Genomic DNA, 286834 nt, shown 5'->3' with positions numbered 1-286834 from the left:
TCACCTACGAGGACCCTAATGAGGCGGTGCGTGAGTTTGCCAAGGAAATCGATGTTTCCTTTGTCAAGATTGAGGAGGTTATTGGTGCTGGTAAGCTCCAGCTGTATGCTTTTCCCATTATTCGTAAATGTGTGAACTTTGCACTGCTTAACTATTCCTGCAGACTAACAGAGTGAATGTTTTCCTGTAGCCTTGCCGATTGTCCTTTTTTGAAATAACATTATTAAAAATATATCTAATTTACTAAGTTAAATGGATTCTGTGACATTTAAAACCGTTGTCCTTAAATTCGATATTGCTGCGTATATAAAGCAATTAACTGATAAATATGTTAGCAGTGTTAGTAGTCCTCATTCAAACCAAAGGGCACTACTAGCTCCAAGCAAGCTGTGGTTTGTCAGAGTGAACAGCCGCCCTCTTAATGTGGTGAAAACAGCTCTGATGTGTGTTCATGTGTCTGCGCCACAGGAGAGTTTGGGGAAGTGTGTCGAGGACGGCTGAGGATTCCTGGGAAAAAGGAAAACTACGTAGCAATAAAGACACTAAAAGGAGGCTACACCGAAAAGCAGAGACGGGACTTCCTCTCTGAGGCGTCCATCATGGGCCAGTTCCAGCACCCCAACATCATCCACCTGGAGGGGATCATCACGGCCAGTTGTCCAGTCATGATCCTCACTGAGTATATGGAGAACGGAGCTCTGGACTCATTCCTGAGGGTCAGTCTGAGATACTGTGCAAAAAACGCCCCATTATTTCATCCAAACACACCACTGTCTTTGCTCACCCACAAACTGAAGTGTTCTCTCCTTCTATAGCTGAACGACAGCCAGTTCACGCCCATCCAGCTGGTGGGTATGCTGCGTGGCATTGCCTCAGGCATGAAGTACCTGGCAGAGATGAGCTACGTCCACCGAGACCTGGCTGCCCGCAACATCCTGATCAACAGTAACCTGGTGTGCAAGGTGTCTGACTTCGGCTTGTCACGCTTCCTGCAGGAGAACTCCTCTGACCCAACCTACACCAGCTCTCTGGTGAGATGACAGTCCTCTTCATATGAAGAGACACTATTATTAAATTCATTCTCCAGCATGGTATTCATAGATCTGTGTGTGAATGAAAGTCAACCAATAATGTTTTAACACAAATTGTATGATATTCAACCATTTTTAATTATTCCAACACCATACTGTATTAGTGTAGTGAAAGTCCATGGTTTTGCTTCATTAAATTACTATCATACTTTCTTTGTCAAAGCTCTATCTGGCCATGTTTTTGTAAGGTTTTGCAGAATTGACTGTTTTCTTCTCTGTGCAGGGAGGTAAAATCCCAATCCGCTGGACAGCACCGGAGGCGATAGCCTTCAGAAAGTTTACCTCAGCCTCAGATGTGTGGAGCTATGGCATTGTTATGTGGGAGGTCATGTCTTTTGGAGAGAGGCCGTACTGGGACATGAGCAACCAGGATGTGAGTTTGAGCAAAAGGCCCCGGTGGGAAATTTTTGTGAAGGATATTTAAGTTTTTGATAAGCATAGCACAAATTCAGGCTTTTCAAAAATATTAGTGTAATAAATGTAGCATTTGTATTCTTAAAAAAAAAAAGTCCCTCAGAAAATCATTGTGTCCTTGTGGTGGTTTAGGTTCAGGATTTTCTAATATTTTTATCTTGTGGTTGGTTTACTTGCCCTTTATGTCGGAACCTCTGCTAATCTTTTAGCCCTTCAAGCATCTCGGTATTGATTCAATTACGATTCAGTTAATCCATCAGTTTGATCTTTTTTTCTTCCTATCAGGTAATCAATGCCATAGAGCAGGACTACCGGCTCCCCCCGCCACCTGACTGCCCCACCCACCTGCACCAGCTAATGTTGGACTGCTGGCAGAAGGACCGCTCGGCGCGTCCTCGCTTCGCAGACCTGGTCAGCGCTCTAGACAAGCTGATCCGCAACCCTGCGTCACTGAAAATAGTGGCTCAAGAGGGAGCAGGGTGAGAATGCATATTTGTCTAAGTGACTAACAGAAAACCCCGTTTGATAAACCACAATGGCAGCAAATGCACAGCTTGAAGGAGGAACCAGGTCTGTGCTTTCATAATGTCTCTTTCTTGGTGTCCATTTAGAGCTCCGACAGTCGGACCTCCTCCTACTGCCCCGTTTTATGTACCACCTTTGTGTCCTGCAGTGACTTGTCAACCACTTGCTGTGCCCATTTCCCTTCCTCCACATTCTGCCTGTCAGCTGGTAGCTTACAGCAGAGGACACTCCACCCTGACAAATCCCATTGTTTGTCCCTGTCAGTCACTCAGCTTAGATGATACCTCAGCTTGTCGGCAGGAATGTTGCTGCAGGACACATATAAGCTCCTCACTAATGTTCTGGTGACAGCGTGTGTAAGTCGCTTCTTTGTTTCTCTACTCTGTTCCCCCCAGGCCGTCCTACCCCCTGCTGGATCAGCGTGCACCTTCATCCCTCTCGTCGTGTGCCTCGGTGGGAGAGTGGCTGAGGGCCATTAAGATGGAGCGCTATGAAGACAGCTTCCTGCAGGCTGGCTTCAACTCTGTGGACCAGCTGGCTCAGATCACCACACAGTCAGTTTCTGTCTCCAGTTTCTGTTTAACTTAATATTTACTTTCACTTCACGCCTCTTGGCCACTGGATCAGACAGATAGCCTTGCTTTTAGTAGTGGCAGTTGCAAGTAGATGAACTTACTTTCACAGTTCACTTTGAATTTACAGTCCAGGCTGTGCTTGGACAGGTAGACCTTTTTTTTCTTTAGACCCCGTGCTTCTGAATATTGAATTGGAACAAAATAATGTGTACTATGTTAAAGTTTCAAGTCTCAGCTTTAATTTAAGGAGGTTTATGTGAATATAGAAGACTATAGAAGACGGTGTGTGTGACATGGTGGCTGAATTGAAACGGGTCAGTTGGACAGTTGCTATTAAATGTTTCTTGGGTAGCTGTGTGTTGTTTCAGTGTTAGTTTAGAGCTCACACACGGCCCAGAGACGATGGAGAGTTGCAGTGTGATTGAGGTGACGTTGTCTGTCAATATAAGTAGTAAAGATGCAACATGTGAAATTCTAAATGTTTTAATGTCAGGACTGAAAGTATGAAAGGCTATAGAGACCTTGAAAGCAAAGACTTGAGTGAATATTACTTTTATTTAATTAGTTTTTTCCCCTGTCGTTTGTGTTCAGGGACCTGCTGCACATGGGAGTTACTTTGGCTGGACATCAGAGAAAAATCCTTTCCAGCATCCAGACAATGACCTTTCGGAACAAGAGCACAGCAACCGTGACCTTCTAGGATACCTGTCTCCTAACCTGGACGTGAACAGCAGTGCACTCGTGCACCCCTGCACCGAGAGCACTCTGGATTCTCTCTGTGACCCACTTTGAAGATGGACTCAGAGAGTGGCAGAATTTATTCATGAAAAGAAGATTAAAAATCAGCAACTAAAGATGACTTTCCCATCAGGATGAGAAAGTCATCCAGACATTGGCGAGTCCCTCTCACCCACAGTGACCAGAGGATGAAGCAGATATTGTGCAGACTGTCTCATTTTTACAGTTTGTGGTCAATATTTTTATACCTACCAGCCAAGAGGAGAGACATAGCAGAGTTTACAATATTTCAGCAGTATCATGTTATTATGAAAACTGGCATTTGACAGGGTTGTTGTCCCCGTAAAATGTAACCACCAAAGGAGACTAAAAGAAATGTCATTGCCAATCCAAGGAGTCAATTTTCGTGTTATTGTGTAATTATGAACGAGATCTGCTTTCACTCTGAGTGTCTTGCCATTGAGTCCATTTGGATTTCATTACCGAACAAGACACTTTTCACTTCAAGACTGAATATTTTAAACTGTTGGATTTTGCTTCTTTTTTTTTTTTTTTATTTCATCATGACCTCCTCTTTACTCAGGTGTGATGTGAACTGCAGACTTTGGAGAGCACTGTACTTGTCCTAATCAGAGTTCTCTCATCTTCCTCAGTCTGACTCTCCCCTCACCAGCTCAGAAATGTATAAGGAGCAGAGAGATACAGAGACATATCAGCACTTTTGTCATTTCAGAGTGATTTGTAATCTTAACTAATCTTAACTTCATGTGTTTTTCTTGGAGTGTTGTTATTTGTCCTGCCTGTGTTTCTGCTGGCAGCTCAGTGTTATTCTAATCAGACTGAACAAAGGACCAAGTGGACTCAGAGACCAGATCATACTGTAGAATTGGTTTTCAATGTAGACAGTTAGGATGCAATCTGGCCTCAAATCTGTTGTAACTCATATAACCTGAAATTTCCTGATACATTTTTAATTCTCATATTCTGTATTTTCTTCCGACCTTCTGGTGCCGTTCAGTCATCGTTGTGATTTTAAATGCCAATTTTTATAAAGCAGAACTCTCTCATCGTTGATTCCGTTTTGTCTCATTTAGACAAACTTTAACTTTTTTACTTTGACTTTGAAATTAATTTTTCTTTTATATTTTTTACGTTCATAATAACCTGGTTGTGTAGTTTCTGGCCCAAAGCTACACAAAAATTAGTCTTACCAGATAGTTCACAGCTAACAGAAATAGCTTGTTGCCCGCAGTACCCATAGCTGTCTGAATAAAAAGCTAACCACACTGTGGAGATGCTTTTTGATTAGCAGCAGCACACCCTCACATTTTATTCCGAGTGTATTATTTTCCCTCATCACATGCCGGATGCGTAGCCCAAAGCTGCACAAAAAAAACCCCAAAAAAACGTTTCTTCATTTATGACGATGAGCAGAGGAGCCACACTCATAACAATAACAGACTGGAGTTCAAATATCAAAGTATTGTTCAAAGACTTTGAATCTCTTGGAGGATAATACCGGCCTTTTTGACATGTAGGTCATGTATAATTGTCCCCAGGTAGCTGCAGTGAATCAAGAAAAATGGAGCTTAAACAACTAACTTTCATACAAACAACTGGGATGAATACAAAATGCATAGTGTTCCTTTTCTAAACGGTTTTCACTTTATGCCATAGTAAAAAAATATATATATATATAGGTTTTGTATTGTTTTTTTTTTATTGATCAGCAGACGATTTTTTTTTTTCAGCAAAAAAAATATATTTTTTGCTAATAGTTCAGACATTTACATTTTAATATGTGATCATTTTCTAGAGGTTTCAAGTGCAGTTTGAAGTGATGAATAACATACATTCAAATATGGTTAATGCACACTGAAAATTATAATGTAATAGCTGCAATGTTGCAGTGGCTGTGCTATCTCCACATGGATGTTATACCATCAAATCAGCCATTCTTTTTCCTAATATAATTTTTTGTTAGACCACAGTCAGACACACCGGTGATGCCATGCAAGAGCCTGAGGGATTCCTTTTGAAGATTATGGGAAAAGTGGTCTTCATGTTGAAGATCTCAATTAAGTCGACTTTGAAATATAAAATAGATACAGTATGTTTTCAATACGCTGCTGTTTGTAGGCTGATCTGTATTTGGGATTCATAATAAATACACATAGCACAGTTTAACATCAAGGACTCATTTCTCAGATGGCCTCTAAAAGATTTTCAGTCTCATCAAAGTAATTCTTAGTTCAAGTAGTGCATGAAAACTGCCCAAATACATGTGGAAGTCATCTTGTAGCCCTCATAAGAAGTCCCTGTCTGGCCTGGAAATAAAAACCCACATACTTTACCTGTTTCCCATCTGATACCAGGGTGTTATGTCCCAGCAGCTCTAGTGGCCTCTGTCCTGAATTTGAAGGAAATTGGAGGAACACAACAAAGACGCTCCACCATGGCCAAAACACACTGATGCTTTTGGATTTACTTGATCCTTTTTCTTCTCTTGTTGGGTTTATTTCACTGCTCATAGATGCAAACAAAATGAATGATTCTTGGCCATCTCGTTTTTATCCTTGGTTAGATAATCCCCTGCCTGAGCTGTCTAAGATCATAGCAGAAATGTGCAAGTAAAGCATATAAGTGGGTATATTTTCCATCTTCTTTGTGGTTCTTTTTGAAAGCATGCCTCTCATCTATCCCATCGCCCCATTTTTAATAATGAGAAAGAAATAGGAGACCATAGGGGTGAGAATTGAGTCTCACTCCTGCTGCATTTCCCCCACATTGCCATCTCACAGTCTTTCCTCTTGCCTTCTGTTTCTCCAGAGAGCCTTTACCCTCGAGGACTTGAAGCTTGTCCTCTCCTATGTTTCCCTTCCTGGTCCTCACCCCTTTTAATCATGAAGAGATGTTCTTTTCTTCTCCTGTGCCTCGGGCTGAGAGCAGCTTATAGCACAGCATACACTCAAACTCTCTCGCTCACACACACACACACACACAATTTTCTTTTCTGTCTCCTATCTCTAGAGCTACCCATAACCAGGCTAAGCTGCAAGGGCTTTAAGAAGTGGTTAGGTTCATTGATTAATGTACTTTGATTATCTCTGTGTTACTGACTCATTCTTCTTGTTCTACTGTTCTCATGTGGCCCACAAAGTACAGACCTATGAAAGCGGAGCTTCCATGTAGTGCAGATAAATAACAATGAGTAACATTTCTTGTAAGGGTGTTTGTTTTTTAACCCAACCGAGTGTTTTAGTGTGCATGAATCTCTGTTGGTGTGATTCAGGGTTTGAAACAGAGAAATGGGCCTTTATCTGGTTTCTACCTCTGTCAGTGCTTTCAGTGACCTCTGACCCTACTGCATCGTAAAGAAAAATCTATGCTCAGCTCTGTGTATCTGAATGGCCATTCATTAAGGCTGCTGTTAAGCAGAGAATAGACCAGGCCGACCAGGTTTTAGCATTTGGTTGTATTGTGTCATTCCTCTTGCATTCCTGTGTGCATTCAAGTGTGGAGAGAGAGAGAGAGAGAGTCTGTGGGTGGATGGGGTCAACCAGTGGGACAGGTATGCTTGAAAGCAAAGGGGGGCAGGGACTGAGATGATTTGAAATGGTTTCACTCTGGAGCTGAAATGTCCTGAATTAAAGCCTCTAAACACTGCATTGTACAGTTCCCATAATGCAACTCAATTCATACACCTCTCTGCCTCCTAAATGTCCTTTTTTTTAAAAGTTTGCATCTCCCAGTTGTAATGCAGGCTTTCTGTTAAACACTGAGTCTCATGTCTAATGTTCTAGTCAAGATAACCCCAATGACATCGTTAGCGTTATCTCCTGAAACGTTGGAAACCTCCCTCTAGACCCATCTTACACACACACACACACACACACACACACATAATATCTGATGCTGGAATTTGAGGGGGCTGCATCCAACAGTTGATGTAATTTTCAGTGGTTGGCTGTGTGTGGACGTGAGAAAATGAGCAGGGTTTGAGCTTCTCTTAAACACTCTATTTTTAGTCTTTGCACAACAAAGGATAGACAGAAAGTGTGCACCATCATTCCCATATTTGAATGACTGTTGTTTCACTCTCACTCAGGTTCAACGTTTGCTTTCCGACATGGTCAGACAACACAGAAATTAGTTAATTTCTTCCTTGAATGGAAAAAGTCAACAGAACCTTGTGGGTAAACTTGGTGGAATGCCCCTTTAACATTAAAGTTTTTTCACATTTCTGACTGACTTCAGTTTTTAATCTGAAATTTTATCAACAGCTGAAGCTTGAACATGGACAGATTTAGGACTCCTGGACCCCACTCCCTGTTCTTCAGGTCCCACATTTCCTCCCAGAGATGACTCGCAGACTATTTGATCAGAATGCCCAGTTTTTATGTGCAAATCCACGGTGCTGCCAGCTAAGATTATTTTTCACCTGTGCACGCAGCGTGATTGTGGTGAAAGACGGGAGGAACGTTGCTCGACAGAGAGCTTTCACTCTGTCTCGTATTAGATCTAACACTTGGAAAGTTGTCGGTCCCCGCTGTTCTACAACATGTCTGTTGACTTTGCAGAGGCCTGTGCCAGGCCAGAACAGTAAATAAGAATTTGTTCTTAGCTGATCCACCTGGTCAAATAAAGGTTGTAAGAATTTAATTATGCTGTCATGCTGCAGTACAGTTTGACGTGGAATTAGTCTTGTATTTGTCATCATGAGCCTAATCCACTTAATCAATGTAAACATTTAATTGACAGGCCCCTGCTGTCTCCTCAGTGTTGGTATTGTTTGTTGTAGTAAAGTTTTCAAATATTATTATATTATCTACTTCCAGGATGTCAACTTCACAATTATTTTATTTTTAGGTTAATCTCAATTAATTTGACGTGTCTTAATTCCAAATGAAAAATATATCTGGCCACAGCTACACGTATGGATTCATCCTGCTCTCTCGTGCATCTGTTTGCTCATAAAAATGGATTATTCATAAAGCCAAATAGTCCGCCACTACATATTATGACTGTAAAAAGGGCCGTAAGTCACAACTATAGCTGGTATCCGCTTCTCCTTCATCGGGCTTCAAAGAGCAGATCGTGTGTTCGATGCAGGTGTTAGTAGGATGAACAGGAACATTAACACCCCCAGGATGAGTGACTGGTTCCTTCCAAGGGGTTTTCAGGTTCTTTCTGTGTCTCATCTTTCAGCACATACACGGCAACCATCCATCTCCCCCTTGGCGTCCTTTTGTTTTCTGCTCCACTAAGATGTGCTTGTTGCCCTTCTGTGACGAAATGAAAGAAGTGTGACCTTCTTGCTTCTTATGCTCTTCATGTGAATCACCTCATACTCTGAAACTCAATCCATCTGCATCTAGGACTATGCTAGAAGGGTGGAAATAAAAGCAGAGGAAAACTATCAAATTGCTGAAAAAGTCCAAGAAAAAAGAAGCAGAAAGGCTGTGTGTGACCAAATAGATTGTGTGTGTGTGTGTGTGTGTGTGTGCGTGTGTGTGTCTGTGGTGGAACTGGAAAAGACCGTGGTTAGAAATGGCAAACATCCCATGTTAAATATGTTTCTGATGCTGAAGCCTTCACACAGGTCTCACCTTCGTGTTCTAACTCAACCCAACTCCTCCTCACCTCTGAACCCTGCAAATCTTTACCATCAGCCGAAAAATGTGAAGCCTCTAAAAGCCGTCCCGTCACAAACTAAGAAACAAAGCCCTTTTGTACTGACCACCAGGCATTTTTTTAGGTTTAATTTAATCAAAGTTTGATGATCTTTGATATGGAGAGATATGGGGGAAACTTCCTAACAACGTCAGCATAAAACATCTAAGGTGGCGTCTCATGATCACAGTGGAGTCTGATCTTTGTATTTGTTTTGTGGTCATAGCTGTTGACGTTTACTGAGGTTGCTGGTTCTTTTTCTGAATATAAATTATAGTGTGGGAACCAAGAGTCTAAATGAGCTACTTTTGTAAATGTTTACAGTAAACACAGAATCTTTAAATAAACAATCAGACATGTAGGTTGTTGTACTGAGAACAGTTGGTTTGTCCTAAATGTAAAACATAAACTGTATTCAGTCACTTTTTAATGCAGCCCCTCTCACAGCAGGCTTACAGATTAACCAGGCCTTCTGTTCTGTTCACACATACACACATACACACATAAATACCTGTTTTTAATACATGGTGGGGCCCCATGACTGGGACAGTCCTCGTGGGATCGACCCGTTCTGAATGGCTTAGAAATGTGATTTTAACTGCCAAATTCTTGTTTAATTTTTTCCATACTGAAAATGACTCAAAAAATGGAAACATTCACCACAAATTTTTAACCTGACTTCTGCTGCCCCATGAGTACCATACCTGACTTTTGGCCCCTGCAGGGGACCAGACATCTTATGTATGTCTTCTGGACCACATTTCTCATGACAAGCATCTACATAACCTATGTTGGATTGAAAGGTTAATAATGCATTGTATTAGCACAGAGTCACCTGATCCAAACTTCCAGCATTAATCTTTTGTCCAAAATACAATTGGTTCTGTATAGTATTACATTAATGTTGTATATTATATATTTTAATGTTTGCCCCATATTACCTATATAATGTTTATTATATAGGTCATAAAAATAATGGTTGACTTCTCTGGCCTCTGTACCAGTTAAGATTCTTAATTGAGACATGTTTAACATTATTTCCAAAATGTAATTTGACTATGTAGTGTAAATGTAATTTTTTATTTTGCATATTTATTTGCTGTTGCTTCACTTTTATATTTGTTATTCTTAATTTGATTGATAATCTCTGAAAAATACATCTGGTCCTGAAAAATATGTCTTGTCAAGAAAACCACAACTGGCCTCTGATAAATATGTCTGATGTCAGAAAAGTACATCTGGACAAGAAAAATATAACTGGTCTCTGACAAAAATGTCTGCTGCTGAAAAATACATCTGGTCTTGAAGAATACGTCAGGTCTCTGAAAAAAGCGTCTTGTCCTGAAAATACGTCGGGTAGTGAAAAATACACTTGATCACTGAAAAATACGTCTGGTGTCTGAAAAATACATTGTCCTGAAACACACATCTAGTCCTTAAAAATATGTCTGGTGTGGGAAAAATACATTTCGTCTCTGGTACGACTGGTCTCAGAAAAATATGACTGATCTCAGAAAAATACAACTGGTCCAATAAAATATGACTGGTCGAATAAAATACAACTGGTCTCAGAAAAACACGACTGAACTCAGAAAAATACATCTGGTCAAATAAAATACAACTGGTCTCAGAAAAACATGACTGGACTCTGAAAAATACATCTCTTCCAATAAAATATGACTGGTCTCAGATAAATACTATTGGACTCTGAAAAACATGACTGAACTCTGAAAAATACATCTGGTCCAATAAAATACGACTGGTCTCAGAAAAATATGACTGGACTCTGAAAAACTCGAATGATCTCAGAAAAATACGACTGGACTGAAAAATACGACTGGTCAAATAAAATGCGACTGGTCAAATAAAAGACAATTGGTCCAATAAAATAAAACTGGTCTAATAAAATGCAACTGGTCAAAGAAAATACAACTTATGAAATAAAATACAATTGGGCCAGACTGGTCTTATCAAATTTGACTGGTCCAATAATATCAAATTTGACTGGTCCAATAGAATACCACTGGTCTAATAAAATACATCTGGTCCAATAAAATACGACATTTCTGCAGCATTATTAATTCAGACACTGGACACAGAATACTCACTAGCATTTAATAGTTAGTTGCAAGCAAAAACATGTTAGTCTTCACAGAGGTCAACAATGATCATACAATGATGCCTTTTGCAGCAATACAGTACAGTTACCAGCAGAGAAAATATACACAGAAAACACAACTTTTAATTTAATTACACTAACTTACTGTGACTTATCTGTGCCTAATATTTATCAACAAAGAAACAATAACATTAAATCCTCCCTAAACTTCTGAAAAATATATAAGGAGAAACTTTGTTTCATTCTTTAGAAATGCATAGCTGTTATGGATTCTTTCCTGAGATACAACCTAAGCTGTAATACTAACATGGAAATAAACATATATAGCAGCTCTGTGGTTTTCATGTTGGTTATATTTCTAACTATAAATGCAGTCTGCACAGGCAAAACACAAATCTGAAACTGAGCATAGACATTCAGCACTATTTACTGTTTGAATGGTCAATGACACAACAACACAGCAACACAGCACATCTGTCAGTCACATGTTCCAAGACTTTTGCTCACATGAAAAATGGGTTGGTTCAAACAAAAGGTGCAATCTTCTAAGTTGTGTATCACATCCAGATGTATGTACCTGGAAATACAAGCTGAAATGCTGATCTCTTGTCTCGTATCCATCTTTTGATATCAAATGTTTTCAGTCTACAGCAACAATAAACGAATTGGTTTCACTTTTCAATACTTTTAGAGGGGAGTCTATGTCAGCATACAAACAACATTCAGTGAGTGCATTTCTTTCCCAAGAAAGTAGTCACGAATAAGATACTGAATACTGTTTTAAATGGACAATACTAGTAAATTTAGAAGTCAAGCTAGTCACTGAAATTCACTTTCAATCAACAGATCTATCTGACATATTAATAAAACTATATACATCTACCAGATAGATGTATATACTTAGTTATAGATGTATACATATACCAGAACTTTTTACAATAAATAGCTTTCTGATGAGATGTTGCTGAACTTTAGAATGCAATCATTCAGCTGTCAGCTGTTTATATTGTGCTATATACACACTTACTTTTGGATAAGGACAGAATAAAAGGAACAGTGCTGAATGACAGAAACATAGGTGCATCAACATGACAGCAGATAAGAGGACTGCAGTATGTCTAAGACACACAGGGACAGATTGTGTCTGTTTCATCTGCAGCCCATGGATATTTTTATAGCAAAGCAACGTCAAAGTTTCTCCTCAGCATCTTTCACAAACACAAATGAATACAAGTCCCAGGATGAAGAATAATGCAATCCTTGGGCAGAACCCTGTGAATCACAGCCCTGACTGGCCGCCTGTTCTCACTGAGGTCCTCTTTGGTTTTGGGAATGCAGGTGAAGATCTCCATGAAGAGGGCTTTGTACTCAGGCTGCTGGCCATCTTCCAGAACCGCTGTCAGATTGGATAGAGCAGCTGAGCTGGAGAGACATGGCAGGTCTAGATACTTGCAAAGGGACTGTTGGATGTCTGAACAGCTTTATGGCTGAGTTCATCTGTTGCTTGGTGGCATCACAGCTCATCATATTTCACCTACACAACACACCCATAGCTTATTGAAATGCATTCATTTTCTTCTAACTGCTGTGTACTTTTTAATATTCTACACTGAATAGCAAATCATAAGATGGAAAAGGATCATTTTTTTGACAAATGTTTCTCCTGCCCAGTTGAATTTTTCATGCATAAATTGTACCGGACATGCTATGAATACACCACCTGCAGTGCACTGTACTGTGCATCCACCTCGTTGTGCCTTTCAAAGCGCTGTCACTGTTACACCTTTGCCGGCTGTATCTTCTCTGCTCCTCAGAATTTTCCACCAGCTCCTCTGTCTCACTCTGCTCCAGGCTTTGACTTTCTTCCGAGGCAAAAAATACTGTCAGGCAACAGTCTTTTGGTCTTTTGACACTGGGGGGAGTGGAGGGGACATAGGACATAAGTCTCAAGTATAATGGAAAATGATACATGATATGGGTCTGTGCTTGTGCTGTATATTAAAAGTTGTATCACAAAGTGTCAGCTATAAAAATGCCAAAATAATTCATAATTTTGAATGTAGTCTATACATAAGTCCGTCCTAACCTGTTGGCACAGCCAGCACGACACAGAAGCCGCAGCTGTTCTACTTCAGCCTCCAACCACCTCAGTCCCACAGCCCTAGGTATGGGAGTAACTTGGCTGGGTGATTGAGGATTTTTGATAAAAATATTATTTATATATAATTATATAATCATCATGTTATTTTAAATGTTAATTGCTGATTTAGGTAAATTTAACAATTACATAGATACATCCACTATATATATAATTTTTTTTTATTTGTAATTTTAAAATTTGTGGTCTTTAAAATGACATTATAGTGATTACATAGGTCCCCTTGTTGATTTTATGCAAAATCATTTCATATCATGAAAAGATTTTTCATATAAAGTGCGCAATGATCATTTTCATTAAATATAGTTTTCTCATATGCACATTTTAACACTTTGTCAGGAAAATGGGCCCCACCAGTGCAAATTCACACAATTGCAATACTGTCCACGACCACTAAGGGCACTGTGCGAAACACAAATGTCTGGAAAATCAGAAAACCAGAGACATGGTCCCCATGGGGAAAACCAGTCCCCACGATGTGAGTGATATGTCAGGTGGTGGTCCCCACCGCAATAGAAAAACAAGAGCACACACAGACGGCTCCCCTGTAGATGTGTCACAACTTGACCCTAAAAAACACAGTTTGCTCACAGTGTCAATGCTAAACGTGAGTGGTCATGTTTTTGCAGTATAATCAACGCTTCTGATGTACTCTCATTTATCCAAACAGGTTGAAACAGTTCCTGTAGATGTGTGTGTGTGTGTGTGTGTGTGTGTGGGTTTCTTCCTGGGCCCCTGCACCTTTGTTCCCCATGTGCTGAGCCCCACTTAGAAATTTGAGGAAGGAACCATATGGTTATGATTTAACAGGCATCTGGAGACAATAAAACAAGGTTTACAAAGTGTGTCTGTGCAGTATTGAATGTAATCAGATTACAGAAATAAAGTAGACTAACTGTAATCAACCCTGAGCATACTCTCCAACTGAGCACAGTTAAAATATAGCGCCCTCTCCAAATACACAATAAACCCAGAAAAGACTGGATAACAACACTGACAGTAGGTTATTGATTGTGTTGTGTGCGCCCTCTAGTGAGCAGAAAGTGTGCCCTCTGTTTATTCTAACAGAAAATAATCAGTATTCATTTATTATGACTTACAACCGGTGACACAGGCTCGTTAGGAGAAAATAAAGTTAGTGGAAGTGAAACCCAGTTTAGACAAAGGACGTGGTTGCAAACAGGGATCACATTAACTAAGCACAAGAGACATTAATACAACTTCATCATCGGAAAACCTGCTGTCTGAGTGTCAGGGGCACAGCACAACAGTTCACTCTTATTGTAATTTCGTCTGTCAGTGTGCACGCACAGTGAGCTCTCCAAACCCCACAGCACGCCTTGCAGCATGCACCATCACCCCCTCATGACACGAGAGGAGAGACAACAGCCTGGGTGAAATGTTCTGGTTCTTATTTACAAAATATGTCGAACAGGGGGCTGATCCTGTATCTGCGGTATGAAGGTGTTTCATTCTATAGTTTTAAACAACATTTAAACTATTGATGACCATGTCTGTCTCCCTGACACAGCGAGGAATTTGAGCTGGTCGTGGTTCCTGCATGGTAACTTGAAATGAGACACACAGTAAATGGCTGTTTTTTTAAAAAAGATTTTATTCACCTGTGCTGCTGTGTCGCCCCCTAGCGGTCATGGGAGGGTGTGGCAGAAAAGCAGAGTCATGTTTTGCTTGGACAGTCACAGATGAAGGCCTGAGCGGAGTCAGAGGGTGGTATTTTCAGAGCGAGCGCAAATATGAATTCACAAACACACACACACACATACATACACACACTGACTGTATTTTCCCTTATACATTTCGTTCGAACATTGAAGTTAAAATGAAACCATCTGCTTGAAAGTCACTATGAAAAAAATCAAACTTGTTTGTTTGAATGAATTCTTTGCCTTTTTATACATGCAAAACTTTTCCTCCCTGGGGAAGAGGTGAAATGGCTCATTATGTATATTTTCACCTTTCCACACCAGTTACAGAAACAGTAAACACACAACACAAAGCAATAACAACAATAAGAACTCTGCTTCCCCGCCTCAACAACATGTACATAATATTGCCAACACACCAAAGCAATGTCTCATAGCAGTAAATGTTAATCTGGGGAAATACATGAAAACATTTTAGTGCGATAGTCTCATAAAATTCAGGAAGGACTTGTGTAAAATGAAATATTTAATTACAATCTTTCTGCCAGTGAGAGGGGAAAGAAAAGTGCATTTAAGGTACCATCTGTTTTTAGGGACTGTGCAAGAATTATATGTAATGAAGGCTTCAAATTAGTTGGACAGTGTCATTAGTAATAAAATAAATGTAAAATGCCATATTATTTTATACTGGAATAATAAATTTTATAGTAAAACATTCAGGTATTTTATAAGACAGGGAGCTGCAAATTTCCTCTGCATTAAGGTACAGTCAAATAAATCTGGCTTTGGTGCAGTGGTGTGTAATTAGGCTTATGTTTGAGTAACAATGAGTCCATGAGGATCCTAAACAGTGTTGGCATGATTTTGGATTAAAAAAAGGTACGTTTTTTTTGTCTCCATCTGCAGCAGATCCACTTCTCTCACTAACAACTGATCTTGCCAACCCTCCTTTTCTCTAACTGTACATTATGTACACGATGGCAAAAATAGCTTGACTCAGTCAGGTTTTGTGCTCTATATTCCTTACTTACTATATTGTCAGTCTTTCTAAATCTATCTTTGGACGGTTACGCAACAGATTACTAAAACTAAACTCTCCTGTTGTAGCCCTGGCAGTTATACAATATGGAGACCAGGATCAGTCACACAAATGCAGACATATATTTTTTGTATACTACTTCATATCATAATAAACCCAGCACTTAGAACTGGTGGAGATATCCCTGGTCTGAAAACCCACAAGTTTGCACAATTGTAATTTACACCAAAGATCAAGACTGACCTCCACCAGCTGCCTGTGTGATTATCGTCAATAGAAAGAGCGATTACAGCAGTTTAATCCCAGATGAGCTCTGCTTCTAAAAGCCACTGCAGCAAAGACAGGAAAGGCTGTAGTTTAGGAACATTGCACCGTGACAGCTGGAAGATGATGGACCAGAAGCAGTTAAACACATGGATAAATGGAGTCAGTCAGTGTGCTTGACCTTTGTGCACTGGGGCATTTCCATTAATTCGTTCAATCACTGATATATTTTTCTTTATCCAATGTATCCAACTTTTAACCTACTATATGTAACGTGTGTGCAAACATTTGTCACTAACTAAATGAAACATAAATCTGTGTTGGAGAATCTAAATAACAATCTGTTTTTATGTGGTGGGGCAGAAGTTAATGTTTTTCAGCATTTGGTTTCCAGTACTGGTCTTAGGACTGAGTCATCATATTTCTAAACTGCAACCTCCTGTCTGTTTGTCTGTCTTCATTTGAGATGATGAAGTCCTTTCCCTTTCTAAAGCAGTAAGAGATTTTACATTCCCCTCCATGCAGCAGAAAGATGTTCATACATTCTTTGCTTTGTTATGGTTTGTGTGAGAAACGGGCACTGGGACTTTTGGCTCGTGCATTAACCCAGACCCCGACAATGGCACTCATGCACTGGCTTGAAGCTGGTGCCAGGCTTTGGGAGGCTGCTGCTCTGCCTTTGATTGAGCCAACAGGAGCTGGAAGGCATTGAGGAGGTTAGTTATGATGACATTGCCTCATGCAGATCCAACAATAAATTGTTCATGTAGGTGAAAAAAAAAATGTTATTATTGTTCAGAGGTCAAAGAGCTGGACTCTCACATCCTCCTCTGATTCAAATTATATATGGCAGTCACACAAGAACAGATACTTCATCCGGGCGCTCTCTTAATCTGAACAAATGTAAGCTGGTGGGGCTTCAACACAAATCCCTCAGAGAGATAAAGAGAGAAAGCTCCTGATTGCGTTTCCTATTCATTTTTACTCAAAGAAGCACCTCACATCAGCAGGAGTCATTGTTTGTGACTGGGTGTTGCTGCTGACATGTTAGGACTGACTTTGTTTTATTTTGGATTTAGACTCCACAAAGGAGCAATCAAGACCTTTTGATATTTTACTGATGCCTTTAAGTTCTTTTCCGCCAGTCTGCTGTCTGATCCACCAGTCTCTATCAAAATAGCACTGCCTTGTTTTGTTTCTAACTCAGGAGCTGCTTTCTCCTAAAGTAGATGTAGCAGGTAAAACAGAGCAAAAGGGAAGAACTTTTTTTTTTTTTTATCAGTTCTAGATTGTCATTCCAGATAGCAATGTTTGCCAGCCGTGGTGGTAGTGGAGGAGGTAAGGGTGGGAAATATTCAGTGGAAGACCTCTATGGCATCACTAAGAAACCCAAGGCATCGTCCTCCTCCGGGAGTATTGCGACTAAATCTGGAGCCCGGAGCAGCAAGTCCCCGGACCAGAGGACTGAGTCAGAGGCCCTGGCTTCTCAGATCCTGGAGGCGGCGCACAGGCTGGTGGAGCGACGCCGACTGGAGCTCTACCTGAGAGAATGTGGCCTCTCTCTGGCTGAGTGTGAGGCTGAACGCTCTGCAATGATATACAGGTTAGAAGGTGGGAGACAGAAAGCGGGGGAAAAGACTTTCTCCAAATGTTAAAAACCTTTCAAAAATGATGTTAAAATGAAACACTTTATTTATTAAACCTGCACATTAAAGAGATCATATGAAAAAACAGACAAATGCGTATATAAAACTGATAAACCTGCAGAATCTGTAGACTTTTCATATTCTGGCTTTTCTTAAGAAGAACAAACCACAGGACAAACTAAACATTTAGATGGTGCGGAGCGAGAACATGAGACCATCCTGAGCACTCAGCCATCCATGGATGGTTCATTTAAATAGCATGATTAATATTTTTCTAATATATTACTAATGCATGAATATAGTTGAGTGTTTGAAGAGGACTGCAAATGAAGGCAGCGAGTGGAGACATTATTTAGGGGTATAAAAAAAAAAAAAAAAGTATATTTGCATTTTTATTTCCAGCAGTGACCTAGAAAGAAATATCAGGCGTTTGATGAGATTTTAAAGCACAGTAGTGCTGAATAAATGTAGCTGGACTGCAGAAACATCTGGTTGTTCAGGATCACTAATGTTAATGTCATGGGGCTTGGGTACATCAACCATTGTCTGTTTTCAACCTCCAAAAGGCAGACCGATGGGGTCAACATCAGCGGGGCAGAAGTTTAGGGTTAATGATGCGTGATTTGACAGCAGGGGACAGGCAGTTGGTTGTTACTGTGCTTGCATCCCTCAGCTGAAAATAGCTATTTCTGGGATGAAAAGCTCATTATATGTTCATTGTCACTCAAAAATGTAAACGATACATAAGATACAAAACAGCATATTTTATTGTTGTCGATTTGTTGTGCATGTAAGAGCACCAATGACATGCCGAATGCCACTCACTGTCATGGCACCACGGGGCATTTTATTTGATATGCAGTAACAGACAGACTCACACGGTCATTAAAAGGCCAATAAAGTTGCCTGTAGGTGGCAGCGTCAGCCTGGTGTGAAGAGAAGTCGGCCCTGTGGCTCAAAACCAGAAATAAACAAAATCTGCATGCATGTAATTTGAGAACATGTACCTCATTTACTCTCCAACCTAGAATTTACTTTATTGAAGCATTTACTTGTAGCATGTATCTGATAACTGAAACAGATTAATCATTCCAGAGTATAATTCAATCAAAACAAGCTCTTGTACATTTCTCAATACATTTAATCTTTTATGTCTAATGGCAGAAGTGTCTATAGGCTTTATAGCATGTGTGTGTGATGACAGTGTTGGCAAATTTCTATTATGATGCACCAGATACAAGCTTCCTCATGACTGACAGTGAACACCTTCAACACAACAACTAACCTTGGCAGGCTCTCTAATTTGCTGGAAACAACTGTTTTCCACATGCACTGATCTCTTAAGTGCAGCCAGGGAGACAGATATTCAGATTGTGACAAACAGATGACAGAGGCTGAATGGATAATCGTGTCTTTTCATAAAATAAAGCTTAAAGGTTAGTTGCATCTAAATATATGACAGTTTGTCAGACGGACTCTAAATTCTGACGGGTTCAAAGTGAAAAGCGATTCTGCTAAAAGCCTTTAATAACTGTTCTTTGACAGCCCCGTTTTTGACAAACTTGATGTGAAGCTGGATCGTTTAAATGCGACTCGAGAAAAAACAAGATGTCTGAGGGAAAACTATAGTGTCGCAGTTTCAGGCAGGATAAACACCTTGAGCTTTTCTAACCTACAGGTACGCCACAAAAACAGCTCTCAGCATCCTTTCTTTGTGCGCTTTAGTTTAAGAAAATCCAAACGCCCTTTTAGCATCTCTGCAGAAAAATTACAATGTCCCCACTGTGTACATTCAACATTTACACACACAGCTGTTTCTAGCAGTTTTCACTACAAATTGTTTTTAATGAAAACACAGTCACATCAGTTGCAGATAGCTTCATGACAGGACACTGCAAAAAAGTCACATCTAGAATGGAGACATGGTCTTTTATAGTGCGGTGCTGGTGTTGAGTGTGAGATGTTGTAGGAAATACTTAATATTTCACGTGTTGTATAACCTAAGAGATTCATCTCTCTCCTAATTTCTTGTTTACAGACGTGTGAATATACGGACAGCGTCCAAAGACATGCTCAGTTTTGTTGTGTGTCAGTACAAAGCTTCAGAGTGGAAGCTGAAGTGAAGCCATCCTGAGCCATCACTTTCAGTGCAATATGAAGTGTTGGGTCAGATAAGTCAGTGTCACTGCTGCTTAAACTGACGCAGATGGTGGACATTATTCAGGATGAAGGTGAAGGTTAATCCTCTGTGTGGATGAAGATTTAGTCAGAGTGCAAAGGTGATTCTTGGAAAACTGGCTGTGCCTGCCACATCCAAATATCTGTGCTCACTGTGTGTTAACAGGACAGAAGATCATTAAACCTCCTTTGAAATGTCACACTGGGTGGTGCTCACATTTTCCTTCTGCCTATACAGCTGGAAACTTCCCCCTGTCCTGACTTGTATTGAATAGCTCTTCAAAAAGAGCTGATTAGCAACCCAAAGTTACATTCTGCTGCCAGCTGAACGCCACGCAATCTGCTCCGGGCTCATCCTGGGACTGCAGATTTGCTCTAAAGCAAGATTTCATTCGACGTGAGAACAAACTGACAGAAATGATGAATGTCTGTATATGTGTGTGTGGCTGCATTTTTTAGTTGCATGATGAGCTGTTTTGCAGATTATCCTGCTGTGAGAAGCTCACATTGCAGAGCAAACACTGAGCACTGGCTGAAACTTTTTGGATTGCCGGTCTTCTCTAAAGATCAGGCACCACAGTTTAGACTGTAAACACGGCCTTAAAGGGACTGTTATTATTGCCTGGCCACCAAAAGGACACATCAGTGTGATTTTAACATGACATGATGTGCTGCAGTATCATATGATATGTCATACTGTGTTTTGTTATGATGTGATGTGGCTTAGAAGCCATGAATCTGCTCTTTGAGATGCTGCTGCAATGTTTTGTATCATTTCTGGCCATATACAGACACAGCGGGACCATGTTTTGCACATGGAAACGAGGGTGGGGTAGAAAGACAGAGATCAAGGCATATGGAAAAGTAAAGCAGAGTCATGTGTGAAAATTGAGCTTTGTGTGAAAATTATAATGAGAATAATTAGTGTGAAATCAGGCGTTTAGTGTGCCAGTATATAGAAAAACTGTTGCGTTCAAAATATCCATCAAAATCCAATAATGTGGAAAGGATCCACTAATGTAATGTGACTGGTGAAATAAAAAATGCAGAGAGAGAGAGAGAGAGAGTGAGAGGGAGAGAGCATCTTGCAAACCCCCACACTGCTTGTGTGTCGTGAACATTTTTGGATCCTGTGAAAATAAGGAAGAAAAAAGAAAACAAGAAATAAAAAAATAAAAAAAAAACACCGAATGACAAACGATGCTGAGGGAGCGCCGAGAGGCGGCATCGAAATGTCTGCTGCAGCTGATTTAGGGACCAGTGTACCGGCGTTTTTTTCAAATCCACGCACCGTGAAATTCAGTCGAATAACGGGAGCCCTGCACAGCTGCTGCAGCCGCCGGTATGTGGAAGACTTTACGCGCTGAAGGTAACAGATCCCGGTCCTGTGTTTGCTCTTGAATTTATTGCTGCCTCTCTCCCCCCCCCCCCCCCCCGCCTCCTCCCTCTTTCTCTGTTGCATCAATTTGATGCTGCGTGAGGCAGCAGGGCGATGATGCATCGGTGCGCTCTGACTGTGTGAATTCGCACCCTATCAAGTCTAAACGCCCTGTTCGGAAATGTAAATTGGAGCGACCGAGCCGGTTTTCGCTGACCCAACCTTGCGTCAAAAAGATTAACAAAAATATGCCTTATTTCGACGCGAGGTGCGAGGATGTGTGTGACTGTGATTGTGTCATTGCTGCGGCACACTCCGGAGCTCCTCGGCTCAAGACCGACACAACTCACCTCAGCTGAAGAGAGGACAGCAAGCTGGAGGGTGCTTTACCAGCCAACTTAAGCCATACGCGTCTGTGCATGTATGTGGGGGAAAAGGCCGAGCGACTGACACTCTCGAGGGAGGCATCTATTGCACTGAGGTTTTTTTTTTTGGTGGGGGCTTCCCATGAATTGCCACATCCCCAAATCCGTCTGAGTGCTTACAAGCTTCCTGATGGTTTTTGGAGTGCAGCCCTGATGCATCTTGTGAGTGAGAAAACTCTAAGAGCCTTTTGCCAGGTTTTCATCAACAGACAGGAGACAGAGCAGACGGCGACTCCGTGTGTGTCATGTTAGAGGCTGGACTCTTGCCTGCTCCCTCCAACTCTCAGCCAAAATCTCTGACCTGCCCTGTCTGAGCACTTTGCATGAGCATCGCTGCTTTGCCACAGCAGCACGCCAAGGGAAACAGTGTCAAGCAGCACCAATAACAATTTGCAGACATTATTGTTTGTGTGACTTCCTAAAAAGGCCTCTCTCAACACCTTCCATTCCTCCCTTCCCCCCCTAAAATCTCAAAATAAGAGACACCGGAAACCAGGGTCAGGATGCAGGTGTCTTTTGCCTGCACTGAGCACAACCTCAAGAGTCGCAGTGAGGACCGGCTTTGTGGCCTTCGCACCGCTCCACCTCCTGGAGGAAGCAGTGGAGGAGTAGGGGGAGGTGGTGGAGGAGGAGGGGGAGGAGGAGGTGGTGGCGGAGGTACTGGTGGAGGAGGAAGTGGAGGAGGAGGAGGTGGTAGTGGACAAGGGAGTAATGGCAACTACATCTCCCAAGGCTCCGTCAAGACCAGGGAAGGGCCCGGGTCCCGTCAGACTCCACAGGGCCATGCCCACATGAAGGAGGCCATTGGGCGCCACACCAATATGAAGTACAGGTGAGTGTGGGCCCCCTGAGGAGATGAGGAGCTGGAGCTTCAAGGGTAGAGGGTTGATTCACACCACAGGGCTCAGACTCACAGATAGGTCCGATTATTATCTGATTATTACGGGCTTTTGACCTCCAGATTGCACCCGTGAGCCAAACATTATGACCGTACCCATGTTGGGCATCAGTGGTTCTCTCAGACTGGGAGCATCCTCCACCTCAAACAAGGAGGCACAAGATGTGACTGGGCCTTCTACCATAATGAAGCTCTACCAGTCAGGTTTTCTTTAGTTCTATTTCTATCTCTCTCTTTGTTGAGTTCCAAGGTGATGTGAGGTTATCTTAGACTGTCACCACCATGCATTCCATAATATAATGTGCAGACTGCCTCCATATCCATTAGCAAAGCTGAAAGCACCTCAGGGAGTGCACATACAGCAGTGATTCCACTGGCATTATGAAAAATATGACATTTACTTTTCAAACGTTGATGGATGCAGAAGTGCTTATATAATCCATACCAAACTGCCATAATGTTATCAGAGTATAACAGGCAGCACGCATATAGGAGCATTTGCTATTGCCCTGTGTGTTTTATGCAGATTTCACCCTGGCCTCTTGCTCAGTGCACAGCACAGATTAATAAAAAGCCTCCCTCCAATAACAGCTTTCCTAAATTCACCCAAGGACACCCAGCTTTTCTTGGAGCTCTTAAAAGCATTTAATTTTCATAAAATAGTGATGCAGCAGAGTATCTCGTGTGCCGAAACCCATTGTTGCGCACACCAGGTCTGAGTCATAATGTGGAAAAATAAAACAGAGCAGATAAACAGCAAGAACAGAATGTCATTTGTGTTTTGTTTTTTTTAATCGTTTAGTGTTTGGCACAGAATCAGATACAGCTCACCTTGATGGATTAGAGCTTGAGTTTGCCAAGGACAGCTGTGGCAGCCTCCACTCACAGAGGGGATGTGGAAAATAACGCATACTTTTTATAAGCAAGCATATAAAAACACACAGCATGCACTTAACATCGCACCACTCATAATCTATAAGAGCTTAACTTCGTGCCATCTGTTTTCCTCATTTTGACCGTAGGATCCTTTAACTAGGAGGAGTTTTAATGACCTGTTTTCCTGTTAATCAGGTTGATTGAATTGCTACAATTCTCCTCAGTCAATTTAGCTTTCATTTAATAGGATGTTTAAAAAAGGAATGAGGCACAGGACGAAACCGGGATATCTCAGCTACTGTTTTTTTTTTCTTCCTGGAGAATTGCATACATACTTCTGATTGGTTAGGATTGTTCTGGTTGCTGTGCTGTCTTTGGAAAAGTGTCACTAAAGGGGGATGCAGCAGCACAATAAGTCTATACAGCATATGGCCAGCTCCAGTTGCCAGTGGCAACACCCCAGGCATTGCCTTTAGTTTTTGTCTGTCTTATTCCCTAATCTGCCAGCACTGCTGTTGCTTATCGGCCCCTTCTGCAGCAAAGTCCGCTCAAAGCCACACCACCCGGCCACAGCGTCTGTCTGCGGCAGCACAGTGGTCTCACATTCTCCACGTCCTCTTTACACTCTTGTCACAATCAGACCGAGGTCAGGAAGAAACAGGAAAGTACAAGAAAAACATGTCAGCATCTGTACAAATGAGTCTGTGTGTCCTTACACAGAGTCAGTGTTGGCGATGACATGACAATGATTGAGGTCAAATGAATAACACAAAAAAGCCAAAGTGAAGAGCTGCAATTGAATTCAATCCCGCCTGTTTTCTCTTATCCAAAAGGCTCCTATCGTTACCGCTGTTTGACTTCGTGTTTTTAAACACCCACCCCCCCATTAACCTGACTATCCATCACTGTCAGTTAGCACTCCCCTGAGCCCCTGTCTGCCCCAGCTCTGTCTGTTTGACCCTCACTTTTTAGCTCCTTTCTTTGATCAGAGTCTCTCACTTTCTGACAAATCGCCTTTAAATTGCACTTTTATGTGTGTGTGTGTGTGTGTGTGTGTGTGTGTGTAATAGTCTTTTCTGGGGCCTGTGCAGGGGTGAGTACAGAAGTGACTTGGCCAAAGTTGGGTCACTCAGCAATTTGGCTATTTCTGTGGTAACCCGACCGAGTCTGTTCACCAACTGCAAACCTGGTAAGCAGGTCAGGTGCAGCTCCAGCATAGATTTATCAGCCAGTGTTGGACAGTTCTCATGGGGTTTGTGTAAGCTATTGGCCGCAGGGCACATTGTGTCAGTGACAGGCTGTTATCTCAATGCATGAGTGCAAGGAAGAGCATAGGAAAGGAAGCCAAACCCTATATAAAATATTCACACCTATGACATACAGAAAAGGAAGTCAAATATTAATGGTATCGACTTTCACGCTCACCTTGTTATAGCTTGTTTTATTTAAAGTTCAAGGTGCAGTGTGTAAAATGTGAAAGATTTATTGGTATCTAGTGGTGAGATTCCTTTTGAGCACCCCTCATACCCCACTCCCCTGGGTACAGTGGGAACGGTGTCTGGTTTGTCCATTCGGGGCTACTGTAGAAACATGGCAGCACAACATGGCTGCCTCTGTGGAAGGAGACCCGCTCCCTATGTAGATTTAAAAGGCTCATTCTAAGTTTAAGAAAATGCAACAGTCAGTATTTTCTGGTAATTACACACTAATGAAAATATATTTATGAACACTATGTTCCATCCATCCATTATCTACACCTGCTTATTCCTATTTAGGGTCACAGGGATCTGCTGGAGCCTATCCCAGCTCTCTTTGGGTGAAAGGCAAGGGAGGGACAGGTCACCAGTCCATCACAGGGCCATACTATATTCCATTTCTGCTAATAGGACCCGATATAAACTACACATTGTACCTTTAAAGAGGAATGAAGAAATACTGTAACAGACCAGTTCCAGTCCAGCCACAAGTAAAAATACGGTAATAATAATAGTAATAATAATGATGATGTTGAATATTCAGTTGCACGTTTAGCTCTAGAACAAGGTTCATGTATTTGCATTTGTATGGAGATTTGAAGTGTCCTGACATTCAGAGGTGCTGCTCTCTAACAGATTACACTTGAACAGTGAGTTCTAAAGGCCTGAACTCGCAGGAGTCATTGGTACTGATCAACAGCCCTGTCTATTTACAGATGGACTGTGGTCATTGAGTGCTATGAGATAGTGATCAAGCCCAAGTCTTATCACTCTCACAGTCTGCCCGTTGTTACAGTTACCCTTTTACACGCACTGTGGGCTCAGCAACTTCACAGTTTTAGTTGTTCTTTTAATCTGAGACTATTTACAGTAAGTAATGTGGTTTTACAATATGTGAAAATATTTTTGTAAAACTGTGTACAAAACATCCAGATGACTATTCCCTCCATAAAACCCTATGGAGAACATAGTGTATTTAACTGGAGTGGAGTCATGAATAATAATTAAGTGATTATTAGGTAATTTGGCCTCATGTTGTTATGGTGATTAATAATCTTTAGAAACTAATGCTTCGGATAGCAGGGAGGAAAACCAGACAGCATACTGCAACAACCTTGACCTTCAGCTCGTCTCTCACTGGATTTTTGTTGAGTCTCCAGTTCACTGAACAGATTAGAGACATCACTTTGCGGTTCTGCAACAAGTTTTAGACAAAGTCACACTGCAGCTTTGCTTGCTTGATTTCAGTTTAGTTCATAAACACGATCTGATTTTGGCTGCTAACCTGCAAAAATCAGGCTGCTTAGTTATTTTGACACCTATGAATATATATTAACAGGGTACTGAATGCTGAAATTATAAATAATGGAACTGAACGGTAGTTTAGACTTTTAATATATGCGCAGCTGCATGTTGGAAATCTTTAAGGGATTCTAAAACTTGTACACAGAAAAGTACATAAAGCCATTAACTTAATGTTTTCAAAATGTGAAGTGACTGTGGAGCCAGGGTTGTTTGATGAAGCTTACAGTCGTCAATATTTGCCTGGGGATGGGTGCGATGGCAGCAGCAATCAGCAGGCTCATTCTGAACTGTGAGCAGCGTAATCAGGGCCAGAAAAGCCACGTCACGTCCTCTGAATAGGCTGTCTAGTCAAAGTCAAAGTCAAAGCTTGATATTGTCTTCCAGCAGAAACAAACTCATCACTACGTGTCGTTATATAAGAGCAGAAAGAACCTGATGAAAAAGAGTCTCCACAGGGCCTGGTAGAATCTCAAAGTCTGTTGGTCTGTTGGTATTTATACCATTACATAATAAAAAAAACAATTGTGTATTAATGTGTTGTCGTATTTGAACTCCTATTTACTTGCGTTTAGAAATAATGTCACTGAGGAAAAAAATGGAGAAATGTTTATGACAACGTGGGATGTTCAACCAATTCCAGATGACCTTACAATGTCCACCAGATGTTTAAATGTGTAAACTGTAAAAGTAATTTCAGCATTTCAGCAGATGTTCACTACTTAATTTGATATAATTTCAATTAGGAGAAACAAGAGAAACCATGCAAACTGTGGCACGATGTCAGTCAGATTAACAGACTTAAAACAGGTCAGCAGGTAGCAGCGCAGTGCAATGACCTTTTCAAACAGTGAAGTTCATTAATAAACTTGTTGCAATGTGTCAAAATTCAAATTAGGTAGAGATTTTTGTATTACGTGACCTTCAAGACACATTTTCCACTCATTTCAAAACACAATCAGCAAATACTCATGTTCAGGCCCAACATAGAAAAACAGACACAGTAAAGGGTCACGGTTTTGGTGTAATCTTTGAGTTGGGCCAATTCATTACATGCAGTTTGAGCTAAAAGGACAGTCACGACCACTAATAACAGCTAATATGCAGCATCGGAAGAGGGCCGCTGAATTTGTGTGTCTGTATGTGTGAGTGGATCTGTCTTTTTTTCCATTTGCTTCGCTCACAGCATGTGTATTTTTTAATGAGGACAGACCTACTTTCCTAACTGTTTTAAAATGACTGAATTAAACAAATCACGTTACATGAAAACTCTGTTTGTTAATAATAGCCAAAGCAGGAATTAGTACACTGTCAGAATGGCACTGGGTTCTTGTCCCTCAGCGTTAAAAAACCAGACCCCACAAAAAAGGATGTTTTCACTTATGCTTTCTCATTTCGTGTAGATAGTTTCAGTTTTTACTTGTGTGTGTTTTTCTCTTTGAAAGTTTTTTCAAGGTGTGCACTGCAGTGAATAGATGTTTTGTTTTTTTTTTTAACCCAGCGGCAACAGAAACAGCATCCCTGAATACTCTGGATAATCTTGTTTTTCAGTGAAACTACTTTCAATAGAAGAAAGAACCCCTTGGAAAGGTTTATAGATTATCCAGATGAACAAGGACAATGATTATATAAAAGAGAAGTCAGTGTTGATTTTTTTTTTAAAAACTGTAATTTGTCAGTGATGTGAGCTCTGTAAATAAAAAAATCATCCACGTCCATTGTATTGAGGGGGAAGCAGGAAATGCCGTATGGGTGAGATAATATCCATCCATCCACTCTCTATACTGCTTAGTCCAATATCAGGGTCACTTGGAGGGCTGGAACCAATCCCAGGTAACAGTGGACAAGAAGATCACAGTCTCTCACGGGGTGACACATAGAGACAAACGCTCACATTCACACCTACAGGAAATTTAGAGTCACCAATCAACCCAACACCCACACTCCCATTTCTTTGGGCTGTGGGAGAAAACAGGAGTACCTGGAGTAAACCCACACCGACACAGGGAGAACATGAAAACTCCACACAGAAAGACCAGTGAGGTGACTAACCACCAGACCAGGGTACTTAAAATTTGGGTGAACAGACCCTTTGAAGCTGTTATGAAGTGGTGGTATGAAAGGTGAAGGAGAGGCGTAGGACCCAAATGCAGGACACAACAGTTCTTTATTTCACCTGGACTCACCAGGGCTCAGGTACACACACAGTTCCTCTGTCCTTAAAAAAAAAAAAAACACCTCTCGGCACGGACAGGCAAACACACAACACTCACCACTCGGCGTCAGGGCAAAAACTCGCCGCTCGGCATACTAAACAAAACTCTGTTCCAATAGACGAGCACACACTTCACGTAACGGCATTCATAAGTTAATGCTCCAACCCAAACAAATGAACAGAGGGGGTATAAATACATTCAGGACCTAATGAAACACAGGCGAAACTAATTCTCATGATGAAACATAAATCTGTCTAGAATCACGTAGGCGACACACAGGAACTTAAAGGCCAAAATAAATGTCCAAACCTGAAATCAAAAATCCATCCCATGACAGAAGACCACCACCAGACTGTACAGCATTTATAAATAAAGAACAGACAGTCCACCATCTTCCCACAGATTGTCCTCAAATGCATGTAAAAGCGTGCACACACACACACACACACACACACACACTTAGGTGAGTGTTATTAATAAACAGGTGTACTTCCCTGTGGAGAAGAGCCTGCTCAGCATGTGTGTGGCATTTTATGACAACTGCAGAAAAAAAAAAAATCCATCATTTGCACCTAACCAGCTGTAAAGAGTGTCTTCCTCTCATCTCAGGCGAAAACTAACAGTAAATGTCAGCACAGGCTAAAATGCTGACTACACCATGACAGAGCACCTGTGTGCTGCCTTCCTCCCCATTGCTATTAATGTATGAAACAGCCGAGTCCCCTTAATCACCTCGTTTGTACTTCATGATTTATGGCGTGAGAAAAAATAGACAAGCAAACACGGAGCCCTACTTATAAAGGCTACAGTGAGCCATCTGTGTTTGTGGATGCTTTGTTCACGAGTGCATTCATGCATGACCATATGTAGATGTGTGTTTGACTGAGATTCCCTTCAAGCGTGAATATTTACACGAAAGCATCAACTGGCCCTTTCGACACTCGCACAGTATAGATATAGTCAGTGTTTCCATAATGTCCTCCAAATTGAAATGAAATATAGGCAGAGTGTTTGTGTAAATGCATGTGTGTATGTGATAGTGTGTGTTTGTAAGAAAGAGTAAGGAAAGAGGGAGCATGTGTCTCTCTAGACTCACTGATAGTAATTTAGCAGACTGCAGCACTGCAGAGAGCGGTAGAGTTGAGAGCAGGGAGGGGGCAGCCAGTTGTCACACACAAAAACATCCTCCACTGCCTAGAAACAAACATATATATATATATTTATATATATATTGTATTTTATGTGCCACAATAATCCCAGAATTCACACAATAACACAGGCTGGTTTCTCATTTACTCCTGTCACGATGTGCTAGCCAAACATTATCGTCAGCCTCAAGCACTTATTTTCCACCTTTAGACAGAATCTGGAGTTTAAGTTTGCTGAAAAAGAAAAGCATGCTAATAGATGTCTAACATTCTCCTATTGCCGAGTCATGTTTTGCACGTCACACAGAATCTTGTTGTTTTAAAGAAAAGTATTGAAAGAATGTGGATTTTTGTGTAACTCAGTTGGACGTTTTTCCACATAATTAGTCCATTTAGCACAAAGTGAAATAAGAAGCTTGTCATACAAAATCTTTTTCCTAAAATGCACAAAGCGTTCGAAATATTAAACACCACAAACCTCTGAATAGGATGTTTTTGTGACATGTCTTTCAGCATGAGAGAGACAGCATGTTAGTTACCGTGCGGGTGCTGAGTGAGTTGGGTGATTTGGCTGATGTTTCTATTTTTGATTCGTTTCAAGCCTTTTTCATTTTGTTGTGAAGCTGAGTAAAGCTAGCAGGGAATATTTTTGGGATGCTATTACTTGTCCAGCCTTGTCAAATTTCCTTTTAACTACCCCTGAGTGAAGTTGAGGCAAAAAGGTACAATTCGATGCATGTCATAAAAAAAAATACCACTAAAGCAAAACAAAACAAATGAAAAAAAAAAATTAAATAACTAGAACTAGAAAAAAGCTTTAGAAGAAGTCTCTGATGTGTGTGTCTGATTATCCCATGTGCCTCATTTATATTTACTCCCAGTGTTCAAAGTGACTGTCAGTGTGTGAGACCAGGCAGAGCTGTCATTGGTTGACAAACGGTGAACTAATGCCAGATTGCCATGCAAGGACTACATCAAGCCTTTTCCCTTTGTATAGCATCCATGGCCTTCTACCTGTGTGCTATTTTGACAGACTTTAAAGTAATGACACAAGCAGTGTGCGTTTCATGTCCACAGTGACACCCCTGCATCGCACACACGAGCAGAGGGAGGTAAATGCTTACATATGCAGAAAAATAAAAATAGCTTCAGGTCAGACATTAAAATAGACCGGAGAAAATAAAAGCAGGACTCGTTCCAATGAGTCTAAATGCTCTGACAGTCTGTCTTTTTGCATTTGGCTGTTTGTGGCCGACGCAGACAGGCGGAGAGAGGAGAGGCGCTGGAGATGAAAAGACAGCGAGCATTGAGTTGCACTGCAGTTCTGTTGCCTCTCCAGCTGGCTCCCCGGCTAATTAGAATGGGGGAGAGCGAGCATGAAGCACACATCATGCTCAGCTGTATATGCTCCTGTGGTCGGAAATGCAGCTCTCTGCTTCCCTCTGCTCGCCCTTCAAAATTCAGCTGTCTGGATAATCAGACATGGCATGTTGGGTAATGGACTCCTCTTTCGCTCATGGAACATTTTGAGCCATTTACTGTACAGGCCAAAGTAGGTTCTGCCTCGACTCTATCTGAGCTGAGCTCCGTTTCCTCCAGCTGTTTCACTGACCTGGTGTAATACACTGAACTGTTAACATATGACAGATAAAAGGTCAGTTGTTCAGAAATAATTAGACACAGGCAGCGATTTAACCATAGGCGAGAAAGATTTTCACTTAGCAGATGTAGTGGAGGAAGCATTAACACCCAGGAACACAGTGGAAAGAAGTTACAATAAGCTGCAGTGTTTTTACCTTGTGTCATATTTACATCCTCTTTATTATATTTTAATTATTTTATTATTTGTGTTTTTTCTTTTAGTTTCCAGTATTTTAAGTTTTGCATGTACTGTATGTTCCTGTCTCATCAGTAATTTTGACAAATATATTCGCTACTTTATGCACAACACAAGAACTGGTTAAACTGGTCAAAAACCAGAGATTATATTTTAACTGATTGCCATCCTTCACTCCGACTTGCAGATTTTATCCCAAATGACCCTTCAAACCATTACTGTGAAATACATAAAGCACTACCTCAGTGTATATTACAGTATACAGTACATTTTTACATGTATTAAGATTAAATAAATAAGAAATAATGATGAAGTTTTATTTGCCTACAAAATGGAACTAGTATAGCATTCAATAGGTTACCCAAAGCTGCCATATAAATGTATTTTTCTGTCTTTGCCTGGAGATCTCAATCTCTGAATTTCTCCAATTTCTCTATTTCTCTATCTATCTATGTATCAGGTAACCATGTTTGCTCATCATCGAGGATTATTCTGCTCTTTGCATGTTACTCCCATACATGAGCATATAGTATGAATCTCAGCTATGATTGGATGTGCAGATGTATCTTAAATAGCCACACATTACACAGACTCTTTTTCTTTTTTCCACAGGAACCTAGGGAAGTCAGGCCTACGTGTTTCCTGCCTCGGGTTAGGTGAGTCGGTTTGAAGACAGAAAAATATTCATCTCTGTTTTAACCCCCGGACAAACCAAACGCTTCTGTCTCTCTTCCCTTTTCAGGCACCTGGGTGACATTTGGATCACAGATCTCTGATGAGGTGAGAGCTCAATTGTCTCTCTGTTTGCATGAGAGACATATTCCTTCTCATATTGCTTTTTGTGGCTAATACTCTGCAGTGTGAGGGCAAATCTCTGTGTTTTTTATTTACAATGCTTTAAAACCCCACACACTGAAACTACAGTAGCCTGTATCTCAAAGGTATTATCCTCCCTGCATAGGGCCCTTCACAGATGACTTCTCTATAATTGAAATTTATCCACTGTCTCCCTTTCTCTGTCTCGATTTTTGTGTCTGCCCAGATGGCTGAGAACCTGATGACCATAGCTTATGAGAATGGAGTGAACCTGTTTGACACAGCAGAGGTGTACGCCTCAGGAAGGTCAGACTTCACTTACTCCTTCAAGCACCAATTAAAATCTGTGCTTTCATATTTAATGTTTTTTCATTATCAGTGCTTCTAAGTGTTCTTCAAATCCACTGAGGAAAAGAACAACTCAAAATAATGCGCAGGTTTCTTTACCATATGGCATGTTCACAGATTCCCTGTATAATTTAATATTGTTGTGAAGTGATGTGACAATCAATAATGTGCTTTTTTTACAGAGCGGAAATCACTCTCGGGAACATTGTCAAGAAGAAAGGCTGGAGGTGATTTTATCTGCCAAACTGACTCAAAGGCATATGAAATGATTTCCAGTTCTATGAGATCAGAAATAAATATTTTGCTAATCCCTAATAATCCATTTCTTTCCTTTAATATACTGAATTTCCACATGGCTTTAGTATTGGTGGAACAGACACACCATTACATTGTCCCAAGGGGAGTTCATACGTTTTAGGCAAATGAGGAGCTTTAGCCTCAGAAAGACTATAAAAGGATAAAAATGTGGCTGACTTGCCCAACTGCCAACTACTCATTTCTGTAGGAAATGCTTGACATATTTTTAATCTGGAGAAAAATAAATCAATAACTAAATGTCAACTTTTAAGCTTGTGTGATTTGTCACTAACAATTATTAAGATTAGTCAGGATCAAAGGGTAAAGAAAAACAAATGCTGGTCCAAATATACAGTTATTTATATTCTAACAGGCACAGAGAAGATATGATTGTACACAATATTAGTAGTGTAAATCATATCATATATTTTCATTTCAAACTAAGACTGTTGTGTCCTTGTCAGGCGTTCAAGTTTTGTCATCACAACAAAAATCTACTGGGGAGGCCAGTAAGTAACACACAAAAGAAGTATCCACTACACCTGTCTTTGCTTTTGTCATTTCAATAGACCATCAATAATGTGTATTTTCATCTCTCCACAGAGCAGAGACAGAGAGGGGTCTCTCTAGAAAGCACATAATTGAAGGTGGTACATGATACATAATTTATAGGAAATCATAAGAAAATACAAGAAGGTTCAAGTTTAAATTTAGGCCCTGAATCTTGAGTTTATCATTCAATACACCAAATATAATGTCAGGGTTGAGTTTTTATTTCCATTCCCGCATTTCTGTTTCATCAGAATATGCAGTGTTTTTATTGCAGATAAAATGTTTTCCAGAGTGCAATAGTTCAAACATGTTCTTATACAGTAGTTAATGGTTGAGAATATGTGCTAGTTGGAAATGAGCTGCACAGAGTGGACCCTGATGGAAAATAGAAAATATAGCATAACATTTTCAAGAACAATAACCTCATCCCAAATATATAGCACACTGTACTGCATTGGTAATTAATTCTTGGAAATCTACCCCATCAAAATGTTTTATTGCCGCTCTGTTGCGTGCTAGCAGCATCTAATTATTGACCTTTATTTATGACAGGATTAAGAGGATCCTTATCAAGACTCCAGCTAGATTACGTGGACATTGTTTTTGCCAACAGAAACGATGTCAACAGTCCAATGGAAGGTCAGTGACTGATGTCTGAAAATTACTATTTCTTGCTGATACGCAGAGATCACATAGTAGATCTGTGATTATATATACTGTGGTTTGCAGAGATTGTACGAGCCATGACGTTTGTAATAAACCAGGGTATGGCCATGTACTGGGGAACATCACGCTGGAGCGCCATGGAAATCATGGTAAATGCTCATTTCCCATTCTTGATAAATGCAATGCTGGAAATTTGTGAAATAAATGCTGATTAATAACCAACTTCTGCTTCTGTTCCGCTTCTGTCTGTTTGGCACCAGGAGGCGTATTCTGTGGCGCGCCAGTTCAACCTGATACCACCTGTGTGTGAGCAGGCAGAGTATCACTATTTCCAAAGGGATAAAGTTGAGGTGCAGCTTCCTGAGCTCTACCATAAGATCGGTCAGACCATAGTCATCCATAGTCTCACAGTTCTTTTTAGAAAACCGAAGGTTAATTTTGTTTTACTTGAATGTCTCCCCTATTCCTTTCAGGTGTTGGAGCAATGACCTGGTCTCCACTTGCTTGTGGATTAATCACAGGGAAGTACAGTGATGGTGTACCAGAGTGCTCCAGAGCAGCAATGAAGGTCAGTTTGATTGAGCCGGTTCTCCTCTGGGACTAAAAATCACCCCAGTGTAATTCTCTCTCCGATCTGCGAGGTACCGTAGTGTGAAATCAGCACAGAAATACAGCATATTGCCTTATCACTGTTTTTCTGCCTTATCTGGTGAAGGGATACCAGTGGCTGAAGGAACGAGTGAACAGTGAGGAGGGCCGCAGGCAGCTCGCCAAAATCAAGGAGCTCCATCTACTGGCAGACAGACTGGGCTGCACCGCTGCACAGTTAGCCATAGGTACAGTACAGCTCAGGCAGTGTCATTTTACAGTGTACATGTACACGAACTTGATCTTCTGATTTTTTTTTTTTTATTGCTGTGTGGCAGAAGGTTAGGATGGAACTGTTTTAGAGAAGCATTTTTTCAAATCTGTGTTTACGTATTTACAGTATCACCAGAGTCACAAAACTACTGATATGGGAATTCAAGCTTTTATTTATTATCTACAAAACATTTAGTGCTTCATCGAAATGTTTATTGTGTCCATCTATCTGTGCTCAGTCACTTTACTCTTTGTCATTGGCCTCAAATTACAAGACTTTTTCCATCACATTTGTTTGCTCTTCTATAATCTGTACTGATTTGCGACAGCTGTCATAATGATATATGATAATTTCACATTTATTAGAAAAATGTTTAAGATAGTCAATAGACCTAAATTTAAAACAGTGGCATGCGATCTGCAAAAACCTCTGAATTATTTATCTCTTAGTTTTAAATGAACATAAGTTTTATGGCTGTTCTGTCTTTGTTCACAGCCTGGTGTCTGCGCAGTGAGGGAGTCAGCTCGGTACTTCTGGGAGTTTCTAACACAGACCAGCTACTTGAGAACCTGGGCGCCCTCCGGGTAGATATTTATTTTTCCTCTTTTCCTCCGTCATCAGTTATTTTGACAAATATATACGCTGCTCTATGCGCAATACAAAAACTGGTAAAACTGGTAAAAAACAAAAGATTATATTTTAACTGATTGGCATCCTTCATTCCGACTTGCAGATTTTATCCCAAATGACCCCTCAGACCATTACTGAGATAGATGCCCTGCTGGGAAATAAGCCACACTCAAAGAAAGAATCACGCGCTTGAAGATGCAAATCTGAGTGACAGATGATGTTTCAAGAAGAAGAAGACATTGACATTGGGAAACATCGCTTTTTGCTCTGCTGTATACTCAACAATTTGCATGTCCTCAGCTACATTATGCTTCCAGTATGTGCGCATATCCATTTTGCGCAGTACATTATATCATGTATGGAAAAAAGAAACTCTCTCAATAGTGGAAAAAAAAAAAAAACAAACAGGTCATATACTGCTCACTGCCGATTGTTCACAGACTAATAATTCCTACAGAGGGGGAGGCTAAAAGTTGGAGCGACAGGTCTCTGCCATCCACAGAGAGCAAGAGAGGTAGAAAGATGTCAAATCAGTTTTGACTCCCAATCAAATGTTCTATAGAGGGGAAAAAACACCCCTGAGCTAAAATGCAACTTTACTGTGAGAACGGTGCTTTCATTGGACATCTGAGTCTCCTCCCCCTGCAGCCGCCTGTTATTCTGTACGATGTTTAGTACCCAGCAGCCAGAGAGCCAAAGGTTAGTAGTCGTGTCTAACATTTCCCTTAGCGTGCATGTGACTGGTCTGCCACACTCACTGCTTTACAGGGTTGGGAACAAAGGATTACTTGTGTAGAGTCATTACAGTGAACTGACTGTTAAAAAAACTTCATTCAGTCTGGTATTTAAAAAAAGGTCAGATCTCATGCTCTAAAATATATATATATAAGAAATAAGACTGTAAGATAACAGACACAAATTACTGGTGAACAGATCACGTTGCAAGAACTGATAGATGAGTGTTTTAAATTTTACCACATTGGTTATTACAATTTAAAGTTGTCAATGATGAACTTCAATAGTGGCTATTGGAAGTAGCTTTCCCAACCCTGCTGCTTTCTCAGCAGTCTTTTTGCCTCCTCTGTTTGTAAACTGTGCGCATGTCCCTTTAAGAGAGAATAGCCCTAACAGGTTGTAAATGTGGCATGGCTTTTATGGCTTATGTAGATTTGCAGTGCCCTTGTAAGCCATTTTTTTTACTCTAAATGGTCTGGATCCAGGATCCGTGTGGTTGGGAACTTCTGCTTTAAAGACTGTCTGCAGTCTGCAGACAGACGTGTGTCCAGCCGACAAATATTTGTAATGTCTTAAACTGTATCAGAACATGTTGACATCACTTTAAACAATGCCATTCTTAAGAAGAGCATCACTGCTCCTAAATCAGAGGTTTGAGACAGGTGGACTATATGGGACGGTCACTGAGCATCTGGCGCAAAGATTTGGACACACTGTGGTGAACTAGTACTTTCAAATGATAGGACATAAAAGATAAGTCTGAGTTTATCAAATGTGATATTAGTCTTGCCACAGGTCACTTGCGGCAAGATTTAGCAAATGTAACTTTTTTTTGTGGAAGCCTAAAAAAATATAGCTTCTCTGCTCATTTCTCTGGGACTTCTCGCTTTCTGTATTATTTGTTCTCTTGAATCTTGCACACACGCACAACTCATTTTATACTGTGCAGTTCATGTCATCTCCCTTTAGTTTTGTATTGATTTCAGTATTTTGTAATGTGAGGGGGATTGTGATTTCCCATGAAAACAGCACTAATCTCCGAGGCAGTGTGTGCTTTAATACATGAAGTTGTTTTAAACGGCACAAGGTCACACTGTACTGCGAACAGGCTTACTGTTTGGCAGCAAGATCACAGATAAAGGTTAAACTTATGACTACAGGAATTCCCGAAGGAGCAGCTGAAATGTTGTTCCCCCCTGTGACTCTGTGATGATGTACAGTTTGACTGATCGTAGCTTCCACTGTACATAGATAATTCAATCAAACCTTGAAAATGTAATGTTGCCTGCATAACTTATATTTTACTGTCTTGCGACCGAGATAACCAAAAGAGAGAAGCAACAACTCATATTGAATGTATTATTTCTGTTGCTAAAACCTAGAGGGACAAAACACATGTATTAAAGCTAAGTTTCTTTTTGTGTTTGATCCTGTTACATGAAAACCCATAGAGCTACCATGCAAACATTTACAAAAGGTTGTCCAGAGAAGCTTCATGCCTGAACACCACCTTTATTCACCTGTTTATAGAATGTCAGATAAGATTTTGTATTTACTATTGATAACCTTAACATTTGGAATAGGCTAATCATTAAAATGACTCTTTTTTTTTTTTAGTATATATACAGGATATTAATTTGTGAGGTACATATAAACAATCAATGCTAAAATATAAGCTTTTACCCACAATGGCATGAAGTCTGGGGTTATATCTTTCACATACCATGCACTCCCATGATAGTGTTCAGCTTCTTTATCTACTTTAAAATTCACTGAATAACATGCTCTTAATAACTTACATGACATAATAACTTACATACGTTGTGTTTGTACAAAACTAGAATTCTTCAGTCACATCTATGATTTTACATTTAGATTTTTATGGAGAAAGAAAGTAAAACAAGCAGCAGCATCAACCTTCAGCTGCAGCTTTTTCTTATTGTGGATGAACCTTGGCAGACATGCTATTACAGCCAGTCAGGGTTCATAACTTAAGCTATCAAACCTGGACACTGATCCCACGATGCATATTTTCAAAGATTATTAAACACTGAACCCACCTTTGACCCTGTGCAGGTTTGGTTGCTCCATTTCTGCATCCACCAAGGCTCATAATATATATGTGTGTGTGTGTGTGTGTGTGTGTGTGTGTGTGTGTGTGTGTGTGCCTTTGTGCCACTGTTCCAATAGCAGAACTGCTCCCTAGTGTTTGGACAAGGTGATGAATGTTTTACAACTGTGGAGAATGGGAACAACATGTTATAAACATGGAATAACATGGAAATAGTATCATGGTTTTGTCTTTGCTTTTGTAGTATATAAAAAAAATTTGTGGAAATGTTTTTAATTCTCTAGCTAGATTTGGAAAATCAAAAGTTTAACTATTACTGTTGCATAATATCAAAATACAAAGCAAACAAAGGTGCCAAATTTGAACTCCGGCATGGTTACTTTAACAAGATTATACTAAGATATATTTCTTTACTAAATCAGAAGGTGATCATTTATATTTAATAAAAATGGCTGCTTTAGTTGGATTAAAAATACATTTCCAACTTCAGATAACTCTATGGAGTTAAAAGGGATGAGCGTTGTAGAGACTGGAAAAATGGACATTTATGATGAATTTGGAAGGCCTCAAGATCAAAGTGGTCTGAGACAAATGGGCCTGGAGAAAATCCTGTAAAGAAGAGAAGTCCACAAAAGTGAAACATCCCAGAAGAACCAGCCTAGAGGAAAAGACAGTTAAAAGCAGAGATGAATCAACACAGGCTCAGTCTACAACAGAAGAGCCAGAATTGTTCATTGATTATACCACCTGTTTGTCTCCAACACAAGGATTAACACCTAAAGGAGAGGATGCAACACCTGAGGAAGAACAGTAGGGCCACCTGCAAAACAGCAGTAAGAGAGTAAGATTGAACAGCAAATTCATTTTGAAAATTTAAAAGAGCAAGATATGAGGTAATATTTAACCAGGAAATCACAAATCATAGGGAGTTGTCGTTAGCAAGAAATGTGATTACTAATATGATTTGATGACTAAATGTGTTGTAAGTGAAGTTTCATCAGAGAAACATACATGTATATTGCAAGTGATTATGATATGTGAGACAATCATAAGTGATTGTTTTATAAAAAGAAATTAGTCTTAAAAAATGAAACTATGCATCTGTAGTCCCTTGTGGAAGATCTACATCTGCAGAGAGAACAACATGCAAAAGAGGAAATAGACGAGTTTTTCCACTGCAACATGCTGCCATCCATAAAATACTTAGTACAGCTGATAAATGTTTCTCATTACTGATTTTAAAACATCTGAGTCCTATGTATTCTTTGACCCCTTACACTTGTTTGATAGATGATTGTTTAACTTGTCTTCTTACATCTACTCCCACAGTTGGATGTTTAAAGCAATAATAGAACAAATGTGTACAAACATGAACACGAGATAAGTTGAACATGTTACTTTTATTTTCCACCAAAATACACGTTTCATACAGGTTAGGCTGTGCCCAATCCTAACTTTAAACAGCAGAGTTGAAGGCATATGTGAGTCAGATAATATTTCTGTAAATGTAAAGGAGAGACTGAACATGGAGAAAAACTCTACGCTCCACTTAGCAAGGCTTGCTATGATCTCCATATGAAAATAAAAAGAGGTAGGCAAATTCTCTCCACTGCTCAGAAAAGACTGACAGTATAATAAGATGCAGAAATGGCTATGAAGTATTTGTCAAACATGCTACACATAAAGGCTGTTTTAAGAAAAGCAGTCCAGTCCAGTGCTGCATGCTTTAAATGAAACACTCTACCTATTAAAATTGTTTCCTTCCTGTTTGCATATTAATACTATTAGGACTCAATTAGATATTTTATGTAAACAAGGAGACAACAAAACACGATTCCTGCATGCATTATCATCTCCAGAACATAGAACAAGAGCAAACACAGACAGATGGTGCACAGCATTATCTAGCGGCTTTTGCTTGTTTCCTTAGTTTGCAGAAGAATGTTAGAGTTTTGTTAATACAGAAATAAAACAACCCCCAATTCAGTGCATGTTTTTTTCCTTCTTGCAGCCTGTTTGCATGACATCATTAAGGGTAAACGACACAAACGCAATCTGCTCAAGTTCATTGTCTTTCCCGCACTCCATCAGACATGAAAACTGATCCTTGTCCTCATTGTAAGCCAGGTCTGAGTAGCCACTGGGCCCACTGTGGATGATCCTTGGCTTGTCCCATCCTGAAGAGTGTAAGGGAGATCGGTTCAAATACACGCCCATGTCCCTCCTTCTAGACTTATTGGTTGGGTGCACGAAGAGGAGCCAGGTTTGCGTGTCAGGGGACAATAGGGATGTGTCACATGCTTTGCTTTCAGCGTCATCATTAGGGTCAGATTTGGGAGCAGGAAAGCCAATGATGCTGCCCTGACAGCCTTTCTCTGTTTCAGGGAGCTGTGAGGCAATACAGGCAAAATCCACACCATCATTTTCACTGAGGGCCTCACATCTGTGGCCCCCTGTGTTACGAGCATTGCAGTAAAGATGACTCCTGCCCTCATGGTCTATGATCTCTGCCATTTCACATTCACATGACTTTTTTCGAAGCATCTTGCCAATATGCCATGTCTGTCCAAAGTCCTCACTATATACTGACAGTGCACGTGGATACACTGTGAAAGGAATGGGGAAGGAACAGCATCTGTAAGGGACATAATAAGCATATGCTGGGATGATCAGTCTGCCATTCTCCAGCTGGACACCATGGCCTGGACCCACAGCAAATGTGGCCCATTTATGGACAGTTTCGCCAATCACACTTTCAGTTAAGTCTTTTGCCTGGCTCCAAGTTTGTCCATCATCACTGCTGCTAACATAGCAAAGATGTGCCCTGTTCTTACCTCTGATGATCTGCATACGCTCTGTGGTGTTTTCCCAGATACAGATGAAAAATAAAAACAGCGTTCTGCTGTTTTTTTCATAGACAGGACAAGGATTCATGGTGCGGTGGTTTGGTAGACATGCTGTTGATAGCTCCTGACTGGACGACCACTGGAAAGGAAAAAGAAACCAAAACTGATTAAGTTAAGAAAAAGAAGTTAATAGTTATCAGTAATAAATCAAAGGTGCAAAGAATAACCTCAACTGAGCCATCTTCTTTACAGGTTCCTCTTCTCATGACAAGAATTTTGGCATCCTCGTCTTTTGGTGATGATCTTTTCTCTGCAAAGGCAAGGAAGGTGTGACTGTCTCTCAGATAAATGAGAGCAGGAATTCTGTATGTTATCCCACTTGGCTCCTTTTCAAACAAAGTTGTTTTCAGAGGTTCCTCTCCACCTCCACTCTTTGATGGTCTGTTTCCCATTGTGGATCACAGGTCCTGTGAATAGAAAAGGTCCCAAATGTCTGACCAGTCTTAGCTTGTGCTTTAGTCTTATTTATATAAGTGAAAGTGAAAGTGAAAGTGACTTAACTGACCAAGTATGGTGACCCATACTCAGAATTTGTGCTCTGCATTTTTAACCTAATCCCAAGTGCACACACACACACAGCAAGTGAACACACACACACACCGTGCACACACATCCGGGGCAGTGGGCAGCCAATGCTGCGGCGCCCGGGGAGCAGTTGGGGGTCTGGTGCCCCTATTAGGCCACGACTGCCCCTTAAAGCTTTAAGCTTTAAGGCACAGTCAGACAGAAAGAGTTCACACACCATCAGGTGATTATCCAACTGCAACAACTGCATAGCAGACAAGGTAACTACCTGCCTCTCCATTAAAGAGGTACTCCCACTGCATAGACTGACATTCACACATGCGCACTGGGATCATATCTAGCTAAACAGTTTCCACAAACAGGGCTTTATTAAATACTATGTGTTAGATAATGTACCAAAATTTTGTGTCTCAATAACGTCAAAACAGAGCTTGTCATAGTCAGCGTGCCTGATTTACATGCTGAATTTCCCAATTTTCTCTAAACTTCTGCAATTATAAAATTTTTCAGTTAAAAACATTTACCTGAAAATCAACCTGTAGTTTTTGATAATACATAATTGTCTCACATTCATTCTATGGCTAAATCTGCATTTTTTTCACCTCCGAAATATAGCCAAAATTCATTCTTTTTTTTCAGCCTTGGAGACTAAAATTAAATTTACTCTTTTATTATCTCCAGTCCAGATTATGCCAATGCCTTTTATTCTGGTTTACCCTACTTCGCCTTAAAATATCTTCAGTTAATGCAAAACAGAGAAAATCAAAATTCTCCCATATTAACATGACCCTGTTGTCTTTGTACTGGCCTTCCATTTAAAGTTCTGTTACTGACCTATAAACTCTGAATGGTTCCTTTCCTCTTACCTAGTCTCTCTGCTGAAGCTGTTTTGTTCTCCTCGACAACACTCTGCTTGCAGAATGCCCTCCTTCTTGAAACTCCACGCTTTAATAAGAAATGTGCTAGCTTTTCATTTCGTTTCACTTCCTCTTCACATGGCGCTTTCTGTCGCTTCTTTTAAAAAGAAGTTAAAAACATATTTTTACAAGCTTGACCATGGTTAACTTTATTATAAAATCTTATATTTTTATTCTTTTCTTCTGTATTTGCTAGAATGCCTAAATTTTATGTATGATCTGCTTTTCAAATCGCTTGTGTATGTGTATATATATATGTGTATATGTATGTGTATGTGTGTGTGTGTGTGTATACATACATATATGCGACTGACACACAGTTAAACTTCCAGAAGACAGCATAGCGGATGTTGAGGGAAGCTACAAGTACCTTGGAATCCCACAGGCAAATGGGAACCAAGAAGCAGCTGCAAGGAAAGCCACCACAGCCAAATACCCACAGAAAGTAAGGCAAGTCCTAAGAAGTCAGCAAAATGGGAAGAACAACGTCCAAGCCATCAATACCTACGCCCTGTCGGTCATCAGATACCCCGCTGGCATAATAAGCTGTACAAAAGATGTTGATGTCTAGACAAGGAAGCTCCTTACAATGCATGGAGGACTTCACCCCAAATCCAGCACCCTGAGACTGTACACTAAGAGTCAACCTTGTTAATCAGAGAAACATGTATATTGCAAGTGATTATGATATGTGAGACAATCATAAGTGATTGTTTTATAAAAAGTAATGATGCTGAACAGTTGGTTTAAGAAGTTTACATGGCTGTGTGAAGAAGGGGAAGTGAAAGATTGAACAGGGAGGTGGCCGGACTAATAAAAAATACAATGTAATCTAGCAATGATAAGAAAAACAGCAGGTCAGGATGGTGCCATGACCCACTGGGCAGAGAATTTACTAGAAATGATCATGAGTTTTGACACGTACACACTTGTTATGTACCATAGCAGTCTTCAACTGCCTGAGGAAACAGCAACACTCAGAAGCATGTGGTAGAAATTTCTTTAAGTTTGAGAGTTGCTAATTCTCAGAAAACAACCACAAGTGTGATGAATCATCTCAGGTTTAATCACGGGCCCCGAGAGGACGTCCTTGCAGAAGTCCTCTGCCGTCTGTGTTAAAAGACCAGTTTATATACATTTTGACAAGAAAGGGGTGGACTAATCTTGAACAGACTCCACGTTTGTTCAGGTACTATCTTCAGTCTTCTTACCATCAAAGAAACAAATTGTTGGCAGTTATTTACAAACTTCTACCTTAAAACACTAATCCAATAAAACAGACAGAACCACATACCATGAAAGGGTCAAGCAAACATTCAGCCCCCACATTGGTTTAAGTTAGTGACCATTTGTTCTGTTGTAAAATCCTCACAAGCAACAGTAGGAAGTAGTGGACTCTAAAGGAGGACTGGACACTTTCACTGTTTTAGCTGTTAGATTTTGCATCTGCTAAATAAAGTGCATTACCTGTAGTTCAAACAACAGATTCCTTGCTTATATCATACACTGAATAATATTTCTTTATAGTGTTTATAGCATCTCCTCAATGATGGGTGTGGCTAAGTCACAGTCCTTACGTGAAGGCTCTTGTCATTTGGTCTAGACTCTGAAATTAACATTTCCCAAGCAGAAGAAGTATATTTATAGCTTAAATATTTCCCAGCATCCATAACAATTAATAATTTATACCACTTTAATGTGAGGGCTGAACTGGACTCCTGTACTGGAGTATCAAGGTAACAACAGTCCTAACATGTGTTCACTGCTTAAAAACAAGACCTCAGTACCACAAACTAACTGGAGTCCTGTCACCCTCACATCCTCCCACATGTATGGCTGCCCTTCACCCGTGGGCCCTGGGTCTTTCAAATAGACACACAATCTCTGAGCTGGAGGAACAGCAAAGCCTGCTGGGAGAACACAGGTAGACTCCATAATGTCATCAGAGTGATGTGTAAATCATACGTGTGTATCACTATTAGCCTCCTGTGAAAAAGATTATCATATTTTACAGAAGAATGTTTGATGTCTCACCACCAACACAGTCAGACACAAACAGGCTTCACCACATGATTCATCCTTCCTGTGAAGAAACAATTTGGACAAGGTGATTAAACAGAAATAAACAGAGAAGCCAGTGACTTAACAAGCACATTAGAGATCTACAAGGCCCCACATCTAATAACGTCCACTTTATATCTTGTCTTGAATTGAATGTACTAACATGTCAGTGTGCTATTACATTACACTGGGTGACATGATAAAGATATCATGGACATTATTGGGCTGATCCCACAGACACAACCCCACAAATACACGCTACATCAACATACAGTGGGTACGGAAAGTATTCAGACCCGTTTAAATTTTTCACTCTTTGTGTCATTGCAGCCATTCGCCAAAATCAAAAAAGTTCATTTTATTTCTCATTAATGTACACTCAGCACCCCATCTTGACAGAAAAAAACAGAAATGTAGAAATTTTTGCAAATTCGGAACAACTCTGTGACCGTTCTTGACTGGCCCAGCCAGAGCCCTGACCTAAACCCAATTGAGCATCTCTGGAGAGACCTGAAAATGGCTGTCCACCAACGTTCACCATCCAACCTGACAGAACTGGAGAGGATCTGCAAGGAAGAATGGCAGAGGATCCCCAAATCCAGGTGTGAAAAACTTGTTGCATCATTCCCAAGAAGACTCATGGCTGTACTAGCTCAAAAGGGTGCTTCTACTCAATACTGAGCACAGGGTCTGAATACTTATGACCATGTGATATTTCAGTTTTTCTTTTTTAATAAATTTGCAAAAATTTTTCTCCATTTCTGTTTTTTTCTGTCAAGATGGGGTGCTGAGTGTACATTAATGAGAAATAAAATGAACTTTTTGGATTTTGGCAAATGGCTGCAATGATACAAAGAGTGAAAAATTTAAAGGGGTCTGAATACTTTCCGTACCCACTGTATGTGTATTCATCCAGTTGAAAATAGTGCCCAGAAAATGTAGTTTTTACTCCTGTTTGAGTAAATTTTATAAAGGCCACAAGCTGTTGTAGGAAATTAGTCTTTAAAAAATGAAACTATGCATCTGTGGCCTCTTGTGGAAGATCTATATCTGCAGAGGGAACAACATGCAAAAGAGGAAATAGACGAGTTTTTCCACTGCAACATGCTGCCATCCATAAAATACTTAGTACAGCTGATAAATGTTTCTCATTACTGATTTTAAAACATCTGTGTCCTATGTATTCTTTGACCCCTTACACTTGTTTGATAGATGATTGTTTAACTTGTCTTCTTACATCTACTCCCACAGTTGGATGTTTAAAGCAATAATAGAACAAATGTGTACAAACCCAAACACAAGATAAGTTGAACATGTTACTTTTATTTTCTACCAAAATACACATTTCATGCAGATTTTGTCATGTCAACAAACACACAATTATACTAATGTAGAACAACCTCAAGGCATTTTGCCTCACAACATTAGGCAAAGAGGGATCTTAAAGTCACAAAGTGTGTGCAAATTTATATGTAGTGAGTCATCATCTCCCGTTAAATGCTTTCATAACCACCACTCAGCTACCTGGTTCATACCTGCTCGTAATACTGCATTTAAAATAACATAAGATAAACTTTATTCATGCATGAAGGGAAATTCAGGATTTAATAATGACAGGAAAAAAGCCTGTTCAATAAATGTGCTGGGAAATGGAAAATAAACAAGTAAATAATGCACCCAAGGGAAATATTGCTTTTAAAAATGAGACAGACAGATAATTTATATAAAGGGAAATCACTGACTTGACACAAGTAGCTAGGGCTGGGCGATAAACCGATTTTATAGATTAACTTGAATGTGTAGTTTACATCGACTTGTTTGAATGAAAATCGGTTCTCTCTTTAACATCCGCCGACGTGGCCCTCTGGGCTCAGCCCCTCCCCCTGAACGTTTGCCATATTAGAAATACAAAAACACCATGTCACCAAGCAGGGAAGAACTCGTTCCCAACAAAGGCACAGTGTCATCTGTAATTTGGAATTGGTTCAGTTTTGCAACGTCAGACGCAGAACAAACAACACCAGCTGCCAAGTGTGTTTGAAGTCTGTTGCTAGCAAAGGTAGCAGTACAACCAATTTACTGCAGCACCTCAGAGGCATGCTGCTGAGTGGGAGAGATGTTGCGCCCTACGAAATGAACAAGACCGCGGGAGCACAAACCAGGAGGGGGAGTCGATTTAAATTATAAATCAGATATTTTGTGAAAAAAAAAAAAAAAAAAAAAAAAAAAAAATCAGGGATTTTTAGGAGTACGGGTGTAGGGGGGATTTTTTTTAGGCCATATCACCCAGCCCTACAAGCAGCTTGCAGAAAATATTTCTCTGTTTATCGATCCAATATTTAGATCTTGTACAGTTTGGTTGGTCTCTTCACTGATTAGCTGGATAAATATTTGTTTTACTTTTCTCTCTAGTTTTGTTTCCAAGTTTATAGCACCTACTGTGACTGACACAAAAGGTTGTGCACTGACAGGCTGTGCCCAATCCTAACTTTAAACAGCAGAGTTGAAGGCATATGTGAGTCAGATAATATTTCTGTAACTGTAAAGGAGAGACTGAACATGGAGAAAAACTCTACGCTCCACTTAGCAAGGCTTGCTATGATCTCCATATGAAAATAAAAAGAGGTAGGCAAATTCTCTCCACTGCTCAGAAAAGACTGACAGTATAATAAGATGCAGAAATGGCTATGAAGTATTTGTCAAACATGCTACACATAAAGGCTGTTTTAAGAAAAGCAGTCCAGTCCAGTGCTGCATGCTTTAAATGAAACACTCTACCTATTAAAATTGTTTCCTTCCTGTTTGCATATTAATACTATTAGGACTCAATTAGATATTTTATGTAAACAAGGAGACAACAAAACACGATTCCTGCATGCATTATCATCTCCAGAACATAGAACAAGAGCAAACACAGACAGATGGTGCACAGCATTATCTAGCGGCTTTTGCTTGTTTCCTTAGTTTGCAGAAGAATGTTAGAGTTTTGTTAATACAGAAATAAAACAACCCCCAATTCAGTGCATGTTTTTTTCCTTCTTGCAGCCTGTTTGCATGACATCATTAAGGGTAAACGACACAAACGCAATCTGCTCAAGTTCATTGTCTTTCCCGCACTCCATCAGACATGAAAACTGATCCTTGTCCTCATTGTAAGCCAGGTCTGAGTAGCCACTGGGCCCACTGTGGATGATCCTTGGCTTGTCCCATCCTGAAGAGTGTAAGGGAGATCGGTTCAAATACACGCCCATGTCCCTCCTTCTAGACTTATTGGTTGGGTGCACGAAGAGGAGCCAGGTTTGCGTGTCAGGGGACAATAGGGATGTGCCACATGCTTTGCTTTCAGCGTCATCATTCGGGATGAATTCGGGAGCGGGAAAGCCAATGATGCTGCCCTGACAGCCTGAGGGTGGTTCAACAAGCTCTGGAGCCACATGGGGCTTGTCAAAATACACACCACTGTTTTCACTGAGGGCCTCACATCTGTGGCCCCCTGTGTTACGAGCATTGCAGTAAAGATGACTCCTGCCCTCATGGTCTATGATCTCTGCCATTTCACATTCACACGACTTTTTTCGAAGCATCTTGCCAATATGCCATGTCTGTCCAAAGTCCTCACTATATACTGACAGTGCACGTGGATACACTGTGAAAGGAATGGGGAAGGAACAGCATCTGTAAGGGACATAATAAGCATATGCTGGGATGATCAGTCTGCCATTCTCCAGCTGGACACCATGGCCTGGACCCACAGCAAATGTGGCCCATTTATGGACAGTTTCGCCAATCACACTTTCAGTTAAGTCTTTTGCCTGGCTCCAAGTTTGTCCATCATCACTGCTGCTAACATAGCAAAGATGTGCCCTGTTCTTACCTCTGATGATCTGCATACGCTCTGTGGTGTTTTCCCAGATACAGATGAAAAATAAAAACAGCGTTCTGCTGTTTTTTTCATAGACAGGACAAGGATTCATGGTGCGGTGGTTTGGTAGACATGCTGTTGATAGCTCCTGACTGGATGACCACTGGAAAGGAAAAAGAAACCAAAACTGATTAAGTTAAGAAAAAGAAGTTAATAGTTATCAGTAATAAATCAAAGGTGCAAAGAATAACCTCAACTGAGCCATCTTCTTTACAGGTTCCTCTTCTCATGACAAGAATTTTGGCATCCTCGTCTTTTGGTGATGATCTTTTCTCTGCAAAGGCAAGGAAGGTGTGACTGTCTCTCAGATAAATGAGAGCAGGAATTCTGTATGTTATCCCACTTGGCTCCTTTTCAAACAAAGTTGTTTTCAGAGGTTCCTCTCCACCTCCACTCTTTGATGGTCTGTTTCCCATTGTGGATCACAGGTCCTGTGAATAGAAAAGGTCCCAAATGTCTGACCAGTCTTAGCTTGTGCTTTAGTCTTATTTATATAAGCTTTAAGCTTTAAGGCACAGTCAGAAAGAGTTCACACTCCATCAGCTTCTGATTGTCCAGCTACATTGGTACAGACAGCCTTACTGTGCGTGCATAACAAAGTACGTACCTTCACTTGTCGCTCTTCATATCTGTCACCTTTAATCTAAGCGTGAGCAGCATTATACCGTGTAATTTCACGATATAATGACGATTTCTGATGTTCACGATACTGATACTGATGTTGATTCCCTGGGCTCAGAAACGAAATAACACGACCCTGAAGCGAGATGAACCGTCACAGCCACTTCCGTCTTTGCTTAGACGCGACCTCACCAAACTCGACGACACTCTTTTACCCGTGTGTTTTCTCATTAGTGGGCTAACACCACAGCTGCATAGCAGACAAGGTAACTACCTGCTTCTCCATTAAAGAGGTACTCCCACTGCATAGACCCCGACATTCACGCATGCGCCCTAGGAACACATCTAGCTAAATAGTTTCCACGAACACGGATTCAAATTGGTTTTTAGAGTTATTAGACAATATATTACATTACGTGTAAATAGAAATTGTGCCATATAACTACTTTACACTGTATAGGAGGGGTGTTATTTCATTATTGCATTCAATCTATCACCATAATCGCTCGCCGGTCTCTTCTGCCGTCGTCTGTATTAAAAAATAGCTGTGGTTTGTCTGCGCCCCCTGCTGGACGGGAGGAGCGTCTTAGGTTTCTCCTAGCTGTTGCTAGGATACGGAGCACTACAGAGCCTCTGAAGATCAAATCCATCGTCGCAGGTGTTTGTTCCAGGTCAGTGCGTTAAAAGCCTCATTAACAGCCGCATTAAAAGTTGTTTGATGACAAATGGACCAGACAAGCAAACAAGATGACCGCTGCGTCCTATAAATTTGATGATGGACAGAGCTATCCTACCAAATGTTTCCCAGCTCGGACATTACTCCGTCGTAGGAAAGAAGGTGGGTTAAATTAGTTCAAGTTAGCGTAGCTATTTATCTAGAAGCAACAAATAACATTGTATGAACTTTTGTAGTAAGTTACTATAATGTAAAAAAATGATAAAAATAAGATGAGAGGCTGCCACTTTTATAAATCCCACAGTTTATAAAGCCCTTAATAACAATTCTTGTTGCCAGGTTGTGAGAAAACCTCCTCTAGCATAACACTTTGTAGCTGAGAGCTGAAGTTGGGCAGTCAGGTTCTGGTTGTACAATAATCCAACGAGACTCAAAGTTGACAATAATTGAAGCACCAATAATCAAGAAAAAATACTCTGTTCTATCCTGTTCTGGCTTTTTAATGTGATAATTTGTTGCTTTCCTATGTTTTACATCACTGTTAATTAATTTTCATTGGCTTTTGTGCTACTGGCCATCATAACATGAAAGCAACAGTCTCAACAATGGGAATTCATAATGTTTTTTTTAAAGGACAAAATTATTTGAATTGAGAAAATAAGAGATTACTCATAAAAGAAAATCTTTTTTAGTTGCAGCCTTAATAAACTGTTTACATATGTAAATCTGCAAGAAGTATCTGCTTTATTCAGATTTATTTTCCTTGAAGGTGCTGGTAATTGGCTTGTGGCTTACAGACAGGCAGAAGAGCAGAAATACAGAAATGTGCAAAGAAGAATAAAAGAGAAAGAATCTGAGAAGAACAGGGTGACTGATAGTCATGGTAGTACATTAGATGGATCTTTCCTGGTAAGTCACTGAAATCAGTTTTAGTGAGAATTGCTTATTTGACAAAACTTAACATGATCAGTTTCCTGTTGGCGACTCCATTCACACTTCTCAATTATCTCTTGTAGCTCCAGTTACACTGTGTTGATAAACCATCTGAGCTCTGCTCTGTTGACATCAGTGAGCAAAGTTTGAATTCTGTAAGAGTCACTGCTCATATTATAGTCAAAGTTTTTTGCTGCTCTGTATGGCTCCATAGGTCTGTGGGTTAAAATGAATAAAGATATTTTTGCCTTAATTTGCACAGGTCAAACCAGAAGACCTCAAGGTGTTTGAAAATGTGGCTTACGTCGATGCATCAATTAACTCCCTCTCTTTAGGTAATCGTTCGTATATACAGCAGCATGCAGATTTACCTTCAGTATAACAGTGTGCATTTTACAGTGAATTTCCCAAACATCCATTGTTTTTCTGCAGGGTCTTTTAGCAGTTTTGGCTCTTTAAGAGAACTTAATCTGTCTTTAAATGGCATTTGCAGCTTGATGTTCAATGCAACTGACTTCCCACATCTTGAGGTAAGATGATATATATATGTGTATATATATGTGTATATATGTTAAATGCCCATTATTCTTATTCATAAGATTTTATTTTATTATTATTTAAAAAATTTAGTTAAAAACGTCACAGTAGTAATATACAATGTGACTTGAGTTTTTAGTCCAATCATAAGAATGGAAACCTACAAGTCAACAGTGGTCTTCTATAGGCTGCTACATTTGTGGATTTTCACACAATGAACCACTTTAAGTTATGTATCTCTACTGATGCATGTATTATGCCTTTTAATAACAGTGTTTGTTGCTGTCTGCTGGAACAACATTGATGATAAAGGAGGGAGGGTAAAATGTCATGCTAAAACACGGCACAGCAGCAGCTAACAATTTTTCCTTCCCAGTGTTGTTAAATTTATCCTAACAAGTTATTTAAATCCTTACAGGTTTTGAATTTGTCCTACAACTATTTATCAAGTGATGATTTTGTTTACATCGGTCGTCTTCCACGTTTAAAAGTTCTTCATCTGACTGGAAATCAGCTTCATCATCTTCCTACTGGTTTGGACTCATCCAGCCATGACCCCACCCAGCTGTTAGTATTGTCCTTAAAGCAGTAATGTAGTTTTTGTTGTTTTCTTTAGAGCATTCTTACTACTAATAGTAAAACACTTCACCTAAAACCACTGCCCTCAGATGCATAAATCTTCTCTTCTTTGCTAATAGTGTTAGTCCTTTGTCTGTTACCTTGATGTAAATTTATTCTAAAATCAACACACATTTATTCACTTCTCTTTTAACAATATGTGCTCACAAGTAGATGATTTTTTAAATTTGATTTTTTTTTTATCTCAACTTCACACTCATGTCAGTTCTGTCAAGCACTGCTTTATGTAATGGTTGTTTAGCCAGTGGCAGTGGCAAGAAGCCTACTTTCCATATAAAAGCTAATAGACAAAAACGTTGATATGAGTCATGGCGAAGTAGAATAAAAGACAACTAATCTGTTTCAATTCATGTTTTCTACAGAAATATGCAAATCCATTGTCTAAGTACAGGCTGATGCTGTCTCCAGTCTGCTTCTTACTTTTGCTGAAAATAACTTTGATTGATGTTCTTTAGCAGACGGCCCGGCCCACAAAACACAGTATCTTTGATTTGAAATAATACCATGACTTTATGGTTACAGTGTATGAGTAAAAATGAATTGTAATTTATTCAAGGTTCTTTAACCGATGATGACCATACACGTTTTATACTGTGGTTTTGTGGTGATAAGTTATTTGGTAGGATAGCTCATCATGGAATCAGTACATTGGTGATGATTAAATAACACAACAACTTTGTCCATACAGTTAATCACAGAGAAAACTCTAAATCACAGGGTGTGTTTGAAAGTTGTTTTCAACTTGACCAAAAGGGGGTGCACAAATGTTCCAAATTTACGCTGCTGATTGAGGGGAAGTGAACGTTATGATATTCAATACACCTGCACTACAGCCAGGTCTACAAAGTTGAGAAGACAACTGTGTGCACCCATATGAACGCATAAATACGTTATACTATATATATGTTTGTATTATGTTAATTAAAATCATGTTGATTTATTGTACTTTTTTACACAGGCCAGATCCAGAAGAAGACACACAGTTTAGAGCTCTCGAGGTCCTAATGCTTGATGATAACAGACTGTCCTCTGGAGTCTTCAGCAGTCTTAAAAACCTTAAGAGGTTGTGATCTGGTTTGAAGTTTTATTTAAAAGGTCTCTGAGAACAGTTGTATGAAGTCATCTGTGGTGCTGGAGGAGCCTTTGTCAAGTCTGAGAAAATTTCTCCAGTGATGTCATCATCAGAGTAATCCCAGCTTGGACCTGGACATCACATTTTTAACAGGGCACTTTTGTAATTAACTGGGAACATCCTGAATTTCCCTTTGGGGATTAATAAAGTTGAGCTCATCTTATTGAGTTAGGAAGATGTGGGCATTTATTATGAAGAGAATTTAATATCATGCTGCTTTATGGGAACTGTAAGATCCACTTGTTTTTGGAAATTGACCTAATTTAGGGACTTAAGGATGGAATATTTTGTTCTTGACTTGACAATAGTTTTTTTTTTTATCTATTTCTAACAAACAACAGAATTAAAGAATTAAATGGAAATACAATACTAAATTGCAGGACTACTTTACAGCACACCAAAATCTGTGAAAGCATTCATTCTTTTTTGATTGTCAATCACAGGTTAAAGCACTTAAACCTACAGGGGAACTGTATTTCTGAAGTACCATATTTACAGCTGACAAACAGTTCAAAACCGGGGCATACTAATGTTGAAGAGCAAGCTAAAGAAGATGGAGCTGGTAAATGCTGAGCATTTGCTCAATGGAAATCTGTAACTAAATAAACAGTTTGCTCAGCATCCTCAGAAAAAAACTGATTAAGTCTTTTTTGTATCCCCTCATTCCAGCCCAGTCTGAGCCAAGTTTTAACACTGATGATAATCTGAAGACGATCTTAGAGGTATTTTATTCTTGGCCCACATTTTAAATCTGTACATTATACTTGTTTGTGACTTGATTCGGTCACTCTAGATTTTTCACGGGGAAAACTGGGAGGAGTACCGTAAAGGATCCGGTTTCCCACTACCAGAACTTCAGTTCCTCAATTTAGCTGACAACAAGGTTTGTTTTCAATTTTATATACAATAAAGACATAAACAGATTTTTGAAAAATTAGCTAACATGTCTCATCAGTGCTTTGTCATCAGATTGCAGAGGAAGAAGCACTCATGGCTCTCGCACTTTTCCCGATGCTTCGTGAAATTGACATTCACTCCAACCCACTGACCACACAGAGGAGTGGTAATCTTCTCCTATAAGATGCAGTTTTTTTCGAAATAGTTCTGAACATTGAATCTTGAAATCATCTATGTGTCTTTGTTTAAACACAGGAGACCCTCCTTTATTGACATACTACCTCCAAGACAGACTAGGCATAACAATAAAGCGTAAGAAGACACAAGACACTGTGAAGTTGCCACAGAAGGTGGCTAAGTGGAAGGTTTGATATGTGCTGCACTGTTGACACTGTGATCATGACCCTCCAGATCTCTTTACAAAAAAGTTCACTGACTATTGATCTTTTGACATTTTTTTTGAAGCCATTGATGATGGATACACCTTGTCCTACACAAACTCAGGCTAAAAAACGTAAGGCGGCTGTGAGGAAAACAGCAGAATCAAAAGGAAATAAAAGCAGAGATGACATCTTCCAAGAAAATACTCAGGACTTTTTTCTTACTCAGGTATTTCTCTGTTACTCCTCATCCTTGACAAATACAGTACTGTAACTTTGAAAGATAGTGGATTAGTGCCTACACAGTTTCATTGTCTTAACATGTCAAACACATTTCTCTCCTTACTGAACATTATTCATGTTCAGGCAACAGATGTTTCTGAATATGAGTCTGAGCGTCAAGCTGATGAGCTAGACCCTGCACAGAACAACGACAGAAAGGAGGACGACGGCATTCCTGAAAAATCCAACTTTTACAAAATGTTGATGGATGCAAAACTAAATCCTGATGTGGTGGAGCCGATTGGTGAGGAGAGAGGACTGTAGTTTTCACCTGCAGCTGTTTATAATTGAACATTTTCCCCAAGCCCTACAGAATCTAACTATACAATGGCCCCATAGTGAAGGGGAATATTTATACTTTTTTTTCTTTCAACAGGAATCCAAACAGCTGTTCGGATGCTGGAACACACACTGAAGAATCTTAATGTTTACAGAGACGTGAAACCAAAACTTGATAGCATCCAGACACCGTACAGAGAAAGAGAGAAAAGGGTTTGATATTCTGCTACACAAAATTTATTTGCGGTCACATTCAGTATTAAAGTCAAATTGTAATAAGTTTAGCAAGAACACCAAATATTTTACGACCTAATATGTTTGCATATATATCTCCTTTCTGGACACAGATTAAGGAACTTCCACCATTAAAACCAATAAAGCAGCGAACTGAAAGAGTTGATGAAATAGTCAAGGAAATCAAGAAGAGTACAACAATAAGAGAAGTCGCCTTAAGTATGTGCATTTCTGATGCAACTACTTTCATCTAACTTTATCTTTCACGACCTTATATTTTTTTATATAACACTTTTTCCTGTTCAGGCAGCGCCATACATGGCACAGGGGTTAACAAGCAAGAATATAAGGAAGCTTTGTTGCTGCTGAAGGACATGAAGACCAAGTACAAGATGGTCCATAAGAAAACAATGGAACAAGAAGCCTGCATTAAGTCTGACTGAAACACCAACCTAAACTGAGTTGGATGATATTGGCATAGAGACAGCGTGAGTGTAAACTATTAGACCATACTATATTTCAAAATAAAAGCAGTGCTTAATGAATCGTGCCTGATGTACATCTTACTGAACTACAGATGAAATCTTCATAGCAAACATGAAACTATGTTAAAACAAGCAGTTTAAAAGCAACAAAGGCAAAGCCCACAAGCTACAGAAAGCTAAGCCACAACAATATAAGTAAAGACTGAGGTATGATGGAGGTGGAGATGCTACTTTCTGTAGCTGCAATTGTGTGGCATTTGCTGAAATTACTCTTCCCATGAGTCTGTCTCATTAATACTGTGACAAGCATGGATTGATGGTTCTGAGCAGCTGCACCGCCGCTAAGACAAGACTCAGTCCAACATGCATGCAGAGTATGCATCGACTACTAAAGTTGACAGGGTCCTCTTCGGGGAGAGACAAAGTCTCTATATTTGTGTGTTTTGGGCCCAAAAATAAATCTGAATGTTTCCTCTGTTCCCATACCATGAACAGCACAGCATGAAATAGCTAGTAATACCCCTAATTCCAACAGTCTAGTCTGATCTATTTCAGCTTTCATAGGTTTCACACACAATGTTTTTTTTTTTTTTGTTCATTCCCTTTTTCATTTTATGGCCTTGCCCTTCAAATGATTTCAAATATTTTTCTTCAGAGCAGCTAGCCAATGTGCGGTTAGCCCAGGTGGAATAAATCAGAAGGTACTCTGCAGGTATTTCATGCAGGAATCTACATTATTAAATTTATATGTGGATATTTCCTGCCTTTTTATATATTAATTGGCATTTTAAACTCTTAACATTTGTTTACTGTATCTCTTTTATTATTATTGGTGTCATTTAAAACCAGTTAGTAAATACTTTGGAATTCTTACAACAACCAGCCAAACTTAAACAACCAGATCTGATTTTACTGACCCAAATGTTTGTTGCCCTTCGCTATGAAACACTAGACAAAGTATCTAAATGGGCAGGCTGCCATACACATGGTAGAAGCTGGTAGGAACCAAGAGGGGTCAGTGTAGCCCGTTGGGTCTCAAACATTAACAAAAACATAAAGTTACAGCAGCATGTGTTTAGCATGTATGACAGAGTGGATGCATTAAAAAGTATAAAGAGCACGTTTGGACATTGAAAACAATCAGCTGTTTCTAACAAATATGCAAACCCCTGACCTTCAGACTGTATAGTGTTAGACTTGGTAGTAATGAGGAGACTCCGAAACGGCAGAGATTTGCCGCTGTTAACAGAAACACTATTTTCCAGTCCATTTGAGCTGAGCTTCACCCAGTAAAGCTCCAGTTATAAAGATATCCCACAGTATTGAACAAAACAGCTGCTAAAAATCTCTGATGCTCAGTGTGATTGAATTATACCAAAAAAATCTGTTAAATTGTGTTACTGTTTTTTTCCACAACACTGTCACTGCTCTATCCATGCTCGAGTGTAACTGTAGCCTCCTAAAACTAAAGATGATTTTCTGTTTCTTTCCATAACATGACGCCAGTGACTGCTGGCCTGAATTTGTTTTGACTGAAGAGAAAGCTGATACAAAGTCATTTTGAAGTAACAGTGATTAGTACCTCAAGCATCCATGGCTTCGTAAGTGTAATCTTTTTGTGCTGGGATTCTTTGAAGTAAGAAAAAAAAAATGCACATAACTGTTGTGCAAGAGACTGAACTTATTATAAATGTTAGTTTTCTGCAGTTTCAGGCAATGATCAGCCACAGTAACGACTTGTTATATTCCAAGTAGACAGGAGGCATTCACTGACCTCATCAGTGACTCACAAAACTCTTGAGTAACCTATCAGAAACACTTATATTGTCCACACGCAAATGTTCACAAGATGGTGAAGAAAAAGAAGAGCATGCATTGAGAGGGTTACCTTTCAGCTTGCCACCATTTTGGTCTGGTTTGGTTTCTATCAACTACCTTTCCCTTCGGTGCTAAAAGAATAATGCATCAGGAAAAAAAAGTCAGAAGAATAAATCCGAAACAATGAACAACTCCAGATTCCCTCATGAGTCAGCGCATAATCAAGACAAGTCCAGCTTCAGTCTGTCAGCACAGTTTACACATCACACTGTGAGAACATGTTTGAAGATGCTGTATGTAAATACAAAAACCAAAAATACTTCAAACACTCCAGGGCATATTTTTTTTATGTAAGCAATGCAGCTTGATTAATTTTAAGTACACTACACTGTCAGAAAATCTTTAAATACAATAAAACGGAGCAACTGTTAAAGGGACACTCCACCAATTTTGTACTGAATTTCTTTAAAGCTGTGGGACTCACATGAGAAACAATGGTTAATAGAATCGAAAAACTACAATTATGACTTTTAGTCCTTATGGTTCAAGCTCCAGAAATGCTGGATGCTACTTCTTCCCAAAATGCAACGTCACTGTTTTGATGTTACTTGTAATTTCTAATTGTATATCATTAGCCGTTATTGAAGATAACGCCGTGACATAACATCACTACAAACACTTTTGGCCTCTGGCTCACTAATAGTGATTTGTACTTACTGACCTCATGGAGGCATGCATGCTAAAAAGTGAAAATGGTCTACTAATGCGACAAATCACTTCAAGACTGAAGATAATTACACAATCCACATATGTCTGCAATTCATTTGGTACAAATATGGTAAGTTATTCCAGAAGTTTCTTTGTAATAAGCCAAAAAAATAGTTTTACTTTATCTTGTAGAGGGAATCCAACAGAAATTCTCTTTATTTTTATTGGAGTCTTTGTCACATTACAATCAATGCAGAATAAACAGACAGGTATAAAGGCTTAGTTATGAAATCTCTTTTGCTGTTACTATAAAAAAAAAACTGATGAGGTGAGTTATTAACTGAAAACACATTTTTATCCCTGCTCTTGATGATATAACAGAGTCTGGCAGGAGTGTCAGATACTGTGTCCAAAAGCAGAAATAACAAAAGACATGGCAGAGGAACGTGTTGGTGGACTGTGTCTTAAATCCTCTGTTTATATATCTATAGGATTTTTCTCTGTGTATTTAAACGCAGGACATTTTCACATCTGGAGCAGTCATCGCTACTATCAAACCAGAGAAATGTTTAGGTAAGATTTGTTTGACTCTCAAATTGAGGGCCAACAGTTAAAGCTCTGAGAAAATAACCCCGTGGAGACTCAGATACCAGATTTGGCTCAGAAAGAACAGGCCTGAATACCTCATCAACACTCCTCATTACTCAAGTGCCAAATGAGTTCACTGCAGACTGGACCTATTCATTATTTCTTTTGATGGACAATTGAACTGTAACACACTTATCATGTAACCCTGGAAGGGCTTCGGATCGTCTGGCTGACATCGAAAAAACAGGCCATTATTAATTACAGGTTAAAACTGGTAATGTTGTCGATCTTTATAATATGAAACGAAACATTTCACTGTGGTCTGTCTTTAATAGTTTACAGTCATTACAAGCATGTGTTTAAAATTTTGACTGAGCAGGATAAGAGGATGAAGACCAAAGCGTTCATGACATGTATCCCACTATTGTCCCGGTTTTCTTGGCCAGATTCCAATCATCAGCTAAAATGATCAGGGCCAACTTAATTAATAAGATGGTAAGGGTGTAAAAAACAGAGCCCTTGATAGATTTCGGAAGTATTGCAATGAAGTATAAACTCAGGGGTTCTGCTGAGCACCTTAATCAGCTATGAAAGCAAACACATCTATCAGGCTTAATTAACTTAACACAGTTTGGCTCCCTTGGAATCAAAAGACTGCCTGATTGATTTGCAATGCTTCAGTTCCTCACAAACACTGTACTTGCTGCAGCAGATGAGGAAATAAGTTGAATTCAGCTGCTTTCTGACTGTCTCCCAGAGAAAGTGACATACAAAACAAAAGCAATCCAGATTTGTTAACATCATAATAATGGCTATGAAGAGCCTCCAATCCTGAGCCGAGTCGTGACCCCGAGTCTCACATTCTCTTCTCACTTCTTACTAAATCTGGGCTACATGGGCAGCAGGGTGGAGTACACATACACAGAGCTGACTGAGTGCATGATTTATACCTACTGACTGCCCCCAGCTGTTTCAATTGCCAGAGCCAAGATTAAGCATGCATAGCTGAATTGGTTCAGGAGACGAAATCAAACGTCCACAAAATGTGAACTGATAAGATTCTTATCAAAAAAAAAAAAAAGGTGGACATTTAAACATGAAGTGCCAGATGAACTTATTTTAAACCTGAGCATTTAGTTAATATTATTTTTAGTCAGTGTTTCAGGTTGGCAGCAATAAAGCAGAATGTCCCATTCTCAACCCGTTTAACTGAAACAGCCTATTTGAAGAAGTAAGGGAGAGAGTGCTTACACAAAAACATGTTGGCCTTTTTGGTAGAGTAACAAACACACACTAGGGATGCAAGTCTGTCTCAAAATACAGTCTTAAGCCTTTAGTGAGAGCCGGACAGAGCTGTCTGGTGCAAAGTGTGAAAGAAACACAATGAGTCATTGTGGAAGGGGAGGGGACAGAGGAAGCACGTCGGGAGTTCACAGAGAAGGGAAGCGATATTTTTCTGAAGCGCCCACTCAGTCTACCAAATCAGCAATTGCACACTGACTGAATCCTGGGAACCAGTGATAATTTGACACCTGTTGATCAAACAGGCCTGCGACCAGACTGCACACAGTGCTGCTGACCAAAAAGACTGTTGCTCTCACAGATCAAGTGCATGGGTTGTAGGAAATTCATTTCCAGAACCAGAGTTTTTATTTGTTTTGGTGGAACCTAAGTCTTATCTGCACCCTTTACTCTGTATTTTGGAAATACAGATACTCTTTAGCTTCTTGGTCTACAGATAGATGTAACAGCACAGACCTACACCACAGTATAACAACACTGGAATCCACACCACAGAAATTCTGTTCATGTTCTCCCTGTGCTTGTGTGGGTTTTCTCCAGGTACTCTGGTTTCCTCCCACAGTCCAAAAACATGTATATCAGGTTGATTGGTGACTCTAAATTGCCCATAGGAGTGAGTGTGAGTGTGTGAGGTTGTTTGTCTCTATGTGGCCCTGTGATGGACTGGTGACCTGTCCAGGGTGTACCCCTGCCTTTCACCCAAAGAGAGCTGGGATAGGTTCCAGCTGATCCCTGTGACCCTGGTTAGGAATATGCAGTTATGGATAATAGATGGATGGATCTTGTTTTTATCTGTAGGGCTTAATGGACACAGTGATGGAGGAAAAAATCTCTCTATAGAAATCTAGCAGGCCAATGTACTTCATTTGTAGCCATGCCTGTATATACTTGCACTTTTGTTTGTTATTTTATATTGACAGTTACTGCAAATTGTTAATTCATTTTATGGGAAAATTCTTTGTTTGTTTTGTGAATTTGTCAAAAAGTCATAAAAATTGAAAATGAGACTTCGTCAATGTAATTTTTTAATAACTGTTTTGGCCACTTGGGGGCAGTGTGGAAAAAGCTCTAAACACAACACAGAAAATAACCTTTTGATATAGCCAATGTGTGACCAACAGTTGTCTATCACACAACCAACACACACAGAGCAATATCATTCATTTGCTAGCATTTCTCTGACCTCTTGTGTTTGTCAGTTCAATTGTCACTTTTAGCTCTGTTTTGGTCTCCACCCACTCTTAGATAAAAAATCTGGCTTTTTAATTGGTAATTGCTTGTCTATATGCTGAGTTTTTTTCTTTCTGGTGGAGCTCCAAGAGGGAATCAAATCAGTAAAGCTGTGGATTGGAAAATGATATGAACTCTGCCGAGTGGAACTGCAGCTATGGCAAATAGCCCTCTGTGACTTCAGCACTAGAGTTCATATGTAAGTAGGCATGATATTATAAAAATATTAATGTTAGTGGGAATGTGGCAGCTGACCAGAGAGAATAGCTGATGGTATAAAGGTAAGAGATGACAATGAAACAAGTGTGTAAAGCTGGTACTGGGTCCTATCCTCCTTCCCAAATATGCTTTAACTAATCAGAGAATCAATTAATCAGAGAAAGCATAAGGACATGGTGTTCTAGTACAGGGACACTCCACATACCACCGATTAATTTAAAGGAAAAGGTAGAATGATTACGCGACTGTTAGATGAAGGCAACCAGTCAACGGGAGATCCTGGTGTTGGAAAAGTTACGTGTGAGAGCTTAGGGGGTGAAGGGATTTTCAGCTTCTGCTTTTGATTTTCATACCTCTGATAACATTTCATCTCCAGTGGGAACACAGTTTATCCAGCCTCTCTATTTAATGCAAGCCTTCAGGCAACAATGGTGTTGCTCTGCTAGGGACAGCATGCAGACCAGAGATGAATCAGCTAATCTTTTTCAAACATTGCCTTCAAAAGCTGTGACCTCTGAGCCACATCTTAAGCCTGTCTCAAGTACACAGACCCACTGTCTTGCTCTGTATGACTCCACGCATACTCTTCCACTTCACCCTGCAACATTTAAACATAAGACTTACAACTAGAAACAAAATCAGTCAAAAAATGTTTACTGGTGTAAAACACTAAGAACACTTTATGGGTTCAAAGTGAGAGCAGAGGAACAGCATGCATTCAGCTACAATAACTACAACCATTTTAAAATACTAATATTTCTGGTATGTGGAGTTGTAAAAAGTCATTAATGATAACAAACCAAATCCTGTGGCTGTGTAAAAATAACTATTAGGCCTATATTTAACATTAGAAAGAATGAAATGCAAAGGCTTTCACTAACTAATACACGGTTCTGATGCTGCTGTGTATTTACTGGTAGATTGTAATGCAATGCAATGCTTTTTGCTACTTCATGCAAAAAAAAGAACAAAAAAGAAAAGAAAAATAACATTCAAATGTCAAATGTATATATACACAAAAATTATACAAGTACCAACACACTTTAAATAAGGTGATGATTTGTATTTACAATAAATATGCTCATGATCAGTAAAAGTCCTTAAAAACACTTGTTTGTTCTGGAAATACTGATCTTAAAATGTGCTCACTCATTCTATAAGTGGACATATCAAAATCACTGTGTCAAGAAAGTCTCATTTTAAATTTAAAACTGAATACCGAGGCTGTTTCCAACTCAGAGCTGCATAATCTGCATTCACATTTACTTTTTGTTGCATTATGTTCAGAGTTTCCAACTACACTCACCAAGTGGAAAGCCAGCTGGAGGCACAACTATCTGTCAGTTTATGACCAGGACAGTTGCCAACCATACTGCCTCAAACCTTTTACAACCTGATCATCTACAAATAAAAATGTGTGATTATTAAAACATGGTGCACTTAAGGTGAATCAATAAGTGACAATATTATAAAAGAGAAATTCCATGTTTATGAAAGGAATGACGCAGAACAAGTGCAACAAATATGACTTAAGTATGTATGTCAACTATAGGGGATACCTAGTGGGTATTAGGGTGTACACAGTCCTTCAATCTGCTTGGGATTTAGGAAGGTCACCATCTCCCGAATACCATCTTCACAAATTGTGGTCTGAGGAGCTCTACTCAGATTTCCCCCGACGTCTTTAAACTTTCTCCATGTTTCTAAAAAACAAACTTGAATGAATGCAAATTGGGCATGACAATGATCATATTATAATAAACACATTCTACAGAATCAAAACATATAAATGTCGTCAAACCTTCATCAAGCGTTGTAAGCAACGTGTAATTTTCTGGATGATCCACGATATCTCTTCTCTGAACGTCACCAATTTCCATTAGCTGTAAAACATCTGTATAAATGAAGACAACTCGGATGAGAGTCACGCATTAGAACAGTAACACATCTGTCTTAAAGGAATAGTTCAACATTTTGGAAAATATGCTAGCTTGACGAAAGTTAAATAAGAAGACTGATATAAGAGCCTGGCACTGTCCTTTCTGCATCTCTAAAGCTCACTGATTAACATGCTATATATTGTTTGTTTACTCTGCTCAAAAATCAACATCCCAAAACACGCTGTGGTTTTACAGGCCAGTAATTCTTAGCAGTAGTTTCTGTACCTTCTACAGTCTTCCATACTTGCACTTCAACCTCAGCAGTACTTTGTCTTTCAACAGCAATGATCCTGACTGTGTTGGGTGGGTCAACTTTCAAAGATGAATCTACTTTATACACCAAGAGGTTATTTTTATGTCCAAGGTAACACTGGGTCTGGTTGCCTTCTGCTTTACTCTCTACAGAGGAAAAACAGACAGAGGTTGTGTGGATGATGTTTCCAGCCAACAGACATCATGTCAGAATAAATAGATCATTATGTTATGAGTCACATTTGATTACCTGGACAAGTTTTGCAGCACTTTCCCACTGATTTCATAGGATGTTGGCATGGGTACTGGGTCGGACATGTGATGCGTTTGCAGTCCTGGAGGCCATCAGTACAAGTGCATAGGATGCATTCCAGGACCTTCCCCAAAACTGGGTGCCACATGTCTCCATGAGAGTATGTTTTGCCATTGTATAAACAAGCTGAGAGAAATGGAAAACATCTGAGTGTTGTGCTACATATGGAAACCATCGTGAAGTTGTGAGGAACACGTCCATAAAATCGAATACCTATAAAGGATCTTTCTGTTTTGACAAAGTCTCACCTCTCTGGTGTTTCCTCTGCAACAAAATCTTCACAGTGGTCTCTGAAGCCCCTTTGAGGTTAAGTTTACTGAGGCTGAGGCCTTTCAGAGAAGTCCTGACCTTGGGCGGAGTGGCACGGTCGGACCGTGCCCTGCTCTGCTCTCCAGAACACTGGTCGACTGAATGCCTCTTTTGTAAACACAGAAATGATAAAATGCAACTATCTTTCATCTTGGCTGGACTTGTATCTTCCCTGAGTGATAGCTGAAGGAGCATAATATTTAATCCTAAATCAAAAAGGTTTCCAGCCTGGCTCTTGATCGCTGAATCACTGCCTGCATCTCTGATGTTTTTTTCAGGAATTCAAACAGAACAACTTTGTTATTCAGTCTGACTATCAGGCCAAACAGGCCAGTGATCTTGTGGGAAAGTCTGAAGTCTTGGTCTTTAATGATCGCAGCCAAATGGATGTTTCAGACTAATCATGAAAACAGACACTTAACTGTAAAACCTGAACCCAAGTCCTGTAATTAAAGTGCAGTTGCTCAAATTGACCAATAAAATGACTTTGCACCTTCTGCTACATTTAAACATATTCTCAAAGTTGTATGAAGTTATATGAAAGAATGTCAAAGGACATACGACGCCTCTGTTCAGTTGCTGGTTTCCATCCTCAGATGATGAAGACCCACTGGTGCTTTGATCTAAAGAGAAAAACACAGTGTGATGACATTTTAATTTACATGGAAAAAACTGCAGCATTAACATCAATGCTGGGCTGTAATTCAATATTGTCCTATATCCGATTTTAGTGGAATTTTACCATTGCACTGAAAATCATTTGTCATTTTGTCATTCATCCAATCACTATTGGAAAAATATTCAAACATATATACAGGCAGAATAAACATGGTACAAATCTTAATCTGTTAAATATGATTCCAGGGTGGAGACAGACTAAAGTCATTTCAGCTTGAGGCTTGGAGGTTGACTACCTTTACACACCAAACAGCAGGTATCTGGAACAGAGACTGGGGAGGAACAGGTGATTGGTTGGCATGTTTTCAGAGCACAGAAGATGTTTCCATTCTAAGAAAACAAAGGGAGATAAAAATTCTTATTTTTAAAGTATGTTCTCGAGAAGTAATGATTTATATATGCCCATGTTACTGCAGACTGGTTTACATGTTTATATCCACTCTGTCCACGAAACTTATGACAAGTCCAGACTTATTCTAGGTCATAGTTCTACCACTAAACAACATAATCAGTATTGCTGAAATATATAGGCAGAAACATAAAGAGTCATTACATTTCTTTGACAAAGAGATTCCTGTATGTGTTTTAGGATAACCATGATTTGTCCACATCTAACATGGCTAACAGGGTATACTAGAGATTATTTTGTTAAATTTACTGTTATGTGTCGTCTCCTTGGAGACTCAGAAACATCTTTTAACAAACACAACTCAACAACTCATGAAAACAACCTCTCGCTTAAAAGGCCACATGACCTCTCAGATGGTAAGTTTTCTGTGAAGTGGTATATAAACAAATGTCACCTGAAGTGTCTCACTAGGCTACATGTAGATGTAGTGTGAAAACTGTCATGCACACATCCATCCATCCATCCATACATGGTTCTGTTTGACAAGATCAATAAAAATCCAGGCAACTTACAGAGCATGTGCACATAACACACTGATTGCTTTGCTTGGATGGGAAGAGGTCGTGCTTCGTGAAGGTCTCCCCTGGCTGGTAAATACTTCCATTATACCTGCAGGATTTCACTGAAGCCCTCAGCCCTGCGGGGATCCTGGGCTGATCTGAGGAGGGCACATCGCACAGGACAGGAGACGCTGGAGTCACAACAGGAACGGATTCTCTGAAAAACTCTGATGTGACCAGGTTTGAGAGAAAAACTGTCTTACCTGTGCATCTTGGACAACACTGCTGAGGCTCAGCTACAGGGTTCTCACATGTCAGAGCAGGACACTTGATTGTGTTACATTTCACATGGCCTGTCTAAGAGAGAGAGAGAGAGAGAGAGAGAGCAATATAAAGTTCACCAGTGTTGGTTACCTTCAAAGCCCTACAAGCCTACAAGTAGCTCAGCAGCTTAAGAAATGAATCAGACGCTGGGACAGTTTGAGTGTAATATTCCTTTAGATGTTTGTTCAGAAGGTATGAAGTTATCTGTAAATGCTGACAGATACCTCTGTGCAGACGCAGCGCATGCAGAACATAAATCCAAAAGGCTCCAGATAGGGATGCCAGCTGTCTCCTGGGCTGTATGTCTTGTCTTTGAAAGTACATACCACCCCGGACCCTGGGTGTCAAAAAATGAGGGGGATGAGCTATTGAGAATCGCATATGGCGCAGATAAAAAACAAAACAAAAACAAAACAAAACAAAGAAAAAAAAGACATTTACATGAGTCAAGTTTTTATGGCTGCATAAAACAACTGACAAAAACATTATGCCAAAACGACAACCAGCTTCAAGTACTGCAAAGCAGAGGAAAACATGGGAAACTACAAATGCCACTTCTGCCCATAACCATTAGTAGACAAACAGAAGTCATTAGTTAACTCTTGGTGTTTCTGTGACAGAATGAAGTAAATAAAGTTTACCACAAAACACCAAAGTTATGTTAACAGCAACAAATGATGTTGGTCTTAACATATAAGATCGGATGTGCTGAATTCCCGAGCAAACTTCTCACATTCTCATGCTTTTCCTTATTTTAAGCCTCACACGTTTGATAAGGACTGTATAAGCATCAGCAGGGTCTGGTCTCTTACCTTTCCGGGGTTTTAGCTCTGCATCTGCAAACCAAATGATGAAAAGGAACACAAACATGGACTTCATTTTTTTACATGTGCGTGTCTGAGTCTGCATCGGGCAATAAATATGTTTCTGCAGGACAGAAACTCCAGGACAGCGCGAAACGAGGATTAAAAAAAAAAAAAAAAAAAAACGCAAGATTTTTGCTTGGTTGACCCACGGCGCCCCCTACAGGACAGAGACTCTATATCCTCTGTTAACCATAGTGAACCCAAGACAGAGTGACCAAATAAAAACCCACAAATACACATATCATGACATTTAGCCTCCTGTTAATCAGATATATTAATGCACAAGTATCTATAGGTGATGCATTTTCTATACTTGTAAAAGGTAGACCTAGGCAGATAACCAACTATACCAATATAGCCATTATGCCATTTTCCATACACATTTATAGTGCAATGACTGCCAGTAGACGTAATGGTTATATTTGTATGGGAATGAATTATATTGAAAGGTGTTTTTGTCTCTTTTTCCTTTGGACAGCTAAAAAGCAGACAGTAAGTTCTGCAGAAATGAAGGCAACATATAAACAAAAGTCTAATACTGTTCTCCATTTATTAACACAAATGGGATAATAAAACAGTGCAACCATGTTGAAATACACACCAAGATGGCAGGAAAGTTTTATTGGAAGAAGATAAACAAAAGACATGGAATAAAATCTAGTGACCCACATCCCAGCAAGGAGTCTGGTTTTCATACTCCCAATGATTCCTATTGCAAACTGTCATGTGGTTTAACAGTAACACATTTAGTATGGAGAAGCAGTTTAGTTTACAGTCAGTGCAGATGTATAGAAACAAAGGACACGTCAGACTTAATATACCTAAAATCCACAAACCGATCCATAAACACTAAAATGGGGTTCTTCTGATGGAGGAATTGTCATGCTTCCAACTACAAAGTTGAGACTAAGAAAAAAACAAACAAACTGACTAATCCTTTGTCAACACATGTTTCAAAGTTCCTTTAAAAAACTGCAGTGGATATTTAGAACACTGTCAGCAGGTCTCTGTAACAAATCTTTGCTTTCTCGACTTCATTCGACCTGGCTCAATATGTTTAAGAATTTTAAATATAAAAATGGGGCTGTAAATGCACATCTGCATCACAATTATCACTGCCAAACAATGTCCTTTAAAAATTATGAAGTTACTGGGTGTTTTTATTTATAAACACCCAAATATATTTTTATTATCAACACAAGCATTTACTATATAGCACCCAATGCTGGGTGAGGAACTTGTGTTTACTCATCCAGCACACCCTGAAACAGCCTGTAGCTTATTGTTACAAGTCAATTTTACTGTTTTACGTGTGTAAATATAGTTACTGTGTATTGGCCAGTGAACACCTCCAAAACATTGGATAAGCCACACTCAGTACTGTGCCTCAATGCCTCAGACACACCAGGGCATTATCATTACTTCAGCACAGACTTGATCAGAGAAACTCAACACCTGTCATATAAGTTATACTTTTAAATGTCTGAAGTACAGGATATTGCATTACTGAATGAGCTAAGATCGTGCACACAGACACACTAATGCAATCACCCACACACATACATACATACACACACACACACACACATACAAAACAGTAGACAGAAAGCAGAAACACACAGACTCAAGAACTGCTGCTGTGTGCCCCTGTGTCGTCCTCTCGCTTCTGCCGTTTCTTCGCTCTAATTTCATTCATGGCTTCCTCTATGGAACGAGTGTCCCTCTTGTTGGCCACCGGCACTGGGAGAAAAAAAAAAAAAACATTATCAATGTAATGAGTAAATAAAAAGGGATAAGTGTGGTGCGAATTGTGAGAGACAAAGCATTATCGTGTTTCTATTAGACAGATAAGTGCAGGAACAAATGTTACTCACCACAGCCATATGTCCTGTTGGCCTCCAGTATATGTGCTGCATCTTTTGCAGCTGACGTGCCAATCAGATGACTATACTTATCTTTGTAGTTTGAGTTGGGGCATGTTTTTATCTTCTTTGACTGACTGGATTCTGCTTCTTCCAATGCAGCCTGTTCCTGCAGTAAAGAGCAGGAAAAGTTAAAACCCTACTGGATCACCTTCCCACTGGGATTTGTAACAGTCAACTAGATTATGCACATATAATACACACACAGCGCAGCAACTTAATTACATCGACAGCCAAACAGGACACTTTCTCAAAGGTCAATACACAACATTCCTTATGTATGAGGTAACACTCTATTAAGAAACTGGTGCCTCTTGGTGGAGTGCTTTCACATTTAAATATATCAAAATATATGTTTAACTCTGTGACTTTTTTTTAAGATAGCTAAAATGTGTCTGCTTACAAACTCTTAAGTTAGGTTTGGCTGTAAGAACATGCATGTGTCTACTTTGAGATACTTGATTAAGACTGACAAAAATATACCCACATAAACAAACAAACAGAGGCAGAGGCTTGAGGTACCTTCTATCCAATAATATCACATAGACAAGCATAAATAAGTATAAGACTTTTGGATGTATCAGCGAAGCACAAACAGCATCCAGCCCTACTTTTAGCCTTCGCCGCTGTTCCGCGAGCTGGGGATCCCACTCCTCTCCTTTGCGATAGGCTTCCAGCTCCTCATCTGATGGAGCAAACTCCTGCCACGGTAGAAGGTGGAAAACAATCACACACCGATTTACTCATAAACCTCACAATATGGCACCTTAATGTGTCAAACAGTGGATTAAGAAGTATTCTCACCTTTTTGAAAAGCATGACATAACGACTCTCTTCGTCCTCCCCAAAAGAAAAAGAAGTCAGACCAGCCACTTCTGCAACATCGTGCCTATTAGACAGGAAAGAATCATATTTAAATGTGCCTGTGCAATTGAAGATGTTTAAAAGGGCTTATATCAATTATCTGTCAAAGTAATGACAACTTACAAAATACTCCTTTCAATCTTGCCCATAGGGTTGTATTTTCGTTTCTGTTGTGAACTGTCTTGGATGAAATCTGACACCTCTTTCTCCATCTAAACAAGTGATGGAAGATGCCACAACGTGTAATTTAACATGTTATAAACACCAACAGTAGTAACAGGAGGCTACAGCAGCTGCCTGCCAGGACTAAATTCAGTTGGCATTAAATGTTACACTTAATCTCTCACCTTTTTCCTGAACTCTGCTTTCTTTCTTTTGTCCTCTTCCTCCATCTTCTTGATTCTTGCTGCTTGCTCTTAAAAGACCAGACGATACGATAAAGTCTTCATGTGGTTTGTTTATGTCTGATCGCATTGAATAGTTTCCATTGTAAACATTGTACATACAGTCTTACATGCAATTACAATCAGTCTACTTGCGTTTGTAAAGTCTTAGGTCACAAAAAGGCCAATGAAGAGACAGACATCCCGTAATCCCAAAACCACATTTTCAGATCATTCAGAGCTGGAGTACAGAGTGACTCAAATCCTGTTATGTGTTGCATGTGTCTGCGGAGAAGCAGCCTCTGATGTTTTATTGGTAGGCATACTCATAACAGTTAATGAAATGGATGTGGCCACTTTTTTATCATGGCACTCTTGTGGCTATGCCTTCACAACAACTCAAAGTGGATAAAGCTGTTCAGCTTTACAGCTACTCAAAGACTTGCCACTGTGTTACAGATTTGTCCTTGGCTGCAAAACATTTTAGACCTGCAACTGAAGAGTAAAGTTGTCGGACAAAAAGATGTTGGGAAGTATTCCCAAATTCATGTGTTTTAGTAGTGCTTTATGGAAGTGATAGGATACTGCACTTCAATTATGTTTTACGTTTTATTTATAGTCCTAGTAGTAGGACTGGGTGATAAAACGATAAAACTAATGATTGTGATATAGTAATGTAAGACATGGTTGATACAACAGACAGATTAGAAAATGTTGACAACAACTTGAGTGTCAGCGTTAACGATGAAAACGCCCAGACAGACACATCCCAGTTTATTTATTTGGAAGTTACCAAATAATTTAGTTTCTGTTCTCCTGTAAAAATGTGAAAGAAGCTTTAATATTTTACTTGTCGATTCAAGATTTACAAATTAGGATTTTGTTTTTTTCATTTGGAGTTGACCCAACTCAGCTTTTGACTGTACAGAATAAATATTTCGGTTTATTTATTTGAAAACTTAAATACAATTGTTTAATGTTCAAAAAATGAATAATATTTACATAAATGTAAAAAATAAAACCTTGCATCTTTACAGGTCACTGTAGCGTTAAATAAGTAAGGAGTAAAAATGAACCTTTGACGGAAATAATGCTTCGGTTTACCTACTATATCTCCTGTAACACAATAATCGGTAAATGTCCATATTCAAATGACGGGTTCTGAAAAGTCTAAGCTAAAGCTGTGGTCCAGGCTCGACCGGCCCACTGCAGGCCCCGCCGGTTCCGTAGAGGAGGCGCCAGCGTCGGGCCAACGGCGCTTCACGTTACTTGAAAGCTTAACGAGCCAATGGCAGCGCCAGAAACGCTCTGTTCGCCTGTCCTTTTAATGTGGACACCCTTCTGTCCCACAGCCACCTCAACACGTTCACACTAACACAGTTACTTAGGCAGGACATTACCTACCTCGGGCCTTTCGGCGACTCTCCTGGTCGCCGACTGTCGGAGGCTTTTCCATCGAGTTTAAGATCGAGCCCAGCAGGTCCGCCATCTTGGAGTGATAGGGCAGACCTTCCAGGCTGTTTGCTGCTGCTGGACTCGGTTGCACGACCTACGCTTGCGCAGACGACGAACCATTTTCTTCTTCGTTGTCATAAAAAGCGGCGTGTACGGTGTCTTTCGCCACCCTCTGCTCCAGAAATGAATATTACTTTACTTCAATGCCCTTGGAAGGGTCTATATCATTTTAATTGTACATTTGCATTCAACTGTACAACCGTACCTAATATCGTGGTTGATGAGTGTAGTTCTGCTTTGGTTACATATAGAAAAAGGGACCTATCTACCTCAAGGCTTGTAGCTATCAGCTTTTATCACCCAAATATAACCATTGCAGTACATCACAAACAGGCAACGTTTTGGTTTTTGGTCACATAATTGAGATCTCATGTGTCAGTTATTAAAAATCTCACAGCAGAGTGACTGAATGCAGTGAAGTTTGAGCATTTTCTGTGAACATGGCAGTAGTTCTTGTGTTTCAGTTGTTTCCAGATTTTCCCAGGTTAATAGTGGCAAAAAGACCAGGTTGAAAAAACAGCCTTTAAACTGACTGATAGATTGAGAGAATAAACAAGCAACAACATTTCTCTATAAGCACTAGGGGGCATGCTGTACAAATACATGTCTATGTGCCCCATGCCTGTTGTTATTGTTGTGTTAGCAATCCTCTCCTGCGTCACTGTGTTTTGTGCAGTTTGTTTGTAGTTTCACAGCATCAGCAATAATACATGAACCACTGTCATATTCAGATGTGGACAGAGCAGTGGATAAACAGAGTGCAGCCCTGAAAACAGAGCAAAACAGACAGAACTGCACTGCTTACTGCGTTAAAAGCAAACAGATCAGTACTACACCTGTAAATATAAGTTTTGGAGAGCTTATTCTTTTGAAGGATTTCGTTGTGGTCTGTGTTTACTCCTCTGCCAGCCATAGGGGCATATGTAAGTATAATACCGAAGAACTTCTCTTTTTTATTTACATGTCTGTGTTGGTGAGCAGTTAAGAGAATTTTTAACTCTACATCACAGAGCAGGTTGAATGACGAAGTATTATTTTTGTACATCAAGCAAAAGCAAAAAAAAAAAGTTATTTCAAATTCTGAAGAAGTTCTTGCCCAAGCTGACTAAGCTGATAGCCCTGACCTTCAGGACTTCCATCATCCAGCCAATACTTTGTTATTGTGATTTGGGCAGAGCACTACAGACTCCTCCCCCGTGGCTGAAATGCTCTATAAATGCAGCATCAGCCTGTCAACAGCAGTGTCTGAAAGCTTATTGGCGCCCAAACATGAAGGGACTGAGCTTGGTTCTCCTTGTGTTTCTACTGATGCTCACGGTCGGGGAGGGTAAGCAATGGATACACACCCATCTTCTTACTGTGTGAGATCGAATTAAGCAAATCATGATACAGAAAAAATGCCCAATCTTCACTGCACTTTTACTCAATCTTAGTGGGTCTGTTTGTGTTGCTTTAAGGACAAGAAAAAAAAAACATGAAACAATTAAATCATTTAAAATCTGTTAATTTGTTTTAAAACTAAAGGAGTAGTTTATGCAGTATATGAAAAGGTTAACCAGTTGAATCAATACTTATCTCAAATATGTGATTTTTGCATAATTATATATAGGGAATGATCCAGAAATGCAGTACTGGACATGTGGGTATAGAGGACTCTGCAGACGGTTCTGCTATGCTCAGGAGTACATCATAGGTCATCATGGTTGCCCTCGAAGATACAGGTATGCAAAAAACACTATATGTACTGTCAAATGTTTTGTAATAGCTATTATAATATTTATTACAAAGGCAATGGAATATGGGTGTTAGGAGACCTAATACATGTGTTCTAAGAAAGTAAAGAGAAAATATTATATTACATATAAATATTATTTATATATAATATACTTTTTCTGTGCTCATTTTCAGGTGCTGTGCTATGCGGCCTTAGCACCTGTCATCTGATGATGTCTCCAAGATGTCACAGCATGTGGGCTGACATCTTTAGCACATGCAGCTGGGATCCTTGTATCCATCTCCAGTATCTCTTTGGCTTCTAACATGCTATGGGTTCTGACAAAAAGTACTTTTGAAATTGACTTTACAAAATTTCCTAGTTCCTTAGCAGCTATTTGGTGTGCAGCTGCAATCATCTTTTCATTTTGTTTCCTTTAACACTGTGTGACTCATCCAACTTCACATGTAATAAGGTATCATAATTAATCCTTTAGGAAGAGTCAGCTCAATTTCCGAAATGCAGTGTGGTGAATAAATGCATGAAAATGAAGGCACTGGTGTTTACTTTGTTGCTGTGTAGTTCAGACACTCATCCCCAACAGGTTCAATTCTATTGTTCCAAATATAATGGAAAAGAGTTCTTTCACTTTACATCTGTAAAACATCTAAAATATTGTGTTAACACTTCTATGTGCAGCCCTTTACCCACTTGGCTTGTCCAGCATGAAAAGCAGTCTGATTTGGGTCTGGTATGCTCTACTGACAGGAGACAATAATGGTCAAGTGACCAGCCTAAATAGCTGTGATGGAATAGCACTTTTGTGAATGAAATGTTATGTCTCTTGTCTGTGTTTATGTTATCCCGCCATTCTGTCTGTCTGGACAACATTGTCTGGAACAGACTAACAGAGTCACAATCCACCAGTCATGACTGCAAAGCAAATTCATTGTCATATTGTCTGCTTATATCCAGTCAAAAGGTTAAATGTTGCTTTGTGATTTTATTTCTTTTTTCATTTTATTTTTTTCAGGAAGTAATTTGTCACTTAAAAAAGTAGTTACTCACACCAGTATTAGGAAAACTATTATTAAACCTCAGAAAGCCTGCCATAATGAATTACAGTTAAATGAACCAGGACCTGAAGGTGCCTGATGGAGTAGTATAGCCTAGTAGGTGTTAATGGTTGGGATGCCATTTGTAAACATGAGCCACTGTATTGTGCCCTGCATTGTCATCTCGGTTCAATCTTTGTACTGTTCAGACAGCACAGTGTTAACAAACTACAAAAGGTGTAAACTCCCACAAACCTGTTTACATGAGTCTGTCTGTCTTCACATAGCTGACAACAGTTACCACAGGGTGAGTGTATTTCAGTCCTGTGACTGTTCAGAACTGTGTGAGCATATTTCATAAGCTTCATATTTATATTTCATATAAAGTCTTTACTAATGGGTATATTTGAATGTGTTTTTGGGCAAACCTAATTTAAATCTCATAATACTATAGGCCCAAAGTGATTTCAGCAACCCTGAATAAACATGGCATCACCAAGAAATGGGTAAAAGCATCAGGATGATCTCTGACTTGTCTCCATTATGTAAGTTTAAACTGATAATTTATCCATGTAAACCTAACATGTAAGAAAGTTTCCAAGTGTATCTTTGTTTTGGTGTGTTGTGAGCAGTTCTAAGTAAAGTCATTGTTATTGACGATAAACAAATAAAACAAAATGGCCTCCACTTCACTAGATGGCAGTATAAGCTGAGGAAAAGAATATTATATTCATGATAACATAGGGTTAAATGGAGGCAGATGATTCGCTGTGGTGACCCCTGAAGGGAGCAGCCGAAAGGAAAAGAAGAAGAAGATAACATGCATGATAAAGCTGGAGAGCAGCTATGTAATGTAGGCCTGAAACAACAAAATAAAAATGTCATTACAGTCCAGGAGATAATTAGCACTGTACAGTCACAGTCACCCAAGATGTTATAAATGAAAACTTTGCATTATACATCAACTACACCGGAGTCCAACACACCTTTCTTGCCTCAGGAGAACATGAAAGTTGGCATCAGCTGCTCCTGCCTGTGTCTTCTCTGCGTCATGTCCCCACCCTCTGTGTCTGTGTATTAGCAATCAAACACTGTTCAGCTCTAAGTCATGCTCTAGCGTAACTTCTCAGCTCAGTGTATTGTTTTAAGCCCTTCGCTGAGTGATGCAGCACGGCAAACAGGGCTGTTGTTCTGTCAAGTTGGTGGTTATTGTGCCACACAGCAGAAGTAATTACACCACCTACTAAATAACCCTGCAATAAACACCATCATTGCCTTCCTACTGTACTGGCTTGTATTATGACATAGAGGGTTTGGGTTTGGTGTCCATCCGGTTCCAACCAAACTTTGGATTGTAGATGTTTGTCTTTGATGCTGATGTATGCTTTTATGGGGAGACATAAACCATTAAGAAGCCACATACCTGACAGAATCTCTCCTGCAGACATCAATTAACCTTGACCTGCTTCCAGTTGTAGGTTAATGACCTCTTTACAGATGCCATGATGATCACCTTATTGAGAACAGATACGACTGGACCACAACTGTTGCTCAGTACTTGTGTTTTGCTTATCAGAGAAGCTTTTGAATACAGGACACATGAAACCTGGAATGACTAAAGACATGGCAGCATATATTAAAAAAATAGATATATTTTAAAATTACTTCTATGATGCTGTACAAGCAAATACTGAACCACCAAATCTGGAACAACTTTTAATTGAAATGTTAAACAGAGAAATACTCAGATATATATCTTGTTGTTCAGAGGCATGAAAATTAAAAGCTTCCCTGACAGAGGGGGTATTGTATTTATACAGTTTTACCTGAAAACTGATTCAAAGTTATGGTACACTGTAAATCATCGACTTTAACTGCAAACATTTACTAGTTTAATTCCCTCAAGTCATATTAGTGCAAAGTCAACATGAAGAAGTGAATTTCAGCGCCAATTAAAAAAATACATACACCCCTTGAGTTTATGCATTTGTTGTGCCACCATTTCCATATTTTATGACAATTTTACCTCTTTACAGTTTTAGAACAATTTCATTTCAGAAACCTTCTAATAAATGCAAGCTGCTTTATCAGGGCTTTATTCTGAAAAACATTTTAGTAATAATTATGAACACTGCTCAAATCCTATAATCAGGTTGTTTCTACACATATTAAACATTAGTTACCCTTGAAAACTGCACTACATCTTAGTGATTTCAGGTTAGAGCAAGAGATAAATTTCAGAAAAGCATAGTGAGCATAGCGTTGAATGTGAGTCATATTTTCCACAGATTTGTTGCATAATACATAAGGAAATTATACACTGGTATTGGTAATTAAAACCCAGATCAAAAATTTCTGTCAGCAAAAGGCCAGATAATCAATTTCTGGAATGGACCCTCAGTCCTCAATTTGCAAATATGTAAGAATAAAAAAAATACAATAGTATCACTGCAATTTCTTTTTTTTGTAAATCTGGACACTAAAACTTTTAGTTTCAAACTACACTCAGGTTAAAATGAATTCCAGTAGGTTGGCATTGATTTCTGCAGACTAAAAGAGCAGAATTATGATGATCAAATATTGCATAAAATAGTACTGTACACTGTTCTACTATGACCTGAATATGAGATCTGAGCAATGTGTGTTTTGAAACACTAATAGTAATATTACTCATTGGCATTAAACCAAATTGAAACAAGAAGATCCTATTTCTGTGTAATTGAATTTCTTAAGAATGGATGTCACACCTACTCTGCAAAACTTGTGGAAAGCCTCAAGGGGAGTACAGTTTATACAGCACTGTATATGACAACATGTAATTTCACATCTCCAGCAAAGACATGCTTTACCTTGAGTGCTTGGACTAAAAAAATCAGGACCACTGGATTTACATCTGTGCCATTAGAAGACAATAAGGTGCAATCTTAACATTGGTGGCAAAGCACAAATTCATTGTACACTAGTTATTTCTAAAATAAAATGCTTATTATGTGATGTGCATCAAGGGAAATGTTTGTTAATAATGCACAAAGTAAAACGCCCTTGAAATGACAGCAGTGCGGTGATCTAAGCCTGAGGATCCGATTGTCTTAGCTTAGGAGAAAAGTGTAATATGGCGCCCTGTAGTCTGATGGGCCAATTGAAGTTGAGGCCAATTCACTTTCACTTCACAATGTAACCTAAAGCATTTTATAGGTCAATCAGTGTTCCACAACTTATTGTAAAAACTTAGATGGAAACAGAATTTCATTTTTTTCTGTTTTGAAAAATATCAGCATGTCAAAAAAACATTTTAAATGAAGAGAAACAAGAGTGCATTAACACCAGTACTCCATTCAAACAATTTATAATTAAAAAAAAAAAAAAAAAAAAATTAAATAGCTAATCTAATAATTCATTTGTCTGACAGAACAAAGCAAACATTTTGCTTTTTGGATATATTCATTTGTTGATACAGATTTGGACTGATGATCCATTTAATGACAAAAACTCTGACCTCACTCACAAATTGGTAGCAAACATTTGGGGAAAAAAAAAAAAAAAACTAGAAAATGACAAAAGCAGTTATAAACTCAGTATTGACAACAAAAAAAGCAAAATTTGCAAACCTATTTACATTGATCATTTACCAAAACAGAAACATACACTGTATCATCTGTCATCTCCCACCCTAGTGTGCTGATTGAAACAGTCACACAAAAGATTACCGGTATCAGACACTCAGAACAAAATGTTGTAAATGAGCAGCGTGCAGGGCACACCACAAAAGATACAATCACAAGAATGACTACCTGTAATTCTAACCGTCCCTTAGGCCAAAGACTAAGACGATGATTCAAGAGCAAGAGCAAAAGACCCATAAAACATTTTGGCAGTGCTTCAATACAAACAGCATATTAATAATTAAATTTGGTAAAAAGTAATGGATATATTCCAGTCCTTTTAGTAACATTCAATTTTTTTTTTTTTACAAATCTAAGTTTTTGTTCAGCCTCACTGAAGCTGAGTAACTCAGGAGCTACAAAAGAACCTGAGTACTTTAAGTGATTCAGATGCTGTTTGCATTAATGCCTGTCCAGTAGTGATGATCAGATCACACAAAACAATGCATGTGCCAGGTTTATACAGCATAGAAGACGCTGTAGTCACTCTCCAATAATAGGCTTCTGCCTGGAATTTCACACTCAGTTATATTCTCAGTCAGCACCTCATTTAGGACTGTAAACAACTTATAAGGTTGGGCTATGGCTTAACTGTCATAAAAAAAAAAGACCACTGCGTGCTATAGCTCTACATCACAGAATATTCCTTATGGTCACTATATGAAATTATCATGAGCTGAGCCAACACCTATCGGTCCGCAGAGCTCAAACGTGCCTCCTACTATTAGAAGTGATTTATTGTTTCTTACATGGTAAAAGTTTACACTCAAAACAGCCCAAACACCTTTCAATAAAAGTATCCAGATCTGATATTTCAATTTGCACTTTCAATGTTTTAGATGCATTCAGGTTATTAAAACAGGAGGAATGCACCTAATTTAGCATTATTGAAGCAAATACTGTCCCCAAATAAAGTATTAGATCCTGTACTGTCATTCACCCTGACAGCTTTAAAGGACTGCAGCTCACTATGGCCACTCGCCAATTTTATCAATCATTACTTTTATGCAACTCCGTTAAACTTAAGCTCACTCAGCGTTTGTGATCCTGGTACATAAGAACAGCAATGATACCTGTACAACATGGACTAGGTTAACATTTACTATGTCACAGGATGTTGGTCATGCTGGCTGTTTTGAGTGCACCTTTCTCCTCACACATCATCATCTCTGTCATGTTTGCCACTTTTCACTTCATAAATATAGTAGGCTTGTGCAATTTAGGAGCTTTCCAAGTTGTCCTTTTCAAAATTTGAGTGACACGTTTCAACAGCTCTGTAACAGATTAAAGTTCATTCAACTCTTTGCAAATTTTGCAAAATAATGACAAAACAAACTACATGTTAGGATTGGGAGATAGGACAAACACTGATATTAGTGAACTCACTGATTCTGTGACAATTTTTAGAATTATCAAAATATGTGCGTTTATGTCTGCTGTAACAAGATTCAGTGCTTCAAACGTGATGCACATATTTAACCAAATAAGTAAAATTGAATGCTCCACTGTAACTATGCAATGTAACCTGCAATGTGGGGCTTCATTTACTGACATTCTGCAAAGTCTCCTTTACCTCCAATTCTGTGCATCATATCAGTATTAATCCAGTGTTTGCAGTGAACTCATTTGGTGAGTACACTGCTATTGACAGCTAAAGTGGTAATGGTGGCCAACAGGAAAAGTCCATCTTATTCCCCAACCCTACTATGTATATATGGCCATGAAACTGATCTGAGGAATACCTCTTCCACAGGCTACTGTAGCCACACTGTTTGGCTCCAGGTCATACATTGTTTAGTTCAATCTGAGTGCACTCCAAACTGTTAGAATTTGTAGTCACAGTAAATTCAGATAGGTGCTTCATCATGAGAGATCTCATCTTTACAAAATTAATTCGACTTCTGTCCCGTTCTCCTGTCTGAATATCATCTTCAGTCTCAGAAAAGCTGGAGATGCTGTTGGAGTCCGGAGCAGCTTGCTGGCTTGCATGTGCGGTGGTGGTACTCACATTCAATGAACTTCAAGGCAAGAGCGGTCATTTGTGAAATAAGAAGATTGGCCTCTGAAAACCTGTCATGAGGCAAAGAAAAGTTAAACACGGCATCAAGCTACAATGGTGAATAACAAGCACAGCAAAAAAGTGTACTGGCTTACCTCTTACTGAACACTTGGGGGCCCCGAGGTATTCAAAACTGGAGAAGCCCACCTCCGTTGTAAGGTAAGATGAAAACTGATCAGGTTTGAGGCAGATGCTGTGAAAATTCCTGCTAATATTATCCTGTCAAGAGAGAGATGAAACAAACTTTGCTTATATTTCAGCAAAACAACAAGTTTTGAAATCACCGAATGCTGCCGATATCCAGGTAAATATCGCTGTATCCCATATGTCACGGTTTGCATCACAACAGCTTTGTGATCTCAGTTTCTTACAGTCAGCTTCTTCCTCCTCACATAGGATTCCCAAGGCTGTGGCTCCAGGATGAACATGCCTCCAGGACGGAGATGCCGATAGACTCTCTTGAAAAGCCGCTTCAGGCCACTATCTCCCCAGTTCAGGTGAACCCACTTGGTTACACTCAGGCACAGGATCACGTCATACTCTGGCCGCTGAGTCAGAAGAAGATTATCATTGTCCAGAACATAATTGGCCTGAAGGAGAGAAGGAGCAGTGAACAAAAACATGATCCCAGCAGGTCAAGCATTTTTGTGCAATTTAGTGCTATGGATGCAAGCTAAAGCAAAGCCTATTTCAGAAACATAAACTAATTACCATTATAGCCACAGCTGAAAATCTGGAAACTGAAAGTAACATTTGAATGTCAGTCATGAAAATTTCTTAAATTTAGATTTAGGTCTAGCAAAGTACAGTGGCACACAGCTTGATACACTGATCTACAGTTTCACTTTAATACTGGGCAAGTTTTGGGTCTGAATGAGAAACTATATTGTTGGTAAACAGTAAACAAAAAGTAAATCCCATGACACAGAGGCTACAAGAATGATTTTCAGGTGCACCCTATAATTAGATATTTAAAAAAAAACAAACAAACAAACTGGCTGGTGGCAGAGTTATGAAACATACACAGACACAGGCGCCAGTGTGGAGCAATACCTACCATATTTTACTCTTGTTCTCTGAAACCATTTGATTTACAAACGATGAACATTAATACAAACGCTGTGTGTGAAGAAGTGCCAAAGGGCATTTGGTGATTATCAATCAAGTAATAATGCCAAACATTAGGTGGCTCACAGAGCGTCTCTCGGTTTTGTAGGTAAAATCATGGCTGTTCAGACTAAAATCAATAAACTGCATATACTATGCAGGAAACTGGGGAATGGTATTTCTTTTGTTTATAACAAATGATTATTCAATAAAAATGATTAATCAATCAATAAATAAAAATGATCCTACTGTCGAAACAATAGAGTGTAAAAGTGGAAAATAGTTTACATCTTATCATCGCCACTACTACTACATGCAAACTGAAAAGAATTTATTGTATTTTGCATGCCTACTTCAACCATAAAGATTGTAAAGGGCAAAAGGGGATTATAACTCAGATTATAACTGATATTTGATGATTGTATAAAAATGCATTTTTTATATTTATAATTTGAGAATTGAGTTTAGCACTAAGGTATTTAAAAACACCTGCTATATAAAACCAAATGTGCCTTCACCCAGCTTTTATCCCTAACTTGATACTAGGGAAGATATGCCAAGTAAAGACTAAGCAGCCTGGCATTTCTTCCCCCGATCCATCTTGTCTCATGGAGACTGAGGGAACTCAGGCGTTTGTCCTGAGACCTTTCACTGATTTACAGGATAAACTCTGTACTGCGCTGCCATTATGTCTAATGCTCATAGCAAAGGGAGAAAGCCTCTAGTCGCAAACACACACAAAAATCGAAGTGAGAAACTAGTGATTATTTACAAAAACCCCAAGACCATTTAAATTTACAAATAATTTAAAGCTGATTTTCATTTTTCTGGTAACTTTACACCATAAGTGCATTGTCCAGATAAGCTGCATTATGCAAACTGCATGATACAATGGAACTGTGCTGTGACTGAACTAACCCTCATTTAGAAGGAAGACAATTATCATTATCATTATCAAGCTCCAGGGAGAACAGTAGGCACACAAACTCTATCAAGTCCTCTGGTGAAGTCAGTCAGAACATTTAGCCTTTCTAAAAATAGCTCTTTTTAGGTGTGTATAAGTTCTTGTTTCCTCACATTGTGTTAGTCTTAATGAACACATAAGATGCAAACATTCATCCAGTCCCTAATTGTAAAATACTCAATTTAGTTTTATCCTAATCTATGCAGACAACGACATGGCAACCCCATACATGCTGGTCACCCACAAAATATTGTCTTACCTTGATGAAGGACACATTTGAGGGGAACTCTCCAGGCTGAGTGGTGGATATTTCTGTTAGTGGAGGTGCAGCAATGGGTCCCCTGGAGATCCTTAGGGACACAGGAAAAGAGCAGCTCACGGAGTGATCAGTGGGGGTTGACTCACAGCCTTCCTGCTTCATTTCCTCTGTTTTGCTGTCCTGTCTTTGAGTCCCTGCCTCATCTGTGTGACACGAGTCATTGTAATTTACAGCCTCTGCAGGGCCACTTTCTCCTTTCACTGGTTTCCCATTTTCATCCCTGCTCTCAGCTTCATTGTGCTTCTTTTCAATGCCTGTGTGACTCTCGTTTCCATTCCTCTCCTCCTGTTTGGTGCTCTTTTTCTCCTGCATCGCTCGCCTGGCCTCTTGGGTCTGCAGCTCAGATAGATAATGTCTTATGTTCTTACGGGCAGCATGTACCAAAGCACTGTCGATATCCAGGCCTAATATCCGGGCAGGTCTTAACATTTTGGCAATGTAGAGTGTCAGATGGCCTGAGTTGCACCCCAAATCCAGGACATCTTTACCTTCAAACCATTCAGGACGAAGCACACGTACCCGCGGGTCTTCACTAGCGCCTGGGTTGCGGTAGCCATAATACTTGTTGTAGTTCCCATACTGGAATTTCTTCTTCTGCTGGTCCTTCGCCTGGCTGTGGGGCTGCTGGTGCAGGCGGCCTCCTGGGCCTGTTTTGGGACCACTCCTTGGTGTATGAAAGGACTGAGAATTTTTCAGTCCTCCTGTACCAGAACTCCTGTCTCCAGATCCGGACTTTCCAACAGGGGTAGAATGGGTCACAGGGGTCTCCATTTTGCCAGAGTTGCGCCTACGCTTGCGTCTGCCTGTGTGCTGGTTTGTTCCCCCCGATACTGAAAAAGTGGAATCCTCCATAGATACAGATGTCATCTCTTCTTTGCAGCTGGTTGAGGTGTCAGCTGAGTGCTCATGGGAATCCCCTGTGACACTGGACAAACTGTTAGACTCTTTGGAGACATCTAATGCAGAACATGAACCTAACATACCTGGAAGCTGTGTGGAGGGGCCAGTTTTAACCTCACTTTTTCCTGACTCTGAGATGCTAATCTGTGTGGTTGAAATCCCACTATTTCCTCCTCCTCCTCCTCCTCCTCCTCCTCCTCCTCCATGGTGTCTGTTGCGATGTCTCTTCCTGCCACCACTCTTGTATGGGGACACCAAAAAGCTGCTGTCTGCTATCCCACTGTTCAGGTTCAGCGGATCTGTGATGTCTCTGGGGATGAGAATCTCCACAGGGTCTCGACTCTTTGCTGGCAATGGAGATGATTTAGGCGTCTCTGCATTCAGTGCCCTGTTGACGTCCTCATCCAGCAGGCTGTTGAGATTCAGTGGGTCAAAAATATTCCCACCCAGGAGGAAGTTAGTAGGGAGGACGGAGTCACTCTCAGAATTAGCCCTTCGTCTCCTCTTGCCAGATGTTGGATGTTTGAAACTAGGGTTTGCTGTGTTGCGTCGCTTTGTTAGTTTTGTTTGTTGCTGCTGTTTGGAGTGATGAAAGCTATTCCTGCGATTGACGTTATTCTCATTTGCTCTAGTTCTCTGTCCCGCTTTGTCTGAGTCGGTAAGCGTATCCGTCATGCTGGTGTGTTTAGGTGAGGCTGTGGTTCCTTGGACCGGACATGCAGCTGCAAAGTCAGGGGTGGCTGCCGTTCCCTCCACCATTATAGATAAACTGCTGTAACCTCCAGTACAATCCGAGAGCTGCAGAGATGTCGTCGAACTGGCCTGTGGACTGCCAGTTTTTACAGTATCCTCATCAACAGACATCTCTTTTGGTTTCCAGAGCTGATGCAGACATGGAAGATCCTCTGGATGTGAAAATAGCAGAAAAACAAATTTAATTAAATTATATGACACAATCTACTGAAGAGTATAAACAGCACAGTCTTGAGCAGTGTTACTTCAAGTTAGGTGCGTTACTCTTGTTTTAATAACACATTTAGTAACGTTACTGCACACCAACCTAAAGTTAATCTACCTAGCTACCAGGTCATACTTTTCAAACTTAAGTCCGGGAATCTGCACCTTACAAGAGGCACCTAAAAAATGAGGGAGGGTGAAGTTTACGTCGTGGTCAGCCACTTTATATTTACACACATAACTTCACTTTCCACTGTCATGTCACAACGACGACAAAACTCCCACTTGCAGACGCAGTCACTCCAGGACCAAAACATTATCAGACTGCGTATCTGACACCTGAAGCGTGTTTTTTCACGAGTTACTGGCCTGGAAAGTTTGTGAGTCTGTGTGCCGGACTCTTATCTAGTTAGCAGGCTAGCTCCTAGCTTCTCTATCGCGGGCCAAAAGACTGAAACGTCGAGTGCACGTTCAGCTCCACTCCAGCCAAAAAGCCTTATTAGAGACAGTGAAGTAACGTACGCACCTCGTTACGCTGCTGCCCTTAAACCACGAGTCGCGTTTCTGACAGTGATACTATCTACCAGATGGCCAGCCCTTCGCGTACACTCAGCTGTGGAGTCACCATCAAAATAACAGTCTCACCTCACAGTTGTCTCCCCGCCTCCGGCCGGACTGTCACCAACGTTACCCCGCGCTCTGCACGCTCGAGCTAACGTTAGCGTAGCTAGCACGCGAGCGCCCCTACATCAATGCAACGGTTTGCGGGCGGTACGAGCCCGCAAGTAAACACAGCGCGGGTTTGCCGCGCTAGTCTGACCACGACCAGAGCTCCTCTGCCCCCGCAAACTGTCTTGTCGACTTCTTCAGTCAACTCCTAGCCGCCCAGCGTCAGGCAGGTTGGTGAATAAATTATTCCACTCGCTGGGAGAGTCGGCATGGCGGCGCATCCGGGCTCCGAGCTGTAGCCAAAGATGACTGGGGCGGAGATCTCTGACTGGAGCCCGCAGCGCCGTGAGGAAGGCTCGGTCTCCACGATATTATAATGAGCTTCACTGATCATGGTGGACGTTACGGCTGCAACTACCACTATTAATAATAACTCAGTAGGTGTCAAAAAACAACAACAATGTGTTAGTTGTTTAGTTAGATCTTGTGGCTTGATAAGAACACAATGAAAAACTCACAACACAGTTTTGGTCTGAGCAACAAGTCAAAATTTAAATCCTCACATCCGCACTTTAAGGTACAACAGGAGGAGTTAAGTAACTAGCTTTGGCTGATCAGGTTGGCCCAGAAAATAGGATATTTTATAATCAACCTTACTATGAAGAAAATCTTACATTGTAATTGCACAGATGATGATTGTTTGGGTAACTGAAAAAGTATTATGTTTAAAAAGGCTTCTTATCTTCATTTAAAACATTTCAAAATATTTATTAGTCAATGGGACAATGTAATTATTCAAAGAGATGTTCTGATGAAGGCGGTCAGTATCAGGATATTTGAATCTATTGGAGATACTAGCTGTCCTCCAAGTAGCCACCAGGTGGAGACAAAACATTGCCCTAACAAATATGCTATACACCAAAAGCAGTATGTATACCTGCAGAAATGCACCCCAGTTCCACCTCTCTTTTTCTCTCGTTTCTTCTTTTCACTCAAACTGTATAGTGTATAGGCCTATTCTTTAGCTGCAAATCAAAACTTAAAATATTGCAGTTCAACTTCCCCAATTAGGTGGTTTATTTTGGAATTCAAAATAGAAATACATTGCTTTTTAGAAAGAAGTATTCTAGTCGTGAGAAATTCTCCCATTGTGGTTGGTATGATTAATGATTTAAAACAACAGAGCAGCCTCATTTCACATAAAGAGAGGCTCCAGCTCTAGGATTCTGCAGCTGTGGCAACAGGAGTGTTTATGTTTTTAGGTAAAAGCTGCCTCCAGTGGAAAGAAAGAAAAACAGTACCACCCCTCAAGGAATTTGGCAAGGTTTTGATCTGAAAAGCAAATGGAATCTGTAACATAGTTTTATTGGGTTTCTTTATTGATACAACAGGCTGGAATTTTTTTCACACTTAAACGTACTTCAAATGATCAAGGGCTTTGTGGTCGTTATAAATTTGGAAAATAGCTTTGCCAGGTCCAGGGACATTTGTGAAAATCCACAGTTATTTTGTAGTTGGTGCAACATATTCATGCATTTTAATAATAACATTTTCAAATAATAATTAATAAGTAGTGCAGCAGCTTTAACTATCACTTTAATCCACTGTTGGCATCTGGAGATATCTCTTTGTAAATTGAAAACCCAATGTAAATATATCCATACTATATGTTATTTAAACTTAAGGGTATAAGTAAACTAAAAAGGGCATCATACAGCCTCCCGTAACTTAAAAATGACACGAATATTTCTAAAATCATAAAACCTTTTAAAAAGAGTAGTTTACAATAAAACCCTAGAATATTAGAACCCTAGAATAATAATATACTAAGGCAATAATCCTGGGCTGGTTATTCTTGGAGGCTACATGCAAAATGAACATTTCTAAATTAAACATGAACTGGAACTCTTAAATATTGATATTATTTTTTTATGTTAATTTAGATAAGATGCTTTTTTCAAACAAGATCCTCACACTTGATATTGTCTGCTGTTGAGTTGACAGCATGCTCTTAATTGGGTTCCAAAGCAGTGCCGCAGACTGTGTTGGGTAAATGAGTCACCCCCTCTCTAATCTCTATAGAAGAAAATAGGAGCGAGGGTACCTGTTCCCCCGCCTCTGTACACTTCTTTTCTTATGTTAATAGGGGTACGGTCCTCGATCTCGGGGACCATCTGCCCTTCCTCAGTGTTTGGGCCCCAAGCACTCCAGACGTGTCCCTTTGTTAGTGTCTGTCCAAGCAGAAAGTAGTAAGTACGCACGGTTCTTGTGGCCCAAAAGGCTCCTCCATGAAGAGCGTGAACCTGCTGTTCATTACCCTACATGTGACAGAGGGCGGAGGCTGCTCGCGTGCCCTGTGTGCAGTAACATCAGAGCCATCCTTCTCTGGTCTGCAGTGAATCCTGTTCAGATTTAATGTGCGATGTCACTGTCAGTAACCATTGGCTGAGGGATGGCTTGATAGGTTAACATGCTATTTTACTTATTTTTTATCAAGTATACTGTGACAAATTATAACTAATCTATGGCGCTCTCAGTGTAAAAATGCATCATTTGTTCATGTGTGACAATGTGTGGTGGACAGATGAACACTGGTGAAAATACTTTTGACAGAGTGAGTTAAGTAGAATAGCTTTGTTGACAATCATCCCGACCCATCTTAGTCAAAACTGGGTGTTTGACATGTGACAGATGAATAAATAAACTGAACGATAAGGACTATTGTTGCTCTTCCTCAGTTTCATTGTTGTGGGGGGATGACAAAATCACAAATCAAAATGTCATATGCAATCTTGGGAAAAAATTATTACAAACGTGCCACAGTAACCTTTCATATAACTAACTTGATTATGTACTTGTCCCAGTGTGTCCTGCTGTACCTGAAAAAAGCTGCTTAAATCAATGTGGCAAATATTCAAATTTAAATTAGGTAAATTAGGTTGCAAATGTGTTCCAGTGCAGACGTGTGCAGAGTATGCTGTCGGCTGAATTTTAATAACTAAAAGGTTTTTTGGCTGGGCCTAACAATATTTTAGTGAAAATGCCCTCACCTGCTCCACAATTTCAAGAAACAATTTCCCTCATGTTTTGTTTTAGTTTTTTTTTTTTTTTTTTGGTAGTGTGCAGCCAAGGTGTGTGTACCTTTTGTGAACCATATCTGATCCTTAATGTGGTGACAAGGTAGTCTCCCAGTTTCCTGCCAAAGGACTGCCAAGCAGATTATGACTTTCCATCGGGCCTGTCCTCCTCATATTCAAAGCTACATGCTGCTGGCTGCATTGAGATTAGTTATTGAACTGCCCTAGCAAAGCGAGGGCAAGGCCGCTTCACAGGCACAGCACACAATAAGCCAGCTGTCAGAGGGAGGGGCCTGTTCAGAGGAGTGTTGTCATGGATAGGACTTTTGTGTTGTGTTGGCCTCTGAGAGCTAGCTGATAGGTGCTGCTGTGCGGGGTCGCCGTGCACTGATTAATATTGACACAAGGCATGATTGAGGACAGGCAAGTGGCCCTGTTAAAGAGTGCAGCATAGCAAAGGTGAAGTGAATATGCATACTTAGATATCCATAAGGATAAGGCAGTGTGTGAGGTGTGTGTTTTTGCAAATTAAGTTATAGAATGATTGCTCTAAATAAACAAAATGAAATCTGTAGTAAACTACTTTCCCATAAACAGGGAAATGGCACAAAGTGGATTGTTTGTGCCATAGTATTAAAAGATATTTTTCAGATATTGTGGTACATTTTGCTGAATGACCACTGGCTGTTAAAACTGTGATGCCATTTGCACTAGACTATCTTTTTTAATAATACTATTGTAACAATTGAATAATAGCTGACCTTTATACCCAATCCCCAGAGCCCACTCATTTGGCTACCCCCACCTGTTTTACATTCAAATGGGGGTTCAGCGTCTTCTTATGAACATCAGAGCTGATGTCATTGTGTAGTGTTTTAAGTTACATAAACTCTTGTTAATAACTTTGTAAATATCAATTGCCCAACATAATTAGAAACCAATGAATAGATTAATATTAAATTATCATGGGAAATAGCTTGTTTTAAAATTAATTAGCAAATTCTTCATTTCATACCACAGTCACATCAGTTTCAAGTAAAGGATAATTAAGGTGCGGGATATGTTTGTATATAAAGTACACTGTCACACAAATGTTGTAATAAAAATCCTCAAATCCCTCCTAAGAATGGATTTACCAGACCATGTTAAAGGGGTTATTTCATGTTAAAGGGTAAAAGTTGCATTGAAATGGTCAAAAACACTAGCCAAATGTTCAACAGCTTAACAGATGAAAACTGCACACAGCTTCAGAAAAGTAAAACCAAAGAAGCAGTGATAGATGTAGCAGTTTCTACATCATCACTGTGTCTACTGTGCATAGGTTTCATAAACGTTCCTATAACTTTGCAGTTTTGCTTGAATAATTTTATGCATGGGGGGATATATTTCCCTGGAAAATGAATGTGTCTTCTTTCAGGATGTGATATGACCCTGAGTGCATATAAAATAGTTTTGACACCATTGTACCATAGACTAACAAATCCCCTAAATTGATTTTGTATGATGAACCACATCCCAGCCTTACAGTTATCAGATAGAGCAGATCATGATACTACAAAATATCAAAAATGTCAATAAGGACCCCTCCCCCCATTACACACACACAGACACTCTCTCTTTGATTGTGGATAACCACAGATTAGCAGTGTGTGGACAGAGGAGTCATGTTTGATGGTACCAACAAAAATTCATGATCCAAATCACATGGTAGCGTGAATCAGATGAAATGCTCCCTTTTAGCCTTTGTATCCTCTTTGAGTAAGCAGGTTCAAACATGTAACATAGCCTACATTTAAAATCTTGGCAAATCAGCCAAGGTGTTAAGTGCACAACATTAAACCAGGCTTTAATCTGTAATTACTGCGGTTGGCTGACAGTGTTTACAGTGCTGTATGAGCTCTTGTAGTACCGTGGATAACCTATCAATAGGTTATCCATAATCAGGATGTAGAGCCCCACTAACCTCAATTATATTTATTTGGAGGGTAATCTCTTCTGTGCTAACACACAGAGAAAGTGGTTTTCCTGTTGGTGAATGTAGCATGGATGAGCATGTTTTTTACATGCCCAGTTACCAGCGGAGGGCTTACAGAAGTTAATCTGATGGGGTGAAATGAAGAGCATTTAATACACTGTCTATACCAGCTCTCTCTCTTCTGTTTTATCCACAGGCATCACACTTTGACGTTTTATATGCATTTTGTCGGTGCAATATGTAGTCAAATTATTATATCAATTAAAACCTCTGTCAAAGAACATGTTGATTGTGAAAAGCATTGTGGATGACGTTTTAAAATCTGAAATCCAGGAAATTCGCAGTAGAGCCTCGCATAAACCTATTCAGTCACAGTAAACCACAGTAAATAGTGAAACAAATGTTTGAGATAAAATGTTTCTGCTGTTCTTGAATTACAAATACAATGTGGGTGCATGAAACCAGCAGCATGCTTTTTAAATTGCACTACCTAATGTCAGTGTTGACTAAAAGAAAACTGCATAGACACAGGTGAGAGATTTTATTGATGCTTGTCTATGAAAGTGAGGTTCTGCTAAATGGGACTCACCTGTACACTTTGTCTCTTCTCGTATATCATCGTTTCCTGAGAGGCTATGTGCCTCTCTGAAGCTTCCCCCTACCTCCGCTCCCAAAGCACAATGAGTTCTACCATAATATGATCATCTAAACCATAATTTGATATGGTTTATTCAGTAGTGATTGACCAGTGCTGTGATTATTTAATTCTAGACCAAAGAACCTGTCATCTCAAATTTCTTCTTTCCATTTTGCACAATGATACATTCTTCTTGGACTGATCTCAGTAAGTTTATTCAGAAATGCTGCTCCAAACAGGCCATAAGGAAATTTCGCATTTGTATCGCAAACAAAAATGACATGATGCTTTTGTGGCTGGAATTTGTGGCTGGCCTTGCAGAGTTACTAAAGCAAAGATTTAAACCAGACCAAATAGAACTGGACTGCAAAGCTTCCTGCCATAAAATGAGAAAACTTCTTGAGCACACTGCAGCAACCCATAATATTTCTATTTTGCCAAAATTGATGAAAATGTGCTGAATGGTAACTGAGTGCTTTGCACAAGACCACAACATGGATTTCTTTTAGAAAGCTCACTAATAAAATGATTAAAGAGGATATATGTAGGTTACACAGACATATAAGTTATATAGGTTTCATTTAGAATGTAATCTACCTGACTATTCCCAGAGCACTAGTAAATTTCAGACAGAGCTTATTATAAAATGTCACCACAGAGATGTGGTCTGCTTCTGAGGATATTTATAGGCTTCATTATATAAACCTGATAACTGACAGCAGCCTATGGATATTAGTAAATCATGCTCCTCCTCACTGCAGCTAGTGGTTGTCCTGTCAGCCCCTGATTTGATCTTTTACTTCCAAGCTTTAGGAATCGATCTGTCTTCAGTATTACTCGGCTGATTTTATAAATAAATATCATATATTTAGCAGAATGTGGAAGGGGGAAAATGTTGCATCAGTCACATTAACAATAATATGCAGCTTTTGGAACTGATAGAGTTTTAGACACAGTGTCAGATATGTTTCATGTTGCTGTCTATTCTGTGTTTAATTAAAACATTTTATTCTTTCCTAACAATGGGGACTTACAATGACAGGGCAGGTATGGGTATGGGTTCAGTACTTCTAAAGGACACGACAACAACACACATGGTTGTGAAAGGACATACGCTAGCCATAGTACAAAGCCTGTGACCTTTCCTTTTATTGTTGCCATCTCAGTTGGTTTCTTTTTCAGAGTACAAAAAACCTGTGCTTCTCACAGAGCAGACTAAGCATGTTAATCCAGGTGAAAGATATAATCTTGTTCATCTCACCTGTTCAGTCTGTTTGAATCTACAAACTGAAGATAAAAAGAAAGGTTGAAGAAGGGCTGAAGCATCATTCATGCCAATGTCTGTGCAGTCATGCAAGAAATTAGAATTAGGTTTAGGTTAGGGTTAGGCATTTAGTTGTGATGGTTATGGTTAGGGTGTAGGGAAGGCACTATGTATATGAGTGTCCTCAAAGCTATAGTGACATATGAGTGTGTGTGTGTGTGTGTGTGTCATTTCTTTGTTAAGTGGTGGGTCAAGATTCTGGCCAAGGCCATAGAAATGTTAGAGCCAGTCCTGTTGATTTGGTGAAAGAGGCTGGCATGAAGTATGAACAACAACAGATGGTTTACAGTTACTGAGCTATGAGTCCTTTGTATTTGAGTTGGGGGGAACAAGGAATGCTTGAGCACTGATAGCATAACATGGACAAGTTTGTAACAGAGCTCCCAGCTAAACATAACACTACTACAGAGCCTTCATAAACCCAAAGCACAGCTTTCAAAGCAAAGAAAATATGATGAGGCATATATCGTCCGTCGGCTTCACCGGTACATGAGTGGGTAATGAGGAGAGACTACAGTGTGCTGTGTGTCTGAAAATGAAAATGTTAGCTTCTGACAGTTTGAAACTGAACAAGTTAAGATGCAAATGAAGTTAGGGGGTGGGTGGTCGAAAATATTCTTGTTTAGAAAGCTTGTAGAAAAAAGTCTGGGAACCACTGCTGTAATGGACAGCATAAACACAAACGGTCAGACCCGTACTTTGTGGTTGTATGAAAAAAAATATCTTGGATTTTTGACAGTACAAGAGACATTAACGATGAATTGATGAATCATGGTTTGCATTGTGGTGACATTGTGACTCAACGGTTAGTGCTGTCGTATGCATCTTTCTGGACCTTGCATGTTTTTTTTTGTTTTTTTTTGTTTGTAGGGATTTGTCTTGAATCTAAAGACCTGTGGGTTAGATTGATTAGGACTTTTAAAATGGTCATATGTTAGTGTTGGACAGCTCTTTTGTCCAGGGTATTTACTTTCCATCAGCAAAGTGCCATGTAGTCATAAGTCATATATATGGAGGTCATAAGCATGGGGAATAAACAAATTAATGGTTGTTGCCACCTTTAAACTCAGGGGAGGATTAGATGAGAGAAGTGTAGCAACAAAGACACCTAGATATAAAATGGATGTGCTGAAATGATATCATCTGACTGGCCTGCATGATCTTTGTTATGCTTTAAAGGTCTTACCATGGTACAGTAGTTGTATTTCCTCAGATTGAGGAGCATTTTGACACTTTTCTCTAATAACTGTGCCTCAAAGTCTCTGCGTAAGTGTACAGTAACCCTTAGTGTGTGCTGTGAAAAGTCAGAGCAAAACTCATTCTGTACTGTAAAATCTTGCATGATACCCCAGAACTAATTTCAAATTTGCATTTTTCTTTCTTGCAGCATTTAATCTAGTTATGCTATTGCTACACTTGCCTGCACAGCTGACGAAAAACACGAGGTAAAAAAAAAAGTGCACTGATTTATTTCTGAATTTTAAGATATTTTAAATCTCAGACAAGACAAATTTCAAACATTTTCCAGAATTCATTATACAGTATAACCCAAAGTATTTTAATCTTTTTTATTAGCATTGTGATTTAATTAAAAAATTACAAATGCCACCTTATGTTGTAAGTAAAGGATAATAAAGGACATAGTCTTCTTGTAATCACCAGGCTCTCCATTTGAACAGTGTCACGGTACAGCCATATTCCTCTCCTACAACGGCTCGACATTAGAGGGGTTGTCAGGACAACCAGCCATGATTCACAGAGCCTCAGATAGGCCTCCACCTTGGGCTAGAAGCACTAGCCATGAGACTGAGCAGATGCTGTGTCAGTCAGCCAATCACAGGTGAGATAGAGGGAAAAGATGACATCATAGGCAAATTAGGGCAAATGCAATGATTATTTTGGTTGTTGTTTCCGCCTGCATATGAATATGGAGTCAGTGTTGAAAGCTACTATGGAAAAGGGTCTGTAGGTGGCAGATAAATTCAGGAAAAACTCTATATGCAATAGATTGCCTTAAAGAAATAGAGGATCTTGTTTTATATCAATAACTCAGTGACATTGTATGCATCAAATATATTGTCATATGGATGTTAGATTTTTTTTTCTTTGAAGGATCAAATAGTCTAGTAATTCTACAGTTTAAGGTTTGCAAAATTTTTAACACTGAATAAACTGACATAGGTGATGGACAGGAATGTGTGTCATCATGCCAGAAAACCTTTATAACTATTGGCAGAATATGGTAGAAGTTTTTTCTTTTATTTGTTTTGAGGATTAATAATTGTTTAAATGAAAGAGTACATATTCCACTACAAAATAAAACAGTACCATTCTGCTTACCACTCACAAATATGAAAGCTCTGGGGGTGTTTGTGGTAAATATTAGATATCTAAAATACAGAGATCATGTACTTAGTACTTTTTATACTCAATATTTTTGTAATAAATTATTATATTTTATTACATTTATATAAACAAATATACATGTTCTTTCATTTGCTTTGTTAAAATATTTTGAAAGAACTAGTGCTAGTGATACAACACTTTAGAGGCTTTGTCAGTTCTAATGTTGTACATACAAAAACTCAGCTCATTAGCTTTTCCCAGCTTGCCTGTAGTAGTAAGAAGTATAGCAATGCAGAACACCAAATTTGCAACATAAATGCTGTTGAAAGGGATATATAATGCCTCCCTCCTGGTATTCTCGCTCAGCACGTTCAGTCTGTCAACCAGAAAACCAACTCTGTCTGCCCGTTGGCTGCCTCCTCCCCCAGACCTGCTGCCTGCATTAATATTCAGCCTCTCAGCCAATAGGCATAGCAGGGTGGATGACATCACGGGCTAGGGAACAGTGAACAGCCAGTGAAGCATCCAGCCTGCCGAACAAGCTTGCTTTTAGGGTCAGGAACTAGTCTGACAAGAGAATGGCAATCCTGCCTTAAACTGTCATTAGGACTGTATGGTTGACGATGAATCTACCACAGCTCCAGGCCCAAAGGCGAAACACTGAGCAAGAGAATGTGAAGACATATTTCAGGTAATTCCCTCTCTGTGTATGCAATAGGGGATGTGAGGCAGAGGAGGGAGGAGAGGAAAGGGGGAGGAGGGGGAGGCTGTGTATGTAGGGGTGCTTTGTAGCCTTTTTTTCCTTCTTCCACTCTGCATTCTACCCTGCTAAGGAGGCAGCTGTTTCATCCACATTCAGTCTATGAGGGCGAGAGTGAAAATGGTGCCTGCATTAGATGGGTTGGACAGGTTTTTTGTGATCCTATACATCATTCTGCACCACATCATGTCTGTATGCACTCCTTTGTGCCTCACAAATAGCACCTTTAATGATGGGGAGGTGTTAGAATCAATGGTGGCGTTGGTACGGGCCTTGTATGTATGTATGTGTGTGTCCTAGAGAAATGCAGCAGCTGGAATGGAAACACTGGAACAAAAACGAAGCAATGCTATTTCGGGTCTGTAGACCCGAGGCTGACGAATGGATCAGAGCTGTAAATGCTGTGGGTGGGGGGGGGGGGGTGGGGGTGATGGATGGTTAATATGCTGATGGATGCTCTTTTGTTATCTCTGCACTGCCTCACTTATGGCCTTTCTAGGGAGGATTTTATGAAGACATTTACTTTATTTCCATTTCTGTCTTCTAGTGACCATATTCGCAGAGCACAGACGTGCCTCTCTCTCTTGAGCTTAACATAGATGTGTGTAGCAGTTTCATGGCGGCTGTAGTGACAGGGAGATATACAACATCTGGTCACCTGACTTCATTGGGGATCAGAGTGGGGGTGGGGGCCGATCCTGTGAAAGCTGAGCTGTTCTGCCTGAGATTCTTCCACAGCCAACGGTAGTGTAGGAGCCTGGAAGGATTGTGTACGAGCTGCATGTGATGTGTGTCTTGCCATCACCTCTGCTCATTTGACTGTAGTGTCAGTGCCACTGTAGAGAGAGTGAGAGATTCCTCTCCCAGGAAGCGCAGTCATCCTATGGTTTGTGAGAAGCAGGGCCTGATGGGAGACCTGTTGGCTGGCGGTCGCGTGAAAGAGGGATGTTAGAGAGTCATGATTTAGAGAGGGTAAGATGATTGTAGAGGGGAACTGGGGGATGGGGTACTGAAGGGTGCTCCTCCTTTTTGAACTATGTAACATGTTATATTTGATATAGATGTGATACAGGCTGTTCAGTTCACCGCTTATGTGTTCAGAGAAATAACACCATGACTGTCCATTTTTCTTTTACTCTTTCCGTCCTATGGCCTTTATAGTGTCTACTGTGCTACTTTTGGATGAAATATTATGTAGCCAAAAAACGGACTATGCTTAACCACCATATGGCATTCCTTTGTCTGTTTTTCAGTTTAACAACATAATATGACCATCTGAACTGTGATTTTTACCTAAAACCCATTGGTGATTTTGTCAGCACACATTACACAGCATTCGTCTTGGCAGAAGGCCTACAGTAATAATGTAATGCAGTGTCACAATCAGAAGCCAGAGAGACAATCAAATAGAAACATTGTGATATACCACCACAATAGAAGTGTTTAGTATTTAAACAGACTGCTGTTCAACTGGTCTGTGAAAATGGATAATTGATCTCCGCTCTTGGACTCAAACGCTATGCTCCACTTGACACATGTGTTATAGATTCATCACACCGTTATCTATACATGTGTGTTACAGGCAGATGGACAGTTAAAAGCTTAGCATGTGGTATGTGTGTATGGGTTTGAGCAGTGCTTACCATCAGTTGAAAGTATTCATACTTGTGTAGGCCATTGTCTCTGTGTAGGTTACATGCAAGCTCATGAAAGTTTTATATGTGTAAAGAAAGACCACAGGCAGAAGCTGTTGCTCGTCAAAATGTGATAATGTGACTGTTCTTATTGTGCATACTGTTCATTCTGTGTAATGAAGTAAAACTGCACCTTTCAGCATACTGTTTATAATGTAAGCATCTGTTCCTGAGGCAAAATTCAGGCTTATTATGGTTAAGCATTTTATGCAAATGCTTGTACAACTGACTCTTGTGATGGAGCTACTTTCATTTTTATTAAAGTGAACAACTAGCATTACATAGAGTGGTAGAATTGATGGGAGAGAATCATCACACATAATCCACAGTATTAGTAGATTATTCACAGTATCTTTTAAAAAGTTTGGTGTATATTGTATCAAACAAGGAAATGACTATACTTTCTTCATTGATGATTGATGGGATTTTGCTTAGAAAATGAATTAAATTCTTGCTTGATTTCTTAGTCAGGTATTTTGTACATTATTAAAACGGTATTGTTGAGCAGCCAGCAAGGCTTTTTTTCTTGGCCTCTTGATAAATATATTAGTAGATGTTTCATTTACCATTGTTTTATTTATGTTTTTGACCTCAGTGACCAATGTGGAATAGTATATATCTACTGTGCCACTACAAGTAAGCACACATTGTCCAGGAACCTTTATTTAACATGGCTACAGACAACAAATGGTAAAAGTGAGACTTCATTTGTGAACTGAAACCATGTAAAACACTTTTTTCAGTATGTCTGCCTGTTTGTCTCCATGTGTATTAGTGTGCCATTCTGGGCTTCCCCTTGTTTTCCATTGGCTGGTGTAACCCAACACAGAGTTTCTCTTACCTCACCCGTGTTAACAAAAGCAGTAGACACAAGACCTCATCTTGGCCTGTAGCCTGCTAACTGGACTGCCTGAAATATGATACACACACACAACACATACAAGTAAGCCTCCATCTGTTGTGGACCAAGTCCTGGGTGAGTTATGCTGCTAATGTTCAGTGTAGTTATCATTTAGGACTCTTGTTGACAGCTTATACATGTAAAGTGGCCTCATGCGAGGTGTTTGTGTGTGTATGTGTGTGTTTAAGTGTAATAGCTGTCCGGAGCAGAGCAGCAGTCTTATGGTAGGTGTGTCAGAGCTACAGTCTGTGTGTCATGGATTAGCATGTAGGATTGAAAGCCATCTGGCCATTTTGTCTCAGAAAGGGGAGGGGGACTAAGCAAGCGAGATGGATAAAGAGAGACATGGAGAGAGAGAGAGGAAAGACTCACACACTGACACATTGACACAGCTCCCTCTGTAATCTCCGACTTGATGTCTGCTGCTACTTAGAATAGGGTTGCTTGTCTGTGTGTCTGTGTTTGTCTGTTGTCTGATTGTGTGCACTGCTGTTACTTGTGATGTTTCTGATGTGTCAAATATAAATAGCAAATGTGACTTCAAGATAATGTCTTGGGACAATTTCAGTTTCTATAAAAAAAGAGGTGTTAAAGCCTTTTCAGTAATGAGATGGAACGGGCGAAGATGTTCCAAATGGACCGAAACATGAATAAAAGGATGACTTGTTGCAAAGGAGACACAGAGTTCAGGAGGTTTAAGAGATTATCAAGTTTAACATGGGTTAAGAGTTTGCAAAGGGTCTGAGAGTTCGAGTTGGTTTGAAGATGAACCATGTGCAAAATGTAAAATGAGGGAGTCCATTGAGTGGGAAGTTTTCATAAAATTAAAAGAGTGCTGATAACCTCAGATGGAGTTCACAAGGTGAGTGTTTCAAAGAAACAAGCAAGGACTGTTTGAGAGTAAATGCTCTGATTGTCAACAAGATAAAAGGATTATATATCAAAGATAGTTAGTGTTTAAAAAGTAAGTGGCAGAAAAGCCCAGGGACAGTTGTAACCACATGGTCCAAGTTGTATAACTCCACATGGAAAGGATTTACTCATCTGCTACAAATAAAAAAACACCTTTGAAGTGAAGATCATCCGCAGCACTGTTGAAACACTGTTGCTTTGCCTCCAAATAAACTATAAATTCAGTTTCTTTTCTCAGCTTTATGAAGGTGCAACGCACTGTCTCTCAGCTGATTCACTTCTTGACACAAATATTAGTCTGTCAGTAGCGTTTATCTTTGCAAGGTCACGATGCATCTATATTCATTTTGCAGGGAAGAGGTAATCAAAATTGAAGCATGGCCAGTTGTAAGAGTGAGAGAAGAGTATGACTATTTTATGTGCAGTATAAATGTAACACATGGTACACTCCTTATCCTGCCTTCAGTTGGCGCTCAAACATGTCCACCCCTGTGGCCTTACCTGTTCTTGGTGCTCAGGGCAAAAGATTGAAGCAGCTGATTAGAAGTCAAAAATCTTCTTTTGGTTCAAGAGCGTTGCTAATTAAAAGAGCAAAGTAGCCTGTTAGTCACACTTTTTAATAATATGAAACCGATGCTAGCAGTCCTTGCACAGTGCAAGTTCAAGGTAAAATATTTAAAACTCCGAGATGCTTACAATAAATGTTGACTGAGGGAATGTCAGTGTGAAGTCGAATCACCCAGAGAGAACCAGCAGTGTCTATTTCTTCTCATCTTGAAAAATCGATATATTTTGTGGCTTGTTATTTGAAAGTGTATTTATTTCTTTATTTCTGTATTCATGGCTTGCAGCCACCAACATGGGGCATAACTCTTGAGGGTTACTTTGAATGTCAAAAGTGTAAAATATAAAGTGCAAAGTTTTAGGCGACCAAGTCGAAGGTTTGATTTTCCTGATTGTTTCCCGAAAGGCACCATGAGCCATGCCAGATGGGGCATTCAAGCTTTTGAGTTGCTCAGACAAACCACCTGACTAAAAAGAACCACAAACTTGTACATGCATCTTGTCTTTATTTTGGATCTGAGAAATGCCAGCCCATAATTACAGTTTAGGAGTAGAACATTAATGCTTCATATTTTAAGATGGACTATCAAATGTGCATGAAAATAAGGCAGCTCATTTTGTCTGGAAGAGTAGAAAAGGTACTATAATGTACGGGTGTAATAAATTGTCTCTGTCAGGCAGGAAACACTTACCAGAGAGAACTGCCAGTTGTAGAAATATGCTTTAAATAAAAGCAGGCCTTTTCTCAAAATCAGGCAACCAGCCACATATCATATGTATTTGTAAGCACATTTATGTTACTGGTAATCCATTTTGATAGAACTTCACCACCAACAGAATGAAGAGATTCACTTTAAAAAATTTTCAATCCACTGGTTGCTCATCTAGAGAGCAGGTCTCAAACTGCCAGGACACAGTGTGCAGCAGTTCTGTCAGCTGAGACTGATCAATAGTGTTATTTGATGCTTTTAATTTAATGTTGTTTACGTGTGCTGCTGACATATCATTATCAAAAAAGACGTGTGCACACAGGTGATTCAGTTACCTGAGAAAATACCTAAATGAACTATTACTTTGAGATGTTCATACAAAAATCTGTTGCAGGTTTAATCTTGGGGGGAGGAGGTCTGTGCATATGCATGCATGTCTGGATATGAGAGCACAGCCCTGGAAAGGGGCTCACCAGAGCTAAATATTAAATGACAGTGTGAGCTTTCAAGCCTCCCTAGCAGTGGAGTTTTGGAAAGGATGATGCTGGGTAAAATGAGACATGGCGGGTTGTAATCTGTGGCGAAATAAATTAATCTCGAGTGTGGACTAACCTGCTTTGTTTAGCATTGTTTTAAATGTGAGGAACGTTTATTGCACAACCAGTGAGTAGAGTTACTTAATCATAAGTAAGTCAACCAGGGAGGTCTTTTGTGGTAAGACCACTCAATCCTCTGAAGCTGAGAGAATAATTATGTCAGCAATTAAAATGAACACAAGGCAGGTTTGTATGTTTTTTGGTCTCATTAGTATTGTTGCTGATTAGTACTGGACAAAAATCAATGTCAAATTTTCACAGCTAAACAAAAGGCACATAGCAGTTATCTAATTTAGATTAAATGAGGATTAAATACAAAAATCTTAATCCACCCTTTTTAATCTTTTTTCTTTAGATCTACAATTTAAAAATCAAGAGTTTATAGAGTACAGGATACATTATAACAAGCATATAAGGTGGAAAAAGTGATCATTATCTCTCAGCGGTAGTTTTTTAAAGACAATCCAGAAAAATGAGACTCAAATGAAACAGGATCAGACACAGATATCTGATTAGAGATTTTTATGCACTGTGCTGTGTGTAAAATGGGACTGCATAACAACACAGCAGTTGCTTGAATGAAGTGTTTGTTTTCAAAACCTGTTTTACTAAGGTTTTGTAAAATAGGCTCAATGGGAAAATACTGCATACTATCTGAGATCTGAATAGTTTTTCAGATCTCCAAAGGTTATTACTGTGTGAGTCAGTGTGAATGGACATTTAAAGTGGAAACATAACCATTGCATTATTTAGGTTTTTTTTCTTTTATATTGTGCAGTCATGCTCTAGTTGGCATATTATAAACAGATAAAGGCCTTTTATACAAACATGATTAAAAGATGCGTTTCCCCAAGGTATGTCTACCAGCTAAAAATAACAGCTGAAAGAAAAAGTTTTTGATTTTGAAATTTTTGTTTCACACTACATGAAAGCTGACAACAACTGAATCAGTACTTGATAATATGTAATATAGCCGTTATCAAGCTCATCTTCATTCTTGTCTCATTGAGATTCTATTATGTCCTTGTATTCAGATGTTGCAAGCATCCTTTCAAAATTACACCTCCCCCATGAAATGTGAAACAGGAGCTTCAGTATTTAAAGAGAACTGAAACATATGTATACTAACATCTGGTGTTAAACTTATATACCAATCTCACCAAACATCTGTTATTGGCAAACTGATGAGGGATCTGTGACTTGCCCCTTTTAGGATCTAAACACTTGCAGCTGTATGCAAAGCAGATACTGAGTTTTCCAGGAGGAGGCCCAAGTCAGAGAGGTGGAGTGTCATCAGACAAAAGCTTTTATGACAAATATTGTTATAGTAGCTGTTATGCACAATGTAGAGTTTAGCTGTACAAGGCATGATCTATAGCTTTAGTATCAGGCATGGCCATTTATCACAAATGATGTAACCTGGATTTCTAATATTGACATATTCTGCATAGACTGTATATTTCACTTCCTTGAGGATTTTGTGGCTTGTGAGGTTTTTAGCTTGTTACTGTAAATTCTACTCATGTCTCTTTCAAAGCCATTTTTACCACCAGACTCCACCCTTTCTTCCCCCCAGCCTCCCTGTGAAATTAAACTAGGTGTGGCGTTGCATCACATCTACAGAGTGACACAGTGTGTTTTATTTTGACCTTGAGAGGCCAATCGTGCGTCGTTGGCCTCCGGTGGTTTGGCCGTCTTGGTGAAGTGTGTCTCGTTGTGATTTTCAGGTGTTTGTGTCTGTGCTGTGTGCCGATTGTCAAGGGAACTGATCTTGTCTTTTTAAAACTATTGTATAAAGAAGATAACAATTGTAAACTGTCTCTTCTTACCCTTTGAATGTCCTCTAGCTGTTCACCCCATCCAAGTAATCAGCATCCTTCAAAGAAGCACAGCCGAAGCTAGAGCCAAGTCAAACAGAGAGTGTGTCCTAATCAGGGGCACGAAGAGCTGGGCTTATGGAGCCCTCCCCCCACTGTGGGGCCATTACTGAGCCGCCGTGGGCTCAAGATTAGAGTCTCTTCCTGTGTTAGCCATTCAAATTCAGCATTAATGTTTGAAAGAGGAGAGAAAATGCTTCATGGCTAGATTAATATTTTATGGAAGAGAAATGTGAAAACATCCCCAGTAATATCTGACTTGACCTGGTGTGTCTGTGTTTTTTTTAGACACTTGGACATTCCTATATCAAAATGTCAAAATCCCACCAAAGCAGGATGAATGAATGAAGTTTTGGGGTGTCTCCCGACAAAGGAGCATATTGTGGATCAGTGTTAGAGCTGCAAAACTAGTCAGGAATAACAGAAATGAGCATTTTAGTACATTTTTTTACCTATATTGTTGCGAGACAAGCCTACACTATGTGTGTTTCAGAAATAGGAGCTGCTTGTTTCATGGACAGCGGACTCACTGACTGCTTGCTTGTCAGTCTGCTCAGTAAATAGGTCAGTGTTTAATGTGAGTGAAGAATCAGTGCTGTCTGGGTCTCCATGAATCTGCCATCTTTAGCTGTCTGAGTGCTCAGCAGAGCTGCCGCAGCAGCCGATAGTCAGGTGATTGGCCAAGCAACCACACAGCAGTGAGGACCAGGGTGAGATAAATGAAATATATAATATCATTTTAGTTCCTTGTGGATTTCTGTTGTAGTTTTCAGCTGGTGGCACAGCTTCTCCCTGCTACCTGACATAGAAATGACCCTGACTTTTTTCAGCTATATCTTTCATCCACAGTGCTCTCCAATGGCCGTCATCCTCTGAAATTATCATATTTATGAGTATGCGCTATATCCTCACTGTTTAATGTAAGTGTTGCTCCCAAGGGCGACATGAGAATCGTTGGAACACAGGCATATCGTAGATTCAACTAAGAAACCTCAAGAAAATATGTTTAAAAGGTTCAGAGCCTCCTGTTACCATTATTTGGTGTTGCAACCATTGACTTCTTCATCTGTATTTGCAGACCAGATTGATTAGATCTCAGATCCTGTCAGTGGATCTGCTTCTGTGCATGGCTATAAAAGTTGTATGACATGTCGTGGCTGGAAACAATGTGTTCACAAGATTATGTTAATGGGTTAAGAGAGGAATCGGTCACAGCTGCGTTACTCTCAACAGGGCAGGAGACGAGCTTAAAGAATTCCAATGGTTGTTTTTCTCTCATTACATATTCTCGCTATGATTTCTGTGGATTTGCTTTGCTTGGCATTGCACAGCTCACATTGTTTTAAAGCTACACTATGCTGTGAGCTACATTGTACTTTCAGTAAATTTAAGCTCATTATGTCAGGTGGCTCGTACAGTGTATCTTTCACGAGAACATTTCTTCCTTATTGCCTTTACAACTTCCTATTGGTTTTCTTGTCTTCAGTGTTTTGATAATTATGTTGTCATCAAGTCCCTGCTGCTGTAGTATGTCAACACTGACATTCCTTTGTAAACAGCAGAGTTTTGCTTGGTTTTGTTGTTCCTGACACGCCTAGCATTCAATCTAAAAGAACCTGTTTGCTGCTGTTGTCTGGACTTTCACCTGGAGCTCACCCAACATAGTAGAACCTGCCAGCAGCCTCGCCCCCACCACACATATATATATCTCCTAGGATCCTCATAATATACCAGGAAAATAATCTTTAAAATGTAATAATACTTTAAGATCATAACATGTTCGTACATGTCCTTTAGCTAAAATAAATCAACATATAACTTTTATTATTATTGTTAACCAACCGTACTTTTTATTATTTGACACACTTCACTGTTGATGGCACCCTCTTCCTTGTTCAGTGAATAACTCGTGACAAAAATTTAAAACATCCTGACTTAGATAGGGCATGAAAGTTCATCTGCAGTAAGCTCTGAAACTGAAAGACCAAAGTGCTGCTGTCGACCAAATGATTTCCTGCAGTGATGATAGATTAGTTTATCTAATTTAAAAAATCACAAAGCATTTTCTGTATTAAATTAACTTTCTAAATCAAACAGAATTCTTCTTATTCACATGCACATTTAATCAACAGAAGGGAACAAAAACACTGCCCGGTGATTGATCTTCAAGACTTTTTCACCTAAAGTTTGCCCCCAAATTTTGTTTGTATAAGTTAAACATTAGAATTTGATGGATGAATGCGTAATGGTAATGTGCAGAGATAAAACTGTTTGACATTTTTCATCTCCTTCAGGCTGTACATTAATATGTAGTTTTTCAGCAGATAATAAGGGAAAGACAGAATTATAGTTAAAGTGTTAAAATGTGCATCAGTTAATAATTATGTTGTTTTGTGTTGGCTAAGTAAGAGGCTTTAAGTATGGATCTAACTGTGAGTAACAAGTTATCTATATATCTTTACAAACAAGAAAGATCATGCGTAATAAAGCTGTTACTGTATACATCACAACTTCTCATGTTACATATTAATCTAAACACCTTCATTCAAAACTGTTTCCGGGCTGTGGCCAACTATATACAGTACATATTTTGTCCTGCGCAGGTGCTGATTATGTAAAATTGTAAAGGCCATTGTAATGGGACATGCGTATTTTGTCAGAGGAGGAGCACACTGTGTAAAAGCTGAGGAGTGGTTTTTGTTTGCTAATGTAGGTCTCCACTAAGGGGGCAGCCTGGGTGGCTTGCTTTCTGGCACATCACATGATGAGCTTGGCCCCAGGCTGACACAGTGAAGGAGTCTAACATAGTAGTGAGATGGGGACTGGAATGTGGGGATGAATGATGGGAACTTTTACTCTTGCCATTTTCCTTTAGCATTAACTCCGTTTTACCATTTCACAACCGAACAGACTCACTGGACATCACAGGCTAAAATAGGCCAAAGCTCGTAAAATACAGTACTTTGAAACTGCAGCTAGGAGTCTTCTGTGTTAGATCTGTCTGAATTCATCTGTCAAGTCCTAATATGGTTTTGTCACACTCATATTACCTCAGTTGCAGAGAAGAGAAATTCACCTCATGTTCTGCCAAGCTTTATTAGTGTTATGTGTACATTGGCCTTGGTGAAATTCCAATGGCTAATTTTGACATTTCATAAATCATGATATAGTTGTAGAAGATGTGTTTCACCAAAGAAGGTCTTTACTACACTATGCCTCGGTATTAAAATGCTGAATTCTTCCATCGTTCTGTTTTGTTTTTTCCCCAGGACATTGTGAGTGCTACTAAAGATGTCTGATAGTGTTGATATTGAAGAGAAACCACCAGCCCCCCCCTTGAGAATGAACAGTAGTTCCCGAGACTCTTCATCAGTGAATCACGCCTCTAAACCACTTCCAATGGCTCCTGAAGAGAAAAACAAGAAAGTCCGCCTGCGCTCTATCTTCCCTGGGGGAGACAAGAGTAAGTATCCTTCTCCATGTGTCACCTTCATGCTCAGCCTGATGCAATTTACTGGATCACTGTGTATTGTGAACCTAATGTGTAAAATATTAAAATGAACTTGTGATTTGTTTTTGTTCATCTCCCATAGCAAACAAGAAGAAGGAGAAGGAACGTCCCGAGATATCCCTACCCTCAGACTTTGAACACACCATTCATGTCGGCTTTGATGCTGTCACAGGAGAATTCACAGTGAGTATCCCTCTCTCACTTCAGGTATATAATCAGGTATATAAGCGTGGAGTGATTTGCTTCTAAAATCCTCCTATGACAGAGTCTCAGACAAGTATTTCTACAGTCATGGTTGCCTGAGGTGAAAGAGTCAACTAATAATATATTTTCCTTCACATAACGACTTGAATGTTAACGCTGAATTTGATCCAGTGTTTTACAAAGCTTTGTGTTTTTATACTGTTTCATACGAGAGAAGACTGATGGCTGTCCTTTGCAACTACGGCTGGCACGCAGTCAGGCAGCTTAGTTTAGCAAATTTATTTGCATACTGTGGCTTTAATTTTCAAATTTGTTTTAACATTTGATCTCTGTCTGTCTATGCAGGGTATCCCAGAGCAGTGGGCACGGCTCCTACAGACCTCGAACATCACCAAGCTGGAGCAGAAGAAGAATCCACAAGCAGTGTTGGACGTCTTAAAGTTTTATGACTCCAAAGAGACCGTCAACAACCAGAAATACATGAGCTTCACCTCGGGAGGTAAGCAATTAAAATAAAAGTCCTCAGTACAAAAGGCAAATACGTAGCAAATTTATTTTAACGTCTGATATAAACCATTTTCAGTGTGCTGCCTCTGTAAGAATGTTGCTTTCTTTTTCAGACAAGTCAGCACATGGGTACATAGCAGCAAACACTCTGGTGAGTTTTTTAATATTTGCTCTTTGGTTATTATCTAAACCTAAATAGTATGTTTCATAATTCTTAAGCATATTTGTTAATACAAAATTAGAATCTGACTAAATATGTGTTGATTAATAAGACCAAATAGTATTCAGTGCTCAGTTTGGGAGAGAATTATGGAGGTGGCTCAGCTGTCTGCTGTTTTATTGCTCCACTGCATATCCTGACCTCCATAGACTATCTGGTTATTGTGGAAAAAACATTACCACTACAAATCAACCCAATCTGCTGTTAAAAATCTCTTGGTTTTAAGTATGGAGAGGAATGTATTTCTTTATGATTTATATTACGATGTAATAATTTAACAGGTAAGGTACAGCATTATGTGGCTCTGTTTTATCGTCTTAAAGCAATTATGTTTCTTCCACTACACCACAGTAAATCTTTCTCACTTGCCTCTCACAATCTTTGTCTGGGAATTTCTGGAATAGACTGTGTTTCTTTCCGGCATGGTGGTTTCGCACAGACTTCTCCATCTAATGGAGGCTTACTGTCCTGATTATTTGGTATAACGCCCTGAATTGTCCATACATGCCAGTCAGTTTTGCAGCTCATGCACAGAAACTATGGCTGCTGAGAGAGCTACTGCTGCTCATTGTTTATTTTTCCAATCTACTTAACCAGGTTTTGAAATACCCATAGACAAGCTTCACTGGAAGCTCAGCTGCATCTACAGTAAAAGGACTCCCGCTGTGCTGACCTCATTCCTGCTTTGACCAGAGTAATCTATGCTTTGAATGCCTTGGCCCATACACGCTCAGCTGGGTGAAGAAGTGGAATCCAAGTCTGTTCAGTGGGATTCGCTGCCCCAGGCAAACTACACTGGGATCTCTTCATACAGGGCTATTGCTTGAAAGAGCTCTTTGCCAGTGAAGGGCAAGCGGGTGTGGCAGTGAGTCTAAAAGGCTGTACGAGCCCAGTGAGGGCATTTGAGAGCATCTCAGCCTTGGGTTGTCACGGTCGTCTCTGACTGCAGCAGTGACTCAGCCATTAGCCACACTTAGCCACAGATTTTATCCTAAGATGGGACCACACTGTCTGAGACAAGCAGAATGACAAGAAAGGTGCCAATAACTGGTCTAAAGAAGCAACATGTCTCATTTCTGAAATAATAAAATGGTAACTCATCCTGATATTTCTGATGATCTCTGGCAGATTATTTTGAACACCAGCGCCAGCTTACCTGCAATGCAGGTAAATTTTTGGGAACTGGTATGTTCTTGTCTCTAAGCAATTGACTTTCACTTTTGCACAGATCACTACACTAGTGCTACAGTCCATGTGTGCTCTGTCAAGAAATGAGACTGCTTTAAAGACATTTTTCTTTATGCGTTAGTATGGTGGAAAAAAGATGACTATCTACTGACCAAACCGGATGATTTTTATTGAATCTGTTTGAGCCAAACATTAATGTTTTAGGTTGATACAGTACCTCACCCTATGGTAAGCTCAAAATACACTGTAAATAACTGTAAGTTTTGGCAGTAGAGGCGAAGTGTTGCATCTTAACACAAGGTGTGGTCAGACAAGAGGTTGAATTTTAGGTTGTAGAGCTGCAGTAGGAAAATCTAAACCTTACTCACTGTGCCTGGTTTCCCCTCTGACTTGCTAGATGCTGTTCTTAGTGCCTGACTCTACCACACATTATAGTCACCCCAGAGACCTTTGGGCAGGAAACAAACCCTTTGCTTTCATCAGAAACAGAAACTGTGCAGCATTTCTGTTTTGTTGGCTCTTTGCTGTTTTAACTTATTAAGAACTTGTTCTTCGTTTTTCTGTCCTGGGAGATTCAACTGTTCAGCCATCAGCCATTATTAGTTCTAACTAGGAGACCTGGATACTTCACATCAGTGCTTGTCAGACAGACCACAGCTCTGTCAGCCAACACAGACCGATAGACCACTGTCTAAAGTTCACAGCTTCAACAGGTTGTTTATCAAATATGAACTTGACATTTCGTCCCTTGCATGTTGTTGATATTACTGTTCTACTTTACAGAAACCAGCATGGTTGGTGCACAGTGTTAGTTTACCTTGGAGATTTATTGCATTTTTTTCTGCTAACAACAACACATGCCATCCCACCTTCTATGTACATAGAAGTAAACAGAGGATATTTGTTAATTCAGCAGGTCTAAAAGTCAGATGCTGCTGGTGTACAGTATTAATATGATATGTTTCAGTCTTTCATTTACATCTGGGTTAAGGCTAAGAAGTCAAATAAACCACTGTGAAGACATGGTCAAGCAGCAACTCAAGAAAAGTTATCTTGTAGATGTAATGTTTATTCTTTACTTGGCCATAATTATGGTTTTCAGTGCATTGAATGGTTTCATACTACAATAGAAAGCAGTAATAATACATTTATGTCAGTGACAACAGCCATTTTGTTTTCACTAGATTGTTATAAAGTTTTTTTCCTGTAACAATTATGCTCAAGTATGAACAAACAGCAAACCTTTTTTACGGGGTATTTTGCAGTCGAGGTTCTAACTGAATGAATGCCAAAAGCTCCACAAACAAACTCAGTGGAAAACAGAACTAATCCTAATTTTTAGGATCTGTGCGGTTGTAGGTGTGTGATTATAATTTTATACAAGAAATCCGAAGACATATTGTCAAGTGGACAGGAAAATGTGTTTTTGGCTTAAACAAGTCTTCACGTGGCATGGTTTGTCTCTTATCATGTCTTCCTGCCATGCTGTATGTTATGGGGACAGTTTACAGACCTGATGTCCATCCCTCAGTAGCAAACCCCTGCCCTCCTCCCCTTCCCTGAGATCCACTTACTCTTAAACATTGTGTGGGTTTGTTTTGAGTAAATCCTCCCATTTTCAACCTTCACATTCAGAACCGACTGCTGTCATCTGGGCCTCCTGTCAGCCTTAGAACCTGCAGCGCATTATTTGACAAGGTAACTCCTCCACATTACTTTCCACATCTCTGCATTGGCTTTGAAGCTAAATTGCACTATTTGATCTCCTAATTTTGATCATGCCAGCTGGCTAATGCAAAACACATACAAACATTTGAATTTAGAGGCATCATCACTCTCTGTACTGAAATTTCATGGGGGATATGATTGGAATATTAGTTGCTGATGTTAATAGATGTGCTTAATTATCTTCCACAAGAGCACCTTTAATCTTTTGAATGGACTGTGTCTGAAATGGCAGGGCAGGGGCGCATGCCACAGAGGGTTGTGATGGCCGTTAAAGTGCATGTATGAGTTCATATTCCTTACAGTTTTATCCACATTGCCAATAACGTGCCTGTAACTTCATCACCATTATAGTCATTACCGCATGGCTCTGTAAAAAAAAAAAACTAAAATAAAAAACACATGGCAATGCTTACACTTAGCCAGACACTCATTTCTGCACTGCAGTCTTGGCCCAGTCCTCCTTGGAGCAGGTCAGAGGCCCAGTATGTCTGAGTGAAGGACTGGGGCTTTCCTTAAAACTTTCTTTAAAACTCAGCTGCACCGCTTCATTTATGCATGACCAGACTGGAAACAGATGAAATGTTTCCATTCCATAAGAGGAAGATGATCCAAGGCTACCAGAGTTTTGGATGGGGGAAATAAAGAATGAGCATTAGGCATAATAAATATGTCTGAGGCATATTAATCACACTTGTTGAAAGGTATCCATATCAAAAAGAGGATGTCTACAGTTCATCACCATATTGCATATGACTGCAGTGTTGTGGCATGTTTTCTTTTAGAGCACTTTTATATACAACCCACTTTGCTTCTATTTAAATGTACTCTCTTTTTTGGCTCGTGGCACACCTGACCCAACCTCTTAAAAACCCTCAAACTGTAGTCTTTTAACACCTCAGTGTTTAGCTCTCACTTGACTCATAATGCTTTCCTCCACAATTAACAACTGAACCTATCTTTTTTTTTTTTTTTGCACAAGATGTACTATCACATTACAATAGGATAACTGTGTTATTTTCTTAATGCAGGTCACATGTGGTCCTTTTCAACCAGTTGTGAACTGTATATTTACAAACATGGCGCATTTTTCTTCTTCAGTAAATTGAATTTGTTCTACTGTATGATTAAAACAATTTATTTACCATCAATAGAGCTTGTGTCGTGATAGTCCAAGTCCTGTTTAATCTGTACTAGCTAGGAACCAAACTCTGCAGAGGACAGGATTGGGTTTTACTGTGTTATTGCTGTATACACCACAGAGAAGATAATCAGTCTGTTTAATTAGTGGAAAGAAAATTGAGGATCTGCACCAACAATTTTCACTTCATGCTGCTATATGGAACATGCATTCCAAACTTACTTACCTCTCTACCCTACAGGGTGCCAAAACATCATCAACAGAGCCCCCAATTGCACCCCCTGTGTCGGAGGAGGAAGATGAGGAGGAAGAGGAAGAGGAGGAGGAGGAGGAAGATGAGGATGATGACGACGATGTGCCCCCAGTCATTGCACCTCGGCCAGAGCACACCAAATCTGTGAGTCTTTACTCTATGTGGCATGATTGGCGAATCATTCTGCTGCAAATGCATCCTCCTGTGGATTTCTTAGACTTTTTCCCCCTCTTGCAGATCTACACACGCTCTGTCATGGACCCACCAAAGCCTCCCACCCCTGTGAAAGAAGTGTTGACTCCACCAGAGTCGCAGGTTCAGCCGGAGAACACATCCAACACAATGTATCGTCACACTGACCGCCAGAGGAAGAAGTCCAAAATGACAGATGAGGAGATTCTGGAGAGACTCAGTATGTGTGTTTAGAAATATGGTCAGAGAAATACTCCCACCCACTTAATAACCCAGCAAAATACTTTATGAAAAAAGTCAAGTATATATATATATATTTTTTTACAGTTTATTTATTCATTCAATTGTAAATGTTGTTTCAAGCCTGCCAGGAATAATAATTATGCTGTAAAATTAGGAAAAAATAGGATAAATTCCTTAATTTTGTTTTCATCTTTGTTCAGGTGTGTTGCCTTATCAAATAATTCACTGTTGTAATTCAACAGGCTGGATATTTAGGTTTCAGTGTCTGTGCATTTGGAAGATTTGTGCAAAAGAATTTGCAGAACTAATGTAATGAAATTTGAACAAAGTACTTTTTTTATACATTGCAGTCTTTCCTTAGACTGCTCCTCTCTCTGCAGTTTAGCTGGAGTCTAAATTACCAGCATGCACTGTGAAGTAGAGGATGTATTTAGAGTAGCTGCACTATGAGGCAGGGAATGTCAGAAATAGAAAGGCAGAAAAGGTTGTGCAGGGATGTTTTTTGTATACTGTGTGTTTGTGCAAACACTGGTGTCGTGATGGTGCGTGCCCACTCAAGCTCAATCATTATATATATGTTTTCTTTCTGATTCAGGGAGTATTGTGAGTGTGGGGGATCCCAAAAAGAAGTATACACGCTTTGAGAAAATAGGACAAGGGTAAGTCCATCCATGATCACCAACCGGTTGTCACAGTTATTGAAATACAGCAATTTTAGGAGCAGTCAGTCTCGCCTGGGGAAATGGAGCTTTAGTGACCACTTATCAGAGACCAAGACAGAGGGAGGTTTAGGTTGAATGACTGGGAGGGAAATAAGTAGAGAGGAAATTAAAACTATATCCTGAAATGGCCAAGGGCCAGATTAGCTGTGCCGTCTTGCTCCTTCTCTTTCTCCCTCCTTCTCATTGTTTTTTAAGGCTGCTGCTTTTCTCTGACTCTCCCTGTTCAGTGCTGTATATATCTGCACAGATACAAACTGTGTGGTTGTTATCAGCTCTGGCATGCTCAGTATTTCCATGTTTGATCAGGAAGTGCCTATTGAAAACAGTAGATAATTGTCAATGTACTCTCCGTCGGTTATCTTTAACTTATTAGTACCAGGAACTGTGCTCCATTATTCATAGCTTCTGAAAGTACACAGGTGTATTTGAGAGCAAGCAAAAGAAAGAGGAAATTCCAGAGGCCTAACTTCACAGCTGAAGGTTTTTAGTATCATGAGTTACACTTCCAAATAAGGGCCGAATGGCTGCATACCATTCCTTTGACCACTTATTGAAAGTATTTCTGCTCATCACTTCTAAGGTAATTCAATATATCTTAAGTTTCCATGGTGAGAGGAGCACATACAGTTTGTTAATGAACCAAACCAGGACCTGAAACTTTTGAAACAAGTTATATTTTTATTTAATTTACATTTATTTAGTCATGACAACAGGCACCATATCCATTAGATCTAACTATATTCTTATGTCTAATCAGACTAGAGTTTATTCAAATTTTAACAGGCCGTGTCTGTGGACTGAATTATAAATAGTAAATGAAAAATTAATCTAAAAATGTAAATGTGTGTCCTTGTCTGATGCTTGTAACAGCAGAATATAATGATGAACATAAATTTATGTTATTCTGTAAGTCTCTTGAAACTTTAGGAGAAACAGTAATCATATAATAATACACAGTTTAGTGTAGTTTAGTGGTGCTTTGTGATTTTGTAGGATTTCAAGCAAATACATTTCTTTATAATATAAAACACTTAAATAATATATTTTTTATTCTTTTTCAGAGCGTCCGGCACCGTGTACACTGCCATCGACATAGCAACTGGCCAAGAAGTAAAGTGTCATATTGCACAGTATATTTCTTTTTTCCTCACTCAGCCATCAGGCTCACATTTGTTCCAAGCTGTAAATTTCTTGTGTGTTTTTTCAGGTGGCGATCAAGCAGATGAACCTGCAGCAGCAGCCTAAGAAAGAGCTGATCATCAATGAGATCTTGGTGATGAGGGAAAACAAAAACTCCAATATAGTGAACTACTTGGACAGGTCAGTTTTTACAAAAACATGAATAGAATACCTGCTGCCACCATCTAAACCTGATACTGACCTGATATTGACTAGGTAGTTTTCTTGTTTTGCAGAAAATCTGTAAAAAATATATAAGTAATGAGAAATATAAGTCTACAGAAAATAATTGGTATTTAATAACATAATTAAGATGATAAAAGAATCCTAGTGGTGTAAGAAGACCTTAAGAGCTGCATGGCAAAGTTATTTAATTTGTGAAACACATTTAAAATACCATATTCAGCTGTCCCAAAGCACTGCTTCCACTTTATTCACACCATTTTTTTTCTATACATTTTTTGTGAGGGATCCTCTGAGCCTCCTTTACAGATCCTTTTCGTCTTTATTACCTTCTTCTTCTTCTTCTTCTTCTTCTTCTTCTTCTTCTTCTTCTTCTGCTTCATCTTCTTCTTTCTCCTCTTTCTTTTAATGTTGTTTTGCATTCAACTTTAGGTGCAGTACTGCCACCTACTGTTTAAACGCACAAATAAGAATTTAACTATACATTCATCCAGTTTCTATCAGATTTTTAACATCTGGTTCCATCAGCTCTGGTTTCATTGCAGTTTTAAGTTACATGTTTGAACAGCTACTACTTTACTGTATGTGTCCTGACTGGCTCTGCACCATCGAGCACACAGCACCACTTAAACCATAAAGACTGTCTGTTAACCTCTTTGGGGTTTGTTGCAACACTGGTTACAAAATACTCTCTGTTTGGATTATTGATAGTTTACCGATTAAGGATTGAGAGATCAGAATTGCTCAGGCTCAAAGTAAAAGCTGAACTGACAACTTTATTATGATTTGCATGCCACACACAAATATTTTTTTCATTGTGCGGTATTTTTCTTTGTTTCTCTCCTCTGTGTAGTTACTTGGTGGGAGATGAGCTGTGGGTGGTGATGGAGTATTTGGCCGGTGGCTCGTTGACAGATGTAGTGACTGAGACCTGCATGGATGAGGGCCAGATTGCTGCAGTCTGCAGAGAGGTAAGAAGCCAAGTTTAGGCATCAGCAGTACCACACACTAAATCTGTGGTTATGATGAGCTGACCCTTGCATTTAGACGGGCACATTCAAACACTTCATCCAGCCAGGAGAAAAAGATCAGATTTGTGCTTAGTACAGACTTTCCCTTGTGTATGTGGGTATTGGGCAGATATACGGTATTTTAAACTTTTTTCCTCTCTTCAGTGTCTTCAAGCCTTGGACTTCCTCCATTCCAACCAGGTGATCCATAGAGATATAAAAAGTGACAACATACTCTTGGGTATGGACGGATCTGTCAAGCTTAGTAAGTCACTTTTTTTTTTTTTTTTTTGAAACATCAAGTTTAATTTGGCTTTAGTATGGATGGATTAAAGTAAAAGTACCATTAATGATAGAAATGTGGTTCAGATCCAGCTAAATGGAGCCAGTATTGTGTTAAAGGAAGAATCATTTGAATAAATACAAAGTAAAAATATAAAGCTAAATGTTTACTGCAACTCTCTCCCTCTGCAGCCGACTTTGGCTTCTGTGCCCAGATCACTCCAGAGCAGAACAAGCGCAGCACGATGGTGGGAACGCCCTATTGGATGGCACCAGAAGTGGTGACTCGGAAGGCTTATGGGCCAAAAGTGGATATCTGGTCTCTAGGAATCATGGCAATAGAGATGGTGGAGGGAGAACCACCGTACCTGAACGAGAATCCACTCAGGGTAAGACACAAAGTGCAACAACATAACAAAAGATAAGATATGATAAACTTTATTTATCCCCGAAGGGAAATGACAAACTACTAATGATGTCAGCTCTCTAGTGACCGTATACACATGATGACATGAAATATTCATATAGTACTCTCATTTCATCTCTGTCTGGCCACATCCATTTTTAAAGGCGCTGTACCTGATAGCTACCAATGGGACTCCAGAGCTGCAGAACCCAGAGAGGTTGTCATCAGTGTTCAGAGACTTCCTCAACCGCTGTCTAGAGATGGATGTGGACCGCAGAGGCTCAGCCAAGGAGCTGCTTCAGGTAAAACATACATGCGCACCTTTGCAACATGTAATGCCTTGTATGATACTACTGCAGAGAGTAGTGCCGAAACAGCCAAGTATTGTTTCGGCACTACTCTCTCTCTAACTGAAGGAAATGGCAAGTGCTAGCTTGCAGGAAAGTATGAAAAGAGTGAAAAATTGCCTGATAGTTTTATTGGTTCTGTTGCCTTCTTCAGGACCTTCACGATTTTTCGATGTCGATGAAATGATACAACAATAACCTCATTCTTCTAACTTTATACATTTTGTGTCAGTGTTTACCGTCTGGAATAATCCTGAATCAGTGTTTCTCTTTAGCCCCATCATTCTAATTTTTTCTGCCATCTGCAGCATTCCTTCCTCAAGCTGGCGAAGCCTCTATCCAGCCTGACGCCTCTGATTGTAGCAGCAAAGGAAGCCATAAAGAACAGCAGTCGCTAGGGTCGCCATCCGCACCCGAGGCTGGAGGCCTAACTGTGATGTGTGCGTTCATGGGGGATGGTGGGTGGTATGACAGTGACAGCACAGTGGGGTGGGGGGCAGTTGTGTGACTTACAGTGACAACAAAAGGGAAAAAAGACCCCCGGACATTATTTCTAGGAAGGACATCTGGCCTTGCACCCTCTCGACCCATGCTGCTGAAAAGACCTTGCCTCCTCGTTTACTTATCCAGCACTCTGTACATGTAGAGCAGTCCATCACAAGTATGTGTGTGTGTGCCTGGGTGGGCGATAGTGTGTGTGCAAACTGTGCACATCTCTTTGTGTCCTGTGTCTTGTTTGGGAGGCAGTCACTCCCAAACCAAAAAAAAGGGTGAAAAAAATCAAAAGGAATGCGTGCTCGTTTTCAAGAAGAAACGTCCACAGAGTAGAGGAGGAACTGACAAAACTGAACCCTCCCTGCCTGGATTTGGGCTTGGTATTCTTTCCTCTAATCCCTCCATGGAGCACGATCAGGCCACTCCTGCACCTGCAGTGACCAGCTGATGTGAGAGAGTGACTCGAGACCCAAACTTTGCCTGCATGACAACGGCTCTGTGGAGAAGCACTGCTACTCCTCTGCAGATTGTCACACCTCAAGGTGGCATATTTCTGTGTGTGTGTGTGTGTGTGTGTGTGTAAATGTGTGTAGGGGCGCAGCTACAGAGGGAAAAGTCACCAAATAATTTCACATGACCTCTGCCAGCTTTTAACATCCTTCATTAATCTGATTCATATTGATGAAGAGTTATAAGTCTGAGCCAATGTTTTTCAGACTATCTCTGTCATAGAAATCATTCATTAAGATTACCTGCATTTAATTTTCTACAACTCGCTACATACACATCACATATAGTGCTGTAAAATATTTGCAGAGTTTTCCTATATAAAAATTTGAATGCAGTCAACCTGTAATTTGACTCACTGCAGCTCACCCATGTAAGTCTTTATTTTTTAATATATAATTCACACACTTACATATTCAACTGTTGGAGATGATGTAGTGATGAATATATGACTACACAGACATGAAGATGACCTGTCACACATTTAAAATCAACATTTGTTACCGAAACTCATGACAATGAAATAATTATCTGTTAATTAGATAGGTCATTTTAAAAGGTGTGTACACATACAGATGCCATTCACTGTGTACAAGCATCTTAATTAGGATTATTGTTTTCACCTTGTACAATGCTGTGAATTAGTCCGAACTGACAATTTCACATCTAAATTTTTTTTAATACATTTGACAATTAAGTTTGAAATACAAGAAAAGACAATAAATCAAATATTCCACAAAAATATAATAATTATTATAAATTATAATAATTTAGTGATAGTTTTAAGGTGCTGGCACACAGTGGATAGTGGGTAATCCTCAATGAACTCTGTTTCTATGACAGTGGAAAGCAGAAAGCTATGTCCTTGTTTCACCTACAGTGAGTTAAAGGTGCAGTGCCACAGCTGGCCAGAGTGCACTGAGCATCCCTGTGTCCTGAGCCCATAAGCAGAAAATAAGGTGTCCTTTGAAACAAAAAAATATTCCAAACATTAAACACTCTGGATATAAATGTATTAAATCCAAATGGGAAGTCTGCAGCATGTTTTATCAAATGGTTTTTAAAGGCATCTAAATTTATAGTATGAAATGTAAAATGCAGATGACACAGGTTCAGTTGTTTCCAATCTGAAAAACTAGTCCAATGTTTTTCAGGAGTTTAATCATGAGCCATTAGTACATTGTGTGATCTTCTCATCTTAGATTGCAGAACACATTATATGACTGTGAATACATGTCTGAACTGAATGCCATTAAAAGCCTGGCCTACTTTTCCAGCAGAGCATAACATTCATGTCATGTAAATGTTACAAATGATCCCCCTCTCCTTACTGATTTATGCTTCAGTGTCCTGTTGTCTTTTAATGTGACTTTTTTCTGCGATGTCTGTGACTGTTTATGTCATTTCTTTTTTTTTACGTAATCTATATATTTTGTAGTGGACTTCTGGACATGTGGCAGATTAGAGAGGGGGAATGTTATATCCAGTGCTATTCTATGACTGCACCTTGTCCTAATCAGCACTGGAAACAGAAACTGTGGTGCAGGATCATATTGTTTGCTAACATTCCTTCCATTCCTGGTGAGAATTTAAGTTTATTCGTGTACACAAGTTATCTACCTATCTCGGTATTTTGGTAGATTTTTCAGGCATTTCCCATGTAGCTTCCCTCTGTGTGTGTATGTGTGTGTGTGTGTGTGTGTGTACATTAGGGGGCTACCTCAATCTGCACTAGAAGATGCCTCACTCGTGTTGTCCACCTTGACTGCGAGGTGCAGGGTAGCTGCTTAGTCATATTGTACCTCCATTGTACAGTAAATGTACAGAAGATGAAGGAGTGAAGTTAGACAGGAGGATGCAACAGAATTCATGCATGTAAACTATACACTGTAACTCATCTTCAAATAGGTTAAGATTGTTATGTATGTATGTATGTAAATATAATGGGAAAACACCCCTTTTTTCAGAAATATGTTACTTAAAATGACAATATTCAGGTTGCTCTATGGTATCTATCAATACATGTTTTGCACCCTGGAAATCAAAAAAGAGAAAATCAAAGACACACACAGTCTCTGCACTCCTGGATGCAGCTCTCCTGTTTGGGCTTTACTGGACACTCACTTCATCTGGACAGAGACCCGATGAATGCAGCACTCTGTGTGCGGGCCCACACAGTCTGTCCTTAGTACCACTGCTGAGTGTTAGTTTGTGTGTGTGTGTGTGTGTGTGTGTGTGAGTGTGGTAGGTGCAGGTGGCCTGTCAGGAAGCTTTGCCGGGCCCCAGGATGTTTGGCCTAAGCCCCATGTACAGGTCTGAACTATGAGCACAAAAGTGAATTTTGGGACAAGAGACATCACTGATGTGCCCCTTTTCTGTGGTTGCTCCTGTACATTCCTATCTTCTGAATGTGTAAACCTGTACACGTGGTGTGAAAATTCCTCTATTAATGTGTATCAAGAGAATGGAACAAAGACAAAAAATGTTACTTTTTAAATTATTATCATTATTATTATTACTCTTATTCTTGTCTAGCTTTGTAAAACTGCTGATCCATCTGGCATACCTCAGCAGGCCTTTCCCCATCTCTGAAAAAGGACAAATGAGTGATGGGGAAATGAGGTTTTGGATAAACTATTTTTAATTGTGGTTGAAGCAATAGACTTTTTGAACTTTGAATTGTGCATGGCTGTGTCTTGAGTGTAAAAAAAAACAACAAAAAAAAAAGAAATATTGCAGTTTGGGAACTGGACTGAAATAAAAAGAAGAAGAAAACCAGAGTTGTGGCAATGTTTATAGGCTTTTGTCATCCTTAGGTCAGACTTCTCCCGCTGAAGGTGTTACCATACGATTAAAACCTGACAATACAAACTGATGGAAGAAAGGCACAGAAAATGCATTAAAGTAATATAACGCTATTTAATATTACTTGTACATATAGGAAGATCTGTATTATGACAGCTGCATAATTATGATAACTGTATGGTAAGACTTGGGTAAGAGATTAATCACAGTATTTATTGTGTAACATCCAAAAAAAAAATGATATCTTTAAAAGCAGCTAGCAAAACATGAATATAAAAATGTTTTATGTTACACATGATTTAAAAAAAAAAACATTTTTAAAAAGTAATACAAGTAAATAAAACATGAAATTAAAGTAACAAAACATGACACTCAATCTGTCCAGCCATGCCCTGTTTGTCTGTGCACATAATTCACCAACATGTGTATAATGTAAAATTCTGCTCGGTCTGATCAGATACTGCACAAGCATGTTGAAAACTGGTTATAGTGCTGCTGGTTTTGATCATAGCACATGTCAAGTAAATTTCACAAGATGTTTGCAAAATAGTTGAACACTGAAAAAGAGTCAGCTGTTTCAGATCACGATTGGAGGTCATATAGCTGTCAGCTGAGTCGAGGTGATGATCCTCACACCGATGATACCAGGCATCTCCTCAGTCTGACCTCGCTTTCTCAGCCGGAGCGTCTGGGGGTTGGTGGTGTCCTGCACCGACCCCGACAACACCACCTGGCCCATAAATTCGTCCTTCACTGCATTGCTGTTCCACAACTGAGGAAGAATATTACTGTCACATATTTCAAAATGACCACAGCGCATGCGTAGGGCTTTAACACAGGGTTGGTGACTCATTTGATTGATTACAGTCATGCAGGACCAGACAGCTCCCATCTTACCTCCACAGTTATGGGTTTTCTGGGCTTCTTCCTGTAGAAAATGGCGCTCGTTGCAAAGTCTGGTTGCAAGGTGTCTTTCTTGATGGTGGATTGCACTGACGTCCCCTCACAAGATATGATCACATAAGGGTCTGCACCTGCAGAAAAACATGTAAAGATAGATTGGAAGATGACTGGCTCAGTGCTGATCATGTAACTGCAGTCACGTGAGGTAGGTATGTTTTGATCACTGTTAAACATTGACCAGTGAATAAGGGAATTATCCACATATGAAGAATGGGGCCCTGGGGTAAAGTTTAGCTTTTAGAAAGTCCTCTAACCTCCTGTGCGGTCCTGGTTCTGCAGCCCTTCAGCTCCGTGGACATAGATGTGAGTCACAGCTTGGGGGTACCCGAGGAATGAACTCCAGCATTTTATCCTTGGCTTATCCTCAGTCAGCTCCCTGTGAGAGCAGAAAAGAGTGAAATGACCACAATAGAAGCAGAGTTCCTGCTAGATCTTCTTGCTAGAACTAAAAGACTGGAGAAGTCTCTGTCTATGTTCATGTGTCATGACAACACTGGTTAGACTAGACAGCTTGGATGACCTGTATGTGATTTGGTTCTGTGCTCAGATCTGCCAACACGAATGTTAGAAACGTAAGAAAAAGCTTTGGCCAAGGAAAGCAGCAGGAGAGTGATTAATTCATAAGTGATTGAATATGAACAGACCATCAACAACCATTATGGGTAAATTTTATAGTCTCCAAAACACTCCTCTGTGTGCTTTTCTTGGATACTGTCCATTTATCAGTGTCTGCAATGAACAAAAAACATCTGTGTTTCCCTTAAGTGTCTCCTAATGCAAGATGTGAACATTACAATTTTTAAACACATTCATGCTGCTGAAGTGCACTGACTTAACCTCCCACTGTCACTGGCTTTACATCACATCTCCGTACCTGCAGCCTGAGTCCACATCAGTGAAAATCCGGAGCATGTAATCCCCCAGCACCTGAGGCTTGAAGGTGGTGGGGATGATGACATAGCGACCCTGCGACAGCGTGTGTCTCATGAACACTGCCCGAGCGTTGATGTAGGTGGACGTCGCCACGCACTGTTGGGTCAGGATGTCATGCATCCGATATTTCCTGTTCAGTTCCACCTGATAAAAAGGAAACGCATTTGGACTTAATTTCATGTTCCTCCAAAAATCACCCCCTGACTTTCCTCATCAGGTATGAAGTCTAACAAGCAAATTTAATAACAAATTCTATCAGTTATGACTACACAGGAACACTTCTCAACCAGAGAAATACAAGGAGCAGTGGATGACAACATAAAACAGAGAACATGGACACAGTGTCTGGGGTCCATCACATAAAGGAGGAGGATACATTGCTTTTATGAAGACCGGAAGTTAACATAGGTCACATGCAAGTTATGGCTTCAAGCTTGCAGCAGTAAATGTACCCACTGAGGGACAAATAAGGCATTATCTCATCTAATCTTCAGCACGCCATGCACAAACACACACACACACACACACACTCACCAGTACCAACATTTATTGCTGCCCAGAACTTGCAGCTTTGGCAACACTTCAGTCACCATGATAAGGCTGTATAGTGTGTTTGTACTTGAGCCAGATCACTGAGAAGTAAATCACATTCAGGGAAACTTGATGTCAATTTGACCCACATGGTTGCATTTAAATGGGACAATCTATTCTCGGTATGTGAGATTAAACCTAGTTTGGCATGTTTTACCAATTTAATAATCAAGGTTAACCTCTAGTAAAACACATTACTATGCTATTACTGTGCTTTTTCAGCTGTTTGTGAGGTTGTGGTTTCACATATGCACATTATAGGGTATGACTGAGAAGGAAAACAAATGCATATATTTTTTAATCTCTAGATACCACCAAAATCTTCCATACTACAGGAGAGTTTTACAATGAGCACACAAGAAGTTGAACACAGGCCTCCAACAGTCTCTGTTTACAGAAAAGTCATCAAATGTGTTGGTTTCCATTCCGTGTTTCAGCTTGAAGCAATCAACTGAAGTATGTGCATTCTTTGTGTTTAATCGGGTATGATTTAGCCACTTGTTGAAACGGTCTGTTTTGGTTCTGATAAACCTATTAAGTAATGTCTGCCTGTCGCTACAAACAACTCTTCACCATTCTTCTTTACTCAATAAATGAGCAGAAAAGTCATACAAAGCCAAACTCCTTGACTGAAGCGAGAGTCAAAATGTGATGGAAAATCCCTGTTTTCCCCCCAAAGTAAATTAACATTTGACTAACGCCCTCATCCCAGACAAACTCCATTTCCTCTGTAATGAACTCCTCTTTGGTCAGTCTCACTCTGAACTCTGGGAAATGTTTCACAAACCTTTATAAATGAATTATTATTTGGATCATGAAAGCATATTGGAGTTATGGTTTAGTCTAGAAGTCACCTTAAAGACACCAAAGCCAATGGTTAGATTTTCTCCTCTCCCTTCTCTTCTGTGGACCTTCATGTCTTTCTGTTGCAAGGAGATGAGGACTTCATCGGTCTCCTTTGTAATGTCAAACAAATACTGTGAAAGAAGTTGAAAAGTAGTGAATATATATGTGTACAGGCGATGCGTGGCAAGAGGCTATCCAGTGTCTGAAGTACCTGTGGGTTCTGCAGGAACGTCTGTTTGTGGTTTGCACAGCCGCCGCAGCGGTTTAATAGAGGATCTGCATTTTTGGCCCAGCTCCCAAAGTGAACAATCTCATGCCAGTGCTTATGGAGACTGATCGCTGAAGTATTTATAAGACGGCAAACATCTGCCTCTGTGAAGAACTTGCACCAGTCTGTGAATGACATCCTGTAGATGCAAACAGAACATGCATTACTGAGGAAACAAACACCACAGGTGGACTGTTGTAATTGGAGGAACTTCATGACTTACCAGAACTCTCCATCATCCTTCACTGTGATGCCAAGGTTGCTCCTCTCCATATCACCAATCTTTGACCACTCCTCAGAGCTGACAAACAACAAGCAGACGGTTAATGCACTCAGGAATACAAAAGGAGATACAAATATGTTATAGAAAAATTGTTTTAAAGTCAGAATTAACACAAGCTCCACCTTTTGAGTTATAAAGGTGTAGAATAGATGCCAGGTTAGACATACAGCAGATACGGTGGATTTAAAAAATGACAAGACTGACCACTCATATAGCAAATATCCACTTTCTTTGCTGTTTGTCCAGATTCCCATTATGGGAACATGTAATATGGTGTGCATATAGCTGGACAATAGATGGAAGTGAATTAGGCCACAGGATTGACAAGTTTCTCTGGCTGTTGTTATATATTTTTGCTACTCACCAGGAGAATCTACTGAAAATACACTCTGTTGTCCAGGAAAGAGCAAACTACACCTTATTACATTCACTTTTGAAATCTCCATGCAGTAAGCGGTCGATAGTGAAAGCCTGACACCACCACTGCATCACCTGTAGTGGAAAAAACTGTAGAGTATAAATGAGCTTTAGCCACTTTTCACCTGTCACTCCAGGCTCCTTTCCACTCAATCTTGCCCCAGGGGTTCCTCATGCGGATCAGAGGGATGGTTTCATTCTTGAAGTACGCAATCAGCCCATGACCCAAGCGCACCTTCTTTACTGCAGTAACAGAGTATGCGTGGCCTTTCACCAGACCATTTGCCATCTTGGCCTCAATTTCATGAGGTTGTGCCTGAGTAATAAACAAATAATTTACAATGACCAGTTTCTCTTAGGTATAGAGGAAGCAGAGACACAAACATTTAGAAGCAGCTCAGACCTTAATGGAGCAGCTTATTATTCCTCCACGGTCATAAACCTTAAGTAGATCCTCAAACAGCTGGTCTTGTTTTTTCTGGTCCTTATAAAAAGCATCTGCTTCCAGGTTGAGTGTTTCGACCACAGCTCCACTGAAATCCACCACAGCATCTCCAGTGTTTCCGCCCTCCAGAGACTCATAGCAGCCGGCCAGCCTGGACGCAGGGTAAACACAACTTTAGTTAGAAGGAAGTTAGCTGGTATCAAAAATCTAAAAATATAATATGTATAATATTCAGGTATGCAGCTGAAAACAAAATGGATTCTATATATATATTTGTAGCTTTTACTCAGCATGCTGTCTTACTTTAAATATTGTATATGCATTGCAGCAATAGTTTCATTATTTATGCATTGCAGGTATATTGTTATTATTTGCAGTACAAGCCGTAGTACTTGAAGTAAAAATCTGATCTATGCTTTATTTTTGTTGTCCTATATTTTAACATAACATGATAATGATCTATAATATTATCTATTTTCAATAATATCAGCTATATATAAATATGAATACCGTAGCCTACAAAGAAAAGAAAAAGAGATAAAAATATGTTTCTTCATAAAGAAAAAATTTGCTTCAACTTTACTGACTTGGCATAGGCCTTCTCCAGCAGGGCGCTCCAGAATTCGTTTTTGGTTTTCGAGTGACAGTATATGAGTTCTCCGTTGATTGTAGGGAGCCGGTCATCCACCACCACATCCACCCACTCCCCAAACACCCAGAACTGGAAGTGGAAGATTCCAGCATAGTTTTCAGGGTGTTTCAGATTATTCTCCTGCTCCTTCCAGTCAGGAATTACCTGTAAACACACACACACAAAACAACAGTGCGACTGAGTCATTTAGTCATGAGTAATAGATTAACAACAGTCACATTAAAGGGTAATTTGTGGTAAACCCTATCAATGCAGCTAATAAATTGTAATTTTAAATCATATATTATGTATACAAGGCACTGCATGTGTATTACAGTATATAGGGCAAAGTAGAAGAAGCGTAGTTGGATGCTGATGTTTAATTTGCAAAAAAAACATTGCCAAGGGTTAAAGTAGCTGTGAAACTCGTTTTCACAAACTCCCTGTTTCATAGAAAACATGAATCTTTTCAGAATCAACACATCTTGAGTGTTATTAATCCAGTTGTCTGTAAAAGGTTCAACTTTGCAGTGACGACTCCTCCAACTAAATTGGAAACAAGTACTGGATGTAGTTTATTTATTTATTGTTGTTGAAGGTTTTAACCAAAAGGCTTTTATTACTGGAAAGCACTCACACTGTCTAGATCACTTATATGTTGTCAGATTTATTTTCTGAAGTTAAGTGGAAAAACCTCTTTAACAAAACCCCAGAAAAACATTTTATTACTCAAAGCTGAACATCTTCATTCCTCATGATTATCCAGCTTCTCTTCCACTCAGCTCACCCAGATGTAACAGCAGTTTATATGTTAAAGTATTTATATAATGGTAAAAAAACAACAACAACAAAAGAACAATGTGGCTTAAATAATACAGTCCTCCAGTGAAGACAGTAATACTTTGAGTCATTTTGAGGAATTTAGTTTTGTTGCTCGTAAGGTAAACCACCTGAGGTGAATTTTTCATATGTTACACTAAACCTTAATACTGTTCGATTACCAACAGCAAATACACTAACTCTTCAATTTACAGAGCGAAAGGGACCAAATGAACTCACCTTTTTCCAGAGGTTTTCCTTCAGAGCCAAACAGGCGCAGGCAGCGACAAACCAGCAGTTTCCCACAACTCCCTGGTTCAGGTCATGGGAGCTGATGCCCTCCACAAACAGAAGGGGCTCACTGGTTATCTCCTGTAATAAAAAAAAGTTTACACAATGGACTTTACACATTTTGTTCTTGAGGATTTAAAGTCTAAGTAAAAAAAAATAGAAGAAGCATTACCAAGAAAGGAAAATAGAAATTGATTCTTGATTTAGTTTGTGTCAGAGACTGAGCCTGTATGATAACCTGTTTTTGGTATCTGTGGCTTTTTCAGTTAAATTCTTTTCATAACGTGCACTAATCTGTCACCACTGTCACTCACCCTTGGTCGCTTCCATGTCACAATTCCAGGAGGTGGTTTCCTAAAATATAGCGATGCATTGGTGGCAGGAAACTCTGGATCCTCAAACAGTATCTTGTCCTTGATACAGTTTCTCTTCAGTTCAGCGTAGTGCTGGTTTTTGTACGGGTTGGCAGAGGAGAACATGGTCCAGATGCTGAAGCCTCACAGCTGCAGACTGATGACAGGAAGCAGAGTGTTTACTCTGGCGTACGTCATATGGGGGAGATCTCCTTCTAACCTCTGACTCGAAAGTTTCTGAGGTGTACAATGAAAATCTTTGTGTTACTTCATTCCCACAATAACAGCAAAATGCCCAAAATAGTTCAGTCCCTCAGGAGAGTCAAGGTTTACCAATGGTTTACAGTGTTTACATGGTAAGATACAAAATGCTATTTACAAGACATTGGGTTTATATAGAACGAGCCCTAAGATGGAAGGCTACACGTTTCTCTGACCAATGGTAACATTTGATGTAAACTTATTTTTAGTAGTCTGCTGTCTCATGGACAAAAAATATAACTGGCATTGTTTCCAGACTATGTGTTAAAAAATGCACTGCATTTATGACAGAGGAAGTGATGAACAACAAAACCATATTCTCTTGGGAATGATGATATTTTAACTCCTGATCTGTTGGTCCCCTCACACTGACCTCGTAGTGGTAGACTGGGACAATATGAGCCAATAGGATTATCCTGATATTTTATTTCTGCCAAGAATAACACATTAGAGCACAGCAAATTTGATTTACTGGAAGCGAAACGGTTTGAATTGACAGAAAGTTCATTCTCTACAAGGACTGTAATTAAATGTCTGGAACTGCAGTGTCACAGTATAAACATTTAACATAAAAAAAACATTGTGTAATATTATACAGTAATACTTTATGGTAACAGTATATGAATTAAAATAAATCCACAAATGAATTCATGATTTTTCATTCATGAAATGCATCAAAGTAACAGTTGGTGAATTATCAGCATTATACAAGATTTAACAGTATCTCATGCATTGATGAAAGTTCATGTATCCTGATTGAAAACAAAAACAAAACAAATACGCTCCACCCAATTTACATTATTGGATGCTAGATTCCTCCAACAGGACAGAACTTATTAACTTACATAACATTACCATAAATTGTTACCTGCTTAAAAAAAACACAACAATAGTAGAAGAAACAATAAAAGCCCATCGTACCTCCCAGACAACAGTAGAAATGTATTCCTTCCTGCTTCAGAACAAGGAAGTGTCCAGGTGTTGTACCTTCACCCTCCCACTCAGCAGTCACCTATTAATACATGTGCGCTGTTAGAGCCACACCCCGGCTGTGTTTGTCCTATTCTACAATTTACTGGATTTTATCACCACCCAGTGGTTTTGTTTTTTGCTTTGGGTAAAGGGTCTTTGTGCATATGTGTGAGCGTTATCTGTCTGAGAGGTCCTGGCTAATGTGTCCAGGCAGGTTATTTTTGGTCGGTCATTTGCTCTTCTTTAGTGGAGAGTGGGTGTAGTATAGGTCTCTATTTGCTCCTGACGCAGCAAATGTGTTTTGTTATATGTGTAAAGGTGACAGCAGTTTAGATTCCAGACATTTTTGTCATACGTGCTGCTACACGTATGTCATATCAGAACCACTGCTTAACCCTTACAAGTCCAGACCATTGAACTGGTCATGTGATTTGATCATGATGGCAGACTCCTAAGGGTTAAAGTGTTCAGATCAGATAACACGTCATCAGGTTCTAACATGTACATACCTGAGAAAATTTTGGAGAACCTGAAGATGTCTCAAAGTCAGTCAGTCAAAACAAACACACATACCGTAGTTAAATCAGAGCCAGGTTAAATGTTTAGTAATAAAATCCTTGATTTAAAGAAACTGAGTTTAAGTTTAACGCACTTAAAATCTTAAAAGCTACACTCACGTGTGTCTTATCCTCAGAGTGATGGGATCAGAAACATTCAACGTCCTGTTAAGCTCCGGTGAGTTGTGTTAAAATCAGTTCTATTACACCATCCATCACATAAACCAGCGTGTTACACCTTTCCAGGAAGCTAATCCAGTTTCTTGAGTTTTACCTTCTGTCTACAAGGACTTCCGCAAACACATTCACATACACACACAAACACTGGCTGAAAACTGGTCTGGCAAGCACCTCTCTGCAGCAGGAGGTGTTTTGCAAAGGCTGATATGATGAATAAAAGAAGGGAGGGAAGGAACTGAAACTGAACAGCTTTGGTCCCACCACTCAACAGCAAACAGGTGACACAAGCAAAAACTCGTCCTGTTCTGTGTTAGTTTTTTTTTTAATGAAATGTTTACTGCGCTGGATACTCTGTCCCATCTATTTATGTTTATTAATTTGCTTTGTTTTGTTTCGCCCTATTAAAACATAAAAAAATATTTCATTTAGCCAGAGGTAAATCAACCAAACAAATATAACTAAGTCATGTGAAATCCTCACACTTGAGTGAACTGTGAGAAATTGGCAGGCACCCAGTGCTCTGCCTTAACTTTGACTCTCTCAGACAGACAAAAATCCTGCGTGGATAACTACTTCTTTTAAACTGAGGGTAAAACAGACAGCAAAGGAAGAACACCGGGATCCAACAGTAATAAAATGAATCCACACAGGGGTTAAGTAGACAGGACATAAGAGAAACTGAAGCAATTTCCAAAATAAAAGTAAACAATTCAGATTCACTGTGATATGAGAAAAGAATAATGCAGGGTTTCAGAAATGAGCAAAAGTTCATGGGAAAAGGGTGTTTCAGAAATATGAGGTCACATGGTGTATGTTCATAAAGAAGACAGCTGTCACTTTCACACACTGCACTAGGTAAATGTTAACAAGTCTGTGAAGAGGTCCTTGAGGTTTCTTCATTGGCTGAATTGATATGTTCCTAAATAATTCAATTCCACATTAGTTTTCATGTTTATGTCTCAGAAAGCACTGAATGTAAAGTCATCTCTGAATGTCCAGCTAGTTTATTCATACAGTACGATTATTTATTTCATGTCGTCTAATGTATTTAACAGTTTGGGTTTTGCTGAATTATTAACTCTTACAGCTCCTCTTAATTTTACAGAGCTGAGTTTCTTTACTGTCTGACCTGCACCTCTACTGTGTTGTGCTCAGCTGCAGCAGCTGCTTTCAGTAGTTTTCTAATGCCACCTTGAGGAGAACCTTTAGATTACCACTCAGTCAGGAACGCTCCACAAATAGCACAGTACGACTCTGTTGTATGGCCTATCCAATGTATTGTGAGGTGTAAGGATCATCCTCAATGGGCTGTTATTATAAATTATTAGATTATTTACATTTTGTTGTTACAACAATAACAGCTGACAGCTTTCTGCTCAAACTCCAGCAGAGATCTGTCAGGATATTGGCACATATAGATTCTTCCCTTTATCTTTTTCTTTTTTTTTTTAAAACTCTCATTATCCATTGACACACACTTTTGTAATAGATAGCTGTGTTTGCATTTTCATGAGAACAGGTTAGGTCAAGAAGAAATATCTGTCCTGTAATCTTGCACAGTCAAGCCAATATTTGTGAACATGAAACCATTTTTCTCAAAGTAAGAAGGTGGCGAACCTCAACCCTTATTGTCGTCAAAATGTGAAACCAATCCAGAGAACGGGATGTGCAGAACGGCCTTTATTTTGGAATAAAGGCCCCTTCTCTTCCAAATCCACTATGTTAACTGAGGTGCTTGAGATTTTCTGTGATAATGTCATCAGAGATTATTGTTCACTTGATTAGACTGTTCTGTTCCAAACCTCAGGAATTACACATTTTAATTCTTGAACTAAGTACTTCTATTTACTATGTCTGTTCTTTCACTATTGGCTGAAAATGAACAGTTTCCCCCCATATTTATCAAATAGCCACATGTCCCACAAATGATGGTTTTGGCAGAATGGCTGCACTGAATGCTTGCTTGATTTGAGCGATATTCAATATATCAGTCGGCCTGAAATAAATCACTGTTTGTGTGTTTGGGACCAGAGAATGAAAGGACCAGTTGAGCCGATAAATGAGTCAGACTCTGTGATATTATACAGCCTGGCCTCTGTTAAAAGGACAATTACTGACAAATGCTGCTGATATTTCAAATGTTTAACTACTTAAAGAACAAACTTAACCTTGCAATGACCTAGACGTGTGCAAACAAAGACAACCATGCAATTCTCAATGCCTGCATTAAACATTTATCCTTTTTGTGGTACACTTATTAGTCCATGATTATCTTCCTTCATTTTTGGCAGAATCATCTCAGATTTGATTTCAGCTGTTTATTTTAATGCTTTTCTCCTTCAGAGAAAACGACCCATTAGAGAGAAATGCCCAATTACAGCACACACACACTGCAGCCAGCAGATGGCAAGACATCCAATAAAAGTAAATGTGCGTTTTTATGTGCGTCTATGGTGTCCATATGTCCATACTTAGGTCCTGCAGCAGAGGCCGCCAGAACTACACTACACTGTTGTATTCAAACTATTAGATTTGGTCTCGCAGCAGTAACAGAAGGGGGCATATACAACCATAAAACACAATCAAAAAGAAGTCCAGTCATGGTCCAGAAAGAAAATAAAGCTGTATAACTGTAGTACGATGTTGCATATTTAATACTGTACTGCATAATACCATTAGATAAATGGATTTACAAAATAATTCATGTGTATTGTTACAAAGACTTATCGTCTTATCACTGTTGAACATGTTATTTATATGGATTGGGGCAGCTGTTCAAATACATCCAGCTTCATTGATCCATATACCAAATTTCATCAGTGAATAAAAACTGGATAAAATCACGCTACCTCACACATTTTTGTGTGCAGCTTCCAAACATGAAATGTAGGATTTCAATAATCTCATCACTGCTTAGAAATACTGATAATGCAGACAAAAGAGCATGACACGACATATTTCAACACGATCCTTCAGCATTGTTAGAAATAAAAAATAGCTACGTTAACAGCTCAGGTGTTTGGTCACCATTCATTGTGAGAGACAGATTTCCTGTTTCCATGGCAATGGAGAGAGTGTTGTAGTGAGATGCACATGAACACAATACTATTTTTAACTTGTAAATCTTTTATCTATTTATGTGACTCAATAGATTCAAAGCACACGCCCAGCATTGGTTGTTAGTATTGCACACATACAATATATGCACACTATATCAGTCCTTTTCTGACTTTCCTGGCAAAAACCATGAATCCAGATTTCTGGGTGTGAAAAGCAAAGTACTGTTGCTGTGATTCCAGACAAACAATAGGACCTTAGAGTGTGTTTGATCTTGTAGGTCAGAAAAGCAGAGGGGTCAAGAGCAGAAAGGTGAAATACAACTGTTTTAATTGCAAAAGGATACTGGTTAATACATTGAATGAAGCACTGAAACAAGCCACTGTGACATTGCAAAGTACCACTGAAAATGACATTGAAAATTTCCAAGAAAAAAAAAAAAAAAAAAAAAAAGTCATTCATTCAATCAGAAAAGCATACATATGAAAGAGAAGAGGAAGGGAGCGTATTTACACCACAATAAAGTGGCCTGTAACTCTACAAAACCAAGTGTGTTTGGAGGCCTCCTCATTCAAGACATTTAAGAATGTTTTACAAACAGCTGGTAACAAAGAAACAAGCCGTCGATGTCCCATTTCATGTATTTTATCAAAAGACAATCTTTTTTCTTTTTTTTTTTTAAAAAAAAGGCACCACTGTAGGTGATGAATTCACACCATCCATCTTACATGGTGGCGGCCGTTTCACACAAGACAACCAACATTTCCTGTTAATGTTTAATATGCTGTAGCGCTGTAATAAGCAGTAGAAAAGAAAAAAAAACATTATTAGCATGTAAGATTATAGAGAACTGACAGTTTGGGAAAATGACAAGAGATGGGGCTTTTGTACAAAATCGTGGATAAAGTGAGGCGTCCCTGCTGTTGGATCAGCTGATATTGTTAGCTGTTGTGCTGGTGTGACAGCACTCCCTGCAGGAGAAAGGTGTAGTTCACAGCACCAGTAATTTAGTGATGGTTTGTCTTTAGCAATAAGCGGCTGATGAAAGCAGCTATTCAAAGCTTATCCAGACAGCAGGCACCGATCACTCCTACAACATACAACTTTCACATCATCACAATGGAATAACTGCATGGACATTTTAGTTCCAGCTCATTTCTTAATATGCTATTGTGTGTAAAACAAAAAAAAAAAAAAAGAAAAAGAAAAAGCAAAAAGGCCATTCTCTACAGAAAAGAAAAACTGATTTTTTAACTATTTAGCTTTATCCAAATGCATAGATGTTAATTTAAATGATGCTACACATGCAGCATTTCTTTTCTATTTTTTTTTTTTTAATCAAATACATTGAGAAATGAATTGTGGTCATATATTGTAATATTAGCAAGTGGACAGTAAAGTGTCTGTTGCTGTGGTGAATAAGTAGCTCCCTGCTTTGTGCTTCAGTGTTGTCCAATTTAGAGATTCTCAGCTTTGATTCCCTGCAAAATCTGAGAAAACTCTTTTCAGTAGATTTCTAAGACACTCGATGCAAGTTGTGACTACGGTAACAGAAATATGGCGCTAAGTTGCACACAGGCTTGAAAAAGTACTAGTGTTTAGAGCTCATGAGAGCAAGTTAGAACTAAAAAAAAAAAAAAAATAATCAGACAAGCAGTCTTAATATAAATTAATAAACTTTATAAAAATTTAAAACCCAAGCAGATTAGACAACCGTTACGTTTTCATCTCCCCTGCATCTGAGAACTATGCTAAGCCATGCACAACAGGAGAAATCCCATAACCATTTAGCGAGCTAAAAAAAACTAACTGCCTTAGATGAACATGACTTAATGTTGAAGTTATTTTGATGTGTTAGAAGCAACATGCATAAATCTCCAGGTGTGCTTCTCCCATAAAGTTACATACTTTCCCCTTTCAGTAATTCTTGATCTAAACTTTGGCTTTGAGACCTTTATTTATTTACCTTTAAAGTTCACACAATAAAATGTCACCACTAATTGTGGAGAAGCAGGAAAAGGGACATTTTTAGACTCAATTAACAAAAAGCCAGTATACTGAATGTGTGGTGGCTTTTTAAAACAAGAAAAATAGGGGGGGGGAGTAATTCTTTTCCTTTCCTTTGGTTGTTTTTATGCACCTTAGGTCCTTCAAAATCAGCTTTTTACATGCCCAAAGCTTTATAATCATCTATCGATATCATGCACTGCAGTTTGTGAAAATCTATAACACAGAGGGTATATACCATGTATAGCCTACTGTCTATGTAGAGCGTCAAAGTAGAGGAAACACCAACATGAAGTTTTCCCTCAGGGTATGTGGAAAAGCTTAATCTTTGTCTTGTATCTGATTGGACTGGATGGATTCCAGTCACTGAAATGGATTATGATGCCTTAGTGTTTGTGGGACTTTAAACAAGGTCGTTTTACAGAATTATGGTTGTATAGTTTTGCAGGCGGGAACACGGATTCTCACTGAAGCGACATTGGCTTCTGACCAATAATCCACTTCCGTCAGGAGCTGCATCCCACACCTCCCTGCTCTCTGTCTGTGGTGGGACTTCATTTTGGTTGTTTCTTTTACTTTGACTATACCCTGTATCATGTTGAGCAAACATTAGTTATGGAAGCACAGCAATGGACATTTTGACAGAGATGTTACGATGACTAGCTATACACAGTATTTACAGCGGGTTAGAAAGACTTTATCTGGCTTAGCAAACTTCCTCTGATAAGGGACAGTTAACTTTCACACCATTAACTGTAGGGCAGAAGGACAGGAGGACACTGAGAAACATCACGAATACAAGTGATACAAAAGTTGAGTCAGTTCTGACTAACACCCCTAAAAAGAACCATTTGCTGCTTGGACTTCTGTGAGTAAAATATGAAAGCCAGAGTGCATCCTTTAACAAAACATCTGAGACCAGAGTGAAATTTTTACACCATGAAATCTGTGGGTCAGTGACCTGTGTGCCCTTTTTTAGAAACTGTGCCTGAACGTTGTTAAAAGCTCATTGTTACAAAGTGATCAAAACTGATTTTTTTTAAAAAAAAAAAAAAAAGTTTGTGTGTTATTCTCAAGCAGCAAATGGTGTCATAGCCCTGGTGGCTAAGGCCTTAAAAAGAGACAAAGAGTGGATTTCCTACACAACAGGTGGCACCGTGAGTGAAGGTGGAAAGCAGCAGAGGTATAAAAACTTCTGTGTTTCAGGCCAGGAAGGAGGCAGGCTGAAGGAGGAGGGTCTACATGGATTCACCCAGAGAATCGTCATCATCCAGAGATAAAGGCAGGTAGAGATCCTGGACAAACAAAGCAGCGACTCTGTCAGGCTGAATGCAGGTAAGAGCATAAAAATTATGTGTTTATAGAAAAAAAGTAACAAGGTGAATGGGCAGGAGAAGGAAAGAAGTCTGGGTACCTTCTGCTTGTTGTTGAGGCCTGGACTGGTGGGGGTGGAGGTGGGGGAATGCTTGGAAATCGGGGTAGAGAGCTGGCTGCTGGAGCCTGTCCCATTGGCTGAGAGGGCCCACAAAGCAGAGAGAAAGCAAAGGGGGGGGGGGTAAACAGTAGGTGGATCAGAAAGTGTGTAAGAGAGTCCTGGATCTCTTTCCCTGGCTCTATAGAAAAGTCATTCCTGAACTATGGCCACAATTGGCTACAGTGCAGAGGGACGCTGTTTACAAGCTCACTGTTCGATGATGTTTTATTCACTCGCTGTGCGTCCTGCCATGTTGCTAGGATTCTCTCTGTGCGCGACACTGGGTTTCAATCTAAAAGCAGTGTGATGTGATGTAATGTGGCTGTGCGTGTTTTAAGTGCTTTAAAAAGAGTTTTTGTCTATATGAGATGAAAAGAACTGAAAAGACTTTGAGCCAGATGGCCAGTGTAAATTTTAGCCAATGAGTGTTGAAAACACAACGTGGATAAAGCTTCATTGTTAACCAGCTTAATGCCACTGGCTTCATTTACCCTCTCAACCTGATAAAGTCTCCACTTCTGACTAAAACAGGCTGCATGAGCACTTTATAAGGGCAAATGGAAAAATGACACTATTATCATTGGGATCGTACACGTGTATTAAACAGAGTGCAGCTGTTTTATTTAAAGATCGAGGGTTCAGCTGTAGCTGGGGCAGAGAAACATTTTCTCTGTATACAGCAGCGTCACCCACGCTGACTAGGTTTTGTCTCTAGATTTCTACATTCGAAAGAAAACACATTCCAGTGTGGTGATGTTTTAATTAAGATCACTGTGTTTCTTTGCCTGTGTTCATGCCAAACACAGTTTCAATACATTAAACTCATTAAACCCAGTGCACCCTGATCCAGGTTGTTTGTTTTGGTTTTTTTTTTTATATACCACAGGCTGAACAAAGTGCTAGTAAGCAGGCTAACTGCTCTCAGACATGAGGACAAGGGTCTCCAGGTTTAACATCAATAATATGAAGTCTAGCACATTTCTGGCAGATCCCCGATTCTTATGGCATAAAACATAACATCCAAAAATAATTTATTTCAGTAATTGGCCAGACTCATATCAGTTTGCTAGACCATGACAAATCCCAGTTAACATTTCCCTCCTATGACACCATTATCTCTGTGCTAGCCTCAGGCAGATGTGGTTAATGCCGGCCTGGCCTGCTGGCCAAACATCCCCCAATCAGTGATCAATAAAATATTCAACACCACTGAACCTGCAGGCCTTAACATAAAAACATCCCCCAACCTATTGTATAAATTACTATGAAACATGACCTGTGGACAGCCTACTCTGTATTTACCCTTCTCGAGATTTAACAGCTCATCTGCTCTGCCTTGCCACTGGGGAAACTGTCACTTGCATTAAAAACACATAATAAAAACCTGTAAGCACAGGTGCCATCATGGTATATACCAACTGCAAGTGATGATGATTATTATACACAATATCTAATCTAACACTTGCATGATTTGCACATTGACAAAATGAAGCAATTCCATATCTGAGTGTTTTTGTTCTCTGATGTTTATGTGCCAAACAAATCAGCTCTTTTTTTGTCATACCGGCACCACTGGATTTCATTGCATATTCTGTTCAACTAATACTACATCTATGTAAACTCACTCATTGTAACAGAGATGTTAAGATGTGTTAACATAAAATATTCAAGCAAGTGCAGGTGCTGGTGTCCCTGTTATGTTCTATTGCCTCCTGGATATTATTAAGTGTAAAACTGCAAAACAAACATCTAAAAGCTGTTTACATTGTCTTTGTTTACTTTTAATGTTTTATTCATTCAAAAAAAAAAAGATCTGTATTAGCAACATTATCCTAAATCAGATTACCCTCAGTAAACAAAGGTTGGATTAGCATTAGAGGTTTTTTTTGTGGGCGTGTTGTACTGAGATTAAGGAGCTGATGCTGTTGGGGCCCCCCAGTAAAAAGTCTGCTGAATTCTAAACAAAGTGCAAGAAAACATGAGGAAAATATGTTTATGTGATGATTTTCTCTGATATTTGTTCAGTGGAAGGAAACCTGATTGATATTTATAGTCATCTGCTATCACACACTATTGATCCTGAAGGAGAAATTCATCACTTAATTCAGAGTAAGGTCAGAGAAAAATTGGGATTTGGGATTTATTCACCACATCTGCAGAAACTGGTCCCCACATCACTTCGCTCTAATATTTTATGTTCAATTCCAGCAACAGGATCAGCCTGGTTTTATTTTCCAGCAGCTCTCTGTGTTTTGATTTACTGATCAGGGTGAGGTCAGTTTCTGCTCTAGTTTAAACAGGATGCGTTATGGTGTAGGTGAGATAATAATGGGCTCACTCGACTCAGCTGGAGACTTGCTGCGCTTGATCGGACCAGGACTCTTTGCTGAACTGCGCTGAGCTTTGGGCCCCTTCATCACCCTGCACTCTGTGGAAAACAACCACAAAGAGAGTTAGAAAGAAATCATCACTTTTTCCTTCAAACTGTGACTGAGATACATGTGTGCACATTTGGTACTGTAGCTCTGTCCAAAATAGGAGGTTAAAGTTAATCAGAATATCTGAAATTAATATAATTATACCAAAACCAAACTAAGCACATCATCAATAAATAGATTTAACTGTTGCCTACTTTCCCTATAATATTATTACATTCTAATAATATACAATGGGTGGAAACACTGGATGTGTTCCTATCCTTCTATCCAAAATCAAAAGTATTTATATAGTAACTAGACAGAAAAAAGCAGAAAATATAACATAACATGTACAGTCACATCAGCGACAGCCTATATATCTGAATACATGCAGTATCTTCTGGGTCACAGTGTTAATCAGGGCAAATGGACTGCAGACATTGCTGCTCCTCCTCCTGCCCCCCCCCCCCCCCACACCACCACCATCTTCCACTTCTGATGCTAATTATACTATCTCTCCTCCCTCCATCTCCTGGGATCGTAGTATGTCTGTCTTCTCGCTTTTGTCCTTCACACATTACTGGATACAGACGTACTATTGTTTTCAAGGTGTGTCGCCAAGTCTTTGAGAACACTTCAGACCGGCAGCTTGTCTAGTCTGCTCGGTTGTCTCGAAATAGCCCTGACACAGATTCCTCTCTCAGTTTTAATTGATGTTGTCAGTGCATAAACAGAGCTGCAGGTATACATGTGATCCTCTCTATTTGCACATCTATCGGTATGGTAATTTAAATTTATTATGGCAATTCTGGAAGAAAAGGTTAAAAAAGCAGCAATGGTGTCAGTAAAGACTAATATATATATATTTTTTTTTTTTAAATTTTATCTCCAGCACAAACAAAAGTTTAGTAGGAAGATTTTATTTTTGCGTATATATAATTTTAACTCCTTGAACTGTCATAGATTAGCTATTGTCATTCATCTTTTGGAGTGTTGTGGCTGCAGAGTTAATGGGAGGCATCACAGACAGGGCTCACTGATGCCTGGGTGCTCCAGCCATTTTGTTTAGCATTTCCCCAAGGTTATTATAGACTGAATGAGACAATTTAGCTTTGGCTCCATGTGGGAGTAGGCTGAAAGGAAAGGACCAGATCATTCTAAGTGACCTGGTCTCTCCATCCTAGACATCCAAAGACATTTAAAAGACTGTGATTCTTTCAGAGGAGGAACAATAGGTAGAAGTGGGTTGTTTAACAAAAAAAAAAACATGTCTGTGGGGAGCAGAGAGACTCAGCGAGAGGATTGGTTTTACATTTTCTCTCTTTGACTTCTCAGCAGTATCAGCACCAACAGATCGGCTGGCCTTAACCTGTCACCGGACAGATTAATGACTCTTCTTCTTCTCTACCTTTCTTATCCCTGCTGCTGGCTGCAGATAACAGGCTTCTCTCTCCATCTCCCTCTCTTTTTTTGGACTCTCTCTCATATTTGTTCTCCTCACAATAAACAAGCACACAGAAAACTACTCTAATGAATGAATGAAAACATGCTAATTGGACACTAGTACATGAAATGACATCCCTTGAACCATTTGGCATTTGCTCTATATGGACATTTTGACTGTGTATATACACATAATACAAAGTATATTTGAGGGGCTCAAGTGTTTACCAGGGGTAGTTTACCTTAAACCTGAAGGCTAAGGATTTTGCTAAATTCATTTTTATTTATTTATTTAATCTTTATCAAAGTTTCTACAATCTCTACCTAAAGTCCACAGTTTTGGGAAAACAAACACACTGACTGCACTAATGTACGTTTCAGGGAACATGCCTGCATAATGGTAACACTCTATAAAACATTTCACTGACTGCACAGTTCACACTGTGTGACTTACAATAAACATTTTCACCTAATATATAATTTAATAAGCATCAATAAATAAAATCAAATGAAGACATGCAAAACCCTGTCATTTACAGTATGTGACAAAATGATATGCTCTGTGTACTCCAACACTGTGTAGTGTTACTAGCTCTAGACTAAAGCTTTTACACTCGCCGTTCTCATCCAGAGAGAAGTCATCCTGGGCGTAGCGGAATTTCTCTGGTCCACAGGCAATGAAAACGTCATCATCGCCAAAGAAATCTTGAAGGCAGGTAACCTGTGAATCCAGAAGACATTGAGTCATAATCTCTTTTCAGCTGTTATCATGACAAGTTTATGGGTTCACAGCAACGTTAGTGGCTCATGTGATGTCAGCATGCTAACATTCTCACATCTCAACCTGAGGGGAAACATATCATGAAAATCCATTCAATAGTTGTTGATGGGAAATCAGGGGATTACCAAAGTTAATAGGATTCATCATCATCATCATCATCAGGGGACCATGAATGAGATATATTGAGTATGAGTTGGGATTTTTCAAAGGGGTGGAGCACCTGAGTGACGTTGCCATCCATAAATCCATTAATCTGTCCCGTGACAGATTTGTTTGCTTATTGAGAGAGAGTTACAGAAACCAGGAGTGTAATTTCCAAGACAGAATTATCTGCTCACATTCATCTGATTATATGTACATTGTTGTTATTATTCATAATTTAATGAAGTGCATGTGAAATGCCGACTTAGGAATAATTAAAAATATCAATGTAGGCATGAACAGCATAATGATGCGTTTCTAATGGCAGTGCAAAGGAAGCTACATGGATGATGGACTCACAGATTTAATGACAGAAATGCGATGCGCCCTGTAAACACAGAGCCTTACGTGGATGAATTCACTGAGTAATCGTGACGTCGTGGTTGACTGCCAACCAAAGGATTTAGTCGGCTTCAGGCAATACCAGGCCACTTTTGTGTCTTGCGTTCAGTTGTCATGTTAACAAAACACACACACAAAGGCACCAAAAAGCCCAAACAGAGATGATAATGTTATACCTTTTGCTGTAGTGTTTAAATGATTCAACTTCCTTCCCCAGGGACTTTTCACACTATAGCAGCTGTTGACACAATATGGCCTACTTAGTGGACAGATGTCTTTGGGCCACACCTTCTCCGCTGCTCTTCATTGTACAGGCCCTGTTACCAGTTAAGGCACGCCTATTAAAGCCATTCCAGCTAAAAGCTGCATTTCCTCTTGATGAGATTTTTTTACAAAACACCTCAGTCTTGTTTTTAGTTTGTCTTTCAACACTTGAAATATCCCGTTTCTTACTTGAATTGTTGGATCAAAACATATGTACACATACACAACCATGTCTTTTTTTTTTTTTTAAAGCTGCATTAGTCTCTTTGGGGCTCCTTCCCTGAGAAACACACTCTCCCAGACCAGAGACTATCTGTAGATTTTTCTGAGGGGTACCACATGCCACTGTGTTGGGATGTTCGCCAGAATAGTCGAGATGCATCTTGGTTTCCTTTGTGATACACATCCAAACTATGAGCTGCAGATAATTTTGGGAACACCCCACCCCAGCAGCTGCCATGTTGCTTCTCTTTACTGCTAGACAAGCTAAAAGTGTGTGGTGGTGACTCTGTGGCGTGGCATCCAGCAGCTGTACCCTCTCTGTGCTCCACAAGATACCCTGACTACAGGGCTGGCAGGATCCTCGCTGAGGTACAGAGATGGCGCTTTGACTCCAGGGATCAAAATCTAATTGGTTTTTCAACCAGGGCTAATTTACAGGATGCACATTTGGATTGCCTTCCATGTTCATTAGCAAGAGATTAGATACATGTTACTTTCATTAGGTTAAACTGTTGTGTGGAAAAAAAGGCACCTGACAGTTAATCATAAGATGGAAGCATTAAGAAGTGCTCTTTTCCCCCAAGGCCAGGTGGAGGAGATGGAAACGGGCTGGAAATGGGGGTGGGAGTACAGAGGCTGCTCCCTGTTTTAATAGCTTTAAGAACAGAGCTGATTAAAGGGATAAAAGTGTTTATCCAACAGACTGATACTTTTATCTTACTTAACAAAATCTCCATTTGAAATAAAGATTCTTTCCTCTCTGCTACTTTCCTAACAGGCAGTACTAACAGGTATCTGCCTACTTACAGGCTAAAAAGGGGATTTAATACAATATATATTAAAAAAAACCTCTAAGCAAATATAATGCATAGGTTTAATCCTTGAAAATGGCTGGAAATCTGGATCAGAGCAAAGAAAACGTTGCCTCTATTATATCTGGGAATGAAACAGAATAAAAATGACTCACAAGAAGCAAGGTGACGAAAAAGATAACTTGAGTTTAACCCATGTGAAAAAATAAATAAATAAATAAAAAAAATTAAAAACACTGAATCCTAAGCAATCTTATTAATCCAATTCCCTACAAGGGATCATCATACAGTTGCAGTACAGATGTCTGGCCAGGTCTCTTTGCATCATAAAGACCAGTGTGTGCTGTGTGTATCTAATGTCCCACAGATGCTCTGACAATCACCCAATCCTGGACTGCATGCGCACAATCTTCTGATTAATAAGGTTTTCATCAGGAATTGTTTTTACCTCTTACATGGGTTCTGAAATCTGTCTACAGTTGACAGAAATGTGGAAAAAAATGCTTTGCATTCAATCAGATCACAAGTAAAATGTCAGAGTCACTTTGAAATATGGCTGCAGTGATGAAAGGCCAAGCCAGCTTGGAAACATTTGGCAATAGGTTGAGAAGCATCGTCTCTTAATTTGAAAAGGTCAGCAAACTGCGTCAAACAGACCCACCTGGCAATGTCTAGGAAAATGGATTATTTGAGACAACAAGATGCTATTCAACTTAAAAGATTATCAGAAAGCTTGTTGTCATATTGTATATTTAAATATTGCACTCACTACACATGTTAGAGCCAGTTTGTATCTATTTTTGTGTTTCTAAAAAACTGGCTCTTTCCAGACTCCAGGTGCCCCCTACCCTCTGTCCCGCCAAGCCGATCTTTAATCTCTGCCTCACCAGCTGTCAGGACCACATGACCCCCCAAAAACCACCAAGACCACCAGTAGCTACACAGGGATCCACCAACTACAACAACTGAATTATTTAGGGTTCCTTTAGAGCGCCTGGGCAAGGTGTAAGGTACAGTGGATGTGGAGCACAGGGCATGGCATTGAAGCAAAATGGCAAAAAAGACAAAAATATGAGAAAATGAGAAAACATTTTTAAAGTATTGTATTTTGTAGCCTCAGCATTACTGAGAGAATTGTAGTACTGTATACAAAAAGATAAAGGCTGAAACAGAGCCAGTAAAGCCTTGAGCTGGAACCCATTGGGAAACTCCCACACCATTTCCTTCACTGTAGACCTGATCAATACCAGTGCCTCTACAGTGAGTGGAATATGCAAGCACTATCTTCATTTTGTCAATTTTGGTTTAGTGTTTCAAAAACAATATAAAATAATTTAAAACACTGCTTAAAAATGAAAGAAAATCATATCAAGCTGTCTGGTTTTGTATCATCTGCTCAGTTAATGGATACAGTATAATTGGAGAAAATTTCAACTGTAGTAAATCAAAACATTAAAACAGACCAGTCTGCAGGGATTTGTCTCAGTCTAATGATCATCTTTATTACCAGCTGCCTTTCTGACCTGTCTGTGACCTCAATGCACCAGCGGTGTGTGTGTGTGTGCTACTGTAGGTGCTCTGGATGTATTTGAAGCACAGATGAGCCAGTTATGTTGAGATAACTGCACAGTCATGGGGACCAGCTGGAGCCTGATGTTGTTTTAACCCCACCCCTCACCAACCCCAAGGAAGCTGGCTTTCCATTTGGCTGACTGATGTGGCCTTAGCATTATTAAAGTGTGCTTCCTCCTCTCCCCCCTCCCCCTCCCCTCACGTCGTGCTCACTTGTTGATGTGGTAATTGTGCAGGAACGAGGGGTTGTGAGGGGATCAAGGCACAGATGATGCCTACATCCCTTCTTCGTATCCTTCATCACTTGGACCACGCCCCTCTATCTGTCGGTTTCACAGTGTCTGCCTTTTACAGTGTCAGACGTGTGTGTGTGTGTGTATGTGCAGATGAAATGTGGCTGCAGTGAGCTTTGTTGACGGGTGAGGAAGAGAGAGCGGGCAGGTAAGACCCGATGTAAAGAGCACACTCAGCGTATTAGAGCCATTGTCACAAACTGAATCCATCACAGCAGAGCTTATTGCCATGACAACTGCTTCTGCAGCATGGCAAAGAGCAGGCAGACTGCAAGAGCACTGATAACCAGAGAAAAGCAGGCTTTTCTTGCCTATTAGCGGATGTATTTTAGTCATTAAGAAGCCCTTAACCCATGCATGCATCCATCTCCTGTGCAATGGATAATTTCTTATTAACTTTTAAAGCAAATAGGAATCTTTTGTTCCCGAACAATAACAGTGTGACCTTGTGCCTGAAGGAAGCCTGATGCATCCATTTCCTTTCTTCCATGGCTCTTAGTCGACAAATCAATTTTAGAAAAGATCTATTAAATCTGCAGACTTGTTGAGATGATTCAAAAGGACAAATGACACGACGACAATGCATCGTCAACATTTTTCACAATGACGTCTGGGTTTGGCATCCATTCGACAAAAACCTTCAATTCAGATGAACAAGCAGTGGATCTTAAATGCAAATCAGAACTATTCTCTAACGTAGACACCTCTATCAGAGACAAATGAATACAAATTGTGTGCCAGCAATTAACAATCCTCTCTGAATTCATGTAGCCTGTGTAATGTACTTTTTAGGCACAGGGAATAATTACTCCCCATCAGCAAATATAAAATGATCCTAATTTACACCAAGAATGGAAAATGACTCCTGAATCTATTGGCCCCACCCTTTGCGATTGAAGTGAAAAGCACCAGCATTTGAGGGGAAAATGGGAGTGATTTTGTTCACAACACTCACAAAGAGAGGAAGGCAGGCGCTTCTTTAAAATCTACACAGCACTAATGAAGAGAGAAAAATCATGCATGAAGAGTAGCCATTTTACAAGCCAACTTGAATCACATTTTTAATCACTCACAAACAAATCTTGTAAAACTGCGCACACACACACACACACACACACACACGACAGTGTAGCCAGTCATGCATCCAGTTCACACCCAATGATGAATATGTTATACAGGTAAAAAGAAGAAAATCCACTGATTTTTAAACCAAAGGCTTGCATTGAGAGTAAACTCTCACACCCACAACAGGATGTGGTATCTGACAGACCAGTCCACACCAGCTGGGCTCTCTTTGTGCCTGGGATGTGGTCTCCTAGCAACCGGTCCCAGCAGCTATCGCAATGGAATGGGAAGAGGAGGATCGGCGCAGAGTCAGGGAGGGGCGGGCACTGCATCAATATTGCTTCTACCATATCACCTCCACCACAGAGCAGCTGCAGTGTGCCTCTGCACACAAAGACAGAGCAATAACGTGCGCAGCATTTCCTGCATTTCTGTGCATTGCAATGAAACACAGTCCCTGGACACGAGTCAAACATCAGTGGTCACCACTTATAAAATATTTAATCTATATCTGCAGTAATGACAGAATCAGTATTTTCTGATTGGGTGTAGCTGCCATATGGTGACTGGTCAGTTCAGTTTGTGGAAACATCATCCTTAAAAATGCATGGCAAAAAAAAAAAAAAATCTTAGCAAGACAGGTAAGAAAAGCCTAACTCTAATCACAACCCAACCATGAGGATAAATCCAATAAAGCTTTGCATAAAGTTAAGGTTATCTCCAGTCTTTTCTGTAGGAAAACCAACATAAGACCTGGGGCAGCTCTGCAGACTGCACCCCTGGGAGAGAGCATTAACATCAAACCTAGCCCCCCCATCCCCCATCTATCATTTCAAATCGCCTCGCCTTCACCAAGACATATGTGATTGGGGCCACTTTAATACAGAGTAAACTGAAGAACAACACCTAAACTAGATCAGCAGGGCACAATCCCCAGTCCATCTGTAATGAATAATACAGGAAAAGGTCCCCACATGAGGATTAGTGAACATTAACCATATCAAAGGGACGACTGAGGAACAGATGTCCACCTTCATATCCACACATGCTTCCACGCTAGCTCCTCGTCAACGCCTCTTTTCATTTCCTGCGAACCAAAATCGCCTGGGAAGCACCGATATTTGATCTGTGCAGTTAATCACAGGTGTAATCTTTCAGGAGGAAAGACAGACCATTATCTGTATTTACAGTATGTGCAAAATCCATTTTATCACTGAATCTGTAGTAGTCAAACACTGCTACACATAAAAATATTATGTTATTTTGACAGACAACAGTGCTCGCTCACTTTTTATTTATTACTTTGTGAAACAGCACATACTTCAGATATAAAGGACATAGCAGGGGGTCCATTTCGCTGACCTTTCACAACCTTCCAAGTGGACAACCCTGCAAGTTGTCCCTCAAGACTGCTCCAATAAAGCACCAACATGAATAAAACATGATGTCCTCTTAGCTTACCTCACGTGCTGAAAAAAAACAACAAAAAAAAACAATAGTGTCCCCCAGAGAATCACTTTCAGGCGAAGTTAAAACATGTTGTGGACTTCATATGGATTAGTTGAGTAGCTTTTGCCATTCTTGTGTTTTTGTTTGCCCCCCATTTCCATCCCACATATCACAGCACCTGGGGGTAAGTCTGCTAATACTCAGGGTAAATTAAGTTCACTGGAAGTACCAGCCTATACAAGAAATCAGTTTACTTTGTTATTACAGTTTTGAGGCCTAGTCTGTATATATGACTGTTACCAAACCTGATATCAGTGCAAGTCTTTAGTGCTCAGTCAGATCAGCAGAAACCCAAAGGTTTTTGTCTGCAGGGTCTTCATGAGGGGATTCCTGTGCCCTGACTCCTGTTTGGCTCCAACAGTCAAAAGATCCAATTACTGACCAGCAGAGAGGTTGCTCAGGACACTTTGGACTTTATTGTGTGACTTCTGTTATGCGAAATAAGTTGTACCTGTATTTAAGATCTTAACATGCAACTGAAGCTTCCTCTCAAACTGAGAACTGGTCCTGGGGATTCTGAGATTCCTGAATTGCAGGGATTGCAACTTATCGTACCAGCGTGAATTGATGTTAGTTTAGTTTTGTTCTGGTGTTTTTTCTAAACCCATATTCTCACTAATTTACTAAATTATTAGTGTGTACAGTCACATATAGGCAAACAATGGGATAACGTGATCCAATGCAGCATTACAGGGCTGGGTCCTTTGACACTACCACTGAGGTGGAAGACAGAACATCCAAAGACTTTGAGCTATTCAGTGACAAATGGACTCAGAAATACCAATATCCCAGAAACTCCACAACAAATGCTGCTGGACAGGATAGTAATAACCTGCAGCACAAGACCAGAGAGTGTGATTAGTTCAGACTAAAACTATGAATAAAGACCACAGACAATTAGAGTCATTGTGTACCCAGGCTGTTCTCATGGATGTTCAAGGTTCCCATGGAACTGCAGTGTCCTTGTTGACTGAGGGTAGGAGTGAACAATAACATTTTGTCCTCTAGCTGCTGTGGAATTAAATGAAATAAAACCACTAAAAAATACAATTATTATTGTTGTATTTTTTTTTTCCATTCCCAGAGGAAATCATTTTGTTTGCTGCTTTGCTTTGATCCTGATTGTACCTGCCTGGGTGTGGGTGGATGTATGAGTGATCAACTGTCCTCAGTCATAACCACAATTTTTTTTTTTCTTTTTGTGTGAAGATTTTCTTACATACTGTACCACCTTTGTTCAGGTATTCCAACAAAAGAAGGCCTTATCTCACATTAAACAAACACAGACAAAACAAGCCACCTGCAGCTTGATACATTTGAATTTTAGCTGAGTACAGTTGTTCATATTCATACTGTGACCCAGTAAACTGGTTTACAGCAGCACATGGGATCTAATGTCTTTTACCTGACAGCATAAGGTAAGATGTGGGAGACATACCTGTTTGCCGTCAAGTGTGTAGATCCGCTTGACCACTCCACTTTCAAGTTTAATGGCCTCTGTGATGTCGGTGAGCACCTGCTCGAAGGAGTGCGCAGTTTTCTTGTTGAGCAGGACACGCACAGCTTTGCGTGGCTTCACACCACTGCGCATCACCGTCACAAGCTTGGGCCGGACAAAGTCCTTGGTCTCTTTGGACTCACCGGCAGCCTTGGCAGCAAAGGACTGCATGTTCTTCTGGCTGGCAGAGGCCTTTACATTCACGGACCAGTTGGGGTTTACGTTCTTTGTGTAGTCGACCTTCTTGTAGAAGTTCTCTGATGCACAAACGTAGCTTTCCCCTTTGGAGTTGAAGAAAATTTGGGTTAGTGTGTTGTAAGGCACTCAGCTATGCAACCCTGACATCTGAGAGTCCCATTGTTGCCCACAGAAAAAAACATTCAAACCTGCAGGAACTCAAATTATGAGACGTCAAAACCAAAAGGAGAAATTAGCCCAAGGCTTTCACATCTTGAATTTCATCTTTTACACTGAGTAACTAGATTGTTTCTTCAAAAACATGATGGTATTGAGTTTTTCCCCCAAATGTTTCGATCCTTTGGGAACCAAAACACTAAATTCCATTCACCCCTGTAATGGGGTGGCAGCTAGAGTACAGTATCTGATTGCTGATACAATTCAATCAACATAAATTCTTTCTGTGGATTTAAACAAAGTCAGAGTTTCATATCAGATTATTTTAGGTCTAAATAATCTATCCATGAATATAATCCCTGAAATACAGCGTTTTATTGTGTGATTATGAATTAAGACGTACAGTGGCTTGCACTTGCATGTCTGCCTGGTGTTGAGGGAAAAAAGACAAAGAGCTTAAACTCCCCCATGAGACCACAGCACAGATCAGTCCAACAATACCTGGACTTTACAGCAGCACACACTGGCAGCAATAGTAGAGCAGAGACTTTACCTAACACTTTAAATATTCATTCTGTTTTAAGTTTTAAACATTCAACCATTGGCTTTGTTAGACTTGCAGTACAACTATTCTTCCATATGAAGCCTGTTGACTGACTTGCCCCAAAAAGTATGATTTTACCATTTAAAAAAAAAAAACAAAAAACTTAAAGGTTTTTTTTTTTTTTAAAACAAAACTCTGCAGCCTCATCACAAATGTACTTTTCCTAAATTGGCCTGACTTCCAGTTTTTGCAGCAGATTGTGCTGTTCGTGCTCAGACAGGGAGAGGAGCCAAAGTAAAGACAAAAGGAAGCAGGGGGGAAAGAGAGGGAGAGAAATTCTGGCGAAAGGGGAAATCCAGAAGGCAACAATTAGGCCAAATGTGGAGAAATGATGGTAAAGACAAAGACACGAAACAGGATTACACTGTGCAGAGAAGATTGAGCAATTAATTATATTCCACAAGAGGAAGCACAATGAAATGCCCCCCACCACCCACAGTGCAGCCTCTTCTTTACTGCACCCAGCACACATGCACACTGCTATCTTTCCTAAGCAGCTCAAGAGGCAGAGATGATCACCTCATTTTGGACAAATTAAGCTGCAGTTTATCTTCTAGATTTACCCAAAACTCACCCTGCCCACCTCGCCCTACTTCTTTATTGGACTGTTTTCTCAGCAAGTACAGATTCTTTAATTGGGTCTTAAAGAATAATATCAAGACCCAATTAAATGACCCATATAAGAAACATCTGATTGTTTCCTTACACACTCCTCAAATAAAAGCTCGACACTGTTGCATCAGTGCAAAGGTTTCATAATGATGTGGCTTTCCTCCAAGCAGGCCAAAGCATGGGTCATCCTGATGATTGCCAAATCCATTACCAAAAAGATTCTCAAATAATCTCTGCCAGGTTTTTACAACAAGAATCTGTAAGCACATAAATTCACTCCTGGTTCTGATCAGCCCCCTGATGCCAAATATAGCCTGTAACAGACACTAACAGCCACGATGGCAGCTGCTGGTGAAGCTGAAGAGCATTTGTACTACTCCGTCTATCAGACACCACAAACTAATCAGCTTGCCAAGCTATAGCAGTATGAAATATATCATCATGTAAGATATCCTGACCACCGCCTCAGGAGAATATTTTCAGCTTCACAAAAAGGTGCAGTTTTAATCGGTAATTGCTATTACAGATGTTGGAGATGCTTCATGGTATAAACTCCCAGGAATAAATAAATAAATCACTCTCAGAACACGTTTAAGGATTAGATATTAATGCCTTCTGTTAATGAACCATTTATCCCATCCTGGGCTGTATAGAGCTGCCTGTCCAGCTCAATGTGAATCCTTCTGAGAGTCTAGGCTAAAACCAAGACCACTGAGTCCAAAGCAGAAGACCTGTTTTCAGCTGTATCAGTATTTACAAAAATACACAGCTGAGAAAAGTGGACCATGTCACTAGCCTGGCCCAAAGTAACCCCTTCAGATTAGAAGTTAGTACATCACAGATTACAGGAGTCTAGACCGAACAGACAAGACTTCTAATCTCAGAAAACTGGAAATGTTATGCTTCTAAATCTTCTCAGCATGGAAACTGATTTGAAACTGCAGGACTTCTTTCTCATTTTAGCCTCACTGCTGTAGCTCCACTTGAGAACAAAGAACCTGAAAACCTGACTGATCCAGTGTCCCATTAAGGACATGTATTAGATTAGATCTAAGAAGTGCTTTGTGTGTCCTCCTAAAACATGCTCACCTTCCTCTAGCTCATCCAAGGTTGCGATCTTGCGCGAGCCATCAATAGTGAAGATAAAACGAACACCCTGTGGCAAGTTGATGTGGTCGGAGAGTGAGCGTGTGAGGTCAGCCAGGAGAGAGTCAAAGGTGCGAAATCGGTCGTTGGCCACAGCGTACACGATTCCCTTGAAGTAGCGGTCTCCGTTGCGGTAGAAGCGCACCTTTTTGGCTTTCTTCTCACTGGTGAGGGCCTGCAGAGTGCGTGTACGGTAGAAGCTGCAGTGGGCGCTGTGGGTAGGGCTGGGGAGTCCATTCATGCGCCCGCCCCGTGGAGTACGGGATGCCTTGTCTCGCTCGTCAAAATGTCCAAAGTCTAGCTCCATGATGACTGGAAGTTGTGATGGTTGTGACAGATGTGTGCTGGTGGTGACCAATGCTGGAGAGTCTAGGAAAGGAAGGAAAACAACATACATAACACATCCATCCATTATCTATACCTGCTTATTCCTAACCAGGGTCACAGGGATCTGCTGGAGCCTATCCCAGCTCTCTTTGGGTGAAAGACAGGGGTACACCCTGGACAGGTCACCAGTCCATCACAGGGCCACATAGAGTCAAACAACCTCATACACTCACACTCACTCCTATGGGCAATTTAGAGTCACCAATCAACCTGACATACATGTTTTTGGACTGTGGGAGGAAACCAGAGTACCTGGAGAAAACCCACACAAGCACAGGGGGAACATGCAAACTCCACACAGAAAGGTCCCTGATGGGTTTCAAACCAGGGACCTTCTTGCTGTGAGGCAACAGTGCTAACGACCAAGACACAACGCTCCATATGTAATACATCACAAAGTTAAATATTGCAATAACACAACTTTATGAAATGTAAATAAAATTACAATGAAAGAAGTCACCTGATGATTAACATCTGTTTTTTTGAATCATTAAAAGACATTTTATATACACAGAGACATTGATGAACCCACTGGCCAGTTTTAGTGTGACTACATGAGATATATCAGCATTTAGGCTGCAACCAAAGGCACCCTCACACAGTCATACACACTGACCACTTCAAAGAACACGGCAGATGTTCAGCACCAGAAAGTGACAGATTTTCATGCAGGTGTTCTGATGTCAATGTAATGTTTAAATGGCAACCACTGACTTAACATTTAATAATAAACATATGAAACATTGCAGTAATCAATTCAACTGTAAGGAAGTGAAAATTAAACAGTTGTATTTATCATTAGTCAGGATACATCCATAAATCACTTGGACCCACACTGTTGTAGTGCTAAATATATATTTAGATTAACAATAAGATTACAGTCCAATGCAATGTAGCATGACATGTAAGTCTCAGTCTCTTCTTTATTCTGCTGACACACACCTGTGAACACTTGTCTCACCTGATGAGTCAGTTCCTGATACATGTATCATAAAATTCAAGAGAAGAAATTATGAGAAATGATCTTTTGATCTAACATTTGATATCGTGCTGGTTGTTGGTTTGCATGCCTCAAAATCAGTTATGTCCTAAAATCTGAGAGAAGCAATAGATGACCACCGTTTGTGCCCAAGGCAATAACCATACAGGGTGTCAGTGTAAAGAAATTTGCAGACTACAACTCTGACCTCACAAACCACAAAGACTCATTGAACCATATATTCTAAACTGAAACTGGATACACACCCACAGAAAAGACAAAGTTGTCTGCCCAGTTTAAAGCCCTGCTGCAATGACATAATCTTTTCATGCATTGTAAGACACCTTTTAGAAGACTGCCCTGTACAAACGAATGAAAAGTGAAATTAAAATGGGAGAATGAGGCATCTTGGTGCAGCTGCTTTATCTTTTGGGTCATGATGAGTTTACAGGACAATGGTGACAAAGGTTACTGGCCTTAAGGCACATCTCCACTCTAAGTGGGTTATTACCACACAGACACAGAGGTGCTGATGTCTAGGGTGACGGTATCATCAACTTCCTGGGGACCTGAATCATGACTGAAATATCAAATTATGCTATCTGTTTGCTAAATTCTGAAACCACAAGTGAGATTTTTCTATTGTTTCACATGAATGATGAGTTTGATCTGAAGTATTGTATAAACAATTCCTTTCAAATCAGATCAAATGATTAGTTAAGAAAAAATCAATTACATGAGAGACACAGTCATGTGAGTCATTTTCCTTGTCAAAATGTCAATCATTCTCTGGCCCCAGCTCCTCCAGCGTGAGGATTTGCTGCTTTAAAACCGAATGTGTTTCATAGGTTGAGAATTGCTTGTTTGATTAATCAACAAGAAAAGCAATCGGCTGCGAATCTGCCAATTAAACATTATCAGCATGTTCGTTTGCTTACAGAACCTTCAACTCCACGATAACACCAGAGGCTAATAAAAGAGAAAAGAAAGAAAGACGCTGCCACCACCCATCCATGTGGTGGGGTACCTCCAGTCTGCTGCTAACCCCTGGCTGTGCTGCTGCTGCTGCTGCTGCTGCTGACTGTTTTATGACAGGCACACTGATAAAGGGGTGGGACTTCTGGAGAAAGGGTGCTCCTCAGCTGACAAAGGCCAGGTTTCAAGCCCATCTGGTGCACTAATGGGCAGAGCTAACAGTGACCCTTCCCCAGTTGAGCATCATCTAGGACGGTCCATTGTCTCAAACAGGGTGCCTGCGTTTAGGGTGACATCACCATCACTGCTGCTTGTTGAAAGAGCAGCCAGCTTATTCTCCAACAGGAGTCCATAAAGTATATTCTCAATGAAGATTTTTCTTCAAAGCCAGAGCACATCACATGCTTCACATCATTCATCATATCTTTTTATGGCTTTTTCATACATTACAGACTTTTATCAGTGAAGGGAAAAAAAAAAAAAATCATTACCACCACTGCAAAGCACATATATTCTCCTGAGCCTTGGAGCAGTAACATCATGCGGTATCAGTGATATTTCGGACTGGTTCTGTGTTGGTGAGCCACCCACACGACACCCCCGCTGACAAACCAGCACCACATTAGGACTCTCCAGTCATCATCACCAGAGCTGATTCACACACAAGATCTATCACACCAACGCCACGCACAGCCAGTTTTAAATCACAGTCATATAGAGCAGGAGGGGGAAAAAAAAGTTTGATGATACAACAATTTACGCATTTTTTTAATTATTATTACCTTGTCCACATGGCAAAAAGCGAAAAATGTAAGTTTTTCTTTAAGATTAAAATAAAAAGGGAGGTTTGGGTTTGCGCACACCTACTCACAGCCCACCTGCACAAACGCACATCTAAAAATCTGAGATTATTCCTTTCACGCAGAAACACCCACAGTGTCATCTCAGCAGTCAAAACCAAAACATTTTCAATTCTCTCTCAATCAGTACAGTCTGTAGATAATCCGACTCACCTGCGTCGCTGCTTGCGGAGTGAAGGGAGCGTGTATGTGTGTGTGCGTGTGTGTGCGTGTGTGCGTGTCGAGGGGGGCAGTGGATGTGAGTGTGTGAGTCGTTGCTGCAGGATAGCGGCACGCCGTCGCTCCCCTCGCCTTTGTCTGCTTCAGTCTGAGAGCCGAGCCGCTGCCTGCCTCACTGGAGGAGCCACTGGGTCCTAAAGCCAACGAGCAGTGGACCCGCCCACTGTGGAAATGCTGCAGGTGCCAGTGTGGGCTGGGGTGGAGCTGACATCAGTCTTACCAAGAGGACAGTAAAGCTTGCATGAATTAGAGAAGGAGGAGGATCATTCGTATGGAAAATGAAAGATCCTGTTAGAGATGTCATGATGTCCTCCTTCCTGTCCATGAAAGTACATTTATTTTGTTTATATTTGAATTTCTCTGATTTTGGCTCCTTGTTTCATTTTCCCAATACTCTGCATGATCAAGCCAGTCTGTGCGTGTGTGTGTGTGTGTGTGTGTGTGTGTGTGTGTCCATGCCCCCAGTCCAAATGATCATCATTGTGTCTCTTTAAAACAAACCACGGTTTGATGCTTTCACTGTGGTAGAGCTCTTTGTTGGTGGGAGATAAAAGCCTGAATACCTCAGTGCTTGTGTTTGACTTCCTTTTCTTGGCAATATTTCATTGTCAGGCATCCACAAACTTATTTATTTTAACTCTGAGAGTCTATAAAGGAGATCAACAATGACTAAATGGTCCCGATTGTTCACGTGGCACATATTCAACCTAGTTCCTTACTCACTCTGGTCTGAAAGTATTTCTCACAGCTTCAAAGAAAACTTATTGCATTCTGTCATTTTACTTTCCAGTGAGTAATGTTTGCACAAATTTCTGATGATGGAACAGAGAAACTATTCCCAAGGGAACAAATATTTGTGGTTGATTTTACATAAACTAAAAGATGCACCAAAGTGATGTCACCATAAGAGTAAGGCTTTTGTTTTAAAAGATAAAGAATGGTCACACTGAGGAGACCAAACTGATGGTCGGTGTTTCATAATGATGTCATAAGAAATTATATAATCAACCTGTGTTAGTTATTGTTGGTTTCACTCAAAGCTCTGTCAGTGACACCTATGAAATCCATTGTGAAATTCCTTCAATCGTAATGAACTGAGCCAAAACACGTGTGTAAGGTTTCGTAATCATTTTATTGAAATGTACTGTGGACACACTGCAATAATCTTAACAAGAATTGTTTTTGAAATACTCAGATTTCCATGCTCTGAAAGTTGAATTAGATCTGAAATAGAATCTGACTCATGGATGTTAAAATATAAATATTCATAGAAATTAGGTGTCTTTGTTATTCTTTATCTACCTGGTCGCACATGGAATTTTGAGCTGCCAGAGGTGTGAGGCTGTTAACAATGACTGGGACTGAGAAGAGTAAAGATTATTTTATACAGTGACAAACATCTTCATTACATTCATTTGACACCACAGACTCCACCGAGTAGTCCAGTCTTTTAAATGATACAACCAATAGATAACAGGTCTCTGTTTTTAAAGAACCAACAAAAGGAGTAGACTCTTTTCACAGCGGGCTGCGCTCTCTTTGTCATCTATTCCTCTCCCCTCAGGCAGAAAAGCTTCACTTTAAAACGCAGCTGTTGTCACATTCTGGAGCCTCTCCTTTGCATGTCACACATAACTCTAATTCAGCCTGATCACTGGCTGCTCCACACCTCCCTTGGTGAGCTTCCCAAAAAGCTGCAGCCCACTGCATGCAGCCTGACAGAGAGGACAGGAAAGAAACTGTCAGTGCAGAAGGTATTTTGTTAGGATGGGGGCATATGGGAAGAGATTTGGATACTTGGGTCTCAGTTGGGTGCTGTGTCACAGTGCCTCCTGCCAAAAGTGAACATGTACTCAGCGACTTTCCAAATGTGGTCACATAATTCTTTATTTGGCTATGAAATCATTACAAAGAGGCAACATGTCTTTTGGAGGAAGTATATTAGGAAAGGAAGTATATTATAATGTATAATCTACCATACAACAGTGCTAAAATCTAATTTAATCATATAAACGTACAATCCTGGGATGACAATACTTCACCATTTGACATTTGACACTGTTGGGGTGTTTTTAATGAGACATACTATGAAGAGAGTTACTTCTGGCACCTTAAATATGTACGTCAGTGAATAACTTTTCCAAAATAATGAAATCATTTGCTATCAAGATGATTTCAACATGCTGTCAAACATCCTTATTGGTGCACAATAAAGAGCAACTGAAGTTATATAAATTCTGCCTCTCAGTTTGTAGGTGGAGCAGTCTCACTTCTAACTTGTTACACATTACTAGTTTTTAATGCCTGTCCTTTAGATTGAACCTACTGCATTTAAAACTCAAATACATGGCCTGCAGAGTATGTTGGGGTTAGATCAGAAAAGCCACAGATTCCAGTGCAACAGGCACATGGAAAAAATCCTATTTTCATGTCAAATTTAAAGTTAAAAATAATAATAATAATCAACCCATGGATCTTTCGCGTTTATATCTATGTTTATTATGTGGGCTGCAGTGCAGTAAACACACACAATGGATGTATTCAAAACTGCATCTGCCAGTCACTCATATCATCTCACATTTGTGTTTTTATAAAACCAAATGAGCTTATACCCTGTTTATATCCATATTTTGAAAAAGTGTCTATGTTTCTGCAAACCAGTGCACACAACAAACTACAGTGAGAGTTTCGGAAAGAGAGTTGTCGAGATGACACGGCTGAACGAGGTAGACTGCAGCATAAGCATAAGTGATTCACAGCTGGTGTCTGGGGGAAACACGAGAGAGGGGTGGAGAAGGCCGGCCAGTGAGGGGAGGGGTCTGGTGGTGGTAGCAGGGAGGTTTGCAGCCATGACAACTGATGGAGGAGGAAGTAAACAGATGTCCACAAGCTGGCAGACAGGCCCAGAGTGGTCAGGCCACCGAGAGACAGGTGGACGTCCAGGAACACAGTAGGAGTGCAGACTGACTGTGAAGCCAAGCAGGGCTCTGCACATACAACTCAAACACTCATGCAACATCTTTCATTATATAATTTAGCAAACTTAATGTAAATGAGGCCCATGTTTTTGGATGTCCTTCTCTTAGTAGAATTGTGGTAATCACTGCTGCACCAAATGAAACATTTTTGAGGGTTGGGTTAGGAGTTAGGGTGGTACTGACATAAAGAAACGCATAAAATAAAAATGTGAATGTGATTCCAGCTGGTGTTTTCCACTTCATCAAAGTAACTATTGAGAGACAGTCTCACATAAAAACTTTCAGTCAACTGATGATGACTCTGGCCGAACACAGCATCTTAATTGTCTTCATGACCCTAATTATTTTCTCTTCCAGTTTGTTGCAAGTTGACATCATGAAATGATGCGACAGCGATGATGATGCAGTGACAAAAGCTTTCATCACAGCAGTCGAAATGAATCCATCAGTTCTTGTAACCTAACTCAGCATTTTGCGTGGCAGAAGCAGTAGTCCTGAGACTAGAAAGCTGCCAGCTGAAATCCCCCGACAAGCTGCTAAATCTGAGAGCAGAAAGTGTGGAGACATGCTGTCGCCTCCCTCAGCACTAACTTTCAACGTGACCTTGAGCAATGCACTTCAAACCCAGCTGCTCTCAGATGGACTTGTAAGCTGGAACTGACTTGCAGGACACAGTGAAACACTGACTGAAAGGGAAAAACCCCAACTGTCATGCCAACATTTGAACAGGGTGAGAGTTCAAGGTGACTTTAAGCAAACCCCATGTGATCTGGCTGTGATATTCAGATGACAAGAGCATAACGGTGCTGCCACATGCCACTGTTAATGTGTTAACAGGTCAAACAAGGAGGGACAGCGATGAGCTATACAAGCTGCGCTCTCTAGAGAGGATGAATGATTGGACTTTGGTGCTTCTGCTGCAGTGTCTCTTAATGGACTGCTGTGGGGAAGGCTAAATGTGTGTGTGAATGTACCAGTAACTATGGGATGGATTGTCTGGAAATATTGTTCATGACACGAGAATAAATTCATGATCCCCAAAGGACAGAGCCTAATGACCCTGTGGATTTGCTTTCTGTTGTAGAGCCACCATCAGGTCAATGTTTTAGCCTATTCTGTTTGACTGGGATAACATTTTGTACAGTATAGTTTTCACATGTGTGCCATCACATTTTGTACAGAGGCCCTGTGATGGACTGGTGACCTGTCCAGGGTGTACCCCTGCCTTTCACCCAAAGAGAGCTGGGATAGGCTCCAGCAGATCCCTGTGACCCTAAATAGGAATAAGCAGGTCTAAATAATGGATGGTGTCCCCCTGAGAAAAAACTGTAATAATTAACCTACTTGATCCATGATGGTTTCTACATGTGAAATAGTTTAAGATACAGCCCATCACACAGTGTGACTACATGAACATGATTCATGATGGTGTCATGTTGGTGTTACAGTGAGGAGAGGTGAGCGGGACAGACCTCTGCAGCAATGGCATCACTAAACAAGGCCTCATCAGTTACCATGGAAGCTTATTCATCGCCGGAAAAACCTTAAGAGGCTTATTTTGAGCTTAATCAGCTGCAGCCGCTCCAGGAAGACCAAGATGAGCGATAGAAGATGATGTCATGCTGTGAGTAATTTGTAAAGAAGCTTCATCTATTCTCAGGAACATAACCTTCATCATCATCATCATCACATTTCTGCTGAATCACGAACGTGCATCCTCGCTATGTTACATGCTCTACCCCTCTTCTATACTTCATCATCTCGGTCTTCTTAGACCTTTATTACTTTATTTGCTTTATTATGTTTCTCATAGGGAAAATGGGTGAATCAGCCAGTGTGATAGTCTGTGTATTGGCATGTGGGATTCTGAATAATATCTTGTGAATATTTAAAACATGGGGGATGAAACAAAACAGGTTTGTAGGTAGGCAATTGAGTAGATAAGTTAGAATTAGGGAGACAGGATCTAAAAAAGTAAAACATGACCTGGATTCCTTTTGTGCTTTTTCAAATCACCATGTGGGGGAGTCACCATTGTGTCGTCTCAAGTAGCTTTGTCTGCTCGGCAGATTTTCTAATGAGGGGCTTTTGGAGGAGGATGACAGAGCGCTCGGCCCGTTCTGTCTCGGAGGAGGGGCACTTAAAGGAAATGAGCAATACTCTGTCCATGGATACGCCTAATACTAGATCCCCCCTGCTCAGATGTCCTACTGGCAGCTTGGCAGTGCCATTAAGCCAGAGAAGGTTGGCATTAGTCTGAAACTCTCATTATGTCAGATACACTGAAAACCTCTAATCTAGCCACCAAAATGATAGGGGTAGAATTAAACCAAACTGGGCACGAAGGCAGCAGAGGTGTAATTCACAGTACTCAAATCAGTTGTGTTTGTACTTTACACTGGACAACTTTATTTGGAAAGCAAAATGCTGTTCTCAGACTATTTATGTGCAGCAAGTTGCGTAAAGTAACAATCTATTAGGTTTTCATATCCATCAGTTTCTTTGTTCGCATCCTTCAATTCTGGTTGTCTGTAGCACAACACACATGATCAGTGTATGTCAGGGAAATCTCTTCTCATGCACAAAATCTGTTGGGTTCTCATGTTGGGTTCTAGGCACAATAACTGTGTATTTTACATATTTTCTAAAGAAGAATTGAAATTAAAATCTCTGAGGACAGTGCAAACTCAGGGTAGAGAAGTAGAGAAACTTACTGCAGTTAGAAAAACAGTGGATCTGGGCATACATTTGCAAAACAAATTATAGTTTTTACTTTACCATAAGAAAGAGACAGATGTCCTGTCACATCAACTGATTGTCCCTCATGTCATTATGTTAATTTGTCAGACAGATGCGTAAAAGTTCAATAAATCACTCAATAAAACAAACAATGAGGAAGAAGGCCCATATTAGCAGATGTTTTGTCTTTGCTCATGCCAACAAAAGGCTCCTTTAATTTTGATTACAGGATAAAATGTGTTCTCTGCACAACAAATGTGCCATTTTTGTAGATCGTGGAGGGATTTACTCATTTCCACTGCATCCAGGTCAAAACAGCTGGTGGTTGACATGGATCTTGTTGAAAAAGACCACAGGGCCACCTCATAAGCATCATGAGAGAATATCAAACATTAGTGATTCTGGGACTGTATTTATGACTGTCTCCATGTTTGCTGAACTTTGCTCTTATTATAAGTAGGATCAATAATCAAAGCCCAGCAGTAGCTACATACATGTTTTTAGACCAGGTTTTTAAAAAATTCCATATATTCTGAAAACAGTGCAGTTTTTCTAAGACATAGAACGATAAGAAATACTTCAGATTAAATGAAAATATGAAAAGTGCCATCTGCAGTTATTTGGCTTACCAGAAGATGGAAATACTTTATGTGTATTTGACACTGGGGCTGAATGAGCTGAATTGTTACAACACTAGAGTCATATCTTGTCTAATTTTATACTTGTCATTTCATTTGGGGGATTTATTGGATGCTTTTAAATTCTGTAACTGTTGGTATGAGATACTAAACTCCACAAAGCTTTCATAATGGATCAAAGGATTGTTTCGCAAAGGAGGTAAAAAAAAATATCAGTGAGCTCGGCCCTACACACTGGATGTGTGAAGAGGTCAAAACAGGATTAACATAAAAGAAGAGCTAACAAGCTAATAAGCAGCTTTATTGTCACTCTCACAACAATTTTCAGCATGCATTGGATTTTTCATGCCCTTTGTGGTCAATGTCCATATAAATCCTGCTACTGATCATACTACAGTCCATAAAATGTTATTTACTGCGTATAATTACACAAATCATGATGTAGAGGCATAAAGAGCATTGCTTTATGGGCATTCTCAACCAAAATGGCACATGCCTGCCATCTGCTGGATCTTTACCATATTACAACATCTTGACCACATTACATCTTCACCAACCCTACTTCTTTTCACCAACCCTACTTCTTTAGACAATGGTGTAAAGGGACAGTTCCCAAAATTCTACTCTGCACCCACAAAGTCTATAAAAACAGCAAGGAAAGCAAAAGCTCATACATTAGTACCAGGATGTAGGTCATATTAATTCCTGTTAATTAAAAACTGGACTGGTCTCCCAATATACTGTTAATTGTATTGAATTGAGATGGTGGAAATTAATCTTTGCATCATTAGTGGCCCCTTAGACAACAGGATGGATGGCATCTGGCCATCTGGCTGCTAACTAAACAAATGTGCATCATGGTTCCTGCAGGAACATTTTGATTACTTGACTTGTCTTCTTTTGAATTTTGACCTATCTACACTATTTTAGTGGCACGTCTCAGCATCACTCCCCCCTGTGAATAAAAAATATGTTGTCAATATCTCCAATAGTAGTACTTTGAGTCTGATAAAACTAAAGATAAAGTACATGCAGTATATTGTATGGTGAAGGTTGATTATGTTTTTACCTTTACACTTACTTTATATTCACTTTATATTCTGTGCTACTTTGCCTTTCTGTATCACGTCTACTGCTGCATTTAACTGTTTTGAGTGTATAAGACTGTTGTTGAATATCTACGTCTTGAAGGACTGTTTTTACAGACCTAACATGCTGCTACTTCCAAAGAGCTTAAAAAGTCTGGTTTCCCAAAAGGGATTTCAAAATAAAAGCACCGAACACTTTATGGAGCGTTGTTAATCTAAGCTCAAGTACTGGTCTAAAGGTCTTACTGGTCTTGTTGTAAATATAGATTACATGAAAAGCTATTTTGTTGTATTGGGTGTGGATTTTCACCGAGGTTTTTATAGTCCTTAAGGAGAAGCATGAGCTCAGTTTAAGACTGGATCAAAGAATCGCTTTGTTTTTCTTGATTTGTTTGATGTTTAGTCACTCCTTTAGTTTGCCTTTACTCATCGTTTTAATTGTTTTGCTTTTGTTTTTGGTAATCAAATAAAGCAACAGAGGTAAATAATATAATCACAGGATTACAGTATTATATTATATTATATTATATTATATTATATTATATTATATTATATTATATTATATTATATTATATTATATTATATTATATTATATTATATTATAAGTCAAATGTGGAAACAAATATTTCTACAGGTATTCCTCACGTGGTCCAGAATAAGAGCAATTATTTTGAAAGCCCCATCTAACCGGACGTCCCCTGTTAAACGTTCCCAGCTGGACCCACACAAAGACGTGAGGGCTATGGTGAGGGAAGACGCACTCGGACCTTCAGCGATCCCGTTTCACAGTGACTGAGCAGCAGCGTGTGTCTCGTTGTGAGAAGATGTCTGTGAATGAGGTGTACGTGTTCCGACCCTTCAAGCTGATCGCCCTGCTGTGCGTCTTTCTGGCGCTGTGTTTGGACGTGGTGGCTCTACTGAGTCCAGCCTGGGTCACTGCCGAACATTTCTCCCTGTCCCTGTGGGAGTCCTGCTCCCAGTCCGAGGCACGGCACCCGACAGAGGAGGCTGACTGGAGCTGCTTCTCCACCCTCACATCTGGTAGGAAACACTGTTTTTTTTTTTTGCGCATTTGGGTTGATTTCAAAGCGCCTTGTTGTTTAACTTGGAGAACAGCCTTCACACTTGAAACTACCGTAGATTTTGTCCTGTTAGGATGATGCTGGAAAATGTGATGTTTGGTTTAGAAAACTGCAGTATTGTAGTACTGCAGTACAGCAATCTACTTTTTTTTTTTAGGGAAGACGCTGATTTTGCCAGTTACAGGGTACAACACATTGGTAATTGTGTCTTGTGCAGTAACTCTTTAAGTCTGGAAATGTGTTTATCAATTGTTTGTTTTTTTAGGGCTACATGTAGATTTGGGCTACATGAGTTTGAAATAAACAAAGTATTTGTAAACTTTTACAAACCATCAGACTCAGTTTGTTTTACTTGGATTGTTGGTCTCTGTCTGGCAGCTGAGACATCCACGGATTCTTGCTCTGCAGATAAATTTCCTCTGGTCATACCAGAGCAGTGACGTGTTGTCACACTGTGATGCTCGGCACTACCACCTAGGTTTCACTGATTCTTGAGCAACCGCAAAACAACTGGGTTTGACTTTAGATTTCGTAACAACTATAGCTGTGTTTTCTGTGTTATTGTGATAAATCAGCTCACAAATGGCTCAGGGATAGGTTTTAAATGCTGTTTCTACATGACTGACAATGTTTAAACATTTCCGGGGCTGTTTAATGTCACTTTCCATGTGCAGATTAGAAATAACAGAACAAAACAATCACATGCTGTTAAACCAAAAACCTAATCCCTTTGGCGCTCAACGGAGTTAACCCACTCCAACCACAATAAGGAATGGGGTGTGTTCGAAGAGGCACATTCAGCATCTTACCCATCATCGACCTCACAAGGCCTGGACCCACCAGATTGTCTATTGTCAGGCAGAGAAGCCACATGACGGGAGTGTTAACACCCCCTGCCCCCTTCCTTTCCCTACCAAGAGAGAAAATCCGTATTAACTGTACCAGATTTACCAGCACTGGTACAGTAGCTTGGCTGGTTATTAAGATGGACCTTCGCCTCTATTTCTGATACACTATAGTATATGTGAATAGTAATAAAAAGGCTAAAACGCTAAAAGCAAACCATATATAATGAAATATGTAGTTATAGTTTTATTTGGTTGCCAGATATTGTAAAACATTTTAGATTGTGATGCATTTGTTTTTGCCCCATCATAGACATGAACAAGCACAGTGACAAAGAGAGAAGCACAGGTCCGGTGTGACTGACCTCTCTCTGATATTGTGGAATGTGTCGGGGTGAATAGGAGGCGGGTTTGTCGCTTTGAGCGTCTGCAGAGCTCATTAAAGCAACAGTGGAAAGGAGTGTTGATGTTAAAAGTGCAGTTCACCAAAAGGCAGAGCAGACTGATCATGTGCATGTTCTCAGCTTTTAAATCTCAGTTTGTATCTTTGTCGTGATTTAATCTGCCAGATATGATTGGACAGAAAATATATGTGACACACTTATTTGTATGTTACTTGCTTTGAGCCTTAAACGATAGAAAAATACATTTGTGATGTGAGCCCACTCTTTAATATTCTATGAGTTTTTTTTAGTAAAAAAAACAAAATTCTAACTACATAATAGACCGAAGATGTTAGAAACAAGTATGTCCTGAAGGCCGGGTCAAACCAAGTCACATGTCGGATGTTCCTTTTTACTGTAGTGAAGACAAAAGAATCAGGAGCTCAGACACACACACACACACACACACACACACACACACACACCCTCACACACACACACACACACATACATACATACATACATACACACATCTAGCAAAGATTCTTCGTTGAGCTTGTTAGTTTCATCACATGCAAATTTTTTCCTCTGAGTCATTTTGAGGTTAGGCTTTCTCCTGACACATGGGACATCAAAGAGGGAACAGTGCAGGCAGAAAAGTGAGAATTTATCCTTTCCTTCTGAATACATTTCAGGTTTCAGACTCTGTCTCCACACTTTGTTGGTAAGAAAAAAAAAAAAAAAGCTTTAAAATGTAGTCTTTTGCAAACTTAATGTTGTGTAGTTTCAGGGAAAAATCCTCTGATGTGCAGGGAGAGATGAGCTGTATTTTTCCAGCAAGAGCAACTGGGGTTTGTTTGAAATAAATAGAATAAATGTGCTGTTAAAAAGCCACTAAGGCTGAACCAACATGTGAAATGCTGGCGGCCACAAGCAGAAACTTCAGTTTCATCAAGCAAAAACTCCAAGGACACAAAACTGAACTTGCCGACTTATATGGGCCGTTTAGAAAAGAATTATTTTGAAGGATACAGCTGTGGTTTCGGTGCCTGTAGTTTGAAATACCAATTTGAATACTGCATGAAATATATGCATTTGTTAAATACATGCATTGACTGTCACAATGTGTGATTCAGGTGCATTTTGGATCTTTATTTACTGTGACTACTGAGTCATTCCTGATGGAGGCTGTCCCTCACGCAGGCCTGCGTCCGTTCTGCTCCACTCACTTCGCTCTGTGGGATTAGCTCTTGTTTTGTGTTTACCAGCCCAGCGGTTCATTTCAACACTGCGTCCTGTAAAATTGAGCTTTTGTTGCTCCACTATAACCTGCGTTTGTCCCGTCCCGCAGACTGGCAGATTGCCACCCTGGTGCTGCTGGTGTCCGGTGCTGTGGCAACTCTGGTGGCCTTCCTGGTGGCCCTGATTTCCCTCTGCCGGGGGACACAGAGACAACATTACCGCACTGTGGCTGTGTTCCTCTTTACTGCAGGTAAACCCTTTCTCTCCCTTCCCCATGTAAATCTCTCAAAGCATCTGCATTCCCCCCGTATGAATATTTATCCAGCTCTCTAACACATCATGTTTATGCATATTTGGAAATGTAGAGACCCTGTGCATTTGCCACAACCACAACAATTTCCATACAGACAAGGGGTTTTTGTTCCAGTGCTCATGTTAAATAGAAGGGTGCAGAAGGAAAGACGCAGCTGAATGAGGCTTGTCGGTTGAGCTCATTTTTTCTGTGGTGTGGAGTCTGGGGAGCTGCCGGCTCATGGGCCAAGAAAAAGCAGCCACAGAATTTGCAGACTTACCAACAGAGTGAAGTCACAGAGGGAAAAACAGCCACCACAGACTCCTCAGCCGGCACTGCCTCATACTTGGACTGCACATCTCCTGCATGCTTTCTGAGATGGTCCTCTGGGTGAAACCATATTTTGACACTGGTGAGGGAGGATCTGTTTATAAAACCTATAATTAAAGCCAAAGGTTCAGCTTTCAAGACACATTGTTCCATATACTCTGCAGGGGTTGTAATAACTGACTCATAGCCAGTGCTTACTTTAGTTAGACAACAGTGATGAGACACTAACCACTCACCGCTACTTAACTCATGGCAAGGTCCAGTTTTGTCAATTTCCGAACTAAAATAGGATTATATAAGACACAGACATTACATTATGCATCACAAATAACATTCCACCTCCTGGAGTTTCACGTCCTGTCTATAAACTAAACCTAAATACATCATTCCTTATGAGTAATAATGAGTATAAGTACCCATATACCTCATTTTGCGAAGAGTTTCTGTAGAAGTACTGCTAATTCCTCTTCTTTCCTCTAGCTAAGCTAAGCTAAGCAGCTGTAGATTCATGTCTAACAAACATGTATGAGGTAGTGATGTCAATCTTCTCTTCAACACAAAGTATCCACACAAACGTGAATATGCATATTTCCAAAAAGGTTAAATCATTTCTTAAACACTTCTCTGAAAGCTCATTATTTTTTGTGTGATGTGAAAACACATTAGGTTTATTTAAAAATGTACACGAGACCTCAGTGTTTCTGTTAGTATCAAATATGTCTGATCAAATAAAAAACTTGCCTAAAACAACAGATAATATTTTACTATGTGGCCCATTTTACAGATCAGACTGTATGGGTGGAACATGTAGGTAGATAATGATTTATAATAATGTTTAACAGTGTGGAAAAATGCTTAATCAATCTCTGAAGGGCCCATAAGGGGGAATATAAGGGATGTTTGTCTTGTTCTGTTGTCAGTCACACAGGACCAGTGTGCCACTGACTCTTAGCCATTCACTGAAAAGCTTGGGAATGCAGTGTTATCCTTTCCTGTGTGTAATTGCTTTAAGAGCCTTGTGAGAATAAGGTCTTCATACAGGGGCACAGTCCTCAGCAGTGTATCAGCAGAGGGCTTGGTCTCTGTTAAATGCCCCTTGGCAGGACCGGGGCTGCGTGGTATTTATTTTCTGACCAGAAATATGACCTCACAGGGCTGCGAGCTCAGCCTGGGCTCCATCAACACTGCCACATTCTTGGGCTGCCGTCGGTCCTCCTGCACGCCCACTGCTCAGTCATATAGGAAGGAAAGGTGGAGCCACAGTTACATAGTTGCACAAAGTCCTTTCCTCAAGAGTCACCTAGCATGCAGGAAAAAGGAACTGAAGGCTGTGCTGTGATCGAACATGGGCACATATGCTCACAATGAAGGCGGATGAATGATTTAAAGGAAAAATGATTCACAGTGATGGAAGCATGAAAGTCATTTTCCTTTTGTGATCTCAAGGTCAAAAGCATAATGGAAATTGTGAATTATTTCACATCTTACAAAAAAAGAACAGCACAGACTTTACTTTTGGGTGCGGAAATGTGCACCCAAATGTTTAAATCCATCACTGTCATGGAAAAATATGACAGGCCATTTCAAAAGAATCCTCACTTTTACTACTCCACTGGGCAAGAAACCACAGGAAGCATGTCATAGAAATAAAGTTAGACTTGGAAAAAGTGTTTTTTTGTTAATCAGATGTAAGATGAGAAATAGAAATACACTTTAAGATAAAACATGTTCTTTGTGTTGTTAAAACACTTTTTAGTCTTTTTTTTTTGAAAGTGCCAAAGAAGAAAAGTTTGTTCTTAAAGTAAGTGCATGAAGGATAAATATATATTACAGTTGTAAATATGTTTTAAAAGCATATGGATCCAGAGTAAGAAATGCCAGCCCGTGTATTTAGAGGTGCATTAAACTAATAAAATGGTAAAAGCCTAAGCCAGAGAGGATTGGAATTACATAAACCTGCTTTTTGACATATTGACATTGGTTTTCACATACACTTTTCTGAAAACACTCAACATTTTCATTGTTATTCATGTTATGGTAAATCCTTTAGAGGCTTATTTTGACAAGATCATCTGAAGCAGCAGGATCACTGACTTGAGGACTTTATATAACTTTATATAACTATTCTCTGGTTCCCTTTGGTGTCTCTCAGTTTTCTTTGCAAACACTGAAAAACACTTCTCTTTCTATGCTTAAGCCTCTTTTCATAACCAGCCACGGTCACATTTCTTGCTTTTACAGCAGTGTGCGCTGTGTATTTACATGAGCAAGGCCACTGGTGTCATGTTTGTGAATAGTGTGTTTTTATGCTTGGGATTGCTGAAAGCTGCTTCTTCTACTACTAAAGTGCAAAACAAGGAGAATCAGAAGAAACAGAAATGAATAGATTCATAGTTGGACAAAAGTAATAAAGAAAAGAAAAAAAATGAAGACTTTTTAGGTTTAACAAAGATTAAAGTGACATAATGTCAAAGTTAAAGCATTAGTCACAGTAGCTGGGATGAGAAGGCACAGATTTGTGCAGAGAGGATAATGTAATAACATAATAATAACCTGCTGTATTTTCAGATATACAGCTTATGGTACATATAACAATAATATAATATGGTGTATTCACAAATATGTATAGGGAAGTGCAGGAGTGTAAGTTGTGAAACTATGCAGCAATGATAAGAGTTAAAATTTAAAAAGACATGCAAAGGGTAAACTTATGTAATGTACTGTGGAGTACTCAGAAGTTATTGTATTGGCAGACCTTATAATAAAAATGTTTATTATTTATCAGTACTGTCCTCACCAGAAATACTGTAGTAGTTTTTAAACATGATTGATAACATCTGTGTTGTGATTAGTGTTGGAGGCAGAAGTAAAGCATGTAGTACTGGTAATAAAAATACTGTACTGGAAGTATTGCAGTAGTGTGTTGATGGTGATAAGTAAAATGGCAACTAATGATTATTTTCATTATTGATAATGTGCAGGATGTTTTCACTGGTAATTGGTCAGAGGGCAGTAAAAATACTGCTCATATAAATCATAGGATGATGTCTTCACATTACATGTTTTGTCCAAACTCCAAAATAATGGATTTTAATGTCATGTAAGAAAAAGCAAGGGTCTAGGTGTAGATTCAGTTAACGAGTAATTGTCTCAGTTCTAGTGGTAGGTCAAAAAAAAGAATGACAACTCTGAGGTTAAGTGCAGTATGATTTTAAATTTGTACAAAACAAGAACATCTTATTTTCTGTGTTTTGGCTCTAGTGGTTCTGCAGGCCTGTGCTCTGGTCCTTTACCCAATCAAGTTCATTGACGGAACGGTCCTCCACACCTATCACGAGTTTAACTGGGGCTACGGGCTTGGCTGGGGAGCCACCATCTTCATGTTGGGAGGAGGGATCCTCTTCTGCCTTCGGACGGACATATACGAGGATGCAATGTACTGAGTACTTGTGCAGCCCACCGCTGGAAATACACACATAAACACACACATACATCCCCATGCAGGAAGTGTGCTACTTTTCTTCACTCTGCACATGGCCAATGCATATGTGAGCACCGACCCTGTTTCTCTCTTTCTCTTGCTGTCATGCTGTCTCTGTTATTTTTAGACAGATTGTGAAGGCCTAATTTAGGCCAGGGTTGTATGAATAGGACCCCCCCACCCCCTCCTCCCACTCAGCTAGCGGGTCCCTCGGCCCTGTCGGTGTCAGCGGTGAGGTGGCAAAGCTAAAGCACAGAGAGATTTCTGGACAGGAGCGAGCGTCCGATGCTGGACGTTTCCACTGTGCTCTGTACCTGGAGCTCTATTGTTAGAGAGAAACAGCACAGTAGATTCTGAGCACAGACCTGAATGTGCAGTGGTTGAATACTGAAATGGATTGACTTATCTCCACATTTCCTTTTTTTTATTCATTTTGTAGCTTTTCATGAGGACAAGCTTGTTGTTATGATATATTTATGGCATCATTTTACAGCTTCTAAATCTTGAAAACTGAACTGTCCCACAATGTGTTTTAGCTGAAGTATATGCAGTAAAGCTAAGCCTGCTGATATTAGAAGTGTACATTAGTCAGCTTTGACATGTGCTGGAGTATTTATAGTTTGTTTAGGAACTCACACTAGCTTGTCTCAAAGGAAAAATGTAAATGTGTACAAAGTATTTCTATATGAAGTAAAATCCAGAATAAACAAGAGGTTTTGGGAGATTTAGTGAATTTGTGAATTATTGTTATGAAATTCTGTATTCATATCTTTAGAGGAGAGGCACACGGACTTCCACTGTGTTAAAACTAGCAATAATTAGACAAAAAAAAAATATCCCTCATCATCATCTATACCTATACATTCTTGTCACACGTTACAGCTTCAGTGCCGAAACAATAAACACAAACCAAATACCCTGAAAAGTCAGATCTTTTACCTTTTAGTGTAAAAATAACTAAGCAGTTTATTTATACATTTTAAGGCTGGTTTGAAAAAGTTTTATTTCCCTGCATGTTTTCGTACAAAACAGAAGGTGCTGCCACATTTGAGCAGCCTGGCGTGAAGCCTCCCTGTACACACTTGTCTTTTTTTTTTTTTTTTTTACCCCACAGAGTTCAAACTGCAACAGCTGGTTAAAAATCTCTGGAAAGGGATCAGCAATTTCCGCTGCTGCAGCAGTGTGAAAGCTTCCCAGCTGTATATTTACTCCACAATTAACAGCTCAGAAAGAAAAAGATCACCAAGAGTAAAGCTGACGCTTGGCTTCAGTGAACAGGGTAACAGTCTAATGAGTATGTGCGGTGCTAAGATAGTGGTTCTCTTATAATAGAAGGTGACCTCCTGGTAATCTCTGATATGTGACTTGCTAGTTAAAGGTGACCTGGTAACATGACAGGGTAGGAAAGGGGGCACACGTCCGAGAGTTTCTAAAGCATTGCAGACGCTTGCACTTTAGTTAGACATTATACCACAAAGTGAGAGATGTTTTCCCAGTGAGAATATTTAGCACTTTAAACAAGTGGAACATTGATGGAAATTATAATTTCTTTTTATTTGAGAAGAATAATTTATGGCTTTCCAGACACTCAGTTGATCAACTGATTCACACAACATGCAAATTTTTTTTTTCCCAGAGCAAGTTTTCTTTTCTTTGTAGGGTTTTAAATTATGCACTCTCTGGCTTTGGTGTGTTGTAAAGTGTAAAGGTAAGAATGCCAGTGGGTCTTCATTCTTAGCACTCCACCCACATAGTTATGACCTTCCCTGCATTATACACCTCTGGCATGAGAGATGTAAGCACAAAAACAAAATGTGTAACCAAGAGCACTGTTTAAATGTTCCAGTTGCTCATTTTTCCTGTGACCAGGACTGTTTTTTGTTTTTTTTTGTTTTGTTTTGTTTACTGCACCATGCTCCCACGCTATTAATGCTAACATTTTCCCCCACCTAGTGGTCCAATTTGATAAATCAAGAGAGCAGAAGTTGGAAGTTGATATTTTCAATTTATATTCAAGCTAATCAGATTTGATGGAGAAAGTTGGCGTGTCAATCTTGATTCTTCCTATCTGCTCTCCTCTACTTATTTATTTATTTATATATTTTTTTGAGGAGCAGGAAAACAAGCTTTCTCTTGCATGCAGGTATGGCTGGGAAGGATCATTCTGAGATGAACAGGCAAAAGAGAAGCACTGAAGGCCAACATAAAACAACAACCCAAAACAACTGCAATAATTTATAGTAACGGTATATTATTGGATTATAGAATTAAATTTTCATGGTAGTGATGATGAGGATAATTTTGTGCCTTTGCAGCTGCTGCTTCATTCTCTCATCTCTGAATACTTTGGACGTGTCAGCAAAGGAAATAAAACCCAAGCAAGATAAATCATTTTCTCCAGCTGTTAGAACAAACAGTACATGTATTCACATATGATTATGACTCTCATGTAATAGATTATATCTGTAGTGAAGATAATGTGGCCTTTGTAGAGCAGCCTGGCCCCTGGGTGCAGTAACCAGTCAGACCCTGCACACTTTCACTCTGCAGGGACAGATTCCAGTTACTGAGCCTGGGGGACAGAGACAAACCATGGTGCCTGAGAAGGGAAATGATTGTTTTAATGATACAAGTATTCACAGATTTTCTGAAAATGCAAGAAAATTCCAAACCTAACCTGAAGCTGTCCAGTTCCTCATGTGATCCCCAGCAGCAAAAGTCAGACCAGGATCTGCACACACTAGTAAGGCAAACACATGGACTGAAAAGCAACGTGTGGGATTTACATTTCCCTTGTCCCAATCCTCTGTCAAGCTTGGCTCCACCAAAATTATATATTAACTTCAAAAAAGTTACTCAGTTCTCCTCCACTATCAGCTTGTGGTGCCTTGCAGTCCCGAGTCCTGATAAACCTGTGCACTGCCGCACTGAACGCTGTGCATAAAAAAAACCTGATGTGAATACAACATTCAAGGTATTTGAATAACTTATGTTTGCTTCCTCAGAATAATTCAGTCATTCCGTGAGCTGCATACAATCTATCACCTTCTGTAATGTCACGCAGCCAATCTGCTTCATTTTCAGCAGCAAGGCCACATCCAAATAATCCCAGTAGTTCCCATTTACCCAGAAAAATGACAAACATCATTTGTTTCTCTCATTTATTCTTCATGGATTAATCATATATGAACTCGGCCGACGAAGTAAACAAGACGAAACTACCACAGACACACACACATGCACATGCACAGTCAAGTATGGATAAGGCAGCCTCGTGTGGGAAGCAGTCAGCTGCTTGGCTGACCTTGTAGGTGTCAATGAAAGCTGGATAAAACAGTAAAAGACAGCAGCCTGGAGTCAGATGCATATTATCCCTAAGAACATTTTCTTACAGTGTACAGTTTCAGCAGAATGGTAAGCCTTAATTAAGGACAAGGAACGCACCTGCACACGTGTTTATTTGATTTTATTTATGTTTTAATGTAGTTTAACTCAGGTAAATACCCACAAACCTAAATATCTCAAACTTAGTGACATATCCTGCAAATAAGATGTCAAGTAACTACTGAATATGTGCCAGAACATCCTAATTAAAATGCAAATTAAAAATATTAGTGAATGTGTGTACAAGTTTAATTCACATATGTGTTTCATAATAACTTAACCTGTAGGAAGAGAATCCACTGAAAATATCAAAAACATTGATTTATTTTAAGAAAGTAGTGGCAGGTATAGGAACTGGACACTAGGGGGCAACAGAAGTCCTAGAAAAAATAAATCTCACTAATTTCTAATTATATGCATACACAGTATACTGTATACTGTTTTAGGTAAACTAATTATTTTACCATAAGTATAAAAACAATTTTACAGTTCATTGTGTTTAATGTTACAAATACTCTCAACTCCAGTAAAATTCACTATTGTTAATCCTTTTTTTTCAAAGTAATGTAGAAGCTAGAAAGTAGTTTATTGGGAACAGATTCATACAACAAAGTTACAACTGTAAATATGAATTAAAGTATTATTAGTAACAAACAACATTATTTTGATGAGGATGAACACAACATTAAAGGTTGTGTTGCCTCTCAGACTCAAGTAAGAGCTCAGAACACACAGATACAAAAGCTGCATGTGACGTGTTAATATTTTGGCTTTCTTTATTTTTTCATATTCATGAGTTATCAGATACAAATAGATGTGTAAAATAAAATGAAAGACAAATAATGAGCTAAGGAGAGGGTGAGGTGCATTATTATATTCTATTGATGTATATTGTACTGTATAATGACACATTTTGAACAAAATGTTTTAAGAGTTATGTACTAACTCAAACCTCTCAAGACAAAAACAAACAGAATAACATTTAACCTGGCAAGATGTTTGGCATTAAATTAAAAAAAAAAACAGCCACACTCATTTCTCCTGCACTGATCTATTCAAGTTGTTTTGTAAAGTTTGTAGGTGATGAAGCTTATTTGCTTGACATATGCAAAAAAAAAAAAAAAAAAAAAAAAACATATTTTACATGTGCACTGTATTCAGGCGTAATAATGAAATGTCAAACTAGCAGGAAAGAGTTGAGGCAAAAAGTAAACTCTTCATGCAATATGCAATGAACAGACTGAATCAACTGGCAAGACATTGAGTAAACAGTAAAACATGAAAAGAGATTCTCATTTCCCATTACTGTCATGCAGGTACACAGTAAAGTCCGCTGGGTAGATCATCTGGCAAGCATCGTAACATCTACAGTTACAATGGCATCTTGACATAGTTCATATAAATTCAAGCATTTACATAAAAATATATGTAACAAGGCATGCGCAGGAGAGTATTTTGGAATAATACAATACTGTTTGTAAACATTTTTTGTAAATATGTCAATGTAACCTTCAGTCTAATATGTAATCTTCATAATGCATTAGGTGATAACTGTGTGGCATATTTGACAGCTTCATAGTGAAATTTTCAATCAGAGACCCTGAAATTTTAAAGAGGTGGACTGTAACAATAAAATATATGTCAGAAGTGCACAGAGTAATGTCAGAGTAATAGGTGCAGGATTGCTTGTCTTTTTAGGCGTCTGCCACTGTAAGAACTGAATTCCTGGCAAAGAGGCTAGTTAGCAGGGAGTCTGGTTTCTTGTCTTGTCTTGATCCCCTCCTACAATGGAAGCACAGTTTGGAGTGAGCTTACCATATAATATCACTCTATATTTTAGTGTATGTGCGTGCTGTACTGTATATGTGTATTTACGCACACTTTGAGCATTGCCCACACACACAGTGAAAGAACCAGGATGGCGAGGATGGCAGTGGTGATGTATAAATAGGCAGGTACCATGTCCCATTCTGCTTCAGCTGTAACTTCTTTAAAAGAAATAAAAAAGCAATCAGATACACACACATAAGGTCAGGCTTATGTACACACCCCTTCATCAAAATTCAGCTATCAGTGGACCTTACAAAGCCAAACTAATTGAATGTTACATAAACAACAATATGTTAGCATGAGGAAATGTCCAAACAAAGAAACAGATCCATATTTGGGCATTTTATAGAGAAACTGTCATTGCAATGTTCAGTTGGTCAATGAATATTTAAAGGGGGGGCCTAATATTGATCCATGTGGAATACCACTATCAATCATTTGGTGTGCAATGAAGACTCACAGGGCAGGGTTTGATCAAAACATTTATTCTACGAAAACACAGGGGTTTGATTTTTAAAAACGTATTCTATGCAAACATGGTTTGATTTTAAAAAAAAACTTTATTCTATGAAAACACAGGGTTTGATAAAAAAAAAGTTTCATTTTGTGAAAACACTGTATTGCATCAATGCAAAATGGCAGTGAGTTTCATTTATCATCTTAAAGCTGCAGATACTTTAGGTTTTGATCCTGGGTATTGGCAGAAATAGAAATAAAATAAACAAGAAACTCTACATAAACTCCCAAAATATTTTGAAAGAAATCAATCAAATTAAATACTATAAATAGTTTTTTCCATATTTGTGAGCATTGTAGGTTGATATAACCCTTTACTGTACATTATAGAGGGCAAAAATCTCACTACGCTCCTTTGCTGCTAGTTGCTACTGTGCACACAGTTAAATACAGCTGGCAGCTTCATAGATTTTAGAGCCCCAAAACCTAACCAGCACTCCTACATTTAGAGAAAGAAACTAGATTATAATTGTCAAGTCAGTGCTATCAAAAATACTTTTTCATCATCATTTTTTTAAAATGTTCCTTTAACAACTTAATCTCAAACAATACAGATTTCATTAAAGATTAACATGCATGCACAAGACAGTACTTTAGAATAATGCAGGACAGGCCTGGTTGATGTTGTCTTTAAGTGTCTTTAATAAACAAGTTGAAAATGAATATAAGTACCAGATATAAATTGTCACAATGTGACTTTCAGGTCATTGGAAGTCTTTTCTTTGTAGCTCAAGCTATTTTATAAATTTATTTATCACTTTGAGCCACTCGTATACATCAGTTTTTTTCTATCTTCATTTTGTTTGGGATGTTGCCAATGTACAACAGTCTTCTTTTCCTTTCAGCTGCTCCCTTCAGGGGTCGCCACAGAGAATCATCTGCCTCCATTTAACCCTATCCTCTGTATCCTTCTCACCCACACCAACTATCCTCATGTCCTCCTTCACTACATCCAAGAACCTCCTCTTTGGTCTTCCTCTAACCTCAGCATTCTTTTACCAATGTATTCACTGTCCCTCCTCTGAACATGTCCAAACCATTTCATCTTAAAATCCTCCACCCTCTTCACCTCTACTCCCTGTAACCTCACCGTTCTACTTGAGTTCTTCTCATTTACACACATGTACTCTGTTTTACTGTGGCTAACCTTCTTTCCTCTCCTTTCCAAAATCTAAATAGCAGATAATTCATGTCTTGTGTCTCTTGTGACCTTCATCCTACCCTATAAAGGGCCGGACTTCGGTGACATCAGTAGCTGTAAAAAATTGGGATAAATCAGAAAATTTGCATGATTTTTCTTTCCTCATTATTTATTTATTTAATTTTTTTTTTTTTTTTTGGTAAAGGACTGGGCTGGGTTTTGTTTGTTTTGGGTTTTTTTCTGACTGGCATGAATTGGGCGTAAACTTAATATGATGATGACTGCAGCATCTTCCAGAACCCATAAAGCGAGTGTGAGTCATGAAGATTTGGCAGTGTAGTTTTAAGCAAAACAGTTTTTTTTATAGCTAAGTTTTTAATTATTTTCACCACTGGAAACACAACATGGTTAGAGTCTTTAACAATGCAGGAATAAATAGAAAATGAAATGCAAAGAAACATCATGAAACAATGTTGTTTTGTTTCTATTTCTGTGCATCATAACTACAGATGACAAAAAGGGAAAAGAACTCATGGAAGCATCCAGACGAAGTGAATGTATTGATGATTTATTGAGCAGTCATGCCAGAAAGAATCATTTCTGATTTGTATTTTTTTTTTTACATGGTGACAATGAGATACTGGTGTTTTCAATGCAGTGTTGTAGTAAACTAAAACACCATTACCTGTGTGGCATGCTGGACGACTCCACTCACTCCAAAACCCCTTTGCTGCACAATACTTGTTTACTTTGGACCGAACCCTGAAGCAGTTTCTCCACTTGTCATGAATGGAGGGCAGAGTCAGGCTCGTCTGTTTGGTGAAAAACTGCTTCTGTAAAATAACAAAAATAAGTACAGAAAGCATCTGAAATGAGTGTTGAGGTATTTAAATGCTGCTGTTCTTGCATGTATACACTCGTATATATGACAATTTATATCCAGAATATTTTTCTTTTTTATACATCTATCCCCTATTGCTCTTTGGTTGTTTGGCTGAACTGGACATGTGCAGCATGACTTGCCAAGACATTTGCACTTGTTTAAGAGTGATGCTCTTGTAGTTTTAAGCTTTAAAGTCCATCCATCCATCATCTATACCCACTCATTCCTATTTAAGCTCACAGGGATCTGCTGGAGCGTATCCCAGCTCTCTTTCGGGTGAAAGGCAGGGGTACACCAGTCCATCACAGGGCCAAGCTTTATAGTTGTGCTGCTTATTATTTGACTCTTCCCTGGACAGTGCTGATTCTAACAGCAGCCTTATTCTCAGACCCATCCAAGTCCAAATTCAAAGCAGGGCCCATCGGTATCAGTGTGTGGGCACAGCTTGCTTTTGATTATTATAACGTAATAATATTGGTAAACAATGATCCCCAAGTTGCCTTAGCCTCTAGCATGTTGCAATTTCAAACATTTTTATATCAATGTTGTATCATGAACAATAAATATTTTTGTTATTATTGTTATTTTTATATAAAACCTGCGATGTAAATGTTGTTTTAAATGTTAAGGAAGTAGATGGATGTATACTATATCTATGAGATGGACAGGCCCAGCAGTCATTATGGGCGGGCACAGCCCCCCAAGGCCCGCCCATAATGACGGGTATGGTAATCCCATTTACTGCACACCCTCTGCACCACAAGATTTTGGTGCTAAATGGCATAGTGAGTACAATAGATTATAAAAAATACACATATTAGGTAAACCATACCGATGTGATTTTTCCATCAGGTCCCTCTTCATTGTGTTCCACCTCCCATTCTAGGCAGAGTCCAGGAATCCTGCCAACAGGGTGCTCCCATTGTATTTCCAGCTGCCTGTCAGGACCCGTCTGCAGATGCAGCTTTTCTGTGGTTCCAGGCTTGACTGCATAAATAGTACAGTAATTCAAGATTATAGATCGCAAGAAACTGTGATGAAAACAGGAGGTTTTGGTGAGATTGTCGTGACCCCAAACACAAGAACCTTTTATTAGCATACTGTGGTATTACAGAGTAGGCTACTGTAAATTCCACTACTTATGAAGGCTTGTACCCTGATTTTGGATTTGCAGGGAGGTGAATGTTGGTTTCAGGGGCCCTTCGTCAGAAGAGCCATTTACACAAAAGATGATATCGATGAAATCAGGAAGAATATTCCCCGTGAAGTTGCAGCCACTCCTGACTCCACCTGAAATGATGTATTTCGGGCATTCCACAGCCTCTGACAGTTCTTTGTGCCTGGAGAAGATAAAACACTACTTGTGTAAGGGCAGTGTATTCATCCAGATGGTGCTGTTTTTGTTGTTGATGTGGTGTGAAGATGTTTACAGTACCCTGACCGTAAGTTTTTTTAATCTGAATATCTCAGGATGCTGTGGCCAGGTTCATGGTGTGTGTTGTTGTTATGCCTGATTCCCAATGTCTGGTTTCATACCAAAATGCTTCAGCACAAACAAGTACTTTGGAGATTTTTGTTTTATAATTATTATTTTTTTGATTCATCATCTTTGAAACAGTGACCTGCTGGTAGAACTACAGCATATGACAGGTCAGGAAATCACCTAATTGATTAGTCAGTTATATCAAAGTCATTAGGATTCATCCTCTGGGAACTAACTTCTGTCTGTGCCAAAGTTTATGGAAATCCATCCAATAGAAATGAAGATATTTTGTTCTGGACTAAAATAGTAAATGACATACCAGATATATAGAGTGTGCTGTGAGTTGGCCGGCATCTTTGAGCTTCTTCCCCAGTTACACTCCATGTAGTCCATGTTATGAAACAAACAGACGAAATCCTGGACAGCAGTATCCACAATACCTACAGGGAAAAAAAAGAAAAATTTTTCCAAAAAATAGCCATGTCTGAATTTTATTCATTTATTTCTTTTTTCTTCATGACTGACCTGTGCTGGGGGGTTTCTGGACCAGTTCAATGTAGTTTGTGCTCTTGATCATACTCCCATTGGTGCAGGGTCCACTCAACAAGGTGTACACTCTCACTCTAATATCTTTCATCAGATCAAACTGGGCAGTGTATGACCTCCTAGACGTCCGGATGGCCTGCCAGTATACAATTTACGTATTTGTTCATTGGCAATCAACAGGGATGATGCTAAAACACTGGGCGGGGCGGTGCAAAACTGATAATAACCCATTATTAACATGTTGAAATCTTTGATGTGTTTTATAATTACAATTGGCAGGATATGTACAGTGGTATGAGAAAGTGTTGGCCCCCTTCCTGATTTCTTATTTTTTTGCATGTTTGTCACACTTTAATGTTTCAGATCATCAAACAAATTTAAATATTAGTCAAAGATAACACAGGTAAACACATCATGCAGTTTTTAAATGAAGGTTTTTATTATTAAGGGAAAACAAAATCCAAAACTACATGGCCCTGTGTGAAAAAGTGTTTGCCCCCAAAACCTAATAACTGGTTGGGCCACCCTTAGCAGCAACAATTGCAATGAAGTGTTTGAGATAACTTGCAGTGAGTCTGTTACAGCGCTGTGGAGGAGTTTTTCCCAAAAGTCTTGGGGATCATCAAGATGTTTTCTGGCAAAACTGAAACGAGCCTTTATGTTCTTTTTTCTCACTGAGGCCTGCAGTTCTTTGGATGTTGTTGTGGGGTCTTTTGTGACCTCTTGGATGAGTCGTCGCTGCGCTCTTGGGGTAATTTTGGTCGGCTGGCCACTCCTGGGAAGGTTCTCCACTGTTCCATGTTTTTGCCATTTGTAGATAATGGCTCTGACTGTGGTTCGCTGCAGTCCCAAAGCTTTAGAAATGGCTTTATAACCTTTTCCAGACTGATAGATCTCAGTTTCTTTCTTTCTCATTTGTTTTTGAATTTCTTTGGATCTCAGCATGATGTCTAGCTTTTGAGGATCTTTTGGTCTGCGTCACTTTGACAGGCAGGTCCTATTTAAGTGATTTCTTGATTGTGAACAGGTGTGGCAGTAATCAGGCCTGGGTGTGGCTAGAGGATTTGAACTCAGGTGTGATAAACCACAGTTAAGTTATGTTTTAACAGGGGGGGCAGACACTTTTTCGCACAGGGCCATGTAGTTTTGGATTTTGTTTTCCCTTAATAATAAAAACCTTCATTTAAAAACTGCATGATGTGTTTACTTGTGTTATCTTTGACTAATATTTAAATTTGTTGGATGATCTGAAACAAAGTGTGACAAACATGCAAAAAAAAAAAGAAATCAGGAAGGGGACCAACACTTTTTCACACCACTGTATGTGATTATGAAAGAGGTTATTCATAGACTAGACACCATATCACAGCCATCACCATGTTATCTGAGACTGTCATAGCAGCGGAAACAGTCATTGTGTAGGCTCAGTGAGCCTCAGTATTTCTTTAAAAAAACCCTTAGAGACAATACTGAATCAGGCCTCTGCTTTTTTTTTTTTTTTTTTTACAAAAAAATCATATCGTCAGAGATGAGGAGAGGCTTTAATGCCTGTGTAATAAGACAATACATTTGAGGTACCCCACCCTTCCTGCATCACCAGAGGAATATGGGTTCAGATTTCATGGAAAATGGTGCTGTAGCAGACTTTAACTTGATTGGTCTAAAGTGTTTAACCAATGTTTGCTCATATTTTAATCATTTCAAACAGAGTGAGGAATAAGTATACTGTATTACAGTATAAAATAATTTTTTGGTAAGATTAACATAAATTTTGTCAAGATACAAAAAACAGACTTTTCATGCACACAGAGATTTACATATTTAACCAGGGTTATTGGTAGTGGAAGTTGTATGCACTTACAGTCCAGTCGTTCCTGTATGTGTTGAAGTACTCCAGCTGATACAGTGTAGAGCACTCTGTCACACTGATCAGGCTGGCTGGTGGTTTCCATGTAATGTCCAGTTCTCCAAGATGACCAGGATCTAATATAACAAGGTCCTCGGGAGGATCCACTGCCAATGAAAAGGATACATGTGTTCAGCCTTTAGTGTTTTGTGTGTGCAATTATAGCAATTATTCTAATTATTGCAATTAATTCTTGCAAAAGCCTATTTCATTGTAAAGGTTAACACTCATTGGTTAATCAGCAGAGTATTGTGTCCTAGAGCCACCACATAAATAACAAAGGGGGGCGTTGAACTGACAATTTAACAGCATTTTCTGTTGGCACGCAGTCGACCTACACTAACAACCACCTCCTGCCTCCGGACATTATTTAATGTGCGCCACTTTAAATTCATTTGCTTATTAAACAGCTTGCGTGTGATTGATAAAGTTAATATTTGAAATAAACAGACCTGTGAGTCCACTGCAATGCACGTAGTCCCTCCAGGATAAAAACAGGAGCGTCAGTATAACTTGATGAATCCACCACGAATTAGTCGCCATCAGTCCAGTCTACACGTTTATAAAGAGAAAAAGTGTAAAATTGGTTAAATAGAATCCAAACAAAATATACACACAAAGTGTACATACACAATACAAATACATTTGTGTTCACATTTGTGTGTACATTTGTGAATGTACACTGCACTGAGCGAATACACTTTAAATTAGAATCTAACTGATTTAACGGGGCCATATTAATGTTTATGTAAAGCATGAAATCGCTATAAAAACGTAGTAAAAAGCCCTTAAAGATGTTAAAAATACGTTCAGACTGACTTTTCTTAAGTTACAAAATAAAACACAATAATAAAAAAAATTTTAAAATGAATGTTACGCCAAATAAGGCTGTCGGACTTACGGTAGGCTTCTTACCTGAACATATGAGCGTGCGTTGCTTCAGGCAGAGTTGAAGAGACTGATTCCGCGTGGGTGGACTGAGCCATTTGTAGTCCTGCTCATGTGAAAGTGTTACAGCTAAAGTCTGATTGACTCTTTAGGCTATATTAGTATGTTTGGTTTTTTTTTTTTTTTTCTTTTTTTTTTCAAATCACTGGGAAATATGCCCCCACTGGAGGGAATCAGTGAGTAATCATGCTGTATCGTTTTTGGCTGAGAGTGGTAGTAAAGTGGGAGTGTCACTTACTACTTCTCAAAAATCTCCTAAATTAGCCTCTACTTGAACTTTCGTACCGGCTCGTCTTATCGCAGGGCAACATAAACATATCCGCCTCCGCCCCTTTTCACTTGGCCACGCCGTCTTTTGATACATATGCATGCGCCCATGCGCCCTGACACCCAGTCACTTGACGACCTGGATGCGTTTTGGACGCATCGGGGCTTCTGAGGTGCGACTCACCCTCCACCATATTTGGCAGCCTGGCAGTTCAGACTTTTGTGCAATGCCAAAACCAAGAAACAGGGAGGAACATGTCATAAGTTACTTTACAACAAGTTACTGTCGTAAACGTGCTGAATTACATCAATTACAATAAGTAAGTTAACCATTCTCTTCAATTGACATGAAGAGACTAAGATTAGATTAGACTATACTAAAATGTTATACTAAATTCAGCTTTTGTCATTTCAGTCATGTGTGTATCAAAGACCCTGGGGACAACGAATATAACAAAAGTGACATTTAAAGCGCCTGTTTAGCCCTCTGATCTGACCCTGCAGCAGAACGACCCAGATAAAGTGCCCTCTGATCTGACCCTGCAGTGCAAATACTGTACAGTGCTCTGTGTCTGGCTGTCTTAGTTATAGTAACTTGGGAAGTCCCACAGAGAACATGTGTGCATGACAAGCTGAAGTTGAGAGCTCTCATGAGTAATCTTTTCACTGGAATAAATGCGGGTGCTGTTGAAATGGGCAGAGCTAGATGTTCTGCATGACTTCCAGGGAAACACTATTATAATAGTATCCATCCATTATCTATATTATCTCACAGGGATCTGCTGGGTGAAGGGCAGGGGTACACCCTCTACTAGGGGGCGCTCCTTTTCTGTACCTCTGTCCACCTGGTTGTGTATGATCTCCTGTCCTTAGTGAAACAATAATTATGGACTGTTACCTCTGCGTTCTGCCTGTTCTCAGCATTTCTTATCATTACAGTTTTATTACAGGGATGTTTGCGAAATATTATTTTTAAGAACTAAATCGATTTTAACATTTAATGTTTAATATTTTTTGTTGGATCACTGAATAAAACATTAATCCTAATTGAGGAAGTGGCTTTATTGCAAATGTGTGTTATTTTCTACAAATGGAGTGAGTGTATCTGCTGCTGCAGTGGAACAAAATTACCATCTCTGGACCAGTGTGCAAAATACATTCAAAGACAAGACAGTAAAAGTTGTTATTTAAAAGAGAACAAAAAGATAGGGACTATGCTAAAAGTACAAATGTAATAAGTTGAAACAAGTTAGCGACAGGTTATAAGAAACATTAAATTAGACATAATGTCATTTTCCTAAAAGGATCACTGTTTGTGGGAGTGTGCAGTCTCATGGCCTGCAGGAAAAAACTATTGTACATTACGGATGTCCTTGATTTTTTGGAACGATATAACTTTTACCAGATGGCAAGAGATCAAAAAGTCCATGGGAAGGTTGGAAGGGGTTTCTCAGGATGGAGAGGGTTTTTTTCTGCCTCTGTCTTTTGTAAATGTCCAGGAGGGATGAGAGCAAGACTTTTCTCAGCCACCCTCAAGACATGCTGTAACACCCACCTCTTAGATGAGCTTTAATTCCAATACCTGCAGCACCTGGAGACAGTGTTGAGGACGAGTGGTGTTATTTCCACCTGACGCTGTGTTACAAAACCTGCAACCATGGTAACTGTACACAACAAATATAGCGACAGTTTTAGCTTCAAAATGGTTATATATTAAAAATGCATGGGAACAAAAGAGACTAAAATGTAACTAACACAACTAATTTGAAATATCTTCTTTTTTTTAAACTAAAACTAGACAAGAATAATTAAAATTGAACTGAAAAAATGCATTAATAATGCATGGGAACAACCACATGTTTGAATTGTGCAACATTTTTGTTTTTCTGACAGATTTTTTTTTTTTAATGTATGTCAGCTCCCAAAAGATAAAGTAAAAAGGTCAGTAGCGCTGAGTGGAAGGTCAGGATGGATGCTGAGCCATGTGAGCGCTCAGTTTTCAGAAGCTATAATTAGCTATGACACTAGTTATTATGTTAGTTATTATGATACTATGACAGGACTACGTATCAAAATGAAGGCGTAATCCTATTACATTTTATATTTACAGACCATTATTACAAAGTGGCACAGTGTTTCTATATGGATGCAGCTCTGATGATATTTCTAGGTGGATTTCAGTTGCTGACAGCAGACGAGTCAGTTTATTTAGGCAAACAAGAAAACCAATTCTGGATTTACAAAGGAGATAATAATAGTTGTGAGGAAATGTGACTAATCCATGGTAACATTGCCACTGACTGGTGTTGTTGTTGCTGCAGCCAAAAAGTAACTTTACCAGTTGAGAACTACTTGCGAACTCAGGAGAGGAAGCCCATAAATGACTTGGATCTTATTTTTCTCTCATCCTGTGTTTGATGTATTATATGAAGCACTGTTAATTTCACTTTGTTGTGTTAGATTTTGTCCAGGTGCGTCCGTCCTGTGGTCTAATTTGACTTAAATGCTTGTAATGTGTATTACATAACTAATCACCTAAAGATGCCAAGACACTCCACAGAAATTATGGAAGGTGGTGTGTACATTTACTCAGCCCAGAATCTAACTATGACACAGTTTTTAAATAGGCTTCCCCTTCCCCGTCTTTTTAGATGTAGGCTCTGTTTTAGGTTATTATGCTGTAGGAGGAGCCAAGACCTGCGACCAGAGACAGAGGTCTCTGACACTGGGCAGGATGCTAAACTGTCTTCACCTTACTGTGTAAAATGTCAATTGTTTTTCTATTGATTTGACACTTCATAAATAAATTCGATTGATAAATCTGAGTTGAAGTTGATTTTTATCTTGTTAGTTTAAGTCATCAAAAGCAAGTACTATCAAAAATGTACTGTCAATTCAGTTTCATTTGTATTTTGCCAAAATACACAATAGAAATTGTCTCAAGGCACCTTACATGTAAACCCAGGAAATCCCTCAAGACCAAGCTCTTGGACACAATAAAAATACACGCTGCATGCTGTACTTGTAGTTTCTCGTGAGGAATTTGCCCTCAAAGTAGTGACAAAGCAATAAATCCCAGCAATCAACTCATCAGTCAACAAATTCATGACTTCAAGATCATAAATCTCTCCTCCACTGCAAACTTATAATTGTTGACATTTGTTTGCCCTGTTTTTTATATTTTGTGATTTTTGTTTGTTTGTTTGTCTTTGCAGTTAAATTACTGGTACGAACTAAACAAATGCCTGCACATGTATTTCTAAGTTTGTTGGGAATTTCAATATTTCCATTAGACATTTCACTTTGGATATAATAACATTAACTTTTATTGATATTCTGAACTAATTAATGTATCATACCATGTCCTTCGTACAGTTTACAAACTGGCTAATAAGACATAAAACTACAAAGAGACACATAAACGTGAGTAAACACAAACTAACAGTAAATCACGTGGTTGCTCTGACAATCGCAGGAGATATACGGGAATTTTACGTCTGTGCCTAGGTGCCCTGTTTCTTATAATCTGCCCATGGCTGATATGCACTTGCCAGAAACATGAAAGATTGTGCTAACGTCAAAATAAGATGACGATAAGTTTCGATGCCGATTAGATCGTCATGTCTTTATTCAAATTTTATTCATTTTGATAAACTTGAGGTGTGTGTAAATCCTTCTGTATCAGGTGGGGGGGGGATGGGGGGGGCTTACAGCTTTTATTTGAGATACTTTTAGCCTGGCCTACTGTAAGAGGCTACTGACTGGATGTGTGTGAGGACATACAGATGTTTTAATTGTCTTAAAGACATGTTTTTTTTTTTTTTTTATTTAACAGGTATGTTCAGTCAGTTGTGTTTAATCAGGTCAGTGATCCAACAGCAGAGACAGACCAACAGGTCCAAACAGGCTACGACAGGAAAGGAATTTGGCAGGCAGCAGGGCATAAGATACATTAGGCAGGTAACATGGCACAGCTGGACAGGCTCATCTATGAGGCACAAATCACACAGACACAAAGAACCAGACCTGAAAACATTTTTGTGTAGAAAAAGTCAAACCATTTTTCAAACCATTTGAAAAATGATTAGAGTGGCAGCTCAGAAAAAAGGGTGACAGGAAAGGGTTCTGGAAAGAAAGAAGTTGGAAGTTTCTCAGGAAAATTATACATAACGACAGAAAAAATGAGTGAAACACTGAGGTTGAGGATGACGAGTCGTGCACATGGCTAAAGAACTGGGGTTTAGGGACCCCTGAGCACATGGTCAGAAAAGGCAGGCTGAGGAACACAGGCTCACCATGAGAGAGGAGAAAAACAACAGGAAATGGAAAAATAGACAGAGAAGAGGTGAAAACAGAAGACAGTTGTCTGTTATTATCTGATATTTATCAGGGATCCATGCCAAACATCCTCTTTTCCAAGAAAAATACCTGTAGGAACCATGAATTTTTAGCGTGTGTGTGCTCGTACATCAGTCTGAGGTTCCCTGAACTATATGTCGTTTTTGTCTTCTTCATACCTTATTAACATTTTCCAACAAAACATCTCATCACAATGTTTTCCATGCTAAAAAGGTGGTTTGCAGTTCGGATGTTAGGCAAAAAGTCTCTGAGAATGAGCACAGACTAAGTCATTTCTGTACATGAAAACTATAAAGGCAGTTCAGTAAGTTTAACGACATTGACTGCAGTCCCCAGAGCAGGCATCCACAGGGATAAAAATAGCCCTAACCTTGGACAAATGTCCAAGAGCGAACAAACAGTGTCAAGCTTAACATGGGAATAACAATGACAAGCTCAAGCTGTGCAAACCAAAAAGAGAAAATGGCTCTAAGTAGGCGATGTGACCTAGATCTCACTGGGAAAAATGAGGCCAGGAACTTTTGGAGCCAAGGAGGGGAAAGATCAAAACATCACAAGTGCCACATGAAGGTTTTACTATCTCAATTGCAATATCGAAGACACAAGTTTGAACAGTGACTGTTGATTTTGTTTATGGTTTATGGTGTCTGATGTGCTGATGTTGAAATTAAATGGCTGGTTGCCTTTCATTATATCCCATGTCTTTCTGTACTGATATTGATGCATCAACACAATGTAAAAAGTCCACTCCCCCAATTTGTTTTTATCTTTCACATTGACCTAAAACTTCTAAAGAAACCAGTGACGAGGTAGTCACTAATTATAGTGGTGTACTTTACGAGCTGATGCATGCTGTAATAAATCATTGTATTACCAGCAGACATTGGTTTAGGCAGCAGTTCACAAAAGGTGCCAGAAATGCACGTAATAAACACAGGACAGCTTTAAGCTGCAAAGAATTCGTCTTTATTGTATTTTGACCACATTTGTTTTGTTTTTTTTTGTTTGTTTTTTTTAAAAAAAACGCTGGAATTTATACAGACGATATGTACAGAAGTTCAGCTTTGTCTATCAGTCTTCTTGCATGCATTTGTTTTAAAATACAAAAAGCTTATATACATGGGATTGAATTTTCCCGGCAGTGTAGTATTAAGACATGACTCACCGTATCACTGTTTTCTTTGGATGAGATGGAAGTTGTTAAACCATAACAAACAAAGTCCTGACAGTTGTTACGGCCTGTGAACCAGTAATGGATAATGTAACAATGAATGTATCAGCACTTGTAGCTGTCAGCTATCGGGATGTAACTCTGTACTACTTTGACATTACATTACTCATTACTCTTCCTCAGAAAAAAAAAACAAAAAAAAGCTTTCCCCCCTAGGCCTCATAAAAAACCTTCCATGAAGCCTATGTATTAGTTGGATCTGTACAGTAGAACAACCAAATTATAAAGAAGTAGATTGTTTTTAAGGTAAAATAACATGTTCACAGGTATGCTATTGTTTAAAAAACCAAGCACATCTGTTATAGGATAGGGTCATATATTTTTATAAGTCTGCCTTAAGACAGTTCTCACATGCACATCCAATCCACACTTGCCCTGACAAAATCCCTTTGTGATATGTCTCCACTGTAAGTAATGAGGAAAGAAATCCGTAGCCCCTCTGAGCCAAAATACCTATGAAAGCTTCACCAAAGCTAATGAGTTCATTCTACAGTCCTTCATATTAAATTCCTTTGTTGTGCTACTATACCTCCGCCACAGCTCAGCAAGGAAACACTGTACATGGAACCACAATGAGTTCATTTGATAGTGAGGCATCTGCACATTTAGAAGACACCCAGCTGATTTGTCTGACTTAAACCGCTGAAATTTGGCATCAGTTTACACCATGTTTACACAAACCATCTGAATACCCGTGATACAGTCGAGTGTGTTTGTTTGATTTGCTATTCAGGCTTGATGCCATAAAACCATTAACAGACGGCAGTCTACACGTGTTAATAACTTCCACAGTAATTGATGATCGAGCAGTAAAGACTGTGATGAAAGGATACCATCATGATATGGCACTTGACTGAATTCAAATATTAACAATATGATAATGTGATATACATTAGCGTCTGAAACAGGTGAAACAAGAATAAGGCATCAGTCCCGTAACATGTGATGAGGCAGTGCATGCAGTTTTTCAGCTCTTTTGTAATTAACAGATAAAAGTCATCCAACTAAATAAGAAAGGACTGAAGGACTGGTAAACTGCTGGCTCAGCAATTTACCCTGTCATGGCGCTATATGCAAGTGTGAACAACTTAAATTAAATTACAGATTGATTTGAGTTTTAAACACTTGACTGGCTCTCACGTGCATGTTCCAGCAGGACATAAATGCTAAAGGCAATTACAAAGAAACTGATAACAAACAAAATAATTCTGTATGGCTGCAAAAAATTCAGTTGAATAACAGTTTTAGGGAATATAACATGCCTGGGCATATAGTGCGTGTGACCATGCAGAACTCACACAGTGGGTGAGTCTGTATGGCACCTCCACCAGTGTCCTGCAGTGGTACAATAAAAGCTTTCAGATATCATCATGGCATGACGAGCTGTCAGGGCGTGTGATGGTTTGAATGAAAGTGATACCACACCCTGTGCAGGATGTATTATGTGAAACAACTGTATTTTTTGCATTGCTATTATGCTGTTCACAGGACTTTAACAGATGGCATGCCATGATGTATGTTTCAATTTCTCTATGATTCCCATATGATTGATAATCACCTTTAATCCCAAAGTCATAACCACAGATGATGATTGAGCTAAAGACCATTCTCTTTAGAGTACGACTTCTTTCTCTTTTTGTGCCTTAACCTATTAATTCCCAAAGCTTTTTTTTTTTTTTTACTTTCCACTCACTTGAATTCCTACAATGAGTCATTGGCAAAACTTAGTACAATATATGCAGTGATGTATAAAAAAGCAGGCCAGATGTTGTAAGCTAAAGCCTTTATACACCATTTTTAGGTATTTGGTACCATCTTTAACATCTAAACCCTAATATCTGTCACAGCAAACCCGACATAGGTTACACCTCATTGTGAATGTGGTGAATATGCATGATGTCTGTGATGCAGATCACTGTTGTGCACGATAGACACACTTTATAGTATTATTTTGCTATGGATGTTTATCTAAATATGTGTCTTCTTTTAAAAAGCTGTGTGTTTCATAAATAGCCCACAGTATATGGTAGCCAGGAGCATAAAAGTCAACCTGTCGGACGGGTGGGGATTTTTCCAGAGGTTTGTCAGTGATACTGGCCCAAAAATAGAGCAGGAGGCAGCACTTGGTAAGCACAGTGCACTGTTGTCATACATAAAAATCCACAGGGATTTCCCGTGTAAGAAAATGTGTAAGATGCGATTCTGTGATGATCTGTGCATATTTTACACTCAGTGCCTGATATACTGGAAGCCCTGTGGCATCCATTCTTTGGAACATGATAGCACATTATTGATCAGCCCATTTAAAGGAAGGCAGGCAGAGTATTTTCTCAGGAACAGTATTTGCATGTAGAGTTGTGACCACATGAACAACAGGTGATAGTGGTACCATGACGTGCAAATGACGACAGAGCTTATACATGCTAGCCAAAACTCAGTGACAGTGGAGACACTTGTAGGTGTAAAAACTGGTACAAGGGAGTGAAGTGACTCAGTAAAACTATAATTGATGGAGCAAAACAATTAAAAGGGAGTTTTATAAAAGTTTTAGATAATTATACAAGACTGCAGAAAAAAGCAGACACCCTTCCTTTAAGGCACAATATGTTGTATTTTAGATGTTGCAATGCTGTTTAACATGATGACACTTGTGGACTGAAAATGTTTTAAAGTTGCATTAAGTACCTTTCTGAGATGTTTCAGCTACTGAACCTACAAAGCCTAAAAAGGTTCTTACCTGTAATTACCTCATAGTCAAAGCTGAAGTTCCTATTTTTATAATGAACCCACAATTAACTTTGTTTGTACCTACCGCTATATGTTTTTGTTTTTGTCACATCTGAAAATAAATTGAGGCACTGCAGCTGCCTGAGGAAATTCTATTCTAGCCCAAAATGCCAAGACATGCCAACCTTCTGCTGAAAATATGGAGAAATAATAACTTATAAATATGAGTGTTGCTATAAGAGTGTACAACATAATGAGGGGCTGACAGTTATGTTATGCTGTCACATAGCTTTCCATAATTTCAAAATTTGGACTTGGCGAAAATAAACATATATCAACATGATCCACTCTTGCATGTTTGCCACTGAAGTAACTGGATGCTATCCAGTTAAATATGATCACTGTTGGCAGCTCTATTGAAAAACATTTGTTGTGATTTACATGTTGAACTGAGGTCAGTCAATTTTAAAAACTAGTTAGCTGCTCATTTTTAACTTCAGACTTTAGAAAGTACGTACCACACCTGATTGAGCAAAGTAAAAGTTATGATGCACATAGCAACAATATAAATATAAAAGAAAAGAATAAATACAGTAAATAATTTCATTTCCCTGAAAAAATGAATTGTATTGGAAAACACACAGTGCAGGGTGGCCTGGTAATAAGATAAGGCCATGCTACTGTACAATAAAAAGATTTGCAGGAGTGATTTCCCCTAAGCAGCACCGTGACCACAGACAGTATAAACATGGTTCATTTGAGGTTCTGCAAAGCAATACATTTCTAACTCTGCTGAGTCTAACCCACAGACCTTTGTGTCTGGGAAGAAAGCATAAAATCTTTCAAAAACAGAAACCTTGCATGTACGCTGAAAAAAATGCTACAAAACTGAACCACCATGTTTTCGGCCACAGCCAAGCACACGTTCTCACAGTGGTTGTTGTCATTTCCCCTGGAGCATGCAGGTTTGTATTGAGAAAGAATTTCAGCAGGTAGTTGTGCATGAGTTGGTATAAGACTTTACAGATGTGAAAAGCAGACCAGAGTTTGTGGGAAAACGGGTAGAATGTCTACAGCAGCGTGACTTCTCTCAGTGCATCAAATCCAAATTCCAGTTTCTTTTCAGAGACGAGCCCCTGCACTGTGACTCAATAACGCAGGGGTGTGATTGCAATACTTTACCAATAAATCACAACTACTTGTGAATCAGGCTTGGTTGATGAAAAATATACAGTAAGGATCTGATGCAAAACGTGTAAAAAAAAAAAACAGAACACTAATAAATTCAAAAATGAATTCTCATGGGGAATAAAAAAAAAAAATCACAAAAAAGAAGAGAAACTCAAAGAGTGTAAGGACCCCTTGAGGTCAGTCAGTGGTTTGTGGTTATGAGGCCAACATGTGGCTTAGGTCTCTTTAATGAAAGCGTGAGTTTCATGTCTGTTACGACCTCACTGCCAATGCGTCCGGTGCCAGCATCAAAAAGTGGTCAGTAGGCCTACTGGCACTTGCAGGCTCAATGATCACTGAGCGTGCTGTGAGGGATACACACAGGTCTTTGTCTAGACCCACTGTCTTGTCTGTCTCTCCTCTGCACGTCCAAACTATACAGCTCAGGAAACACACAGTCACATGTCCACACACGTACACAGGATGACTAGGAACAGGATACAAGTGAAAATGTGATGGACGGGAAGTGGGCAGCAGCCGACATCATATTAGGAGACTGAGGTAGTTCACCTTCTTGTCTCCTGTTTCAGTCAGGCAGAAGATGTCTCCCAAAGACCCACCGTCCTCTGGGCCCTCACCCCGTGGGGCTCTCCGGTCCCTGGCATCAAGGTGTTGGACACAAACCTTCAGGCTTATGTCAAACAGCTGACAGTTGTGTAGGCTTAGACGGAGGAAGATCCAGCAAAGCCTGAACAGTCACACCCACCTTCACCAGACCACGCTCCTCCAGGATGTGATGGGGCAAACAAAGCTTGTCCTGAATTAGCACATACATCTTTCATCAGCCACAGCAAAGGAAAAAAAAAAAGAGAACAAAACCCACAGATGTGGTTTGCACAACGTTTGCACATTCACTCAAATAAAGGAGAACATATGTCCTCGCATACCTCCAAAGGATATAGTGTAACCTATGCAGATTCTTTTAAATGGATTTGCAGTGGTTTTGATATTGAGATATTAACCGTTGCTATGTTGTTCTGGTTGTCATGTTTATTTAAACATTTTTACAGTGTTTGACAAGGTTTGTGGTTGACAAGTCAGAAATCTCATTGAAAGCTGTCTCAATAGCTGGATCAACTCATCAAAACTAATTGTGTGAGCTAATACCTCTGGAATTAAGTAAGAAAATATGTGTGTTGTGTGTTTTAAATAGACATTCACTGTAGGTAGACAGGAAATTTCGTTCCATTTGGGCGTGGGCTATTAATAGTGCATCATCTGCTGAGACCTTTCTGCTTTCACTTTAAGTATTTGGAAGATTTCTACTAGGGATGCTGTTTTATGTTTCAGACATGCAAACAACAATCATAAAAGAAATTCATTACCTGTGGGACACCCAGCTTCTTACAAGCATCCAAGAAGTTTTCCACATTCCTACGGCATTTAGCCATGCTTAGCTTTGGCTGGAAGACAGAATATTAGTCATGGTCACAATAACAAATAGAACAAATATCATGCATATCATAAGCCTGCAAATTAGGCAAATTATATGTAATTGCAATTTGCTACATGGAGTTTAAAAATTATAATTTTTATCATAATATTTATTAATATATATAATTATTAATATATAATTGTTATAGATATAACAATATATATATAGAGAGAGATATATAGATAGATATAATATAATTATTATATTATTTATTCATATTTATTATTATATAATATTTATTTGTATTTTATTATAATATTTTTAATCATAATAATATTTATTATTTTATTATTATATTTTATTTATTATAATTTACTATTACAAAATTGTGTTTTTCAAGAATCTATAGCTTTAGGGCAGTTGTGATTTCACATAAAAAGCCCATTTTTGAAGATTTTATCTCCTTACCACTGCAGGCGAGGGGACATGGATGCTGGCGACAGACCGAGGACAAATGTGATTGGCTAAATGACAAAGGACAACGCCGTCCATTAAAGCAGCTCCAACATCATCTGGGAGCAGAACCTTTAGCCTGGACTCAATGTTCTGCAAACACATTAGAAATGAGCAATGACTGACTGACAAAACAAAACAAAAAAATAATTTTGTGGTTCAAAAAAATGCTTGACATTCATTTTTTTGCTGCATGAGTCAGTCATGTTTGGTAATATTTACCAAGTAATGTCACTACTGTAAATGCTATTTGTGTGATCATATCAACAGGAAATACTATTTAGATTTTGCATATCTGGACAAATCTGCTGCTAAAAGTGAAATATTAGCTGAGACGAAGACACTTATAGAAATGCAATCAGGCACAGGTGTTTTGCTGTCAGTATAAAAACAATCATCAATATAGCGAAGTCATGGAAATGTAGTGCTGAACAAAGTCACAGTCCACTTACTGTTTTTTTCTAGATATTTAAGCAACAATTCATGGTGTTCCTCACCAGCTGGATTGCACTGGATTTACTGCAGTACAGTTTTCATTACCTGACTCGACAGTTGTTGGTTGTAAGGTACATGGGGGGAGGGTGTAATCTCCTTGTCTATTCAAATATGTGGTCTGCGATCCATCTCTGGCCATCCACTGACTCCCGGTCAGTGATGTAAATGCAACCACTTGTTTTTGTCAAGGTTGCACTTTTTTAACTATGAATACAATCTATACCTAAGATCAAGCCTGTTGGTGTTGTAATGTGTGGGTGAGTGGGTGGGTTAGAACTGTCGCTGCGGTTAATTTGGAAAAGTCCAGTGATTCCATCTTGGTTTATCTGACAGCGTTTATCATGATCCAGGCAACAAAGCAGAGAAACAACATGAGATACGCTGCTGAGTTTCATAGTCGTAATACATCTTAGGATTGATACTGATCACTTTTTTATTTCCGATGACGTTCTTTCTGTTCTGTGTACACTTATGATGAACAGGATGTTATTCTTCTCTCTATATTCCTTGATTGTTTTCTGTAAATATGAAAATCTGGTCCATGCACTCTGTTCCTTTGTTATAAACCTGCCTGGTTCTTTTGGGATTCTCCTGCAGTTTCCATCCACAACATTTTCCATGGACTTAAAAGTTGTGTAATAATTGGCAATGATGGTGATGATTTTATTGAGTCTCAAAGTTCATTCTCAACCTTGAAAACCTTGGACATAGTAGTTGACGTTTTCCAATCTAAACTTCTAAGACAATGGACGAGTAGACATTGAAATGTTCAGAGGTAACTAGTCCTCAAAGCTCTGAAGGGAATATCTGTTATCTGCTTCTCAGCGTGGAAAGCATTGTCAGCACACGCCTTTTTTTCATTTTAGTGTTAAGTGTTGTTGCATCTTGATATTGCAACAATTTCCCACGTCTGTATATGTCTGTGAACACTTCTTTATGTGGGTCCAGTATCCCCTCATCTGTTTCTACCTTCTATAAAACACTTTGCAATTACTGTTTTGGAAAATACCAGGAACCTGTAAATAATGTACCTTTGAAGTAGCACAAAGTACAGTGCAGAACAACTGTCCCTGGTTCAATGATGTCATGGTTGTTCTGAACTGGCACACCTTTCTTTGACTTCACTCATCTGTAAGCTTTTCACGAAGCTACCATTTCTACAACAAGTGTTGACAGGTTATAGTTGCTGCAATTTCCTTTGATCTCATACATAACAGCAGCTTTTTCTGCCAGATGAATAACATGGCAGAACGCATTCACTGGGCCCACATGTATCTTGTCTTATCCACATGATTTTCCTCCATCAGTCTTCCTTGTTTTCTGGGTTGGTATTTTAAAACCAGGAATACAAAGCACATTTTCCTAAGTTTAGGGTGTGTCTGACTGTCTGTAACATGATGTTGGTAATTTAATCCTTCTGTGATTCAACGGAGATTGATTGTAAACCAATACATAACTTACATAAAACAACCCTTTGTTTTTGTCCAGGAACTGGCAAAGGACATTTCACCTCATGAACATAGTGTTTTCATTGTAGATAATGGTGGATTCAATGACAGGTGATTACTCATTTCAGATCCATTCCACTAAATGGAAACACTTTATAAGGAAACATGCCCTCCTCATCTAGATGTTACTTAGAGATAGAAACACTGCAGCTTTGTTGGCTCAACAATGACCCGTTGCTTTGTGCCAAATGTGAAGGCATAAACAAGATGTGAGGCTTCTGACCTGCCGTAGAAGTCCAATCTGCTCCATTTCCTCTCTCAAGTGCTCCATCTTCCTTCTCATGGTGAAACTGGGGTCTGTCGAGCTGTACTCCTGACGGCTTCCTCTGGTGAAGGCTGAAATAATAAATAAAGTGCACTGTTCTAAATTTGAGATAGTGTACAGGAAAAACAAAAATCTTCCCTGTTATCAGGAAAAAATATGGTGTTATTGGTAACACTATTTCATATGAGCGTGACTGACTGCGATAAATTACACTGTGTAAAAAAACAAATATCATTGTTGATTTATGCTTTCCACTTCTTTTAATAAAGGATTTGCTAGAATTGTAGGCGCCTTTATGTCTGGAAACATAACGTCTAACAATTCCAAGAAAAATATGTATTTAGAAACATAGGCTCAATTCAAAGAGGGTAATATGCTTTCAGCTCTTATGTTGAAAATTATTGACTTTTTCACTCCTATGTTAATCAGATTGTTGTATCTTCTCCATCTTCCCAAACATTACAAGCAGAGGTCAATTTTCAGTCAGATCACTTATGCAACTCTAACCCAGCTCATACACAAGCTAACTCTATGTGCTTTACATCATTTAACAGTACAACGTTGACCTGAATCAGCAGATTTCAGAGCCCTACTGAGTTTATATTCTATTACCATTTCACTTATGTATTCTGGACCTAACCCATTCAGTGATTTATAGACCAGGAACAGAACTTTAAAGTATTTTTCATAGAGGACTGGGAGCTAGTGTAGACTTTAGACTTCAGTGAAGACTTGAGCACTGGAGTAGTGTGCTCTGATCTCTGATGTCTTGGTTCTGATCAAAACCCAAGCTGCAGCGTTCTGCAGACTTAAAGAAAAGCAAAGGAGGAGATGTTTCTCACCAGGCTGCAGGTCAGTGATCAAACACAGAGAAGAACTATTCAGACTTCTCAAATCCACATCTAAAAGAATTGGAGGGTTTTGAGAGGCTCTTATCATTTGGGTACATTTCATAATTTCATATAAATCCCTGGAAATGAATGAGGAGTGAGATTTGACTATTGTTCAGACATAATGAGTGGATTAATTGAGAACATAATGAGAATGAAAGTTGTGGTGCCCAAAGATTATGATGATATAAAAAAGTCATGCACCTCAAACAGGAACAAATGTAAAATGCTAATTACCTGCTGAACTGTATAGCTATAAATATAAGGACAAGTATAGCTATAAATATGGGATGATAAAAATATATTTGTATGATTTCTTAATGTACCCAAATAAAGCTTGATGGGAATCGTCGTTCCTGTTGCACTTTGTCCTTACATACATAACACAATGCTCTAAAGTAATTCCTGTGAATCCTTTCCCCACTTCCAGAGAAAGCCAACTGAGACTCCACCTAAAATTCTATCCTGGCTTCTTGTGAAGAGGAAACTGTTCACATCAACAACAGATATGAGTCTTAGGTTACAAAAAAACACTGCCCTAGTGTTTATCCTAGCTTCATTCTATTATTCTATCATATTATTAGTGCCAGCTACCTGTACTAAGGGACTGTTGTCCATTCACTAAAACAGCAAATCCATGAGAAAGAAAAAAATTATTTATTTTAATTCAACTTTCAAATATGTTGATATTTAACTTGTTTCCATTTCTACTTAAGCTTCTGGTGATACTAAGTCTTAGGAATACATTGCATCCAGAAAGATGCAATGAAAAGAAAGAGAAAAAAAGAGGAGAGCATGCAATTAGGCATGCACTGCTGTCACACTTCACATGACTTTCACCACGTACAGATATAGTTGATACTCATTTGCATATAATTGAAAGATAATAACCCTGTGGTCCGATGTTTATTACCCTGTAATAAAAAGTTAAAACAGTGGGCCAAAAACTTAACACAATAGAAGTCAAAGCCATTTCCGTGTTACCTGATCTTGGCTTTAGACCAAACACAGTCAGAGTGGTGGTGAAGTCAGTGTTGCGTAAACCCTCCTAAGAGACAAAATAATAATTTACATAGAGAAGGAACATTGTGACAGCACTGTGACAAGTTCTGAGATGATAATAACATTTTGTTAAAACTTGATGACAGTTGCACGCACCTCGGAGTCGTCATGCCCGCTGGAGTTTTTCCGAGCACTCTGGCATTTGTACTGTCAGAAAAGAAAAATTTATGATTCGTAACTGCTTGTTTGGCTTGAATGGACAGAAACATTCAAGTGGTTGGTTGTTGATTATGTTGCCGATATCATACTGATGTACTTTCTCAATGCTGGTAACGGCATCAAGGAATGCGGGTGTTGTTGGGAAAGGCTCAGAGATATCTGACCTAGAACTTTACTGTGACCCAAATACAAGAAATGAGAAGGAAACTTCTGGTGCTCAAAGAATTAAAAAGAAAAACTATTCAACAGCAGTTTACATCTCCATAGACCACATCCTGGCTACTTTGGAAAATCCACAAACCTCAGGGTGACATATTTTTAAATAACAAACACGTATGTACTTGCTGTAGATGTATGTATTTAGATCCTATGAGAACAGTGCCCACTGTGAAGTCTGTGGATATTCCAGATTCACTAGGGTGTTATTTTTGCACAGGCACATTTCTGATTTGTTCTTCAAATGTAATATTTCTGTTCTGTGAGTGCCACAAAGAAAAATCAATTCATTCCAATAAACTAGGGGAACAACTAGAATTTAGAGAGAGTCTAAAACTGGTTTGATACTGACGCTAATACAAAATGTATCATCCGAGGGGGAGAATTTATCCTCAGTCAACAAATAAAGTTCTTCTTTAGAAAATCTATTTATCAACTACAGACTAGACTGTTAAGGTTTCAGGGACTTGTGTGCACTCTTCACCTTTAGATAGTCTTTTCTCAGGTACTTGTTCCTTCTGCGATCTTCATTCTGATTGAGGACGGGTGGGACTTCAGGCCACCTTGGCTCTGAATCTGACTGATCTGTCTTCAGGGTGCCATCAAAGGAACAGGAAGAAGAAGGCTGTAAAGGCAGACGTTGGAAAATAAAATTATTCTCTGTGTTCAAGAAAAACAGCATCACATGAGGAATGGGAGACACAAAGAGTTTGTACCTGTCCACTAAGCACTGATGCTCCACTACTTCCTTCATCCAGAGAAGCACTGGAATAAAGAGACAACAGCCTTTATTTTTCTGACTCTGCAAAGGATATACAGTAGAGTATACACTGCCTATGTTTTGGGCACTTGTAAAAAAATGCCTGTTATCATACAAAGTGCAGGAAACAGAAAAATCACCATAAATCAGATCAGTATATTTGGTTTGACCATCCTTTGCATTTAGAATTGCACCAGTTTTTCAAGGTAGTCAGTCAGTAGGAGAACTCGCCACAGTCCTCTGGATTTACGATTTATCTGTCTCTTAATGTAATCCCAGACTGACTGCCTCACTGTGGGGGCCATACCATCTGTTGCTGGACTCCCTGGCTGTATGTTTGGGCTTGTTGTCATGCTACAGAAGGAATTTGGGACTGATCAGATGCCTCCCTGGAGGATCAGAAACTGTCTGTATGTCCCACCATTGAGGAAACCACTAATTCTGGTCAAATGCAGCCCCAAGCTGCCACCAAGCTTCCCTGTTGCCTGCGGATTGTCATTGTCTTGTAGCTCTCTCCAGCCATTGGCAGACAAAGAGCCATCTGTTTCAGAGTTTCTGCTCCCCGGCTCTTGTGTTTTCATGCACTGTTTGTCCCACATGCCTGTTTCTTTGTGCTTCTGCAGAAGAGCTTGGGTGAGCACATCTGGAAACACCTGTCACCTAGAAAACTTGCTGAGAGTCCTTGCTGATGCAGTATGACCATCATGTGTCTTGTTGCTACATAGCACTTTTGTAGATGAAACTGTAACTTCTTCAAAAACCTGCATTTTTAGCCCAGCTCTCTTTCGCCCAGCGTTTCCCTTTTCAGTTTATGGTTTTGGTTAAACGAACATTATGTCATTACCAGTCTGCTATAACTGTTTATCTGCCACTAGGCTATACAGTATACCTACAGATCCCTAACGTTCCTGACCTGAAACATTTACCTTGTTGCTTTATTTAACATGTTACAAATATCCATCCCATTAGGATCAGATGTTGTCATTATATCATAATGAAAATGAAATATTTGCCTCTGGAGATTTTTATGGATGTTTTTTTAGGCACCTTTATATGGCTTCAACTTTAAACACTTCTGTTTGATAGGGCTGGACATGTGCTGGTACAGTGGTATAGTACGTACCTACGGGCGGTCTGAGGCGGGGGCTTAGGTTTGCTGCTGGAGCTTCCAGAGTGACTTAGGAATCTGCAGACAGAAAGAAAACCTCTTTATGCTCTAGGCGACTCTTCATTTTAACAACAGCGCTTTTTCAAACACCAGCTAACAGGAAAAGTGAGCTATTTTTAATTATAAGATGGAATCATTTTCGTGACCTCTCAGATTAGCTCATGCTGAGTCACATAGGAATGAATGTTTTAAATAGGAACAATTATATAATGTCCTTGCTGAGAACAACTGTGTCGGTTTGTTTGACATGACCAGTGGTGTTCTACCCAGCGTGACATAAAAACTGTCTCTAAATGATGATAAAGAAAATCTCTCGTACTACCTGTGCGCCCGGCCAGTCACTCTCCGTCGGTGAATTAGACTCTCTGCTCTGCAAATTAAGGATCGCCGTCTACAAGCCACATATCAAGTGTGCAGCAGCCGAGCCAAGGGACAAAGCAGGGTACAAGAGATGATCAGGGGCAGACAGAGAGAACATAAAGTAAAGCTAATAAAGAATTTGATTTGCAGTGGTGAAAGCAGTAGCTTTTTGATGACATTGCAATATTCAGGGACATAAGGAAAAACCTTTGTCTGGAAATTGAGAAACAGGACAATGAATCCACAAACACAAGGGTGGTGAGAGGAATTTTTCACATCGTGTACTGTTCAAATACTGAGGAAAAACAAAACCAAATAAAAGCTAATAAGATATGATATGATATGATAAGGAGTAAAGCAAACACAGCAAAAGAGAGAGATAGACTCAAGATTTGGTGAGATGTCTTTCTTTTACTTTGCTAGAGGAGAAGTAAGAACCACACACCTATTTTGCTGCTCCTGTTGCAAAAGCTGAACAGCAATCTTCCTCAGATCCATGACTTCTTTCAGTTCATCATCCTCTTCCTCAACTAGCTGCTCCTTATCAGACCTAAACAAGTTCAGGATGAAAGTTATTGTCATCCAAAATGGCAGACAAGACAATTTTCAATTCATGAGTTTATACACTACAATTTTGACAGGAATATAGTTGTACACATAGAAATATGCAATTTTGAAAAATGTAAACTCTTTTTGACCGCATGACAGTAAATCAATGCAGCACATGATTTTCTGAGACTTCGTAGTACACCGTCCTGTTCAGAATAGCTGCTTTCATCGTGCAACTGGTATTTAGGTGCTCACATACATTGGCCAGACCAGCTGGTGAAGTGGTTAGCAGTGTTGGTACACAGCAAAAAAAAGTTCTGGGTTTGAGTCCTGCTCGATGCTAGGGTCTTCCTGTGCTGAGTTTGCATCTTTTCCTTGGCTGCTTGGGCTTCCTTCTACAGTCCAAAGACCTCTCTGTGATTAGAATCTGTGTGACTGTGCAAATCTCTGTGACTGGCAATCTGTGTATTGTGCAGTGTACACCCTGCCTCTCGCCCAGTGGCAGTCGACATTGGCTAGACGCTATCTGCTTACACAAGGTTAAGTGTGATACATCAGTATCTCTGTACATGTGTTTTTTATATAGATTGTAAATTCATTCGATTTCTTAACAATAGGTTGATTCATCCGTTTTGCAACCCTGGTGACCCATTAAAATCTGTGATAAGTAAATTCCCTACTGTTCTTGCACGCCTATGAACTTTGATTTGAATACATTTTGTAACAAATTATTTATTTTAACATTATCACTTAACACATAACTCAAACATGTTGTTTGTCTAACTGTGGTAGTGAATAATAAACTCACCCTGACTCCTCTTTCCAACTGTCTTTATCTTTACTTTGGTGAGACATGTTAAGAACTTTCTCCAGTTCCTAAAACACACACACAAACAAAGAGACACACAAAACATGCCAATAAATACAAATGAATTTGATCTTCCAGACACCTCCCACAGATTTCCCATATTTTTATTATTATGTCATTGTTTTCCCCAAATGACAGCTAAATGTGTCATGAGTAAATGCGTCTAGGCGTGAGCGTGTATATTGACACATCATAGATTATAGACAGACAATTCATACCTTTATACAAGACACATGACTGATCTGCTGTCCATCACACTCTGACAGAGCAGGATCCTCATCGGGGTTGGGCTCTATAAAGTCATAGAGATCCTGATCTGATAGAGGGAGGAAGCATCCGCGTTGATCACATAAACTGTCATATTCAAGGCACTTCATTCAACAACCCCGTGTCTCTCTTATTGCTTTCAAAGGGAATATTTGATACTTATTTTCGGTAACCTTTGCAAGAGTCCATTTTGGAGAGAAGCGAGAGGGCATCAGCACGGGCTGTCTCTGAAACTTGAGAGTGCAAGCTGACAGTGTCATCATCAGAAGGCTGCAGAAAAAGAAAAGCATGAGAACAAGACGTGAATTCTAGGTCTGATTGGCTGATTAGTGTATGCAGAGTGAATGATTGTGCAGCAGTTGATCACTCTATGTCAGTGATTTCATTTTTAGCAGTCAGTTGAAGTCTGACAGTCGAAGCCTGCTCTAGAAGTCGAGCCATAACTTGACTTTCTACATCTTAGGCTAGACTTAATCCGTGGTCAGGACAATATTTTTATAAGTCTGCTTCACATACAATACTTTGGCTCAGCAGCAACAGGGAGGATCCTTGTGTCCAGGATAAACATGGACTCCCACACATACATTGTTCAAAGTTCTTGTTATTTTAGCCATTGTTCCCAACCTGTCCCCCAGTTAACCTCAGAGAGCTTCCTTCTTGCCAAATTCTTCTCTGCCTAGTTGCCATTCCTGTTTAGTTACTGTTTTGTGTAGTTTTTGTTTATGACCCTCTAACATTTTTTGCCATCTCTGTTGCTTAATGCAAATTCTGACCTAATACCAACGGCAAGTTTCACTTTGTGGCTGACTAACAGCATCAATAGACCACTCCTTAACATATCAGAAGCAAAATTACACAAGGTGTACTTTTACAGGTAAGTACATCAAGATTTTTCATAATGGTACAGTAAAACAAACAATACACTCATTGTGGATTAGTAATTACATTAGTTAATGTGTCTGTATGCTGACCTCTGTCGTAGACAGCCTCTTGTCGCCATTGTCACTACCAATTCCAGAGTCAGGTCCATGGTTCTTACTGGGATAAAAATCTTCCATGCTGGAAATGTATAAACCAAATAGTTCATGAGGGTATGTTTGGAGAATTATACTTTAGAATTCATTTATTAATATTATTAATGTATATATTATAAATTATACTTGGCAAAATCAGTACCTATCTGTAAGTGGTTGTGGAAGGCAACGTTTGCCCAGGGAGGGGAGGTCCAGAGTGTCTGGTTTCTTGTCCATCCTACATGCCTGGATGTTCAGATACTTGAATATGTGCACTTTTCCCTTGAGACATATCTGAAATATACAAATGTACACTAGGTGTCTCTCGAGTGTAAGCTGTTGTAACCAATACAGAGGGAAGTACATTCATTCATCCACTAGATGGTGTAACTGTACCAAGTTCATTAGACTGTGAATGAAATTACAACCTTTCAACTTAACACTTATAGGAAATCTAGGAGAACCACCTGTGTTACCACCACATATATACTTCACATCCACATATTATGCACAAATACAATCATGAAATAAATGCATATACCTGGGCGGGTGGAGACTGCATAGGATTGTTGTCTAGGATGATGTGCTGCAGCTGCCTGAGTTTCCTGTAGCCTGGAGGAATTTCTGTGATCTTATTGCACGAGAAGTCAAGACGGATAAGAGGCAGATCAGCCAACTCTGCAAGTACAGGTATGAGAGGAATTTTCAGGCTTTTGTTAAATGTAAAGGATTGCTTTCAATGTGCAATGGAGAACAGGATGCTTTGTCACAAAGGCACCTTAGAAACTTAGCCAAGTCTATATGTGTCTTATTTCTGGACTGATCTACTGATTAAGGTGACATGACATCTTAAAGATTTTGAGGTCTAGTGGTTTAGTGGTGCACTTCTATAAAGCTGGGGGATCAAAATTGACACAGCAGAGTTATCACAACATCAAGGTGATTTTGGCTGCATCAACAGTAGCATGACAGCTAACACAAAACAAACACTGGAAATGTAATTCTTGGCTGTGAGAGGAATGGTGTGTCTGCCAAAACTACTGTATCTAAGAAAATAATGTGGGGGCATCTTTAAAGAACACAGTGAGTAATAAAACAAAACAGCATCAGGAATGATGGACTGACCCTCAGGCAGCATGTGAAGACAATTCTTCCTGATGTTGAGTTCTCGTAAGGCTTGAAGCCTCCCCACCTGAGCTGGCAGCACCTGGATCTCATTACAGCTTACGTCCTGCAAGGGGAAACGTAGTGTAGGAAATTAGATTAGCCCGGCTGTGCAGTGTACAGCTTATAAATTCATATGCATCAGTGCGTGCACGCTGCTCACCAGTTCCATTAACTCTTTGGCCTTGCCAACTTCTTCAGGGATGGACATGAGCTTGTTGTTGCTCACCAGCAGAACTTTGAGGGGGAGGTTGAACAGGTATTTTGGCAAAACTGACAGGAGATTTCGACTGTAGAGAGATAAAACATTGACCTACTTTTAAAAGAGCATACAGAAGCATGTAGTGGTGAGTATCTGGTGACTGGGAATTGAGTTTCAGCAAAAGAGGAAATGCCTCTCTTTCATGTAAGCATTTTTGCCATGTTGGAGTAGGAAAGGGGAACAAGAACCTCTTGAGAGATACAACAAACACATCCACTCCAAACCAAAAGTATAGTGTAAGGAATGACCCACCTGATGTCAAGATAAGTCAGCATCTGCAGATTGATGATGGCTTCTGGGATGCATTTGATGCAGTTGTGGTACAGGTTGAGTGACTCGAGGGGGGCAAACAGACACACTTCTGGAGGGATTTCTGTGAGGCGATTCTTGGACAGATCTGCAAGGGAGAAAAATGAAAGCTAATCAGACATGTACACTTTGAACACTCAGCGGACATTCACTGAATCTTTCCAAAATCTGGGCATCGTTCATCATTTACTCTAGACATGAGAGAACGTAGATCAATAGCAGCAGCAGTGGGTAGCACGCCTTTTCATGAAACACTCTGGCCTAAGATTATACCAGAGTCATGGACCTTGAAGGACTGAGTGCTACTGGCAGTGTAATATCTCAGCATTTCAAATATTGATCTCATCGAGTGCCTTTAGATTTGGATGAATGGATGGAAAGTGTTAGAACTCACATCACCTCCTTTGTTTTTGAATGATGATTTGCAAGCAGCAGAAGATAATGGCCAAATGGTAATTAAAAAAGCTTGATTTGTTCTTGTGGAAGGTCATTGCCAATGGATATATAAGATCCTGTGGGACTTCCAGATACAGACTGACAAACTGGTAATGGCTAACAGACTGGACATAGTAGTGGAGAACAAGGATGTAGTGATAGATGCAGCAATCCCAAGAGATAGCAACATCAGAGAGCAGGAACATGAGAAGCTCGAGAAAGGTCAAGGGCTGAAAGAGCTAGAAAAGATGTGGAAGCTGAAGGCAACAATAGTCTGTGGTGATCTAAACACTTGGGGCTGTGACCCCATAACTTGGAGAGTGGCTCCATCATATCCCAGGAACAACATCTGAGATCTCTGTCCAGAAAAGCGCAGTGCTAGAAACAGCTAAGATACTGCACAGGACCCTCAAGCTGCCAGACCTCTGCTGTTATTGTCAAAACGTTGTTATGACATTTCACTTAAAACCATAAATGTCATGGAGGAGATAGAGGAGACATCAAAGAATCACTCTGAATTGAACTGAACTGAAATATGTTATGCAGACATTTGTGTATTCAAAGACATTATCCATGTATCACATCATATTTTTCCATGGGTCAATCATGTTAGTTCCATGACAGAGGCAAAACCTCTTTATGTTGATGCTGACAAAAAAGCACAAACTTTAATTACAAGCGTGTGACACAGTGCAGACCTGGCTATACAGTAACTGAAGCCAATTTGCTCCAAAATCACAGCTCCATAGTCTAAGAGTGTGAATTTCTATTCTGTAATCCCTCTCCTAGTCAGAGCCTCGCCTTAAGGATCTTTAAAGCTGGGCTTTCATTATCTCCAACAATAAGAAAGTGATTGACTGAGACAGAAAAAAATATATACTCCAATGATTTTGCTATTCTTATGACTAAATTAGTGGTGGGGCTACAAATGCAATGCAGGTCAGTCAAATCAAACATCTGCACATTTTACAAGACAAGCTCAGTATGTGTTAAAAATAGGTCTCATGCTCTGCAGCATGAATGAATGTGCCATAATTATTTCAATGCAATGCTTTGTGTAGAAGTGTAAACATAGAAGTGTTTCGCCTCATGACTGATAAATATCTGTATTTTCCAAATCATTATGTGTATAGCACTCATGAAGCTTATACTCACATGAAGGTGAACATTTTCTACAAGTCTTTTGACCACATGCAAAGCCTTTGTCAAGGCACATTATCCCTCAGTGATGCTAAATTACTCACACAGCTCAAGATATTCTTATACAAACACATGTGCAAATTAATACAAATTAATACTATCCCTCTGTCTCTCTGTGGTCTATTAAATACACCCAAAAATGAGGATACACCGGCCCCATAGGAACAGCCTATAGTGACTACCTTACATCATACAGAATTCACTTTCAAACACATATTGATTCAGAAGCTACTTGTTTGTCTGTGTGTGTGTTTGTATAGTCAAAGACATGAGGACTGGGTTGCGTATTTACCATGGGATTGAGGAGATATTGGCTGGTCCACACCTTTTGAGGTAACGTTTAGCTTGAGGGCTGAGGTTAAGCATTTAGTTGTGATAGTTTAGGTTAGGGTAAGTGGCTAAGGTCAATAGGTTTCCCTCATGCTGTGGGGACATTAATCTTTTGCAGAGTCACATTATAGGGACTCCATTTCCTTTTGTCAAGTCAATTCAAGTCAAGTAGTCAAGTCAGCAACTTTTATTTTCGGTTTGAACATGTAAAGTGAATGCAGCGCATACTAGAACCACGGCTCCACACAAGAAATACGCAAAACTACACATATTATACAATACAATTATACACTACAGGGTTGTAGAGAGTTATGGTGCAAAGCATGGTGGTGCAATATATTTATAATAAATGTGAGGACAAAAGATTAGGGTTAAGATTAGAGTCAGGGTTAGGGTTAGGCAAGTAGAAATTATGGTTGAAGATAGGGTACATTTCCAGGAAATTAATGTAAGTCAGTGTAATGTCCTCTGAAGTGATGGAAAAAAACTGCATGTGCATGAGCCATAACCTATAGTGGGAACCAGTAATCACTGACTAAGAAACCTTAGTCTGCTGTTTCCTGGAAACAAACAGAAAATCATTGGACATTTTCATTGGACATGATTAAATCCTCTTGTTACACAGGAACTCAACCAATAAATTGTTTTTGGTTGAGACAAGACCAACTATAAAATATGTGTTTATATATGCCTTTCTGTGGTTGTGTGGACAAACTGTCATAGAATACCATTGTTGTGAGGATATTTTGACTGGTTCTCACAACGTCAAAAGGCTGGTGGATGGTTAAGATGGTGTTAGGGTTAGATTCAGGGTAAAGGTAACAGACATTTAGCTGCGATGGCTCAGGTTGAGGGTAAGGGGTTAAAGAATGCATTATATCAGTGAGTGTCCTCACAGCTATAGAAAAAGTGTCTGTGTGTGTCTGTGTGTGTGTGTGTGTGTGTGTGTGTGTGTGCATGTGACTGATCTTGTCTTCTCAATTACCTCTGGGTGACACAATGTATGTGAAGTGCTGCACAGCCACAGATAAATGCAGAGAGATTTCAGCTCTTCTGTTCTACCTACAGTAAATGCTGTACTACATAGATGCTGCTGGAAAATCAAACACTAGTGCAACTCCATTTCCTTAATGCATGCAATTACACATAGCTATCACCCTTTACTAAACAAGATACTATATATCGGCTTTACAGAAAGCACTCACTGACCTACTGTTAAGTGGTTTTCTGTTCACTGTGGGTGGATTAGCTGCATTAAGAATGTAAAAAATGTCATATCAGTAGCTTTTTTCAAATGTTAACATGTTTTTGCAAATATCAGAACGTTTGATCCTTGTCATGTTAGGTTACAAGATGCCATGAGGCGTGCAAAACTGTGGTGTGTGAGTTGTCTTTGTGTGTTTCAATGGAGGCTCATTTCTGACAAGCCACAAACGGCCAACAATAGACCTGACAGACCTCACTCTGTGAACAGTGGTCTGAGCTCTGACAGCAACACATAAGCAGAAGTGAGAAGCAGACCATGAGACAGTCAGCAGCACAGAGAGGAAAGAAGTCGAGAGGTTAAGGGAAATTACCACAAGGGGAAAGACCAAAGCTGAGGTCAGAGGGTATACTCATTTTCCATTAAGAGTCAATTCAGCCTCTTCCTTAGGCTTGGACCTCGATGCTGTAACCCAGGTGGGCAAAGACAACTCCCCTGGAATAATGGGTCAGTGGGAGATGGGGGTGGTTGGGGGCAGTCTTTGTGAGCCTGTCTATCTCCATTGCTTTCTCCCTCCTCCAGACTGGGTCATGCACCATCTGTGGCCCATAGTGAGGTTTTTATCCACCTGCAAGTCTCCAAGAGCTCCCATAGGACAGGGCCCACCAGGCAGCTGAGTCCATCAACTAGGCTCCACTGTGCTGCACTGTACACTCACGCCAAATCAGCAATCTATTCATTCATGTTAGTACTGCAGCTGATGTCTGGCTGTGTCTTTGCATGACACAGCAAACTCAGTAATAACAGATATCCTGCTGAATGCTGGAAAACTAGTACAAAAATAATACAGTCTGTCTTAGATGTGGAAGCTTGGCTCAGAATTTATTTCTATTTAGGACTACTATTAAAAATGTAACCTGTTATCTTCATACAAAATGACAAAAGCATCATTGTTTACGAGTCCTCCCGGTATCAAGTGCACAAACAGATATGAAAATACTGAAGTCCAAAGGCTGTTTACTGTAGCAGTATTAAAGCATTGTTACAAGGTTTGATTTAATGAAAACAAACACAACAGGGGTTAATTAACCGTGCCCTGCAGCAGATGAGGCAACACTTTCTGGACGGCAGGTTTTGGCTGTGTTCTGGAGCTGTGCAGGGACTTTTTATGGATTTTAAAGTGTCTGATGGTCAGTCAGCAAGGTTCTCAGCTGAGGGTGGTGTCCAGGGTGGCTCAGGTTCACAGGTTTTCTGTCACATAGACCCGCTGACAATGTTTGGAAAAGAGTTAGTCCCAGGGTCTGAGACCTGTGGGTGTGCCAGGCAGACTGTTCTGTTTGAGCTTTGGTCTCAGGGATACTGTATTTTCTCAGCTACATTTTGAGGGGTTATCTTTTCACTCTTGTAATCACATTTAGGTCAGTCTAGTCAATGCCTTTAAGTCACACACAATGTACCCTAAACACAGACAAAAATAATGCTTGATAGATTTATAAAGTAGTTGAATGATAGGTAAATCTTTCATGAAAACATATAACATAAAATCAACAAATTGTAGTTGTACTTGTTTTTTAACATGATAAACATTTACTTATTTACCCTGGTTCTTTCTATTCTAGGGCTAGTGAGGAACAGGTCACATCTTGTTTTTCCACCCAGATCTTAAAATAGCCAACCAAAAAATCTCTTCTTGATTTCTTAAAAACAAACTAAAGTTGTGTGTGAGGAAAAGTGGGCTTACTGAATTTCCTAAAAAGGGATCAGTATCATATTAACAAACAGGTTGAGGTAGGGTATGATTTCCAGTAAGTATTTACTGAGAAACCTTCCTCAAGTGTTTCGTGGTTAATAGCCAATCACAGAGCAACCAATGTAAAAAAAAATCCCTCTTTTCAATTCAAATATCCACAGTAATTTTTCAGTCTTTAGGAGCAGTGTTAGTAATGTGATAAGACATTGTGTTCTTTCTGACAGGTGTGTATATGTCTTATCTAGACATGTAGAGGCACATCTAGAATCAGCCCGGAGGGAAGAAACCCCAGTCCAGGAATGTGGATTTTTTTCAGCCTCCATTGATATTGCTATGATAAAAACTAGTTGGAAATAAAGAAAACCATCCATTTTCCCAGAGGACACATTCTATATGTTCCATATCATGTAAAAATCGTTTTTTTGCAACTGTTCTTTTGAGCAGCTACTGCTGTTCTGCACAGAGCAGACATTACAGAAGCAAAATGCAGGAGTGGACCAGGAATATTGGATTTGATTTTAAGTAAGATGGAGCACCAAGTGTGAGTAGCTCAATGCAGCGCTCTGCTCTGTTGGGTTTTTTTTAACTGCCAAGCCTCTTGGAGCCTGCTGAATGAGTCAGTCTGCAATGTTCTTACATTTTACTGAGTGCTGACACTTTGAGTATTTACACTGGTTGATTATTAAATCCAAGAATGTTACCTTGGTACTTGTGTCCTTGTGGAGATTGTCCTTCACGAGCTGTTTTTAAGAACCAAACTTCTTAGAAATGTGAAAACGTGTGCTTTGAGTCATGCATAGTCAAATGTAATGGTGCATTCTGCAACCTGTTTTAACCTGCTCTGGACAGTTTGGACATGACATCCAACGAATTGTGCAGCTTTTGATAACTGAAGACACACACCCCCGGTTAACCACATAAATCACACTACTTAAATTTTCTTTTGACTTTATATTCTTCTTATTTGCAGCTGGATTTGGCTGTTAAATGATACACCAAGCTTTTCATTGAGGACACAAGAACTCACAATAAGGCAATAGCTTTGCTTTGTGATGGCAGGTTCTGTCATTGCAATACTCTTCTATTTTTCATTGTAAAAAAAAAAAACAATACTAGGCCAATTCCTTGTGCATGACCCATATTCTTAATGTAAATCATTCTTACATTAAGAGAATCAATCAACTATCTAAACACTGTTGTATGTCTGAGAATAATGCCCCCATAAAAACATGCTGCATGGTGCTGCAGCACATAACATTGTCTAAGGTGTGTTCATCCCCTGAAGGGTAGGGTAATTGCAGACAGTGGCATGCTGGGATATGAACCTGAACATCTGCACAGGTTGATGGACTGTACCCCTACCCCTCTCCAAGGTCAGATCAGTGGCTTGAAGCTCTCGCACTCTCCCATGGGAAAACAAACTGAGTGGAGACAAACTGCCAGTAGCACACTGCAAACAGACACCCATGTGTGAGCAGCCTTCTCTTTCTGTCTACACAGCCTTCTGCTCCTCATTAGTCAGATGGGGCCACTCAGTGAGACCCAACTCTGTATAAAAGCCCCAGTTCAGTTATAAAACCAACAATGGGGTGGACTGAAATTGAAAAGCTTTTTGTCGGTGTAACATCTTAATTGCCTAAATGTGGAGTCCTATTGTAAATACACCCCTACAGAATGCAAAATAAAGTGCAAAAACCTACTCTAGACAACAATCTTAGGGCAATCAGTCATTTCTCTTTTCAGTTATCTGGGGTTGTAAAAAGTTCGATTTCAAAAGACTGAATACTGTCTTGACTGCTACCAGAAACTATATAAATCAAGAGGTGTGTGTAGTGTTAATTAACTGCATCTTTGTGCACATAATGACTGCTGCTCTTCAGCAGCTATAGGATCAGTATTTATAGGTCAACGTAAAAACAAAGTTGCCCCACTGATTGATTTAAAAACCCTCAAATACCAAACAACTAAAGTTGTTCAGAGAGAGCAAAGAACTAGTTTTAATTTGTTCGATTCCAGGAGAAATTTCATTAGTAAAACTGAAGAAGCTGAATAAGCACAAGCTGTTTTCTTCTTTTCACAGCAGCAAACGTATTTGACGTAAGGAATGGCGCTGTAAGGTGTTGATCTGTCTTTGCACTTTTGAAAGTGAGACTCCTCTCTGGCACACCTTTCACTTGAGGCATTGAAATGAAGATGTGAAAAGAAAGTGAAAACACTGCAGCCTTCACAGTGACTGGATTACTCACAGCCGGAGTAAGTGATCAAAGGTGTGACAGAAATGTACGCTCTCGCCTCTCGTTTGATTACTATCAGTGTAATAACACATGCAATCATGATAACAGAAGTTATTTTAAAATCCTGTCTCTTCATTAATCTGGATAGTCTTCCTTTAGATGGAGACCGACCCTGATCATTATTACAGTACATAATAAGAAGTGTCAAGTCCAGCAGTCCAGAAATAATGCATACTAAACTCCTGCTGTGTCTATCACCCCCTAATGAAAGACAGCCTGTGCATAATATTTAGAGCTTCAGCTCTTCAATTGTATGGGTTTTTCAAATGCAATTATAATATACACCAGTTTATTGCACCAAATCACCATCCTAACTAAAGTAGTGCTTCATGTTTGGTTTTGGATCTATTGCAACCACTGAGGAGGTCAGTGTCTATACAGGTGAATCACTGACAATGTAGGGTAACAGTCAGTGCATTTATATCTACAGTGTCTGCTTGATGACAAAAAAAAAACCCTATCACTGACCTGCGATTAGTTTCCAGGGGCCGGAACTGTTAGTACTTATAATGTGTATATTATGAACTACTATGGATATTTTTACTATACTTTTTATTTCATTCATGTGTTTGTCTGTCAGCTTCCAAAATACTGGGATTTTCACTGCCTTAAAATAAACTGCCTTGAAATGAAGAAGGACCAAAATCTTCAATCCCTTGGGGTAGAGGCTCTCCAACAAACCAGCAGCTTGCCATGAGCTGCACATGATGGAGTAACACCATATGGTATGTGGAGTCCACAGTGGAGCAGAGTCTGTGTCTCAGATCCAGAATCTTCTAAATGTCCACAATAATGATTAATAATAATTCAATTTCACTATTGTTTTTACAATTTAGCTACAGTTAAAATGTGTATTGTTAACACTAGAACAACAAATATATAGTAAAGAAATATCCCTTCAGATGGGCTTTATTAGAACAAAATCCTATCAGCAGTATAGTGTTCTTTCTGGGTAAAAGTTGTATGGTCTGACCCTGATAACACAGACCTCAGAGAACTGACCTACTGACTGGCCAAAGAACAGAAAAATAGGTTTCAGCCTACACAGGAAACCAACACCAGACCAGCATCTTCCTCCTCTGTGACAGATTATAGGCTGTATGGGCATATGCACCCAGGAAGGCAGGGGCGTGAGGCTGCAAGTAGCCTGCATCTTTTGTCTGCTTGTGCCGAAAAAATGAAAATAAGGTTATGTAGGTGCTCATCACAAAAGATATTCAGTGAGCAGGGATTTACACCTGGCCCCTCGGTTCATTCATATTCTGCTCCCGCTGCCCGGTGCCAAAACAACTGCAGTTCGGTGTGCAAACCACTGCACAGCGCCTGACTTGGGTGCGCCTTCCGTCTCATTCATGTGTCTCTGGGGGGGTTTATTGAAAGCTATGCTGGCGTCGACCAAAACAACCACACAGCAGCGGCAGAGCTGTGCAGTAAACCGGTGTGATATATGAGCCCGTGTGGACAGTAATTACATCCTGGATGTATAGATGCATTTACAGAAGCCGGTTCAGTGGGTGGTATATCCCTTTAAACATCGTTACCTGCACGTTTATGCGCCTCTATCCAGAAAAAAATCTAACAAAAATCCATGCACAATGTGTGCGCGCTGCATTCACAGACGCATAAATCTATAGGCAGATTTTTATGGGATCGACTCCAATTGTTTCCTATGGTCCATGCATGTACTGCAACCCACCTGCTTGCGTTGTATCGGTCAGATCGTAGCTCATCCCCGGGTACTCTCTCAGTTTCCTACCGCTCAGGTTCAGTATCCCCGAGCACACGGCATCCTCCAGAGCCCGATCCAGACTGCGGGTCGTGTGGTGCTGCTGGTGCTGAAACTGGCTGATGCCCGGGCTCCAGTGAGGTCCGCTAGAGTAGTGATGGCTTTGTAGAGCCGTGACAGCTCCCACACCTCCCTGACTAGACGCCATTTTCGTAAAAAAGAAATTACTCTTACAATAATAACAGCGCACAGCGGCAGTTTCTCCGCCCATGCGCAAACAGGGCACATTCCCGGGACGGACGCTAGGGGATGGGCTTCAGAGGTGGTGCTGTAGCTGCTGGTGATGGTGATGGTGAGCAGCCTGTGGTGGCCATTTTAGGCTTTAACCCTCCCTCAACCTACTAATAACAAAATCCCAGCAGGGGCCCCAATGCAGCACATAGGAGGGAGGTAACCCCCCACCCCAATGCAATAAATAAATAAATGTAGCTGCCAGTGCATGGAGAACAGTGGAATCAATCATTATGATAAAACAGGATATTTAAACATGCTTGGGTGTAGTATCCTGCACATTTATAACATAATGCATCAGACAATCTATGTGATAAGGTAGTAAATGAAGCACAGCACCAATAGGGTCTTTACTGGACTATTGATGTTCGCTGGGTGTCAGTTATGGTTTTTCATCCACTGCTTACTGCTGCTACTGGCACACTGTAGATGGGAAGCTATATGAGCAAAGGGAATCATCCTTACATAGACCTCCACTGTCATAACGCCCACAGCAGCTTTTTCTTTAAGCAGCATATATCTGGGGCCCAATGGGGTATTTCATTTGGCCCCTGATGTCACACCAGAGGAGCTGTAATTCAAAGGCCCCACTGGTCAGTCCAAGCCCCCCCACCATGTTTATTCATGGTGGCCTGTTCTTGGTTCAAATACACAAAGTCAGCTAAAGTGCTGTTGACCCAAATGTTTCTTCTCCAGTTAACAAAAGTACAAGATGATCAGACCCAGGGTCAGGACACAGGTACCATAGGGGTCTGTGTCCTGACCCAAATGCCCCCTGTGTTCATCCCTGTAATACCCAAAACATGTCTATCAACTATACCAATATATATTTTATTCTAGCATTACACACTCAATTTGATCTGAACTGCTGATTTGTCATAAAACCTTTAATCTGATTGAGTGAAACCAAACAGAATAAATATAGTTCCCCTTTTTAATTTACTGGCTCAGCGTATTTCACCCTGCAAAACTCCTGTTTAAGATATTTTTATGCATCAAAGTGTTAATATTATAATTTGACAACAGCCACAATATCATTTATTAAATGCAGCCCACTTCATGAGGAAAACATACTGTCATCGACACTATTTTCCCATATAAAATAAGATATATGGCCTATAATACTTGGGTCATCATGGGTTGACTGGGGAACAAAGCATCATTTAAGTGTTTTCCTTTGTTTACTTAAGTTCACAACCTGAAATCCCACCACGTATTTAACTTTAATTGACAAAATATTAACAGTTTTACATTTTAATTTAAAGGTCAAGTTTCCTACACAGGATTTAACTCATATTTTAGAAAAAGAAATAATGGAGGCTACAAGATAAAAGAAACTACAAACGGCCCCTATTGATGAGATTTGTGGCACAAACAGTAGCAGTAAGGCCAAAGTGGACAGAGTTTGTGTGTTAAAGTGAACTAATCAAGAGAAAAGTGTGTGGATGATTAATATTCATGAGCGCACGGACGGACGGAGCAAACAGGCGTCCTCCCCCCAGGGCTCCAGCCGGATGTCTCGTCTCGTCTTGGTAGCATGTTGTGATAGAAAGCGTTTGTCGTCGCAACCAAAATGGTGAAGCAATAGTGTAGGACTGATTGTAAGTTTCGGTTTTAGCTAAGGTACGGAGGTGTGTGCATGTAGTGTGGTTTAATGCCGTCAGTCTGTGTTTGTGTCGGAGCAGAGGACAATATTGGGCTGTACTGTTAGCTAGCTAACACAACTGTATTCCTCGTTATTACCCATCCAGAGTCAGCAGCGTTACCGGGAGCCAAGGCTCTTTTTTATTTTTGCATATGAATAAATTTAGGGTGTTATCAGGAAAATATGTGATGGAGACTTATCAGCTGTGTCCAGGCGTGTAAAGGTTAACGCTGATGTTAGCTTCAGTAAGCTAACCACAGCTAACTGTTAGCAACCTGAAGAGACAGCCTGTGTTAAGTCCAGGCCTTTTATCCACAGTTTGATTTGCAAATGGACTAACACGATGTGTAATTTTAGCACATTTATTAAATGGTGTTGCCGCACATTTTTGCTGTGGAGTTCATCTGCTTGTAGCTAAGTTTACTGGAGAGTTAGCTATTAATATGTCAGCTTTCATCCCCTCTGAGTAAATGTGCCAGCAGTGTGTGTGTGTGTGTGTGTGTGTGTGTGTGTAAGGGGGGGGGCTAATGAGTAGTTACTGCTTTGTTTTGTCTTCAAAATGTGTAAAAGTAGTGCCTGTGTGTTTGGCTCACACATCATTTGGCTGCAAACTGAATAAAGTGACTCAAAGAAAAACACAGATTTATGCCCTGATGTGACTTGTCCATCAGAGGGACATGCCCTGGAAGTGATGCAACACACACACACACACAATGTGGGACGTTTTCTGACACAATGACACACATATAACATGATCAGAGTAACCTCAATGAACTACCAGAGAAAAGGCTGTTTTGGGATTAAATAAAGGGATGATGTCAAATTGAGTAGGGCTGCCACTCGTTTTTTCATTTTAACTTTCATTTTATTCTAACCTTGATATTTTTAATTACTGATATTATTGCAGTTCGAGCATGGCTGATAAAAAGGGAAAACCTGTCACTCCGATCAAAACACTCACAAAGAAAGAACAAGAGGAGCTCAAGAAAAAGGTAAGGAGGTTGGGTGTGATCTAATCATTTTTGCTTTTATAAAACTATTTTTTATTATGAGGATACTTTTATATTAGTAATCACCAGTCTTAAAATTAGCATTTTTAATCAACAGTGAAAGGGCTAAAATATATATACATGTATGTTTGTGTGCCTTTCTAGGAGGAAGAAAAAGCAGCAGAAGTTTTTGAAGAATTCTTGGCATCTTTTGAGACCAGTGAAAAAAGCGGGGTGAAGACTTTTGTCCGTGGGGGTATCGTGAATGCTACTAAAGGTCAGCAGCACCTCATAGGAAGGTTTTGATAGGCTGCATCTGTCTTTTGTTCTTTATCTACATGGGATTTCTATACCACAGGTGAATTATAAATTATTTATTCCACCTGGATGAGCTATTATGACTTATCTGAATAAGCTGGATGTCTTTTTGCAAACATTAAATAAGTTTTAAAGAATATCAGGCACTGAGGTAGTTCCCTTAATATGTCAGTGCACTTTGGATGCTTTAATAACCACCATCTGGGTCCACAGTCAGCAGTCAATCAGCACTTTAAAAAACAATGAGTAGTTCTTAAAACTTTTGCACAGAAAGACAATCCCATGATTAAAATGTTAATTGCAAATGTAGCAGCAGGACTGAGACTAAGCAAATCCAATAACTGAACAGTGGTGAGAAGAGAGCTTCCACTGCTTTCTAAAAAGTTGCATTACTGAAATTATAGTTGGTGTTTAGGCCTTGCTATACTTTTTGCAGAGGAGGAAGCAGCTGAGGTCCAGAAAAGTAAGTTGTATCGTCCTGCTACGAAGTTTGTCCCCGTGTCCCAGCATGTCTCTTCAGCATCGTCTGCCGAAAACAAAAAGTTTGTAAGTTTGTACACAATTGCTGAATTCAGTATAAATGCAAACTTAAATATTGACACATATCTTGCTCATGACTTCTAACTTTAGTCAGTCCAATTGTAGAGGCAGCTGTAAAAATAACCCCTATTTGATCAACAGGCATTTAAAAGAAAACCAGAAGAAAAGAAGAAGAGTAATCTTGAACTCTTCAAAGAAGAACTTAAGCTGTAAGTCTTTTTTGAATGTCCCTGATATCATGTGTCATTTCAGTCAAATCATTTTTTAAGCCTGTTTTGTGTGGGGGGGAATGCAGAATACAAGAAGAGCGTGAGGAAAGACATAAGAGGAAGAAAAATTTCCCTGGGGCAGTGGGACGAGGATATGGAGATCTGGACTTACCATTATCAGGACGATCAAGTAAGAGTCCTCTTCAGTATGAATGTTTCAGTTGTTGAAATGTTGCAAGACTAAAAATGATGCTAAGCTCAATCTTATTTCTCCCTACAGCATTATATGATGACTTAACAGTGCCGACCACCACTAACCTCTACATTAGCTGCATTAGTCCAAAGGTAAAGTTGCACACTGACGTGACCGGCTTAGTGCAACACAAATTTTACATTTCTCACCCTCATCATGTTTCAGATGAATGAGGAGCTGCTGTGCAAGGAGTTTGGTAAGTATGGTCCCCTGGCCAGTGTGAAGATTATGTGGCCTCGAACTGATGAAGAGCGCTGCAGGACCTCTAACAGAGCCTTTGTGGCTTTTATGACACGGAAAGATGCAGAGAGAGCGTTGGCCGCACTTGATGGTACAGTTTGATTTATATTCTTAACAGCACGTTTATGTAATCACCATTCCTCCATTGCTCTTGTTGTATGATTCTGCTCCACACTGACTGGTTTATGGGATTATGTTTTATATTGTAGGCAAAGTGATTATGGGGTTTGAAATGAAGCTGGGATGGGGAAAACCTGCTCGCATTCCACCTCAGCCTCTATACACGCCAGTGGGAGTGAGGGCCACAATGCCACCCCCGTCTGGGTTGCCTTTCAACGCTCAGCCAAGAGATCGCTTCCGCAATGACTTCACCAAGCCGCTGGCCATGTCCAAAGGGGAGCTTGACAAGGTAAACTTATTTCTCTTCTCTAAAGTGGCTGCATGGCATTTTTTTGTCTGTACCATGGAGTTTCATTTGGCACTATAGACTCCTGTACTTTAGTGACAAACGGTGGGTGGTGAGTGCACTGAGCTGGTGAAATTGCACTAGGAAATATAGTCTGTACAAGAATGTGAAAATGAAGGAAGGATGAGCCTTTAGACAAGGCTCTCCCACGTGTTTGTTTAAAAAGTGACAGCTGTATGTGTTCGAAGTGTTAACTAATAAATTAGCTTGAGTAGTTGAGATAGTTTAGCATTGTAGAATAATTCACTTGAATAATGTGTGACCCTCCTCCCATTTCACTGCCTGTGAATGCTATCATTTTCTATGCCGTATGTATCCTGCAGTGTTTCATCTGTATAAGTACTCACTTTTTAATATTTTCACTATTTGATTTGACTTCACAAACAGACTCTGTCCGAAGCCGTAGTCAAAGTGGTTATCCCAGCCGAAAGGTACACACACTCTTCTTACTACTGACCAGCTTTTGTAAGTGTTATAGGACAGAGGCTGTGGTGCACTGCTCTTGTATCCATGCAGATTCTTTTAGTCAGGAGGTTCTAGTCTGTTACTGCATTTTACATATAGGGGCATGATAGGCAGCCCTAATTCTTTGTAGTGTTGCGACACTTGCTATTGTCAGTGGATGTTTGACATTTGTACCTGGGGGCTGGAGGCTCTTGTGAATGTCAAAGGTCCCTGTGTCTTTAGAGGCACAGTCAATGTAATTAGGAGTTTTGTAGGCATTTGTATTTTACACTTCTTGTTTGCTCAAATAACACAGATGATTTCTGTTGTTGCCATCATAATATTAAGACAGTGTGAAAAGTAAATAAACTGTTAGAGCCTTCAGTTTACACTAACAACTCTGAGCCCTGGGTTTCCTGTGGGTTGGCTGAGACACTGCAGACCAATACAGCTAGAAGGCAGATAGATTAAATATTAACCCAAGATAATGTCAGAAATAGTTTGACGTGTCTGCTACAAACCAGACTAACTACTGTCTCAGGGTGGTGTTTTAGCATAGTGATTATTATGAAAAAGTAACTGCAGTGGTGGATCTGACACGTAATCAGTAACACTGCATTTACACCCTGTACACTGATACTCCACTTCAGAGAGGTTTCAGGGGATTCTGAAACCCTAATCCACAATAACTACTCTACAGTCTGTAGTTGCTTGCTGAAATGTTGACAATCACATGCTGACTTGACATGTGTTTAATGTCTTATTCCAGTTATCTGAATGTGCAAAATTCTGACATCAACACATGGAAAGAAAATGTCCTGAAATTGGTTCTTTTGTGTGAATGTGTGAATTTTGTAGCTGAGATAAACAGAATCAAAACCAGTGACTATAGTTCCAAAAATGTTTTCTGAGCCAAACCAGTTCAGTTCTGCTCAACAGTTAAGGTAAAATCTCTACACCTTGGATTGGGGCTAACTCAGTGTTCATGAACGGTCTTTATGTGATTTCTTTTACCCCTTTCATGGATACATTGGCCCAGGAATACAGAAATTTGCTGACTGTGACTATTCTGTTTTCAACAGTATAATGTCTTACGGGTTCTTCCCTTACTTTGTTGTTTGTGCTTCCCTTATGTTGTTTAATTGTGAATAATTTGACTGTCAGGGTCAGTTGCATTCAGTCCTCAGCCTGCAATTTGCATGGACCCATAGTTCACTATGAAGAAGTATTAGAGAAATCCTGCTGTAACTAACAGACAGACAAGTTTGTATTGGGAATTTTGATGTAAATCCAGGTCTAATGCTCCCCTCTTTCCACACAGGAATCTTTTATTCCTTATTCACAGGATGATAGAATTTGTGGTGCGTGAAGGCCCCGTGTTCGAAGCCATAATAATGAACAGGGAAAAGAATAATCCAGAGTATAGGTAAGCATTGCTCTATGTGATTGTGTGTTTTTCTACCAACTGACATTAAGTAATTTTTTATATATATATATATTTTTTTTATTGTTTTCAGGTTCCTTTTTGAAAACAAAAGCCAAGATCATGTGTACTATCGTTGGAAACTGTTCTCTATCCTTCAGGTATGTCATACTGTAAAAGTTTATTTCTTGTTTATGTGAGTTTTATAAGAAATAGCTATGGGAGTCATTCTGATGTGAACACTCTGATTCTTTCCAGGTACTGTAGATATGTGATCTGTCTGTATGTGACTTTCCTACCTTTCATCCCCACCACAGGGAGAGTCCCCGACAAAGTGGAAGACCACAGATTTTCGGATGTTCCGTGGTGGCTCTTTATGGAGACCCCCCATCCTAAACAACTACTCTCAGAGTGGTGAAGAGAAGGAGGATAGGAGGGAGGAGGATGTTTCCCCTGAGGAGGAGGTAAAGAAAGGGCATCTCCGAATTGAGTAAGTATTTCTAGCAGTGAGTGACATAGTAGTATTTATGTTTGTAACTTTAGTTGAATGTAGACATCTCTTATGCTCTAAACATCCTTCAGGCACAAACAGAGACTGGAGACACTGCTTAAAGAGCTGAGTCCGAGCAGAGAAGATATTGCCAATGCCATGCTGTTCTGTCTTGAGCGAGCAGATGCAGCAGAGGAAGTAGTGGGACTCCTCACAGAATCTTTTTCTTTGCTTCAGACGCCCCTGCAAAAGAAGGCTAGTTGCTTCCTTGAAGTTGTAATATAAACAGATGCAGAGTATATATATTTTTTTGATCATTTCACTTATTTAATTTCTTAAACCCTTTTTCACACAGATTGCCAGATTGTATCTTGTTTCAGATGTCCTGCACAACTCGTGTGCCAAAGTAGCCGGTGCATCATATTATCGTAAATAGTAAGAAACTTTGAAGAAATTAAGCCTTTTTACTCTTTCACCATGTTTTGTTTCTTCTCTGTTTGACAGTTTTACACATTTCCATTGCTGTGTTTTCAGTTTTGAAACAAAGCTACCACAGATATTTGGAGACCTCAATGCAGTACACAAAAACATACAAGCCAGGCTGCAGGCTGAGCAGTTTAAGGTAACCATGGCTTTTATTCACACAAGGACATTTACCAGAAATAGAATATGGAAAATAAAACCCTTTTCATCTCCTATCCCCTTAGCAAAAGGTCATGAGTTGTTTCCGAGCCTGGGAAGACTGGGCCATATACCCGGAGCCTTATCTCATCCACCTTCAGAACATCTTTCTGGGTTTTGCTAAAGCAACGGATGAGGTTACAGAGACAACAGAGGTGAGCTGAATATTTCCCTGCTCATTTCAGACATTATAACCAGACATTATTCCCAAAAGCTCCTCATGTTGAAAACATGAAGAAGATGTTGTATTTGGAAATAAACAGCCCTAAATGTTTATGCATTTGTCTGTATCTTTTTAGGACGTATCCTCTGATCTCGATGGTGCTCCGTTGGACGGTACACCTATAGATGGGTTACCTCTGGACGGAGCACCGGCGGATGACCTTGACGGCTGCCCCATGGGCTGGGATCCTCTGGATGGAGTCCCAGTCGATGACATAGATGGTGTACCCTTAGGGGTCAGCATTGACGACATTGATGGCATGCCCAGTGAGTTCACCACATATCAACAGCACATCTTTCAACCAGAAGTCTCCAGTTTTTCTGTTCCTGTCACCCAACTCAAATGCCTGAGATTAATACATTGATCCACCCTTCCATGAAGCTAAATGTGCACTGTGACATCTATAACAACAGGACATGCAAATATAGACTCTTCCAACCGGGAGCGATAGTCATTGAGTCATAATGTGACTCTTTTCTTTCTTTTTTTTTTTTTTTTTTGTCTTTAGTGGAAGACAGAAATGTTCCTCTCAGAGTGCCTTTGTCTAAATGGGAGAAAACAGGAGATCATGAGATTTGTTCTCAAGGTAATACAGGTCAAGATACACTCTGTATTATGTCAGTGTCCCTTTGTCATCTTACTCATCTTTCTCCTCTTTCTCTCAGTCAAGGCAGAGTCAAAATGGGACACTGTGGTGGAGCAAGACAGTGAGGATGAAGTGAATGTAAGGTAAGGCTTTTGATGGATTCAGTGCATCTGTTTACGTTTGTGAAATGCATATAAACTATATATGTACACACTCAAAACAGCATGGAAAGCTCATAATTCTGTCTGTCCTGGCAACAGTGTCAACTCACAGGAGAGAGATGATGACTCTGAGAGTGACAGTAGTGATGACTCCTGCAGTACGTCCAAATATGACAGTGCAGATTTCCAGAGCTCCCTCAGAAGTTTTCAGATGTCTGAGAGCAAAAGGAAAAGGTTGAGAGAGCTGGAGGCAAGTGCAGATTTTTCATGGATATCTTTATCCAGGTGAGACTAGCTGAAAACAAATGTTTGCTTGCACAGAAACACTGTGATTGGACCCATCTCATTCTGATCCAATGCCACACTCACCTCAATATCATGTAACCGCATGTATATAGTATTAGATTTTGGAAGGAAGACATTAAAGAAGTGTTTTTCTTTTTTTATGCTTTACCAGCTTTTGACTAGAACAGTTTGAATCCCAGCTGTATCAAAAAGCACAAATCCCTTATACCAATTTAGAATGAGTTTATAGTTAGCTGCTTCCCTACTCTTGCTATGAATCTTTAATTGTTAGGAAAATGTGAAATTAGTGTTAATAGATATACATCTAACACAGGTAAAGGTTATGAAGATCCAAGATGAGTTGGAATCGGGCAAGAGGCCGAGCAAGTCCGGAATGAGTATACAACAACAGGTGGAGCTCTACAGAAACAAACTGCTACAGAAGGTGGGCACTGGACTGGACACTTCCTGTTAGTGTAGCTTTGAATTCATCTTGCTTGTTTCACCAGATAAATAGGTGACTTATTCTGGTGCTTAGTCATACACCACTATTATTTACATTTAGGGATTATTATGCAAGGAGTGAAACATCACTGAATTGTAATAGGAATATTTAATCATTAATAGTGTGGGGCAGAAAATATACAAGTGGTTGTTTTTCTATTGCACAGTAAAAAGAAAAAAGTGTGATACTGGTGAAAAGCATTTAAAATCCAAAGCCAAAGTATAACTGCAGGGCCACAGTGGAAACAGTTTCAGATCTGCAGGTTTAGTCCAGCCAACTACAGGGAAGTATAGTTTTTTCTAGCTGCACTCTTTTGTTTGTATTTTCAAGTTAAATAGTTTCTGTTTAACACTAAAGAACAGAGATGACACTGCTATTATTGGGTGTAGTTTCTTCATTGGTTCATCAGATGATGAAAAAACTAAAGGTATCAGCCAGGATTGACACATTTTCTGTGCCCGTTAGTTGTTTCCATTAATTAATTAAGAGTGCTGCAGTCTTATTTTATCTTTATCTTATGACAGTTAACATTGATGACCACTGTAGTTGGAGCAGTGTGGCATGTGTCAAGCTGGTCTGTCATCTCCCCCTTGTGGAGAACCTGTAGGTTATTAAATGCATTGGGGTTTGTGTTTTCCTTCATAGAAGCCTATATGTTACTTCTTTGGGATGTTTTGCCCTTGTCTACTGTAGGAGTTTGAAAAAGATGAAGAAAAGAATGAGAAACCAACATCAAAGTCTAAAGACAGGTCAAAGGAGGACAGAAGGGACAAAGAAAGGAACAAAAGAAGTGATGACGGGGACAGAGGAAGAGGACAGAGTAGAGATCCTGATGAACACAGCCGAAAATCAAGAAGCATCTCTCCTCTAAGGCAAGTGGTGTGATGTTGTTAGTGTTTCATCCTGATTGTTATTATTAAAGCTAATCTTTTATCATATGTTCTGCCAACAGGACACGGTCTCCTAAATGGTCCAAACGTTCCCGATCACCATCTCCAGACCGCAAGTCAGGGAAGTCCAGGTCACGGTCACCGCATCGATCACACAAGAAGACAAAGAAGACCAAACATTGACTCTCAGCTCTGGACCTTGACACCCGTCAGCATGCTGGCATCCATGGATTACACAATGCACTCGCGCAGTGCTGTTTAAACAGACTGACCCAGCTGACCTCTAGGTTCCAACTTTCACTACTCATGCAAGATACAGCACTCTTTTGTATGATGAGGTTTGAGCACTGTAACTAATTAAATATATTTTTGTTTTGTTTTTAAAATGATACCCAGAAATGTTGCTGCAAAGACTCCAAATAAATCACTATTGGTGATGAATGTGTGTGTGTGGAGGACTTGACTAAGGGCCAGGTATCAAATTATTTTCTACTGTTGAAATATTCAATTGCTGACATTGATTTTTTTCAAAGGTAAAAAAAAATGTTAAACATTATTTCTAGTTTATGTGGATTTTTATTGAAGAAATTAATATACCATCTGTCGGTTGTTTACAAAAGCCGTAAGTACGCAATGTTACACAGTAAATTTACAGTACTATATTATGTAGTAAGATGTGCTTTTTTTTGATCAAAGAAATGTATCAAAAGTACTTAAGAGCCAGTGGAAAAAATGTAAGATACCCAGCCCTAATTGTTAGTAACCATATGCAGATTTCTTGTCATCTGCTTAATTTTTTTTATATATATATATTTTACAGGAAAGCTTGACTTTAGAAAAGCAATCTGGATATAATAATAAGCACAAATTAATTGTAAATGACATCTCAACCCACCTTGTTTTCAAGACAAACCGTTACCTCTTTTTTTTCACAAGATACAGAAAGACCGGACTGACAGCGTCCCGTATTTAATTTTTCTGAAATGTGGGAGCAAAACAAATTAGTAAGGTGCCCATACTGTTACAAGTCATCTAGCTATACTCTCCTGACCACTTAGCTTTTTTCTTAATTGTTAAACCATTCACAGTTGGTTGGTATTTAAAAATAAAAAATTTAAATGTGACAGGGAATCACACCATGTCTGCTTTGTAGAGTCAATTTGTTCTACCCGTTCTCTCATCTTCCATTTTAGGGTTCCTGTTCTGAAAAAGCTACAGACAGCTCTTTGTCTCACAGCAATAACCATTAGTTGTTGGGCGACATTAGATGGACCAATGGACCGTCCTCCATCCTTAGGAGCAGTGTTCAACAGACAGGCCTGGACACGAAGAGCTGACAACCTGAGGTACTCAGTACTTTTTTACATTGATGAAAACCTTGATGGCTCCAGTGAAGTCAGCAGAGAGAAGAACCTCTGTGTGATCTGTCTTTAGGGCTCCTGCGAAGCACAAAGTATTTTTATTGCACCGAGATGAATTTGCCTCACGTGAAATCTGTCCATGAGTTAATGTAACTGAAAATACCTGAGGGTATTGTTTCAGAATCTGTGGAGTCCAGGCTCTTACACTCTGCTTCTGGCTTCTCCGTCCCAGCTTCTTGTGGAACAATAAGGCCTGGTTGAGGCGCAAAAATGGCTGAGGTGACCACGGCATTGTGTGCTAAAAGACGAACAGTATTTTAGTGGCAGTTTAATCAAAGGTCACATATTATTTACACCCGTAGTTGCTGTTTTAATACAACTACACACAGTTACCTTTAATCCCTTCCCAGAAATCATTGCGGTCTCGTCGTACAGATGTGAACTTGCTCAGGTCGTGGTAAGTGCTCCAGATGTACACGTACTTATCCTCTGAGCCACTGATTATGAAGGAATAGTCATGGCTGTAGGAAGATAATCCCCAAAAAAATTGTTTTTACATAAAAGATGTAGTTTAACATATACTTCTTTCTTCTGTTAACATATACGTGAGAATAAATATACATAATCAGGCCAACCAGTTTCTATAGTAAAATGCTCTACGCCAATATTAATTACTGCAAACCGAAAAACAGCAATTCATATTTACATTTATAACGAGCAGGATTTAGTAGCAAAAAAACAGTCAAGAGAACTGATCTTAACTGCAGTGCACAGAGATGCTATGTCTTAAGCCAAAACTCCATGAAAGTGAACCCTCCTCACCTGAAGCTTGCCTTGATCTGGCTGCTGCTGTTCACATAACCCTTGTATTTCATGGATAGAGACAAGTCCCTCAGGTCATAAAGGCGAATGCGAGAATCGTTTGAGGTCACCAAAATCTGTCAGGAGACAAAGACAGGGAATCTGTCATTGAATAAGGCTGACTAGCATGTCCCTGTGTAGGTGTAGATGTCAGCGGGAGACAGCGGTACCTTATTCTCTCCAGGTAGAGGTTCAATGCCAGTGATCTTGCGTCCAACTTTGTTCCTGCCTCTGGTGGACCTCACATGAATTTGTGTGTGGTATTTCAGACGCTGTGTAATGTACAAATAGGAAAAGTATGTTCAGATCAACCCCAGAATGAATATGGTCATGTCATAAATTGCTAATAGGGTCAAAATGACTGAGTACCTCTGTGTCATAGAAGATGCATCTTCCATCATAGGTGCCAATGACCGCATACTTCCCATTTTGACAGAAGTTGGCAGCAGTGATGAGCCTTGTTTGGCCATCCACCTCATTCCACAGCGCCACCTTCTTGTCTGGAATGTTCCACAGCCGCAGCTTTCCATCCAGTGAGCCGCTCAAAAAGTATCGGTCGTCCTGAGAATAGAAAAAAAAAAAAAGAAGAAGTGTACAGTGTGCTGTATATAGTCTGAGAGACAAAACTGATAGATGTGTGGTTTTTGCTGAGAAACGCAACGCTTAATTTACTCTGGGATGGAAAGCAATGGCTGTGACAAAATCAATGTGCTGAAAGCAGCAGAGACACTCTCTCCTGGATATGTGCCAGAGTCGGACTGTTTTATCCATGGAAGAGGAGAGCAGGAAGAAGTTCTAGATGGACACACAAAAACAGAAAAGGTTAGATGAGAGAAAACCAGACCAAAACCAGACGAGCGAGCCTCTGAAAATGTATGAAGAGGGACCAATGGTTGTATTATCACCTTAGACCAGGACAAGTCCAACAGATCAGCTGTGTGACCTTTGTACTTGCAGAAAGGGACTTGACGGAAAGGAGCATTCCTATCATCTGTGTCTGGGTCCTCTGGAACACAACTTGCCTATGACAAGAGTGGTGATGATATGATAAGAGTCATGAAACATGGAGTCTCGTTCTATAAAACTGCAACCCTAGAAAACTCATGTTATTATTAAAATAACATAAAAATATTCGGTGCTTATAATATTTTCTCTAAGCACCAGACAAACCACAAATCAAAGATGGTTTTAATTTCACTTACCCCGGGATCCGTGTCAGATTTAGACGAGCATAAACTTTCCTGGGAAGGAGAAGGTGAAACTCGACCTGGAGAAGCCAAAAAAAAAAAAAAAAAAAATCTTACTTCAGCCACAGCTGAGCATCTAAATTAAGATGCTCAATCCCAGTCTGCAATGCTGATTACGTTACCTTCAGTGTTGTACTTTAATCTCATGTTATTGAAATAATCAAAGGCAGTCTTCAAGACCCAGATGCGAACCACATTATCTTGGCCTGCGGTTGCCAGCAGCCTCCCACAGTGAGAGAACTTCATCGTCCAAACAGCTCCCTGAGGAGAAAACAAAGACACTGCAATATAAGCATCCACTGGTGTACATCTTCTCCTACATACTAACAATAGACAAAAAAAAACCAAAACAAAATAGTCTTACCATATGTTCTCCACTCAGGTCCTGCACAACCTTGATCTGATCAAAATCAAAAGGACCCTTGAAACTGTGTGCTGCCTTAAACTTGGCAGGCCTGGTGTAGGGCATGCCCTCATCGTCACTAGATGATGGATCGTCCTGATCTGTATGGAACACTGAACACGCCCCAGACACAAAGTGTAACTGAGAACCTTTTCAGTGGCAGGAGCATTAATATTTCATAAATGTGCTGGGATTGGCAAATCCTTTGAAATGGTCGTAAATTTCTATACTGGTTCACAATTGGAGACATTCTGTACTTGCTAATATCCACATATACTTACAGATATTACCAAAATCAAGCATTTCAAGTATTATAGTCACATTTGAAGTGTTTTCCTGAAATGTAAGATCTGTACAAATGCTGGAAATGGCTGTTACTGACCTTCATCACGCACACTTTTCACTTTGTTGACTGCCTTCTCTCCATACTCCTCAGCCAGATGCTTGGCCTTTTTCACAGATTTTCCCAGGAATTTTTTAAACTGGGTTCTAGTTAGAAATAACACACAACAAATGATTACAATCTATATTTGATGGTGGGGGGGGATCAATTCCAGCCACAAGCCCTAAATAGTCGTTACGTTTTCTGTTTCAGCTTTCCTCCATCTGTGTCCGTCAGTGGAGCCTGAGACTTGTCATCGTCATCTGATTGTGCTGCATCATTCCTGAGGGGAAAAGAACATAACATAACTTCCTCCAGAAAATGTTCCATGTTTTTACATGGTAAGTCAAAAAACAAAAAAGCTGTTCCTTTAGGAGAATTATACACATTTACAGTATATAAATGTTATATGAGCAACATGTTATAATAATACACAAAACACTACTAAGTGTGGATGTGTCACTCTATGTTTCTTCAATAATGTGAACTGAATGGAATTGTGTTCTTTTTCATTGTGTGAATCAGAATGGATGTTACATGTTAGTAATGAGGTCTTTAAAATTCAATGGGGTTCTCACAAAAATAGATATATATGACTGTCTATATACGACAGTGGTGAGAAAGACATATGTAAGACATTGGCTCCCCGCACCAATGAAATGCAAAAATACGGCTGGTAAAACAGTCCAATGATTTTCTGCTTACGTAATGTACTCCTTGGTCCTCCTCATGATGTGCAGAGTGAGGGGGTTGATCCCAGCAGGAAGTTTCTCTTCTGCCTGGATTAGAGGGATCTCTTCCCCAGTATCTAGATTTTTGATCATTACACTGGCCAGGATTTCCTGTTTAGGATAACACCAATTTGGTGAATTTGGTGCATAGATGTTTGCTGGTAGGAATGTGCCTAAAGGTTGAGTTATGGCTTGGATTCAAGTTGATCAAAGTCAAAGAAAAAGAAAGACACAAGGATTCTTACTTCATCTGTAAGCTCTCTACCAGAATTGGAACGGGGACGCTGAGGACCTGGAGTTTGTCCTCCACTCTGAGCTGAGGCCTGTTCATCCTCATTCTCCTAAACAAACAAAAAAAACAGAGCAAGTGCTATAGATGAGAAAACTATATATAGTTTCATTTTTAAGTTACTACAGATGACAGCCTCACTCACCTGTGCTGTCACCACCTTGTCCCCACTTGTGGCACTGGCCAAATCCAAGGAATGCTGCAGCTCTTTGGTTAGACTCCTCACTGTGCTGCTAGGAGAGACCAGGCCAGACGGCTCCAGACCATCGCTGCTGGCTGGACTGACTACAGACATTGAACAATCATCCAACAGAACAGACATGATGTGAAAAACTGCTCATCCATTCTCTCTGCTAAGCATATGTGTAACTGGTGCAACTGCCATTGTATATACAATAAAAACATTTTGCCTAAACACTTGTCCACAAAAAGGCCAAATACAGAGGAGGCATTCCTCAAAATACATTTTTTGGAAACTTGAAAGGACCACTGGACCACTACAATTTCTTTAATACAGCTATAGAAATCAGCCCTTAATATTCACACTTGAAGAATATGTCTGTCTTTTATTTTATGCCTAACAATGCAACACTTTTGAGTTAGTTACTAATCCAGTAATGTTCTGAAGGTTGTCTTCAACATTTTAAAACACACTTTGATCAGTGTAGCACTTAACAACTTTAGTGCCAATACCACTGCACTGTTTTCTCTACCTTCAAGACCACTTGGCCTCAGACACTCTTGAGACTTCTTGGAAGGTAGAGTCTGCCAAGACGGGGGAGGCGGTCTCGGTGGAGGACCTCCACTGGGAGGGGGAGGGCGTGAGGGAGGAGGCTTCTTGGTGCTGGCTACAATGTCTGGTTCCACTGTGAAGTGACGCGGAGGTTTTTTAGGCCCAGAGCAGTCTGAGTCAGCTGGCCTGTCAGTGACTGGGACCTGATCTAATATATCTGCAGGTCTCTGTTCCCTTTCTGCAACAGCCCCATCAGGCTGATTTTGTCCAATAGTGCTAGTGATGTCTGGGGGCTGGACATGTTCCTGTGGCCCAGCTGATGGCCCCGGGAGATCTGTGGTTTCAGAGGCAGGTATAAAGCATGCTCCATTTGTTGCTGTGCTTTCCTGTTGTTCCTCTTCCCTTTCAACAACCTGAGGTTTGTCAGCTGGTGCTGGTAGCTCTACAGGAACTTCCTGAGCATTATTCTCTTCCTCTGGCTCTGGTTCTGCTCTTACATCAACATGAAGTTGATCTAACAGTTGAACCACTTCACCAACATCACTTCCTTTTTGACTCTCCTCAATGATGCTATCAATAATCTATGAGGATGAAAAAAACATTTCATTTAGTACAACAACTATGATTCAAGTTTCAATGTCTTGACAAAATCCAAAAGAATGAGACCCACATATAACCTGGGCGGTGGAGCCGAGAAAACGCCACAAGATATGTAATGTCTATAAACATACAACCATAGATGCTCGCTCAGTTTGATAAGGATGTTTTCTCTTTCAGTGTTATCAGAGTCATCTTTTTCAGAGAAAACCATACCTGTAAGGAATCATCTTGCTGAGTCTCAGATGCAGCCACTCCACAGCTCACATCTTGTGCAGCATTTGCTGATCTCTGCGAAAGCTGTTCAGAAAACAAAAAATAAATGTCCCATGCCAGCTTTGATTTTTACATCAAGCCCATCCAGACTGGGGAAAAGTGCCTACAGAGCATTGGTACTCAACTAAAGAAATGTGTTTAATGGACACATTTTTTTTTAGATTTCAAAAAGTTAGATATCCAGCTAACTTTTAATTTGCTTTTTTTTTTTTACTGCAGTCTGTTTGCTATGATTGGGAATAGAGTGTCAGAATATAAATCAATTCCATGGTCTTCACACTGCTGCTTTTCAATGTTTTCAGTATATTTTTCTCATTTTAGATGTAGGACTAATACTATTGTAATACTACTCAGTTCAATACTGTAGTGTCAATGCCACAGTAATTCTTACCTGGAATGGCTCATGAGCCAATGTCATTTAAATTTCATATGTAACTGTCTGTGCGGGAAGGGCAGGTGGAACAACAGGGCTGGATGATTCATTTCCATCTCATTTACATTTTCCTAGCTGTCGGGGTGGAGGCACTGGCTAACCACTGCACAGGACAGGCATCGTGGCAAGGGCTGAATATTTGCACTGTGAGTGACTCATTGCTAAATAGGCTGTGTTAATGTTTTCACACAGGGTACCAATGTCTTACCTTGAAACTACTTAAGATAGTTGCAACTTCAAGTAGAACTATTACAAACATCAGTCACCTCCAGATAGTTAAACACACAGTTCATGTAGGAACTATTCAGTTCCTACATAAACCTGGAAAAATATCCATTCATTTACGTCCAGGTTTGACAAACTCCCTCATTTTTAAGCAGGAAAGATCAAAGTAGCAAACACACATGGTCATTTTGCTAAATAACAGACAAACATATGTTTTTAGCTTACAAAAATAGCCAACAACTGCCTCAATACAAAAATATTCTTATATAACAATGTTTAATTAAATGGCAAATCTATATGTATTAGTTAAATCCACTCTATTTTCAAGTCTTGATAACATCAAACTAAACATTAAATATTCACTTCAACAGCAACTCCATGCAAGACATGCTGACGCGTTACATCAGATTTACATAAACATACCTTAGGTGAGGGAATGACAAACTTTACAGGCGACCTAGAAACACAAAAGGGGATACAGTTAAAAAAAAAAAAAAAAAAAAAAAAATTAGTAAGATTCAATGTTTAAATACACAGCACAGCAAATCTAACCTAATACCTAACACTGATTGTCTGACCTCCACAAGACAGGCATAGGAAAATCCAATAGGCAATGTTTATTCTTGGTGTAATTTTCCTACATCAGTCCATCATAAGACGGTTATATTCCCTGACATTTATTTTTTTAACTGTGGCTTCAGTCGTTGTGTTCCCCTCAGCCAATGATAGTTTTGCTGTTACAACAAACAAGGTTTGTAAAGAGAGGTTGTTGATTTATATGCCGAGATCTCAACAATCATGTGACTCGCATTAGAGTAGACTCTCCCTGCACTAACAGCTGCTGTAATGCATAACATTACACAGCACAATGCAACTGGTAAAATACATTTAACCTGACCCTGTTGAGGTTATACTGTCTATTAAGATTTAGAGAAAACCTCAAAGATGAGGAAAAGTTTACATTGATCTCTATCATTACACTGCTATAACGTTGTAGCTACATGAGCTTAACTGTGTGGGTCAAAACAAGCGTAGTATGATCAAAATGAGTTTGCTTACACTTGTGGAGATGGAGTAAAATTAACATCCTCAGCAGCATCATAAAATTCCTCGGTGTCACTTGTATCTGACGCCATGCTAAGGTGGATTTAGCTTCCGAGCTAAGTTAAGTCAGGTAGCGTGTAAAAGCCTAACCTGCGAAAGGTCTGAGTGATACACACATATGTGCTTGTCTTTCTACACACAGCCTTCTCTAAATTAATGCAATAACGCTGATTTAAAATTGATAGTTCCAATATTTCCTGTCCAACGTCACGCCATAACAGTACGGTAAGCCAGCTGCTAAGCTAGCAAGTGATATCTGGTCGTGAGAGCGACCAACACCTTCTGCTAACTAGCTTTCGGCGCTCTTTTAAATCTGGTTCGTTCGCATCCAAGTGTTCGCCATAACAGCAGACACATAAAAATGCACGTTTACAATAACATCCAGTTGATCAGGTGTCAAGCTAATGAAGTCAATGAACCGCGGCGTAAACAAAACAGTACACAGAAAATAACATCTTGGCGAAGTGAGAGAAGGCGGGGATGAGACGCCCTTCTTCTTCTACTGCTCTGTCTCGACAGACGGGGAGAACTGAGACACGACACTGCCCTCTAGTGGACCCACTGAGGAGCCGCAAGCACGTCGGGAAAACAGGGATGGGCTGTCATGTGCCATCCCAGAGGGCCGGTGAGTAGGGAGTAGTCTATTTTAGTAGCAGATATTTGCATTAGGCCTACATCGAGAGCTGGGTAGAGTGTTATGCTGGAAGACCAACATCGAAGCATTACAGGCTAATCATTCAAGTAGTGGATTTTTAAAGTAGATTGGCCTACCCATATTGACATTGGATTTTTAAAAAATCTAACAGGACCCAATCTAATAGGAACATGTGGTGTTTCTTGCATAACATAAACAATTATTTTGACTAGATAGACTTTCATGAACCTGCTTAATAAAGAAATGTGATCAAGACATGCAACTTGTTGACAATCTACATCTTATTGACACATTGATATTTCTGCATTTCTTTACTTTGTGGCTGTGATGTACTAAAATTGGCCAATGATGTCAGCCAGGCTGATATAACAGTTTGATTTTACTGACTCACCACTTTAACTTTAGAGGTAAAATATCTTTTAATTTAATTTTTTTAACTTATTAATTATCCTACCTTCGTTAGAAATAAGTTTAATCTGTTACTCTGTTGTTCAGAATCCAGTTGAATTTACGTGGAAATCATAGAGAAATAACTGATTCCTGTATATCTGTAAGAATCTTTAATTATGAACTGTAAATTAGTTGGATGCTTTTGCTAACTGCCATCACAATTCATGAGGTGAGAATAGGTTAATAAAACATGCACATAAATTAGCAGCTGCAGGACCCACTCATTCACACATGATGTAGGCAGGCACTGTGAAAAACTGTTGAATAGCCAACAGTACAGCAACACGGTCATTGAATTTGAAGTCTGTTTTTTATTCAGGCAAAGCACTCTTTGTTCCAGATCAATGCCTCAGCTGATAATGAGCTTGCAATTTAACTGATGATTTGAGAGGACAAAAAGTGGAGGTTGTAGAGGAGTGATTCTTGAAAGAGCCTCGGTGCATTTTAATGAAAGCATACATTATTTTGTTTTAACCACATTTTAATTAATTAAAGACTGCAGATGCATTAGTGCTATGGAGCATGAGTTGAATATGAATTGCAAAAATATAGTATTGGAGGTTTGATTTAAATTTTATTGAAAAGTGGATTTACACATAAGGACAATAACAATACGTAATATAATAGTTATCATATATATATTAGATTTAATGGGTGTTAATTATCTAAGGGTCTTGGAACTTAATGTTTGAAGAAAATTAAATAAATAAATATTTTTGATGTATTCTAAAGACATTTTAGTTACTGGTTGTGAATGTGTCCACTTTAGACAACTGTGACAGATAACCCTTAATCAAGTGCACATATGTTTTATATGTGCACATATTGTATGCACATATGAACTGACAAATTCTCATCCATTGTCTATAAGGAGTGCTGTTACCAGGGTTTAATGGATTATGGTGTTGATCATTAAAGACTATATATTTAGTTAACATTATCATAAATCATATATATCCAGACATATGTAAGTTCATCAAGTTGCACATTTAGCGGCGAAGTGCCATCTGGTTGGACTATGCATAGCAATTCACACAACTGTCAGTCACAGTTTTCATTTGTGGCATTAAAGCTGAGCTGCCTCCTCTGTTTTTTATATTAGCACTGAATCAAATGACTCAAATATGTGTAAGGGGTCAGCTAGAGAAGGAAACAGAAAAAGAGAGAGAGCTCATAAAATGAAATGACATGCTTTGATAATACTGAAATTTTTTATGGTCATGTCAGTAAAGATAAACTTGAATTTGACAGAAAGAGATAACTTAAGTGTTGGCACTTGTGATAATAGCATGAGTAGGGGAAGTAAGTGAGATATTATGAAAATATTTAACGAATGTATTATATTGCTGAGTCTACACTAGTAGCAAGACAGCAACCACATCCACTGCATCTCTGTTGTTAATGTAAAAGCAGATCACAGCCTTATTACCTCATTTACAAATTTCCATTTCGCCACACTGCTATTCAACTCAGAAACTCATAGTTCTGCTTCTTAGAAAAATCACCACATGCAAAGCACTGTTTCTTTTTTAAGAGTCCTGTTAAAGAACAGCGTTTCTCCTTTGACATAAAGTCCCCAGCTCCTTTACAGCTGGGTGTTTCAAGACTACACCCTGAATGACCACAGATAGACTACACGACCTAGAGCATCACAATCCATACTTTTGTTTAGGGCAACAGACGCTTTAAAAGAATGAGGACTCTTCTTTGGACCCACTTTATTTAGTAACTGACGCTGAGCCAATGAGGACAGACTGCCATACTCCTCCACCAACAGGGAGTTTGGATGCTCCAGCTCTCTCAGTAAGACACAAGTGCATTGGATAAACCAAGGAAGGAGGCTCCAGTGGTATAAGTGGATTTGAGGGCTTGGAAGGAAAACAAGGACGCTAGTTAGCGTTACCTCGTTGTTAAAGGTATGGAAATTGTTATTTAAAAGTTTACACAGTGTATTTACGACACACGTGGTGCTTGGAGTTTGACATATTGTGTATTAAGTCCAACAAATACACATACACATAGTCAGTGACATTTGTTGGTGGTGGCAGAGCAACGAAACCAGACCAACTAATAACTAACCCAACTAACTAACTCATGTCAGGAGCCCGGTCCTAGTTATGGCTAGTTAACGATAAGCTAAGGCTGCTAGCACACGACGGCCAGTGGACCGGGACCTGAAGTAACGTTACGTCGAGCTAGCCGGTGTTAACGTGAAAGGGTTAGCACAGCTAGTTAGCTTTAGCCTTTTCCATTGGAGATGTAACGTTAACGACAACATGGCCAGAAGATTAGCAAAGCTACGAGCTGAAAATACTGTCGGCCTCACTAACACTAGTTTGTTAGTTAACTTACGGTTTAAACCATGTCAGGCTGGAGCTGTCGCTAGCAAATTAACTAGCTAGTGACACCGTGAACTTAGTTAGTTAACTCCAGACATCTGCCACACTCGGGTTTAAAAGGACTAAGTGATCCAGCACCTTGCACAGGGAAGCTGTCAACCCCATCAGACTGAAATGTCACGTTTAAACTCTTAACTATAACAACTGGACCCAAAGGAGACTTCACTGTAGTTATCCAAATGTGTACCCGTCACCATTGTTTCAACATTAGGATCACTGTTGCTATGCCCTTTATTTTATTTTGAATGTTCGCTGAATTTCAAATTAAGAGTAGGATTGTTCTCTCAAGTAACACATTACAGATATTTTTAGCTTCAATTAGCCTAGTTCTGTGTAAAGCAACAAGTTAGAAATGTGTGTGGGGGGACCATACAACATCCAGTCAACTTCAGTACGACATTTTACATATTCATTGCTATGAATTAGTTTTTTTACAGGTAACAGGGCTTCAGGGTGTGAATGTAAATAAACGTCTTGAGACATCATGAATTTGTCTTATCTTAACATATGTTATCGTACCGTATCGTACTGTACCGTACCATACCAGATCAAATCGTAATCTTATGTCATAAAAGTCTGTCAAACATGGACAAGCTTTCTTTCAGGATAAACTTGAGATTGAAGTTTGAAAATCTGACCATATTAAAATTCATCAAGTTAATAAATGTTTCAGTTTTGCTGTCTCTCTCAGCATGCACCTTTAGATGTTCATCTGATTTTTCTAAAGCTGAAAGAATGTGTTACTTCTGATTTATTAAACAATAACGATTTTGTTTTTGGGTGTGTATTTTATACAATGAGTGCCAGATTTAATGACAACACTTAGATACTGAGCAGGAATAATATTAAAAAGTAAGTTCAGTTATAAATAAAAATGTAAAATTGACTTGTAAATGCTTCAGCATTTTCTTGGCTGTGTTTGAGCTGTTTATAAGACTGACTACAAAATGCTGAAAGTACCATGTTTCTGTTTTTGAGGTGTGGTTTTGGCGAGGGTATGGAGCACCCTGTACACAGAGGGGAGACAATGCCCATCGGACTGCATGACAGGTAATGTGCAATATCTATTATTCCGTTATACCCACAGCGATTATGTGTATTTATTCATTTTAATTAAGCACATTTTGCTTTCTAGCTCATAAACCTTGATAACATTTCATGAGCTGTTCAGAGAAAACCATCATAAGAATGTTTAAGATTTTCTTTTTACTGCTCTTGACATTTATAGGAGCCAGGAAAAATGACTAACTTAATTAACTTAAAGAAACCCATTTTTGATTTGGGATTGATGATTGACTGTTACTAAGCTGAATACAATGCAGTAATTATCAGTCCTGGCTAGGAAAAAGTTTCCACAAGACATCTGAGGTGGTAATCACGTAATCCCTGATTAGACTGCAAGATGGAAAACAGAGGGGTTGAGGTACCTAATTACCAGCATTGAGAATCACTGCAAAGAGACTTACCAGTGTCGAGTAGCTGATTTGAAAGATATTTCAGTGACTCTGGTACATTATTCACCTGTGGCAGCCTTAAACACCTGAATGATCTGTGCATAATGTTTACTAATTTATCACTATGCATAATGTTGGTTAATTTATCACTGCTTGCAAGCAGTCATTCTGTTGCTCAATCAGTATAGTAATAGTTTTCTTTTTTGTATGTATAATGAGTGAAATAGGGGTTTTCAACTGGGCTCAGTGCCAGAAAACAAACAAATCTTGTTTATGAAGTGACCTCCTGTCTCTGTCATTTAGTCAAATTACAAATACCTAACCGAATGGAACAGCAACAGTTACTCTTCATAACAGAAATCATGCTGGATCGTTCTCAGGTCCTGACAGAATCAGCAAATAATGCATAGTTAATGGATAGATAGTATAAATACATGAACCAGCATCATACGCATCACTTGATGCCCGCTAGTCTTTGTTTGTGTGATAGCTCTGGCGTATTTCACAGCTGCTCATAACACAATTACCTTTGACCCAATTAAAAAGGCAGTAAAGACAAGTATGCAAAAAGTTAGAGCTTTTTGCAGCTTTGCACCGGGATATATTTAGCCAACATGTAACCTGTGACTTCCAACATGAGAGAAAATGACAGAAGGGGGTGACAAATTTGGCCTTTTTTTTTTGACTGTGGAGGAATATTAGTTTGACTGTGAACGTGATACAGATCTTACATCCTGTGTGTGACAACAGAAACTATTACTTCATGCCAGCCATGAACGTCAAGATGAAATACACTTCAGGCTTACACCACATATCATAATTCAAATTCAATCAACTTTCTTAATTGTGGCAACTCAACTGTCAGTGATGTGTTAATGTCAAAGTTACTCTGCAATACCCAGTGAGGATTCTCTGTTTCTTTTGGCATCAATGACAAATAAAGACAAAGATGGCAGAACAGCAGGGTTAGGGGCAGCAAAGCATGTGTACTGACGTGTGTTACTGAACATTTGGCTTCATAGGATGGTGGTTTGTGTGTTATGTTTTTGTTTTTAACATAGGTTTAACTTGCTTACGACTATTTGTGTATTTGATGTTGCCCACAGTAAACAATGCTTGCCTTTAGATTTTATTGCAACAGTATGGTTAATAGATTTGAGTATGCTCAATAGGGTTAGACTTAATTTATGGCTGATGTAAGTATGTGTCAACAATTAGCATTCAGTGCGTCAAATTTGATGCACAGTGAAAGGTTGTTCAAGACATCACATGAATGTTATCTTTGGCATTGAGATCAGGACTAAAAGATTATATTCTTCTATCAACTGATCAATTCTCATATTTATTTGTTTATTACAACATTAAAAAGAATAGTACCACTTCCATATGAAACTTCTGCCCTCAAATAAAACCAAGTTATTTTCTGACCTAGTTCATGTATTCAGCACCTGTTTGACAGGACAGTCTAATCTCAATGGGTGGATGTAGTTTCCTGTTATATGACTGACAGATACACAACTTTCTAAGTAAATGCTGAAACGTAACAATATTTTAAAAAATCCAAGAATGATATATCTAAATGTAATGTAACTCTTGATGCAGATAGAGCTTTTTAAAGAGAACTTTACAAAGATGCACATATCTTGCAAATCATCTAGCATTGGTGGGCAAAAGGTTTCTAAAGTGTCCAAATCTAATTTGGTATTTCTCTGCTGCATTTTTTTTGTTACTTATTAGTCAACATATGAACTGATTGTTATATCATCAATAAGCTAATAGGATAAGAGGAGCACTGGATGGTTTATGGAGCTAACTCTGTAAATAAGTATTGTACTATATTACACTACACTGTTAAATAGACAGTAATATGATTTGTGGAACCCTACAGTAGATATTGACAGGTGTCTCTAGCCCTCCACTAGGGAAATGAGCATGTCTGGAGTGTTTCATCCAATATGTTGGCAAAAGGATTTTCTTTACCCGTGGTCAGAACTGTGACTGTGTGGGGGTGGATAACACACTACACCAACTGGATGGCCAGTTATGGCTGAACACTATTTTCAGTGTAAAGGACTGCAATTAATGCAGGCAGAGTGTAGACTGTCTCTCCACAGCCTGAGGTTGCAGGCCATAATTCTCAGAATAATCCCGTTGGCTTGTTTAAATAAACAAAAGAAAAAGAAAGCATTTGCTCTCCCTCTGTTAATTGTTTTTGCATTATTCATTTAGTTGTGAAAAAGACATACATTTATTAATTACAAAAGGGAATACATTAACAGCAGACCTTCAGGTCTCATTGGCTTATCAAAGTCCCATATATACCTGTCATTGTGTACTGTAAAGAAAGTTGAAAGTGTAAAATCCAAGAAGAAATGATTATTTTTTTTCCTTTTTGAGTCCAAAGGAAGGGTGTTTGCAGTTTTGGAAGGACAGTATTATAGTAGAACTGAGGATAACAGGTGTAGCACTGAGCCTTCAGGCTTTGACAGAGGAGATGGAATGACTGCTGCCCTTGCCGTAGAGCCGAGGTCATTTCGCCATTTATAGTGTAAGCTGCTGAGGCCGGAAGGTGTGATGACAAGGTTGTTACGAGGATGGAGGTGGTAGAAGAAGACGGTGAAAGGGTCATGACTGAGCTGTAAAAGAATGTAGCCTCCTCTGGATGCCTTGAAATCTAACTCTGTGGCTTTGACAGTCATACAGACAACTGCATAAGGTAATCATTTAGCCTAAGAAAGATATGATCTTATTCAATATTAGCTGGTAATAATCATAATAATACAGTAGAGAACTATAAGGATTAAGTGATCAACATCGCTGCAGCTAGTGTGGTATGACTCAAGTAGGGTTCGGTTTGTATGGCAGGACAGATAAATGTCATAAGCAGGAATATCCCTTAGACTAAGGCTGGGCTTTATATTGATACACATATGCGGTGTAGTTTAACTGAAATTTCTCTGGACAGGATGGAATTGTCTTTACATAGGGAGTAACATTATAAAAGCTTTCCAGTAGAGCCTGTTTGAAAATGTATGCCTTCGTCCCTGCATATATAGGATCATTACCTCTTACTTCGCTCACTGCCAGCTGACCTTTCACCCTATCTTTGATCTGAAGCTGTTTGGAACAACCATAAAGACTTTTAACTTCCGACATGGTCAGACAACAGCACATCATATCTTGCCAACCATGAACTGTCATCCCTCCTAAAAACCTTAATTAATTAGGCGTGTACTATGAAGCAGCTGCAGGAACTGTTAGACATGGAATTAATCTGATGCTTCATAGACGTTGGACTAAGTGCAGATGTGGCTTTTTTTGGTGGTTTTGTGAACAGATTACTCACTAATAAGTGATGTGTTTGTTGAAATACGCTTATAATCTGTTGCTTATCACTGTCAGTAAAGTCATGAACTAGTTGGGTGAAGCAGACTGCCTGATACCGTCAGACAGCGTGATATGTCACAAATGTGCAGCAGTCTTTACTGTGTCATGGTTACTGCCATCATTAGAAGGGTTAACTCAGTGAATGTCACTGAGGTGGGGAAAATGTACTCTTGCAAAGAAGACTACTAAGTTTAGTTTTATAAAAAGGCACTGTATAGCTTAAAAGTCTGGAGTTTTTTATGGTATTGACACTTTCAAACAGTTTGCAGTTGTCATTAGGTACATTAAGTGTTTGCTGAACTGTGCTGCTCCGTCTTTATTGCTGTACATTGATTGCACTAGTGCTGACGATGAGGACTTTACCAGTGAACCTCAGTATAATTCTTATTTATCCCACTGTCTGCTTTGTTTATCCAACTTGCAATACCATGGTGACATGGAAGAAATATATGACAAAGAACTGTAATATTTCAATACTACATCAAGTAGAAAAATAACATGCCTATAGATAGTTATTGATAGTTAAAGACAATTTTTTTTTAGGTAGATGTTATTTTTCGCCATTGACTGAAATTTGCACTACACATACCTATAGGACAGTAGATATATTTGGTTTGATGTAATGTAATTGTATCAGTTTTGTTTTTTTATTTCTCTTACTTTTCTTTCCCCTCCTCCTTCCCTCTTCTACTTCTTGCCATAGCAAGCCCAGAACTGTAATCACAGCTCTTTTAACAAGGTGGCACTGTTGCTTAGCTACTGGGCTGTTCACAAACTCTGAAAGGGTGATGGGAAGGAAGGGCTTTCTGCCCCCTCCTACCACGAGACAACTGTGAATGCAGCAGGACAAGTAGTCGTGGTGGATGCAATCTATTGGCTTCTCAGTGCTGCCGCTAAGTCACAACCCTAACTGTAGCCTGCATTGCCTCTACCACTGTATTTCTGTAGCTGCTGCTCTCCCTCCCCCTTTAATGGTGTGGGCAGAGTGGGATGGAAGACTGCATTGGAAGCTTTTTCATGGAAATGGTCTTTGCTGTTGGTATTGCTGTAGCACCATTCTGGTGACAACAACATGCCGTTGAAATGGAAAAGCGGTTCTCCTGTCAGCTGGAAATTCCCAGTGCCAGTTCTTAAGACATCCAGGTCCTCACCCCTTTCGCCTGCCTACATGTGAGTAAGAGCTATATAGCATTCATAATATGCTGTGGCAGTGTGTACAGAAGATGCATTTCTTCGCTTTTCAATTTTAAATATTTTTTGTAAATTATTGTGACAGCATTATTTTTTGTTGCAACCCTAATTAGGCAGAATGCAATTGAGCCTTGTAGCATTTCAAGACATTTGCCTTGTTCAGCATGCATTTTATGGTTCGTTGGCAGAATGCTTTGCTCTTAGGAAGAAGGACTCATTTTGCCGCTAGTCTGGACATGGCAAGCACCACATCCCCGACTCTTGCCCTCTCCCTATAGCTATGTTTATTTGGGAGCAGGGACTCAGCAGCTTGGGAGGAGTCTGCCTTTGTCAGGATGTCTGGCGTGCCCTGGTTTAGAAGCTATTGTCATCTGCTACTGTTCAGGAGGGGGGAAGGGAAGAATGAAAAGTACTTCACAGAGCCTTTCACCATCCTTGCTCCTTGCCCATTTTTTTGAGCTGAGCTGAAATAGACAAGTGTCTTGTTTGACTTTTGAACAGTCAACAGCCAACATGGTTTTGGCCCACGAAGAGGGAGAACTAAAATCTTGGGGGGAAAATCCCCACATTTTTCAAGGGAAAATAGGCTAACTGATAGCCTAAAGGTAATTTCATAGGCCAACAGGGCTTACTTGGATGGATTTTTACAAAATTGGATTTATGCAGTCTCCACTTATCATGCAGCTTTACTTATGCGCTTAGGAGCTTAATTTTTCTATTTTTACAGTTTTTCTTTTAAACACTACTGCAGCACCGCAAGAGAAATTGTACACTATAAACTCTTTTTTTGCACATTTTTGTGTAAATGTCCTCATTAAAATAGGTGATAACATTATAGAACATCGCTGACTGAAAATGTGCAAAATACAGTATGTCTCTTCTTTTATATAGCCCATTTCATTTTCTAAGTCCTTAATTCTGCAGAAGTCACTGGTGTCATGTTGTAGGTTCTTTACAAAATGAAGCATATGAGTGCTTCAATATTAACACTATTGACTCGGTAGTTATGGGTTTCATTTGTATTTCTCCATGATAGTTAAGATGCCCTGCGCACACTGTTACCCTAATCCATACCTGCAAACTGCCCAGTGCAACAACGGTCTTAGCTGATGGACAGTGAGCTCTACTGGAGCAGCTCAGGCTTTTAAGGTCTTGCTGTAGGGCCCCTCGCCCCTTTGCCTTACTTCCTGTTTTCTGTTGATCAGACTGACAACCTTCCATTTATTGTAGTTTCATTTATTTCATATGCCATAAAAATGCAGAAATTATTTTTATTTATTTAGTTCTTTATTTTAGCAATATTTATTTTATAGTGCAAAAGCAAGGAAAGGATCTTCACACCAGCACGTCTGTATGACATGAGAGTCTGTATGAGAGTATGACAACTCTCCCAATGTAATGACAAGGACAAGAGTGCATCAAGTGTACTTAAGTGGCTGCGGACAATGTTTGCGTGTCAGATAGTGTATACACACTGGCAAGTGAAGTCTGTTCAAGCCTCGAGGCTCCACCTTACTCTGCCCAGTGTGGCTCTGACCCACTAGACCACTTACTATTTTGAAGCACATATATTGTAAGCTGTGTTTTGAAGCAGGCTGATATTGGGTCCCCAATGATAGGTTACTGTGTGTGGTCAGGGTGAAGTTACTCTTTACAGACCCTTTGAGTGGTGCCTTTGCTCGTTTGAATTTGGAGACATTTTTAACTTGCTGTGCTGGTATGGGTAATCATTGTTTATGTATCCAAAGCAGAAGAATGATGGAGAACATAGTAGAGGGTTTTTGGAGTGTCTGATGTATGTGATGTATGAAGAAATTAAGATTTGTTTGCCTCTTTTAAAACCACGGGAATCTATATATAGACTGGTGAACTAGTGGTGCGCATTTCATGCTAGCATGGATTGGTTAAGGTTCACTGCCAGCATGGCCTTTGCAGTAATGTTCAGCTCAGTAAGAAGTCATTCGGTTTATTTTTCATTCCACAAAAAAGTCCTTGAAATGAATGTCAGTGTTCATTTACAGTGGTTCAGCTCGAAGCATTTAATATGTGTGACTGCTGTCTTTAGTAATCACCTCTTGGAGGCATCACAGTAAACCAGCAGCTAACTGCGGCAATGCCTGTGTGATTCCAGTCAGGGACCTTTAGCACATGTCATACCTATTTCCTCTCTCACTGTGTTCTCCGTCAGTCTTTGTCAACAATCAAATTGTGGTAGAATGCTAGAAAATCAATATGTTAAGAGAGGTAAAAAAAAAAAAAATCATTTTGCACATTTGTGACCTTTGTATTTTGCTTCACCACATTAGAGTCTAAAAGTGACATATCTGCTGCTCTCCCTTGGTTCTACCAGATTATGTTTTGGTTGTTTGAAAGAAATACACAATTCTTAAAAATAAAATCTTCCTTACCCTGGCTGCTCATAAAACAGCTTAAGATGTTACACAAAGCCACCCACTGTAGTCTCGCAAGTGTTGAGACTGTAGTTAAAGCCAGTGTGACCAGAATAAATTCCATACACATCACACAGCTATAGGCAAAAGGAAAGCTTTGAAAGTCTGTTTGACAGACTTGCAGACGTTTATGCTTCGCATGTCTCATGTGGCTGTCAGATCCCTCGGCTGCTGCCGAATCTTGTGTGATGCTGCTATGAGATGATTTTTGCAGTCTCTGAGGTAAATGGCCCATTAATTTACATATGCTTCTTTAAAACATGTTTTATTAGCAGCCTAGATTAATTTGTTCAATCAGTTTAACAAGTCATCTATTCTAAAATAATCAGAACGTATTTGATTTGACTGTGGTCATCCAACTAAATGAGAGCTGTGTTTGCACTAGAAGATCAACTCCCACTGACAGAAAATGACATTTTTCATGGTTAAAAATACATAACAGTGGAATTATTCTTAAGGGTCTCACTAGATATGTCACACCTTGATTTATAGTACGTGTTAAAAGGAGAGGGATTATATGACTGCAGAGATGTTGAAATCACAGTGCTGTTCTTAGCCAACATAATATATGACTGTACTATGAAGTGGTACTACTGTTGTATCACAAATAGATATTTTGTGGCTGTTATTGGACGTACTGAGGTATTATCATTACCTCTGTTTTATTCTTACATGTGTTGGCTTCTCTATTTTGATTGATGGTAGAGGATCAGCTGTGCTATATCAGCTAAAAGGCAACTTAGCAGAAACAGCTTGTTCTTAAAGAAAAAAATTACTAATGAATGAATAATATACTCTCTAAATATCTGGCTGGATGGGAAAAAACTTTTTTTTTTTTTTTTAGATGCGCTTCCTTAATTGTTTCCTTGAGAACACAGAATATTGAATGTCCCCTTCCCAAGTGCAACATCTGCCAGGGATTTTAAATGAGGCCAGCATCGTGTCATGGTTTTAATATTCATATGTGTCCACTTTCCCATGTGTAGCTGCAATGAGTGCAGCAGTGATGAACACATGTGCACTCTGCTGCTGGAAAAATTAGAGATATTTATAGAATTGTGATCGAGCTTTAACTCTCCTTTATACTTTGGTAGGGATGCTAAGCTCTTGCTGACTGGACCAGTTGACCAGTCAGCGGATGTCTGACTAAAAATAAAAATACATAAAAATGTGTTTGAACTCCCCCATCAGAGTGATCATATCAGGTTCACTCTGCTCCTGTCTAGATGTCAAAATGCAATGTTAAGTAAATGTGTAAAGTCAGAAAACAACAACTCCAGCACCTCTAAAAAGTGTGACTTGTAAACTGAATAATAGTATTCCTTGGCTTGAACACAGTCCACAACTATCAAGCCCTGAGCCCTATCAACAAATCAGGTTAGAAGGCTCTCTACTCTTTACCAGTTCCACCTTATTACACTGGGTTGCTTTGCTTTTTCATAGAGATGAAAGCTTTTTGCTCATTTTTACTGAAGCTCATTTCCTTATAAGTTTCCACTGCTTACATACAGAAGTTGCACATTTAGAAGATGGAATTGGTCTCATGTAATGGAAGTTGTACCACACCAAGAGACAGAAGGATTAAAGATCGACATAAACTTCAGTATTGCAGACCTGTATGGCTGAGCAATGATCTACAATTAAGTATGTGTTCCTGTTAACATTAAGCCCCCCTGTATGCAAAGCCATGACTCTACCCATTTGAGTCCAGGCAAAATTATGCCCACGCTTGTTCCCTGTTGCTTTGACACATCTCTTGCCTTTTTGTTTTAGAATCTGAATTCAGCCCTTGGGCCCACGCCCCTGCTTAGCTTGAATATGCTGAATAAGTCCATAGATCTGCAGTGACAATAGCATATTGTCACTTCCAACTGCAGCATAGTTTGTAACGAGTTATGAAAAATATTAATACAGACTTTCTTTGCAAATTAGTAATATTCTGGCTGTAGCTGTTCTTTTGGTTTACACATACTCTGATGGATTGTAATCCTTTAGATTAATTTAGCATTTGGTGCATGTTGACAGATTGTCTGCTCTGCCCACACACAAACATGTTCTGAAGCTTACTTGGCTTAACCACTTGTGGTGCAGGTTAAAAGTTTAAAAATAATAATAATAATTTTAGGTACTTAAAAATCCACCTCCCCATTTGATTTAAAGGTCTTGACCTTAAAGTTTTCCTTAATTATAAAGTTTAATTACAGACTTATTATAGCATACAGGCTGCAAAGATTATTAACAGTGATTGGAATAATTATCTGTAGATGCTGGCTGGTTTATCCTGGACAGAGTGAGATGCAAATGCTGCATCGTGAATATAATCCTTATAAGTTTCCCTGGCAGGTACCTACATCCACATGATCAAAAGTGTGAGGTGACTATAGCAGATTTAACACATTCAAGCAGCATCGTCACTGAACATAGAAGGTTCCTTTATTTCACATACAGTGGGTACGGAAAGTATTCAGACCCCTTTTAAATTTTTCACTCTTTGTGTCATTGCAGCCATTTGCCAAAATCAAAAAAGTTCATTTTATTTCTCATTAATGTACACTCAGCACCCCATCTTGACAGAAAAAAACAGAAATGTAGAAATTTTTGCAAATTTATTAAAAAAGAAAAACTGAAATATCACATGGTCATAAGTATTCAGACCCTGTGCTCAGTATTGAGTAGAAGCACCCTTTTGAGCTAGTACAGCCATGAGTCTTCTTGGGAATGATGCAACAAGTTTTTCACACCTGGATTTGGGGATCCTCTGCCATTCTTCCTTGCAGATCCTCTCCAGTTCTGTCAGATTGAATGATGAACGTTGGTGGACAGCCATTTTCAGGTCTCTCCAGAGATGCTCAATTGTGTATAGGTCAGGGCTCTGGCTGGGCCAGTCAAGAACGGTCACAGAGTTGTTCCAAAGCCACTCCTTTGTTATTTTAGCTGTGTGCTTAGGGTCATTGTCCTGTTGAAAGGTGAACCTTCGGCCCAGTCTGAGGTCCTGAGCACTCTGGAAGAGGATTTCTTCCAGGATATCTCTGTACATGGCCGCATTCATCTTTCCTTCAATTGCAACCAGTCGTCCTGTCCCTGCAGCTGAAAAACACCCCCACAACATGATGCTCCCACCACCATGTTTCACTGTAGGGATTGTATTGGGCAGGTGATGAGCAGTGCCTGGTTTTCTCCACACATACCGCTTAGAATTAACGCCAAAAAGTTCAATCTTGGTCTCATCAGACCAGAGAATCTTATTTCTCATAGTCTGGGAGTCCTTTATGTGTTTTTTGGCAAACTCTATGCGGGCTTTCATGTGTCTTGCACTGAGGAGAGGCTTCTGTCGGGCCACTCTGCCATAAAGCCCCGACTGGTGGAGGGCTGCAGTGATAGTTGACTTTGTGGAACTTTCTCCCATCTCCCTACTGCATCTCTGGAGCTCAGCCACAATGATCTTTGGGTTCTTCTTTACCTCTCTCACCAAGGCTCTTCTCCCACGATTGCTCAGTTTCGCTGGATGGCCAGGTCTAGGAAGAGTTCTGGTCGTCCCAAACTTTTTCCATTTGAGGATTATGGAGGCCACTGTGCTCTTAGGAACCTTGAGTGCTGCAGAAATTCTTTTGTAACCTTGGCCAGATCTGTGCCTTGCCACAATTCTGTCTCTGAGCTCCTTGGGCAGTTCCTTCGACCTCATGATTCTCATTTGCTCTGACATGCACTGTGAGCTTTGAGGTCTTATATAGACAGGTGTGTGCCTTTCCTAATCAAGTCCAATCAGTTTAATTAAACACAGCTGGACTCCAATGAAGGAGCAGAACCATCTCAAGGAGGATCAGAAGAAATGGACAGCATGTGAGTTAAATATGAGTGTCACTGCAAAGGGTCTGAATACTTATGACCATGTGATATTTCAGTTTTTCTTTTTTAATAAATTTGCAAAAATTTCTACATTTCTGTTTTTTTTCTGTCAAGATGGGGTGCTGAGTGTACATTAATGAGAAATAAAATGAACTTTTTTGATTTTGGCAACTGGCTGCAATGACACAAAGAGTGAAAAATTTAAAGGGGTCTGAATACTTTCCGTACCCACTGTATCTGCTTTGTGACACTCTCATTTTGAGTTTAGCATTTAGCAAATTTTCATTGGAATACTACTGAAGCTCACTGATACATCTTCTCAAAATAGCACTCCATTAAGGGACCTTCTTAAAGTAAACAGTATTTTAGTCGCAGAAAACCTTGAGTTTTCATATTAATAGTTCCATGTGTGATTTACTATTCACAGTTACTGTTGACTTTGTGAAGGTTATGTTGTAACAAGTCCAATCAGTTAGTTATGCCAGGGCAATAATTAGGGAAGTGCCCATCTTCGTCAGAATAGGCAGAGCAAGCAACATTTGTTAGACACATGAGGCACAGATGTTTGAAATGGTCTGATAAGTGATAGCTTCCTTTCTACTGGAACTCTATGAATGGATGAAAAAGAAAACGGAGTGTCTCCACTGAAGAGATTGGCCTCATTTTTGTGTTTTCCTGCATTAAAAATGTCTATACTCATTATGTTGATGAACTGATTCACATTTTTATTTTGTAATCTATCCACCAGTCACATTCTAGATGCGCTCAAGTCAGTTTGATGGAATGGAGACGTTATGAGTGAAGAATTTTAAGACTGCACAGCTATCTCTTTTCTCTGCCCTCCTGTTTCTCACTGTGTGTGGTGGAGGGACAAGATCTTACATGCAGATCTCTGAAATCTCAACTGTCTTTTTTTTCAATTGAGGTGAAGGAACAACTGTACTGCTCCAGAAAGACTGAGAAGCTTAAAAAACATGCAGCAGCTAAATCTAAACATGTTTGTGTACTAGAATACAATAAACCACTGAATCATCCCATGGATCTGCTCAGCCATGCCTTGATAGGTGTTGTTGTTTGATGGGTAGTAATAAATGTTTTTATAATAATATTAAAAATAATGTTTTTGAAACTAGATCCACAGATGGTAGTGATAGTAGAAATCCAGGTGATAATAGGGTGAACATTTAGGATTTCAGTTCAATAATGATGCTGAGCTGTGGCACTATGTACTATATACAGTCGTTGCTATGGTAAATTTTGAGGCTGCTGTCTTGGTACCGTATATGGTATCGATGTATTGTATTGCCTTTATTGGAAGGCATTTCTAATATTTCCTGTTTTTGTGACTACAGAAGTCAGCTTAACACCAAATCGTATAAAAGTGGAATGGATTGCAAGGCCATTGGATTTGATTGCACTACATTATATACAGGGGTTTTTATTTTCTGCATCTCTGCAAACTGTGCGTCAGTGTTACTGCATCATAAGATGTTTTTCTCCCAGGATTAGAAGCTGTTCATCATGCAGCTTTATTGCATTGCTGCATTCAGTGAGTGAGAAGGCGTCAGTTTCGGGGACTGTTTTTGCCCTGCATGCTAGGACAAATTGGGATTTCCCTTCTGACTCCACTCACATCACTTAAGTTTTCTGAAAGGTGCCCTTGTTTTGCTTCCATGCACTTTGTCACATTTACTTGTGCCTCTCTATTTTTTATGTGAGTCTTTTGAATTCAGCTGCTAGAATGTTTTTCTAAAAAACAGCAACCAGACTGTAGGAGTCTTGTGATCTTTTTGTCAATAGGGTAGAGGTGTTCTTTATATGTGATAAAAGTGTTGGTGTTGCATATTTTTTTGCTGCTCTGCCAATTTTAGTGCTGCCTCATTGTCTGTCTTTTTAGTTGTCAGGCTATTCCTGTGTTCCTGCTAAAACAACATATCGCATTAATCCACTGTAACCGGGGGCAACTAGAGAAATATAATGAAACTTTTTTTTTTTTTAAAGGGCTGTAATCAGTTTTTATTAGTACTACAAACAAAATGTATTATTTCTTTTTTTTTTTTTCTTATCTCTCTCTGTGTTTTCCCAGTAAGACGGGAAGCAGGTTTAGGAATGGACTCCTTTAAGAATTTGTATGATAAAAATATAAAATATGACATGACCCACTTATCTGTTGGTTTTTACTAATAATCAAACCAGGGATATACCATAGTGAAGTAAATTAATTCGTGGTGATAATGACCATGTTAGAAAACATGAAGCATATAATATATTAAGATGGCCTTGAAATATGTTACCTGTGAACATTTACCAATAAACATCAGTAGTCAGGTTCTTGGATATTTTGCTGCAGAAACTGGAACATGGGTCTTTCAGATGTTTAGAACTTGACTGAGATTAATGAAGTCTCTATCAATGCACCGCTATGCACGACATGACAGCAAACCTATACTTATTCATCTTTTAAGACTCTTCTTTTGTCATCACCAGGAAAAAGCCAAGTTGACTTTAGCTAGCTGAAATTTCACTGTTGGAAGGATGTTATTAAATTTTCACTGAAGGGAATGGATAGGCGCTTACCCTTGTTAGTTCATTACTTCTTTTTAAATCCTCTAACTTCCTCCCTTACTTCATAATTCCTCATTTGACCCACTCTTTATCCTTGTCCTGCTCATAACCTGAAGTAATGCAAACCAATCCAAACCAACTGCTGCTTATGTGAAGTGTCACTGACATTAAAACAGCATCCCCAGCATAGCGTCCCTGTTATTCATTGTAGTTAAGTGTTTTTTTTCCCCGTGGATATTTGGGGGATAACAAGCAATACAGGTGAATATATGGTGAGACCAAAATAGTCCAAATTGTACACAAAAGCTCTTGCTGCACTCCAAACTAATCACTGGTTTTGGGTTTTTAATGTTTTTATTTGAATGTCTGTATTTGGTCAAATTCAAACCTTCAGAACTAAAACTACTAATGTGTTTAGGGATCTGAGATAACACCAGATTGTAAATGTCTGTTTTGTAGTGGAAAGTGCAGTTTAATGAGGAATAGATCAAATTAGAGTTTTTTGCAAACCTTTCGTCTTAATTTTTAGCTTTTGAAATACATTACACTGTCTAGGAGATTCGCAGTATGTATCATAATGCATCATTTGATAAGTGGTTTTATATTCTGTTCATCCTCATTTGGTTAAACGTGTGAACAATGTACTGCAGTGGAAATAGAACACAACCAAAACAAAAAAATCTTTCCCAATGTATCTGCACATTCCTCTTAATCTTTATGAATAACTTCACTTTATTATTTTTATTAGAAAGAAAACTGTGTGAACACAAAAACCTACATGTGAACCTGTTCAAAACAAACATACACAGAGTAAACCCACAATTGGCATCAGTAGCTTTTTGACAGACTAGGCTAATTTGTGAATTATTCTCTGATATTTAATAAATAATTTTTGCTTCGGTCAGTGTGGAGCTGAGCTAATGCCTTATTCAGAATGACTTCAAACACTCACTGGTCATGGATGCATCTAGAAATTCTAGAAAGTCTCTGCTCTCTCTGGGAAGAGAATAACTTTTATGTGGGATGCTGTAGCTTTTGTCTTCTTTGTTTCGTTCCGGCAGCCACCAACACTCCTTTGTGGTTTGGACAACCCACTCTCTCCTCGCAGCCTGTCCGACTTACCACCTGACAGGGTAAATGTACCAGTACATTGCCTGTGCTGTGTGTCCGTGATTGTGACCACTGTTTAAACCATGCCAGTACTTAGAGTTTAGTATTGGTGGTGTTCAGAAATTCCTTCTAGACGTGGTCCATGGTCATTTCTCTGTAAAGTGTGCTTCATTACTGATCCCGCCTTGTGATCATCATTTCAAAAATGCCACTGTAATAAAATAGTAATCATCAAGATTTGTATGTAATGACCTTAAGCATGTGTAGCCTGAATCATAGTTGTACCTAGTTTCCCTTATCTCTTGTATTTTTGTGTATATTTCTGTCTTTGTTGTTTATGTATCCTCATTGGTCTTAGTATCTGTTTGTTGGTGAATATACAGTATGTAAAAAGAATGACAATTAGATTTGACCTTTATTAATATCTTTTATCTCTGTACTCTTTAGCCTGATCTTGACCAAAAATGATTGCATTCCAGTTTAAATGGAAAGATGTGAAGGAACATGTGGTGACAGAAACATTTGATCAGCCAGCCTTTGCTGGCTTTGAGGTCAGCTCAAAGCTAAAATGAAGCTTCTATGGGACAAAATGAGAAGGAACATTTTCATTCCATGATTCCTTACATATGTGACCATGAAATGTTTTCTTTAAGACTGAGTAAGACTATGTTTCTTAATCATAAGACCTCTCTATCCAGATTATGTAGCCAAAGCTGGCATATCTATAGTGTAAAAGGAAACAAATTTTTAGGTGACCTTATATAATTGTGACTCAGATATACACAAATATATCATCTTAAGCCGACTTCTTGCAGTCATCACCGCAAACGCCCACATATACCCGTAATTCTCCACAATTATGCAGTTGTGGCCAGTGAACTGACCCAATGCATGTGTCTCCAAATTTGACACATCAGTTTTTGCTGATCTGTGGAAACCCCATCCCAGTGACATCCTTGTGTTTGTCTTCTTCCAAATGTGCCGATAATTAAAGAATTAATGTCTGAATTGTCAAAAAGCAAGTAGAACCCAGCACCCCCTGTACTCTTAGCATGTAGCAACACTTATTTTGCATTTTCAGTGTACTCTTCTTTTTCTTTGTTTTATACTGTATAGTATAGAGAACAACTCCCAGCATTTTTATTCAGTCTGTAAAGTTAATTACTGTTTCTTTAAAGACAATTACTAAAAGGATGACAGTTTCATATAGATGTGCTTGTCAGACATTTCAGACCACAGCTGAAGTGGCTGTTGCTCTTACATACCTTATTTACTACCAGCTAAAAATCCTAATGTGAAAATGCAAATTAAGGCTTATTTTTACTTTATTTAGGTTGTATTGGTGTCTGATTTTAAAGTTGCCAGGTTGCAGGATTTGTCCCTTTTTGGCTGCTGTTTGTTGTTCATGCTCAAAATGAAAGAGCTCACCATTTAGGTAAAAATCACATATAAATCCTTTACATCATTATAATGGCACATATTGATTCAGCCATTAGTCTATCCTGATTCTGAGCCTTCTTTTTGCCAAATTTCTGTGTAGATGCATCCTGTACCGACAGTAGTGTTACATCGAATCTCCTCCGTGTGTTTTTAATTGCAGTTAAAGAAAAGCAATTTTGCACTATTCTCTATGCCATTATTATAGATATTTATATTTACATTTACATTTTGACCATGATCTTTATCAGAATTATTAAATTATTGCTTCTTTTTATCAGATGTGTCACGGTTTGCTACCTATAACAATATAGAAAGGCTCAGTTCTTTATGTAACATGCATTTGCCATTATACCTGCTAATTGCACTAAAAGGTTTAATGGTACACTCTGTACATCTGTTACAGTTTGGCCACTCTTCCTCCCTATTACTGATGTATATAACTAGCAATGTACATAACAGTCTGAAAGCAGTGCTGGATTCCTGACTTACTTATTTGCTTCACTTACATGCGAGAACTGTTTTTGAGAGGAAATATTTATAATATTTTCAGAGTTAAAAATTAAATTGGGAACAAACATTTGCAGTAGTTGCACAAAGGAAGTTTGTATAGTTTGTATCACCTATAGGGACAAAATTATTCTGACTTTTTTTTTTTTTTTTCTTTCTCGAGATCTAGTCACAGGTTCCAATGTTGTCAGTTTGTATCAGGTGCAGTGGAGGTGTAATGCTCAAATAGTGAGTCCGATAAGTAAAAAGTTACGGAAGATTCTCAGCTTCTTTAGTTCTATACGCCTTTAATGCTATTTACATTTGATTTTTTTGTTTGGGTCAGTGTCAGTAGGAGTGAGAATTTATTACAGAAGTGAAATCGTTTTTAAATATCACAGCTAAATCTACCTCATTATTGAACAAGTTAATTTGAAACATGGGAGTCTGCCAAACATTTTAATAGCTTCTCAAAAGTTGTTTTATTCAAAAAATGTTGAACGTCCTCTCAAAGCACAGAGAACATCAGCTTACAAATGGTAAAACCACGCTGCTAACCACAAAAAAAGTGTTCATCCACATAAGGACCTAGAATTGCTTCATTATATAAGTAGTCCACCTAAAAACCATTAGTCTTCTAAATCTGACAAGTACTGCTTGCTCATGGGCTTGCGTGAAGACACACATTTAGTGTTATGCTGAGCCAGACATTTTTGTAAAAGAACATTTTATCAAAACCAGGCCAATCTTCATCCGATAATGAATGCCTTTTAAGTCTTAGATTCCACATTCATTGATTATTCTGTCATCTCTATATATTGCATGTAATATTTTAAGCTCAGTTTTCATTCAGCAGTTAAAATTCAGATTTATATGCCCAATTGTGGTTCATAGTCTTTTGCACTGTGCATCGCCTGTTCCCCGACACAGAGCAGCTTACTATCAGTCACAGGTCATTTAAGCTGGCTTGTTTTATAGTGTTTTGTTTAACAAATTAGATTCTTAAAACCCAGGCAGCAATCTCACATTTGAAAGTAGGTGCACAGAAGCTTGTCATTAATGTGAAAGAGGTGTAGTGTGGTGTTTTTTTGTTTTTTTTTTTGTGATCTCGCCTTTGAAGACAGCTGTGCTGTTAGAACAAATATGACAAATGCATTCACTAAATTTGATAATCCACAGATTATTACAATCTTTTACCCAAATGGGTTTTATTCTCTAATGTCAGTTTTCTCAACTCAAAATGTACTCACATCCCGAGAGTATTTTCCCAGGGGTTGTGAGTCACATTTGCCATCTTTCCAGTTCATTCCCTGTGGAGCAGTTATGGACCTTACACCACATTACATCATAAGTTGAGGTCCTAGTTGTTGCAGAACTTTTATCATTTTTGTTTAGACTTTTCTAGAGAACAGGGATATAATAAAATATTATGAGAAACACAAAAATATCATATACCCAGAGAGTAAATTTGTTTCTTTGGTAAAAGGCTGTTTCAAACAGTGTAAAATCTAGTTACACTGCTATAGTGTAAAATCCCTGGATAAATCAATTACATGTTCTGAAAAAACATTTACTTCAGTCATCATTAGTAGTGTTTTGTCTCCTAAGTAATTTTTTCTCCCCAAGCTCTGAAAACAGAAAATCACAGTACATATTTCATATTTTAGTCACAGTGTTACTTAAAAATAATGATCTCTACAGTGTTGTGCAGCCAGTTTCAAAATTGTTTAATTTCATTTCATGACCCCATTTACATGCAACTCATAACAGTGATGCAGCCCATAGCTGTGCAGTTATGTACTGTGCAAGTTAACGATTTCATGCCTATAAATTTCTTGCAGGAGTCAAAACAATCTTATCACTATATCTACCAAGACAGCATTATGGTTATCAAAAAGCCTTCACAGTAATTTGTTTTATTACATGCCAGAAATAACTAGTACAGTATCAACTTGAATTCAGTCTTTTCACTGGTGTGGATTTTCCAGAGTAGGAAAGGAGCAAGAATGTGTTCAGTGCGTTGTTTCTGGAAACAGCTCTTTAGGTTTTGACATGTATTATGTTCAAGTGGGAAACAGCTGTATTTATATACAGTACAATAGTGCTTTTAAGCAAAGCACTTTATTGTTAGCCTCTCATTTACCCATTATCCACGAATGCCGCTTGCACTTTGGGGAGCAATATGAATTTCAGTGTTCTACAGACTTGAATCGCTAACCTTGGCATCAGCGAGCGACCCTCTCTACTCCCTGAGACATAGCCACCCAAGTGGAAATGGTCAATTGTGGCACTAAACTAAAGGTCAGGGTCTCACTAAAATACAATGATTCATTCTGTGGGTACAATGAATATCCACAGATATCCAACAGTTTTTAGGATGACAGTGGTGCTAGATTTAAGGTCAGGTGGCCACAAATATCATTGAGAATGGTCATCTTTAAAGAATTATTAATTTCCATGCCAGATTTCAAGACACTCTGACCAGTTGTATAGACCAAACTAATGAGTGGACAGACTGATTAATCACGCAACATCGCTATTCCTAATCCCCACTGAGGGTGTATCAGATGAAATTTTTGTTACACACCCAGCGCATACATGTTGCTTCTAATTTGTCCATATATCTTAACAATTCAGTTGGTTCATAGTGGCACAAAATAGTTTGGGTTTCATAAAACATTTTTTAATTATTTTGAGATAAATTATAATATAGTGTTTTACCTGATCATTATAAGTGCTGATATAAAATAATAAGTAGTTTTATTAACAATGGGTATTTTGCAGTTTACAGCCTAGATCCTGGACTTACAAAGATTGACGTTAATTACTGATTTTAGGGAGAAAGGTATATTGCCAATGTTGTCTAATCTATCCTGAGCTCCGTTTCCCAACATACTATTTGATACAAGCAATTGTATAGATGTTATGTGTTTTTAAAAAAATAATAATTATTAATTTATTTATCTACCCATCTATCTTTAAGCAGTCCACTGACCACTGGAGAATTGAGTTTTTTTACTCTGTGAAATGTGAAATCTGCCTTGTTGACTACCAGGCCTACAGAACTGCAACTTCTAGATAACAATTTGTGCAAGGATTGGGCTGCCGCCACCAAATACATCTCTCAAATAGTGTCACTTTGAAAACTTCTCCGTCCTACTTTCCATAAGCTAAAATTAGATGGAGAAACATGTTTTTTTTTTTGCTGCCCTTATAAAGTAAAAACTCTTTCCTTTTTCCTAATAGATCCCTTGTGGAGGACGACGACGCTCACATGAAAGTTGCCCTGGGCTATGGTGATATGGGCATTTCTGCTCACCTTCAGGCATCAAAGACTGGAAACACTCGGTTTTTCACAAGCAACACACACAGCTCAGTCGTTCTTCAGGTGGGAGTTCAGATACTATGTGTTTCATGAAAAAGTGAAAGTTTATTTAAATATCGTAGTGTTTACCTATTTCCTTACTTATTCTACAGAGATCCTGTGAGCAATGTAGGCTCACAGCTAGGCTATACAGCTATACAGTCTAAAAAGTCTTGTGATTGTTCTCTGGTGAGACAATGATTGAGATTACTTAGTATAATTTTGAGATGAGATAAAGCTATGTCCACGTCCCTCCCCCCACAATGTCCCACCCATGTCATAAATTACTTGGTACAATTTAATAGCTTTGATAACATTGCAGTGATTAACCACAAGCATTTGGGATTTGGTTTCCGTGTAATTTAATTTGAAGCGCAAGCACAATATCACTGTTATGAAATATTGCTGATCAGGAATATAACAAACACTTTAGTAGAATATAATAAGTTCTTGAAGTGACCTACTTTGTTGTGTGCATTTGAAGCATTCAATTAAGAGCTGAAGTACATTGCATCATGTTGAGAGAGAACATAGCTGCTCTTTATAAAGTGTAGCCACACTTTATATCTCATCTTTCTAGCCATGCTAGCAAAAAGTACAGTAGCTTCCATATAGAAGACAACAGAGTAATCATATTTGCATGTAGTTAAGATTACCCTAATGTAGTAGAGGGTGTTGGTATTGCTCTTTTTGCTAATGCTACAGCAATGGCTGCCTTTTGTCACCATCTCTGATAGATAATGATTGGCTACTGGCTGCCTTTGTTGCTCATTAATCTTATGGCGTTGGAGCACAGTAACAGAATGATAATGATTTTTCTAAGCCAGCTGATCTTAGACTGAGAATGCAATCAGTTGATCTCTAGAATCCCACAACATCCTTTTTAAGGGAGACCTTGAAGTAAGTCTGTGAACAAGGGTGGCTAGCTATATAAAGCAATTTTATCAGCATAAAATTAGTAGAACATGTTTATTGACACCAAAATTACTTTTATAAGGACCAAAAAAAAATGGGCTGAGCACAAAACCTTGAGGCACTCCATTAACAACAGACTAAGCAAGCACACTCACATTACCTGTTCAATTTCACAATACCTGGTTACTACTTCCGCCTACTGTTTGATCAAGTAACCCTGTGTGAAACAATCTGTGCTTTAGCAGATCATGATCCACTATATTGAACACAACATTTATTGCAACAGTAATAGTATTATGCCATCTTGTTTTAATCCACGGTGATATTCGAAAAATGGCACAAAAAAAATGGCTTTAGCATGTAAAATCTCTTTCAGCTCAAGACCTTTAACCAACACTGACAAATTTGACAAAGCTGCCATACTTTAGGAATCACATTTGTACCGAGGGTCAGATTGAAAACGTATGTGAGAGGAAAAGCAACAAGATTTCCAGCAGCCTTTAATATAAAAGCTCTAAATTATCTAGCCCTATAGGTTTTATCTGCATCTAATTTCATGACATCATCTACCTCAACATATCTAAGTGACTTAAATCAAAAGGTTTCTACAGTCATAAAGTCAGTGACCCCTGACACCTTTTGACTTACAGAGCAAGTGCTAGAGTCAGATTTTATACTTTTGATATTAGCTGTATACTTCCTCAACTCATAGTCTCTTTCTCGCTATAGCCTAGGCTTTGTTTCTTTAAATGCAGAATGTTAGATTAATAATGAACCAAGGATTGTGCCACTGTTTTGTTCTGTAGTTTGAAAAGGTGCATGCTTGTTACCTCACCATTTAAGGTAATTCTTCAGTGGCTACCAGTGTCAAATTCAGGGAATCGCACAAATCTTTAAAATCATCAGGTTTTGTTGTTAACCACTCGAGAAATTAGCATGAAACATGTTTTTATACTATATATGATAATATAGCATGACACCTTCATCTGCTCCTGGGTCAATGACCGCAGAAGACCGTCTAACCCAAGTGCAATGACATCAGTGTCCAAGACAGATTTTGTAAGCTATGGAACTATAACATCACCTACAGCTGACTGCTCCCAGACACTAATAAAAAACAATGGTGCCATTAAACTGCAGATATTTAAGTGAATAATGTCAATCCTTTCTTTAAAATATACAAGTCTGTTTGTGCCCATTTTGAGGTTCATGGTTACACTGAACATTTCCACATATCTGCAGTAATAAGACAACAAAACATCTATGCTTTGATGTCCTCCAGGATTTATCTTTACTATTACAATGCACAAAACCACAGAGGAGTAAATAAATGTTAGGTAGTGATTCTGAACAACCATAATACATTCAAAATAATGTCAATAGATTGGCATAGGTGTAGGATGCAATACAGTCATGTGACCAATTAAAAGCACGTCCACAATCACAAGAAGTACAGAGCATTTACCAGAAATGCCCATACCAGGTTATGAAACAAAACATGCTTCAGTGAGCTCTGAATAATTAAACTTCCCACACTGCAAGACTCGACAATTAAAAAAAAAAACAAAACAAAAAAAACCTAAAAAATAAACTATTCAAAGAAATGTGGTTGTGACATACTGTACTGAAGCTGAGTCAGTCGGTGATTATGGTCGATCACTCTGAGCCTCTATTGTCCAGATATATGTAAGCAGCATTTGCTGGGAGGAGTGCATATGCGTGCACAAAGTGGCAGACTATTGTCAAAACCAGGTCAAAACCATTTCCATCCATTTTGCAGAAGCGCAAAAAAATGGATAGACAATGATCCTTATTCTGTATGAAAGTAAACATGAACAGGTCAAGATTAAGTCGATTTGTGAATTACTCATGTAGAAGAATGCCAGATGTTATATTAGGCTTGCAGCCACAGTAATACTATGATGCTGGAGTGCAGGCAGACCACTGCAGCACTACAGGGATGAATAGGTAATCACAGAGTCAATGTGGTGAGTCAGACACCATCATAGTCCAACATGTGGTGAAATATTGATTGCAGCAAGCATCAAAGTTAGAAACGATCAGATCATAAATTAAAATCCATTGTAGACACTGAGGTGCCCAAACCAGATTCTGGAGCATGATTTCCACTGGAGATATTAAAAAAATATAAAGCCACCATAAACGCATATTACACAGACAAAGGACATGCTCCCATCTGGGAAAAGTCATCTGTGTTGCAAAAGTATCTGTTAGAGAGCAGAGAAAAAAAGCTCAGGCTGTAAATGTGGAGTCTTAAGAACACAGCAGTGAGTGAGTGAGAGAAAAGTCTCATACTGTGGCTAATGCATCCATACTGTACAGTTCACTTCTATGTTGCTACGCCTACAAGGGTTCACTATAGGTGTAGCTCTACAGTAAATATATAATTCTGAACAGGTCTGAACATGCAAGACAGTCACAAAGAGAAGTAGGCCACAGGCAGCCAAACAGCACAACTAGACCAGAACTTTGCCATGTACCGCTTAGGGTCCTTGAGCCATGCCTGAACAGTATTTTAGTAGGAAATTGTGCCAAGTACAAATGCACTGGCTAAGACAGAGATGGTCCATTTTTCTGGAATAAAAATAGTACTTATTTCAAGCTTTCATTGCAAAGCTCAATAATTCTCATCCTCACTTTTCTCCTCTTAGGGATTTGACCAGCTGAGGATAGAGGGTTTGCTATGTGACGTCACGCTGGTGGCCGGGGACGGTGATGAAGCTTTCCCAGTACACCGTGCCATGATGGCCTCCTCTTCTGACTATTTCAAAGCCATGTTCACAGGTGGGTCCACAAAGCATGACAGAGACCAGAACATCTGCTCATCAGTTAGATGGACAATTTATTCGTTATGCACACTTTTTTGTGTGCAATGTACCTGCTACAACCACTACTTTTTATTATTTAGTAAGTTTTTTAAAAAATTCTGAGCATTTCCATGCTTTAGTAGCTATGTCATGTCACTGTCATTTTGCTACTTCAGAAATTACTCAAATTGACCTTATGCCCACATCCCTCCAGTACTCTGTGTAATAACTATAATTCAAAAAGTTATACAACCAACCTGAGCCATTGTTATGTGTTTATGTTCATGATCATTTATGCTTGTGATGAATGTAACTATGAATTTTTAGACTTATTGAGTACAGAAAGTATGTGACGGGTATTTTTGAGGAATATGAGATAAACTATGAAAATGTACCACGTCTCTAGATACAACATTTAAAGATGATAATTAAACTGAAAAGACACATGTAATTTGCTAGGATTTATATATTTTCTTTTTTAAGTTTAGAAAACTGAAAAAGTAATTGCTAATAAAAGTGACTTTACTGCTTTGATTGGACCCTGCATTAACCCATAGCCTATTTAAAGTATTTATTTTTTGTGACTGCAGCTTTGATTAGTGAGTTCGCACCCTCGTGATTTGCATTACATATGATATAATGAGCAATGAAATGAGTTTTAGTTTGGGCTCAGCTAACAGTCTTACTCTGGGTCTCATTTCATGCAGTGGAAGCAATTTTGGACATTTGGCATTTACATGTTCTGCATTTGAGAACAGTAGAATAGCTTGTTAAAGTAAGACTAAGGAGAAACTGTACTTAGCTTATTAGTGATGAGAGCTGTGTGAGTGCAATGCTGAGCAAAGGTTCTTTTGTAAGACCTTGAGTCCCTTCTTTTAACAAAAGTCCTATGACACAGAAAAGTCATTAAAATGTATTCATACTGGCATCTGCATCAAAATGGAAATAATGCATTTTTTATTTTCAGCTTAATTTAATTTGTTCAGTTATGTAAATCTTATTCTTCAAGTAAATTGCTTTAAAAATTAAAAATAAAGCCCTATTAGTTAAATAAGATTACAGTTAGGTTGGACAATGTGTAAGCATTTATGTTTTTCTTCTGCCCTCCGCTCCTCTCCTGATGCAGGTGGAATGAAAGAGCAGGATTTAATGTGCATCAAGCTCCATGGAGTTAACCGAATAGGCCTGAAGAAGATCATTGACTTCATCTACACAGCCAAGTTGTCACTCAACATGGAGAATCTGCAAGACACACTCGAGGCAGCCAGCTTCTTACAAATCCTTCCTGTGCTGGACTTCTGCAAGGTCTTTCTTATATCGGGGGTAAGGAAGCAGATGCACAAGCCATAGCTGTACCCTACTGTACAGCACACATATTTCCTCAAGTCCTCACCAGCAGTTAAGTTGTATGTTATGAGAGTGGGATGTTAGAATTTCACGTAAGATTAAGTTTATAAATAACATATATGCTCTTATTGAGTCTTCATTTGGTCTTGACTGCTGTGTTAAAGAATTTAATTTTTGTTTTGCAAACAAAACTAGTGACTGAGAGTATCACAGAACCAGTATAACCATATTATGACTGTAAAAAAGGCCTATGTGAAGGTGGACAAATTCTGCTAGGCTGCAATGGTTGTTCCAAGTTTGGGGTCAGTCTGCTAAAACCCAGAGCATCAAAAATTCGTGAATATGAAATCATGCAAAATGAACTCTTTGGTGTTCTTTTTCTTTTTTTGTTAGTGAACTTATTCATCTCACTTGCTAAATATCATTGGTGACAAATGATACAAGTAAAATGTTAAAGAAGTTATATAATGTAATGTAGTAAAAAACAGCTGATAGTGTGAATAAGCATTTTATTTTTAAGTGTAGAAAATGAAGACCATTAACCGTATCAGATTAATTGATTTTTGGCATGTTTAGAAGGTATGTGCTTGTTTTTCCTTTTGAATACACAGCTAAAATTAAACTACACTTAATTAGCATGGGTGCAGATTAGGGTTGGAATTAATTATTTTCATTATTAATTTATTATTATTAGCACTTATATTGATGTGTTAAAATTGTTAATTTTTCTTGCCAGCCATTTAGTATTCAATTTACAGAAAAAAAAAAAAATCCTTTTGTACAGTACAGTACATGTATGCTCTGTGTTACCGGCTATGTGTTAGTTTTCCTCTGACTGGAGCTTCCCTCATTGCCAAATCACTGATTTTGTCATTAGAAATCCTTGGTTCTGTAGTCATGTTGCAAAGATTCAGTTATTCATGTCCTGTGATTTGCTGTCAGTATCAGGTTTTCAAGCTTTTGATTTCTTTTTCCTTGCAGGTTTCTCTTGACAACTGTGTAGAGGTGGGGCGCATCGCCAACACATATAACCTCACAGAGGTGGACAAATACGTCAACAACTTCATCCTGAAAAACTTTCCCTCACTGCTGGGCACAGGAGAGTTTGTCAAGCTACCTTTTGAGCGTTTGGCCTTTGTACTGTCAAGTAATAGCTTGAAACACTGCACTGAGTTGGACCTGTTCAAGGCCGCTTGCCGTTGGCTACGCTACGAAGATGGACGTATGGACTATGCCCCAAAGCTCATGAAGAACATCCGCTTTCCCCTCATGAACCCACAGGAGCTCATCAATCACGTGCAGACAGTGGACTTCATGCGTACAGATAACACCTGTGTCAACCTCCTCCTGGAAGCTAGCAACTACCAAATGATGCCCTACATGCAGCCAGTTATGCAGTCAGAACGGACAGCCATCCGCTCAGACAGCGCGCACCTGGTCACCCTGGGTGGCGTTCTGCGCCAGCAACTAGTTGTAAGTAAAGAGCTGCGTCTGTTTGATGAGAAGGCTCATGAGTGGAAGGCGCTGGCACCCATGGATGCACCTCGCTACCAACACGGCATTGCAGTCATTGGCAACTTTCTTTATGTGGTGGGTGGCCAAAGCAACTACGACACCAAAGGCAAGACGGCAGTGGACACCGTGTTTCGGTACGACCCACGCTACAACAAGTGGATCCAGGTGGCGTGCCTTAATGAGAAACGTACCTTCTTCCACCTCAGTGCACTCAAGGGACACCTCTACGCTGTTGGTGGAAGAAATGCTGCTGGGGAGCTTGGTGAGTTTCTATCTACACTTGTTTGTTTTATTTTTTTATTTATTTTTTTAGCAACAACAGAAGCATTTAATTAATATTGTATGTGATTACACACTTAAATATCATGGTGCAGTAGGAGAAAGGGTGTGCAGTCTGCTTAATAAAGGCTGCAAGCATACTGAAATTGGTATTCAAGTGTTGTGCCTAGACATCATTTACTGTGTGTTGCATGCATGATCTCTGTCTAATTTTATAATGTGCTCATTATCAGGAGCACCTTAAAATCAAATTAAATACAACACAGCAGTATTTCCTATGCAGCTTTTCCTTTGAAACGTATAATATTTGTTTTCAGTTACCACAGTCGGAGAGGTGTTGTCTTATTGCTTTTGAAGCTGTTCTGTATTTTGAAGAGGAGTTGCTTTAGGTTACACTGTTACTTTTTTTTTTTTTTTTATATATATACTGAGGCCCAATCCAACAAAACCACAGCCTATATCTCCTCAGTTGAATATTTGTTACTAATGCAGTAGAACAGACTTGAGAGTAAATTTCTCTGCACACTGGTTGTATTTATTACAACACTGTAACACAATATTCGAGTGTAGGAACATTAAACATTGTTTTGTTACATTTGGCTTCACAGTTAAACCGTCTGGTGACCTGATATATTGATATCTGTTCTTTGCAGATTAGTTGTTGATGCTGAATAACCAATCTGAAATCTCTGCATATAGCGGTGCCACCCAGTACTTAAATTCGGCCGTGTAACTGCAGTACACAGAGAGAGGCCACTGTGCGAACAGTCGTCTCTTCTGGGTTATAATTAGACCAAAGAGCACAGCCCCAGTTCACTGGCAGTCTACACAACTGCCTTTTTCTGCTTTACGTTCCACTGCCCTTTCTCTGCTTGTGGTTTAGCCTTGATGTTTTTCTGGATGTGGCCCGCCCTTGCATTTGTTCACCCAGGTTAGGCCATTTGGGTGTGGCTTTATTGTTGTTTATTGCGCAGATTGTAAAAGCAAAGCTTGACAACATCAAGACAGATTTTCAAAAGGTTTTTATCTTAAGTGGTACATTTTTTATTTTCGAGTTACATAGTCAGACCCCTTTCCCATTTAGGCTTTGTTGTGAGCAAATTTTGTCTTTTAAAAAAAGGCTCTTGCTTTTTTCAGATGTTCACATTAAATATAGGTGTGTCAGTCACAATTTAAGAAGCTCTATAAGTCTTTTAAAGAGTACTGGCCAAATTATTTGCCTTGTGTTTGCCATTAGTCACACCAATGAGAGAAAAAACATTATCTTAGTTTCACATGAGCATTTGACAATTCTACTGTTAATTTTTTAAAATATTTTTACACAGTGGAAGCATATTTTAATGTAAAATGAAAACTGCATTTAAACTTTTCAACTCTCTTTGAAATGTTGGGCATTTATATGGATTTATCTTATGACCTGTTCTCCAAAATCAAAATGTACAAGTCAGCAGATGTCTCCAGGTGACCAGTCACCATATATTGTCTACAGTGTCTTTTGCTGGGGATCACTGTTGTTGTATGTCAGTATATTGCTACTGTGATGTAAAGCTACTGTTCGTACTAACAGTCACCGTATTTCATCAGCTAGCTGATTTTAATCTATCATGTACAATGTTTTGCCTTTTCAGACAATCGTTTGATGAAAAAATGATATTACTGTTTTTTATATAAATTACTGTAGATATTGGTGTCTGGTGTCTGTTGTAGGTAAATCAGCAATAAGTCACCTTATGATTTATTAAGTCTTTTTGCAGTCTAACCCTACTGCAAATTCATATCATTTGACTGTGTTTTTCGATCTGTTGAGCACAACTCCTGGCATCTAATATGACTGTAGTCCTTCCACTGAGCAGCTGCCAGATTTTGTGCACTGCTCAAGGTCACTTTGATGATGGTTGTTGAGCAAGCAGAGTAAGGTGTTCACTCATTTTTCCCGCTGAGAATTCCCCAGCTTGCCCAGGGATGGCTCACACTCTTTTTGCATAAAGCTTTATGCTGTATTTTGGAAAAAAATATGAAATAATTTCACAAATCCTCCAACCAAAGATTTAAAACTCTGTTTTTTGTCTTTTTTCCTTGGCTGCACTCTGTGAAAATAAGCCATTTCATGCAGTATCTCCACCCCTGTTTGTGGCATGCATCTAAAAATACAGATGAGACTTCCCTCAGCTGGGAAGATACAGTTACAAAAAGATAACCATCTGTTGCCCGCAATGCTCTGGTAAAATGTATGCTGCTGTGCCCCATCTTATGTTGGGCCATGGAGTTTGTTAATGAGCCCACATAAGCACAAAGCACCCACTCTTGCTGTATTATTTAATTGTACTCAACCCTTTCTCAAGCAGAAAGAGAGTCAGCAAGCTGTTTGATCCTTGCAGGTTGTTTAGGGGTCACCTAGCCACCAATCACTCACCTAAAAACATCACATCCCAGTATCCCTGTTCCAGGTTCTCACAGATATTGTCAAATCATTCTCAGGGACCTTAAGCTGAAAGATCTTACACTCTTCCCATTTTGTGTGCAGCCTGTGTGTTTGTTGCTGGTAGGGTTTTGAGGATGTGTACTCTGTAGTTTAATCCCTGTTTTAGATCCCACGCTGAGACCCTCCAAGGCCTCATTTGCTGCTGTTTGTCCTCCTTAGTTGTGTCTTGACCTACTTTCTACTGATATGTTTTTTTTTTCCTTTTCATTTATTTTTCTTCAAGCTACTGTGGAGTGCTACAACCCAAGGACAAATGAATGGACATATGTTGCTAAAATGAATGAACCACATTACGGCCATGCTGGGACAGTATATGGTGGTTATATGTACATTTCAGGTAAGTGGCTTCTGGGAGCTTAAGTAAGTTTATCTGCAAATAAAGGGATTTGTAATGGTGTGTGAATGTGTGATGAGTTTGAAAGTAGATTTTGTGTCTTGTAGTCATAATTGAAATGAATTTACCTGCATTGTGATTTCCAGTTAAATCACTTTTTTCTCTGGCTGCATGTCATGGCAATAAATAGCTGGTTGCATCTTATAACATTCAAGGGCATAAAATGTATTCTGGGTAACCTCACCTTATAACTACGCCGCTGAATGTGACATATGTTCCCATCAGTCATCCAGAAAGGTCTGGGTGTTTTGTTCATCCTCAGTAGAAGCATTCAAATTGCAAAACTGTCAAGATATCATTGTCTGTGATTGAAACATGCATTTAAGGTTGTGATGAAAGTGGGGTCAAAGAGTAATGTAACATAAGTGATTTCACTATGTGCTTGGTATTTATATTTTTGGAAAACAGCACATGCAGCAATCCAGATTCTGAAAGTTAGTAAGAAGATTTCTAATAGTACTGTAATACTAGGTATTGACTTTTGCACATTATTCCTCACATGTTTGGTTGGTTCATGTCTGTGAGATTACTTGGCTTATGGCACAGCACAGGGGCAGAGACCCAGCCTTTCAGCAGGCAGTCCCTCATCTTTAGGTATCACACCCATATTTCATAGGATTGAACACAAATCCTGCATAATGGAGATGAGCCCTAGTTTCTAAGTGTGACTAATCCAGTGTGATGCTACAAAGGGAGGTGGAAAGGGGGGGGCTTGAAATAGGGAAGGAGCAAAGTCCAGGACTGAAACCTGTGTATGAGGTGTAACACAGAAGAGGCTGTGTTAATCCTCCCCGGCTGTGGGTATCATCATCTTTCCACCACATATGAACATAAACAATGTCCTATCTATCTCTGTCTGTCTGTCTGTCTCTCTCTGTCTACACATGTATGTATGTAAACAGTGCGTGTACAGTAAGCTTATTTACACCATCCCTGCTGTTTTATTAGATACATTTATTACATACATTTCCTGATTTTGATCACTGTACACACAACCTATAAATTTAATTTTGTAAAGTACAGAACTCATTATTCTTCCTACTTTTTTCAGCATTATGTAGGTCAGTATACAGCAAGTTACCTGCTTTATTAGTTTCAGTCATCTGGCGTGTTTCTTTTTGTTTCATCCCTTCACACCCTTTTTTTTTTTAGCATCTTGTACGTTTTTTATTAAAATTGTCGAAGGAAGACCTGTCGCTGTGTCCATGTATGTGTAAAATTTAATTTAAATTTAGTGCATGGAGCTTTTAACTTGATTTCAAATTAAATAACTGGAAACAGGCCAGGAACAAAAATCTAACTTTATATATAATTAATATTACTTGGCAAACACAAGAACTACAGCATATTTGGGACCACACAGACCACATGATTCGGCAAACCCAGTATTAGAGTGGAACAAAGATGAAAGCCTCTTTTTTTTTTACTTTTTAAAATAAACCGAACAGATGAATAACACAACAGTCCTGGACTGAGCTAATCTGCTGGTAGCCAGTGGTTTTTCAGTTTCTTTCTTTCCTCTTTCAGTGATTGTAACAGCTGGCTGAAGTGGGACACAATATCATACCATGCACAGGCAGCTAAAGCCATGTGTGGGGGAAAATCTTACATGTGCAGGATATGGGATAGAGCTGATCAAGCTGCTATGTGTTATTAACCCTAGAAACATGCAGAGTTCACGTGGAAGCTCCTGTACAGACAGTAATGCTGTCAATGCCCAAAGTACAGCTAAACAAGCGTTGCCCATAAGAGGAGTTTTGTTACACTGAGGCCCTACTATAGCACCCACAGTCTCCAGGATTACAGTCCTGCCGTGCAAGGTGACCCATGCTGAAGTGTAGTTCTGTGTACGTCTGTCACTGCAGATCAGGTCACATTCTCCGGATGTGCTGCTGTGCTGTCTGAAGGTATTCTGTCAACTGGATGAACCTGACAAATGCACTCAGCCCACAGACCATCACAGCTCAAGTGGTGTGGCAGAGTTCAGACATGAGTACTGAGCCGGTGCATAGCCACACTGCCCACAGTCACACACTGCCCACAGACGTTGAGAGATTAAGATCTGTGCAAATATCCAGTGGTCTTCAGACCATGTTTCAAAAAATGATTTACCAAGTCCTCTATCATATTTATTTGTAATTCTTTTTCAGTCATTTCAATGTGTTCGCAAGAAAGCTGGCTATGGGCCAGAGTTTGAATTTAGCTGAAGTGACCTTATAACAGTTGTAACTGAATTATTTTGTGCAGAAGAGGGTGATCTGCATTCTCCTCAACAAACTGTGTATTGACATGCAGTAATTGAGGCTCTTACAAATGATGTGAGGGTTAAGTGTGTCTGAAATCACACCCTATTATCTACATAGTGCACTGCATTATATTCCGCTTTCATGTTTTGAGTGTGAAATTTATGCCCTATACAGTGCCCTCGAAAAGTTCTCAAAATGAAAAAAGTAGCATTCATGACATGCACTAACTATCCTACAATTCAACGCATTGAAAAGTGATGATTCACAAGAGTCTACAAATTTCCTGCTCACTACCCTGCTCACTACCCTGCAGGAACTGAAATGTAAAAAAGATGTCAGATGAATCTCTCAGTACAATTTCAATTGTGGTGACGGTTTGTGGAGAAACACTGGTTACCGAATATATTTTACTTGAATGGGGACCATAAATGAAAAGCACTGTGGATTTTAACTTCATCTTGTTACTTGGTCGTGAAATGAAAAGAGCAGCCAAAGAAAAATTTCATTAGCTTTTAGAGTCAGGGCACACTGTAGGTTAATGGTAATCCATATGTTAGTATAGAAAAATATGTCCTTTTTGTAGCTTGGTTGTATATTTAGCAGTGTACATCCTTAGGGGTTTGACCGTAAATTCATTTGTTCAGAGAGCAGCACAGATTATTAGTAGTTGATATTTATACTGGGGCTCAGCTCTCTGGACACTCTTTATAGTTATGGTCAGTACTTTTGGAATCTGCTGAGCCCCCTTTTTTTTCTGTCGCGCCTCTGTGTCTGTTCTCCATCTTTTCTTCGGGTCCCACCTGTGCCGGCACTGATTCAACCAACCAAGCAGGTCACTGATTTTACAAGGGGACTCTGCAGCGATTTTATGTCTGTACGGGCTGAACAGGGAAATGTTTTATATGGCAAACTCTTTGTATATGTCGCAGACAATACAAACAATAATCCACTCTGTTCTGGGAGTGTCTCTGGAAGGACTAAGGTTTTACCCTGTCTCTCTCTTAGCCTGCTCTGTGTCTCGCTAATGGCAATGATCAGACAGGGATGCTGATCAGATGCCATTGTAACAGGGAAAGGCCAAAGCCATTGAGCTGAATCAGAATAGCAGCAGGGCCTCTTGAGAGGAATTATAAGGACCCTGTTCTGTTGTCAGGATTCTAATAGCAGATTTGCCCCGTGGACTACTTGGATAAAGAAAATGGATATGGTATCTTTGGGCTTGATCAGTTAAGGAGGTACAGCATTGCACATCTGAGTCATGGCAGCTGATTAGGCAATGTAGGCCTCGACAATAGACCAAGGACACTATCACTGGGCAGCAACAAAAGAGGGATTCTGCCTCTATTCGGCATGCTCTGCAAATCTTCACTGCATTTGCTGATAGTCACTCTGCCTCAGGGGGGAGGGGTGGGCTGGCTTCTACCCAAATGCATGCTGGGATTGTGTTCCTCTTTATTTTAAGCCTTCCCTGTAGACATGTCCTGTTTTTTTTTTTTTTTTCCCCTCCCCACTTTCCCTCAGCTTTTTGTATCCTGACGTCTCTAGTTTTTTTTTTTTGTTGCACATCTTCATAAACGCTTTGTAATGATGTTCCTCTTTGTCCTGATCCTACTTATCGTCAGCATTATTTCACAATGTAAAAACGAAATTGAACAAATACTGATGCCAGTGTAGTTTGGATAGTTACCGTTCACCCTGTGGGTTAATTGTGGAGTTTGAGTTAAGATTGGAGAAATAGAAATCAAGAAAGGTGAGATGTTTCATATGCAGATGTTAATGCTGGTGCTCCACATGCTCTAGATAAATGAAAATGTAGGTTGAAGTGAATGAGTCACAGATCAGTCCGATTGACAAATCCACAAAACTGATCAGTGTGGAAGCTTATTTGTGCTCTCTTTTCTTGCTACAGGGGGAATCACTCATGACACTTTTCAGAAGGAGCTCATGTGCTTTGACCCAGATGCAGATAAATGGACTCAGAAAGCACCCATGACGACAGTACGTGGCCTCCATTGCATGTGCACGGTGGGCGACCGGCTTTACGTGATCGGAGGCAACCACTTCCGGGGCACCAGCGACTATGATGATGTGCTGAGCTGCGAGTACTACTCCCCCGCCCTCGACCTGTGGACACCTATCGCTGCCATGCTGCGAGGCCAGAGCGATGTGGGCGTGGCCGTGTTTGAGAACAAGATCTATGTGGTGGGGGGGTACTCATGGAACAATCGCTGCATGGTGGAAATAGTACAGAAGTACGACCCTGAGAAAGACGAATGGCACAAAGTGTTTGACTTACCCGAGTCGCTGGGCGGGATCCGAGCCTGCACACTCACAGTTTTTCCTCCTGAGGATATTTCAGGCTCGCCCTCGAGAGAGTCGCCCCTCTCAGCACCTTGATGAGAACAGGGGGGGAGCCCACTTTGCTCATACCCCCGTAACCCCATCGCCCACCCAATCCCTTCAACAAATACACCTTATAGACATTGTTTGCACTTCCTCTTTGGACTACATCTGTACTGCACCCCCAAGTCCACCTCCCCTCATGCTGTGCAGAAACCCCCTTCCTAAGTGATTAAACCTACGTACCGATATGTTTTGGCAACCTAATTACACATTAATGTTGCATACTCGGTATATTTTGGCAGGAAATACCTTGACTTGAAAAGTGACTTTGCAAATCAACTTTTCTACCTGATGTCTACAAAGTTTTCTTATGTCTTGTTTCTTTAGGACGTTCTACCTTGAGATGCTGACTACCGCACTGACTCTCTCCTAGTCTATGCCAGGTTAGATACAGGTGACCCGAGAGAACCGAAGCGTAGGGACAAATGAACTCCAAAACACAGCTGGTTTTTAACTCAGGGGTTGGCCCAGGCCCCATCTACGTCTCTCTTACAGTTTCAGTTCTTTCCTGCTATTGCTATGAAACTGTTAACAAAATGGTGTTTTCTAAATTTAATAAACATGATTTTGAAAGTATTTAAATGTCGTCATCTTTACTGACTACAGCAGACTCAAGGCAATCATCAAATCCCACTCAAAGTGGAAGATGGTTGACACCATTAATGTGTTGTAGAGACAATTCATGTTAGGCCTTGTGTGGTTTAAATTGTTCATGTTAAATGGTTAGTAGACTAGTTGGTTTGGAGTATCTGAGATAATTGGATGAGGCATTAATTGTTGATGGTTTCAAGAAGCCTCCTGGCTCTGCTACAAGGTGCTGAGGGCTGTCATTAATCAGCTGTGAAAGAGAAGCTGGCTTCCTTTATCTTTGTTTTGTAAACTTGATTTTTATAAATTAGCTGCAGGAGCATAAGATCAATCAACCTGATTATAGGGAATAGGCAGTTCACTTATCTGTAATTGATGGATTCCACTGCATGGTTGGTCATTGACATTTAGGTTAAAACTTTACATTGTTCATCTGGTATGTTGCAGTTCAACTAAGATAACCACAAACATCCAGCACTTTTTGATCTCTTCATCACATTTAAAATCAGTGATTAATATCAGTGATTTAAATATTATGCTGCTGACCAGTATTTACTGGAAACTGGCACTTCCACCACTGTCGCCTCTCCCCCTGGCATCAAGACAGACGGCAATGTCACCCACAGTCTGCCCACCTGCTTCTGGCCGATTAAAGCCTTAATAGCAACATATGGTGTCCGAGGCGTCTGCTACCAGGAACAACAGGTTTGTGTAATCATCAGGTGAGTTTGGTCTGGAGCTTTAAATCTTCATCATATTCTCATTATATGCCATTAATAAGAACATCCAAAAACAGCAGAAAAAAAGTCTGGTGTTTACTGTTTGAACTGGCCAGGATGGCAGGACTGACCCACGCAAATATGGTGGAGGTTGAGATACATCACAGAAGTCCCAATAATTAGCTAATGTTGGCATGCTGACACAATAAGACAAGATGGTGAGCATAATGAATAATATACTGCCAATCATCATTGTGATTATGTTAGCATTTAGCCCAATGCACCACTTTTCCTTATTATTGCTAGTTGTTGCAATAATCGAGTAATGTATCTATACATATGTATACGCACACAAACACACACATACATATAAATATAAATATATATATATACATATATATATATATATACATACACATACATAAAATTAAAATTTAACTTCTTAGGTCAGAAGGTTTTATCTGTAGCCATTGCCCAACCCTGTCCTCAGTGATTGTTCCAGCAGTCAAAGCAGATAGAAGGCAGTCTGACTTTTACAGCATTCATCCTGCTGTTCTCAGACATAAAGCATTAATTGATTTTTAAACATATTTGAGAGGAGGCCTTCAGTTACATGTACTGACAGTTTAATGCCCTTCAAGAGAAATTGTTTATGACTTTGCGGAGCACTTTAGGGATCGATTTAAATCATCTCAAAAAAAAAAAAATTATCCACCATCTCTGGAGTACTGGAGCACATGAAGTTCAGGACCGATTGTGTAATTCTTGCCACATGGTTGCTTCCATGTGTTTATGTGAGCCATGATCAGCATTACATGATGCAAAACTGTGTGTGCTGATGGGTTGAAGGCTTGGCTTGTACATGAACAATGTGTCCTCAGTGCTAAAACAAAGAGAACTGGAACAAGGAATTACAACCATTCACCACTCCCTCCCTCCCTCCTTCCCTTCCCTCGCCTCCTTCACTACCTGTGTGTCTCTGTGGATTTCAGCACCACTGGAAGCATGTTCACTTGATCCATTCAAGCATATAAAAGGGGAGTGCGTGTGGATTGTGGCCTGACTTTTGACACAGGAACACATTTGTGACTCGGTGTGTCTCCAGATGGCTCCGCCTCTCATCTCACGGCAGCCAGAAAATGACCTAGATTCTCCCGGCTGGGTGTGTTTACATATACAGCAAACTGATGGCATTGTCAGTCAGAAGGCATCACTCTCAGAAGTGAGGAGAGCTGTGCTTTTGCTGTAACTAAAGCTCCAATCTGCCTCCCCTCATGATGAAATACCCTGCAGTGCCACAGATCCCTGCTGTCCTCTGACTGCATGCATGATGGTGTTAATGGCTATTGATCCTTGTGGTTGGCAGACAGCCAAGACATCCTGATGTTACTGCTGCTAGATATATTTATTTTTGCACTATATCATAAGCTGCCTTCCATTATTAGACTCCACAGAGGTTTTTGGTCTCAGAAAAGGTTTAAATCTCTCTACTCTCTCTTCCTTTTCATGAATATTCAGAAAAGGTCAAGTCCTTGTTCTCCTCTTGAGCTCTCTATCCCCCGTGACTGTGTCCTGAATAATCTCTCCCTGATTCATCTCTTGTTCTGGTGCTTGTTCCTGCCCCAGCTGTAGTGTGTGTGTTTTTTTTTTTTTTTTTATTATTTTTTTTATAGTGGAGGTAGGAGGGATAATTGGGATTTATTTTGTTCAACATCTGGCCACGTATGAGTCCTAGATTTTAATTTATGCCTCAGTTGTATTTAACATCTGAAGCTACTCTGTGTGCGAATTACATGAATGTGTTGTGTAATAAATTCAATGTACCAAAAGTACATTGGGCTAAAAGCTCATCAGCCTAAATACAGGACAAGATCTGTGCATAAATACGTCTTTGCATCTTCTGTTTCAGAACATTCCCAAAGTGTTGTTGCACTGATGTTTATCAAGAAGAACTGGTGTTCAGTTTTTCCACTTTTCAGTGTTTGCTTCCATTTTTTCATGCAGGTTTCCTCCCACAGCTCAATGTGGAGTGGAGATATGATGACAGACTGGCAGCCTGTCCAAAGTGTCTGTGTATCATCAACTCAGTGCATGCTGGGATATGCTCCAGTGCCCCTTTGACAACAAGAAGGAGGCGGGAAAAAAAAAAAGGAAAAAGTAGGTAAAGAATATAAATTGGTTTGGGTGAGGGACAAAGAACGTTTTATGTTATAAAGCACATTAAGAGCCACTTTCTCCAGACTGGCTAAGAGCAGGGAAGTGGAACAGTCCAGCCGCTCTGGGAAAACTACTTAACCTCCCATGGTTAAATACAGCTCCGGCTGCATGTCCCTGCAGGTCTCCTCCAGCGTTAGAGATTCAGCTGACAGCAAATTGAAGCCTTCTACAAACTCAGTGTGAGTCAAATGTGCTTGGATTATTGCAGTCATTTATATACAGTACATTGTGGCAGTACGGTGAATCAAACACATCAGGCTTGAAAGGTCCACTCTAAACTACGAGCAATGAAGTTCCAGGACACAGTGTAATTTACTGGGTGCAAATCAAATGATAATCATTCATTTAAGAGTTAGATTTTTATATATATTAAATTCATTTTATTTTATGATGAACAAATATGACGAAAGACAGTAAATGATAATCTGTTGTTCTGTCATTGGTTTTGAAAGCTTTGGATTTTTTTAACCTTTAACATGAGCGTGTGTGTTTTATTCATCCAGGGCCCCGGACGCTGCCGCACAGAAGAGGCTGTTGTTTTTGTTCTGTGCTGAAAGAGTCCTGGTTGCTGGCCTGTGAAGTCATGTGAAGGGTGAAAGAGCAGGTGCACGTGCGTGTGACGGCGCCGATGCCAAAGTGATTGATAACTCTCCTCTCCAAGCCGAGCTCGGTGTCAGCCTCCTCGGGCCTGTATAATGCCAGGTTGCCATGGTTACCCCAGCACTTCATACAAGGAAATAGAGGAAAAAAAAAAAATGGAAAGACTTTCTCCTCCTCTCCTTTCTGAAAGCCTCTCGCTGAGCTTTCCTGGGGAGTTGAGAGGAGAGTGCTGACCTGCGTGTTGCATCGAATGAAAAATCTGGGGAACAGAGAGCAAAAGTTAAGGTGCTTCTTTAAGCACAAACTCCTACTCTTCCCCCTTTGATGTAGAACGGAGGCTGAGCTGATTACTACTGCAAACTCATTTTCATCCCTATTAGAGCAACTAATTTCCATCTCCACTACATTATCACTGAGTGCGTGCCAGAGGTGGCTTTGATTTCTGCACTGCTCTTTGCAAGAATGACCTCTAGTGGTTCAAAACCAAATAAAAGTGTCTCTGACTCACACCGAACCTGTTTTGAAACATGTCTGGATGATGAAGGATGTCACCCTCTTGTTTTTTTTTTTTCCTTGGCAATGATGCTGAAAGAGGGAATGTAATCTAACATGCACACTGCTGTATTTACATAAACCCTGCTCATCCTTCCAGTACCATCAGACTCGTACTTGGAGACAGAAGTTAATCTTTTTATATAGAGAGTTGTGGTTTGAGCTGAGACGGAGCAGGAGTAAACAGGATGAGACGCCCGCAGGGGTGAGGGTTTAGTTTCTACAACCACCCACTTAGAGCCACTGTATCGTCTGATGAAGGCCACAGCATGGCCCAGATTCCACTTATGAAAAGCTGTTTTTTAAGACTGGAGGTCTTTGATTGAGACCCATTCATTCCTTATCATTGTGCTGTCAAAATGCTTAGAAGACTAAAAATGCTGATGCTTTTTTTTTTTTCATGTGAATTACACCAGTATGAGTTAATATGCTCTAACTGGGTGCAAAGGATGGTCTAGTTGCAGTAATGGGAACTGATGGATGGCTGACCTACTTTGGCCATTTTACGCCCTGTAAAAGCTGACCCCAACAGGCACAGGAAGCAGCCATTAGTGCTGGTGAAATAGTAACAATAAAGAAAAAAAAAAAAACATTCATTCTCCCAGGGCCAAATGCAAATTAATTTTTTTTAATGAATAATTATATGCCTGAAAATGAATGTCAGTTTTGAATAGGTGCCAATATAATGTTATGAGATGGACAATGTTTTACAACCTTCAGTTCTTTTATTGTATTAAAGCTTGTTGCCTTGAAAATACACCGTGTGTGAAGATTTGACACAGAGGGTAGATGAAATCCTGCGCTTGACAAAATAAAATAAGTTCACAAAACCTGCTACAAAACAGACAATTTCACTTGGCAGTTAGTATTTTTCTTAACTCTTTTTCTCCTGTATACAGTTTATTCATCATAAAACTAAAGGTCATGCAGTATTAGAATGTTTACTTTAACTACATTTTTACTTTACTATTTTGAGATTCATGTAATTGACTTGGTTAGTATTTGATGCTACTTTTCACCTGCACTTCACTGAGTAAACTATTACCGTTTTACTCTTGAAAACAGCTGACTGCTCTGGAAACTGCACAGATAAATGAAATGAGAGTGAACCAAAGTAAAGTTAGAGACATAAAAAAAAAAAAAAAATCCAAACAATGAGCTGAAAGGTGTTAAAAAGCTCCGCAGATCTCAGGGGAGCTGCAGCGTCACATTATCAATCTCCTTGTCAGTATGTGCAACACCTTTAATTACACCCAGTCATTGTTAACATATAAGAATAATAATTATCTGTAAATAAAGGATCTAAATTCTAAGGATCTAACCCAGTACTGGTGCACCTGCCGTGTTTGGGTGCAGGTGACGTACCCCCTTTTGAAGATCTGCTTTGTCTCATGTTGCATTAAAACCTCACATTTCATCCAGCAACTGCTTCTAATTGGCTCTGACTCTAATATGAACCAGCTTTATCTGCACTATTGTAATTGGGATTTTGTTTCTTTTGTCTCAGCGGCTCTTCTCCTCCTGGTTTGACTATAGCCAGCAGAGGGCAATAAGGTGACTCAAGCCTAACGACATATAAGTGACCTGTGAAAAGTATTTAATCCTTCTTTACCTCATTGATAATCTGCTCCAAAAGAAACACTGGTCCCTGCTGTGGAAACTGCCTTGGATGCTGAAAGACTCTGATAAAAGTCCTGGATTACTTAAAGTCTTTTTTTAAAAATGTCACATCTGCCCCCGGGGGCCTACGTGACATTTTTATATTTAGTAAAGCTCATTAGGTGAGTCATGTTTCAACACTGTTGGCCGCATGACATGATGCAGGTAGAATCCAAAACGTCATAAATACAAACATGCCGAGCATCAGTTCACAGACTACATGAGCTACTCATCCAGTTAATGTACAATTGCAGATGATGAAATAAATCTGGTGACTCAGGGGCAGGTAAAAAAGCCAAGGTCTAAATTCAACTGTTAAATTGCTTCATATGTGACCACTTCACCAGAAAGGTAACGTGAGTCACCAGTTTACCAGTTTACTGAATGAGATGAGCAGTGACTCAACGTGACTCGTCCTGAGCGTCCTGTCGACACACATCCCTGCAGCTGAACTTGTTGCAAAATCGCCTGCAGTTACAAAAAAAAAAGACCAAGTCACCAAAACAGCATCTTATCTGCTGCTTTTCTGTCTTAAGCTGTAGAAAGAAAGAAGCAGCTCACCAGAGCAGAAAAAATCAGTTCCAGATGATTCTTTCATTCATTTTCTTCCTACTAATATCAAGAGCTGTTTGGAGACCCCCCCCCCCACGCCCAGGAGGTGTTGACATTGTTGCAAAAAATGTGAAATTTCCTACCACAAACCCTAAACAGATTGACTCATTAGAAACATCCTGCAGAAAACAGCATCAGAAAATAGTGAATCATGAAATCACTCAGTGATTTGTATTTTTGATCAACTGACATTTATAGATTCAATAATGTAACAAAAAAAAACTACATGATAAATTTAAAAGTGTCTTATTTAAAAACTACATTCTCTTACATACGTAAAAACCTTTGTCCTATTGGTTTCTGTTCTGTCGAACATATGATGCAAGAGATAGAAGATTCAGGTGAGAACCTGAATCTTCTATCTGAGTTTGTGAACAAATGAAAATGAGTTTTGTTGTTAATGGTTAGCACAGACACGGTTGTTCTTAATCCTGAAGGTCCTGGGTTGAAACCAGCCTTACGGGCTGCAGCCTGTCTGAGAAGAGGAGTTTGCAAGTTCTCTCCCTGCCTGCGTGCGTTTGCTCCAGGTACCCTGATTCCCCCACAGCCCAGAGACATGCTCTGAATTGCCTGTATAGATATGAATGTGGGCGTAAAGAGTCTGTGTTTGTGTGTCAGCCCTGTGGTGGACTGGCACTCTGCCCTGGGCCAAGTTGCAGCTGTTCTTATCTTCCACAGCAGCAAATTAAGTGGGTCCCTTTAGAATAAAAACTGACATTTGCCAGTTCTTCCCAAAAATTTGTTTTTTTTTTTTTACAATCATTTAACATTTCTGCCTTATGACCGAAAAACTCCTCAGATGACACAAACACCCTGCTCCCTAATTTCCCTTTCAACTCTATCACTACATACTCACTGAATTTATTCACTGATGACTTTATGTTTTTCATTTCTTTATGAACACTCAAAATCTTTCAGGTTTTTTTTTAAATAGTTTATTTGAAAAAGACAAACCACCTCAACTGTGAAATAAGAGGCAGACTTTCTACTGCATGTGTATTTGTCACATTGTTCAAGTGCATGTTGTTCTGTTCTGTTGTCACCACCAAAACAACGCTGATCCATCACTGATTCTTGTTTTTGTCAAACATATTCTGCATTTTCTTGAATTAAATTGCATCCTGGCCTGGATACATCAGCCTGCTGAATCTGTTATCTGTTTTTTTTTTTGTTTGTTTGTTTTTTTGTTTGCATTTTCCTTCATGCTTGCAGTTTGACAGTGACAGCACTTAGGCTGAACACAAAAGCAACATTTTTGAAGCCATTTCAGCGACTGAAACGACCAATCTGTTGTGTCTCCAAATTACAGATGTTAGATGACTTCCTTACAGCTCCGCGTGATGTAAGTTGTGCAGTTGGAATGAGAAAAGTGCCAGGAGCAGTGGAACGGCTCTGTAGCACCAGCCACAGCAGAAGGAGATTATAACATGACTGCGAGACATGCGCATGGAGGCCTTGAACATAAGATAAACTCTGAGGATTTAAATATTGGACTTTCTTCTCTTGTTCATCATGGCAAAAAAAAAAAAAAAAAAAGCCTGAAGCTTCTCACCCACCCCGGTGCTGGATAACTGGAAAGTCTCAGCTGGAATGAGACAAGCCTCACAAAATCCATATTGAAAGGCTATTGTATGACAGCTGGAAAAACAGCACTGAGCACTGGTGCTCGTCCAGAGCACTGACACAACTTCCGACAATAAGACAGATGGAAAAAAAAAAAAAAGAAGCACACACCCAAGAGCTGTGAAATGACATTTTGAGACGTGTAACAAAGTAAATGCTTTACTTGACTCAAACAGTCAGCTAGTTTAACAAACACATTCATAGATCCAGTTTAAACCTCAGTCTGTTTTTCCAAACTTGCATTTGTTTGAGGAAATCTGTCCAAAAAACAAGTTTCACCTCACATATACAAAGTCTAATACAATCAAACAAATGCCACTGATAGATACAGTACACACAAGACCTCCTTCATTGTTAGTCTTTAAAACCATAGCCTGTTTACTCTCATAGAGAGTTTAATAGGGTCTTTGTACTACCAAAAAAAAAAACAGAGATTTATATATATATACATATAATCCTAATAATGTCCACAAATAATACACCATCACATGAGTCGTTCAGCTGTTGCCTCTTATTTGAAGCTACTGATATTTTATTTAGTGTTTAATCAGTATGTTTTCATATAATCTAATAAAAGTCACAACTAAAACTAAAATCCTGATTTGTATCAACAGGAAGCTGATTTTGATCTGTTCATTTAATTAACCTGAAAAACCTTTTGTTTTCAGACAAACCTGAGGATTAAATGGGAAAATGTCTTTAATTTCTTAATCCAAGTAAAAACTTATTTTTCTTATAGCTGAAGATAAGCTGATATATTGGAGACAGGTGGTTAGATGGTACATGGTTTTAGGAAAGGACCGACATATTTGAATATCTGACATCAAATAATAAATAAAACATTTAAATGGTCGTACCGGTTGGTTTTGCAGGTTTTATCCCACCGACTAATGATCTACCCCACTGTGAGCTGTAATATGTTGTTTAGTAAAAGTGCTGCAGGGGAGTACGTGCTCAGATGTTCCTCTATATTTTAGAGCTTTCCATGAAAAAGATAATGTCTGAAATACAAAAAAAACCAAAAAGGAAAAAAGGACCAAACTCATTATGATCGTTCTTGTTTTCTTATTGTTTGTCTTCTGGGTTTCATTTTCAGAGAACATAGCTGATGAATGCAATATTTTTCTGCAGCTAATTTTCAAATCACAGATTTGGGATGTTACTAAGGGATTTTAAAACAGACTCTATTTTTACCATGGAATATAACCAGTCAGATTCCTTTATGTGAGATGATGATCTCCTGTAGAAAGCCTCTTTGTGTTATAATCTAGTCACAGATAATTAACTGCAGTAACACTGAAGAGTGTCGTGGGACATGAGTCTTTTCTCACTGGGCATCCTGAGTCTTGCTTTCATTTCTGTTCACCGTGTCTCGGCTGTGTCGTGCATAGAGATGCTGGCCTCCTGTTTCCGTTGCCTCCTGTGCCTCCAGAGCAGCACGGCCAGCAAGAGGAGCAGCAGGAAGCCCAGAGCTCCCCCGATGAGTCCTGCTTTCAGGGCCAGACTGTTGTCTCTGGGATGGTACGTCATGCAGGACCCGTTGCTGGTTCCGCTGTCATTCTCCGCAAACACACAGACTTCTGTGATGTGGTCTATGGTGCCCACTGTGGCGCTCCTTTTGTCCTTCTCAAACTTCTGGGAATTTTGCCCATCTTTTGTCACAATATAAGTTTTGACATATGAATAAGGAGCACACCACTGAATTACAACCTCTGATCCATTCCAGAACACAGATTTCAAGTCAGGAGCCTGTGGAGCCTTATTATGTAAAGTGAACCCTGGACACAAGCAGCCGGAGTAGGCGGCTTGCTCAGCACAGGGGATCTGATTCTCAAGACAGGGATTGTAGACACAATGCTGAGGGGTCCCTCCATATGTAGACACTCTGTTGGGTAAACTAGAGGTGACTGTGTCCTCTAATCGATCGTAATCCTCTGTGGAAAAATCAAGGGCCTTGTTTGAAAACCCACGTGGCCTCAGAGATCTCAAAGGATCCGTCCCTGTAAGCCGTGATGCCGCAGGCAGGGGAGAGTAACCTCTGATGAAAACCAGGCAAACGATCACCGCGGCTAAAGGAAGGTCCCTGCTGGCAGCCATCGTGCTGTCTGGAGATTAGAAAAAAGTACAATTCCATCAGCGCGTTAGTAAATAGGAAATAAAAGTGTGGGCCCATGAGGTTTCCAGCTACATTCACATTCATTCTCTTTGTCTAAATGAGAACATGCTGTTATTTTTCCCTTGATGCCATGTCTTTTAGAGACTGTGGAGGACCGTGTTGACTGAAACAATGAATCAAATTTGAGCCATGCAACAGTTGGAAAATATAAAAAGAAACTCCCTAACTTTGAAAAACACATTTTTTCATCCTTTAAAACGATACCACATTGTTCTTGCTCTTGAGTGATCAAATGACAAAAATGTGGACACTTAATTAGTTAAAATGTTTTATTCTGTGGCATGTTTGTCAGTGATGAATGGTCTTGTATACAGAGCTGCTCGAAATAATCCTCATTTGTTAAGCTTTGGAGCTACTCTGCACTCATTCGGCATTCCAGGCAGGATTGCACAACAGGTTCAAATGCCAGCACGCCCAAGATACAGCACAACCCCGTCAGCTGGATCTAGTTACAGCAAAACCACATGTGCTATTTCCACAGTAATCCATACAAACATACCTGAAATCTACTCTGTGGTGAGAACGCATGCAGTGGTAACAATGAAGCCCATTCAAAACATCCTCAGGATAGAGCTGTGTTGAACTGCATGAAAAGCAGTGCATACAGCCCTCCCTACAAACTCATTTCACTTGTGCTCGTTGTGTTTTGCCACTGTTGAAATTCTATGTGTAAAAAGGAAAAATATCCAAAACGTAACGTAAAAGTTCTAAACTTACCTGTTGCTTGCAAAAGTTTGTAGTCTTTGTCAAAATGTGAGGGAGCGTCTCTCCGTGTGTCTCCTCCACTTGTTCCCTCTCTTGCTCTGTCCCCCTTTATATGTTCCCCTGCTTCCCATCAATCACCTCCTTCTTTCTGCCCTTCCCCAGTCCCCCTTCACCCTTTTGCACCAGCTCCACCCCCCTCCATGCTAAATGGCTTAGTAATGCTGACTTATAGTAAATGAGTGAGTGTGCATGCTATTACTGGTATTACTCCCTTATTAGTTACAAGACCACTTTTGCATTCTTGTTGCATCCCTTCACATTGGGCAGGTTATTCAGAGGGTGTGTCACTTGTTAATGAGTTCTTCTTTTCCCTTTTAGGGAGGGACAGAAATCCAATAAAACGCTGAATTCTCTGTGTCACGGCTTTGATTCATTGGACTTTGTCATGTTAGTGACTAAAAACAGCCTCTCCCACCTTCATAGACCCCTAACCTCTCACCTAGATAAATAAATTAAAACCAAGAGGCAAAGAAGAGGTAAATATAAAACATCGCCAACAACACAACAAGAAAACCCCACACAGTTCTTCCCGTATCCGGGGAAGAAGGAACAACATGTTTTTGTTGACGTGACAAAAGCAACTTTATGTGCCAGCTGTGGTTTTACATCCAGCTGTACACACTCTGTTTTTGACCTTAGTCTGCAGGAAAAAAAAAAGTGACCACATTTAGCTTGCATTTATGTGTACCAGGGAAATTCACCAGCTAAAACAGCAACAACAGCAGTTAAACTGTTGCGTCATCTACTACAATATGCAAAAATATAGTTCCTGTCGTTCATGTAATTCTGCAAAAACCTTTGCACTGACAGGAAAATGTCCCCCAAAATACATTAGCCATCCTTTTTATTTCTTATTTCTTTGTATCATTATTATTTATTCAATTGCCTTTTTTCTTCCTTTCTGTCTTTCTTTTCTTTCTTGTTTGTGCATCTAACATTGTGAGTGAATGTGTGTTGGGTTGATGTCCATACAGTAAAGAGTGTGGGTGTGTGAAGTGTGAAGGAGATGTATATAATTGTGTCTAGGATGTGCGTGGGCACTGCTGTGTTTATATGTTGTGTAATATGGATTGTGTTCATGTATAATATCTGAATCTGATGCTGGAAAACACGTCTATTTTTGTTGTAGTTATTGATGTTTGTGGTAAGCTACATATTTTCTCTAGCAGATTGAGTCAGTCATACGTCTGTTAACAGTTTATATCCATAATAAAGTTTTCCCAAGACCTGAGATATGACGTTTCTGTGAGTTAATAAGATAAATTATGGTGTGAGAGACAATACAAAGCAGTAAAAGTCATTAAGTTAGAAATACTTCTCTGGAAATGACAGAAACTCAGCCAGCTGGTAATTGTTCCACAGCTTGCCATGGATCACATCACTTTTTCCCCAACCACCGCAGCTTTCTGGGATAGATCTGTTTTCCTCATCAAAAACAACTCCATAAGGAATAAATTATTTTTACATTCAAATCGGAATCAGCCCAAACAAATGCTATGGGATCCTGTTATAGAAGGACCAGAAGACCTGCTGTGAGATTTGTTCATAAGATCTTTTTATTTATTTATTTTTTGGTAATTGGCCAAATAATGCTGTCTAGTTGTTTTCACAAGTTATGGTCAACAAATTTTTCATCAGCCTATAAAAAATAATCACTTGAGGAGCCAGCTTTGGCCCCCTGTTGCCCCTGAGTAAGGCAAAAGTGAACTAACAAACCAAGATATATATTTTTTAAATTTTGTTTATTTTTTCAAACTTGCTACATACTGCATCCTCACTGCCTAAAGTTAAATAAATGCAGGACCCACAATAATGTGATAAAAAAACAAATCGATAAGCGTATTCATGTCTGCTAGTCAGAAAATGGTGAGGCCTAATGTAGGGCTTATTTTCAGACCCCAGTGTCATTCATCATTAAGGCGGGCTGCAGTGCCTCCTAGAGCCAAGCAAACGTAATTGGAAGCAGCACCACACAAAAACATGACTAAGGGTGTGTTAAGCAAAGACAGGCTGGCTCTGTGACTTTTTCAGTTATGCAACTGGGTGGGAGAGACATTAATTAGTGCTCATGATGGATTGAAATGTTATGACCAGTTTATCATCTGTTTGTGTGAATCAGGCTGGTGACCAGTTTGAGAGTTTGTATAGTCCACTGAGAGGTCGATGACTTCGGGATACTTTAGCATTTGAACCCTGGAAGTGTAATTTTAGATTCAAAAGCGCAAACTTCAGCGTTTCTCCCCAAATGGCTGCTGTACAACCTTAAACTTTGGAGCTATTTTTTCCCTAAAATGTGACTTTCAGGCTGACAACACGGCACATGTTGCAGTTGTACATGGACTCAACTCCTGGCTGGTTAATACATGTCAGACTGAAAGTCAAGCTTTAATAAAATAAGATGGTTACAAGTAACATACTGGTGGAGCACAGTGTCATTAATTAAACCTATTATTTTGGTGGATTAACACATTCTTTTGTAAAATATTTTATGAAACAGCTTTTGTTATAATATCAATTAATAAAGATTTAGTAATTTAGTTTTTATTTTACTATTCATAAATCAATTCATTTGTAAACACCTTTTTCCTGATTATTGTTAATAATTAATAATGAATGAATGGAATTAAGGCAGCACAGTGGATTAGTGGTTAGCACTATTGCCTTAAAGCAAGAAGGTTCCTGGTTTGAAACCCAGCAGGGGCCTTTCTGTGTGGAGTTGCCATGTTCTCCCTGTGCTTGGGTGGGTTTTCTCCAGGTACTCTGGTTTCCTCCCACAGTCCAAAAACATGTATGTCAGGTTGATTGGTGACTCTAAATTGCCCATAGGAGTGAGTGTGAGTGTGTGAGGTTGTTTGTCTCTATGTGGCCCTGTGATGGACTGGGGACCTGTCCAGGGTGTACCCCTGCCTTTCACCCAAAGAGAGCTGGGATAGGCTCCAGCAGATCCCTGTGACCCTGGTTAGGAATAAGCGGGTATAGATGATGGATGGATGAATCATTAGAAACAACTTGCCTAACAATTAGATTAAAAAATGTAAAAAAGCAAGTTAACATTAAATAGATTTCACTTGAATATCCATAATTGCATTTCAGATGTCCAAAATTACATTTTGACTAGTTAATTAAAGAAATTTATATAATACAAGTCTCAATTCAATTGT

General features: G+C 39.5%; 18 protein-coding genes and 1 long non-coding RNA gene across 31 annotated transcripts in view; 8 read left to right on the top strand and 11 right to left on the bottom strand.

Annotated features, from left to right (window-relative positions):
• ephb4a (eph receptor B4a) overlaps nt 1–4410 on the top strand; it is a 31859-nt gene extending 27449 nt beyond the window's left edge. Inside the window, exons 11-17 of the mRNA XM_026328088.1 lie at nt 1–90; nt 469–716; nt 816–1031; nt 1315–1464; nt 1791–1984; nt 2426–2584; nt 3197–4410. The exon at nt 1–90 is cut by the window's left edge and continues 24 nt beyond it. Of these exons, the coding sequence (XP_026183873.1) occupies nt 1–90; nt 469–716; nt 816–1031; nt 1315–1464; nt 1791–1984; nt 2426–2584; nt 3197–3305 (1166 nt within the window). The 3' untranslated portion in view covers nt 3306–4410. The remainder of the gene's footprint in view (nt 91–468; nt 717–815; nt 1032–1314; nt 1465–1790; nt 1985–2425; nt 2585–3196) is intronic.
• Nucleotides 4411–21282: 16872 nt separating this feature from the next.
• On the top strand, nt 21283–37424 carry LOC113143170 (voltage-gated potassium channel subunit beta-3). Its single transcript, XM_026328650.1, has 14 exons — nt 21283–22719; nt 32252–32295; nt 32382–32419; nt 32682–32761; nt 32986–33030; nt 33565–33609; nt 33704–33747; nt 34205–34291; nt 34382–34467; nt 34579–34699; nt 34792–34886; nt 35034–35154; nt 35676–35764; nt 35914–37424. Exons 1-14 carry the CDS (start codon nt 22391–22393, stop codon nt 36001–36003), a joined length of 1314 nt encoding a protein of 437 aa, XP_026184435.1. The 5' UTR covers nt 21283–22390; the 3' UTR covers nt 36004–37424.
• A 2636-nt stretch (nt 37425–40060) lies between these two features.
• Nucleotides 40061–42971, bottom strand: LOC113143171 (sialidase-3-like). Its single transcript, XM_026328651.1, has 3 exons — nt 42914–42971; nt 41690–41929; nt 40061–41601 (listed from the first exon to the last, which is right to left on the bottom strand). Exons 2-3 carry the CDS (start codon nt 41912–41914, stop codon nt 40600–40602), a joined length of 1227 nt encoding a protein of 408 aa, XP_026184436.1. The 5' UTR covers nt 41915–41929; nt 42914–42971; the 3' UTR covers nt 40061–40599.
• A 4271-nt stretch (nt 42972–47242) lies between these two features.
• On the bottom strand, nt 47243–50093 carry LOC113143517 (sialidase-3-like). 2 transcript variants are annotated; one of them, XM_026329183.1, is made up of 4 exons: nt 49555–50093; nt 49139–49378; nt 48900–49050; nt 47244–48671 (listed from the first exon to the last, which is right to left on the bottom strand). In XM_026329183.1, the coding sequence occupies exons 2-4, from the start codon at nt 49361–49363 to the stop codon at nt 48043–48045; spliced, it is 1005 nt and encodes a 334-aa protein (XP_026184968.1). In that variant the 5' UTR covers nt 49364–49378; nt 49555–50093; the 3' UTR covers nt 47244–48042. The 2 variants fall into 2 exon arrangements, with proteins under 2 accessions (XP_026184967.1, XP_026184968.1); XM_026329182.2 differs by having other exon boundaries at nt 47243–49050; nt 49555–49566.
• A 90-nt stretch (nt 50094–50183) lies between these two features.
• On the top strand, nt 50184–56044 carry xrra1 (X-ray radiation resistance associated 1). Its single transcript, XM_026329181.1, has 17 exons — nt 50184–50406; nt 51014–51153; nt 51261–51332; nt 51440–51512; nt 51610–51707; nt 52133–52281; nt 53312–53416; nt 53929–54047; nt 54155–54207; nt 54279–54368; nt 54455–54548; nt 54638–54747; nt 54848–54991; nt 55129–55288; nt 55421–55536; nt 55671–55776; nt 55864–56044. Exons 1-17 carry the CDS (start codon nt 50316–50318, stop codon nt 55998–56000), a joined length of 1857 nt encoding a protein of 618 aa, XP_026184966.1. The 5' UTR covers nt 50184–50315; the 3' UTR covers nt 56001–56044.
• Nucleotides 56045–61146: 5102 nt separating this feature from the next.
• chrdl2 (chordin-like 2) lies at nt 61147–67578 on the bottom strand. The gene is made up of 11 exons (XM_026327554.1): nt 67445–67578; nt 66857–66969; nt 66572–66665; nt 66321–66466; nt 65636–65729; nt 65283–65344; nt 64661–64829; nt 64350–64538; nt 64073–64246; nt 63709–63801; nt 61147–63610 (listed from the first exon to the last, which is right to left on the bottom strand). The coding sequence occupies exons 1-11, from the start codon at nt 67539–67541 to the stop codon at nt 63477–63479; spliced, it is 1365 nt and encodes a 454-aa protein (XP_026183339.1). The 5' UTR covers nt 67542–67578; the 3' UTR covers nt 61147–63476.
• Nucleotides 67579–68086: 508 nt separating this feature from the next.
• On the bottom strand, nt 68087–72232 carry spag7 (sperm associated antigen 7). The gene is made up of 7 exons (XM_026329364.1): nt 72072–72232; nt 70632–70699; nt 70408–70496; nt 70225–70309; nt 70032–70121; nt 69373–69529; nt 68087–69238 (listed from the first exon to the last, which is right to left on the bottom strand). The coding sequence occupies exons 1-7, from the start codon at nt 72154–72156 to the stop codon at nt 69123–69125; spliced, it is 690 nt and encodes a 229-aa protein (XP_026185149.1). The 5' UTR covers nt 72157–72232; the 3' UTR covers nt 68087–69122.
• A 5195-nt stretch (nt 72233–77427) lies between these two features.
• mepcea (methylphosphate capping enzyme a) lies at nt 77428–85919 on the bottom strand. Of its 2 annotated transcripts, none has more exons than XM_026328472.2 (5): nt 85565–85919; nt 83003–84867; nt 81044–81262; nt 80768–80891; nt 77428–80683 (listed from the first exon to the last, which is right to left on the bottom strand). In XM_026328472.2, the coding sequence occupies exons 2-5, from the start codon at nt 84824–84826 to the stop codon at nt 80649–80651; spliced, it is 2202 nt and encodes a 733-aa protein (XP_026184257.1). In that variant the 5' UTR covers nt 84827–84867; nt 85565–85919; the 3' UTR covers nt 77428–80648. The 2 variants fall into 2 exon arrangements, with proteins under 2 accessions (XP_026184257.1, XP_026184258.1); XM_026328473.1 differs by having other exon boundaries at nt 85446–85574.
• Nucleotides 85920–95436: 9517 nt separating this feature from the next.
• On the top strand, nt 95437–120051 carry LOC113142771 (serine/threonine-protein kinase PAK 3). 2 transcript variants are annotated; one of them, XM_026328001.1, is made up of 16 exons: nt 95437–95638; nt 106231–106424; nt 106555–106655; nt 107022–107175; nt 107297–107334; nt 110227–110289; nt 111699–111854; nt 111948–112122; nt 112741–112804; nt 113929–113977; nt 114075–114187; nt 115083–115200; nt 115405–115504; nt 115714–115910; nt 116092–116229; nt 116583–120051. In XM_026328001.1, the coding sequence occupies exons 2-16, from the start codon at nt 106253–106255 to the stop codon at nt 116670–116672; spliced, it is 1728 nt and encodes a 575-aa protein (XP_026183786.1). In that variant the 5' UTR covers nt 95437–95638; nt 106231–106252; the 3' UTR covers nt 116673–120051. The 2 variants fall into 2 exon arrangements, with proteins under 2 accessions (XP_026183786.1, XP_026183787.1); XM_026328002.1 differs by lacking the exon at nt 110227–110289.
• A 33-nt stretch (nt 120052–120084) lies between these two features.
• Nucleotides 120085–129078, bottom strand: LOC113142770 (calpain-5-like). Of its 4 annotated transcripts, none has more exons than XM_026327997.2 (14): nt 128832–129078; nt 128104–128194; nt 126883–127158; nt 126518–126649; nt 125415–125623; nt 124786–124978; nt 124508–124698; nt 123906–123983; nt 123626–123821; nt 123423–123545; nt 121919–122121; nt 121299–121420; nt 120979–121115; nt 120085–120853 (listed from the first exon to the last, which is right to left on the bottom strand). In XM_026327997.2, the coding sequence occupies exons 3-14, from the start codon at nt 127045–127047 to the stop codon at nt 120677–120679; spliced, it is 1926 nt and encodes a 641-aa protein (XP_026183782.1). In that variant the 5' UTR covers nt 127048–127158; nt 128104–128194; nt 128832–129078; the 3' UTR covers nt 120085–120676. The 4 variants fall into 4 exon arrangements, with proteins under 4 accessions (XP_026183782.1, XP_026183783.1, XP_026183784.1 ...); XM_026327998.2 differs by having other exon boundaries at nt 126883–127078; XM_026327999.2 differs by lacking the exon at nt 128104–128194.
• Nucleotides 129079–133301: 4223 nt separating this feature from the next.
• On the bottom strand, nt 133302–154071 carry LOC113143179 (neuronal migration protein doublecortin). Its single transcript, XM_026328666.1, has 7 exons — nt 153919–154071; nt 150508–150933; nt 147789–148129; nt 139908–140010; nt 137768–137857; nt 135370–135467; nt 133302–135250 (listed from the first exon to the last, which is right to left on the bottom strand). Exons 2-7 carry the CDS (start codon nt 150869–150871, stop codon nt 135194–135196), a joined length of 1053 nt encoding a protein of 350 aa, XP_026184451.1. The 5' UTR covers nt 150872–150933; nt 153919–154071; the 3' UTR covers nt 133302–135193.
• An 8068-nt stretch (nt 154072–162139) lies between these two features.
• LOC113143532 (transmembrane protein 47-like) lies at nt 162140–169726 on the top strand. The gene is made up of 3 exons (XM_026329216.2): nt 162140–162468; nt 165089–165229; nt 168863–169726. Exons 1-3 carry the CDS (start codon nt 162252–162254, stop codon nt 169042–169044), a joined length of 540 nt encoding a protein of 179 aa, XP_026185001.1. The 5' UTR covers nt 162140–162251; the 3' UTR covers nt 169045–169726.
• A 4239-nt stretch (nt 169727–173965) lies between these two features.
• il13ra2 (interleukin 13 receptor, alpha 2) lies at nt 173966–181989 on the bottom strand. Of its 3 annotated transcripts, none has more exons than XM_026329232.2 (10): nt 181687–181985; nt 181224–181323; nt 180727–180878; nt 178845–179001; nt 178639–178759; nt 177992–178176; nt 177669–177823; nt 176639–176786; nt 174346–174454; nt 173966–174248 (listed from the first exon to the last, which is right to left on the bottom strand). In XM_026329232.2, the coding sequence occupies exons 2-10, from the start codon at nt 181312–181314 to the stop codon at nt 174161–174163; spliced, it is 1206 nt and encodes a 401-aa protein (XP_026185017.1). In that variant the 5' UTR covers nt 181315–181323; nt 181687–181985; the 3' UTR covers nt 173966–174160. The 3 variants fall into 3 exon arrangements, with proteins under 3 accessions (XP_026185017.1, XP_026185016.1, XP_026185018.1); XM_026329231.2 differs by having other exon boundaries at nt 181224–181342; nt 181687–181983; XM_026329233.1 differs by lacking the exons at nt 173966–174248; nt 174346–174454 and adding an exon at nt 175881–176067 and having other exon boundaries at nt 181224–181342; nt 181687–181989.
• A 5347-nt stretch (nt 181990–187336) lies between these two features.
• On the bottom strand, nt 187337–213883 carry lrch2 (leucine-rich repeats and calponin homology (CH) domain containing 2). Its single transcript, XM_026329090.1, has 21 exons — nt 213646–213883; nt 204680–204824; nt 204329–204455; nt 204127–204232; nt 203543–203679; nt 203165–203295; nt 202960–203047; nt 202162–202258; nt 201940–202037; nt 201662–201729; nt 200750–200854; nt 200267–200335; nt 199900–199962; nt 198733–198781; nt 198501–198641; nt 197738–197788; nt 197564–197627; nt 195648–195760; nt 193377–193514; nt 192859–192936; nt 187337–192290 (listed from the first exon to the last, which is right to left on the bottom strand). The coding sequence occupies exons 1-21, from the start codon at nt 213881–213883 to the stop codon at nt 192171–192173; spliced, it is 2226 nt and encodes a 741-aa protein (XP_026184875.1). The 3' UTR covers nt 187337–192170.
• Nucleotides 213884–215433: 1550 nt separating this feature from the next.
• On the top strand, nt 215434–225639 carry LOC113142737 (U2 snRNP-associated SURP motif-containing protein). 4 transcript variants are annotated; one of them, XR_003296981.1, is made up of 26 exons: nt 215485–215542; nt 216519–216603; nt 216766–216877; nt 217355–217464; nt 217600–217667; nt 217754–217857; nt 217948–218012; nt 218086–218251; nt 218370–218569; nt 219014–219057; nt 220392–220496; nt 220588–220654; nt 220811–220983; nt 221076–221238; nt 221339–221418; nt 221518–221605; nt 221691–221819; nt 221964–222153; nt 222396–222473; nt 222553–222616; nt 222734–222884; nt 223254–223364; nt 224118–224296; nt 224377–224601; nt 224711–224788; nt 225508–225639. XR_003296981.1 is itself a non-coding variant. In XM_026327922.1 (24 exons), exons 2-24 carry the CDS (start codon nt 216526–216528, stop codon nt 224495–224497), a joined length of 2646 nt encoding a protein of 881 aa, XP_026183707.1. In that variant the 5' UTR covers nt 215434–215567; nt 216519–216525; the 3' UTR covers nt 224498–224755. The 4 variants fall into 4 exon arrangements, 3 of the variants coding, with proteins under 3 accessions (XP_026183707.1, XP_026183709.1, XP_026183706.1); XM_026327922.1 differs by lacking the exon at nt 225508–225639 and having other exon boundaries at nt 215434–215567; nt 224377–224755; XM_026327924.1 differs by lacking the exon at nt 225508–225639 and having other exon boundaries at nt 215458–215589; nt 224377–224755.
• On the bottom strand, nt 225014–233462 carry wdr44 (WD repeat domain 44). The gene is made up of 20 exons (XM_026327920.2): nt 232912–233462; nt 232276–232309; nt 231135–231218; nt 230302–230902; nt 229734–229873; nt 229545–229640; nt 229274–229410; nt 228768–228851; nt 228569–228675; nt 228148–228299; nt 227906–228044; nt 227739–227803; nt 227442–227558; nt 227209–227331; nt 226906–227097; nt 226707–226808; nt 226498–226613; nt 226069–226196; nt 225839–225973; nt 225014–225753 (listed from the first exon to the last, which is right to left on the bottom strand). The coding sequence occupies exons 1-20, from the start codon at nt 232986–232988 to the stop codon at nt 225665–225667; spliced, it is 2718 nt and encodes a 905-aa protein (XP_026183705.1). The 5' UTR covers nt 232989–233462; the 3' UTR covers nt 225014–225664.
• Nucleotides 233463–235653: 2191 nt separating this feature from the next.
• klhl13 (kelch-like family member 13) lies at nt 235654–272738 on the top strand. Of its 2 annotated transcripts, XR_003297020.1 has the most exons (9): nt 235654–235977; nt 237439–237510; nt 257636–257777; nt 261341–261473; nt 262623–262819; nt 263825–264620; nt 267343–267456; nt 271669–272327; nt 272490–272738. XR_003297020.1 is itself a non-coding variant. In XM_026328870.1 (8 exons), exons 2-8 carry the CDS (start codon nt 237458–237460, stop codon nt 272154–272156), a joined length of 1923 nt encoding a protein of 640 aa, XP_026184655.1. In that variant the 5' UTR covers nt 235654–235977; nt 237439–237457; the 3' UTR covers nt 272157–272738. The 2 variants fall into 2 exon arrangements, 1 of the variants encoding a protein (XP_026184655.1); XM_026328870.1 differs by having other exon boundaries at nt 271669–272738.
• A 2616-nt stretch (nt 272739–275354) lies between these two features.
• On the top strand, nt 275355–277351 carry LOC113143369 (uncharacterized). Its single transcript, XR_003297022.1, has 3 exons — nt 275355–275626; nt 275807–275865; nt 276190–277351. It is a non-coding gene; the product is annotated as an uncharacterized LOC113143369 (long non-coding RNA).
• Nucleotides 277352–280085: 2734 nt separating this feature from the next.
• On the bottom strand, nt 280086–283755 carry LOC113142530 (leucine-rich repeat neuronal protein 4). Its single transcript, XM_026327555.2, has 2 exons — nt 283626–283755; nt 280086–282837 (listed from the first exon to the last, which is right to left on the bottom strand). The coding sequence occupies exon 2, from the start codon at nt 282827–282829 to the stop codon at nt 282095–282097; it is 735 nt and encodes a 244-aa protein (XP_026183340.1). The 5' UTR covers nt 282830–282837; nt 283626–283755; the 3' UTR covers nt 280086–282094.
• Nucleotides 283756–286834: the final 3079 nt, after the last annotated feature.

The sequence above is a fragment of the Mastacembelus armatus genome, chromosome 14 (genome assembly GCF_900324485.2).
Source record: "Mastacembelus armatus chromosome 14, fMasArm1.2, whole genome shotgun sequence".
In the NCBI taxonomy this organism is placed as follows: domain Eukaryota; kingdom Metazoa; phylum Chordata; class Actinopteri; order Synbranchiformes; family Mastacembelidae; genus Mastacembelus; species Mastacembelus armatus.
This window is presented reverse-complemented; position numbering and strand designations above follow the sequence as displayed.

Coding starts and splice junctions, on each gene's coding strand:
- LOC113143179 (XM_026328666.1), bottom strand. CDS start 150,871: ATGGAGCTAGACTTTGGACATTTTGACGAGCGAGACAAGGCATCCCGT. Junction 135,468..137,767: donor CAAGTCTCCAGCTGAGTCGA/GTGAGCCCATTA, acceptor GGGCCCTCTCAG/CCAATGGGACAGGCTCCAGC. Junction 135,251..135,369: donor GCCTCAACAACAAGCAGAAG/GTACCCAGACTT, acceptor TTGTTTGTCCAG/GATCTCTACCTGCCTTTATC.
- LOC113143532 (XM_026329216.2), top strand. CDS start 162,252: ATGTCTGTGAATGAGGTGTACGTGTTCCGACCCTTCAAGCTGATCGCC. Junction 162,469..165,088: donor CTTCTCCACCCTCACATCTG/GTAGGAAACACT, acceptor CCCGTCCCGCAG/ACTGGCAGATTGCCACCCTG. Junction 165,230..168,862: donor TGTGTTCCTCTTTACTGCAG/GTAAACCCTTTC, acceptor TTTTGGCTCTAG/TGGTTCTGCAGGCCTGTGCT.
- klhl13 (XM_026328870.1), top strand. CDS start 237,458: ATGGAGCACCCTGTACACAGAGGGGAGACAATGCCCATCGGACTGCAT. Junction 237,511..257,635: donor CCCATCGGACTGCATGACAG/GTAATGTGCAAT, acceptor TTTTCCTAATAG/ATCCCTTGTGGAGGACGACG. Junction 261,474..262,622: donor TTTCAAAGCCATGTTCACAG/GTGGGTCCACAA, acceptor CTCCTGATGCAG/GTGGAATGAAAGAGCAGGAT.
- lrch2 (XM_026329090.1), bottom strand. CDS start 213,883: ATGGCGTCTAGTCAGGGAGGTGTGGGAGCTGTCACGGCTCTACAAAGC. Junction 199,963..200,266: donor GTGACTGGCCGGGCGCACAG/GTAGTACGAGAG, acceptor TTCTGTCTGCAG/ATTCCTAAGTCACTCTGGAA. Junction 198,782..199,899: donor CCGCCTCAGACCGCCCGTAG/GTACGTACTATA, acceptor TCTTTATTCCAG/TGCTTCTCTGGATGAAGGAA.
- LOC113142771 (XM_026328001.1), top strand. CDS start 106,253: ATGTCTGATAGTGTTGATATTGAAGAGAAACCACCAGCCCCCCCCTTG. Junction 107,176..107,296: donor CATGAGCTTCACCTCGGGAG/GTAAGCAATTAA, acceptor TTTCTTTTTCAG/ACAAGTCAGCACATGGGTAC. Junction 112,805..113,928: donor TTTGAGAAAATAGGACAAGG/GTAAGTCCATCC, acceptor ATTCTTTTTCAG/AGCGTCCGGCACCGTGTACA.
- LOC113143170 (XM_026328650.1), top strand. CDS start 22,391: ATGCAGGTGTCTTTTGCCTGCACTGAGCACAACCTCAAGAGTCGCAGT. Junction 34,292..34,381: donor TGTCAACAGTCCAATGGAAG/GTCAGTGACTGA, acceptor TGTGGTTTGCAG/AGATTGTACGAGCCATGACG. Junction 35,765..35,913: donor AGAACCTGGGCGCCCTCCGG/GTAGATATTTAT, acceptor TCCGACTTGCAG/ATTTTATCCCAAATGACCCC.
- xrra1 (XM_026329181.1), top strand. CDS start 50,316: ATGACCGCTGCGTCCTATAAATTTGATGATGGACAGAGCTATCCTACC. Junction 51,154..51,260: donor CATTAGATGGATCTTTCCTG/GTAAGTCACTGA, acceptor TATCTCTTGTAG/CTCCAGTTACACTGTGTTGA. Junction 51,513..51,609: donor AATTAACTCCCTCTCTTTAG/GTAATCGTTCGT, acceptor GTTTTTCTGCAG/GGTCTTTTAGCAGTTTTGGC.
- LOC113143171 (XM_026328651.1), bottom strand. CDS start 41,914: ATGGGAAACAGACCATCAAAGAGTGGAGGTGGAGAGGAACCTCTGAAA. Junction 41,602..41,689: donor AAGAAGATGGCTCAGTTGAG/GTTATTCTTTGC, acceptor TTTCCTTTCCAG/TGGTCGTCCAGTCAGGAGCT.
- spag7 (XM_026329364.1), bottom strand. CDS start 72,156: ATGGCGGACCTGCTGGGCTCGATCTTAAACTCGATGGAAAAGCCTCCG. Junction 70,310..70,407: donor AAGATTGAAAGGAGTATTTT/GTAAGTTGTCAT, acceptor CCTGTCTAATAG/GCACGATGTTGCAGAAGTGG. Junction 70,122..70,224: donor ATGTCATGCTTTTCAAAAAG/GTGAGAATACTT, acceptor CTACCGTGGCAG/GAGTTTGCTCCATCAGATGA.
- LOC113143517 (XM_026329182.2), bottom strand. CDS start 49,363: ATGGGAAACAGACCATCAAAGAGTGGAGGTGGAGAGGAACCTCTGAAA. Junction 49,051..49,138: donor AAGAAGATGGCTCAGTTGAG/GTTATTCTTTGC, acceptor TTTCCTTTCCAG/TGGTCATCCAGTCAGGAGCT.
- LOC113142770 (XM_026327997.2), bottom strand. CDS start 127,047: ATGTTCTCCTCTGCCAACCCGTACAAAAACCAGCACTACGCTGAACTG. Junction 125,624..126,517: donor AGGAAAACCTCTGGAAAAAG/GTGAGTTCATTT, acceptor GTGTGTTTACAG/GTAATTCCTGACTGGAAGGA. Junction 124,979..125,414: donor CTGGAGAAGGCCTATGCCAA/GTCAGTAAAGTT, acceptor CCCTGCGTCCAG/GCTGGCCGGCTGCTATGAGT.
- wdr44 (XM_026327920.2), bottom strand. CDS start 232,988: ATGGCGTCAGATACAAGTGACACCGAGGAATTTTATGATGCTGCTGAG. Junction 228,852..229,273: donor AGGACCAAGGAGTACATTAC/GTAAGCAGAAAA, acceptor TTTTCCCCTCAG/GAATGATGCAGCACAATCAG. Junction 226,614..226,706: donor CTCTACCTGGAGAGAATAAG/GTACCGCTGTCT, acceptor GTCTCCTGACAG/ATTTTGGTGACCTCAAACGA.
- LOC113142530 (XM_026327555.2), bottom strand. CDS start 282,829: ATGGCTGCCAGCAGGGACCTTCCTTTAGCCGCGGTGATCGTTTGCCTG.
- chrdl2 (XM_026327554.1), bottom strand. CDS start 67,541: ATGCAGACTCAGACACGCACATGTAAAAAAATGAAGTCCATGTTTGTG. Junction 64,830..65,282: donor AGCAACTGAACAGAGGCGTC/GTATGTCCTTTG, acceptor TGTTTACAAAAG/AGGCATTCAGTCGACCAGTG. Junction 63,802..64,072: donor AGTATGGAAGACTGTAGAAG/GTACAGAAACTA, acceptor TCATTTATACAG/ATGTTTTACAGCTAATGGAA.
- il13ra2 (XM_026329232.2), bottom strand. CDS start 181,314: ATGGCGACTAATTCGTGGTGGATTCATCAAGTTATACTGACGCTCCTG. Junction 180,879..181,223: donor GCATTGCAGTGGACTCACAG/GTCTGTTTATTT, acceptor TTTCATTGGCAG/TGGATCCTCCCGAGGACCTT. Junction 178,177..178,638: donor CAGCACACTCTATATATCTG/GTATGTCATTTA, acceptor TATCTTCTCCAG/GCACAAAGAACTGTCAGAGG.
- mepcea (XM_026328472.2), bottom strand. CDS start 84,826: ATGTCTGTTGATGAGGATACTGTAAAAACTGGCAGTCCACAGGCCAGT. Junction 81,263..83,002: donor CAAATGTGTCCTTCATCAAG/GTAAGACAATAT, acceptor TCTCTCCTTCAG/GCCAATTATGTTCTGGACAA. Junction 80,684..80,767: donor CCCCAAGTGTTCAGTAAGAG/GTAAGCCAGTAC, acceptor GCCTCATGACAG/GTTTTCAGAGGCCAATCTTC.
- LOC113142737 (XM_026327922.1), top strand. CDS start 216,526: ATGGCTGATAAAAAGGGAAAACCTGTCACTCCGATCAAAACACTCACA. Junction 217,858..217,947: donor ACCATTATCAGGACGATCAA/GTAAGAGTCCTC, acceptor TTCTCCCTACAG/CATTATATGATGACTTAACA. Junction 220,984..221,075: donor AAAGGGCATCTCCGAATTGA/GTAAGTATTTCT, acceptor AACATCCTTCAG/GCACAAACAGAGACTGGAGA.